The following is a 280,877-nucleotide window of genomic DNA, read 5'->3' as shown; positions in this document are numbered from 1 at the left end:
GTGTTTGCGATGTGAAATATAAGCACACAAATAAAGGGAACAGGCTATGTGAAAGTATTTCTGGAGGGGCATAATGATAATCTTTTCCCTTGTAGCCAGCAGGAATGTAGCTCCCAACCTTGACTGTCCTTATTGTTTAATTTACTGAACCTCAGTTATCTCAGTAGTGATGGTCTTAAAGAAGAGTGATTGATGTGGCCACAGGCTGCTGCATGGATAGTTGTAATAAAGTCAGAACTGTATTGCAAATATGTGTTGACATTCAGAAGCTTTCATTGAAATTTTGCCTCCACTTAACACCTAGTAAGAAAGACTGTTTTATTTGTTTGACTGAAAAGATCAACCACTTTCAATACCCAAAAACATGAGCAATTAATTTATTCCTCAGATGAAATCCACTTAAATTTTGCTTTGATTTTTATGATTAATTGTTTCGCCCTACTGTTCATGCAGTTCAAGCACCAAATACAGTTCCTGTGGTTATTTCTACCGTTTGTACTCAACTTGTCAAGGACCAGTTCCATACAAACAATATGCCTTCAACAATCATAGTAAACTTACATAAATATAAACTATGAAGCCCACAGACACTGCAGCTCTATAGGACTTTTGAGTTTGAGGTCCCAGCTCTACAGAAAAGACAAACTTGGAAAAACCAAAAAATAAAAAATGAGAAAGAAAAGAAAGTTGTTTGGCAATCTACGGGCCTGCCTGCTGAAAACAATCTGCATCCTGTTTTCCTCTTCTTATCTTAGGTGCGTATTGTTGTAAAAAAATATCCTGGGACGTGGGAGTATCGTGTGGTAATAGGCCTGATGATAAGATCCATGCGCAGTTTACAAACATCCACATAGTGTTTTTTTATTTCATAGCTACACCCCTTATTGAAAAGTCTAAGGTTTTTCGGGAGATCAGTAAGCACAATGTAGCACAGACAAATGTTCAGTGTTAAATCAGCTCAGAGTTCATTTTACTCTGATAGAGTACATATGATCCCATTTGGACTCATGTGAACTCTGTCAGAGTAGAATTAACACTGAACAAGTTATTTTTTCAGCTCACTGAGAAAAAAAACCTGATGTGGCTGTATCTCATTTTCTTTAGCATGTAAGCTTGAGAAAGCATTTGTTGATAAATTAGAATGTGTATTGCAGCTGGCTGCTTGATACCCTGTTTTTCCTAGTGGGCTGAAACTGATATGACATAAGAATAATGAGTTTGAAACCTCCCACGTACTCAGCCGCAGCCCCTGCTGTTCGTTCTCGGAAGAGCTGGCTTTCCCAATGCTGCGACTGTTCTGTTTCTGCTGGGCAGAGTCGTTGTTTCCTCACAAGGGGAGAGAAGCAGGATGTCCTGGGCAGTGCAGCTGGACAGCAGGACGCACCAAAGCCGTGACCTTAGTACGACCCCCCCAGACCAGCTCCTTGCCCCCCCACCACCCTCCACTCCCACCTCCACCCAAAATCCACTCTCAGCCCCCATCTCAGATTTTCAATCACATGTGCTCACACACACACACACACACACATGCACAATGCACTTGTTTTTTCATAGTATTTTTCATCTGAGGTGTAATACATGATTTTCACATTCATTTGCCGCCCTTAACAGTTATAGTTGCAATGTTACGCAATGCATATTTCACAGCAAGATAAACAGATAGTTTCACTACACCAGTGCGCGCAAGGGTTTATGGTGAGCCAGGGGATGATGCTCTGAGTCAGTATGCTTGAACAATGCTCTCTGTGTGCATGTGTGTTGTCTTCTGTGCCCTGGAATTCCCTTCTCCTCACATTCCACTAATACCATAGCATTCCCAGATACAAAGTGATACAAGTGTGTGCATGTTTATTTGTGTGTGTGTTGGGGGGGGGGGGGGTCAATGAGTCTGTAACACCTTCATGTCTTCCTTGATGACACTGCACAGACTTAGTATTCCATACTCACTTTAATTGTCAAGGCCTTTATTCAGGTTACAGGGACAAAAAGTAGAACACGTCAGCTATCAAACCTACGGAGTGCAGCTCTTGCCATGTTTGCAAAGATTGCATGCAAGACAGATTAAAGCAAGATAGCTGCTTGGAAAGAAAAGCAGCTATTTGCAACGATACTTGATACAAGCAGGAAGATAAAAGCCTGGAAATGGCATGAATTGGTAGGATTTAAAGGGATGGCTGGATAAACTCTGAAAAATGCAAGTAGGACGTCAGAGCAAAGTGATGACTCCACAACCAGAATGACTGAGAGAATAATCAATATCAATGCTGATACGGTTCAAATGTATATGTTAGGCATATCAGCAGTGTCTGCTGACTGGTGTAACGGCTCTTGCACTGCAAATCAACAGCCCCTGACAACATTCAATGCAGTACATGAGTGGTCAATGTAGTAGGGCAGTTGGATGCAAATAGGAGACCACCAGACCAGCCATACTAAGATTCTACCTGTAGACTCCCTGTCAGTCAATAGAAGATGGGAGGTAGCATGACAAGCATATGGGTGTAGGGGGATTCCCGTCGAACCATCTGTTCTGGCAGGTAGAAACAGAACACACAGTAGTGCTGGGCAGCTGGTCATGGCTGGCACAGGAATGATACAGATTTGAATCCAAAATGTGGGGCCCATCAGTGCACACTAGAACAGTGGCTTAACAGAGTGAGCCACTCAAGCAGCCCCAACAATTCTCATTCATCCCAACAAATAGGAATCTCGTAGATAAGCCACTGTATAGTTTGACCAGAACCATAAAAGTGTAAAACCATAAAAAACACCTTTTTTATTTTGCTTTTACTTTGCTGCCCAATGAGTCTATTTTCAGTGCTGATGTATTTCCGCCTGCCTCGTCATCTTTTTTTGTTTTTGGTTTGGCAGTGTAAATATCTGTCTCTCAGCGGTCCCTGTCTTATACACAACCTGTCTGCTTTTCTGTCCATGTCAGTTTCTGTCTTTCAGAGTCCTCTGACTACCTTGCTACAGTCATTCACTATAAATTAAACATTTTAGCATGGAGATTACATAATAAATTGTATTTGTTATCTGTTTTGATATTTTTGCATTCTTTGCACCCCTTTTCTTTTTTGAGAATATTATCAATATTTTCAAATAGTTTAATCTCAATTTAATTTATACAACCTGCTCATTCTATTTTTGAGGAACCTTGATTAACACAACATTATCACTATGATTTGGTAAGATTTTAGACAATAAACTTTGTCCGATTTAGTTTTTTTTTCTTTCTGTCCTCACTTTTCTGTTTCACTTCACAATATCCTCTAAAATCCTATTATTGAGATGATTGCACTTTTGGATCCTCACTGCACTAAAAGACGGAAATGAAACAGCATTTGCCCAAGGAGGGAAAGTGGACGTTATCAGATTGACTCCTTTCCTGCAAATTACAGATTAATGGATTAACTCACAGTGCGGAAAGGGTGGGGCTGCTCAATCATGATTGAGGAAATCCTGTTTAAATGAATACACAATTGCATATATTATGACTCCCGCAATTCTAATAGTCATTATTGACACCTAACACCAATCCACAGAGAAAACCCTACCTCACTTTTGCCAAAGATGGAAGAGGGCGTCATCTACTGGGCATAATTGGGTGTTGCAGTTATGATCGACGTCAGAGGAGCAGCTTGGTTAAGCGTCCTCTACTGGATGTTAATTGTGCGCCAACGGTATAATTTAGTGCATTCCATTATATCAGTTACAACTTTCATCTATGAGGGTAAAGCCCAATGGTATTAGTATGGGCCTAGCACATTATACCGTTCATAACTGTGAATAAGCTCTTGATAAGAGATGTGCCCAGGCTGAAATATGGAATTAAAAACAACAAAACTGTCAGTTAATTATTTCCTCTGTCATGGCCCAGTTCTGAGGACACTGAACGCTTTTGGATGTTAAATTAATATTTTACTAAAGCATCAGATGAAAACTATAACAAAAAATTTTACGTTGTGAATGACAGTACATTTTATTTTTTTGATTGCAATAATTTATATTAATCCTTTTAAGTTAAGAAATAAAACATTATTATTTTTAGCATACTAGCATAAGTCAGCTAACCAGGTGTGAAGCTAAGCCAAGCTGAATCAAATACAACCACAATTTATAATTGGATTTAATTTGTACTTATGCTAGAATGATGAGAAGATGTGAATCATTTCATAATACTTGTACACTTTACATCTACAAGTTAATTCAAAATAACACCATATACCATATATATTAGGACTGTTCATATAATGTGAAACTGAAGAAAACAGCATTCAAAAAATGCTATATGTGGTATACTTGTAACTCCAAAATATTTATGTTTTATCATGTGTGGAAAAGACAACATTTTAACTTGTTGCAGGTAAACTGAGATGCACAAAATGAAATGAGACCCAGTCTATTGTTATGTCAACTTGTCTGCTAATGGCAATACCACAGTATATTCTTGGTTTATGTCAGGTTACCAAGCACAGATTTGGTTGAATTATTTTTGCATTGATGTGTCATGTAAAAAATAAATCAAATTTTTCAGAAAATACATTGTGTGGTGTGATGTATAAATAGAATAGAAACTGCTAAAATATGCACATTCACTTCATTTAAAAAGGGCAGTGAGCAGAAAAAAGATCAATGCAAATTAATTAGTATCAACCGATTAACAAAAAGCTCTTTTGAGCTGGTGTTTCTGTTCAGGGGTAAACTGGGGTTCGCTTCTTCGGCACACCTGACAGGAGCTGCTGCACTTTCAGATCCCATTGAAATGGAAAACACATTGTGCACTACAGGATAAGAGCCTCCATTATAATTTCCAGCTCAATTACTAAGCTGTGCATTGAAGGGAAAAACAAACTGTTTCTAATTCTAGCACACAGAATGCATACTGGTGACCATGTACAAACCAAGTTCACGATCTTCTCCTGCAAATTTATACATAATTTATAATTTATAATTAATAATGTTATAGACAAAGCATTTGAAATGTAGTGAAATGTATTGACCATTTCCTTCCAATCAGAAGTCAGTTTAGACCTTGGAAAGAAAGCTCACAAATTATTTATCCACTAGATCATTTAAATACAGCACTTGAGTTCTGAAACACACCTAAAAACAGTAAGCACCAAGGCCCTTCAGGATTCAAGTTTACAATCTCTCCCTGAGTTTAAGGCATGTCTATTTTGGAGGTGTTATGTGGTACAATACTCAGTTTTCCCACAAGAGGAAGCAATGATCCACCTTTGATTGAGTGTCATCCCTGTTCCTGAGCTCCTGTTGACAGGGTCTGGGTATATCACCTCAAATTGAGCTCCCAGTGGATGGATTTTGAAGACTGTGAAAACACACAATTTTACTTCCAATAAAAAAAAACAAAAACAAAACAGAGAATCACATAACTGTTAATGAGACCCTCCAAATGGGCTCCTAGTGTCAAGGTAGTTGACATAATTTCTACTGGAACCCATTAAGGACAAAAGGCATTCTTTAATACTGACATATATTGACTTGCTGGGGAATTTGTAAGGCTTTATTGCTGTTTTTCCATGTTGAATGTATCCCCAGAGATAAATTAAGACGACAAGCTCTTCACTGGTCATAAATATGATACAACTCTTATACCAAGGTTGTTGTCTTCTGGAGATATGATGTGAACATTAATCTCACTTCTAATTAATTCCATGCGATTGTATCCATGGCCAGTTTTTTGATGTACAGCTAAGCACTTGAACTTCCAGAACAGAAGCTTTATTCATCTGGAAATAGGAATTATATGTGATCTATTGCATGAACATCACTTGGCATATCCCCCATTTCCATAATGGTCTTTTTAAAAATGGAATGTAGTATGCTATTGGTGCCTCCCAGATAATCCTAAAAGCTTTTTTATTTGCCTACTGCTGCCCCATTCAATCTATGTAATCAGCTTATGGAAGTGGTAATGCTCACATAATCTATCTTCCCTAGCATTGTTCCAATGGGATGGGTGATGCTGATAGGGAATATCAGTCCGTTTCCCCTGTTGAATTTCCTTACCAATAGAATTATATATATTTTTTAAAGCAAAGAGAAGCACATTAATGTTATCAGCGATGCTTTGTGAGGAGGTTGCGAGAGCTTTGGTTGATTACGGGTTAATTAATTTATTCCGCATGGGTAGCTTTTCAGTGCATGCTCGGTGAAAGAACACCGTGAGTGAACAGCATCGTGCTCTGTGGGCTGAAGGGCCCTTGTTAGTGTGATGTTGATTGAGCCAGCTGGGATACAATCACCAGCGAGCAAGCAAGGAGCACATTCTCTGCGCTGAGAGACTGCCACTTGAGAAATGAATGTTAAATGAAGTTGTGGGAGACTAGTGATTCAGAACAACACATTAAATAGTCAGAAACGCAGTAATGCAGCTCCTGCTCAGCCATTACTTCTAAGAAATGACTTGATTTGTTTCAGGCAGAAGAGGACTTCTATTGTAATGAGCACGGCCTTGTTCCGTTAGCTTAGAGTTCAGGTGCATCTTGATTGTATCTTCCACGCAATTTGAATGCCATGCAAATGTGAAATTAGTCAAACACATGCTACATTATACAGAGTAACTTCCTATAGATCAATGAGAGCAAAATCATTGCATCGTTGAACGTAATCAGCTTGATTATCAGTAGACACCCTGAAAATTCCACTGTTTGAGAGGTCAGATATAAATATGCATGGAATAACCTTTCACATTTCTGTGTGCTGTGGTTTTTAGTGTTTGTAAATTTTAACAATGCGTGAAATCATCACAGCAAGGTTTATTCTTATTCAAGTTCATAAGTCACAATCACGTGAAGTACCATGACTTTAACACATTGTATCTGGCCGTTTGCACCCCAAGAAATCAAAAATACATGACTACAATGCCACCCAAACTATTTGCTCTTATTCAAAAAGTCTGATTTTTCGGTTGCAAACGAAATGTTATATTCTCTGAAATTTAGAATAGAGTACTGTCCTTTGGATTTCATTTGAATGAAAATAAAATGAGACATCAAAGGTAGACGCTTGAAAAAAGGTCAGTTGCAGCCCACCCAAGGGCTGGGAGCACAATCACTCAGCTGTGTTCTGATGAGTCACCCATAATAGCTACACACTCAAATGGACAAGGCTCTGGCACTGAATATACCCACACATAGAGATCCTTATTTTAGATCCACATATTCAGAATTTTCCCTGCCTTGAGAGTGAACAGCATCACCTGGGTAAGACTGCTGACTGGTGTAATTGGCATCTCACCATTCTCACAAATGTAATTATTCTATGGGGGTGGGGGAGCATCAATTATTCCCCTTATCAACGACCATTATGGCTTTCAAGCGGAAACAGATATTTAAAGATTTCCAGACGAGTAGTGTGAAGTACACGTCAGTTCAGCGACCCATTTCAGGAAGTTTTCAGAAAGGGCGTACCTCATCTCTTTGGTGACTCGCCAAGAAGTTAAATGCTTTTGCTCTTTTGCCACTACTGCAGCTAGTGAGCATGTGTGAGCATGTGCATGTGTAGGCAAGGCTTGGAAAATAAAAAGTAATCAACTGAAGTCAGTCCAAGATTTGCCTTTTAATCTTAAGCCATTCACATTTAAAATTTTAGAGAGAAGTTGTGAACATTAAAACACACAAACTGGCCATTCAGCCAAACCATCCTGGCTTGCCTTTTTTCTGTATCTGAACAATGGAAAAACTTTTATTCCATAGTGCATTGTATTGCTCCCTTTATAAAGTTTAGAGACCCAGGTTCGAAAAAAAGAAAATGGAATTATCCTTTAAATCCCCCAGCCCCAAATCTCCTGATACAGACACTATAGAGATAAAGATATTTAAATGTTCCGATGCATATGTTTGAGAAGTAGAGCCAGCCCTTTTCTAGCACTTTTATATCTTTGTTTATAATGTATAGTAAATGTGGTCTTATAAGGTCATTGTATACTTTGACCTAACAGATTAGATTTCCACCCTCTGATTAGATTTCAGATACATATGAATGATGAATGATAACTGTTGAATGTAGAAATCCAAAATCATACTTGAGTACATACAGTATAATAATGCTGTCACGGAAGTGTTAAAATGGTGTGCCAGTACTGTCACCAGGGGGCAGCTGTATCTTACTGAGCTAAGAGAGAGCGGGACCGTTCGGCCAGCTATCACACTGTGTCAATGGCTGTTTAGGATGGAGGGAGAGTGCTTCTGCTGTAGAGGACTACTTTGCAGTGTGACTGATAAACTCATTCTATGAAACACTCCAGAGCACTGTTTGCCATTTCATATTTGTTTATTTATTTATTTATTTATTACAGGATATGTCTGTGCTTGTTTGTGCTATTCAGCAACAATGATGAGAGTTTAATTTCGCACCAATGGCAACCTAAGAAGAGAGGAATCTAAGGTGTGGAAAAAAAATTCTTAGTTACAAACCACCATCATGCACAATTAAAATATTCTGACCTGGATTGCATCATGTACACAACAGACCCACACCTTCTGTGCAAGTCAGGACTGAGTGTATCCAGCTGGAAAACATTTAAACCCAGTAGTGAGGTCCTTGCTGACTGTACCTTATCTAAAAGGTAACATAATATAATCATTAATTAAAAAGTACGGTGTGTGGAAATAAAATGTTGGTTTTGTGATTTTTTATCTGTTGTAAGCCAATCTTTATTGCCATCTGTAACATGACCAATATACTCTGATTAAGAATTTATAGCTAGGATCATGATTTATTCACAATAGTGAATACATCACTGGTTCTTCCTTACACCTGCGATCAACAGGGTGAATGTGGATAACGATGCTCATTTAGTAAAGAGCTTCCAATCAAAACATGAAAAGCATTTCGAGCAAAGATGCGCATACGAATACGCATATCACATGTGGACCACTGGAGATATATGGCATAGATATGAAGTGCCCACAAGGTTCCAAACCTGTACCTGTCACTGCAGAGACTACAGCTGTCTTTGATCAAGGATGTGCTTGATACAAGTGTGAGATATCTTGCCGAAGTTGTGTTTTGAAATACTAGGCAAAACAATTCACATTAAGCATCTGAATCCATTTCACAAAATCAAATTATGGTACACCCCTGCTGGAAAATACAAGGTACTGTCTAATCCCTGCACACAGTTCTGAGCAAGTAGTTCAAGGTTTTTCCTGGTGCAAATTTCACAAATCCAGTTGCTTTCTGATGAACAGAGGGGGATGCCACAGCGCAAATGGTTTAAAACTGGACTTACTTCAATTAAGTCTTTTTAAAGATTTGTTCCAATGAATCATGGAACATAAAAAAAGAAAAGAAAATGCTGCTCAGTTACATAGTTATATGACTGAATTAGATTCCAGACTTGATGTTGAACAGTAAATTATACCAGCACAAATCATCATGCTTTATTGGTCTTGTTGCTTATGATATAAATTTTTGTAAGATGCCCATTAATTTGAATCATAGTAATAAACCGAGCACTCATCTTGGTGAGTGTCATAAATATTTGGGCTTAAATAATATTTTTTATTATGCAAGGCAGTGGCTCTACTCCTACCACAGAAGCCAGTGCCATCACCCTGACATGCTCAGATATGTTTTATTCAGCAAATTCATTGTCATTCTGATGCTGAAATGTCAGCACAGTATTGATCTGTCAAAGTCCTACAGGGCAGAAAATCATCCCAAAAGATAGCATTTTGCCACACAATATAGGACATTAACCAGCTGCACACAGTGGAAGGCTTCAGTGGCATAAGTTGGGTCATTTTTTATCAATTAATCTTTTAACAAAGAAAAATTTTATATTTATCTAACTGGAAAAAATACCTGTTAGAGACTTGAAGATCACCTATATTAATGGTTTATTTATTAATGCTTTATAAGTTTACTTGAAATAGAATGACTCTGGGCTTAGATGATAACTTCGCACGATTTCAACGAGACGTAAATTTTAAATAAATAAATAAATTTTAACTGAATAAATCAGGTCTAATTTAGTGGATATCCTGTTCATAGACTACGATCTCTACTGTACACGAAATGCACTACTTCCATATAGTCCTGATCCTGCGCATTGGCCACAGGTCTTTGAGAGTCCTTAAAACAATCACGTCAGAGTATTCCACAACAGTGATGTAACACTATGCGATGTGTTTCCAGCAGGGCTCCATGCGTTCTTTGGCCACGGATCAGATGGGTTTATAAAAGGGCCAAGGCTCAATCAGTCTGCGCCTCCCATTTGGTGTCTTCATATTGCCCCACACACATACACATACACACGCCCTCTCTCACTGTCTCTCTCTATCTCTCTGCGCTTCGTGCAGTAGCTGTTAACTCCACTGGGAAGCTCACAGCTCACGGGCAGATAGTCGCATCAGGAAACGCTCTAAACCGGGAAGAACGCCACGCAATTGCTTCTGACCGGAATACTACAGCTCACGAAACAAACGAAATACACATTTCAAAAAGGTAAGTGCTGGAGATGCTCATTTAGCAGAATGTCTGTCCGCGCGTGCTATAGAAAGTACAAGTTATAAGTTTGTAGAGCGTGTAGCGCTTGTGCTAGGAATTGGTTGGAATGTGTCTGAATTTTGAAAGAGTGTTAATTGTTAATACTCCTAATGAACCCCCATAAAGCGTATAATTTTCCAGTCAGTAATGCCGAGACATAAGTTGATGGGTTTTCCGCAGTTAACGAACAGATAAACACGGGTGCCAACCAATAAATCGATATTCATGGTAGTATATAACATCAAGCTGTGGAATGCCATTTACTACTGTTTTATAATCTGAAGGCTATATCTAAATAAGTTTTCAGATTTTCCGTCAAATTAAGTCAACCTAAAGCACGACGAATGTTTTGGTATGCATTACTTCAGTGAAGAATATCATGTATTTCAAATTTGAATGTAGCCAACGCCTGCCCCATCCTTTTCTAGTAATTGTATATATTTTAATTTACCAGAAGATTGAGCATTACCTGTGAGCAGTCTGTCGTACTCTCAGTGCGATTAAAACGCAGCAGCGCATTCGTTTCAAATTTATTCAAGTGGCTTATGTTAATATCCTTTTGCGTGCATTTAAATTGACGTCTGTTCAACCCTATTTGCATGTGCTCATACCTAATAAAGAGCTTTGGAGGCATATTACTGAAACAAAATGTTGACATAGAATATAGTCTATCCGTAGCGGATCTAATGTTCCTTCTTTAAACCTTTAATGTAAGTATCAAACTGAGATTTAAAGCTCCATTAAAGCATTCGATGCATGGTTAAATACAGCCATTAAAGAATTAACCTGTGTGGGATTTCAGCGGAATAAAATGTATGTATGTGTGATCCATGTAAACCATTATGTAAGGGTCGCAACAACAGGTGCATATTATTTCTATTTTTGTAATTTTTGTACATTTTCAATAAGGTTTTTTTGTTTGTGTGTGTGTGTGCTTGTATTTGTGTGTGTGTGTGTGTGCTTGTATTTGTGTGTGTGTGTGTGTGTGTGTGTGTGTGTGTGTGCGCGTGTGTGCTTCTGTGTACGAGCACGCTTGCATGAAAGTGTATGTGAGCTTGTATGGACAAGGTGAGCTGCATGTCCTCTGATGGAGGCTTCAATAATTCAGGAACAGTTTATTCCTTTTCAACAGCTTTGCCCTTCGTGCCACCCATTTAGCATTAATTCAAAAAAGCACAGCACTGAAATCTGCCTTTGCAATACCACTATGGAATAATCTGAAAGCCAGACTGAGTTATTTATGAGGGGTATGCTCAGAAACATCCTCACTTTATTCTTCCCTATCAAAGGTGAGCTTTTCCCACACCTCTTCATTGATTGGCTTCGTGAGCCTTCGTGAGGCTATTTTGCAACTGTGTTCAACAAGGGCACTCCCCACAGTGCTCTCCAACCCTTGTCTTCAGTTGGGCAACAAACTCACACAGGTTACATTCAACAAAGTTATAGTTTTGCAAATCCCAACAGGTCACAAGGAGTTATAGATTTGCAAATCCCAACAGGTCACAACAAACCGTACATTCGTAATCCTTGGCTGGAATCCAAAAGCAATTTAACAGTGTCTTGGTCTATAGATAAAATGTAGCTGCTCCTGTGTGTGGCTCCCTGTGTCTGACCTCTTCTTATCCCCCCTCTCTGTCTCAGTGTGTGGAGGCTCTCTCCTCTCCCAGCCTGAATATCCCCCCCCTGGAGAGCAGTAAGACTGTTCCGGTTCCTCAGTGCTGCTTAAACATCTCATTAGTTCCAATGATGGCCATTAAATTGCTCTTCTTAAATGGCTTGTGCTTGCTACTGCCATGAGGGTGCAGAGAGCCTGTCTTTTCTCTCTCTCTCCCTCTGGAGCATTAAAAACTACGCTTGCGACTAATAGAGATGTACATCTTCTCAAAGGGGGCAAGGAGAGAAAAAGAGAACAAGAGAACATTAATGCACTCAGTACTGATTTTTTTTACCAAACAAAATGCCAGTTGACGATAAATAAACGTTTGAAATTGAAAATATCATGATACTATCCCCTTTGCCTCCCCCCCCCGCCCACCCTTTACCTCAATCTCAGGTGGATTAGTCAGTGTGGTGTTCTATCAGGAAGTGGTTGGCATATTGAAACTTGTCTGCTGATATCCTAGTCCAATACCTGGTTTGCTTAGAAACCTTGCATTCAGAAAGTGACCTCGCCTCTGTGCATTCAGTCCATTTGACATAATTCCGTATTGAGCTTCACTGACGAGTGGGACATAATCAACACGTGGATTCGTAATAGATATACCTTATATATACCGTTTTCATGGACATTAACATTAGTCGATGTACCAATGGCATATACCATCAGAAGAATGTCTTTTGAATACCCTACTGTGAGAAAATCTTCATGCGGGTACAAGCAGAGGAATGGTACAAAGCGCTATGGGTTCATTTTATGCTTTTATGTCCTCATCTGTGGCGGCAGGATGAGGATGGGACAGAGACGTCTCACTATCAAACCACTTTATCTGTGTCAGTTTTGGCCTCTACAAAGAAACAATCACCTTTTGACACTGCAGTAAAGCACTCAAACAATCAAAGGCATCACGTTTTAACTGCCTGTTTCCATAGCAACTTAGAGGAATAGTGCACATATAGTGAATAGTACAGTGTTCTAATGGAGTACAAGTTGGAAAACCTTTTGGACAATAGCGAGAGTAATCAAGCTGCCCACAGACTCCCGGCCAAAGCTCTTTCTGTGACAGCAATTGTCTGTAATGGAAGTTTTCAAATGAGTATAATTAGGGAAGTGTCTAAAATATGATTTATGCCATACCTGTACTGTCTTCATGTCGTATAGCCTTACAGAAGACGGCGAAGCCCACTGCATACCTGATCTGCGTATATAATATAATCCAATCCATGCAGGCAATTCATCGCAATCCACTAGGTGGCAATGCTTTGGGATTCCACTCAAATGATAACCCCGATAAAGATTAAATTAATGAGCATGTTTATTTCAGCTACCTTTTTTATTTGTAAGTTTTGATTTCTTCTTAGTTTTGAAAGATGTTGAGCTCTATATGAAAAGTTCTGTATAAAGTTTTAATATTTCAGTTACTATGTGTGAAACTGATGGACCTCTTAACACTTGTGGTTAGAATGCTACAGATGAACAAATTCAATCATTTAACAGGTCTTTAGATATTTTCTCGTCATTTCGTTTTAAATTATAAAATGCTATTTTCTTGTCTAGAAAAGACTAGTGTTTACTAGGAGACCTGGAGATTTTTAAACAAATATTTCTCTTGTTTTATTTGTGAACAAATCACATTTTTAAGCTACTGCCACCCAATGAAATGTATGGCACTGCACCTCTCATTTGCATGCAGTAAAGGAATCTGGGTAATGAATTGTTTGGTCCTCGTCAAGCTTCAAGGCAGCCCTTGCTTTGCATGACCACATCACCCTAGATCCCTTTTTATGTGAAATTAACACATTCCGGAAGAATAAACCGGGTATAATTAATGTGCATGTGGGAATCCACAATGCCTACAGTTTTAAGAACACATAACTCACTGAATTTTAATTGGCTGAAATCTGAAAAATGTTATTGTAGCCTTGGTTACCCTTGTTCAACATTTGTGTTGGATGTGTCTGGATTGGAAAAATGCTAAAGCAGCCAAAAATCTTAAAAACCAATTAAAATAAATAAAACTAATGTACTGACTCTTAGAATATTGCATTTCAGACTTAGCCTCTATTGTTAACATTTGACTACTACTTCTTGCAGAATACCAAAATCCCCATGAGCACACCAGCATACTCTAGGCAGTTGCTCTCAAGAAGACATGCTGCTTAGGTTGAGGTTCTTGATGTTTTGGAAACTGGCTTCACAATGCACTGTGTGAAATTTACATATGAGACTGTCTGGAAGCACACGACTAATAGTATAAAAAAAATGAATTTCCCTTTCAAAACACTTTTAAATTCAAGAATGGTGTGGAGAAATCATGGAAGGAATTGAAATGTTTGTTCAGGTGGTGCTAAATATGTACTTTGGTTGTCAACAGCAAGATGAAACAGACACGAACTGACAGATCTAAGGAATATTTTTTCAAACCAAACCTTCTGTTCATTTTCTTCTTTTTTCAAGTTTCAGTTCATAACAGAATTTTGATTCAATACAATAAGACAATTAAAAGATAGCAAATAACATAACATAGCACCACTTGGAGATTTAGAAAGTAAGTACTATACACATGTTAATTTACCCAGTGTTTCAAAACACCAGAGGTGGAGTTTTTTAAGTACCATTCTAAGAATTGTAACTTTCCTGTCTGTTATACAGGAGAATTCATTATTTGTTACGTTGGATATGTCGGTTCATTCCCTCAAAATATATAAATGTTTAATTATTTATTATAATATAGCTAAATTTGAGCCACTGTATTTAACCCCATGGTTTATGTGACACATAATTGCGAAGAGATTTGAATGGTATAAAAAACACATTGCAGCAAGTCAGGTTGACCTTTGCTGTACTAACCTATGCTCTGTTAACTCCTATCCCCCTGCCTGTTTTTAACTGAAATCCTTGCGATCTTAACTGTGTATTTTTCCTTACTTTGAGTTAGGAAAAGGTCTGGTCCTATGTGTGCCAGTGCACATTTTATTTAGGTTAACACAGCCATTCCTAAATGAACTCCTTTCCTTCTCGCACCAGCAAAGGCACTTTGTGGAAGTGAATTTAAAACATTATGTTGATGCCTCTTGGAATTGTGGGAATACCACTTGTAATATCAACATTGATAGTAGAAAAAAGCAAGTATGCATCATGTGTTGAAAGTCTTTCCATCACTTTGACAGAACTTTTTTGGAACAGCATATTTCATAATCTAAGTGGACTGTTTTCCAATGTCTTGTTTATTTGAAACTGGGATTGTACCAAAGCACTTGTGCACTTGTTTAGTGTGTTCGGTCTTTAAAAATGTGTGTGATAATATTAAGGTCACAGCTGTTTTTAAATCTTTTTTATCATTTACAAATGTGCTCCATCGCTCAGGATAATAGTTTCACTGATGAATTCTCTTCATGAATGTTCCATCACTAGTTGACTTACATTCTGCAGGATGACAGAAGTGATGAACACTTGTGAGCCAGGCATGGAGGACTTTGGTGTGACCGCTGCCACAGGAAACCAAAGCATCTCCTTCCAGGTGAGTTTTTCTATTCGGTCTGTCTCAAAAGCGCGCACACGCGCACGCACGCACACACACACACTCACACACGCACACACACACACACACACAAACACACTCACACATACATCTACACATGCACACACAGACATAAATTTCCAACCCTGCACTACTTGTTCAGAGAAAGTAAAAAAAAATCACTACATACCTCAGTATAATATTTCAGTAAAAATACTGAAGACCCGTTGTCATTCCTTCCTTCCCTGCCAGTAGTTCTGTATGACTAGAACTGGATTGGTTTCTGACTGCTTTTTGATTACTTCCATCTGCATTTTCCCTCAATTCTTCTCTCTTGCACAGAAATTCACATTTTGTTCATTATTTCACTGGGATTAATTTGATCTTATCTAAGGGGGCACAAAGCACATTTGTCATTTGAAAGGTCACATTTTTGTATAAAATTATCATAGCATATTATTATTTCATCAAGCACATGAAACCCCTTATATTGCCTTGGTGAATGGTGTCATATTCATCCTCAGAATAAATTAAACTTCTCATTTATTGCTCAGCACATCCTTTGCATTTGCTTCCATCAAGGGGATGCAGATGTCTACACCTTTCCATCTGGCAGACTCTTGAAAAGTCCAAATGTAGATTCCAACATTTAATTTATGCTTTATTCAGTCTGGCGAAGATAGTACCTGTTGGCTATATTGATCACCTTGTTTGCTTGAGAGCTTTGAAAGCTCAGTCAGGCATTTGTCAGTGTGTTGAGTGTGTTGCCTCCTATGTTCAGATCTTTCCGGACTCCCATGAGAGGTATCCCAAGCTGTCGAAGCGTCTGCCGTCCATCGTGGTGGAGCCCACAGAGAGCGGGGAGGTTGAGAGCGGGGAGCTCCGCTGGCCCCCCGATGACCTGAGCTCAACGGACATCCCTGGGGAGACCCCGCCCCCCAGCTGCAGCCAGGCCTCACCCCCAAAACACAACCAGATGACAGGTACACGACGCCTCACCCAGAGCACAGAGGGGAACTGAGACAGATAGGAACTGGGCGATGCTGCTGTGCCCTTGACCAACGTTCCTCATTCGCAGATGTAACAGGAAAAAATAACCGTGTGGCAGGAGCTCCCGGGTGGCTTGGTGCTCGCCACAGCTGCAGGTTGAGCCTGAATGCTTAAATTTATATAGTTCAAGTCTGCCCAGTGGGAGTTTTTGGCATGGCCATACAATTGGCCTTGCCTTGTTGGGGCAGATAGGCTTGAGTCAACCAGGTTTGTTCTGTCTACCACTGCGTTAGTGTCCCTTGTAATCTTCAGGACACCAGTGGTCATTAATGAGATGTGTGCCTCTCCTTTATTGACTAAAAAAAGCAAGGCAACGTTTCAACCCAACAGGGTCTTCATCAGGCAAATGCAAAATCCATTTGCCTGATGAAGACCCTGTTGGGTTGTAACGTTGCCATGCTTTATTTAGTCAATAAAGTATTGGGAGCTGTAATCCAGTGTGCGGATATCCATTTTCTTTCAATCTTCACATGTACTTTTATCCTGCACCTGGCCAAATACTGGTTGGATGTGCACACAGCTACTCTACTGTGCATATGTGCCTCTCCTACAATCAGTCTTAGTTATCCTGTAGTATTCTGTGACTTGTAGCGTGGTGCATCACAGGTGAGTGTATTGGAGGAGGGCTTCAGCTGCAGTACACTCTTCTTGGAGGACATAACGGTGAAATTACAGCGTAGTACACGTGGGTGAAAATGAGGAACATACAGTAATTGTAAGAACCATAAACACTGAATAATGATTGCTTGATACTGTTTTAAATGCCAGTGTGCTGTTACTGAGCAATAATTGGCCAGTATGAGGACCACCTGCTTCTTTTGGAATTTTCTATGCTGTCAGACATCTGCGGGAGTTTCATCACCAACATTGCAGCTGAAAGATTGCTCTTTTGTGCTACAAATACTCTAGTCAAGTGATCTGGAAACTGTCAGACAGCACATACCACATGTTCAAATTATCTTTCAGAACAAGGTTACCGGTTCCTCCTTGGCTTCTGATATATATTTTGTCCTGTCAGATATATGTAACACACATTCATAACTGGTACTGAAAAGGCAGTACATTGCCCTGGCATTGGAAATGTAAATGCAGAGCATCTTACATAGAGTGTTTAACTCTGAATCAAAACCCATTACCCTCCACAGTTCCATGGTGAGATAATAGCTTAGTTAAAGTGACTGAAAATAGTTAAAATAACCATAAATTATCACAGAGGGATGTATCCACTGCACATCCACCAAATGTCTATTCAATATAATTTCAATAACTATGATAACACATCTCAAGTCAGACATTAACTCCGTATTGAAAAAAAAAACATTAGGATTGTACAGGCGTGGTCAGAACTGCTTCGCCACCCCACCTCCCCCTCACCTCTTCCCGAAACATACCATCCACAAGTAAACGAACATGCATGGCTAAAGTGGCTACATTTATCTATCGAGAATATCAGAAGGCTTCAAGGCTGCAAGTGCAATCGGGCAAATACAGCTGTATATGTATGAGCCTAGAGAGGAGCCTCAACTGGCTGAACTGGGAACAGCCCCAGCGCATTTCAGGAATTTGGCTAATCCAAGAAGTCTCTGGTTATCATTTTAAAAGCTGTCCTGTTTTGTGAAATGGCCACTGCACAAGTGAATGTTCGCACTGAACATGCCAGTGTAACCATAGCTTTTGAAAAACGCCACCCATTTTTTCTGAATTGCATAATTCTTAGGAAACTTCAAAAATGGCATCATAACAGTGGAGTGAAGCGCATCCATGCTGTATGGTAACAGCAACAGCACAGTTACCAGCAGCCAGTCGGATGGATTTATGAGCTGCTATGGCTCTCCATAAGAAGGTATTTTTCCTCTGGCAGTGCGAGGAGATGGGATGTGAATGTCTTGAAACAGACTCTCCATCCCACTGCAGTCTGATTAATTTATCAGTCAGGAATGACATGTGTAGAGTGAAGGTGACAGACCAGCCACCAGTGCAGGAATATCTCTATGAAGAGTACAGACCTTGGTCCTGGGGCAATGCCCCCCCTCCCACCTCTGTCCTAAATTGTGACATGGCCTGTCTGTCTCTCTTCCCCCAGATACGGAGCTGAGTCAGGACAGCGAGGACAGCCCGGAAGAGGGCGGGGCTGTGGGCGGGGACTCCAACTGATACGTATGGCCACCATCCCTCCAGCTTTCACTGTGAATGTCTCCAGACAGGCAGAAGCAAGGGAGAGAGCCCGGGGTGTGGTGGGACAGACCTCCATCCTGCTCCTGGCCCAGACCCCAGTGGGTAGATCCCTGTTCCTCTTGGTGGTGCACAGCTCTGTAAAACTGTCTTAAATAGCTCACTTGTGCCAAACTCTGGTGGTAGCTAGCTACAAATAGTTTGTATGAACATCTGGTTGTTGTTGGTTTTATTATTATTTAAATGCGTATGTCTAGAATCCATCTATTTGATACCCTTTTTCAGCTTTGTTTTTTTTTCAAAATTTCTTTGTTTATAGCCATTAATTGCTTTAATATATACACACAGATTTATATTCACAATCGTGTATGTTGTGTACACTGACATTTTTAAAACTATCTGCCTCTGATACTGATCTAGAATGCTCCAGGTGCTTCTCCTTTACCAACCTGCTTCTGGGGCGTAGAATATGTGTGTCGCCTTGTTTGCTCTCATTGTTGTGGTTTATTGCAGAATGCCTGCTGATTTCTGCCATTTAAAAAAACGTACCGCTCTGTATACATCAGATTTTTTAAAAAGCAGTATTTTAAAATATTTTACGTACTATTAATTTAAAACACATTCCAAAATATTAAGCACAAATCTATAATCAAATTCAGAAGAAAAAAAACTTTCTAAAATGTGTCATTCTTCCAATTGGCTTGAATATAGCATTGTGTTACACTGGACTGCAACAGAGTAGGTAATTGTGTTGAAATGACAAGAACTGGAAGGTGTAAGCAGGGATTGAATAAGATGTATATTCAATTATATTAATATAATATGGAGGGGTAGGCAGTATGTAACTTTGATTTGATATCGGTCCTTGCACAAGAGCAGTCTGTCTACTGCACGATATTTGCTTCCAGCTTTGCAACACACAAGCTTCTCATTTGCTGTAGCCGCTGCCATCTGTGGTCCTGCAGAGTTGCCTATGTTAGCCACATTTTGTGTCAGTATGCATTTGACCCACAAGTCTTTACTCCCGGATTGGAAATAGACTTTGCTCACTAAAGGCGTGTTATCTGTGCTGGCGAGTCTGAAAAGTGTGCCTTCTGTTCTTGGGTGTTGTTTAGCTTTGGAGAGACTTGGAGAGACAGAGGGCAATAGTAATAATGATAAAGACTAATATTAACCACATAAGTAATAACTTCTCTTTGTATTATAGCAAAGTACATGTGCATAATGTAATAATTCACTTAAGTCTTATTTGATATTGGATATAAATGCATTTTCTTTCTTTGTCACTGAATATATAAATTAGGATATTTTTGATTTGTATTAAAAAATATATATTACAGTGTCGACCAATATGAATTGTACAAACACCCTACTCAATATCTGTATATGTTGCTATAAAATGAGGATAACTTTATAATAAACTCTAGTGTTGAATAGAGTTGGTGGCGATGTAAGTTTATTTCTGCTTGTGGATTTATGGAAGTACGTGTTTTTCAAACCGAGTTCATGGGTGTGCGGACAGGATTGCGCTGACAGCGCTGTGTGCTTCTACATGGAAGGCCTCCAGGTATGCTGCTCCACTCGGCAGACCCGCGAGACTTTTCTCTGGGGACACCCTGCAAGAGCGGCGCCGTCACAAGTCTCCAGCACTCGCGGGCACATGCCCCGGCGTCCCAATCAAACCTGACATTCGCAATTTTTAGGTGAAAAGATTTATTTTTCTTTGAAAGCAGGCATGTTATTGCGTTTAGCTGCGGGCATGGCGCCCGTGATGAACACCGTGCCACGGTGGCAGGGCCACGGCAGCTGTCGCTAACGGGCTCCTGATGCCCGTGGTTCTGCCCGTAGCGGGTGTGCATGCCAGGCACTGCAGTCCTGGGGGCGGGTCTCCTGAGTCCTCTCGTGGAGAGGTGCTGCATCTTTCCGTCCCTGAGGAGGAAGAGCAGCTGCTTGGCCTCCCTCCACTCTACCCTGCTCAAGCCTTTTTACTCTCGAAAGGTCAGATCCGGACGGTTCGCCCAGGCTGGGGGTTCTGCATGTCTTTTTGTCTTGCCTTGCCCCCCCTTCCTCATGACAGCCCTGTGAAAGCACTTTGCTGGAGGAAACAGGGTCGCTCTTGGGAATTGACAGGCCAATGTGGTGCAGATGCAGGAGCAAAGAGATTGGACAGCTGATTCAGGAAATCCTTGAAATGTCAGATTTTTTCCCCCCTCCCAAGAAAAATAAGAAAGCTAACATGGCCTCGTGAGTGCTTTCTGCAACAACAACTGCACAAACCTACAAAAATAACTGAGAAACAGTAATCCAGATGGGAGTAGGTGTCTCCCTGGGGGTCTTTCAGAATCAAAGCCAGCTGACCCCATTCCACTTCTGCCTCTCTCTAGATAAAAGCAACAGACACAGGTGAGTCTCACTGATGTAAGAGTGGCCATGAATTATTCAGTTCAGCGGGACTCAAAGGTCACCATCCTCTTCAGCTAGACACATGTGCGGGAAATATGAGGCAATCTTCTGGGCCCAAAAAAATAAATTACTATCTTGTGGAGGTGACAGCAACAGGCACAGGTGGCATCAGGCAGAATGCTCTGTTGTGCTGGCCTGTTTCGGCTTTTATTTGCAGTACATAAAATCCATTGGGCTAAAGGTGATTTTATTCAAAACATGTAAAGAAGATTTCTTGCATGAGAGGTTAAACATCCAAACAGAAATGTCACAGAAGACTAGCGCTCAACTGCAGCGCTGACTTTGAGCACCACAAGTTGATGCTGTAAGTCATTATATCAGAGATGACTGCATTAAATCCGTAAAGGCGTAGGCTTCAATCTCAAAAGCCACAAACTGTGCATTTCTTTTGCTATAATGCTGAAACATAGTTGTGCATGTTCTAACAATGCCACCCTTAGCTGGCCCTGCTGTCTCCTCTTGATGCAGTCTTAGTAAGGCAACAACACCACTAAGGCCAAAATAAGACTGTGGGACAGTTCAAGCTGTGGAAAAGGTGTGCTTTATTGCCCAGATATTTCCAGTTTATCAGCTAGTCAAACCTTTTAGCAGATTGAAACAGGGATTTCATTAACCAATGCCATGTGATTAGCACGACCCCAATCCTGCTTAGCTGCCACTTGTTAGATAAGGCCTGATGTAGCCATGGTGAAAAGTTACACTAAATGTCTTCCATAACACGCACTGTGTACTGTTCTTTTTCATATTGAACTGTTTTTACAGTTACAGCATGTCTCCATTTCAGCAGCCATTATTATTTAAAGGATTTTTCTGCCATTACAAACTCTAAATTGTGAAGTCTCCACCGCGCTCCTTTTGTCCACAGAATAACCTTTCCAAATGCTTTAATCTTTTGACGTCACACTCCTGTACTGTCACCATGGCAATCACTTGTCATGCGGACATCACATCTATGATTTATGCTTTGTATATAAACCACTTGACCTAATTGAGCTGCTTTCATGATTTTCACTGCAATCATTATCATAAATATCATCATCATTATTATTACTATCAGGGATACAATTACAATTTCACATGTGTATTTTTTACCCTTTGATTTTTTTTCTCTCTCTCCATTTTCAAGTACAAAGACTACGCAAAATTATACAAGCACTTACAAACCTATTTATATAAAAGTGCCTTTTGATGGGGAGCCATTAGGTAAGGCACGTTAGGTTGGATGTTTTTCAGCTGTTAAAAGGGACTTTGTTTTTGCCGGAGCTACACCATGTACACCACTTTTATCTCTTCTCCCTGCTGGCTTCAAACAGGGCCTTTCAAAGGCCCGTCGTGATGTGGCATGGCAGACGTCCCTGCCTTCCCCTCCTTTCATGAGCGCCACCGTCTCCGATCAGATGTGTACGCCACCGTTCCCAATTAATTACAGCCCCCCTCTCAATCAATAACCGCAAGCTGGCCCTAAATAAAAAGAACGGAACTGTCAGGTCTTCAATGGAAGCTAAGCGGGCTGCTCGCTTGCAAGGTCACACTTCTCAACCGCTGGCCCCATTACAATAGCAGAAAACCTGCAGGCGCTTGTGCTCGCCGTCTGTTTTGCTCTGAGGATGAATAAACAGAACAAGACCCACATCGCAGGTCCTCCACCCCAACTCCCTCTCGGTTGACCCCAGACAGAGGGAAGAGTGGAGAACCGCGCAGGGAGAAACGGTGCAATGCGGGAGCTGGCAGGAGGCTGGGGCTCAAAACGAAACGGAGCCGATTCATTGACCCTTTGTCATGGCCTGCTGTTCAGGTGAGCTGGCTTATGTTGCCTTCCTGCTCCACCGGTGCCCCTTATGCGGAAACCGAGGGCCTCGCAGGTGCGGACCGGGCAGGGCTGTCACAGGTTTAAGCTTCAGGCGGGTCATTAGCCGGCTATAAATAGGTGTCTGCAATGGCAGGACACAGCTGCCTATGCGCTGCCAGGGGTAGGGTGGGTTTAAGCCAGCCGGGGTTTCTCAGGTTACATTAGTTCCTCATAGCCATGCGCTAGGTGCCCACAGGCTATCAGTGAACGATGCACCTCTCCTCTGTCTGGCACAAGCTCTCCTGCAGTGTGGCCTGTAGCATCATCACTGGCTCAGCGTGAGTGCATTGGAGAGGTGCACATGCTTCAACTGTCGTATGCCTTGCAGATGGTACCTTTCGAAGCACAAGTATTGATTCCAAATTTGAGAGAAAGGAATATGGGGCACACGCAGTTGAATATGCCCAAAAAGTGGTTAAATGATTGGCAAAATGACACGTCCCAAAGCTTCTTACATTCATTTTGCAACTCCAGCCGCCCTCCACATGGCAAGTGTTGCTTGTAATATCTTGTGATTATCCTTCTATAGTTGTAAACCCATAAACCTTCTGAGCATCCCCTCTGTCTGTTGTCCTCCGCTTTCTCCCTATCTGCATAAAAAATATTAAAGGAGGGAGAGAGATTGTCAGTTGTCCATCGAAAAAAAAAGGGAAATAGGAAAACTTGCTTTATAAATGATAATGATGATGTTGATGATGCAGAACTTGATGAAGTAAAACTTAATTTCATAATACTGCAATGCATTTTATGATATAATAAGACATTAATACACTAGTAGTCTTGCCAACATTTCTTTTGGACAGTTTTCCTTATTATCCTTTTTTTTCTTTTGCTTTTTTGCTGGCTGTGCAGCGTGGTTTTAATGCATTTGTACATATTTTATCAGCTCAGAGATGGCAAATGGCAGACAGCAGGGGGCAATATAGTGAGGTAGAAATACAATTGTTTGCTGTGGGAGGTGGTATCACAGGGGGTAACAGAGTATGGGAGTACTCTAGTGAAATGTTTCTTTAGATACAAGACAGCCACCTTAATCCCAGCTAGCTCACATTTTGTCAGCTAACATAATTAAATTCCACATTCAACAGGTTGAAAAGCTTTGTAAAAGGAAAGTCCAGATATTTGAATGGAATGAGACCTCTTGCAGATACAAATAATTCATGCACCTCTCAAAACATATTATGTTCCTTTCTCTAAGTCCATGCATAGACTACTTAATAAAACACAACCTTCTACTTCAATCATTTTCTGGGTTACTCAAGTGTATTCCTTGACTGATCTGCTTTTTCCAGTGATTCTATCATCTGTGACTGTTCTCTGCTGTGTAAGCCCCCCCCCCCCTCCCACCCAATGCCCCACTCCCCTGAGATACCAACAGGAATGATGGTGATGGAAGTGATTGAACTACCATCACATTTAGACAAGAGAATAGGTAGAATGTTTGGAGGGAAACAAATTTGAATCTGTGTTCCTCAGAGACAGAGAGAAGTGTGCAATGAAAGGTTCCCCACAGTACTTTTCTGGAACTGTTGTGGCATTGCAGCAGAACCTTGATTTGCTCAAATTGAACCTTCCGTGCTGGGCACAGTGGGCAGTAAATGTCATTTCATTTTTAGCCATTTCAAGGACAAAAAGGCATGAAGTCATCACAATGCGAAATTTCCCCATATTGTGATTGCATGGTTGTATTTTTTTTTTCCACTTGAAAAATTATGTACAGGAGAAATGGCAAAGCATTCGTGGGAAGTGCTGTTGCTGGTACAGACCACTATAGGACGCTTATGCATTCGATCATGCATGCAGGGTGTTCACCGAGCTCTAATGAAAGGGGACCGCTCTTCTCTTAGCCCAGCAACTGAGAATGATTGATTGCACACATCCACTCCCAGAAAGCTCTATTTTTATCACAAAGCAAGAATTAATGACAATTGGGATTGTTTGCGAGAAGAAAGATTTACAGTAAACTTAATTCAGAAAAGACAAATGCCTTCACACGATCGTAAAAGACAATGTTGTTTTTTCATAATTGGAAAAGCAGACAAGCCTCTTTGTGTGTTCTCTGTAGCCTTTGAAAAAGCCCCAGGGGTTTCTCCTGTGAGCTGCACAGACTCAGTCAGTGAAACCCAAAATCCCCATGGTGTGTAGAAGGAGACTTTAACCTTCTCTGTGACCCACCAGGGGAGGAGAGAGAAGGGCAGAGGTGGGTCTATAGGAAAGGGCTCACAGGTAGCCCAGATGTATTGTCTCCCTCTGCCCATAGCCATGCATATTTTTACATAAATTATTTCCAAATATGATTCATGTTTACTTCAATTTTGTTCAATCCTATGATTTCTATAATGTGTTGTAGTTAAGTGGTCCTGTATTAAGGCATATTTACTATGGATGGGGTTGCACCTTAGCTAGGGCAGGGTAGAGCTTGCCTCTCTGGAAACAGGTGAAAGGGTAGTGGTGTCAAACGGTGAGGAGGTGGAGCCAAGAAGTGAGCGCATGAACGGATGCCATCACGGAGAAGAATGATCTTTACCACCCCCGTCCCTTTGGGTTTGAGTTCTAAGGTTCACAGTGTAATTAACTAAGTGTCTAAATGAACTCAGCCTCTTAAAAAAACATTAAACAACAAATTGGCTGATGCTGGCATGACTATAGGGAGCTGGCCCAGTGTTTATCCCAGGTGGGGGCCTGTTCACCTTTCCTCTATGCTGCACTCTAAACATTAGAATCGGACATATTGACATTCACTTTTTTGCATGCATTAGCTTAGGTTATTGACAGAGATCGACAGAGATAGCAGTACTTTCCATAGACAAACGTGGCTTAGGTAGATTCTTACTACTATTCTAACAAGCTTGGTATTTGTTCTTCTTTCAGGTCTCCATTGGAAAAATATGTTTTTGTCCAATTTACATTGTTCCTCAATTTGAATCATGCAGTTGCATACTCAAGGTAGCAGGCTTCAAACCATGGACCAAAACTTAAGGGTTACCTGAGTGGGAGGATGAGAAGGGGGGGGGGGGTGGGGGGGTTCAGCATTGAATTTGCTTCTCCGGTCCCCAGGTGAGTGCTACGGTCAGGTGGGGTCGAGGGTGACGGTGTGGGTAGAGGGTGCGTTAGGGTCAGGGGTTGAGAGAGTGACGCTGAGTGTGGGATTCTCAGGTGTCCCGGTCAAACTCTTTCCAGCACCAGGGAAAACAGAGCTGATGTTACACCGCCATGCATCTTTAAAGAGGCAGCGTAGTCCTCCCAACCTGGCCCTCGCCTGCCCCATTTAAACAGGCCTTTCAGCATTGCTGCTTCCTGGGCTGGCTCACGTTACCACACCTCCAGGTGAGGTTGGCCCAGGTGTGAGTTACGAGGCCCTGCTGATTACCAATGCCCAGGAGATGCAGACACCAGGTGGCACATCACCAACTTTCCTTGGCATTTGTCTTATTTTCCTGAGAATGCTCCAAACTCATGGACTCAATACACTGTCTTACCAAATATTGTTTTCCTCTGAGTTTCTGCAGCTGTTTTGTGTCTCAGTTGTTCATTTAAAAGGAAATTAACTGACATATTTATTTCTCGCAATCTCTCCCCAGATTTTGCACATAGAGTACGCATCCTTCTGTTCCTGATGATAATAAATGCAGAGCTGACAGAAGCCATCTCTGTCTGTGAAAGAAATGCTGTCACATACAGACCGCACAGGTCAGCCATTCATTACCGCAGGTCATGGTTCCTTTCAAAGCATTGTGTGTGTATAGATTGGACTCAGCTCACGAACGCAAGTGCAAACACGCATACACACGCACACACACACACACACACACACACACACATATGCAGGCAAACATGCACGCACACAGATTGTCAATAGAAATACTCATAATCATACTCGTATATGCAATATATTCATCATCCAGTGGACCATTCAGACCATTAAAATATACATACACCAGAGAGCATAAAGTGTGCTACCATCGCAGTTCCCGCGGTTCAAATCTGGTCCTCGCATCTGTCCTGGGGGGGGAGGGAAATTTCTGCCTGCCCTGCAGCTCATCGGAGGCACAGTTTTCACCCGCTGGGACCATAAAGCACACGCTGAGTCAAAGTTCAAACAGCACTCCTGCCATCTTCCAGCTGTCTCACTGAAATCGTGGCTGATATTTTGGGGGTGGAAATGTCATGCTGTGCTGTTTTCTGCACCTCCTGTGCCCAGCGGAGTAGGACCCCAGCCGGCTACACCACTCTCAGAGAAGGCGTGCGGTTTTCCGCGCCACGATGCGATGACTCTTCGGAAAACTATCGTACAGTGTTCAAAAACTTTCCCCAGAGTTAAATTTGTTACTTTTCCAGATGGTCATCAAAACATTGGGTTGCCTGGCATGGATAATGAGGATAATTCCAATGTCAAATGGTTTGCCATGTTTGTTCTTTCTTTCCATAATGACTCCGCATTGGGTTCCTGTTAGTGTTAGCATCAGGTGCACACGCAGTGCAGATTTATATAGAAGAATAATCACCACACACAAAGCACTGAGTGCTTGCTCGGGTTGTTAATGCCAAGGATCTCCCATCTTTTTCAAGAAGGAGAGTGGGCATTCTAAACTCTGAGTAGCTTTTTCACTTTATTCAGTCAGGGGGAAAGCAGAGAGGATTACAGATAGAGATGGTATCACAACACAGACAGTATTGTGGTGGGGAATTGAACCCCTGGCCACCCAGTGTATTCATATATGGGTTGGCCTCCCCGTGGGCCATGTGACACTGTTTCCGCTAATGTCACATACAGTACAGTGTGTTAGTGTATATATTGCATATAATGCCTTCTATATTCCATTCACATGTACCCTGCATAAGCAATTTCAAACCTTGTGGATTTGCAGCATCTGATCTCAGATGTTTTTCTAACTTTGCTGCCTACCTTGATAGTTTCTTTTTCAGGGTTGCTTTGGGGGGTGGGGGAGGGGTGGAGTTGCAGTTCTGAGACCTCATATTCCTCTCAGGGTCTATCTTGTCACAACTATGCTGATGCCAAGCAACTTAATTTTTCTTTCCCTAACTCTGACACACTGGTCACATTTCAGTTTGCCTCTCAAGGTAGGAGGCAAACCAGCCTGTGAAGCTCAGCCTGGCTGAAATGGAATGGTACAGTATGCTTCCCAGTCAAGCTTCCCTTGCTTGACTTTTCACTCATCCTGGACCGTACCTTGTGGTGACCTCTTCATCTGCGCAGAATCTAGGAGTGGTGCTGGACAACCTCCCTGAGAAAATCATAGTGGTATATCAGATGTGCGGTTTCTTCCTTTACAGCGTTTGGATGCTCTCATCACCACCTACTCAACCTCTCCATTCTGAAACTTCTATGAGCCTGGACTTTCCCCCGGGTCACTTCCTCTGCCACATCTCCTGTCTGTCCTGGCCCCCCAGTGTTGGAAAGATTTTTCTACTGCACCTGGGACAACAGAATCCTTTTCTTCTGGCATGGACTGAAGACCATCTCTTCAGTCTGCCTCTTGGCTCCCCTGACCCTCTTTAGCTATCCTCTTTGTTTTCTTTTTGTGTACAGTACTAATTGTAATTTGGTTTGGTTACATTTACATGATCTGATAAATCACTCTGGATAAGAGTGTGCACTAAGTGATGGTAATATAATGCAATGTAATGAAAAGCTGGTTCTGCTGCTCACTGACTGTAATGACTGTAAGAGAAGGGGCAGGGGTGATAGGCTCAGCTCCAATGTTCTGAGCAGAGACAGATAGTATAGTAACTGAGTTTTGTGAATAGAGATTAAACATGGTGAAAGGAAGTACTGAGGGGAGTTCTGAAGAATGACCCTGGAGAAATGACAGTGCAACTGTTGCAACTGATGCCAGGTCCATAACTCACAAAATGCCCCAGAGGGTGCGTGACATCACTGGGCCCCAGAAGCAGAGCCAGACAGGCGTTAACTGAGCCCATGAGTCTGAGAGCCCTGGAGTTGCCTTCGCTAAGAGCCACAGTCCACAGGCAGATGGGACGGAAGCGGGGACATTCAGTGAGGACATATTGGAGGGGGGCAGGGCAGACCCTCAGTTAGCAACTTACCAACACAGTACGGAGAGGAAGAAGAGCTCAGGACTCAGGATTTATCATCACCAAAAGTACCAGATACCAGAACCAGAATCATACTGCCATAACAGTACTAAGACACCGCACACACACATACACACAGACACAGACACAGACACATGCACACATGCATGCATATGCACACGTGCAAGCACACACATACATACACAACAAACAGCTTTATAATCATGCTTTGTAGTCACTTCTCTCCAAGGTGGCGGCTAATTGCCAGCCCATGTAATTCCACCTGCATGTTCCAGTCCAGCTCGGGCAGATCGCCAGTGAGCAGCACACAGAGTGGAACATGTCAAAGGTGGCAATTACACAGAGCCACCAACAGGCACAGCAGCGCACAGGAGCATCTAAAGACTGTAATCAACACTCGTCGGGATCGAACCCCTACCTGAGGCGAGGCTGGCCCCATTACAGAGTCACGACTATGTTGCTGCTGACATCATTCTCCATCCACACCTGGATTAATGCTGCTGGAAACAACACTGCTGTCAGTGACCTCAGGCCGCTGAGCCAATCACACGCACAGGAAATAGCTGCATTTGTTTTCACTGTGAGTCAAAATAAATGCCAAGATTCAATGGTCAGAAGTTCAGTGTTCTTTTTAAAACTAATTTCTTTCATTTGGCGACTTTTAAATGTTAGGGAAATATACCTTGACATGCATAAATGTCACAGATATATGCTGGCTACCCAATGCTTTGGAAAGACTAAAGGCAGGTTTGAGCCAAAGTTCTGACCTACCCACTTCTAAAGAGAAGCTGAGAGAGATGGATAGTGGACTTGTATCAGTGAAGTATCCAGGCCCAGTGCAGAGACACCACTGTTGTAGACGTAGAGGAGATCAACACATCAGACCAGATGAACTGAACGGTGAAAAGTTGAGTGTTAGCACTAGCAGTGTATGTGTACTTTAAGAGCCAAGGCACAGACAGGCCAATATATCTGAGTGGCTTAATCTCAGTAACAGATGCCCAGATGGTGCCATGTATCGCATGCAGGTTCATAGAAGCTACAGAGCCATTCGGGATAATGAAATACCTGCCTGCATTGGGGACGATTTGCCTCTGCCTGAGGCGTATCGATCTCCAATATCGCATCAACACACAGTGGCTTGTGATAAATGAGATGAGCTTCACCATGATGGGAAGCTCAGGGAGGTGTAAGAGAGGGAGAAAAAGATCTAGGCCGGGGTGTTCCCTATGCAACCCACAACACCTGTGACTGGTGCACTGTAGTATAAGTCCATGAGGAGACTGGGGTGGAGAAGAGGGAAGTAAATTATGCCCGTGTGAAGGTCCCAAGAGTAACTACCTGTCCTATTAGGGGTCCGTGGAATAGCTGATATGGACTTGTAGAGGAAGCAGAGAGACCTGAGATTTTCAAGACCATTCACAACACAGTGATTGGTTCTCTCTAGACTATGTGAAAAATAACAAGCTTAGAAGGGATAAATGGTCTGTTCTCCTTCTCAAACAGTTGTGTATGTGTGGGCTTGTGTGTCTCTGTCAGTCTGTTTGATGTTTGAGGCAGAGCTATCTAGCAGAAAAGAAACCATATTGATTGCTGTGCCCCATATTCTTGCTATAAGCCACTGACTCTGATTAGCATAAATGCAAATGACGAAGTAAGGTTGTGATGTGAGAATTACTGGGTTCTAAGTGACTTTTTTTGTCAAAAAATGGTTATATACAAATAAATGTTGTGTTCATTATTCTTTAAATGTGTGGTGTTAAAAGATGCCAAAAGTTTCAAATCTGGGTGTAATTTCAGTTTTTGTTCCAGAGATAAACCCAGTGAACTGCCAAGATCTTTCTCAGAAATGTAGAAATTGCAGACAGAACCATGCATTTCTCTGCTCTTGAGATCTCCATTTACATCAGCACATATGCATAACTGTGTCTCTGGACTTTCCAGAAAAAAAGTATTTCCCCCCACAAACACTGACAAAAAGCATAACTGTACACTTGATGGAAAAAGGACGAAGCAAACAGCTTCTCGTCAGCACAAAACCAATTCAAATCTCATGCCCCCAAAGAAACCGCAGAATCCCAACGAAATCCTCTTTTTCTGTAATACTCAAAAACTCTTGTGTTTGGACTAGAAGAGGAGCTGAATCTAGTCAGGACTATTACAGCCTGCACTGCTTGCCACTTAGAATCACGGCACCTGCCATTTGCGCTGTACCTGACGGTGGGGGGCGGGGGGGAGGGGGGGGTGGAGTGTGGGAAGCAGTGCGCAGTGGGTTCTACTCAGCAGCAGCACACCGTCAGGATGTGTGTGTGCATCTGGGCTGCCCTGTGTCATACTCCGTACGGGCAGAGAGGTGGGGGATGGGAGGGGGGTGGTTATTTTAGGACCACAGAGCACTGGCCCACTGCATGACAGTTCCCTCTGTCAGTGTGAACAACCCCAATTAGCCTTTGGGTGGCAAGAAGAAAGGCTTGACAAAACACAATTACTTTAAAGAGTCTGTCCCCTCAAAGTGGTGGAAAATGCTTATACGGTGACTACTATCGTTTGATATGTTGTTGATATTTTCTGAGCTTTTTGAGCACACAGTTAAACAGATCTGAATCTATGAAATATTACTGCACTAGAGTATATATTCACATGGCCAATCTGAGGAGACAAGCACTTTGAACAAATACCAAAAGGTGCTGTTCCTGCTAACAAGGGTCCTTTTCAAATCGCATTGTTGACTTGTTTAACAGCCGGTAAACAGCTGGATTGACTTGAGTGATTGGTTGCTGACTGTTGTGTGGACTCCTTACTGCTCATAGCAGCTTGGCCTTATTCAGTTTATAGACTGTTTCTGGGAAAAGCCAACTCCAATTTTTTTTTTTTCATACACACCTTTTTTTACGCGGATTAAGCCATCAAGATTGATCTTTCTACTGTTTGCCAGTGGAGGTCACTGACCCTGGCTGGATTCGTGGCCTTGTGTCTAAATTGCTTCTCCTTCTCATACTGTATGTCTTGTGAAGTCAAGTGCATTCCACAAACCTTTCATGACAATCTGGGGAGAGTGCAGTTCACCTCAATTACCTCTGAGCAGTGTGAAGAGAGAGAGAGAGAGGCAGGCAGGGAGAGGAAATTATACACCAAGATGGTCCCAGTTTTTGATGCCAATTTCCCATGATTCTCCTGCGCTGAGTGATCTGAAAATTGAGCTTCTGAGTTGGAGAATACGGCGTGATGCAATCACTCTGACAGGAGACACACGCGGGCGCGCAGCACACTGACACAAAGTGGAACTCACAGCCTCGTTCTCTCTGCGTGGGGAGTTCAGTGTGAAAGCACAGGGACCCCTGCAGGCAACTTCCCCCTGCAGTGACTCCTCTGACAGGTGGAGGTGAACCGTTCTTCGCACAAGCTGTGGAAATGGAAGTTTTAATGCTCCTTGCAGCTCTGCGAGGAAATAGAAATGTACTGCCCCCCCCCCCCCCCCGTCTCTTGTGCAGAAGAGAATGTTTTTGTTGCATCTGTAGGGGGTGGGACAGGATAGGATGGGGAGGGGTTTGGGGGGGGGGGGCAGGGGGGTTGAGGTGGACTCAGGGCGGCTGGGCGTTTTGGTGTTTGGACGGTGCCCTGTCCTCATTTTGCATTGTTATCTCTTTGGAGCAGTTAGCAGGCTTGCCACACTCCGTCTGGGCTTTGTCATAGAGAGGGGCACCGTGACAAGGCCTGTTTTTTCCTCCGGGCACAGCACTGAGCTGCCCTTATGCAAATCGGCTGATTTCCATACGCCTGGATCACGCAGGGAGAACAGTGTCGCGTTATCAAGAGTCTGTCAGTGCCAAGACTGTGAATGCTGTCAAAATACACAAGCCACACATTCATTATTTCTGCAGGTAGTTTTCAATGTTATTGCTGCTCAAGTGAAGGCCATTCACAGATTCTGTATGCCTTAGACCACAGGCACAGCCAAACAAGCCCGTCTACCGCAATGTCTCACCAAACATCACTGGATTCTGGGTGGGTTCTTCATCCTGCATGTGTAAAATTGTAGAGCATGTGGCAATCCAACATTCACAATTGTGAAAGTGGTTAAAAGAATCATTAGAGCTTGTCTTACGTAAGACTGGATTGCTGAAAAGTCTTTTCTCACAAAGGAATGTAAAGTATCTTCCCTCCCATTTCAAAACGTTGACAGTAAATCATTTGCATTTTCTGCATATAATTCAGTTGTGAAAAACCAATGAAAGTAGATCACTGAAAGTTTGTGAAAGTACAGCACCGTGTAAAAAATAAATGAACTCTTACAATACTTGTTAGTATTTGTTAAGAGCAAAAAACACTGAGGTTAAATTGAATAGAAATGTTTGTTCCCTCAGTCAGCTGATGATAAATGAGTCCTGAGTTGCCAAATGGCAATGACAGGAACTATGACATTTTCGGAAGTGTGCCCTTTCAAAAACAAACTACAAACACTTTTTCATTTGTATTTTCTGCGAAAGACAAATGAAAAGAGAGAATGAGAGAGAGAGACAGTCAGAGAGAAAGAGTGATAGAGAGAGAGAGAGAGAGAGAGCAGAGAGGCAGAGAGAGAGAGAGAGCAGAGAGGCAAAACAGACTGCAAAAGACTTGGGAGGTTTCATGCGAGGCAGATTAAAATTCATACATTCTAATCAGCCGTTATATTTAACCTCATCACCTGGGACCAGTAGAGATCCTGCAGGCACTTCATCACTGTCAGTGCGCCTCTCCTACCGGCAACTAGCCGCTGGGAGAAACCCCGGCACCTCCGTGCGTCCAGATGTCGACACCAACCCATTAGTTTTTACCAAGGGGTTATCATCACACTCCCCATTCTACTGGCATTTTATTTGCGCTCCAGTGCCTCAGCGAATTAGACAGAACTGAAAGAGACCTCATAGGAACTAATGGGTTTTCATGGCTGATTTGGCCGTCTCTGAAGTGCAGCGATCCTTGGACGCAGACTTTCTATTCCTATGTGTTCCTGCATCGACTGACCGCTCCCCCTCCCCCCACTCCCCCACCCACACACCCCAAATCCCACTCGTCTGAACTACCAGCAGTGGCCTTGTATCTAATCTGCTGGTGCAAATAACACACATTTCACACAGGAGCTGGGTCCACACAATAGCTGGGCAATGAAAGGAAAGTAATTTTTCCCCCAGATATTTTTGACAATGGGAAACTAATTAAAATAAAAAGGAACTGCACACAGATGTCCACTGAATCTCTCTCGGTCATAATTATTCTGGCAAGTGTGATGCTCCAGTACCCTTTAGTAAGGTGAGTCAGTTAGCATTAAACTGTATTTGAAGTGTTTGTCAGTAAATATATAGCATTTCCTTATATTTATCAGCCTCTGCCAGGTTACTCTATAAAGCATCTGGAGGAAATTAAATTGTTTGAAATTAAACACCTGGGACGCAACGAAAATGTTGAATATTATTGTAGTTGTTTAACCAACAGAAAACGTATATTGTACATTTACTCTGGATCAGAACAAAACCTTACGCTCCCATTATTAACGGCATTGTCTGTGCAGAAAGTAAACAAAGTGCACTGCAAATTATGGAGCATTATATATACAGCAACTTCATTCATTTGAGGAACAGATCATTTGGTTACGTAAACCCAATAAAAACAAATGCAACTTCCCCATTCCGCGTTTGATGTTGAAGTTTTTCCTCACATCAAAACTGATACAAAAAAGGGGAATTTAAATGGGGAATTAACCGACTATGTTCAGTACTGCATTATGTACACTCCACAGGCAAAAACCTGAAAAAAACGTGGACCTGCGCTGTTCCTTCACTGACATATTATTTATGTCCTGCACAGCTCGAGTATTGACACCTGAGCAGCAGCTACACCAAGCTCCCAAACATTCCAGCCCTCCACAGCCCATAGGAAGTCATCAGATGTCTCCTGCTGCTCATGCAAATCTCCCAGCGGCCATTTTCATAACTGACAGCCACTGCCAGGAACCTTCCCTGGGTGGAGGAGCAGCAGGCTTGGCTGTCCACGTGCTCAGTTCTTGTCTCCTGGGCACAGCGCACATTCCACCTCACACATTTACACCACAGACTCAAAAAAACAATAACAGCATGTTTTGAGAAGGGCAAGCACCACCTCCCCACACTTTTACCAGAGGACGACAAAAACATGCAGCCAAACCTTAAAATAGTGAGACATTTTGAGTTTTTTTCTTTTTTTTTACACAGCAGGCCTGCCAATCAACATTGTGGAAAGCCTGAATAGCAAGACTCTCAAAGTTACAGGCCTCCTCACTCATTAAATCCCCATATAGGCTACGCCCCTTGGGCAGCAAATGGGAGATTGAACCTTGTGTGTCTGGCAATCAACTACGTTTAATCCCATGGACATCTGGACCAGTGTCAGCAGGGAGAGCATACATAAAGCCCGTATGAGTAACAAGACCAGCAATAACAACAACAGAACCAAGCCAAGATCACTACTGGCTGCAAATTCTCCCTCTTGTCCTCTGCATGAGATCATGAAGCATGCTCCTCCCAAGCCCTCCCCCAACCCCCCCACCAGTCCTCCCCCTGCCATGCGCTGCCTGCAGAGATCGTCCCTGCATCTGCTGAAATGTCATGCGATCCAGGGAGGGCTTTCGCCTCTGACAGTCGGTCTCTGCAGTAAACACCACCGTAGCTGCCTCTGCCATGATGCCTTAATCACCAGCTCTGCCCTCTTATGTCATCTTCAGCTGTGGCTGTGTCATGATCTGCCGCTAAAGGGCCTTTTTGTGTAGAATATGTTGCATGGATGTGAAAGAAATGCATTAGGGAAAATGCTTGCTTCAAAATAAAAAAGTAATAAAATAATAATAATAATAATAATAATAATAATTAATGCTTTTTTGTAGACAAATTCAATCATTCTGATGGAGCAACTGCTTACCATTGGGTGTTTATTTTTAATAAATGTGGGCCTCAGTAAAATAGGAAATGTTGGTGAAAGTTCAAAACTTGCTTGCTTAATATTGGGCTTCCCCAGTAGAGGTTTCTTTGAAATTTAGTTCTCACAGGAATGATTTCATAATTGAAGTGACACAAATTTTTATTGCAGAATAACTGAGGGGTGATTAAAATATGGTATGACAGTTTCACATACAGCTGGGAACTTGCCTGAATCATGAAAATGATCCATATCTTAACAAGCCCAAGACTGTTACATGTGGTTATATTATACTGAGCCATAAAGCTCAACAGCAATGTATGAACCCGATGCATAAAGGATATACTTTGTCTTAAATATGAAAAACAATTCAAAGCAAAGTCTCAGCATTCCAGTAGTGGGGTGATGGTGACATCAATGCCTGAACTATAAAAAGGAGGGGTGAAGAGGGAGAAAACATTGTTGCTTGTCCCTTGGTATTTGTCAGAGGCCCAGAATAAAAGGATTAATTTGAAAATTGATGGAAATGCCAAGTATTATTTCTCAGAAAATATATATTTTTGAGCAATCACAAAGATTTTTTTCCTCTCAATATTCTGTGATGGTTCTCGTCAAATGCATAATCACACTCAAAATATTCAGCCTGGACTCTTTGATTGTCTCACTGACACGGCCCTCTTCCAGCACAGACTTCTGTGAAACATTTTTCTTTTTCTTCCTTTTCTGCATTGACATCATGTGATAATCTTGAGGGCAGCCAATCAGATTTCAGCACCAGATCTCATTGCTCCCTGAGGTTCTGTGTATCTTTTATTTAAAATTTGCTGAGCTTCTTGTCAACACCAATTTAGATTGCTATTTTTATTGCACATCAAATAGATAAGACTATTGCTTGTTACAAGCGTATTAAACATGCAACTGTTTTTGAGCAACAAATACAGTATGGTTTAGGGACACAGGTTAATAATCCTTCAAATAATTTAAAGACTGCAAATGACTGATATGTCTATTTCTTTGGTCTAAAGGTGCAGTATGTAAGTTCGGAGAAATGAGCAAGAGAGAGCTATATTTTGAAGAAATAAAAGTGTTCCACCTCTTAACTCTCCCTCCCGCTCTCCAAACACATGTGCGCTGCCTGTCGTCTGAGTACTGACAAGAGCGTTGAAAAATAAAGTAAGGACTATGCAGCGCATCATGCCTCATTCACGGGTAGAGGTAGAAAATAGAACACATAACACCGTCATAATGGACATAAACAATGAACATAGGGATAGTTTTTATTTACAGCTATGGGCTAGTGACTTATTATTGCATAATGCAAGTTATACATCTCAATATTTCAGAGCCCGGGCCAGTCAGAGACTGGATTTTTCTTTTTGAGTTTATAATATAATTATATCTGTCGGGATGTGAATAATATTTAAACAAATATGAAAAGTATTCTAAAAAAAGAAACCTACATACTGCACCTTCAGTAAGTAAAGTATTGTCCATTACTTTATGCTTTACAATACCTACTGTAACATTTGTCTTTCACAGGAAAACAAATCTGCTGGTTGATTAAATGCCAACAGTGTGTTAGCTTTATTCAGCCAGCACATTAGCCAACACAACATCTGACAAATGCATGCTCATCAGTTGAAGCACAAATTTTTTAGCAACACCATTTGTGAATAGCTATTTTATTTTACCTGCTGTATCTTTTTTTACATGCCATACAATGCAAAATGGACTAAACTGCAACATCTTTACAGGAGTGCATCTTTACACGCAATGGAAAATTCTACATTTAAGTTGTCATTGTGTGTCAGAGTGAACAATTTTCAGTCCAGACAGAATTATGTCCTTCGGGGCTCTGGTCAGTATGTCATAACTTGTTACCATTCAACACTGTAGGGGTGTTTTGATGCAAGAAAACAAGATCATCTCTTTTCCCTTTAGACCAGCAGCCTGACAGACCAGGACAGAGGGCATTTGAGAGTCCTTCCGAGGGCTTCCCTGTACAATTCTGTGGATGACGGGCGTAAAAGCTGGGAGCTATCCAGGCTATCTTCGACTATTCTTTATAGATACTGACCAAAAGGGCCTAATGACCATTAGCAGGTGACTCCTGGTCCTCAGAGGAAATGGGAGGAGTAGCAAGGTGCAGGTGTTGTGAGGCTGGTAATGCTGGATCAGTGGACTCTGGTTAATTGCAATCTCTGCAGAGTTTCATGACGTTATTTCCCTCCCAAAGGCTTAGACTCAGTGACTTCATGCTTCTGGGTGGATAACGCACATGCTGATTCACTAGTGGCAATGGAGGGTGGGGATACGCTTGTAACATTGTTATTTGCTGACTGAAAATGACAGCACTGGAGGGTTGATTTTATTTTTTGAGTATACTGTGTATTTGATACATAAAATGCCACACAATGCCCTATTTATTCCCAGCAATAACTTCATTGTAGTGAAAAGGAACAGCGCGAAACCAGCACACATAAAATTATACAGTTAAATCTGGCCTAACGAATTCTGCTAATTAACTACCTATGCAAGAGAATGCGTGATAGAGTCTGCAGAGCTGAGTGCATGGATGATAAATTATTTATCCATATTAAGCTCACCTTGCTTTATGATTTCCGTTGCCCTCATTACTGAGTTTAGTTGTGGTTATATAGTCGATGCACGGTACAGTTACTTTGTTCACATTGTTCCATGAAGTTACTGCAAACTCTTTTAGCTATTAAAAATGAATGTGTTTACTCCATCTTGAATGTCCTTTTTTTCAGAATTTTATTTGGTAAATGTGATATTTGAAAGTTACTGTAGGTATTACTATAAGTATATTTATTACTAAGTTCAGGTGACTAAATCAAATGCTTGTTTAAAAAAAAAACAATTAGTGGGAGCTACTGGGAAGCTTATCCTGTTCAGGAATTCTTGTAATGCACTGTTTGATATCGAATCGAGATAGTGCCAGTGGTGACTGTGGACGATGCACAGCTGGCTTCAGTGTTGCCCAGGAACAGGAGAGTTAATTTCCAGGAGGGGATTTAACATCCCATCAGGCACCAGTGACCCCTGCTGGTCACTTGACAGCCCATACCGGTCTTTTTCTTACTCATGACTGTACAAGCCTGTTTTGTAACCTGTGGAGTGAGAAGAACCAGCAGCAAGCATTGCATGCTATAGAGGAGAGCACATGTTTTTCTGGACCCACCTGAATTGATGACAGTTGTGGCAAAAATAGCTAATAACTATGAACTGGCATTCCAAACTGGGATAAGAAGCACGCTTTTCTGAAAAACAAACAAACAAAAAAACAAACAAGAAAACTATGCAAAGTATGCACTGACAATCATACAAAACAAATAAAAATATTTTGCTAAAATAAAATTATCACAATCAAAAAGTTAATATTATTCTGTATGTAAATAGTAAACCTACGGGATATGACCCACTGTATCATTACAAATGTTAAGAAAGCAAGGCATTAGTATGACCTAGCAGTTCAAGGGCTTATGCTTGCAACCAGATGTTTGAAGGCGTCTATCCTAGCTGGGGATATGAATTCCTTATTTGTAGATAGTCAATTCAATATGAGTCATTTATCTGCTAAAGTAAAGGAGAAAGAGTTAAGACCAGCTGCAACTCCTCTTTTAGTTCAAATGCAAAGAGGTTCCAATATATTTACATAGAGTGCACAAGCTGAGAAAAGAGCAACAAAACACTACACGTTCAGACACACATGCACTTATATTACTACACAGTAGTACGCATATAGAAAGGGTTGACACAGGAAAACTATGGTCTGTTAGTTTATTAATTGCTTATTCATGACACCAACCTTTACACATGGCTCATATTTAGTTATTCATGCCGGGAGAAAAGTCACCTTTGGTGATGTCAAGAAGCCATGCTGTTGCATAACGTTGAGAGGAGCAAATGGAAAAGGTTGCGAGTCCCAGAGAAATGTCTTCTGTTGTTGCACTGCCAAGCACCCCGGGCGGTCAGCTGGGCAGATTGCCCTGTTGGCAAGGCCTGGGGGGTCACTGGGTGACTACTTACACAAGCACACATACAGAAGAATAAAAACTAAATCATGGTTCTAATTTGGAATGAGAGACCTATCTGGCTCCTGGTTGGCGTGTCGTGATAACCTTGCTTGCTCTCTCTTTCCTTTTCTCTCACACTTTCTCAGCAGGCATGAAGCAGTGCAGACTGATGAAGGGGGATAGGGTATCTGCGAGGACACACGCCCGTGCCTCATTACTGCACTGCTGGAGCTGATAGCAGCCCTCGCGCTGGCCTCACGCCCCAGAGTAGCCCCCTGACACCTCCCCGCTCACGTCCAGCCCTCCTCCACACCCCCGGCCCTAATTAGGACGAGCGCGATGCACAGCCCGGCGCTCGGCCCCCCGCTGCTCTGCGCCGTAATGAAGGGGCAGCACGGGAGCATCGGACGCGTAATCACGCGTGACTGAGGGACGCGGTAAACACGCCCTCCCCCCTACGGGATTCTCTGGACGAGACACTTGATTACGGCTGAAATCAGCATCGTGGAGATCTAAGGAGACACTGCTTTTATTGAGCTTCGGCAAATGTTTTTGCTTGCAAGCAGCTTAAGAGTGGCCTAACTGCTGTAGATGGATTCTAAGTGATTCCAAACCATTCCTTGCCACTGTCCTGAAAGTAATCAGTATTTGTTAAAAATAAATTGTTATAACATATAGGCTTGCGTTCACATGCGTTCGTTTAATATTTTTACGTGTTTTGGACTGTGGTTATAATAACGATGTGCAATGTAATATTTGATTTACACACCACCGGGTTTACATAGCTTACTTGGTTTGCATTCAATGAATATAAACAAATCAAATGACTCCTAATCACATTTTAATCAATCACTGCTGTGGTAATTGTCATGTTATATAGTGAAAGTAAATTTCTGAAATTACCAGATCAGATAAATTACAGTGAGCAGCGTACAGACCTCAGAGCTGCTCATAAGAGCAAAACCTTTCTTGTGTCTCCATCTAGTGGCCAACTGGCATAAACGCATATAAGTCATGCCAATAGTGAAGGTGCAAACTAAGAACACTCTCATGATTAAAGTTTTTAATACTGTTATTTTGGACAAATAGACTTATTATAAGATTGTTTCAGAAACAGAGGTTCATATTTCCCTTCTTGTTGGTCTCAGAGCCTGTGTTGAGTATATGGATGAAAAGGTTTTTTAAGGCAAATTTTTTTTAATTACATAAATATGCCAGGTAATAGATGGTCTTAAATGCAAATTCATATCACTTCAGGGGGATGTTTATGAGAAAAACCAAATACAAAATATTAAACTAATAGTTATATGAATCCATGGTACCAAACACAGCAAGCGCATTTGCTCTGCAACACAGTTGATAAACTGTATATATATGTAAATGCACAACAGCATTGAAATATTAGTCATCAATTGTTTTGTGTCATTAGTAAATTCATTTTTCATCCCTCAGAGATCAGTCAATTGCAGGGATTTAGCCCTGTAATTATCGTACTGCTCATAAACTCAATACACTCACATTCTTGCCGAAAGGGTTAAGGCTCACGACCACACAAAGACATCAATTTCAGTTTGATTGAATCACGGACATCACACAAGTTTGATGCCATGAAATATGTGTGCTCCCTGTAAATGATCAAAAGCAGAATAATTTCTCTCTCAGCATGCAGTCTTGAAGAACTTTCACAAACTCACAGCAAAGCCTCAAAACCATTTACTTTGTTTTTTTTTCTTTACTTTCTTCTTCACTTGATAATCTTACATGCATGTCTTAAATAGTATTGCATCATGTTACATTTGCAGATGGTTCCATCTTACAGACAGTAAGCTCCTTGTTACATTCTTATGAATTTATTACCCACTGGTTAAGATTTTGTCAATAGGCGGATAAAAGTCAAATATTGAAAAGCAATATTCCCTGGCACAACTGATTGCATTCACATGAAATTAGGCCATTCACATCCTCTATAGTGCCATTTATGTGAACTGTAAATGCTGTCTTTACTATCAGGTGTATCATCTAGTTTGTGATGTGAACATATGAACAATGCAGGGAATAGTGTATTGTCTACTGACTTTTGTGAGGGGCGTGGCTGCCTATAAGCATTGTCTAACTACAGGCTCATTAGAAAGTTTCCATAACAACAGCTGAACACAATAGCAAAGGTTGAGATTGTCACACTCTTTTTGTAGACAAGCTAACAGAATAATTAATGATTAACTTCCCCCTGAAAACCATAGCTTCAAGGTGATCTTGAATGATCTCGCACCTTGTTGCACTGTTTTTGCACGGACCTGGGAAAGTGTTCTCTGTTTTTAGATTTCATGTTTGTCTTTCTCACCTCTTTGAGTCTGGCTTTAAAGATAAGTCATGTGGCTTTCTATATAATGAAAAAGCATTGTGAATGTGAAAGTGAAAGTGGAAGTAAATCACGTAAATGCTCACGTAGATTAAGCCTTTTCCTGAGACGTACCTGCGAAAGGTGAGTAGAAACTTTGATGGCAATTAAATACACTTATAGGTAAACAATTTATATATCAAAATAAATGATAGATATGCAAGATATATATTGTATATTGCAAGCAGTTGTTTTGTAAATGTTTGTTTCATATTGTAAACATTGCATGATTGAAGATTGCCTTGTTTTGAAAAGCTTATGTTTGTTGCTTGGCTGGCAAGGGCAAATGAAGTACATAAAAACAGACATGGTGAAACATGTAAATTTGAATGAAAGTTGAACAGAACCTCATTCAGTCATTCAATCTGGGAAGCTACAGTCATAAAGGCAACAGTATAACTGAGTTCCTAATTTGGTTAACACATGGTTCTTAAAAGTGATATGAGAATCAAGGAATTAAAACTTCCTGCTTCAGTAGAACTTTCAGGTTAGACAATGTCGTCAGGTAAAAAAAGATTGATGTTTTTCAAGACCTTCCATGACGGGTGAATTTGCTGCGATTTTATGCTTATGGTGTGGCAACGGGTTGTGCGATAAAAAATTATTAACCCTACTTCCATATTTATTAAATCTAAAAAGTGATTTTTTGTTTCTTTTGATAATGAGGCCCACAGGTAGTGAGATTAAAGTAATCAGGTGCTAAAGCTGGTATGGGTAGGCTGCTATTGTGGAAGTTTAATATGAGTGTATGTTTTTGCTTAAATATAACTTGAAAGTGAAAAGTGAAAGAGAAAACACCGCCCTTTAAATGAACTTTAGATGAACTACGCCATACGTGACTAGAAGTGTATAAATGCCTGTTTTGTTTTTTTTTACAATTGTTAACCACAACTGCTCTTTTGAAGTGGCACTCTTGTTTTCTACCATCTCTATTTTCAACATTTTACATAAAAGATCACATGCATTTTACTAAGCCAAAACCCAGCCTGACCCAAAAAAAACAAACAAAAAAAGACAATACCAAGGTCGACTTGCACAGGAGGCTCAGACTGCACACACACATTTGGCACAAGGAGGAGAGAGAGAGAGGAGGGCAGAAATGCCACAAGATTGAATAAACACACACCCATGCCCTGAATAAAACAGAATGCTTTACATTAAATCATCCACATGTCCTATATTAATTGTATCATTGTTTGTCTGTTTTGTGCTTATTTAAAACTGATCAATTTTCCTTTTGGTTTAAATGATTCGAGCAGTTTCAGCTGGGGTTAACTGATTGTACCAAAAGCAAACAATTGGATTTTACTTTCAGGCTAATGTTCTTAAAGTTTGCCAGGTGTAATTTCTGAGTTTTCTGACTTTGTTTTTGCTGTTGTAAATTACAGTATAACGCTGTGTATTTGCTGTGTAAGTTACAGCAGCAAGTCATTTGGTGATTAAATTACATACATTTTAACAAACAGAGAAAATCTGAGTTTTGACTCAAAAGATAGCACAATGGACAGTGCTCAAATATAAAATGCAAGTTAAATATGCACTGACAGACTTTTCTTTTGCTGTGCTGCCTGCGCCCAACCGAACCTCAATCAATTATCATAAATTCTAGGCCCAAAACAAACCCAAACGTCGGGTCGGGTTCAGGTCCTGATGGGCTCGGGCTGAGAGGTACGAGAAAGAGTTTATATTCCCCCTCTCCCTCCAGAGATGTTTTGCTCTCCTAAGTGCAGAGATATCTCCATGCATGCATGCATGTAATAATGAAGCCTTACAGCCACAAACAGAAAGTGGTGATTTTCACAGCAATTGCTTGGTGCTATGATGACCCACAATGTGAAAAAACTTTGGTGGGCTCTCGTGATACCCCACTTGTCAACTATGCAGTCATAGTGGCCACTTTTCCCTATTGTGACTGCCTCCTGATGTGGGACTGCCTCATGATGTGGTGAAAGATACAACACATAAGGAGAGATGAGAGATTTAGCATGGAAGGACCTTGTAAGTGGTGATGTAAAAATCCCCCTGAGCTGAGATGATGTAAAACAAGAGAGTCACAGACAGTTCAATAGTAGTTGTGGTTAGGTCAGGCGGATCAAACACGGACGTTTTGTTTCTGTTATTCGTAAAAACACATACACATGTCTCTACTCACGTACGCCATCGTTCATGTAAAAACGATGTTTTTTGGTCTTCTTCTTACTCTTTTCACTGTTGTACAGTTTGCAAACGCACACAGTCGTATTAAACTTTCACACTATAAAGACACACCCTTCCACTAGTCTCCCACAGTAAATGCCATGTTTTCAGTAAATAAAGCTTTTTTGCTGACATTTGCTAGCGCAACCAGAGAGGGGATGCAGTATCCTCGCAGTGCTCGGCCTTTCACTACAGGGCTCCTCACCAGTTTTCTGCTCTTGCTCTCTGCTAACAGTGGTAATTGGAACCAGTCGGGGTCTACATGGCGGAGAAAGGACAAGGCGACAGCGAGGAGGCCCAGCCTAAGGGACCGGAGGGGACCACCCCCACTCTTGAGAAAACGGAGAATGGGAACGCACAGCCGGACAGCCCAGTGAAAAAGGAGAAGAAACCGGGGATGATGAAATCCTTCAGGGAAAGCATAAGGAGGGTGGGAGAGAAAAGCCCCCTGTCTCCAAACATCAGCGGGTCAAAGGACAAACTTGGCCCAGACTTTAGAATGGATGGGAATAATCCTGAAATAGGGGCACATGCACCTGTTTCCCCAAGTAAGTTTCCCTTTCAGAACTTCCCTGCCAAATGCCTGTAATGAAATCAGTCTATTCACAAGGCTATCACTCAACTGTTTCCCAAGGTCATTGTAAGCCAGAGGGACACTAGCAATGACAGACTAGAGTAACAGGTCTTCAGCAACACTGTATAATTGTAGTTACGTGGGCTGTAACAATGACTGCTTTCTGTTATGTGCTGAAGTAGTTTGAAGGAGTTTGTTTTTACTGAATACTAAAAAATGTGTTTTCAGCATTCTCTCATTCCTTTAATAATTATGCTTGAGGGGGAGAGCACAGACTGGAATGGGGAGCTGGCTCATAAACTAGGAGAGTACCTAATTAGCAACTGAAAACCTGAATTGAATAACGCGCTGATTACACGGGTTCACAGTCTGTAATAGTACAATAATTTCAATTACAATTACAATTACAATTGTTTCTGAATGTGTATATTTCTCAGAGGAAATACAGTCCACAATAATGGATGAAAGGTTTTTTTTTCAAACCTGACAGGCCTCAGAATACAATGAGATGAGAGTCATTTTCATAGTGAACACACAGACGATAGGACTTTGTTCAGCAAATCTGCACACTTTGCTGGAGGCTTTCAGCCCGCTTTTCTTGTGAACTCGTGCATTACAGGTCTGAGCATTGGATCTCCAGTCCAGTCACCAGCATGGGCCACAGGTGGGCTCTTCAAAAAGGAGGGGGAGAGTGCAGACGACTCACCGGTGGGCCATAAAACTGCAAGTCACTCCAGAACGCAATCAGGTAGGTAGTGCACCAGAAGGGCTGTTGTTTCTTTTCAGGCCTGTCTGTACCTATTCTAAAACAGTAACATACTCTGCTTTTAATGGTTGTGCTATTGTTATATAACTAGCGACTTGTGGTATAAAAGAAAAAAATCTTTTGTTTTGGATACTTCTCATTGGCTATCCTGTGCAACTTGGACCACTTTACCGACATACTCACAGATTCCTCAGCAATAATGGGAGACAGTCTTCTGAAGATGGGGGCGTCCCTTAGGCACAGTTTTCGCTTTGGGAACAAGAAGGATAAGGCTTCCAAACAGGGCCAGCTGCAGCCTGTCACTGAGGCCCTGAGTGAGAAGAAACTGGAGGGCCTGAAGGTGGAGGTGGAGGAGGCATACCAACTTCCAGAGATCCCCCACACACCACTCTCAGGTGGGTCCTTAGCTTAGTGGTCTTACCTGCCTGTCTCACACACCTGCACACATACATGCGCTTGCGCACACTCAAATACATAGGCAGACAAGGTAAAATGTTTATCCTTTTATGGATCTTTGTGGATACAAAAGCATCTCTTCCTTAGCTGAAAATGCTGCATTGTTTTAGCAACAGCTTGCCAGAGACAGATATCTGCTTTGGCGCTTCTAGTAAATAGAATGCTTGCCCTTAGTATTATACTGGTCACATGCAGAGAAAAGCCTTGAGTGACTCTCAGCTGTGTTCTTTCAGTAATGCAGATAAACAAACTGATCGAGATGGAGGTGCTGGAGGAGGCTCATCTGAACCTGCTCTCCCTGCGGGAGGAGCTGAGGAGAGACCAAGAGGGGTGCGGTGAGGATCAGACCCCCATGGAACAGGCTAAAAAGGAGAAAGACCTGAGCCTCCTGTATACTGCCCTGAGGGAAAAGGTGAAGGACATTGTGAGGGACTCCAACAAGCTGCCATCACGAAACAAGGAGCTGCTGGTGCACGTGGCCCGAATCATCCAGGAAGAGGAGAAGAGGGAGGAGGACCCTGGCGGCATGATTAAGGGCTGGAGGGACATCTGGAGGGCTGCGGTGCAGGAGGGGGTGCAGGCTAAAATTGGGAGTGTGCACCTGGACAGCAGGGAGCTAAACAGTTCATGGCTTGCTGTTCACTTGGGCTTGCTAGGCAAAGCCATTGTAGAAGACCTGGAGAATGTGATAAATGAACTGAAGGACTCCTACCCTCCCAGTTTCAATGTTTTCCCCACCTATGTGAGCTGCTACCACCATGCCATATGCCAGCACCTAAAAAGAATCATGCAGCACAATTTGGACTCAAAAGACTGCTATGCTGTATTGAAATGGATCATCAATTGCTATGAGAGGTAAGCTTCCTTCCAAAGAGTCTCCCTGTAAGAGGAACAGGGCAAACGTTCATATGTCAAACACAGCAAAGTGTGTTTAACTGCAGGGTTGCACCTTCTGTGCACCAACCATTTAATTATATTTTTAATTTACATTAATTTACATGAATCCAAGGACTGCAAGTCGTTGAATGAAAAGTGGGGCAGGTTCAGAAGAGTTAAAAAGGGTTATTCATGAGGCACAAATATGTTGAAGAAGCAGACCCCCAGTGGATGAACAAAGCCATGTGGGAGGGTTTGAGAGGGGAAAAAAAAGTGTACTGCAAGAGGTATAAAAACTACAGCAGTAATAAGGATGAATATTGTAATATGTGTGCTAAAGTTACAAAAAGTACAGGAAGCCAAGTGGCTCTTTTAAAGGTAAATTGTCCAAGATGCAAAAAGTAATCCTAAATGTTTCTTTCAGTACTGTAGTAGGAAAAGAAAAGTGAAGGAGGGTAACAGGTACAGCAGGAATGAAGAAGGAGCATTGTTTTATAAGAATGAAGATATTCCTGATGCCTTACATAGTTATTTTGTAAAAAGGTTTTACTACAGAAGAGATTACTGATAGACTAGACCAGATATTCAGTACTCAGAATGTCGTAGCAGATATTGAGATAGAGGATGAAGAAGTTCTGGATAAATTACATAAACTAAAGACAAATAAGGCAGCAGGACCTGAAGGCATATACCCAAGGGTACTCAAAGAATTAGGTGAGATCATCTTTAAACCACTGGCAGGTATTTTTAGACAACCTGTAGAAACTGGAGAAATAGATAAGGCCTGGAAGCAAGGTAATATAATACCAATATATAAGAAAGTAGACCGTACTGATCCAGAAAACTACAGGTCTGTCAGTTTAACTTGCATCACATGTAAAATACTAGAATCTATCATTAGAGACAAATTAGAAGTGTTTATAGTGACAATAACAACATCCAAAGGGGTAGCCAGCATGGTTTGTGCAAGGGAATGTCATGCCTGACAAACCTTCTGGTATTCTTTGAAGAAGCAACCATGTGTTTTGATTATAACAAGGCTTAGGATATTATATACTTAGATTTCAAAAATGTATTTGATAAGGTATTACATGAGAGACTTGTCAACAAAATGAAGAAAGTAGGAATTAGAGGACATATTTAAGAGTGGGTTTGGCATTGGCTACTAGGTAGAATACAAAGAGTAGTAGTAGGAGGTATATTATCTGAGCAGGGAACTGTGGGAAGCGGACACCCACAAGGATTGGTGCTCGGACCACTATTTTTCCTCATTTATACCAATGACCTTGACAGGAACATGTCATTGAATGTACATTAGTCAAATTTGCAGATGATACAAACTGGGAGGCCCAGCTAATAGTTGGGAATCTACCAAATCGAATCCAAGAAGATTTAAATAAAATCCAGAAGTGGGTGGAAACTTGGCAAATGCAAATCAATGTAGCCATATTTAAAGTTTTGCACGTGGGAAATAAAAACATGGGCAGGATTACTTTATTGAAGGAACAAAACTGGAATGTGCTCAATTTGAAAAAGACTTGGGGGTAATGGCTGATCAAAGCCTTTCAGGTTCTAGGCACTGTGCTGTAGCAGTTTAAAAAAGGCCAACAAGATGCTGCGATTTATAGCCAAAAGTATTGAGTATAAATCCAAGGGAGTTACACTTATTATCTTACACAATTAATTTATTAGATCACACTTGGAGTATTGTGGGCAATTCTGGGGACCATACTACCAGAAAGATACAAAGGCTCTGGAAAAGGTTCAAAGAAGAGCAACCATATTGCTTCCTGGTATGGAGGATACTGTACCGGCTACAAGGAAAGAATTAAGATGTTTAATATCTTCAAGCTTAGTAAATTAGACTTAGGGGTGATTTGATTGAGGCTTTCAAATTCATAAAGGGGATCAACAAAGTGAACTACAAGAGATTCTTTAGGTTGTGTTCTATTGGCTTAATACGGTGTTAGATAATGTCCAGTCTGTAGGTAATCAGAACACTGGGTGCAATATAGTCAGGAAAATGGTGAGCATTGTTGGACTGAATGGCCTGTTCAATCAAATCAAATTTTATTTATATAGCGTATTTTACAACAGTTGTCACAATACGCTTTACAGACAACCCTAGCCTAAACCCCCACAGGAGCAAGCCTAAGGCAACAGTGGCAAGGAAAAACTCCCTGTGGCAGATGGGGAGAATCCTTGGAAGGAACCAGGCTCAAGGGGGAAACCCATCCTCCTCTGGTCGGCTCAGGGTGCCGACTGGTGACCAGCATGTCAGCCAGTTTATGCACAAGATATGATATGTGATGTGGCTCAGATGATGGGTGGGGCCGGGTGGCGGTGATGGGGAACAGCAGGTGGCGGCAGATGTGGGCAGGGTGGAGGCAATGACGAAGGAGGGGCTGGACCGCAGAGGTGGGGGAGACCAGACGACTCTCGAAGCACTCTCAAGGGTTGGGGCAAGAGCCCCGCCGGCAGCGTGGGGAAGAGGGTGGAAACGGCAATTAGGGAATTTGCAATAAATGTAATTGCAATTTGCTAATTTGCAATTTGCAATTGCAATGTTCTCATCTTTTTGTTATGTCGTGTCACGTTATGCTATGTTATGTTATGTTATGTTATGTTATGTTATGTTATGTTATGTTATGCTATGTTATGTTATGTTATGTCACATTATGTTAGCTCATGTTATGTAATGCTATGTTATGTTATGTGTTAAGGAAAGTATTTTCTGTGTATCCAGGTTCTCTCCAGTGAATTAACCGTCCATAGAAAATGTATCTTTTAACACAAGGCCATGAGACAAGCAAGGACAACTTCATGGTCTGATATCTGATAGCAAATGTCATATACTCAAGTCTGCAATTTCACTGAATGAAATGGAATTGCAGGAAGAGGAAAGCTGTGATTAAATGGCTTCCTGTGGTTCACAGTGAGAAGATCATGGGCAGTCCCACCCTGCAGCCAGATATGAGAACAGAGGACAAGGCTCTCTCTTTTGAGGATGGCTTCCTGGACCAGATCAAAACAACCTACTGTGACCATTTACAGGTGAGACACATGGATCCTGGTGTATGGGACATGGGATTGATTTGGTATTTGGAGTTCTGGATAGGGCAGCTCAGTGGTGCAGTGGATAGCACTGTTGCCTCACAGCAAGAAGGTCCCTGTTTTGAATCCAATCCTTTCTGTGTGAAGTTCTGTGTGCATGTTCTCCCAATGTCCAAGTAGGTTTCCTCCGGCTTCCTCCCATGGTCCAAATACATGCAGGTTAGGCTAATCTGAGGGTCTAGACATCCTGCTGGTATGAGTGCGTGAGCCCAATGCTTGCTGGGATAGGCTTCAGCCCCTCCCATGACCTTGACCATGAATAAGCAGGAGAGATAATGGATGGATGGAGTTCTGGATATGAAATCTGCACATTTGCAAATAAAGACAAATTACATTTTCAGTACCGGGACAAATCAGAAAAGAAATATGTGAAGTAGCCTCTGACCACTTGTTCTTTCTGTTTTCAAGCACCTGGGGATGGATTAAACCTAGTGTTGCCATATGTTTTTCAGGATGACTTGAGAACTTCTCTGGTGAACGCAATTAGTATGCAATCTGATGAAATGTGGAAAGAGAGAAAAATGCCTGACTTAGAAGGGGACTTCTATCATTCTGAAATGCACATGGATATCATGACGGTACTGTAGTTCAATGAATGTGTTAATTTCTCTTTTTATATTTTTCTCTTCCCTATGGAGGGAAACAAATCCTTCATTTTAAATTCAAAAGACTTCTATCGACACACAAATGCTCAAAAAGTGTGATTTCTTGTTTCTTAGGTAATCAAGAGCTTTATAGTAAATTCTGGTAGAATTGGCACAGACCTGGAGAAGAAAGTTGTGAGTGTCTGTTCTATGGAGCTAAAAGAATTTCCACAAAGGTAAAGTTGTGCTCTTGAACAATGGCTTGAACAGGGGATCTCAACCTTACTCCTGGCCACCCCCCTTTGTATGCTGGCATGTCCTCCAGGGAATATCTAAATTAAATAAGGTTGTTGAAGACAAGTGTTGTTACGTATTTAGGTGCTCAAACATATTTTAATACAATGCTGAGTTGAGGACAGAGATTGGGAACACATGGTTTATGGTATTGTTATAAATAAACAAATAAATAAATAAAATTACTCACAGATAAACACTTACACACAGCCCACTTCAAGGGCTTTAAAAAAAGAATATATTTTAATATAATACATAGTGTATGTACACTGAAGAAAAACCTCTTATTACTTGGAGGGCATTAGAAAATAATGTTACAGTATGGGCAATAGAAACAATCCAAAATGACAGGCACAAGATACAGCAAAGAACAAACTGATTTTGATGTTTTTATTCAGTGAGATTGAAACTTGTTAAGCAAGTCCTGGGCAAACAAACAAAGCATTTAGTCAATGTTCTGATGAAATACTGTCACCACTTTACACACTGGCAGCTGAGGGCAGGCAAAATAAATAAAGGTTCCCTTCATTATGAAAATGCCAGTTAAATATATTTAATGAATTTACTGAATTCTGGGTATGTGCTAGTACGGGGATATAATTCTCTACAGTTCTTTTGTATACCCTATATACACTGATCCTTTTTCCCAAATGGTAAGCACATGCTCCAATGCTAGCAGTAACATGATGATAAAAGAGAAAGAGATTAAAAGAGGTAGACATATCCATATATTTTTATACCATATCCCCCCCCCTCTCTCTATCTATCTATCTATCTATCTCTATCTCTCTCCATCTTACAGCTTTGAGAGGGAGTACAATCAATGGAGTGACACCCTGACAGATCTATCACTAAAAGCCACATATCAGATCACTTACATCAACAGCTTCACAATCCTGAGGTGGGTCTTTCACACAATGTGTTCAATTAAATACATGGAAATGGCAGAAGTTATATATTAAAGGGTTGCAGATGCAGATCTTTCAAATGAGGATCAGCTGCATATTTTCACTGTGAAACCACCTAAACCATATTGTCTGTATTGTGTAGACTTGAATCTGCTTGATTTCTCAGAAGTCACATTGCTTTCACATGCTACCACAAGCTTGTGGAAAGCAAAAGTACCTGAAATTACCTCACCGTGACATCGCCTATAAAGATTTCTTTCTATTAAATGCATGACAGGCTATTGACATAATTGGGCAAACCTGACAGGTGTGTAACTGAAAGAGAAGTTTCACAACTTTCTCCTTCCCCATTTTTGGCCCTGCAGGGAGCAGATGGAGGCGTACAGAGAGAGCTGTCCGCTGCAGGTTGAGGGCTTGGGGAAAGAGATGAAGGCTGTGGTGAACAGACTCGGTCAGTCCTTGCTGAAGCAGTTTAAAACTGAGATCAGAGTGAGTGGGAGATGACTTTTTTATTGTCTGATGTTTCCTATTGTCACTAACCATTCCAGTGGAAGAACAGAATTATTTCTTCCACAGAAGGACATCTTTTCTCTTCATCCCCAGACTTATTTCTTTGAATGAGTTATATAAGCAAGTATATAGTTAACTTCCCTTTGATACCCTTTATTATATGTGCAGACTATCTGCGTGGTACATTTGCAAAGATGTGCTATCATTGTTCTTTTTCCATGAGAGGGGGAAAATGTGACTCATTTTGGATCCGTGACAACAATGTTTTGCAATTATTTGCCAGTGCTAGATCACTGAGAGCTAACTTGAAGATAACTGTGATATTTTGCTGCAACACAATGCCTTGGGTTGAATTCAAAGTAATTTAAAAATTCATCCTTAAGATTTGAATCATTATTGTGAGAGATCACATTTCTCATTTGGCTGCATGTGAATTTTCTTTTCAAGAGGCACAACGGAAGACATATTTACAAGCAACATACAACACAAACACAGCAAGTGACAGCACTGCATGCCGCATATCAGATTACTTACATCAAAAGCATTAACGTTGTTGGCACAAACTATCTTTTTAAATAGCATATTATTTAAGGCAGGGCCAAACAAGCGGAACTTGTTTAAACCTGCAGAGCAGACAGAGAATCTACTTGATTTCTCAGAAATCACGCTGGCCCCAGTGCAGCTCATGGAGTGTGAAAGTACCTAGAATCACCACACTGAGAAAAGAAATAACAGCACTAATGTCTTTTCTGTCAGGACCACTGTCATCAAGTAGAACTTTATTGACAATAAAGGCAATACAGTTATGTTTGGCGGTATGGCTCTGTTCTGGAGCTCTCCCGCCAACCACGCAGCCTGCGTGGATAAGGCCGGGAGGCCAGCAGCCAAACCCCAAAACAACCATATGCCGATATGCTATCAATAAGTGTCTCCGGCTGATGTGATGACTGTGTGTACGACCACCTGGAGGAAGCCCTTCGTCCAGTCGAGCCTTTCGGCTTGAGGCCGTCTATATTTTAAATGGATCAGTGGTTATGTGTCCCAACAGCATGTTGGACGTTCCCCTGAGGCCAATACTTAGATGTAGTATTAATTAATAACCCCAAGGAACATACTATGTGTGGTATGATATTAGGCTATGTGTACCGACAGCTTGTCGGTATTTCCCCTCGAGCGCCACGATTTGAACTAACCGGGGGAAATATACTACCGACTACGTCAGTGTAAATGAATCCTCACTCGTTGCATAGGCCAGTAGTAGCAGCAGCAGGAGCGTGGTGGCAGTAACACAGCAGCGTAGGAGCCATAGCGCAGCAGCAGTAAGAGCAGTGATGTGAAGCACGTGTTCAACGATGACGTGATGACTATGTGTACGACCACCTGGAGGAAGCCCTTCGTCCAGTCAAGCCCTTCGGTTTGAGGCCGTCTATTTTTTTTTTTTTTTTTTTTTTTTAATGGATCAGTGGTTATGTGTACCAACGCATGTTGGACGTTCCCCTGAGGCCACTGGTTAGATGAATTATTAATTAATAAACCAGGGGAACATACTATGTGAGATGTAATATTAGGCTATGTGTACCGACAGCTTGTCGGTATTTCCCCTCGAGCGCCGAGATTTAAACTAAACCGGGGGAAATATGCTACTACCTGCATCAGTGTAAATGAATCCTCGCTCATTGCCATCCATACAAGCATGCATGGACAAGACCAGGAGGGGGCAGCAGCAAAACCCCCCAAAGCAAACATACGCCGACATGTTGTTAGTACTTAGTCTCTGACATAGGGCGACATAGCTCAGGAGGCAAGACCGAATGTCTGGTGTATTTTACGGCAGTTGTCACAATGCATTTTTACGGACAACCCTGACCTGAACCCCCACAGGAGCAAGCCTAAGGCGACAGTGGCAAGGAAAAACTCCCTGTGGCAGATAGGAAGAAACCTCGGAAGGAACCAGGCTCAAGGGGGAAACCCATCCTCCTCTGGTCGGCTCAGGTTGTCGATTGTGACAAGCATGTCAGTCAGTGGCTCAGCTACCTCGTAAGTCCAAGGCCATTCAAACTAATCACCAAATATCATTAGGCTATGTGTACCAGCAGCTTGTTCGTATTTCCCCCCAGCACAGAGATTTAAACCAATTAGAGGGAAATATACTACTCATATTAGTGTAATGAATCCTCGTTCAGTAGTAGTGCAGCAGCAGCAGCAGCAATAAACAGCAGGAGCAGTAGCATCAGCAACAGCAACATCAGCAGTAGTGGCAGCAGTACGCAGCAGCAGCAGCACCCAGCAGCAGTAACAGCAGCAGCAGCAGCAGAAGCAGTACCAGCAGCAGCAGCTTCAGTAGCAGTAGCACCCAGCAGCAGCAGCAGCAGTAGCAGCAGCACTAGCAGCAGCAGTAGTAGCAGTAGCAGCAGCAGGAAACTGATTACGGAGGAAACATTGGCGGCTGCGATGCCGGTACTTGCCAGTAGACAGTAGCAGCCGTGCTCCTATACTGCAAAGCTCATAGCTTTTGAACGGAAATTGTCAATGCCAACGGATGAAGTACATGTCCAAAGCCCCGTAGCTTCACTGAGGATGCTGGGAACCATCACTGCTGCCGTTGCCACACTGGAGCAGGAGTGGTGGTGTAGAACTCCGGAATGGGGACCACATTGCCAATGAGACCGAGGCGGACGGCAACCAGATTTCGTCATGGCATTTCCCAATGAAGGCTCCTCAGGGCTCGCATGGGGGCGCCACCACAGGTACCGGGTCATGGAGGAGAGGACGGAAAACAGTGCTAGTATGCAATAATGACACAAGTTTCTTCATTTTCTTAGATGAAAAGCTTGAGGTGTATGATATATAGCTAATTTAAGAATATTTGCCATGGTGAGATCATATAAAGAACCATGAAGCATAAGGAAATGCAGTTTCCAACAGTGGGTACTCCGGGGTTGAAACACTTGCCTTAAGAGAGACCAGTTGTGAACGCAGTTATGAGGATGAATAGTCTATGAATCTTTTTTTTTTTTTTTTTTTTTAATTGTGGGGAAATGCATTATGCAGAGATTGGATGAACATATTACTGTTTCTGCCCATCAGGCGTCAGGATGAGGCTAATCTTGCGTTGCGCCATCGGAAGCGACTCCTACCAAACGGATACGCTGGAAAAGATGCATAGCCTGGTCCCGAAAGCCGAGACGATTGGCGATCGTGTTTTTGAGTTTCGCTTACATTACATTACAGGCATTTGGCAGACGCTCTTATCCAGAGCGACGTACAACAAAGTGTATAATCATAACCAGGAACAAGTATGACGAAACCCCTAGAGAGAAGTACCGGTCCAAGTGCAGGGAACAACCGCATAGTTCAACTTGGACCCTGAAGGTTAAACTGATTAACACTAACAACGATAACGTTAACAACGCTTAATTCGCTGACATAAGGGCCACTCCGGGCGAGGGCAGGCATCGAAGCAATAAGGTTCGAAGAATTATTTCTCAATACGTCGTTATTTAAATATTATTTAACAGTTGGGCACAGTGGGCTGCTTTAAAGGGCCACAATGCATTACTAATATGCTTACCGAATGAGTATATTAGGAGAGGAATTGGAACCAGTCTTTTTTTATTTTTTATTTTATTTATTTATTTTATTTTATTAGCCATCGTATTGCACTCTATTTAGACGAAAATGCAATGTACGATTAAAGAAACTGACAAAGTTGCGAAAGCACATGCTACAAATCTGCCTGGAACCAGCCATACCGGCAGCAGGTCCAAGGATGACGCGCCACGCCATTCGCGTGAGCATGCAATTGTAGAGACGGCGAAGCCAATACCTAGGCTATGTGGAGCATGTCCGTAGCAGGAGGTATGATTTTTTCCTCAACATGTGTGCTCAGTCGTGTGGTCACATGCACGGTGAAGAGGTCAGAGCAGTGACGCGGAGAAGGCTACATGAAATCCCTTCTCCGCTGTGATAAGCCTAAACGCCCGTTTAGGTGTCATGGAATACAACGATACACTTATGAATGCGGAACGTACGCATTCGCGTCTTGCAACAGCACAATATTGAGAGAACCAGTTGGATAAGACAACGTTAGCCTAATTTGTCTCATTACAATAAACATTAGCAATCCCTAAACATTCAGCATCGTGATCTGACAGCTAAATTAGATAGCCAACCAAATTGTATCCTCGCAGATTTAACACCAATATGAATTTAATGTTTTTATTTTTTCTGTCGCGATGATTGGGTCCTGATAGGGAACCGGCTTTTTAAGCGCGAATCGTGAATCAGTGGAGAACAACTTTCAGAAACCGAAAGTTGAAGCCGAAGCTGGTTTGCATTTACAACATTGGCTGTAGCCTACTTGCCGGTAACAGTCCAACACTCCTTGTAGTGTAGCGATTCAGCGAAGAGTAGAATGCAGCTTTGAACAATTTAGACATCTCAGCTCTTTGCAACCGCCCTGCCGCCCATGTTCAATCTACCAAACCTATAACAGCCAGAGTTTAACTGCGATCTCGCAGCCCAATTTTTCCGGAATAACTGTTTACACCAGGAAGTAGGCATGGGGCTATCTAGTAGCTGCGTGTTAGCGACTGTCCTTAATCCGTCAGCCGTTCGTAATGAACAAAAGATTCTTTATCGATACGCCTACTTTTCCCATCTCAGCCAAGCGTGAGAACTTTGGCGTTCTCAATTCAGACATTTCCGCTTAGATTTACGTGCACGAACCCCAAATTCGCGTAAAAACGGTTGATTGGAAGACCCCGCTCTGATCAAGTAGAGGATGTAGCGTACGACCCAATTCTACTGCGTTCAGGAAGGTAGCCGAAAACATTCACGCCAGGAATTCTTTAGCAGTGACGCATCTAGCTTTGACTCTGGTGGTGAGAAACTCGACAATAAGCATGCCATTAACTTGTGCCCGCATATGTTGGAACGTTTCCGCTTTTAGCGAAAGACTTGCGATATTCGTGGAACCAGCCCCTCTGTGAGACGTCCCCGCAATCGAACGTGTATATTCGGTGTTGTTAATTTAGCGACTTTTAGAGGAGGCCATAGCTACTTTCTATAGAAATATTTGGCAACACTGTATATTATGCACTTACGCTAGACTCAGAGCTCAGCAGAATTTAAATAAGGTTGATGACATTACCCGGCAAAAATCTGCAGCTAGCAGATATGGACGTGGCAGCAGTTTCCAGGCTTGAACATGGCGTCCTCCATGGAGGGGCGGCGTCGCCGCAAAGCAGCGCTCCTTGAATGAGCTCCCTGGCCAGTTAGCAGTGAGGACAGTGCACCGGTATCCTCAATATTTGGAATAAGCCGCTTTAGACAACGCTTTGCGTGGCTGGCCCCGAAATGGATCGCCTGCCTGCTGCAGCTAGAGCTTAGAGGTAAGGAGCAATGCAAATGAATAGCGAGACTTCTTCATAGTGCCTAGGCTGTGAGCTTAGACTAGCAGCTAACATGTAGCAAGTAGACTTGGTTTAGACTGGCAACGTGCCGTAGGCTAGCTGGATTGCAGGAAGAAGCGCCGATTTACGAAGCAACGTGCAGCGCTTGCATGCAGGAGGAGCAGCCGAATGAGTAGAGGGAGGCTGTTTAAGTAGACCGCCCTGTTAGTGAATGTACTGTGATAGGCTAACATCACTCAGCTGAGCCATCAGCTGATTCGGCCGGAGCGCTTGACTCTCGTGACCTGCCAGAACTACTCTATTTTTTTTTAAAACTGTATATAAACAACACCGTATGTAATGCGTCATCATTTTGTGTGGTGTTTGGTTTTCATAAATTCTAAATCTGGCAACCCTAGACAAAGGCTAGCTAATGAAGGCCTGTGCAAATTGTACCACCGGCCTTGGCCTTGAAAGAACTTTCTTCCTAAAACGGCATGGTGCAGAGTAATGCCATGTGGTTCGGTGTCATCACTCTCTGAAGGGAATCCAGCAGTGCATTTGGGCTCAAACCAATAAAGATTTCAAGTCCTAATTAAAATGACAGATTAGTCTTAGTCCCATTCTTCTGGAAACACATTGCTTGCACCAGGTATGCCTAAACAGCAATGACAGGTAATACACAAGCTTGCTCATCAAGTAGGTCTACAGTATCTTGCTTGCTTTCTCCTCCTCCCATCTTGTAGGTGGTGGGAGGAGGAGGGGGTCAGGAGACATGTATGAAGACAAAAAATTGAACTTCCTGCCCATTCAGTCACTTTTATGACTTTGCGGCTCTTCAGTGTAGATGTGACTTCCCTGGTAAAATGAAACAGATCACTGAGAACTCTGCCTCAATATTTTAAGTTGCATGATATTGAATCAGGATTTTCTATGGATTAGGAAACACAAGCTTCTATGTTAGGTTAAAAAGTGTGTTTTTGTCCTCAGCCCTTCCTCAGAAGAATGATGACCAGGAAGTGGCTTTCCACAGACGAGGACTTTCAGCAGATTGTGAAAAGCACAACGAACCTGTCCCAACTCTGTAGACGGATGAAACCGCCGTACGTGCAGGCAAGTGAGAAAAGACCTTGTGCACCAATGTTCAACACCCTGTCTTTCAGACTACTTATCCAATAAGTGTAGTTGAACATCAGATGAAACCTAAGACTGACTGGTCAACAGAACAGGTATGAAAAACCTGTCAGGCTTTGCAGGCAAATCCAATCGCAGACCAGATGAAGAATCAAAAGATTTATTCAAGAGTGATCCAAATCAGCAGGCAGAGTATCAAACAAAGAGCAATCCAGGTCAAAGCCAGCCATCCACAGGGCAAACAATCCAACACGGCAGGCAAAAACAAGTTGAGGTAAACAGATACAGGATTCCGATGAACAGATAACAAACTGCACGAACAGGCCCAGAGACATACATTCACAACCTGACAAAGAACGGGAGCAGACACAGGATATAAGTACACGGGCAAACAGAAAAGACAGACCATTGGTGGAAGACAAAAAGGAACAGGAGGTAATAATAGGGGTAATTAATAGAGATCAGGTGAGGGGCAGGGGCAAGAGCACACGGGAACAAACAGAAGCACATGGCGAAACCTAAACCTAAACCAAGCACATGACCGACAATACACAGATTGGCTAGCGGGGCATCCAACAGTCACAGTTCCGGGAGGAGTACTGACAAAACCTGAAAGTAGAATGAGTAAATGCACCTTTTTGAGAATATATTCACTCTGCTATTGTCACCAGGATTGCCCGACCTCACACATGTGGCATGATACACTTTCAACCTTGTTTCCACACCTTAATCTCCTTTGAGAAATCTCACAGTAAATCTATTCGCATTTTTTTAATCCACTCACAGTTCCTTTATATCACTAGACAGCCTGCCTTGACTTGCCCACTGCACACTGACGCATACGGTATATACTTTTATCTTCGCTATACCGGCAAGATTTTCTTTGATTTGTTTGATCTACATGACATCCACACAGACTTGATTGGTAATATATATTCGCTGAAATCTTTAGAAGTGCCCCATCAAACTTAATCAGACGTGACCGTTGTGTGTGTATACGTGTGTGTGCACATGCATGGCTGCGCACGTGCATGTGTGTGTGAAAAAACAGCAGAAATGTTTTATTTACGAAATATACCAAGTTATTGTTTTGGTTTGGATTTGGCACTATGCTGGGACAAGGTAGCTGGCCAGTTTGTTCATTTATATTTTTTGATTTGTTTATTAAAAATGCTTACTTTTGTTTTATTAGAACCACCTTCATCATTTACCCTGCTTCCTGCATTTTGTTTCTGCACTTTCCATGTAATACCACACCAAGTCATTGCAGATTTATAGACAGTTGCTCTATTGAAACAAATGTTTTTCCTGCATTTTATCTTCTCATATAATTACCTTAGGTACCTTTGACATAATTGCAAATGTACTGCACAGTTTCAAAATAATGGACGTTGTTTGCAGAACAGAAGTTATGGCCTTCAGTCTACTCCCCTTTACCCTTTTAAACATTAATATTAATATCTTTTAGGTTAAACTGCATAAATGCATATTAAAGGACTCCAAAAATACACTTCACAGTCATACATTTGGCAGTATCTGCATAGCAGATCTCTGTAAGAAAGCCTTATCCTTATCCCATCAGTGAAGGGAATGCATAATTGAATATCTTACTTTTTAGTTAATCAACATGAACCCCATAATACTTCAGTAGGTTAGGTAGAAAAGCTCTCATGGGTTATCTGTGGACAATACATTACGGTTATTTGAAGTTTAAATATAATTCCAGTGTTCATCTCATGTTGTATTAGTTTTTCCCAGAACGTAATACAAGCTATTTACTTTCAAGTGAAGTCAGAAATTCTATCTTGTCTAAATTAGAGGTTTCCAAATAACTTTTCATGGCATGCTCTTTATACTCATCAACCACTTTAATAAAGAAAATGTGAATAACTTATTCAGAGGAAGTAAGTAACTGCAGCCCTAGAGTGGGAGCAATATTTGACAGGAAATCATGAGATTGCCCCCAAGTCTGTCATAAGACCATAGGTGGTGTCGGCCTGCCAATCCTGTTTCAACAAAAACAGGACACAAGTAGGAGGGGCAAGTGGAAAAATGTTATGAGGCCATTTTTACAACTGTAAACTTACTGGTCGTAGAATAGATCAACTATAAGATCCTTTCAGTCAAAAAAAATCTCTGGCATTGTACCTGAAGTAAATCTGTACAACAAATTGTTTAACTAGTCTCAATATTTATAGTGTCAGCAGAAGTATAAGCATTAATGAATATTACTATTCTTGTGTATAATGAGAGTGCTGCAGCTCCCTCCCTGAGTGAGTTTATATGCATTCTTGCACCCCTTCGAGCTGCAGGCAGGATTCACAGGCCACTCTTGCTGGAGAGCCCTGAGTGTTCCACTGGCTAATGTTCCAGCAGCAGCTGTTGTATTCATAGTCCATACGTCTATGAATGTGGACAAATAGCATCATTTGAGCATGTAACTTGTGATTGCTCCCTTACTTACTCAACTCTTTTTCTCCATCAGGAATTTGTGAACAAGGTGCACTACCACATGGTGAAGGAGTACATCTCTCAGCTGATGAAGGGCAACTACTCTTGCAAAAACAGGAAGCATGAGAAAGCAGCTGCCAAAATGAAGGAGCAGTGGGAAGAGCTACAGGATCTCTTTGAGGAACTGGTGAGTGAATGAGTCAAAGCTTCCACAAGTTGCACAAACGCATGTTCTCACTTGACTGTTCATTCACATGTGCATATGCATTGAACCTATGGTGATATTATTGTTATTGTTATTGTTATTGTTATTATTATTATTATTATTATTATTATTATTATTATTATTATTATTATTATTATTATATGAATAGAATAGCCAGGTGTCATGTCCATCACAAATTATTTTATAAGCTGTGCCAAGATGACTGTTTATATTCCTCATCTCTAGAAATCTACCTCTGACTGGCTCCACCCAGTTGGAGAGCACCTGTGCAACATCATTGGACAGAAAAATAATAAAGAGATAAAGAACAACCTAGCCGACCTGGTGAAAGACTATCCTGACATCAGGTACAGTCCACACTATTCTTTCACTCAAGACCCTAGGCAGTGCCACCATTTAGTTGGGGGGTGGGGGGTGGGGTTGTGGTTGTCATATAATAGCAAGGAGGTTCCCAGGGTATTTTCATTCAGTCAGAGCAATGACGACCATAAATGAAATGGCAACCCTGCAATCTGGAGTTCAGGGACATACACATGCCTAAACAGCTTTAAAACATTTTTACATTGTTAGCTAGTACACTGAAGTCAGGACTGAGGTAGTCATGCAAACCACCTCTGGATCTGACTTTGATTGCCACTATGCCTATTTTATGAAGGCATGCCAATTGCTGTACCATTGCCAGCTAGCAAACGTACTGTTCCAACCTACAACAAGATCATCAAGTTGTTTAATTGCACTTACTGTGCCTCTTTTTGTTTTACTAACTAGCTCAGTCAAATGCACACTCCAGTTCTCCCCACAGCTGAATATGCTCCTTATCTTCCTAACTAAAATACGCTTGAACAAAACCCTTTCTCTTTGTCTTTGTATGTCTCTGTTGGCAGATTGATGTCTGTAGGGTTATTGTACAAACCACAAGCCAGTTTGCCTGAACTGTAGTACCTTGGCTTTAACACAGAAAACAGAAAATACTCCCCCGCAATTTGAAAGAGCAGAGCAGAGTCTGAGTGGTGTAGGTCGTGCCAGGGAACCCCAGCCCAGGGCAGGGAGGGGGAGGGGGGGGGTCAAAGGGGCAGACTGAAGTTAAGGATTTACAATAGGATCATCGTCATCTCACTGGACAGTGCTGTCCAGAGGAATGGGAGTGGGAGTGGCTATAGAGCTCATTATCCAGGGCTTTCCCAAATTCATGCCAGGAATTTGTCCGGAATGACGGGACTTTCTCACTTACTGTACTCCCCATTGTCACAGCAAGTAATACATTTTCTCTAGTTGTCTGCTTTTGGCTCATTTCTAAGTGGGAAGATTGAATCACTTTCGATTTCTGTATACCACCAGGCAGCTACAATTATCAGAAATTCACTGTACATTTAAAGGGAAGCAATTTGGTTGCAAAATGATTCATTTAAGCTTAGGTTTAAGAGAGGCTTGAATACATTTTATGGTTGTCATTTTATTATGTGTGGAAAGTGAATTGAGATCTGATGAGTTCAAATAAACATCTAGAGTAAATATGTAGAGATAGATACTCTATTCTCATGGCTGAGAGGATTGTGGCTCGATAGAAATGTGATGGCCATTTAGCTGTATGACCATGATGCTACCAAGTAAACAGTGCAGTCCGTGGATTGCATGGCATTATCAGGACTCTAAAGGAGGTATGCATGTCCTGCCCTGATACCACGATACAGTAAGGCGGCGGAACCTGACTGGACTTTGTTTCTGCCCACTATAACCTCATTTTGGTGCAGTGATAAATAAATACTGTAGTAACTAGACTGAGTGTTTTTATAATGCACCTTACTGAGTGTGAAAATTGAACATAATTACAAGTGGAAAGAGAACATTCCACACGCAAACACTATGTCATAGAAATACACGTGGAAAGAGAACATTCCACACACAAACACTATGTCATATCAATACAAGTGGAAAGAAAACTTTCCACACGCAAACGCTATATCATATCAACACAAGTGGAAAGAAAACTTTCCACAGGCAAACAATATATCATAGAAATTTCTGTGTTTTCAAGGAAGTGCCAATGCCATCTCCGTGTCTCTCAAAATACGTTACTCCAAGATCCTGGCTCGCTGTTCCTGAAACATCTGTTTTTCAGTTGAACCCCTCGGTGAATGTTGCTTTCCTTTCTGTACTCCGGCAGCAAGAAGCACCTCTCAGCCGTCCTGTACTTCCGGGGGATGGCGAGGGGCCGGGAGAGGCAGGTGATCCTGCATCGGCTGGCCGAGCTAAAGCGCACTGCGGGACACGCCGGCGACAAGAGCCAAGCTCTCTTCAGTGACATCCAGGTCACCGTCAACACTGATTGCCTGGCCAGCATGCCCCTGTTCTGCCTGCCCCTGTTCTCCTCAGACAATTAATTGAGCATCATATGTATGTGCATTTGCCATCCTGTCTTCAGCACTCCCAATTCCCAATTATGATTCAAGTTCTAATCCAGCATGTGGAAGTGTGCTGATATGCTGTTTGGCCTTTCAAATTCTTGTGAGCCAGAGTGAAAAAAAGACTTAACATGGTGTGCTTAGGTAAGTCACATAGAAGCTTATGGAATATATCTGAAGATAACATACTCAATGCTTGTATTAAATGATGAATATGATGAAAAATTACCTTTCTTGTTAGAGGTTACTATCATTTTTAATGTTACTACTTTTTAATACTTCTTTTGTGAAGGTTTTTTTTTCATTTTTCATCTGGACTGCAAAGGCTAGCATAAAGAATGTTTCCTAATACTGTGACAATATTAGGAAACTGTTTGATATCTTTCTTATCTCTTATACTGTGTTCAGTATAAGCTATCCAACAGTTCTTTAGTAAATACCATGAATATTGAATATTTATTGTGGGGAAAGTACCCATGCATTACATCAATCTGGCTTTCATTCTGCACATTTATTACTAATTATGGGCATTATGTTATTACTGTGAATTTTGTGTTGATGAATTCAATATTTGTAAGGCTTAATGTGTAAATAATTCAAGTTATCTGATATTTCCCTTTTCAGTAAACATTCTGTCGACATGGCCAGCTAGTTTTTGAAATTTATCAAATTTTGAGTTTACTGTAGATAAAATTCAAATAAAATTATGTTTTATTATTTACTGCATTTTCATGGCTCAAATGTGGTAAATGTGACTTCAATGTGATTTAAACATGTTTTCTTGTACTGCTACTATTTGTTCCTCATTGTTCCGTGAACTTTCCCCAGGATGTCCTTTAAACTAGAAGCAAGGCTATCCAAGTAGTTGTGTATATGTTCAATATTTATTTGTCTCAGTATGCAAGAAAAATCTCTTGTAAATGTAAAACATGTAAGCCTATAGATTAGAGTTTTTCATAGCCTTTCATATCATCAGCATTTTCAAATGTCATTTGATCTGATGTGTTTTCAGCAAGTCATTTCATAAACATTCTGTTTCAAATTGTGGAAATATTTGGACAACAGGGTGCTAATATGTTAACCTGCTTTCATTTTAACAAAATTAACTGTGAAACCTATTATAAAATAAACTGGATCTGTGTTACTGTACAAATCTTGACAATTCTTGTCCTGTATTGCCTTACTGTATGACTTAATTTTAATCTTGTATTGGTAGAAAGTAATTTATGACCTTTTTTGCCATTTATGTGCGCAAGTGAAAAAGAATATTATTAATTTCAGTGTTATTTAATAAAACACAGCACACATGAAAACACATCTTAAAAGAAATCAGTATTTCTCCTTCCCTTACCTGTCCCTCTCAGCACACCTACAGTAATCCCACAGTTCTTTGCCCACACTCCTCTAGCCCCTCTCTCAATCCCTCCTACCTAAAAATTTGTGGGGAAAACAGATTTATAAAAATCAAACATGTACACTGAGGCACATACTGTTTCAAATTAAAATTTTGAGATTGAGATGGATCGCACTAGAAATCATTGTTCACATCTGGGTCAATGACAAGCTGGCCTTCTTCTGGACCCTGGTGCTGCTGTCTAGACAGATTCTGGTTTTTTTTTTTTTCAAAATTTACACAAATTTTTCACAGTTTACAGTTTACAAACAGAAAGTCACTCATGCATACAGACATATATAAATGGAGATGTTCATGAGCTACCATTGTATAGCTTAATAGCAGTCACATGGGCAACAAGAAATATTAATGCTTCATAATAATTAATAATTTTCTGCAAACTGATCATGATATTTACTTGTTTTGCCTCTGTAACCGAGTTAATTTTGTTTCTTTTAAATACTCAGGATAATCTCCCATGATTTCAATTATTCCGAAAAACCAAATTACGCAAAACTTTTGGTTAAAAAAAAAAAGATCTTGCATAGATGTTTCCCCAATTTATAGAGAAGTGGGTACTTTCATTTTTTACAATTGCAGAACCTCTTTCTAATACACGGAATTATAGCGGAGCTCCAAAGTGCACAGGTTCTCACCTCCAGCACATATTCACACTCTGATGCTGTCGACAGAGGCTTATCAAATGACTAGGCCACTGCCTGCTGGCAAGGAGCCAGTCCAGTAACTCAGAGCCAGTAAGTTCAAATCCTATGCATGACACTCCCATCGTACAAATCAGCAAGGCACCCAACCTATTGATATTAATATTGTTGGTGTTCTTAAAATAAATAGTAGGCCTGACAAAGGTCATCTCTTGATTATCCAGCAAGGTGGTTTGGCGGTTCACAATTTCTCTGTAGCAAGATGTCAAGACACTACAGAAAAATCGGGCAGTTGTTGGGACTCTTCCTCACATGCCTTTTTAATGCTGCATAGCCCATGTTGATTGTGCCATTACAGGAGAAAAGACACAAATTTGTACTTTTTGCTGTCAGCAGTGACTTTAGAGCTTTCAGGTTTATCAAAAGTTTATCGGTGAATACAGAAACGTACTTATATCGTACCTCAATTTTTGGGTGTGTTTGCATGCAGATCTGTGCTGCTAATCCTGTTCTGTTTTGACTTTTGCGCACATTTTGGCAAAGCAATATCAGTTCCTGATAAAATCCAAAATGATGAAATAGTGTATTCTGTGTGTTCCTTTTTTTCTGTATATCGTTGCTACAGGAAATCTGAGTTAATTGTTACAGACTCTCTGAGTTTCTGTTTTGATGTCTAGTCGTGGCAGTGTTCAAGTTGACAGTAGTGCGTGTCAGTGAGTTGGGTCAGATGGCTCTGTAGACAGAGCACACACATGCAAGGCAACCACATCACACACATAAACGGCATGAAAGTCTGAATAACGTGTTGCAATGTCCTTGTGAAGCAAGACGGAGTGAACTATTCTCCCTTTTGAAAGGTTATCAGGCTTCACAGGCCATGCGTCTGTTTGAAACAACTGTCGATCAGAATCTGCAGGCCAAAAATACAAGATACAAGTTTTTTGCCTGTGTAAAAGTACGTCTAAAAACTGCTAGAACCAGTCTCGGAACTGGGCCTAAAACACTCTTGGTTAGTTTTAGACATGCAAAGAGACTGGGCCCCATTCACAAAAGATGTGTATGATCACATTTGATCGTAAACTGTGTGGAAGAACATTTCCAAGAACATTTAGGCATCTTTTTTTTTTCTTGCATTTCTTAATGGCTGTTTTATCATGCTAATTACATGAACAGGATTGCGCATAAAATTTACAAACAGTCAGTATTCATCATCTCATACACCAGAGATATGCACAAAAACAATGGTCCGCATGTGTGTCATAAATCCCATATTTTTCTCAGGAACATTCTTAAGAACGAAAGTAAGAATAATTTAAGAAAGGTTTTGTGAATGAGGACCAATAAATTGTTTCTTTATAAGTGGTAAAAATTATCGCAATACTTAAGTAAGTTTCAAAGGATCAAGTATTCCTTGGGTTCATTTACTGGTTTACTTGGTAAATTCTTATACAGTAAATATGTGTTTTTGAAAATGGAGGGTCTACATTATCTTGCTATGTCTGATGGAACATCAAGGACCACAATGGAAATAAGTCCAGGACTTTTTTGTGTTATCCTTGACAATTTCTTTACATGCAAGTCTTTTGATACATTTTTGTCAAATAAACTAAAATACATAACCACAAGCACTTGTTATGGTGAAATTGTGTCTCTGCTGAAATACACATGTTGCAGTGTAGGCTACTTCCCATTATTTATCAAGTTTACAGATACAATTACAGTACTTCGAGTTTGGGAGGCACTGATACACAGCATAAGCATTTCCCTGTTAAAGTTGGTACATTTGAAGTCGGGGGTTTACATACACTTAGGTTGAGGTCATTAAAACTCATTTTTAACCACTGCACAGATTTCATGTTAGCAAACTATAGTGTTGGCAAGTCAGTTAGGACATCTACTTTGTTCATGACACAAGTAATTTTTTCCAATTGTTTACAGACAGATTATTTCACTTTTATTTCATTATATCACAATTCCAGTGGGTCAGACGTTTACATACACTAAGTTGACTCTGCCTTTAAACAGCGTTATGTTTGGAGGAAAAAGGGTGATGCTTGCAAGCTAAAGAACACCATCCCACCCGTGAAGCACGGGGGTGGCCGCATCATGTTGTGGGGGTGCTTTTCTGCAGGAGGGACTGGTGCACTTCATAAAATAGATGGCATCATGAGGAAGGAAAATGTGGATATATTGAAGCAACATCTCAAGACATCAGCCAGGAAGCTTGGTCGCAAATGGCTCTTCCAAATGGACAATGACCCAAAGCATACTTCCAAAGTTGTGGCAAAATGGCTTACGGACAACAAAGTCAAGGTATTGGAGTGGCCATCACAAAGTCCTGACCTCAATCCAATCGGAAATCTGTGGGCAGAACTGAAAAAGCGTGTGCGAGCAAGGAGGCCTACAAACCTGACTCAGTTACACCAGTTCTGTCAGGAGGAATGGGCCAAAATTCCAGAAACTTATTGTGAGAAGCTTGTGGAAGGCTACCCGAAACATTTGACCCAAGTTGAACAATTTAAAGGCAATGCTACCAAATACTAACAGAGTGTAATGTAAACTTCTGACCCACTGAAAATGTGATGAAAGAAATAAAAGCTGAAATTAATCATTCTCTCTCCTATTATCCTACATTTCACATTCTTAAAATAAAGTAATGATCCTAACTGACCTAAAACAGGCAAAGTTTACTAGGATTAAATGTCAGGAATTGTGAAAAACCGAGTTTAAATGGATTTGGCTAAGGCGTATGTAAACTTTTGACTTCAACTGTAACTCTCTACAGCATCCTGGAGTGGGTAATTTCCAGTACCAAGCAGGTCAAGACACATCCGCTCTAGCTCCCACATTCTGCTCGTTCGTTTACAAAGAGGCAGCCAGCTCTTCCCGGCACTACAAAAGGATTCTAGAAACTGACGCCATCGCTCGCCTAAAATGATCACTCGTGTATGTTGCTGTGGATAAGGTCGTCACCCAAGGGATTGTACTGTAATGTAATGACATAGGTAGTACTTAGGTAGGAAACTGGCACAACAACTGCACTTCCTATGCTGAATGCTAAAGGAGAATGTGAGAGCCCTGACATTCAGTTTTGTTGTTTCTAGCAGAGTGAGATTAACACTAAAACTGGGTGCACCAGTGACACTTTGTCTGAGATTGCCAGTGTCAGTGGAGTGAAGCGAAATCTGCTGCCTTGAAAATGAATTGCGTGACAATACCTTTCAGCAGTGATAACGTGCTCAACTGCAAACTACTTATCTGCTATATGAATCAAAAAAAAAAGATTAGCTTATCCGCAGTGATGCCATACACAAGGCGATAATCAGAAAATTCATGGAATGTCCTGCCAAATGAACTTTGCTGCTGTATGATGGTGAGAACCCAGCTGCAGGGTAATGCATTATTGGCCACAGCTTCACTCAGAAAGGGAGAGGGTTTCAGTTAGCATATTTTCCCTGGGTCATGACACGAGAGCAGCCCCTCTTAGTCACGCAGTGTGTTGCATCAGCTCTGCATGCATTGTACTCCCCTGAGCCATGGCCTGCAGCAAGCACATCTGAAATGACGAAAAAAGCTTGAATAATCCAAAAATAATTTAAAAAATAGTTAAGAGGGAAACACCAACTTAAGAAGGGAAAAATAAAGGATAAATGTAAACAAGGAAGGAAGGATACATCAGAAAATAAAAGCAGAAGAGTGGAATTGTCTTTGAGGATACAATTCATCACTTTCCAAAACAATTTACTTAAATGACAACATATGCTTACATTTCCAGCATTACTACAGTGTGAACATCATCACATATCACCATGAATTTTCAGAGATGTCCACACAATTTTGCAATAGATGCATTTCCCCAGTTGAATAAAACAGAAAACAACCTTCATGAGGAACTGCCGTGCTCACGAAGGCTCACAGTACTCATTGGAAAAGTGAGTGATGACATGGGCCTTCCTTTCAGAAAGCTCTGCGCATCCCTCTGTGTCACATGATTTAACAAGTGCAGTGTATTACTAAGCAGCCCACAACACCACGGACACAGAAAAATACCGCTGGAGCAGACTCCAACTCCAGATTTGTGAGAGCAGTTGCTGTGAACTCATCAGACATGAAGTTCTTCAGACGTTTCCTCTTGCGTTCCTCACAAAGGAATAATGAAGGTAAGACAGCACCCAACTACATTTGATGACAGAAAGACAGGCATACCAATGCTGAAGTAGTTATCCAAAGCTACACTTTGCAATCAATATTCCACATGCTCAAATCATTAAATTAAACTGCTGTGGAATGCACACTTAATCCTACAGCGACTGGCTTCTGTCAAGTACTTCATTGAACTAGCTGATCTACAATGGTGTACTAAACTATGAAAACGTAATGTTGTAGAGATAAAGACCTGACATCTGTCAGAATGCAGTTGCTCAAATCCACTATCCCTAGAGAAAACATGATTAATGCCATTTTTAGTATGTGTGTGTCATATGAAACCTCACAAAGAAATCACAAAGTATTCATAACAACATTTTAAATGATTTTTAAATGATCTTAGGTCCTAGAAAAACTAGCTTGAATGCCCAAAAAAATGGCAAATATAATAATTTTTTCTTATAACGGGATTGTTTTGTAGCAATATTTGCAATAATACTATAACTTTATATATTACATGGTCATTTGTGTAACTTCTTTATATCAGTCCAAGTGTCATATGCAGGCTTGTATCAAGCCATATTCCACAGAGCTATTAACCATTTTACATGCCTGTATATAATAGACACATTTCCCTAGCTCAGCTTTTAAAATCTAGTCCTCAACGAACTACACATCTATAAACCTCTTTAATATAGGGGGTGCAATGTCAGGGGTTTTAAACCGGGTTTTTTTTTTTTTTTTTTTTAATGCACTATAAAGATGTTAAGTTCTAAATACATATTTCATTTTAGTATCTAAAGATAACAACACCTTCCTTCCATTGAGGTGAACACAGTACCTTCTCTCTTTTCTCAGACAGTGAGAGTGTTCAAAACAGACAGTGTTCTCTTATCCTCACCCCATATCCTATAAGTCTTATTCTTGTGGATGAAAAAACAGTTGTAAAATATCTGAATGCATTTCCAGACTTCGAGAGGAAGAAATGATTTACAGAACTATCAGATGGAAAGTCCGTTAGCTAGGAAGGGGGCAATTAGGCTATGACTAGCTTTCCCGTACCACCTTCCCGGAGGAAGAAAAGAAAAAACCATCTATTCTGTCCAAGTTTGAGTCATGCACGCAAACAGGGTCATGGAATTATGATTAAAATTACTGAGACTATCATACATTATTCATTGTGTTTATCAAAAATATTCACACGAGTCACATTTCAAAAATTCTGCTGTTAATGCACGATCTACGTTTCAACTGTACCAAGTGTTCAGCTCCGAACTCACAGACGCTGAAATGTAAATACCCGAGGACTGCAATTTACAGCTCGCACCCAAAATAACCCACCAGTGATGCCGCCACGTAAAAAAGTCCACACCAGAACGAGGTATTGAGCCGTTTAGGGAAAGCTAGTCTCTGTCGCCGAATGTCGTCTCTGTCGTCTGACCAATCTGAAATATTTGAGTCTTACATGTAAATGTAAATGCAAACATTTGTGGACAGAGCTGCATGTGTGATTATGATATTGGTAGCCTACTCGTGGCAGGCTATTGCAGCGGCTACAATAGCCTACCACGAGTACCAATATCATAAGCAGCCTATGGTCAATAGACCTCGCCGAGAAATGCGGACCTCGTATAACAACTGCACTACTTTTACGGTTAATGCTTTCGCAGTTTTCTCTGTAAAAAATGTCATATTATAAACGTGATTTAAAGATAGCCATCATTGGGATTGGTACATTAAGTTTATGTATGTGGGGCAAATCATCGACTTTGTGTAAAAGAGGGCTGGAACAGGACTGGAAACTCCGCAGAGCCCAATTGAGTAGAATACGCCTTTTTTTTTTTTTTTTTTTGTGAACGTGTATAAAAGAACTTTGGACTCACGCAGACAGGGAGATCCCGTCTGCTATTGTAGCCTATGTGGTTGTAATTCATTAACCAACGTGAGTAAAGGCTTTTTTTGGTAATTGTTTGTATATATTATATTATATTATATTATATTATATTATATTATATTATATTATATTATATTATATTATATTATATTATATTATATTATTATATTATATTATATTATATTATATTATATTATATTATATTATATTATATTATATGTTTATCCTGCTGGACTGTTTGTTTACACGAAGCTTGCTTTGTAGCTCAGGGAAATTTTCTTATATTTTCTGGTATGAATAACTGAATACATTTTTGTTGTTGTTGTTGTTGTTTAAATCTGTCGTTCAATCGTTTTTCTTTTTATTTTGTTTTAAGGCTAACTAAATTGTATCGTTAATATCCGCGGTGCGATGCAGTGTGTTAGAAGAGTTATTATCCAGTTGAATATGTCAGTTGTAAATGGCTATCAATAATAGGCAACATTTGCGAATCAAGCCAGGTGCGCGTGTATTAGGCCTACTTTATACATTAGTCCTAGAGTGAAATATTTTCAACGCAATTCGAATTTTTAAATATATCGGAATAACTAATTTACTTGCAACTTGCCTGTAGTCTCGAGTCATATTTGTGAGAGCTCTAATGTAATGAATGCCTAATGTATTCCGCGCAGGCAGAATGGGACCGCTGAGAAGAAACAGCAGAGGAACTGGACCAGTTGGGGCTGAAACACCAGAAAAACAGCCTGCCGAGCCAAGTACTCTGAAAGGAAAATTCATAAAAGCGCACTTTAAGTTACCCTCCTTTGGAAAGAAAACGAAAGACACAATCGAGGCCAAACAAATCGAGCCAGTGGTTCTAACATTTGAAGAGAACCTAGAGCAGGGGCATCTTTCCCAGGCTGGAAAGCAGCTGATCCAACAGGAGGAGCACCTGTTTGGAAGGGAAATAGGGAAGGAGGAGAGGGAGAGTACTGAAAACAAGGAAAAACTTGAGATAGATTATGAGGCCCTTCACAAGCATATGTGGCTGTCAGTGGACTGTTCACTGAGTGCTGGGGCAGAGGAGCTCGAGGGCCTGAAATCGGCAGTGAGATGCATCCAGCAAGAGGAAGAACAGGACAGGAGGTGGTTGCAGGATCCTGGGGCATTTTGCCCTGTGTGGAGGCCCAGGCATTGCAGACGAACCCACGATGCCCTGCTTGAGAAAATGGTGAAGAAACGGATGAATGAACTTGAGGGGGTGATCGGTGGGGACAACCTGTCTTCCTTGAAGAGGGATATCTGTAAGATGGGCTTACGGGTGAAAGAGGACCTGCTGAAGGTGGCACGGGACCTGAAGAACTGCTACCCTGAGGAGTTTGACATCTGCAACGTGTACACCAGATTGTATCATCAAGCCTTTTCAAAACGTTTAATAAAGATATCCGAGTTTGAACTGGATATAGATGACTCTGCTTACCTCCTGTCCTGGGTGAATGGTTACTATCCAAAGTAAGTGGATGTTACCTAAGGTATTTTCACTTCACAAGCATGGGTTATCTGCAATATCTGTTTCCTTGATTATCATATTCATTAAATTCAGCATGTATGGGGAGGGGTAATGGGTAGGTTAAATGCTATGTTCCGCACATTAGTTGCAGTCAAATGTATGAATGTTGCCCATAAGTATGTGTTCACCTTGAATCTCAATTTGATATATGCAGCTGTATCGTAACCTTGTTGTTTTATGATACTTCTATTTCAGTGAAATTTTAAAACACCCTGAACTCAAAGAGGTGATTGACTGCAACTCACTGCAAGATCTGTTGCCTGTGGAGGTGACTAGAGCTTTGGAGGACCAGTATCTCTCAGACAAAGAGGTAAAGAAACTGTACTGTATGAGCACTCAGGATCTCCCAAATATTTCTACAGAACTTCCTCACTCTTTTACAAAATGAATAGAATAGTGTATCTATGTACCATGTGTCATACTGCCCTACTGCAAAAGTTTTTCCAAAAATAACTATTAAAGGGTCTATGAATGTTAATTTTGCAGATTGTTTTGTCCTTTACTCTGTTGTGTGACTTAGACACAGCAATTAAGGTGTAGATGTACACGCTGCATCAGAAAAGGCTGACAGGATGTAGCCGTGACAAACATGATTTGCTTGTTTTAGACAAAAGTGAAGACATGGGTCTCCACTGCCCTGAGGAAACAAGAGGAGGCTTGGCTGAGTGGAGCTCTGCCTGAACTTATAGAAGAATATTACTGTTCCATTTCCATTGATGTCATACAGGTATCGAAACATGCACTCCCATCATGCACTGCTTTTGTTGAGTAAAGAGCTTTACAGAATGAACAGATTACCTGTACGTACTGTATTACAGACATGCTTTGTTTACCCAGGAAGTCACAGCTTTTCCCCATGCAATCTCTGTTGAACTGAATGAGCAGTGGAGTTCAAAACAGTCTATTGCTTTTATCCCTTTATATTACTTGAACTTTCACCTCACGTTATCATTCAGTGGAGGTTATCTTCCTAATTTCTTGGCTCATTATTTTGCAGTGTGTTGATATGGCCGTGAATGATGCCAGGAGTATAGTGGGTGAGCCACACAGAGCCCAGCAGATCATGTGCCAGATGAAGTGCTTCCTAATGAGGTAATGTATTATTATAATCATTTATTTATGGGAGAAATAAAGTACGATCATAAGTAATATTAGAGCAATTTAATATATCATGGGCACGTAATAATATATCCTTAGACACACTAAGAAAGAGGTAATATTTTATTATAAATATTTCATTGTTAGATGTGGTAGCCTACAGTATATCACACACACACGCACACACACACACACATATATATATATATGACAATGTGGAATGACGAATTTTTGGATTTGGTATTTTGTCAATTGTATGTCTGTTGTAAATTTTTTGTCAGTTATCAGTTTCAGTGCATGTACATTTTGAAGATAATTAATATAATTGTGCATAATGTTTGCAGCTATAAGAAATCCCTGGAAGATTTTCTGAAAGGAAAGCACGGAAACACCGAAGCAGTGATAAAGGCTAACTTAGCCAGCCTTGAACAATTTGAGTAAGTTAATTACTGAGTATGCTTTAATCATTAAATATTAACAATGTATTATAAATAATGATTTATTAATAATGTTTAATAATTGTTATGGAATGTTACATTGTTTTACATAGCTGATAAGGCTCAGATATATGATAGGATGGAGTCTGATGGGTTCTGATGCACTGTAAAAAATGTCTGTAATGTCTGATTATGACCATGCATGAAAATTAAATTGTTTGTTTGTATTGGTCAGAATGTTCTAACCACTGTCCGCAGTATGGTCTGACTTTACAGTGCTGATGATCCAACCCTCTTATCACAGGGTGACAAGTGGCCATTTTAGGACTGTTTGCGTAGCAATCCTCATCTGGGATGGGGTTTGGGTGCAGAGCAATTCCTGTCTCTGATTATTTATACATTTATGCATTTCTTGGCAATTGGCAGCCATCATTTGACAAAAGATGTGACTTTTTTAGGATAGCTTTTAAGAAGTGGAAACATGTGGATTTGTCTTTTCAAGGCTTGAATGGAATCCATTCTGTTTAAATTGTGCTTTGATTGTACATTAATAACTGTATACCGGATCCTTAATGAGGGTTTATGTTTTTTCCACAGAAACTATATTGCCAAAGAGAGTGATTTCTTCGCAGAAGAGACAAGAACAGGCTGCTTATCACTCGTGAACGCCATGAAAGACTGTGGCTACCAGTATCTCTCCAATATCATACATGCAAATATGAAGGTACTATGCTACACCATCCTCTCGCGTGCACTTTCTGTATTTACCTCCAATGTCCTAGCAAGGGCATGGATTTGTAAAAATACCATTTAGAAATCCATTTGAAAATTTGTAAGTAGGTACTTGCAGGTGAATTGCAGGTGGTTGTGACACACGTCATCCAAAGATCAGAATGTGTTTTAACTGGGTGGATTTCGTTTAATTTGTCTGTTTATCTTTATGTTGAATCAAATCTATGCTTCTACTGAAGAGGGAAATGGCACACACTAAACAGAGGTCTCTCCCCAGGTCCGGTACCGTAAGCTGGGAACCCCGTCCTGGCTCACAAAGAACAGCGATGTCATGAGGGACCTTCTGGAAGGGCTGAGGGGGCACATTGAGAAATCCAGGGATTTGAAGCCCAGCTGCCTTGAGGTACACTGCCACTGGCCTGGCCTGAGCCTCATATTAATGCTGCAGAACAGACAACCCAGTGTGTTGGTTCTACATTGATTTGAAGTGGGAGAAGCTCATGGGTTGTTAGTAAAACTAAATTGTCAGCTCATCATTCCACTGGGCTTGAATTTAGGACCCTGACACATCAGATAATGCGCAATACTGAATATGCAAGGGTATTCTCTCCTACCATTCAGAGCAAGAGTGTATTGTTTCCCTTCACATAAAGGAATATAGTTTCTCCAAATTCAGAATCTCCTCTGAATGTTCTGAATGCCACTCGACAGCCTTGGTGCTTAGCTCACTCGTGTCTTTGTATGCCTGTGCGTGCGTGTGCACAGGTGCTGATTGGTCGGCTGCACAGCGACGTGATTGTGGAGTATGTGAAGAGGCTGCTGAAGAGGAAACTGAGGCTGAAGGATAAAGGGCAGCAGGAGACAGCTGCCAGCCTGCTGTGTGAGGACAGCGAGAAACTACATACACTGTTCACTGAGGAGGTAAGAACTGAATAATGCATAAACCAACACACACACGCACATGCACACTTATGTGCATACGGACACACACACAGGTGTGCATATGTGCACACACGCACATAAGGGCACACACACACACACACACACACACACCAACACGCACACACACACACACACACAATTTTTTGGAACACTTTAGGGCCACAACAACTTTCTTGATTGGGGCCACCAAAACAGTAGAGCTAGCTCTGTGCACTTAGGCATCACACAAAAGCACAGAACTACTTGTTTCACAAACAGAAATTGACATACATTACATTTACTGTAGTAATGTGTAGAATGGTGAATGTATTTAAATTATTTTAAAAAGCATCATGCCTAAACTCTTGTTTGTTTCACACAGGGTTCTAAAAAAGAGGAGCTGAGGCACATTCTCCCAAAGATAGCTGAAGTGCTGAAGATACAGGACCCAAGTATCATCCAGCTGGAGATTGTTACCTTTGCTCGGGACTTCCCTGACCTCAGGTGAGGCTAACATTGCCCTAAGACTGCACACTTACACAGAAACAATCCAGAAGGCTGCAATCTTTGCTGCGGTTACTCCAGAACAGAATATCATATGCCAAAGAACATGCCGGCAAATTTAATGAGTCAGTCCTTCATTTCTAAATGAGCATATTTGTAAGGGGGATGGAGGTGGAATTGTTGCATAAATTGTTGAAATGAAACTGCCTGTTACTCAGATGTTGTCAGTTTGATTCCTTGCGGGGTTGCTACTGTTATATACCTGAGCACGTTTATTATGCTCAATTAGTTTAGTAAAAATATCTAGATTTAAAAAAGAATTTAAAAAATCTGTTGCATAAAAATGCCAAAATATAAATGAGTGGTAAAAAGTCTTCCTGTTTTCTGTTTCCCTATTACTCTGTAGATATATGGAAAATGTATAAAAATCCATGTGATTTCAGAGTACAGTCTGATGAATCATCAGTCTTATTTAAACAAACTCTGCGTGAAGTTGCATAGGGAGATTTTTTTGTCCGTATCTGGGTTGGAGAGTGAGTGTAAGGGTAGAGAGAATGGCTGGGAAAAGGGTAATCAGTTCGGATTTTTAAAATGCTTCTGGACGCATTTCATTGATTTTGTTATCTTGACAAGCGACACAAGCATAGTGATAACCTACACATAGCAAGTGAAGTGGTATTCGTCATTCAGTCACCAAGATGCAGCCTTACTATTGGCTCTTACTGTAAATCTACCCTTAACAGTGTGCGTATGAAGGATCACATCCTGATTCTCTTGTCTCTTGTGTCCCTCTCCTTTACACCAACAGTGACCGCCACGTGTCTGCGCTGCTCCACCTTAAGACGACCCTTTCCACCTCCAACATCAAGATGATCAAGGAGAGCCTGTCGGAGAACCGAAACCCACTCACCTCCCACGACACCAGGGAGTTCTTCTCCAGAATTCCAATCAAGTGGACCGTGCTCGCCCACTGAGGCCTTGCAATTTCAAAGCCTTCAGGTTTGATCTTGCACATTCTCCAGTTCACTCAGGTATATCTTCAGTGCCATTCAGCCTAGCTGTGACAAACCACACACAGGGATCCTAAATGGACAGGAATGCTCCTGATTGTCACATAGTGCTAGGAAAGGCCAACATTTGCCTTTCCACTTCATATGTGTCACACTGTCTCAAGGCATGCAGTCCGTGTGGAATGTTTGCTCACTTTCATTTGGAGTCTACCTTTAATACTTACTGGAGTATATCATAATGCCATGCCAGTACATATGTAGGCATTTAATCCTGCGTATAAAGCTATTCTGGGTCATTGCTAATTTACCTGTACTGTATGTCCACCTGCTACTGACTGCAGTCATGCAAATTTCAGCAATTTTATCAGTGTTGTAAAAAATGATCAAAATATTGAGGTGGCACATTTTTCATAAAGGGGCTAACTGCAGCCTGTTACATAGTGTTCTTATTTTGTTCTTGGTTGTAGTTCCCACTCCTTATGAGTTTCTATCAGTCTATGGGTGCTGTGATATGATATTGTCCTGAGCTGAGGTGCCAGTGTTATATATTGGGTAAGGAGCCGGTCTTGTAACCTTCGATTCCTGGCTAGAACAATGTCGTTGTATCTGTGAGCAAGGTATTTAACCTGCTTTGCTTCACTGTATAGCCAGCTGTATAAATGGGTGCTATGTAAAAAGTTGTGTAAGTCGCGCTGGGTAAGAGCGTCTGCTAAATGCCTGTAATGTAACAAAGGCTCTGTCTGGTCTGGAGAGATTGCTTGGGCCACCATCAAGGGTTTGTTAAGGGATTTTATGTATATGTTGTATATACTCAAAGGTCTGTACAGTGTTATTATATTTCTTGCTTTGTTTGCTCTATTTTTTATTTTCTTGCTATGTGAAGCTCATATTGTCTTTATGGTACTTTTCTGTTTTTTTTACAATTAAATAAATTATCACAAAAAAATATAAATATGTTTTGTGTTTTTTTTTTCTTCTAGTAGGCCCTATATTACAGTGATGATTTCGCTGTATATGCAAATGAGCCCTTTAATCATTTTTTGCATTGATACATTGAACATATTCTTGGAGACAAAGTGTTGGATGAGATTTAAAGAAACGTTCAGGTTATGGAGGCAGTTTAACCAGTCCTGGTGAAGAGCTAATTACATGTTTAAGAGCTCAAAAACTTTATGGGCAGTAGCCCTCCCGAAATAGGACAGAACACATTTCTCACACATGTCTTGCAACATATATAACTATGAAGGGAAGACCCAGTGTCCTTTTTTAGTAACGTCTGAAATTTGTGTAGTTTACTGCACGCTTTTCAGCAAGCTGGGGGTTTTTTTTTAATGGAATGAAACAGATGAATTTAAAAGACTGAAAATATGAAATCACCCAATTATGAAAGAAGAACATATTACCGAAATCCAGTTTCAAGCAGCATACAAATGTAGGCTATATTTTCCCCATGGATTGATAGATATATGGCCTAAAGGGCCAATCGCACTATCTGAAAGAGAGACGGGGAAGTTCCAGCTGGACTAAACAGCCTCCCGACAGGCTGAGCCGGGACTAATTATGAGTGTTTCCCAGGAATTTCCCTTTATGTCGCACTATCTGAAAGAGAGACGGGGAAGTTCCAGCTGGACTAAACAGCCTCCCGACAGGCTGAGCTGGGACTAATTATGAGTGCTTCCCAGGAATTTCCCTTTATCTCCTTCAGAATCGTAGTTCCATTGCCTCATTCTCTCCAAAATAGTATCACATTGCATCGTTCAAAATGGCATCTCGCCAGGGATTTTCCTGTTTTTTTTTCGGCAAAGGGAGATTGGCATGAGCTTTCTGAAATATTACTTACTCAATCTGCACTATAAATGAAAAATAAAACAATCCAAGGGGTAAGATGATACGTTTGGTTAATCTGGCATAATTCGCTTTCACATTTTGCACGTTTTGATGTATTAATGACATGTGGGCTCATTTGAGTTAGCAACAGGATAGGAGAAGAAAACAGGATTTTCTTCAACAGTCTGTACCGTTGATATGAGCTTCAAAGTCAAAGTTACTATTTCACTATGTACATTGTTAGGAAATCGCTGGTGTTACACCTTGCTCTCTTGGAATTCAAAATGTTTATTTGTACTTAAAAATGGGTTTTTTCTAATAATTGTCATTTTTTAATTCATAGATATTTGTAAAATACAATATATAACAATGTTGTTCTGCGCCCAAAAACAGCCGACAGTGTATCATGGTGAAAGTACTTCTTTATCAAAAATAGTTAACAGGTCATTTTAAATTCCTGCATCAGTTGTAACAAAAACATAAATGAATGAAATTATGTTAAATCTAAAATTGTGAACATCATACGTTGCCCTCCATAAGGGCATTTCCTGAAGAGCTGTAATCCCAACTCACTGTAGTAACATGTAATTAATTTGATGATTCTCAATTTTGTATAATGATTCTTCCCCTCCTGACTGAAATGCCTTGGTTCAGCAAGTTCTTTTCACACAAATGAATGGATTGGTTGTAGAGTGGCAATTATTGTTGGACCAGCCAGCCATCAAGGGTTTGTTAAGGGATTTTATGTATATGTTGTATATACTCAAATGTCTGTACAGTGTTATTAAATTTCTTGCTTTGTTTGCTCTATTTTTTATTTTCTTGCTGTGTGAAGCTTATATTGTCTTTATGGTACTTTTCTGGTTTTTTTACAATTAAATAAATTATCACAAAAAAATATAAATATATTTTGTGTTTTTTTTTTCTTCTAGTAGGCCCTATATTACAGTGATGATTTCGCTGTATATGCAAATGAGCCCTTTAATCATTTTTTGCATTAATACATTGAACATATTCTTGGAGACAAAGTGTTGGATGAGATTTAAAGAAACATTCAGGTTATGGAGGCAGTTTGACCAGTCCTGGTGAAGAGCTAATTACATGTTTAAGAGCTCAAAAACTTGATGGGCAGTAGCCCTCCCGAAACAGGACAGAACACATTTCTCACACATGTCTTGCAACATATATAACTATGAAGGGAAGACCCAGTGTCCTTTTTTAGTAACGTCTGAAATTTGTGGAGTTTACTGCACGATTTTCAGCACGCTGGGGTTTTTTTTTTAATGGAATGAAACAGATGAATTTAAAAGACTGAAAATATGAAATCACCCAATTATGAAAGAAGAACATATTACCGAAATCCAGTTTCAAGCAGCATACAAATGTGGGCTATATTTTCCCCATGGATTGATAGATATATGGCCTAAAGGGCCAATCGCACTATCTGAAAGAGAGACGGGGAAGTTCCAGCTGGACTAAACAGCCTCCCGACAGGCTGAGCTGGGACTAATTATGAGTGTTTCCCGGGAATTTCCCTTTATCTCCTTCAGAATCGTAGTCCCATTGCCTCATTCTCTCCAAAATAGTATCACATTGCATCGTTCAAAATGGCATCTCGCCAGGGATTTTCCTGTTTCTTCGGCAAAGGGAGATTGGCATGAGCTTTCTGAAATATTACTTACTCAATCTGCTCTATAAATGAAAAATAAAACAATCCAAGGGGTAAGGTGATACATTTGGTTAATCTGGCATAATTTGCTTCTTTCACATTTTGCACGTTTTGATGTATTAATGACATGTGGGCTCATTTGAGTTAGCAACAGGATAGGAGAAGAAAGCAGGATTTTCTTCAACAGTCTGTACTGTTGAGATGAGCTTCAAAGTCAAAGTTACTATTTCACTATGTACATTGTTAGGAAATCGCTGGTGTTACACCTTGCTCTCTTGGAATTCAAAATGTTTATTTGTACTTAAAAATGGGTTTTTTCTAATAATTGTCATTTTTTAATTCATAGATATTTGTAAAATACAATATATAACAATGTTGTTCTGCACCCAGAAACAGCCGACAGTGTATCATGGTGAAAGTACTTCTTTATTAAAAATAGTTAACAGGTCATTTTAAATTCCTGCGTCAGTTGTAACAAAAACATAAATGAATGAAATTATGTTAAATCTAAAATTGTAAACATCATACGTTGCCCTCCATAAGGGCATTTCCTGAAGAGCTGTAATCCCAACTCACTGTAGTAACGTGTAATTAATTTGATGATTCTCAATTTTGTATAATGATTCTTCCCCTCCAGATTGAAATGCCTTGGTTCAGCAAGTTCTTTTCACACAAATGAATGGATTGGTTGTAGAGTGGCAATTATTGTTGGACCAGCCAACTGAAAAAGAGAGAAAACATACTGGAATAAATATTTAAACATTCATACAGTAATAGGTTACAGACATTTATCCTAGCCATTAATATTAGAGTAAAGAAAGTAGGCATTGCTACTCTCTGCTACGCTGCTATATGATTTTCTAAATCTGGATGATAGAAGCACTGTTAAGAGGATATTTTGAGTGACAGTTCCTCGACTACAAATGGGTGGCCCCAGCTGACTATACTCTAGACAATGCCAGATGATGATTTTTTGATGAAATGAACAAATATAACTACAGCACACATGAGCCACAGTTCAAAACTGTACACCTGTCAGAGATTTATCTTTTTTCTGGCCTCTCAAAGGACATTACCTCTTGTTTGCAGAAAAAGGCATGGGTAGCTGCTAGAAGAACTCTGAGATTGCCAGTTATGGTAGTAGAATCCTTCCCCATCCACCCACAACCATGTGTTCTGTAGGGTAGAAAGTGACAGTCACTGACACAAAACATTTGTCCTCAACACCATCTATATTTCCATCTACCTCTGTCTTAAAATAGCATCTTTTCATTATTATACTTTAAGTTGCATAGGCACCTTTCTGTACAGACACAGTAAGCAGTCTATTATAATTATCAAAACACAAGGGGCCCTGAATGTAGGAGAATAAACATAAAAATTGTTCTCCAAAGCATTAGAATCAATTTGTTATCATGCAGGTGGGACATGCTTTGACACAAAAAGAGATTCTTTACCTGAAGATAAAACCCCCCAAGCCATGCTCGTGAAGTTTGACCAATTCGATCAACCAATTCTTGGAGGAATATGTATTCCCTTGGGTTGCGTGCTGAGGCTAAGTTAGCACCTAGTCCTATGCAATATTGCTGGAAAAGAGAAGTGATAATTCAAGTAACTATTTAAAACAGGGTGCACATATATACTTATGACAGCTTAGACATGTTGTCTTGGTGGACTATGAAGCAAAGACAGGCAAGACAGAAAAAGAGGTTTGCAGGCAAATAACTCATTTGGCATCTCATATAACAGTTACAAGATGAAAGAACACCTGGTTCACAAGTTATTCATGATGGCCTTACCTGTGCATTGATCCATGTACTGGCCTGATTAACAAACTGGTAGCAGCGTGCTTGATGGCCATACCAACCAAATGGACAATCCCCTAGGGATCGTGTAAGTGGAGCCTCATCCCCAAACTCAGGGGATTCTGTAAATTAGTGCACAATATACATGAAAAATAGGACATCTTAAAATGTCACTGCTTATTTAATTAGCTCAGACAGGGAGTGGAAAAGACTTTGTTGAGTAAGAAAAGGATGACAGATGATTAGGCCACCTTTTCTTCAAACATATTTCATGTCAAGATGTGAACCTGCTGTCTTTTACACTATTTTAAGGGTTTTTGGGTGATTCACCACTATACCTGCATTATACTTCTATTGCTTCTTGATAAAGGCATTTTGAGAGTCCCTGGCATATGATTTCAAGTAGCTACTTCAGCAGTATCCTGAGGTTGTCTGGCAAACCACTCTGAAATTGGGTCCCCACACAGTGAAATCCCAGTTATTGTTAGTTAATGACACTGCCAAGGATCAGGCTTTCAGTGTCCAGGCTTTATGGGAGATTTGGGATGTTGCAAATTAAGCCACTCAGCTGCCTCCCTGAAATATGTTCAGTAAACAGGCAGTCAACTGAAATTAGAGTTTAATGCAGCTTTATTTTATAATTATTGCTAACATGTTTCTTGCAAAAATGTTTTTCTGGTTTGCATTTCCAAATGCAAATATTGGAGGGTTTCTTTTTTGTACAGGACAATTAACCAGTTCTAAAAACACTCATGATCATGTTGACAGTTTCTTTAACAACAGAAGCACTAACCTGGGAGTGAGAGATTCTGCACTGGTACATCTGGCACAGTTTTCTCAGTCTCTTCTATACAAGAAAAGAAAGCTCAAGATTAGAAATGTAGCTTCACTGTGCATCTACTGTATGCATGATCTTTCTTGTGTTAGTCACAACTTGCTGCTGCTCTCAGGCTGAAATCAGAAGACTAACCTGCTGGAGGTGCAGCACCATTTACAGCCTGACTGATCTCTGCTTCAGCCACACTGGCCTCCTCTGGAGAAAACAGAACATTGTTTCCTGTCAAAATCAGCCAACTTTACACTGTGTTTGGGCTGGGCTTTTTATCCTCTTGCACTGCTAGTTAAAATTGCTCAGTGAATACAAAACAGATGCACTAATAGCCATGCAAAAGATTAAGGTATGGGTGCTGATCTTTTGGAGCAAAAACTCATGAAAAAAGCAGAGCGCCCAAAGAAATGCATTTTTAATCATTTTAAACGTTTTGGCTTTTTATCAATCGCTGTATATAAAATTGCAAAGTAAAAATACTGATATTGGGGAAAAAATATAATTTCACTTAATAGAATGTTGTACCAGTGCTGTTTTTGATTAAACTGGACATTCATTTACACTGTCTGTAATATAAGCTAGAAGTAATGGAAATATTTTTAAATTGCTTGCAATTACATACGTTTGCTGTTGGTCTGTTTATATCACTTTGATCAGAGATCCTACCTGATACGTGAAGAGCGAGGACCATGAAGAGCAGCACGGAGACGGCAAAAACCCTCATGATGTTTGTCTGGTAAATTAATTGACAGAAAATCAGTATCAGAAGGTAAATTCATTACTACTATGACATTAATCTAATAACAACAACGACAGGTCTTTTTGAAGTGCATGTCTAGTACCCCTACTTGGGGTACTCTTAGATAAATGCTATGAGCCTATCATTGTCAGACTAATACAATTTAAATACAACCAATGTTATTTTCCTTCATATTTAAAAGCTTAATCACATTGAACGCACTTTAATATTCATGTTCGTATTTTTTTTTATATATCAAGCTAACAAACCGTTACAATTAAGCTGATTCAATGAGTAATCGTTTTTCATTTCAACTCACATCTTTAGCACATTTTTGCATCATATTTTCTTTGTATAAATTACCCTTTCACATGAAATCAAAAAAAGCTCACTTTTTTATTGATCAGCTTACTAGGTTCATGATACTATACAACATATCTCAGTCATGTTTTGAGAATTTCATATGTACATGCAATGTTCTGAACAGAATTTAACTGGAGAGATCCTCCTGAAATACCAGTTCTGTAAATGAAGTAATGATGAAAAATGTTTGCATTTAATTTCTTATTCGAAGGTACACATGAGATTGTTGATGCAGAATAGCACTTGCCTGTTGTGGGTGTAATGCTACAGGTCCACAGGCAGGTGGTAATGAGTGACAGACACTTCAGACACGTCTATTTATACTAATCTGACAGACTGAGGACATGACGACACTTGGGATTGTACCAATAGGTACAGAGTCCAGATGACATTATTTTTGATCATATGATAACTAATCAAAGCCATAAAATTTTATAAGCAACGCACTACCATTTCCTGAATGGCTTCTTGCTTTAAAATATTTTCTTCTTGCCTAGTTTACCACTGAATATGAAACTGTGCACATACAGAAATCGCGTCTAAAGATGATATCTCTTTTTGACTGATTTTCGCAGAATGCTTTTCAAAATAATTTAATTGATTAAGGTTTATTATTTGTGCCGTGGTATTTGCAAGAATATCCCTTGTATGTTGAGAATGGTTATGCATTTAATGCAGGTTCAATGGGTGAAGGAAAGGAATAAAATCCATTTCAGTGTCAAGAATTGTATTCTATTTCAAAGTGCAGTCATTTCAAACCTCTCAAGTTGAATCATTATAATTAAAAGGTTGAACTTGAGAGGTTCAAGGTGAAAACAATTATAAGGGATATTTGACCATGTATTGTAATCAATATTCCCAGAATGATTACCAGAATCATAAAACACAATTCCCAACCATGCATACCAGAACACAACATTTTGCAATCGTTTAACTTCCAGTAAGCAATAAAACAATTTGAAGCCTTCCTGGACTTGTTGAGAGACAATGTTCACTAGGTCCAGTGCAGTTGGCTCCAGTTGAGGTCTTTCTGCCACCCGTTTTAAGTCAATATTACTAATACGGTCACAATGCAACAATCATTTTTTTCCCCACAAGAACATGCAGTCACATGCATAAATTTATATTATTCGGCATCTCCAATCCCACCCAAATCAGGAATGTCCAATTTAGAAAACATGTTCAAGCGTATCTCCTCGGAAACATACGGTGCCAGCCAGATGCTTCTTTTCACATGGCTACCAGAAGCTGCTCACGTACCGTCGGGGCAGCGGGGAACCAATCATGGTAAATGGACTGCATTTATATAGCGCTTTTATCCAAAGCGCTTTACAATTGATGCCTCTCATTCGCCAGAGCAGTTAGGGATTAGGGGTTAGGTGTCTTGCTCAAGGACACTTCGACACGCCCAGGGCAGGGTTTGAACCAGAAACCCTCCGACTGCCAGCTATGTCGCCCCTACACGTCATACACGTGTGCAGAGGACAATCCGGCATCAGCACAAAGGTAGCAGGTTTTGCATAGGCAACAGCTTTTGTACTGACAGGAGTACCTTAGTAGTCATAATTTTATGCTAACTTTCGAATGAGATGTGCCTCAACGCCTTCCTGCCTTAGTTGCCTGCGAAGGTAATATTTTTGCCGTTAGAGATGCAGCCAAAAATCCACAAATAAATGCAAGCGATTCCACACATACCAGGCAATGCATGAATCCACATCCAATCTTTTTCCAGGAGTGATTTGTTTGCAAGTGAAATACATATTTGCAAGCTAGTTATTTTTACTTGTGAAGCAGGCACAGTTATTTGAGAACCAACCATCATTTTCTTTGTAACTAAAATATTTGCGAATCTCATTTTATTTGTGTAAGGTTCATGATATTATTTTTGAGAGAATTACACCCCATATAAAAGGACTGAATCCGAAGCAGAACCTTGAAGCAAGACAAGCTGAACTGAATTGCTCCAAAACCAACTGTCAGGAAAACACCAGAAGACATTGTTGAAAAAATGTAAACGTGAAATTCAAAAGTTGACTCAGTCAAAGAAGTAGAACAGAAAATTTTAAAGTTTCCATTTCTGTTTTTCAAGACACTTTTTTGGCAGTAGATGGAAGCAAAAGACAATTGATCAAACAGTCAAATTGAAATGTCCCCTGTAATAAAGTATAAGACATATCCCATTACTTGCATCTTTAATATCCGAAAATGTCTTGTTTTTATCTGACACAAAGCATTTTTTGCATACCCATTGTGGCCTTCAGCGATTTTCGAAAGGGGCATTGATTGTAGGCTCGTAGGGTGGTGTAAAATTGGCTTTTTGTAGCCCAGTGGATATATGGGAGGGATATATGGGTACAAAACTGAGCTGCTCTTCTTCCCGTGCAAGACCTCCTTGCTTCGTGAACTCTCAATCACGGTTGATGGCACCACAGTGACTGCCTCTCACTCTGCCAAGAGCTTGGGGGTGGTCCTGGATGACCAACTGGACCTCAAGGAGCACATCAAGGCAACATCACGGTCCTGCAGATTCCTCCTGTACAACATCAGGAGGAATCGACCATACCTGACGACGCACTCCACCCAGCTGCTCGTCCAGGTGACCTCTCGCCTTGATTACTGCAACTCTCTCCTTGCAAGCCTGCCAGCTTGTGCCATACAGCCACTACAGATGATTCAGAATGCCGCTGCCCGACTCATCTACACCTCCAATTCCGTCACTCCCCGGTACACTGTAGGTGCTGCCAGGATCGGTCAGCTGACCCTTGCCTACTGCCGCAAAGACAGCCCCATCTACTTGCAGGACTGACTCATCTATGCCTGCTGACCTCGCTCTGGGAGCAGGGCGCCTTGTAACCCCTCCCACCCGCCCAAAGGGATCACAGAGCTTCTCCACCCTAGCTCCCCAGTGGTGGAACGAACTCCCCGTCCCTCTCCGAACCTCCCCCTCACTATCCATCTTCCGCCGTGGCCTGAAGACTCATCTCTTCAGACTATACCTAGACTAACCACCACCACGCTGTATAATAAAAAATTTTTTTTTTAAAACAACCCTTTTTCCTGTCACTTGTTACATGTTGCCCCATCCCTCCACTTCTTGGTAATTTGTATTTGTCCTAATACTGTAGCTTATTCTTCTGCCTAGTTGGCTTTGCAGATGTTAGACCAGAATAGTGTTCATTGTTCTCGGCTAGAAATAGCTGTACAAAATAAGTAATTGTACCTTACTGAACCCGTGTTCAGCAGTTGTCTACGATCATGAAATGCACTTTTTTGTACGTCGCTTTGGATAAAAGCGTCTGCCAAATGAATGTAATGTAATGTAATGATTCAATCGGTGGGGATGGCAATATTCATTGCTAGAGCCCTGGTGGCCGTCCAGCCAGCCTCGTGTTGTTTTTTGCGCCAATGTGTGATTGGGTCCCCACTGGCCCACTCTGCGCATGCTGGCTGGCACAGTGTATTTCAGAGGAGATAGTAGGGGGTGTATATGAACACACTGATACACTAGCACTGTTGCCTCACAGCAGGTAGGTCATTGGTTCGAATCCCAGACATAACCTTTCTGTGTGGGGTTTGCATGTTCTCTCTGTGTTAACGTGGATTTCCTCCGGGTACTCCGGTTTCCTCCCACAGTGCAAAGTCATGCAGGTTAGCTTAATTGGAGTGTCTAAATTGCCCCTAGGTATGAGTGCGTGCGTGAATGGTGTGTGTGCCCTTGATGGACTGGCGACCTGTCCAGGGTGTATTCCAGCCTCACGCCCAAGGCATGCCCTCCATGTACCTGACATGGATAAGCGGGTTAAATAATGGATGGAAGGATAAGTAAGTAAACAAATAAGATGGATTTATACACGTGTCTACGTGTCTACTTGAGCCAATTAAAAAAGTTAACAAATCATCTTCATATAAAATTTGTTAGTGTCATGGTTCTGTGGTTTGTCTGCGTTTCCCTTTTTGGGCCGCCAGATGGCAGCACTTCAGTTTTTAGTTCTGTTCATTAACCCTGTTTAATTGTATTATTGTTTTCAATTATTCAATTGTTGTTTTTTGGCTGTCTCATTTTCCCTTCCCTCTCTGTGGCCTGATTGTGCATTGTGCCCTCCTGTGTCTCGTCAGTGTCTTGTCTATTTAAGTTCCTTTCTTCTCCGACTCGGGTGCTGGATCCTTGTGTGTTTCTGATTGTGTTTCTGCCCAGCGTGTTTCCTCCTGAGAGTAGCTTCCTGTGTGTTTCTTCCCACGGTCCGTTTTTTACGTGTTTTTGGATTATTGGATTTTCTTTGTTTCCTGTGTTTTGAAGTTTTACTTTGTGTTTTTTGAGTTACCCTGCGAGGCCTTGCTTGGTTTCCTGTTTTTTTGTTACTTTCTGTGATTAGTCTTTTTGGATTTTCCTTTGACGTTTGAGTTTTGTACACTCTGCATTTGGGTCCTAACCCCCCGTTCCCGTGACAGTTAAAAAACTTTAAATGTTTGATATTTTCACTTGAAAGGCATCTTGATCTTTGTTCTTTATACTGTAAGCACATTCTGCTGACAATATAGTTTGCTAAATATCTAGCTGTTAGGATTAATTCCTGTACTTTTTAAAAATGATAATTTGATCAATTGTTTTCTTCCCCAGCCATCAACAGATAATACCTCTTCAGTATAGCAAAGCACAGTGTCTGCTTCTGCATCATTTAAATAGTCTGAGCAGAAGGGATCTCATAAGTTAAAATAACTTGGGGGGGCCCTAGCTGAGGTACAGTAGATTTCCATAACTTCCGTTTTTTCTGCCAGCAGGGGCAATGGTGGATAGCTATACACAAAAGTGGGGAGCACCTTACTTTATACATGCTATACTGATTCCACTCTCACAGAAAGAAATGCATATATATAATCTGGGTGATTGTTAAAAGTTAAATCAGTTTATTAATTTCCTTAATTAAAAATGTTGTGACCAAAAATATCCACTGAAAATATAGAATTTCAGTTCTCAAACTATAACATCAAACAAAATCAAAGATTTTTATTTGCAAGAGTTTTCTACATTTTTATAGAAATTATTCTGTTCTAGTCCCATGTATTCAATTAAGGCTGTAGTAAGAATAACTGCAAATATTTGGTATTAGTTACAGGTGGCATTTTTCACAGCAGCTAAATTAACATTCAATCCACAAATAATCCTGTGTAGCTCATCCAAATCAGTAGAAATGACAAGTTTTGGCTAAGATTGGTTTTGAGTGATTTATATACAGACAGTAGATAATAATAATAATAAATTTTATTTATAAAGCACTTTTCAAGCAGTATCTCAAAGTGCTGTACATATTGTGAGGTCAATACACAACAAAACAGTAGTACACTTTTTTAAAAGAAAGAAAAATAAAATAAAATAAAACGACCAGTACCAGGAACACAGACAAAATAGTACAAGGTTAAAGGTTAAAACAATAATTAAAAGCTCAAGGAGGAAGATAATTGAAGGCAATGCGGTAGATAAATATGGGCAATGTGACTGTGAGGTCACCCTGTGACTTTCCATGGGCTTTGTGGGGGGTAAAAACCATTTGAAGCCAGGAAACTGCAATTTTTGTGCTACCATGTTGGACAAATTGAACTTTGCATTTTGAGCATATTGGTTTATTTACAGTGCAATGGTTGGAAGCAAGACCTTTACTGGAACCTACTGCACTGGCCCAAGTGAACAATGTCTCTCAACAAGGCCAGGAAGGCTTCAAATTGTTTTATTGCTTACTGGAACAATTGCAAAATGGTGTGTTCTGGTATGCATGGTTGGGATTTGTGTTTTATGGTTCTGGTAATCATTCTGGGAGCATTGTTTACAATACATGGTCAAATATCCCTTATAATTGTTTTCACCTTGAACCTCCAGTTCAACTTTTTAATAATAATGGTTCAACCTGAGAGGTCTGAAATGACTGCACTTAATGCAAATGAAATGGAATATGAGTCTTGACACAAGGTTTTTATTCTTTTCTTCACCCATTTAACCTGCATTAAGTGGATAACCATTCTCAACATGCAAGAGATATTCTTGCAAACACCATGGCTCCAATAATACACCTCAATCAGTTAAATGAGTTTGAAAAATGTACTGGTTAAATTAATCAAAAACAGATCATCCTTAGGAGTGTCCTGATCCAGGAACCTTTCACAAACTTTATGATTGTTTTAAGATTGCTGTATAAGGGTACAATTTCAGATTCAGCAGTAACCTAGGCTATCAGGAAGCATTTCAAATTTTAGCCATCCAAGGATGGTAGTGCATTGATAATAAAATTGAATGGCTTTGATTAGTTATCATATGATCAAAAATAATGTCATCTGAACTCTGTACCTATTGTGTTGTCATGCCCTCAGTCTGTCAGATTAGTATAAATAGTCGTGTCTGAAGTGTCTGTCACTCATTACCACCTGAGAAAATACCTGTAGACCTGCAGTATTTCACCAACAACAGGTAAGTTCTATTCTGAATCCACATGTTAAATTCTGTTCAGAACATTGCTTGTACATATGAAATTCTCAAAACATGCTTGCAGATATGTTGTAATGTATAATGGACCTACAAGGTTGGCCAATTAAAAATAAAAAGGAGATATCATCTAAATGATTGCTTTTTTTATTTCATGGAAAAGGGTAATTTATACAAATAATATTGAAGCAGCAATTTGCAAAAGATTTGAGTAGACATTTTTTAAAAGATGACTCATTCAATCAGCTTAATTCTAAAGACTAATTTGCCCAATATCTCAAAGAATACGGAAATGGATATTTAAGTAAGTTCAATGTGATCAAGCTTTTAAATATGGAGGGAAACCATATTGGTTGCATTTAAAATAGTTGTGTTGGTCTGACAATGACAGGCTCATAGCATTTATGAAATAATACCCCAAGTAGAAATGACTCTATATCATGCCCTTCAAAAAAACCTGCCTTTGTTGTTATTAGGTTAATACCATAGTAGTAATGAATTTACCGACTGATTTTCTGTCAATTAACTTACCAGACAAACATCATGAGGGTTTTGACCGTCTCTGTGCTGCTCTTCGTGGTCCTCGCTCTTAATGTATCAGGTAGGATCTCTGATCAAAATGCTATAAACTGGCCAACCCGCAAACACATGTAATTACTAGCTATTTCCATTATTTCCAGGTAATATTACAGATAGTGTACATGAACAGCCAGTTCAATCAAAAACAGCACTGACCCAGCATCCTATGAAGTGACATTACATTATTTCCCCACTATCAGTACTTTCACCTTGTAATTTTATATTCAGCGATTGATGAAAAGCCAACAGAACATATAGTGTACTAAATTTGTCATTATTTCACTGCTAAAAAGTATAATATGTCAAATCAATTGTGTGATTTTATAATGTGTGTGTGTCAATGTAGAAATGTCAAAGTTCAAAGGCCAGAAATATGTAATTATGTAAAGAATGTAAATTGGTCTTTGGGGCGCTGTTTACTATAATAATTTCTGACGTGTGCCACTGCTTAAATACCCTGAGAAAAGAAAGACAATTCACTACATCCCCAAGGACAGCATTAAAAAAATGCTGGTCTTTTGTGCTGTTAAAATGAACAAAAATCAGTTTTTGTTCCTAAAGATCCACCCATACATTTTGCATGGTTATTACTGCATCAATTTTGTATTCACTGAGCAATTTTAACCAGCAGTGCAAGAGGAGAAGAAAGCCCAGCCAGGCTGGCACTCATGTGCATACCCAGTGTAAAGCTGGTTGATTTTGACAGGAAACAATGTTCTGTTTTCTCCAGAGCAGGCCAGTGTGACTGAAGCAGAGGTCAGTCAGGCTATAAATGGTGCTGCACCTCCAGCAGGTTAGTCTTCTGATTTCAGCCTGAGAGCAGCAGCAAGTTGTGACTAACACAAGAAAGATCATGCATACAATAGATGCACAGTGAAGCTACATTTCTAATCTTGAGCTTTCTTTACCTGTATAGAAGAGACTGAGGAAACTGTGCCAGATGTATCAGTGCAGAAAAACTCACTCCCAGGTTAGTGCTTCTGTTGTTAAAGAAACTGTCAACATGATGACAAGTGTTTTTAGAACTGGTTAAGTGACCTGCACAAAAAGAAAATTTACAATATTTGCATTTAAGAAAACCAACCATAAAAACATTTTTGCAAGTCTATTCCACTCCCTATCTGAGCAGTTTAAATAAGCAGTGACATTTTAAGATGTCCTATTTTTGTATATTGTGTCCTATTTTACAGAATCCCCTGAATTTGGGGATGAGGCTCCACTTACACGATCCCTAGGGGATTGTCCATTTGGTTGGTATGGCCATCAAGCACGCTGCTACCAGTTTGTTAATCAGGCCAATACATGGATCAATGCACAGGTAAGGCCATCATGAATAACTTGAGAACCAGGTGTTCTTTCATCTTGTAACTGTTGTATGAGATGCCAAATGAGCTATTTGCTTGTCACCCTCTTTTTCTGTCTTGTTCTTCGCTTCACAGCCCACCAAGACAATATGTCTGAGCTGTCATAAGTATATATGTATACCGTGTTTTAAATAGTTACTTGAAATATCACTTTTCTTTTCCAGCAATATTGCATAGGACTAGGTGCTAACTTAGCCTCAGCACGCAACCCAAGGGAATACATATTCCTCCAGGAATTGGTTGATCGAAGTGGTCAAGCTACACGAGCATGGCTTGGGGGGTTTTACCTTCAGGTAAAGAATCTCTTTTTGTGTCAAAGCATGTCCCACCTGCATGATAACAAATGGATTCTAATGCTTTGGAGAACAATTTTCATGTTTATTCTCCTACATTCAGGGCCCCTTGTGGTTTGTTAAATATAATAGACTGTTTACTGCAAGGAAAGGTGCCTATGCCATTTAGAGTATACAAATGAAAAGATGCTATTTTAAGACAGTGAAAGGTGGAAATATATATGATGTCAAGGACAAATGTTTTGTGTCAGCGACTGTCACTTTCTACCTTGCAGAACACATGGTTGTGGGTGGATGGGGAAGGATTGTACTACCAGAACTGGCAGACTCAGAGTTCTGCTAGCAGCTTCCCTTGCATTTTTCTGCAAACAAGAGGTAATGTCCTTTGAAAGACACTGAGAGGCAAGCAAAAAAATAAACCTCTGACAGGTTCATGTGTGCTGCAGTTATATTTGTCCAGTCCATCAAAAATCATCATCTGGCATTGTCTAAAGCATGGTAAGCTAGGGCCACCCATTTGCAGTCAAGGAACTGTCACTCAGTGACACTCACTCAACAGTGCTTCTGTCTTCCAGAGTTAAAAAATTATATAGCCGATATTAGCAAGGCTAACATTAATGTAGAACAAATGTCTGTACCCTATTGCTGTATTAATGTTTAAATATTTATTCCAGCATATTTTCTCTCTTTTTCAGTTGGCTGGTCCAACAATAATTGCCACTCTACAACCAATCCATTCATTTGTGTGAAAAGAACTTGCTGAACCAAGTCATTTCAGTCAGGAGGGAAAAAAGAATGGAAATCATTAAGCAAAACTTCAAATCCTCAAATTAATGACACAAAGTTACGAAAGTGAGCTGGGATTACAGCTGTTCAGTAAATGCCGTTATGGAGGGCAACATATGATGTTTACAATATTAAATTTGACATAATTTCATTCATTTATGTTATTAGTTTTTGTTACAGCTGATGCTAGAATTTAAAATGACCTGTTAACTATTTTTAATAAAGAAATAATTTCACCATGAAACCATTTGTTGGCTGTATTTGGGTACAAAACAATTAAATAATTATTTCATACTCTATATTGTAAAATAGTGTATTTTACAAATATCCATGAGTTAAAAAAGGACAATATCTTCCTTCATCATTCTACTGCAGTATTGGCTTTTTGCTGTGCTTGTACTTTCTGTTTTGTGTTATCTTCCTTTAATTATGTATATTGTAATTTTTTTATGGGTTGGGAAAAAGCACTCTATAAATAATGTATTATTATTATTATTATGCAACTTGCTGTGCTGTAATGTTGTTACTTTTTGTTGTAACTTCTTGTTATTCACCTAAAAAAAATTAACATTCTAATCCTTCAAAATGCGATAAGTAGCAGCCTACAATTAAAATTGGAATGGGATTGCATAGTCACTATCTGCAAAACTAGCACAAAAAGAACTTCAATGCAAATAACGAGGGGCTATTCAATAAACACCGGTAACCACACTTGTGATGATCACTATCATAGAACACAGGTAAATTTTTGTGCTTACTGAATGCATTGGACAATGAGGGTAGCCAAAAAATAACTAGATAACACACAACAATCTTTGTTTATGATCTTAATCATCACCATAGCATCCTGTGGTGATAATGGTGGTGCAGTAGGTAGCACTGTCGCTTCACAGCAAAACGGGTTCAAATCTCGGCCTTTCTGTGTGGGGTTTGCATGTTCTCCCTGTGTCAGCGCAGGTTCTTTCGGGTACTGGTACTGTCCAGGATATAGATGACGGATGTTATGTAATGACTACAACAAAACCATGTCCCATGGAGCTTTGCACCTCAATAACAACAATGGTGAAACTGTTTGTTCAATTGTCTTTTGCTGCCATCTACTGCAAAAGAGAAATTGTGTCAAGTAAAACAGAAACATATAACATATGCTACATATAATGTTTAATATTTTGAAGCCGACATTCCCCACTTCCCTTGACACAAAATAATGGTTTCACACAGGTCTCTCCACCTAAATAAGCAGTAACATTATTCACAATACAAAACACTAGCAAGTGCCCCTACACCATATTACATGAATGTGCTTGCCAATAAAGAAAATAACATTTATATTATTATTTACATTAATGCAACTGCCCCCTAACTATAGGTTCATGTTCACTCATCATAATTTCTTAAACTATCCTAAATTAGTAAACAATAATTCAAAGGGAATATCACAAAAAATATGAAATTTTGCAGGACACACTCAAAAGATCTCAGAATGGTGCATCAGTCAATGACACTTAAAATGAGATATACAGCATATATTTATTACCAAAATTAATTTAGGTGTGGACATATATACATTCCCTAGACACTTTCCTGCACTGCAATTGCTCTAAACAGAAATAAAGTCCCCATTGGGCCTACATTTGTCTTCAAACTGAAGAATAACTGAAAATAAATCATTCTCTACACTCCAACACACCATTGTTGAAAAAGAATAACATTCATTCACTGTTGAGGCGTGTTCAGAGCATCAATGTGGGGTTGTGTCCATATCCTTGAACCATGGAAGGCTCTGCTCAGTCAGTAGCAGCAGCAATAACGGTACCATCTTGGCTTGTTGGGCAGGTCAATAGTGTACAAACATTCTTGGCTTGCGTCCAGGACCTCTTTCACTTGACTCTGTGATAGACCCTTCCACCGCAGCAGAATGCGAACCTGCTCTTGACTGAAACAAATTTGGACAGATACCAACACAGACATAACCACAGAAATGAAGGACAGGCACACAGGCGGCATGCAGACAACAGAACAGACACACCTGTCATCTAAATAGGCCTCTCTGGACCAAACATGATGAGTTTACCTCATGTCAGGACAGTCTATCCTCATTTCGGCAATTGTTATCTTCAGCGCGTTTATATCACTGCACTTTAGGATCTTTCCAACGTTCAGTAGAGCCTGGTTCCTCTGTATCACTTCTGGGTTCTGTTCAATGAAACTCAGGCATCAGAAGAACACATTGGCTTATCCATACTAATCATTAGCCCATTGCCTTGAACATAAAAGTGTAGAGTTCTGTCTCATTGTGCATTGCCCATCATTTACGATACAAATACCCCCTCAAAACTAGTGCATTGCACTCAGTAAGGCACTCTTAATCCCTTGTGCCAATCGGCATACAAAGGCTTGTGTCTATTAGGGATATCTTACCAGATGAGAGAACATATTGTGTAAATACTCTGCATTCTCTGTCACTTCACTCCCTACATCACTCCATGTCCTTTCTAGCTCACTCTTGTTGCTCTGTAATAGGTATTTCAGGTACAGAGAAGTGAGGCGATCATAAGCTGTGTCAACAGCTATCTGAAGAGAGAAGAAACAAGTACATTAAGTTGGTTAGCCTTATATTCACAGACATCCAGAGACTTATGATCTGAGCAGGCATCAAAGCCCTAACAGACATGAGCTCACCTTGTATGCCTCTTGATTCATTTTGGGGAGGGTCCTGAAATGCATTTTTATCTCTTCCATCTCACCCATCCTGTGTCCATCTCCTTTCTTAAAATACTCTTTTAAAGAAGCCTGTAATGTCATAAAATGGCATTACAAGAATCTCAAGCATCATGAACCAGTAGACAGTGAGCTCTGAGTTTAATGATAGAAAGACAATTGAGTGAAGGATATGAACCTCTGCTTTGGAGAATGGCTTCTTCAACACAAGCGCCAAAGACTGGGCCTCAATGCTCTTTAATGAATGGACAGCCTTGATGGACTCATCATTTCTATTGCTTGCAATTTTTTGTACATACTTCCTGGAATGTGAACAACAGAAACATCATAAGTAGAAGGACATCTCACATCTTCAGTGAGGAAGATCAGGGTCCCCACAAAGCGCAGAGAGAGAAGCGAAAGTTGATTGTTTGTAAGCGTTTACCTAAGTTCCATTGAAGTGCTGAATGTTCTGAAAGGGTACATCTCTCCTGATTTTGCATGCATTTTCAGTCGCTTCTGTTCTCTCTCTACATATCTATAAGAGAGAAAAGGTGGAATGTGAAGTTAATTATTGGAAAATACAAAAACAGCTTGCAAAATACAAGTGGTTGATCTATTATGCCAGCATGAGTTTAATAACCCAAATGTACAACCAATGGAGTTTGCTTGTTTATTCAATGTAAATTCAATGTAAAAAAAAATAGTTTTCACCCTCTCAGCAGGACAGGATTTAAGATGCAGCAGTGTATGTCAGCCAAGTAAAGTTGATATTACAATGCTTACCCATACAGTATTTGCTATAAAACATTTAACACACTTTTAACATACTTTAACACAACTTCTATAACACAGGTTTTCACTTTTCGAGTCATATTCCATTATATTCAATGTTGTTTTCCATACCACCTCTACTGTCATGACACAGATATCTCCCTGATGTGTGATTGTCTCACTGGGTTTGATTTCTGTAACACCACAAGGTAGCTCCTGTTCCACTAAGCTAGAAATGTATTAGTACCATGTACCATTGGCCAAGTCACAGACCTACCCATAAACCACCTGCTTCATTTTGATGTGGATTTTTAAAAATCTGTTTTGGTTTGAGCGCAGGACCATCACTATATTCCAGTGAAAGGGCTCCATCCTTTGGAGCCACAATGAATTAGATCCTAGTAACAAGACCTAATGCAATAAGAACAGATTTGAGACATTGCGTCTGTCCTACAGTCAGCCCATTCTGGTCTTCAATATGTCAGAGGAAAGGTATGGAAGACAACAGGCATACACATGATAGCCATAATGTTGGTGTTAAAGCTTATATGTAATTTATAGTGATGCTTTATATTGACTAATGTCCCTGCTTAGTGTAAGGACCTAAATTTGGCCAAGAACCCTAAAACCGGGACATACCAATGGATTTTTTATGTTTGTCCATAATATTAACATTGTATGTGTTCACAAAATAATATAACATAATGTGATAAAATACAATTATACTTTTCATTCCACTCAGTCAGTCTCAAATTAATCTTCCCTTTGGTAGTAGGATACTAATCTATTTTGTTTCAATTAGCATCCTACCAAAATAGCTTTATGTACTATGATATGAGATTATTTGTACTGGATTATATAATGGAAATTGCACAATAAATCTGGTATTATTATTCCCTATTATTCCTTGCCTTTTAAAAGGGCTGTTTTGATATTCATAAGGTGCTTGTGCAAGGGATGGAAAAAAGATATTGAATGGAGAATCAGAAATGTGACTAAAAATGACTGATAAGGGTACTCACTTTTCTAAAAAGACCAACAGCTTCGGGTAACAGATTTCTTGTACTTTGACTTTGAGTTGTTTACTAATCATGCCTGCCGGCTCGATGAAACCTTGGAGGACCTGCAAACAGAAGCAGCACCACAGGAGTCGTCGCTGCAGTTCGCAATAGCATACTGCTAGTGTCACCGTAAGGAGGGAGTCTTTTAATAAAATCATATGGTGCTTTTCAGTATATAATTTAAGAAGACACATTTCAGTCATACTGAAGTAAGATTTCATGACATTACTCAACTGTTGAGAAGAGCAGTCCAATCTCATATTTTATAAGCAATGTTTAATTAGTTTGAATTTAACTTTTCGGCTTTTTCCTAAACAGCCACCGGTAAATATAACTATACATTGTTTAGCAATAATTTAATTCACTACCTGAATGACATCTATTTGCAGTTTAATGAAGTCCTCCTCATCTCCTGGGATACAAGTGCCCCAGTAGATCTTCTCATTTTGAAGGATACTGTGCAATCTCTCTGAGACAACCTCCTGGAAAGGGTGAGAAAGAAGACAGACACTCTGACCTTTTATTCTCTTGCACATCTCAGGCACTGTAAATGAGATCACATGGGCATTGTACCTGTATAGCAGTGAGGAACATCTTTTCTGCCCTCTGCAACCAGTCTGAAAGGACCAGCATGTCAACTGCCCTGAAACAGTTATCCTTGATGTCAGGGTGACCCATTGATTTCTCACTGTAAAACCCAAAACCAGAGGATACACGTTGGTCAACTTGCATCCTTCAGCTACCAGCTACAATATGCAGCACTTTGTTACAATGTCACAAAGTCGATACCATGTACTTCAGTTTATATCCCTATAACAGTGTCCGATGGGGACCAATCACAGTGAAACTTCACAACATGTATATATATTTACAACATATTGAATAACATTTTCTTATAGCAAAATCATGACCTGATACACAAAAGGGGTACTTTTCTGTCAGGCATGGCTCAAGAGAAGGGAAATACATGTACAGTAAATGCACCAGAAAATTGAGTACATGTATACTCAATGTATGTATGTATGTATGTATGTACAGACACACGAGTAAGGAAGATTTTCTACAAGTTAGTGGAGGGTGGGGTTACAGCTTAACATACAAACATGACTTTTTGCACTAATGTTAAAGGGGTGGAATACGCCTGGGTCCATATATTTTTAAGCCTCAAGATCCATTTTATAAATGCACTCATGCCTGTCATTTTCTTACATTGTAAAGCTATGGTGATATGCTTTCAGACTGTAGTTTGTGCTCCTTAATCTCAAAAAAGGGATGAAAACAGTTATATTATTCTGCACAAAGGTTGCTGTCCCTTAAAAAACCCTAGATACAGTTGCAAAAATGAATTAAATTAGTTGCTCATACCTCAGGTACACACGTGCCACCCAATACAGCACCAGGTTGATTTTGTCTGCAGTAAGGGTACAATTCAAGACCTGGTCCAGTTGGGCAAAAATGTAGAGGTGAAAATTCTCAACCACGCAGTCAAGAAGTGGGGTCTCTCTCAAACCTGGGCTTAGCCTCTTTAGCTCCTCCAGCACTGTCTTCTGGGCCAGCTGCAGGTATTCAGCCAGCACCTTCTCTGGATGTCCAGACCCCAGGCTCTTGAGTGGTGGCTGAGGGATCTTCTTGATCACAGCCTGCTCCACCAGTTGAGTGAACATGTTGAACCAGTTTTTGGGGCTCCATTCCTCCTGTTGACAGACTCCATGGTATTTCTGTCCAGCGGCAATGACCTGACTGGCAATGCGCAATTCCTCCACGGAGGGAGATTCCCCAAGCAGTGCATTATTCATGATGCTGCACAACACCTGGTACAGTTCCTTAAGTTTCTGAGGAGTAAACTCTGCACACACACCCCCTGCTTTCTCTGAGTATAGAACTTCTAGGGCCATGCGGAGGCACTGTGAAGTCTCGGTTGTCACTGCAAAGACAGAACATTAAATTTTGATATACCGAAGTCATTATCAGGCAACATGTTGCAATTAGCCAGAAAATGATTGAACCATCATGTCAAGTATGCAAGCTTTCGGGTATTCAAGAATCAAGTACAACACCATAATTTGTAAAGGTGAACAGGTAAGCGCAATGAAGTTGTGGGTTACTTTGCAAAAAGGCACAAAGGTATAAACCAGTGGTAACCAACCCTGTTCCTGGAGATCTACCCTCCTGTAAATTTTCATTTCAGCCCCAATTTGGCATATCTGATATGACCAATTGGCAACTTAATAAGACCTCTTGCTATTGAATGAGGTGTGCTTTGTTAGGGTTGGAATGAAAATGAAATTGAAGAAAGGTTGAGTTGAAGAAAGGTGTATTGGGATCACATAACCATGAGAGACTTCAAGAGTGATACGCCTTGCATTAATTTCATCATATGTTCATTCTATTCACAGAGAATGCTATATAAGGGTGGCAATAATGCAGACTGAGCAGCTACCTTACCTTCAGCAGGAGTAGCCTTATCACTCCCCAGTGTCTCAGGTTTCTTTGTCTTCTGTGAGGGGGTTTGTGCCGTTGGCATTGCATTAATAATCCTCTTCATTGTCCATGTTCTTTCTTTACACTTGGGTAGTTTTCGATACCCCAAAAACATGGTAAATCAGTCAGATAATTTTATATAAACCTGTTAAATGAAAATAATAATAGTAATGATGATGATGATGATGATGAAAATAAAGAAAAAGTAAAAATTATCATTATAATTGATATAGGAGGTGGAACTAGACATTATATTTCAATAACATTGAGAGCAAATTGTCATTTGTGGAACCTGGCTGAAACAGCATTACACACGTAATCACCTGAGAAATTATGGGAATTCCCAATACAGAAACTGTAAGATTTGTTCTATTCAAGGTCTGGCTGGGGCCTTGCATGAAATAATTAGGTGAAAGTTATGGAAGAATGTGATGACTCAGGTGAAATGAGGTCATGCTGAAAACCGATGCAATGCGATTTTTAAAAATTAGACAAAATGTAGCAAGTTACAAAACACTCATCTTCACATTGTGTTTTTTAAATGTATAATGCAAGGATTGAGAAACTTTTTTTTTTCAATCAGTGTGTAAACCAGCATTTCTAATCAAAATGAGACTTCGAAACAGTCTGGCAAGATAATCAACACTGAGCAAATGCTCAAACTCTCCTCTAATTTCCCAGAAGAATAATATGTGGCGTTGTTTCTACTTTGTTATTTTGCACTTTTGGGTCCCCGATGAGTTCAGCCAGACAGGGCAGTCAGGACACCCCAAATCAATAGTTCAAGCAGTTTTATTTTACGCGTACACGGGCCAGCGTCACCCCGAATACCACTGTCAGTTAAACATTTTATAAACTTGTAGCATTCGGGTCCACCGTCCGCTAGAGAAAAAGATTAATCGCGGCGTAAATCGAAGCCTTCAGCTGAATTCTCTGGTTGGAGGTCTGTCGCATTCGGTCCGCTGGAGAAGCGGATTTACCTCGGCTGCCCTGGCTGGTGGAGAAAGCACACGCAACTGGGTTGCGTTTATTAATCAGCCTAGCTGCTTAAAAGGGTACTGCTCTCCACAGCTCGGGCAGTGACCGAGAGCACGTTTCTTTATTTAGTTTTTGTTTGCATGTTTGTCAGTACTTTAAAAGACAAAGAAACTGGTCTGGTGGGATAGCTGGACAGCGGATCTCATTGGCAACTGAAAAAGCAATCCTGGGTTTTACTTTATTTTGTCTTTATTATTTTAGTTTGTCGTTCTAGTTAATTGTTTTCGGCTGGAACCCGTGAGGGAGAAGGGTGAAGATATTCGATTATTTGATTTCGTGTTGGTGTGGGTGCACTCTCTTTCTCTCCATGTGGCAACCAACGGTGTTTTCCGGAACTGCAGCATATCCCTCCCAGGGGTGTCACGCTAGCGTGACAACACTTATGGTTCCTGAGACCTTTTGATAAGAAGAATGTGTCTTTGCATTGATGAGTAGGCATATTGTGCATGTTTTTTTTTTTCTCTCCCATTAATATGGTTCACTCCTAGAACATTCTCAAATTCAAGCGATATGAACTTCATGCACTTCAAAAGCATCAACACTCTGCTGTAGAAAAACACCAAATGTGCACTTATTGTATAACTAATTGCACATTTTATTATTAACCAACAGCTCTAAGTACATTGCTCAGAGAGAATATAACATAGCAGTCATATTCTATAAATGGCAATTTGCTCTCAATTACTGAAATTTGCTCATGTTTGATACGTTAACCTCTTTTATAAATATAATTAGGATTTAGGAGAACATGATGGAGGAAACGGTACTTCCCCCAAATCTGTTGTAGCTCTTGTGTAGATTGAACAGCTACAATCTGATTAACAGCAGGCACATGAAACTACTTACTGTGCTCAAGAATAACATAACTCTTTGTGTTTCATGTTACCCTTATGCTGAGGATATGACCACACAATTCCAAAAAATGAAAACACATCTAGAAATACAATACCATATATTCAGGACAGATATTTAAAGAGCAAAACATACCATCAAAAGGAAACTACAACCATTTCACAGATTATTTCAAAATAGATTACACAGATGAATCAAGATCAACTCCTCTATAGTCTTCTTTTGTTGATTGTTTCAGTTACCATCCTGGCATGATTGCACTACTGTCACACATTTCCTGTGCAGCCTAAACTAACTAATTTAGCCACACGTACAGTGTATTCAAAGCCAACTGTTACATGAATTGTGGGTGACAGACCAAAATGGTCATGCAAACCAGACAAAATAACTGAGTACAGTGAACAATATAACATGCTTCTCTTCTCCTGAAAGTATGAAAACATTTCAAAGGCACTGAAAATGAACATGTGCATTTTTACTTCTGTCACTTTCAGAAGGTTCAAGGCCACACTGCCAAATTTGAAAACACAATTTGAAAAAATATAAAGCAACTATGCCATTTTGGAATGTTTGCATTCCTGCACTGTTGGTGACCATAAGCATTTTTCTATGATGACATGCACTCTCCATAATCCAGGGAAGCAGCCTCCCATTCATGCCCTCATTCCACCTGGTTTAACTGCCCCTCACACCGCAATTCTGCTAGAATTCTTTTGTTCTGCGGGGACAAACAGCATGACCAGAGCTTTCAGGCTCTGAACGGCCTGCTGTCCTGTTCAACACATTTTGTATGGCAACAAAACAGAGTACATTGAATGTGATGGTTAGAAACACGGTGAATCAGCCGCCTCCATGAATGAACACACAGCATTTTGTATCATCATTCCCCAATGTACTGAACACTGTATATTATTATTAAGTAAAATCAGTGCACAATGAAAGAAGAACACATCTTACCAGAAATCAGGATGTTGGCAATATGAACGATGCACAGTGGCTATGGCTTTATACTGTGGCTCAGGTGATTTCCCATATAACCTTTTTTTTTTAAACCTGGGGAAATTCTCATGGTTCCTTTTTTTTCCAGTGGTGGTGTCACTTTCACTTTCGCTTAAAAGATGTTACATTTTAATTTTCTGGGAAATCAGACCTATAGTTGCCAGCCTCACTCCAGCTATTATGCCATAATGGACAACTTAATGAAGTGCATATCTTCTATATGCAGAGAAACTGTGAGAAGTTTTAGATATTTTGTTGTACTTGCACTAAAATACAAACCAGTTAGACTTCCTTGGTTGCTCAGTCAGTCAAACCAATCACCACAGGCAGATTAGTGCAGATGGATTAATAAGAATTTGCTATAACCTGATAGGAAAGAAAGCTAGCACACAAAATTCCTTAGGACCCCTGATATGATTTTGCACAATTTGTCATGGCGTGCATTCTGCATCTTGATGGGACAGCAACAATTTATTGATTATGAAATTTAATTTTCTTTTAAATTAACTTACATACAATAACATACACTAATCCAAAAGTAAAACATAAAAAACTAAATATCAATAAAGCATTATCAAAGTGAAAAAATAAATAAATACATTTTTGGAAAAATTGGTCTTACATATCAAATAACCAATTATATCATGGAGAATAAGGGCTTGTTTTGATCAAATTAATTTAGAGCTATTTTTTAAAATCTATTTCAGTCATGAATACACCAAATATGCAAGAGATTTGGAAAAAAATAAAGAAAAGAAATATGTATAAAATACTTTGCCAACATTATACATGTATTTTAACAGAAATTTAATTAAATAAATCAGATTTTTTTAACCTCCAAAATGAAACCCAATTTAATGACCTTTTAGGGTGGGTAATACTACGTTATTTTTACCATCCAATTTTGAAATTCCTCCCAAAACACTTTAACAGAATTACAAGAAAATATGTTCTGCAGTTTCAATGTCCAAGTTGCAAGCAACATGCTGATTCAGATTAAGGTTAAATGTATACCTTAGAGACTAATTGCAAGATAAATCCCATTTCAAGTCATGAAATTCACTTCTTTAACCTTAGGGACTAATGGAAAAATAATGAATTTCACATATGGGCCTAATAAATGCACAACCGTGGTTCATTGTGACAACTTGGGGGGTAGCATGCCCTATATGTATGCAGCACTGAGAGGGTTTCCTACAGAAATAACCATAATGACCACAGACACTCAGCCCATAAGAACATTAACTTTTATACCTTTGGACTTCATGTAAACAGAGAGAATTCACAAACGACTTCACTCATCCACATAATAAAGCCTCAACCTTGGGTTATTTTGTGTTTTCCCCTTCTTCTTCTTCCTGCTGATTGTGTCATCACAAATGCTCCAATCCCACAATTAATAATTCTCCCCATTGGACATTTAGCTACGCCAACCAATAACAACATTGAATCTTGAAAGTAGACAATCGCAGAATACTTGGATACACACAAAATGGGCATAAAAGCAAGTGCACATGTTTTTAAAATCTTTGTGGTTGCCATATTTTGTTTGTGTGCTAGCTTGCTTGCTTGCTAACTAATAATTGCCAGACAATTGAAACTATTGTTTTTATAGCTGTATAATCTTTGTGGGAAACTAATTCATATTTTTGAAATGCATTTTATATCATTTCACATGCAAACCACACATAATATTGTTTCATGACTAGGGATGGGAATCATTCACATTTTACCTCAGCTAAATCAATACTTTTAAAACCTGAACTGGTAGTCTACCTTCTTTAAAAGAACGAGCAAACGGCAACTTTAAAGGGCGTATTTTCGGCTGGAGCGCAGCGGGGCCAGCCCTATAAATGTGAATGTCTGTGACTGACTGAGTGAGTGAGTGTTGAAGTTACACCATTGGTCAGGCAAGTTATGAAGTCACACCATTGGTTGGCCGGATCACGTGTGTTAGGTCCAGCCATATACTAGGTTTTAACCTGGTCTTGTTATTACAAAGGCCCATCCCATTGTTTGAATCCTTCTGGGTAAAATACAGCCACACTTTAAATGGTCAGTTTGATGGTTTGTGGCTATTGAAGTAAGTAAATGTTTATGCAATATTGATAGTCAAATTATATCAGAATGTGCAATACATATGTTTGGGAAAAGTCACATGGGGGAGCCATAGGCTATGGATTTCATGATGGTAGATTTATAGATTTTCTTAAAGTGACAGTGGTCAAATTGACCACTCTGGCCTTTCTACTGTTAACTTCTTTTTAAATAGGCTAGTGTAGCTACCTTGCAAATGTCACGTTTCTAACTGAGGGTTAGCTAGGTCTATAGATCCTCATCTCACATACAAACAATTAGTAGGTCTATAGTGTGTACAGTACCCCATTAAAACACTTTCATTTATTTGTCATTCACGGTAAAGGAAAAATGATTGAATCCACACCTATTATGTGTTTCTTTGAGCTAGAATGTATGCTTGTTTGCATGTATGTATGGGTACATCTCAGTATGCAAAAAAGGTTACTGCCAAGACACATAAACTTTTAATGACCACATTCTTTTCAGATTGTAAAATGAAAAAGACATAGCCAAGTTGCTGGTAATATATAATAATTTAGGTATTATTGGGCAGCGTTGTTTTTTAATAGAGCCTGTTTTATTTGTGTGAGCTAGGATAGCCAATTGTTTGTTGTAACTCGGCCTCATTTTGATATCAATGCTTTTAATGGCAGGCCTAAATTATGCGGGTCTTCATTAATGACTAATAGTGCTTGGTATTTCTGTGCATTTAAAATGTGTTTTTGTTTAGATATATTTTACACAAAATCCTGCGTTTTTGGGTCAAGGGGCCATCGACGTGTACACATAAATATCGCGAGGGTACAGTACGGGTGCTATAGTGAGTCTGTCCTTTAGAAAGGCCCACACGTATCTACCCTCGAAAATCTTTTAATGATTAGGTCGCTCACTGATAATCCCAAACTTTGAAATAGTTTTATTTAGGAATAAATACTAATTCGTTAGCGAAGTTTGGGAATAGTTACATCTCTGGCCTGTACCCATTCTGAGTAAATACTGCACTTGCGACCGAAATTAAAGAAGTGACTCGTGTTCGGCTACCCCACAGTTCTGTGGGTGGGAAGTTAAAAGTAACCAATAGCTTGCGGCATAGAGGCGGGTTTAGTGAGAACGGTCTTCTAAGATTGACAGTCGCGTTGCGAGCGAAAGGTTCATTCTGGCAGTGCGTCGGTGTGAGGATATTCTAGAGGTAAGCGTGTCGTTAGAGCTAACTGATATTACAGTAGATACATTAGGAAAAGTTGTGATTGGATTGATTTAAAAAAAGTATTAACAAACAAAGATGTAGCTTCTTCATTGTGGAGAAGTGTTTTTTATTTTAAGAACCATACGGAGTGAATGGGATCGGTTGCTGCGTTGCTAACTGGTTGGCTAGTCTGTCCAAACGTAACGTTACTGTCATGTACCAAGCCGCGTTGTAATGTCACTTAGCTAATGCTAATTATGTTTTCCAATTTTGGTTACAGATACCCTATTTTTGAGGGCGTCTCAAATTTCCGTTAAGGATTTAATTACTCCACCTCGTAAAGAACTGACTCTGCACTCTCGGCACCATTGCTGTGCCGTCCTGCTTCCCTTCCATTACGACTCGACCAGCACTAAGCACAAACACTTCACTGTGTCTCAGGGCGACCAGCGTTGTGTTTATGTCTTTATTTTGCGAAAACGGTGAGTACAGGGACGACAGGAGCGACAAATGGGAAAGGTATTTGATTCTCTGCTTTGGTATCGTTTGTATGTCGTTGTGTGTATGGCTAGCCGAGTGTCCTATGACTTTCGCAGAATGTGTGCGGTGTGTGAAGTATGTGGCTCAAAATGGCGTCGCTCCCCTCGCGCACAGTTCCCCATGGTAAATTGTGACGCACTCTGCACCACTTTGCTTGTAGGAGCGGCCTAGAGTTTAAATTACATTCGGTCTGCTTTTAAAAAACCATATGGATGAACGTCATGCTCGATCATAAGTGCTCGATAGTTTGTCCTGGACTTCAGCATTCGTCAGTTTTTCTGTCTGCTTGTTATTTCTATGTCCTTGTTAGCTGTCTGACGAAGTTCTCAGCTAGGTTGTAGCCAATGAGTCGTTTGGTAAATACAGGCCCACCCTGAGTTTATTTTATTGTGTAAGTAATTATACGCCATCTTTTGTACAAATTGGCCAGTTTGCGTTGCCTTCCGTAGCAGTTATTTGGGTTGCTAAATTGGTAATACATACCCCCCAAACGAGCATGAAATAATGTATTATTTCGGATCAAACGAAATAATGACGCCGCGTGGACGCCGAGTCTCATTTGTTTTATGGTGGGTAACCAGTTGAATCGTCTACGTAGTAGCGTAATGTATTGGTTGCTTTCCCCAGAAGTATCATCCTAAAGTGCCGAACCTTTGCGAGGCGACTTGGCGAAATACTCCAGCGGTTGGCAGATACTGCTAGCAAGATAAGGATACCTAAAATATGCGAACATTTAATGTTGGATCTTTTTAAGGTCAATATAATACGTACTGGTGCAACTCTGAGGTGGTTACTTCCATGTGTAGGTGGATGTAGTGATATGTTAAAACACGTATGTCAATCTGTCAAGTCATAGCAGAAATGGCTGAAAATCTATATAATCATGTTTACCACCTTGCTACTTTTTAAGTAAAACATCTGCCAGTTAACTGAATTTCTCTCTCCTCTGTCTTTACAGAGCTGTTGCGCAGCTGTTGGAACCAGTGTGGGGGAAACTTAGCCTACAAGCAAGGAGCTTGCAGCCTCAGTGGCAAAATCTTTTTCATGTCAGAGACCGAGTACGCTTCCAGTCGTTTATGTCATCCACTCTTCTCCAGACAGAAGATACCAAAAAATTGCAATCCAAGATCTTTTTATCTTACTGATAAAGCTAATAGCGAGCCAAAATGTCTGTCAACGTCAACCGCAGCGTGTCAGACCAGTTCTATCGCTACAAGATGCCCCGTCTGATCGCTAAGGTGAGCTGGGTCATGGGGGATCACACTGAAACACAGAACCAAGGAGCATTTATGATCTTAGGCAATACAGAACACAGCCCAGCATTCAACTTAACTGTTTAGAGGGTAGTATAATGAGCAAAGATGCTCTTGTGAGTAATCCAAGGGGACGTGTTAAAAATAGGACGTGTTTTCAGGTGGGACCCTGTCAAGTAGTGTGTGCATGTGAACTACATAAGTTAAATTGTGTAAGATGCGTCTCATCCGCAATCAGCCTGAATCCAGTATCACATAGTTGGTGTTAGACTGAATAAATAATTCTTTTGTGTTTTTTCTTTTCTTTTTTTTATTCATTAGGTGGAAGGAAAGGGAAATGGAATTAAGACGGTAATCGTCAACATGGTTGACGTTGCAAAGGCATTAAATAGGCCTCCAACGTGTAAGTATTTTCCGGTCCCACTTTGTTTCAGTACTGTCACTTGAGCGTAAGGACTTTGGGCTCTTCTGATGTGACTTAACATTGTCTGACCCCGTTTTTGTAGATCCCACCAAGTTTTTTGGCTGTGAGCTGGGTGCCCAGACCCAGTTTGATGCCAAGAATGACCGCTACATTGTCAATGGATCTCACGAGGCGAACAAACTGCAGGACATGCTGGATGGTTTCATCAGAAAATTTGTGCTGTGTCCTGAGTGTGACAATCCAGAAACTGACCTGGTAAATGGTTTTCAATGGTGTTACATTTTTAAAAATCTTATTACTGTGCTGCATAGGGACATGCAATTGCTTCCTATTTTGACTGAACCAATGTGTGATATTTCATTGAAATATCTCCACTTGTCATGCACCAATGAGGTTTGATCCACTATCCTATGCTGGACACCCCTCTATAATATCTAACCACATAAGTTCATTTTGGAGCTGGTGGAATGTGCTCAGGGATAAAACATTTAAGCAGTTCACAACGTGAAGGCAGTTTGTTTTTTATGTAAATTTAAATAAGGACTCTGTGTGTCTCATTTAATTATTGCTGTCTTTCGTTTGTGTAATCCCTTGATCTTTGGCCATTCACTAAAATGGCAGAATATGCAAACATTTGTGAAGACTTTTTTTTTTTTGGTTTAGTTGCTTTTAGGGTAAAATAAACATACGTTGCCCTTGGTAGTGGTGGTGGTGGTGATTGCGTCAAGGTCAGATCTTTCCCTCTGCGTGGTATGGTATTTTCCAGTGTTGTATGTGCAGGCTATAATAAGGTCAGGGTTGAAGCTGGTGCTACGGTTGCATGTGAACTCGGTAGAAGTTGATCTCAATTGAGAACCAACGGCCAGTCAGCTCCAGCTTTGTCTCTGAAATACCTCTGATTTAAGGGAAGTTGTTTTTTTACCATGCAGGTCCTCAAGGTGATCCTGGACAAGTTGTGCTCTTAATGCTTAAAATGTCTTGCACAGGGGCAAGCAAACAGTGTTACACTGTACTCAAAGATCAGTGTTTGGCAGCTTGCCAGTTGTGACCTCTCCAGCGTGTCAGGAATATTGGATCAGTGGGTGCATTTGTAATGCCAGCAAGTCCCGCCCCCTTCTCACTGCTGGCTGAGGTTGAGGCACGCAGTGCTCCATCTTCAGTGCAGCTGTGCTAAAGCAGTTGGCCTTTTCCTCTGCAGTGCAATTCTTTGGCACTCCACAACATTTATTTTATATAGGACAGCTGTGTATGCCTCACAGCTGGAGTGTTGTGGTGAAGATGTCTTGCCGTGGTATTTTATCCCTGTGGACTGGTCACAGTCCCGGCATTTCCTGGAAACGTTAGCATAGTAACATTAGCATAGTAATGGGGATTTTTTTTTTTTTTTTGATGCATGCTTGTTTGATTCTAATGGTGTCAAACTTTACAAACTCTGCCCTTAACAAAAAATAAATTCAAAAATAAAATCTCAGTAAGCTGCGAATCAGTTTCACAGGATGGAAGTGGACATTTGTTTAGTGTGGTAAATTGAATTTAAATGGTTCAATATCTGTTCTGTTTGAATTCTCTTCCAGCATGTCAATCCCAAGAAACAAACCATCGGTAACTCCTGTAAAGCCTGTGGGTACCGAGGCATGCTTGACACGCGACACAAGCTCTGCACCTTCATTCTTAAAAATCCACCAGGTGAGTGAAGGCTACTGCTAAACAGCTATTTAGCGCCGTTTAGGTAATTGGGTTAGGCACAGTGCTGCTGTACATCATAAGAAAATGTATAGGCAGTTTTACTGCCATATTAACATGGGGTTACATGGAATTAGTCAGTCAGTGTTGGGTAGTGAGTCAGATTAGTGGTGGAGGGCATGAAGCCTGAATGAAATCCTTTGTTAACTGTAGACACCTAAAGAAGCTTTGTGCTCATAGGAGTGGTTGAAGCATATTTATTTCTCAGAGCTCTAGCTTTTTGGGTTATAACATGCCACGTGCATGTACGGAGTTCTCGTGTGGATACAGATGTCGCTAGCAGTTGTTGGACAGGTTATTATATGGAGCTTAGATGAAGTTTAAAAAACATTTTTTTAAAGGCAATTCCATGTTTGTCAGCCCTTGATGGTGGGCTACCTTCTTTTATAGCGATTCAGCAATTGGCTGCATTCATCTAAAGTAATATTGTTAGCATACAAGTGTTTAAAATTGTTTTCCACAAAGTTGATTTTAAAATTGGTTTAAGTTGGCTTAAGAAGGAAAAGGAATTCTGTGACGTTTAATGTCCAGCGTGGTCTTTGGTGCAAATAATTAGACAATCTAAAGCCATGCATCATTTGTCCAGGAAATAACTGTAACCATTGGCCCTGAAACCTAATTGAACCTGAGGGTTTTTGATTATACAATGTACTGTGACAACATGACTGGAATGTCTGCCTGTAACTGTGGCTAAATATTTTGGCTCTTTCTGGTCATTTGGACATAAACTAAAGTGTAGGTTAATTTGTAACTGTCATACCTGGCACTTGCCTGATGAAGTTTGGAATAGGTGAATTTTGCTTTATAAAAATTAATGACATGCCATTCCTCTATATTCCTTGTCCTAAAGCTTTGACCAGGGAACTGTATCTAGTTGTGTAAGACTGCAGGGATATTGTAATTCAGACTTCAAAGGCGCTAATTAAGGCTTTCTTTATGCCTCTCAGTCAGTGTACGTAGCTGACTGTTCACCATTCTCCAAACGAAGCCGTGACACGTTATGGTCTCCCTGGACCTGTCCTCTTTTCCAGGACCAATTCCCTCTGAACATCTGAACAAACTGGTTTCTCATTTTCCTTGCAGAGAATGATAGTGGATCTGTCAAAAAGGAGAAGGAAAAGAAGAACAGAAAGAAAGATAAAGAGAATGGTTCCAGCAGCGGAGAAGCTGGGAATCACAATGACATAGATGCCCCTGAAGCTGTGGTGGGTACCCCGTTTAAACCATGGGAGATAAAGCGCATTTTGCATGTTTGAGAGTCAGATGAGAAACTCCAGATTTTTGAATGACTGATTGTCTGGGGGGAGCAGGACAGAGATGACGATGATGAAGACTGGGCAGAGGAGACCACTGAGGAAGCCCAGAGACGCAGGATGGAGGAAATTAGCGAACACGCCAAGAACCTGACCCTCACCGAAGACCTGGAGAGGACCCTGGAGGAGAGGGTCAACATGTTCTACAACTTTGTCAAGGTGCCTTTCCCCTCATGCGTGCATTCTTGGTATAATAATAAAAAGAAATCTCTTAACTCTTTCTTCTGCAGTTTGCGTGAATCCTTGAATGATTTACATTTTTCTGCGTTAAAAGCATAAGAAGGAAAACGGAGCGATTGACAGTGCCGACAAGGAGATCCTGGCTGAGGCAGAGCGGCTGGATGTGAAGGCCATGGGCCCCCTGATCCTGAGCGAGCTGCTGTTCGATGAGAACATCCGGGACCAGATCAAGAAGTACAAACGACACTTTCTGCGGGTGAGTGACCTCATCCCCAGCCCTGGCGAAATCATACCTGGCAGAACGTGGGGAAAAAATAAGGGGGCAAACAATTAGTTTGGTCACTTCGAAACAAAAGCATGTATTAGGAGCTGTATTTATATTTTTCTCCCCCCCACACCCTCCTTCCCCTTACCTATGTAGGACAGTGCTCTTTGTTGGGTGGGATCTCATGTTTCACAGGGAAGCAGTGGGAAAGGCTGTGAAGCGCTGACCTGGGTGAAACATGACAGTGCTGGTGATTTAGACTTGGGCCTGTAAGATGAATAGAGCCACAGCTGTGTCAGACACTGGACAGTTGTGACCTAGGTGACAGTGAAGGTTGAGCACCATTGTGTTTGCTGTAACGAGCTCTCTTGCCTCTAGTTTTGTCACAACAACAAGAAGGCCCAGAAGTACCTGCTTGGTGGCTTTGAGTGCCTGGTGAAGCTGCACCAGGCCCAGCTGCTTCCCCGGGTCCCCATTGTACTGAAGGCCCTGTATGATGCAGACCTGCTGGAAGAGGACGTCATCCTGGCTTGGGCTGAGAAGGTGGGTGACTGTACATGAAGGGCTGTCAAAACGCTGGTACAGGAAGGGCTGTATGGACAGAGGACATTGCAGTAATGAGACAGGACTACAAATACCACAATGCACCTGCAGCCCCCAGCGGGTTGTTTGGAGGAGACCGAGGCTCCTGCAGACCGTTGCTTCCTTCCAGTTCATGTCACTGCTTTTGCGTTACAGGTGTCAAAGAAATATGTCTCTAAGGAGCTCGCCAAAGAGATTCATGCCAAGGCTGCTCCCTTCGTCAAATGGCTGAAAGAGGCCGAAGAAGAGAGCGAAGGCAGCGAGGAAGAGGAGGACGAAGAGGATGAAAATGTTGAGGTGATTATTCTACCAGTCATTCTAAATCTTTGTCCTTGTCTGCAGAGTAAATTTTGAGAACAGCTGACCTCTCCCTGGCAGTGTAATATGATGGGGAAATTAGGAAGTATGGTTGCCGATGGTGATAAGTGATTACACAAAGAAGGAAGGGCAGAATTTGAATTTGACCAGCGAGTGTAACCCCTGCCATGTTGTGTTCACTTCCAGGTGGTTTACTCTTCCTCTGCACGTGAGCTGAAAGTGGAGACCGTGAAACCAGAAAAGTCTGACAACAAGGAAGAGGATGATATTGATATTGATGCCATTTAAAAGCTGCCATTTTTGCGCTTTGCAAAGCTTGAACCTGTTTTAAAGTAGATCACAGGGCTTAAGTCCAGCTAGCCTGTCCTTCCCTGCTGCTGTGGCTTGGTTAACGTAGTGCTTTGCTAACTGCATCATAATGTAGTGCTTGCTTTGATAAAATACTAAGATGTAAGGGTTTCCTTTTTTTCCTCCCCCAATTAGTAAGGGTTATAGACATCTGTACATTTTGGGCTATGATGAATTAACTGCACATGATTGTTTGTCTTGGTTTTTCTCTTGTATTTTTTCCAATCAATAAAGAATGTTTTGCTATTCACACAATTTTTTTTTCTCCTGTCAGATTTGAGCCAATTGGTAAGGGCGGTATTATTTTTAGGCGGGATTAAACACTCTTTTTGGGACTAGAGGAGCCAGAATGTGTTTTTACTGTTTAACTGCTCTTCTCTCCACCATTACCATCCTGTTATATTATTTTACTAACCAGCTATGGTACATTTTGGAGAAAGGATTTATACCTGAAAATCTGCATCTCTGGAAATGCAAGAGTGGTGTTGCTACTAAAGGCGGAACATGCCCTGCTCCCCTTTAAAATTATTTTAATATTTTGAACATTAGTTGCTTGTCAAAGAAGATGATCGATTGTCAAGAAACTGGCTAAAAGGTATCACCACGCCACTGTCACATCATTCCATCTACTACTTGTATCTGCGTTTGTATTAAGTGGACAGTTGTCACATTGGTTAATAAGGGTTAATAATTGGTTAATAATACCCAAAACAACCATGGACTGTAAGGATTCCGCATTACCAGTAAGGATGTTTGGATGCTTCCAAAGAGCTGTTTTGGACCCCACAGACAACTGTACATTGATTCACAGTCATGGCATTGGTGCACAGAAAGAACTGCATAAACCCAACACATTAGAAAAAATGTACTGAAAATTGAGAAATAGGCAGTGTGTTTGATCTTTATCACGTAGGTCAAATGTCCAGGGTTATGTTATAAGAGTACGGCTTTGATACGGTCTGAGCTGGGGCAGTTTGCATGTACATTTCAGATAAGGAAGCACTAGCACATGAACAGGTATTTTCCTTGCTTGGCCACAAGATGGGGCCATTGCCTATAGTTTGTCTAAATATTCGTTACGATTTACTTCCAGGAAACAAACAGGCAGTGGCTCCACAGTGTTATTACCAATCTCATCATAGAGATAAAATTAATCAAAATGACAACTGAGAGCTGAAGAAGACTGAAGTGAACTACATAATTGTCCAAATCTGAATTCAGGCATGATTCACTGCAATGGGGGTGTAATTTTATTTTTCTATGGTGTATCATATGCCATGGCAATCTTTTGTGCTGACAAAAAAATCTTAAATGTTCACTTAAGTTATTGCTCAACAGTAGAACTTGACAGGTATATCTTTTATAATATATTCTATTTCTAAATTTAGTGATAAAATATTTTAACAGATGAGTAACTTTTTTCAAGTGAACAGTAACAATTTAAACAATCAAATTCAGTTGTTGGCTAATTATGTCTACTCATTGTTTTGCATAAATACATATTACTGGCTTTTAGTGACAATGTCGAATGCTGTTCTGTTCCTTTTGAAAGACCATATGAAAGAAATGATAAAAGTCAGTTATATTGCACTTACCCACAGCACAGCAGGGTCTTCTCTTAAGAAAACACACTGTAAATCAGTGCAATGAATTTGTGTTAATGACAAAATTAAATTGAGTCTGTTCTCTGAGGAACGTCTTGTTTGAGACAAATCTATCCATCCAACAGACATATTCATTGAGTTACACAGGTTGTGAGTAACATTAAGTATTGGGCCTGCTCAAACAGCTTTATTCGTGGTCTACTGCGGTCATGATACACTGCTATACTGTACCTGATCACAAAAACCAAGCTCAATGACATGTCTGTGCCAAGGGGGCGAGAGCAGGGTAAAAATAGAATGGCATATCAAGCAACTCCTTCCCTGTAGCTTTAAAGAGCACTGAGCATTTAAGCCTAACACAAACACATACTAGACAGTCACCAACATGTTTTGCTTAAATATGGGAATTATGTCAAAAAAGAAAAATATTCCCTTGCTGACTGCCAGGTGAATCATCCCTGTGCTTGGTTCAGTGGTTGGTTACCACTCTCTGACTCTCATGAAAAGAGCCTTTGATGGAGTGTCAACCACACAGGAAGTGCAGAGTGGGAGGTGCAGCTGATCATCCTTACCCTCCCCCCCTCCCCTCAAAAGCTACTGATCTCATCCCTGCTGAAAGTGCCCAGCCCCAAAAATTGACCATGCCTGCACAGAGCTCCCTTTTACAGTTTCAGAGAGCTCCCCAAACTCTCTGCTGGAATCTTGCCTCCAGTTCTGCTTCCCCCCACAAAGTGGAGCCCTTTTCTATGTATAACCACTAAATAATGGATTTGTGTAGTGTAAATAAGAGTAAACTAGAGAGGAATCCAACTGCAGTGTCAATTTACAGCTACCCTGACTGCTGCCATTGACGTACATGGACCCAGAGAATGTGCACTCTCAGATGGATGAAGAAACAAAGCCACTTTCCATGTCCTTGTTCTGAACATTATGAAACTGGAACGCATTTGATACAAACTCTGTATGACGACTGACTTGCTATCCATGTTTTTGTATCCTGTGTAATGATGCTCCCCTGTATATACAATCCAAACACATCAAGTGTATGTTCTTTTATTAAATTAGTCTATTTTATCTGGTTTTTCCATGAACTGTATGTTCAGCTGTAGGGGGAACAGAGTATAATATTCTGAATAAGCATTGGGTAAGACAAGCAATTAAAAGATTATAATCATCAGCTTGAAGTTCAGCAAACTGATCTTTGATAAAAAAATGTCAAAATTGTGGATAATATGTGTACATACTCCCCTCCCCTATCACTGCAAGTCCTTAGTTATGTATTCCTATTGTGTTGTTTTTGTTGATTTTGGAGGGTGGCCCAGTACAGAATTGGAGGAGGTACTCCCCAAGGTCACCAGCAAAGGTAACCCTGCCATCTCAGCAGATGTTAATGTGGTCTATGAAGAGAAGAAATGTTAGCTTGCAGAGTTATAGGCATCTGCCTGGCTGTGGAACTGACCCCCAGTCTCCAGATCTGCAGACAAAGCTGATCTGTGTGTTATGGGCCTGAGAGAAGAGAAAGAGATGAAGATGACCCAACCAGCACGCACACACACACACACACACTTAATTTCATTCTTTTACATCAACCAGGGTAGAGCAGGTGTTAGGAAACCAATGTTCTGCAGGGAGTAAGAAAAGTGAGAAAAACATGATGTCACAGAGGAACACAGTGACTTTGTTCAGACCCCCTGTGAACCTTTGTGCGTTTCACGTTGACACAGTAGATCGTATTCTGTGGGAAACTGCTGGTTCATCAGGGAGAGAACTCAGGACAAAGGTGGGTAGTGATAGTCGTCACAGACTCACAAAGCCTCTTCAGTTTCATTTTGAATCCACTCTCAGCTTTCAGAGCAGAGGGGACTTGGTTGAAACTAATTTCAGGTGAAAAGTAATGTGATTTCATCCAGTAAAATAAATTTTTCAAAAAAAATTATTACCTGCAGGCAAGAAAGGCTGACTGTGTTCACCACCTTTCACCACCACCTACATCCACCCCGGCAGTCTCACAATGATCCATCATCCAGCAGCAGCAGGGACCGGGACATCTGCAATTCCATAAATCATGGCTTTTTTACAAGTCCAGATTTTAGTACTGACCGAATTTTACATAGGCCCGTGACAAACAGGAATTAGTTTCATAAACACATGAGAAAATCTCACTCGGGTGCTGTGGTTGTGGGATGCAACTGACAAATGCAACCAAAAGCGCGCCGTGTAAATCATAGTTTTTAAACGCATAAAAACACGTCATGCTACTAACTAGTCTGTGCTTTATCATAACCACTGGAAGAAAAGCAAGGTGCTGGTGCTACGAGCCGTATAATTTTGCCTTACTTGTTTTGAGGTCTTGTGCACCTCCACCAGTAATCACCCTAGCAACAACAAACAGTACTGCTTCAACTACAGCGCCAATGAGCACCGTACGCCGCCTCTTTCCTCACTTCCTCTAGCCGTCCGGAGGGCTTGGCTTGGTACTCTTCAGCTAGTGGGCAGCCATCTTGGATCCAGCTATCAAGGCTACGTTACTTTAGAGATGGGAGGAATCGAATCGACAGCGGGTGTTTCAGTGAGGCATCACTCTTGAAAACCAGGACAGTGCGGGTCGGAAGCCGAAAACTAAGCGGACACAAACCCACGCTGAAAAACAACGAACTGGCAACAGCATATAAGACCGGTTTTACTTGAATCCCCTCCCCTTTCCCTTGTCTGGATGCAGTGCAGTTGATGAGGGCCTATTTAGCTAGTGTTTGTGTGTTCTGTTCACTTTTCACTGCAAAAGGCCAGAGGGATTCCGAAATCTAATTGAGACCGCACTGAGGATATGTTTTTCGGGTGGCGAACTTTGCATGAAGAAAATATTTTGTTTTATTTTTGTTTGTATTTAGTATAAAAAGACACCCTTCATATTCAGTTGATTCGCTATTTTGTAGAGCGATGTAGTACAATATGTTTCCGAATTAGTCAGTGTCCGGTATCCTCAGACTCAAGTTTGTTGGAAGTTGGCTTTGGACGGTCTTCGATTTTTTTCCTCTCATCGAATCGATGATCATCACCAGAAGTAAGCAGATAACTGTCTGCCTTTCACCCCTCTGACCAAGGTGCTGCAAACTCAACACGATATCAGAAACATCCAGGCAAACTACACCCCAATGAAAAACATGTCAACAAGAACACCCCTACCTACAGTGAATGAACGGGATACTGAAAATGTAAGTGTTTGCTTTTTAAAATGTGAACAGTTTTTACAACCAAAGTGGTTTAACATGTTTTGTTAAACTGGTTGCATTTTGTTCTGTTGACCAACTTTTCAGTCGGCAATGTTTGTCATGTAGCCTGTCGACGTTGAACGTTTCAGTTCAACTGTCGCTTTAGTAATAATATATAGCTACGTATACAGCTAACATTCTGTTAAGTATTTCATTTCGGCTGATAGACTTTTGTTGTAGCTGGGTGAGACAGTGACGCATAGCGCTAATGTTGCACAAACTTCGACCACAGTATCGGGTTCAAAAACTGTGACATCTCCGCAGAGACAATCTCTAGTTATTATCACTGTGCCGCGACAAATCGCAGTCTGCGTCGGCAGTTCGACACTTTTGTACAGGAAGACTGTTCTTTTTCTGGGTCTATATCTCGGCATTTGATAAAGACCCATGCGACCTAATACACATCTGCAGTCTGTTTCAGTCGGACAGCTGCATATCCAGAGGGTCAGTGCATTACGGAACTGGTGAAATAATTGTCTGGCGAATGTAATTCAGTCAGTAAATCTTAAGCGACTCTTAAAAAATATCGAAATGATTCACTGGTCTGGGCCACTGCTAACATGAAATAATGTACAACCAAGTATAACATCCCAATAGCCACAGTGCGTCCTTAAAGTAAATACCGACATAAGCCAAAGTATTTGTGATAGCCTACGGCATCGTGCAGATTTTTCCTTGACTCACTCCTACGCAGACGGGTTAACACTGTTGATTAAAAGTTTGGGGTCTCTGAAAGGGTTAAACTGTGGTGATACGACATGTTTGAATGTAGAATGGAAGGCGTGTGCAGTATATTACACCAGATGAACAACCTGCTTATTTATTTCCCCCCCATGGCTACATTTTACGTTTCACAACTATAGACATGCACGCTTACCTGTTGGAGAGGATTCCGTTTCTTTGGCGTGCCTGGACGTTGGAAGTGTCGGCACTGTGAAAGTGCCAATCCCTCTTTGCAAGGAGAGATGGGGTGGCGCCCACCCTCGCATTTAGGCTAAATGACATGTGCTAGAATGTTTTCGTGCTGTTTCGAGTCTTGGTGTGCAAGAACGGATCAATGAACGACGCTCACAAAACCGAGAAGGCAGCCTGGTTCCATGCCATTCAAATCGCCAATACAAAAATGAAAGCCTCCCACTCGGTGAAGAGGCATCGTATCAGGATTGTAAGTGACCGTTTTTAATAGATTTTTCTATTTAAGATTAGGGCATGTGGGATTTGCATCACATAGGAATTTAATTTCGAGACTATATCAAAAAGAAGCACTGTGCTATTTCTACCTTAATTGTACAGGGTGTTAATGTGATAAACTAGCGTTCAAGCTTAATGATCAAGTACACCCTGTATTGAATCACATGTTTTGCTAGTCATTTTTACTCGTGTAGTACTGAATTACTACACGAGGCAGTATTCTGTTTTTGGTGGCAAATTCTCATGTCTCAACAAGTGTTTTTCATGGTCAAATTCGATGATTCGATTTCCACTCCAGTTGAATAGAATCACTGTTACAGCCCTTGGAAATTTTGAGAGAAACTGGGAAACCCATTGTGTTCTACTTCCTCAAAGTGTGAATCATTTGGAGGTTTTAAACTGATTTGTCGGGTTTACTGTTCTCTGTGAGGCTTGTGTCTTCGAATAGTTAAGCAATATAAATGTGCTTTAGCATACGGGAAGTTTTTGTTTGGTTTTCGGTTTGGAAAAGCATGTCTTTAGGGAAATCGGGATGTAGTTGCAAGTACTGTTCCTCAGTACCAATTTTTGATGATTCAGAACCATGTAGCGTATATGAAAAGGCTACAAGTTATTTTCAGACTTTGATTGGAAACTGATTGTTTCAAGTATGTAAAATGTAAAGTGCTGCAGGTTTTTTGTTGGGAAAACCTGGGGGAAGGCATTTTGGTGTTTGAGCAATTATTCAGACCACTGGAAAATGTTTGTGGAAGGTGACCTCAAAATCTCAGGGAGTGTATTATAATCTGTAGCCTACATTACGGACCGAGAGCTGTCTTTTCTGCTGTGACAATTAAATGTGACATTTCTTCAAACAAATACTTGCCATCCCGATGCGTCATACTGATTTATTTCTTGTCCTTGGAAGTGCCACACAGTGAGTCACAGTTTAGTGCTCAGAAACTGAAAGAAAATGCACAAAGCACATCATGAAAAACCAAGAAATGTTCAGATAGAAAGCTTAGCACTCTGTGATTGGAGCGGTTGATTGACATTTCAATAGCAAAGATGGTAAAGCAGGTTCTGTTTGGATGACCACTGTGAGCAGACCTGGTGAATAGCTGACGAGTCTGTGCAGACTTACCGATACCTTGGGTAAGAACACTGTTCTGTCAGCACTGCAGGTTTCCAAGGGACAGTTGGAACGCCTTGGAAATGGACCTATTTGTTGACTGTCCCATGCCCCTGATGATGGAAAGGGGGGTGGGGGGCTTATAAAAATGGTTATGGGTCAACAAAGAGACTTTTGTGACAGACCAGATGCCAGGAGGCTAATGGACTTTTTTACCAGGGCAGCGAATCGATATCCCATCCATACACAAGCCTGTTACTGTTACAGTCAGAAATCCCATTTAAAGATTAATCCATTCCCTGATTTTTCACAGCAATTTATCATTAAATATAGGGTTCCACTATTTGTCTGTAAAAACTTTTTTTTTTAACCTCACGTTTCTTCAAATATTTTCTCTTAACATTTAGTTTGTGGAAATTGTATGTAAAGCTGTCTGGGATTGTGTCGGAAAACTAAATTTTGAGGCCCACATGCAGTTCAGTTGTTAGCACACGGTTAGATTGCCTTTTCAACGGGAGTATCCTCAATCTGAAGTGCAACTGACTGTATAGGGAAAACCTGTACAGTTTTTGTTAGGGATGTTTTGAGAAGCAATGATGCAATAGTGGCGACAGATGGTCTTGGGGACATGTAAAGGCAAAAATGTAACAGATCCCACCCACCGCTTCAATGGCCAGTATGCCTCTTTACCACCAGCGCACAGGTGGCAATCCCTCCTCATTACAAAAAAACCCTGAGAGGCAATGCAAGCTTTGTGCCTACTATAGGGCTACATAAGGCTTTCCTTTTAATTGCACTGAAGCTGGGTGGTTCCCGTTTTATTGCACTTAGCAGAAGCTTTACTTTCTTGTTTGAATACTGAAGCAGCTTTTTGGCTTGAACAAGGGATCTGTATGTTCTAAAAGGTAATGGCAAGACGGGGCATGTATATGTTGTTCACATTTTATATCAGGCTGACCGCATGAAGGTTTTAACATATTGTGCAGGACCTGATCTGTACACCCTGTGTTTGTCCCTGTTTCCCAAAGCACACCTCGCACAGCGATGGACGCACAGAGATCACCACGCGCTCCAGCCGTTCGGGGGCTCGCTGCCGAAACTCCATTGCCTCCGGTGCCGACGAGCAGCCCCACATCGGCAACTACCGGCTGCTCCGGACCATCGGCAAGGGCAATTTTGCCAAGGTCAAGCTGGCCCGCCACATCCTCACGGGCAGAGAGGTGAGAAGGCTGCTCTTTCCCCCAGCAGCTTCATAGACTTTCCTTGCTCAGGGTTTTCTTGCACTGTTAGGTTTTGTTTATATACTGATGTCTTTTGATCACTTCACTAAAGTGAGTGTCTGTTCATTTGCGTAGAGGACGACCAACTCTACTGCATATTCTTTTGCAGCTTTCCGCTTGTGAAAAATAATGTCCAATGCATGAATGCGGAATCTCTTCATGAATGTGTGCAATCTGTTCAGGGCCGATCAGTGCCAAATATACTATAGTACTGATTATGTTGGTTTATTTTGTGAAGTTGATACATTATGCTTGCTCTGGGTTGTTTTATTCTCAGTGCTAGTTCCCCATAAATTGTGGGTGGAGAGCACATAATAGCTTTTCTCATTCCATTCTAAACCTTTTTTTCCTTTTTCCCCTCAGGTTGCTATAAAAATCATCGATAAGACCCAGCTGAATCCTACTAGCCTTCAAAAGGTAAATTCCTCTGGTGCTTTTTTGACACGTGACAGTGGTTGTGATGGGTATTTTACTTCATTTTTTTTTCCTTTTGTCTTTGAGGGGTTTGCAGTTTGTCACGTGAGCTGCTTCTGCTTGTTCCCGGCACGTTTCTCTTTCCACGTGCGTGCGCGCTCACCTCGCGGGCTGTTTTTACAGAGCTGCCTTTGCAGTCGTTTGATATGGGGAGGTAATTCAGGCCCAGGGCTTCTCCGCTGCTTGTTGGAGGGCGTTGTGCAGTTTGTTTGTGCTTAGCTGCTGCTCTGAACGGATTCCTCTCGCAGCTCCTGGGCTTGGCCGTCGAGAGGGTGTGGGAGTGACTTGGAGGATTGATCACATGCTGGGACAGATGCAGGAGCAGGTGTTGCCTGCTGGTCTCAGTCTTGGTGGTGGGCCTGTGCTGGGTAATATGGAGTAAACAGCATGTGAGTCTTGTGTAGAGCGTGTCAGTATTGTTTCTGAGGCGTAGGAAGAAAAAAAGCTGAAGGTGAGCATTTTACAGTGGCATGAGAGACTGAAGCCACGAGCCGCTGTTTCCCAGAAGTTTTCGACTTGCAGTAAGCCCTTGGTTTCTTCAGTGGTGGTTCCTAATGGTTCCTGATTGAGTGTGCACATTTGTCCCCTCTCTTTTGGGTTACTACAGATATCTGGCCCATATGTGTCGTTCTTCCTTTATGCTGCAAGGACTAAGGCATATAGGAGCTGGTTGACTTGGTCTCTTTTTAATTTATTAAACAGAGTCTACTTAAAGCAGTCCCTGTGTGTTATATTCAGTGAGAAAATGTGTAGCGCTGGCTTTTAACATGGCAGCCCATAAAGTTTTATCCAGTTCCACGGCTGCGCGTCAAATTTCTCAGTGATGATGTTCCACGAGGGTGTTGTATTATGGGAGAGTACATCCAAGAGTGATAACCCTCAGCAGAGTTAGATTTCAGCTGCTGCTAATTATATCAGGAGCAGAGAAATAAGAATGAGAATCTTGCTATTGCTATTGAGCTGCTCATATATCAGTGGGGAATAGGAGCAATGTATTGACCCTGCGACCCTAGAATATGGCCTGCTGCTGGTGTTTGGGGGCTTGGACTTGTGCACATTGATCAGGCTGTCCTGCCCCTGGGATGGTGACACCATGCAGGGGCTGGTGTGGTGTAATAACCAGGCTGCTGAAATGGGATTCAGCCAGCATTCAGGGGCTGTAAGCCTCTGTTTAAAAACACAGTGTGTTTTTTCCAAAGCCCTCATTGATTTGGTGTCTGTGGACATCCACCGGTTATGTGGGTGTAAATGAGACTGGGTGTAACTTTCAGTTTGCTCTCTCAAGCTGCAGTCAGTTGCTAGGGTTCCCAGATCTGCAGCCAAAGACAATGGGGTGGGGAGAAAAAGCATAGAGAGCTTACTTCATTGACAGTGACTTTTGATAAATGAGTTCGATGAACACAGTGCACATAAAATGTCCTCAGAATTGATGGCTGGAACAAGTATCAGGTTTGAAGTGACTCTGGAGAAATCCAACAAGAACTTCTCCAAGAAAATTCAACAGGTAATTATGGTGGCTGGTGGCCACTTGCTCGTTTAGAGTTATCCTTCCCAAGGTATATGAATCAAAGTTCCTTTTTTATTCAGAAAGTTAGAAGCTGGGTAAGACTCCACTTGCAGTTAGATGTGTTTTTGCAAGGCAACCCTGCCTTGGATGTAGCTCGCCCTTGGTTGACGTCATTGGTTGTGTGACCAGCGCTGCCCCTTCGCTCTCGTTCTAGCTATCATTTCTCTGTTTCAGGGCCATGCGCTATGCCACCATACCAGTTTGCACAGGACGCAGTGAGAGAGGGCCAGTAGGCCTTTACTGAGGGCGCAGTCCAGCCTCACACAGTCAAAAGCATAGTCATCACAGTTAACACACATTCTTACATTGTAACATGCCTATTCAGTGCCTGCTGTTAGTCACTGGTAATGATATGAAGGGATTTTACACAAGCAAATGGCTTCGGATGTAATTATTGACAAAATCTGAAATGTAGGAAATTCATGGATTAAGTATAATGACCTAATGTCTGCTTTTGGTTTTAGATATATTTTGTGTCTTGTAAAAATAGGTTGAGGGGTATGAGTGTTTTGTATTCCACTGAGACACAGCAGTGTGTACTGATGCATAGGTGTGTGTTCATTTCTACACAGACGTTGCCCCTGAAGATTCCGCGATAGTCCAATGACTTAACATAAGTAGATGGCTAATATCCTAGTTGATCTCTTTCCACATTATACCAAAATTGAGGTAGCAGTAAATCTCTGTTTTGCCTGTATGATCATGTTGTCTTGATTTTAACTGTATTTGAAGCCCTTGCCACTCCTTATGCAGAGGGCTGTGTTACTAGAACCGTTAGAAATGGAGTCATACAAATCCAGCTCTCTGCCTGCTGTTGGCTTTAGCCTCTTGCTTGATATTAGAAACTGTATTATTTATAGATTTCCAAGGGTCGTGGTTCAGGGATCGAGCATACTGGTCAGCACCCTTTTGGGTTTCTCGGATGAGTTTGTGTTCATGATTATGCAAGCAGGATGCTGCTAGCACTGCTGGTTGTGTAACCAGTCCAGTGTGGGCGTACTTGTGCTTGAACAGGTCTGCTCGATGTTTGAATGCGTTTGGCAGGCCAGGTAGAGAGAGACAGGAGTCTCACGACTTTGGCCTTTGAGCTGGGAACAGAAGATTTCTCTTTTTAGTCTGTGGTCAATCCCCACACAGTCTTGTATTTATTTAGTTTTATTAAGCGGCCCGCTCATTGAAAATCCTCTGGCTGACCCAGCGTTCTGAGAGTTGTCTCAGTTGAGTTGGTGGTCATGATTGTGTCTTTAACAACCCCGTCCTTACCTGGGGAGGTAGTGCATCATAATGTTACAGAACTTAGCTTGAAACTTCAAGGCTGTTTTAGCCTTGAACGATGTACGTAACATGAGCTATTTTAAGAAATATCCAACTGTATAAATGGATTGAATGTAAAGAATGTAAGCTGTGAAAGTTACTCTTGATAAAAACATATGCTAAATGCCTAAAATATATGGGATGGTATGGCATCTGAGGATGATGTTACTCAGAAAAGGTTGTCTGGCTATCTTCATTGTGAAAATGCTAATCATAAGTGTGTTCCAAATGTTGCCATTATTCAAAGCGTTCACCTAGAAATATGGCTCAAAGCACAGTAAAAATGTTGACCTGTAATGAGTTATAGATTCAGAAATCTGAGCTAAATTTAGAGTCGTGCTGGACTCCGCTGGGCACTGTCGCTGGAGCGTCAACTCCCCCTCTGTCGCAGTGGTGAAGAGTTTAGTGGAAGCCCCCATTTGCGTAAAATTGAATTGTACGTGAATGCTCAGAAGATTTGAACCGTCGTTTTAAAACCGCATTTATGATTTAAAAATATATATTTCTGATGTACCCTCACCCACACAGCGGTTCACTCAAGGACGTGATTAAGTCGTAATACACAGCAGCCAAACTCACACCATTCAGATCTCTCCCATCTGTCTCTAATTGCTCACCTTCTTTTTGCTGAAGCTATTTTTGCCCACTTTGGTGCAACCTCCCTTTACATAATTGGTCTGAGTGGGCAGAGATTCCTGTTCACTTTCACAGGAAAGTAGCTTCTCCTTTTAGACCTCTGATTTTATTAGCTACAGATTGTGGGAGTGGGAGGCTGGAAGTGAGCAGTGATGTTGTAGGAGTCAGGGGTCAGTCCAGCACTTGAGCGCCAGAAGCATTCTCTCGCTTGGCCTGATTGACCTGCGTGATGTCACGCCCGCATGTTCGCTGTGTGAATGCTGTGGCTTAGTCTGGCGTGAGCACAGGTTATAAACATGGGCATGAGGTGGCAGACCATGATTCAGAGGAACTCTCTCACTGGTGTTTTGTTCAGCTTCTGTACTCATTGTCCTTGTGACTCTTGGCGTACTGATAATGCAAACTGTTTGTGCGCACAGATGTAGTGCGAAGATTATTCAGCTGTGAGCGTGATGGCTGAACCATCTTTTCCAGGATGTAGACTGAAGAATAAAGGATAATTATCTGCTTTCTCTCTTTCAACCCTGTGGTAACTGATGGGTTGAAAGAGAAAATGCCTAATTGACAAACTTGGAGTAGTAATGTGTTTTGACTTTATACAATTGTTTACCAGACATTGAGAATTTAGCAACCTGTTGAAGTTTCTTTGTTAATGTATTTTATTTTGTCTGCTCAAGTTGATTTCCCGCCTTTTTAATTTATTTTAAAACGAGGAGCCATTGACTAAATCTTTCTCAGTGAACATGTGGGTGAGCAGGTGCTGTGTGGAATGCATTGTGGTAAATAAATAGGCGCGTAATGGGTGCTTCTGGAATGTGTAGACAGATTATGTTCAATCGTCTGGCTGCTCTCATTGTGTGAGCCGCACGGCTCCAAAGGCCACCCGCAGCCAGTGACCTGATTTACATCATGGAGAAGTGGTGAGACGAGGCCACGGGACAAAGCCATGAAACTCATGGTATGTATACATGGTTTGCTTTTTTTTGTTTGTTTGCTTGTTGCTGTGGTTTGGGGCTTTTCTGTGGGTCATGATTTGACCTGCCATTTTCCTGACACATTATCTTGTAGGTACTGTGCAAAATGCTGTGAGTTTTTATTTTATTTTTTTTTTACAAGGCCGTCCATGTAGCTCATTACCCTGTTCTTCTGTTACACTCACTGCCAGTTGCAGTAGCCCCCCAAATCCCCCCCCTATCCCAGGGCCTGGAGGAGGCTGAGCGAGAGAAGCCACGCCCCTCTCTCCCAGTGTTCAGGGGACAATCCGGGGTAGTCTGAGTCACCGGCCCGCCTGCCTCACTGTGTGGGCCGCAGCTGCAGGCCTTGGGTTTGGAAAATTCCATCAAGCCGCTCGTGAAATGGAGGAATATTTGTTTTCAATTCCCATCGATGTTGGGTCTGTATCTGAGAAATAGAGACACTTCCTCACTTTTATCTCAGAATGTTTCCATCTATTTCTCTCTTTTCAGACTCTGGAGGAAGAGACAGAAATGTGTCTGGTAGTTTGGTGCCTTCAGCACACCGCAACTTTCTGCAGGTGGCTGCCAGTCCTGCCCCCTGCTTAGTGGGGGTCCGGAGGCCGCACGCTCGCTGGAGGGGGTGTGAGGTCACATGCCCGCCCCCCTGCCGCATATAGGTGGGGGCTATGGGAGAGCGGTCACCGACACCATCTCTTTACCCGTCCGCACCGCCCAGCTTCCAAACCCCGTCAGATATTACCAGGACACTTCCTTTCCTGTTTTTCACAGGAGTGCGACGTGTTCTCTCAGCCTTTTTTTCTCAAATCAGCTTCACTCCCTCCCTCCGTTCTCTCTCCCCTGTTTACTCTCTCCATTCCTTTTCCTTCTCTCTGCCTCCCTCACTTTTCACTCGTTTTCACTCCTCTCTCCCCCTGTTCTCAGAATCGGCGTGTAAATAACTGCATAGCACCCAAAAGATTAGTCAGTGGTGTGTGCATACTTGTGTGAGGACGCCATTCGTGTGGGAACGAAGGTTGTTTATTCGTTCGGTTATCTCGTCTCTGATTGGTTGTACTAGATTTTGTTCATTGGATTGATTTTTGTTTTTCATGGAGCCGGTTGCGAGTCCTTGGCTCGTCCAGGTAATTATCCTGATGCATATAGGAGAGCAGAGCCGTTTCCTCCCTGTCCTCCAGTGACCTCAGACCGACTCATATCCAGGCAGCGTTCACACACGTAGCGTGCAGAATAGCGTCCTGCTAACCAGCCGGCTTCCTTCCCCTGCTCCTGTGCCCTCCCTGGTGCTTGTTTTTTTAAGCGGCTCCTGCCAAGAGATGTGGTTCACTGGCGGACCGTGCTCCCGTTAGCCCCGGCCAGCCCAAGTTTTTGGTGTGGCCGTCACCAAAAACATCCAGGGCCCTGGAAAGACTCCCACTGCATTACCCAGCATGCAGGGCTTATATGGATATGGTTTAGTCCAATTTAAATTTGAAATCGATCTGCCAATTCAGTTGCCTTTCATAAATGGTACAGTTGCCGAGATGTGTGAATTTTATATATTCAACTTTATTTGTTTTTCAGTCACTTAACCAGAGACATTCGATGTTTGATTCATGGCCATGGTCAGCTGATGAATGTGGATCAAACACCATGGCTTTAAAATACCGTTAGATATTAGATGGCTTATCTGAGAAACTATTGCTGCACAGAGCTCATTGCTTATTTTCTTGATTTTCAGTCTCCAGACCCACAGGCAAGCCTGCTCCTTGGTTCCTGCTTGGGGTTATTTTTGTACGGTTTTTCTCGGGTGCAGGAAATTGGGTCACAGGTGCAAACACGCTGCTGGAAGCCTGGAGCCACATCGTGCAGTTCACCACACACACACGTCCTATGAGCGAGTCGGATCATGCGAGTTGTGTTGAGCCACACTTGCACTTATGATTTAAAAAATATATGTAATTCCGTGTAGTCCAGTCAAGTGAAGACCTGGAAATTACTGGAAAATGACCCTTCATAGTGTAAAGCACAAACCCTGTGTGATTAAACACCTTGTTTTCCAGCAGGGTGCTACCAAAGACTGAACCCCCAGCCCCTTACATTGTGAGCCCATAGTTCTTATTGCCGCTCGCTGGTGCCAGAGTACAATGGAGCTTTTCAGTATTCCACTACAGTAGAGTGTGAGCACTGTGCCATGGAGGACATCAGGAAAATCACTGCGGTGAAAAGGGTGACTGTCAGCAGCAGCTCCCCTGCCAACGGTCAGCACAGCCCCTTCCCTTCCGAGTCAGAGAACCTGGTGTTCTCAGTGTCTCTCAATTATTGTCCTGACGAATGAGGGCTCATCCCTGGTCTCCCTTGTCTTGTCTATTAGCCGATGGGAAGCTGACCTCAGTCAAACTCGAGTTCTAAACACCAGCTCTCTGTGCCCGAGGTACGGCTCGGATCGCTGTGCTCTGCGACTGCAAAGACGGCAGGCATTTTTTCGAACCTGTCTTGAAGTGATAAATCTGTGCAGATTGCGTGTGTCGAATACTTGGAAAATGTTCCTTTCTGAAGATGCGCCAAGCTTAATTTAAGTGGGTAAAACTGCAAATGTGATCAGCATTGCAGTGTGAAAGGAAGCTAGGGCAGAGGACGGGAGGAAAATTCCAGAATGTGTTCAGCGTGGGGCAGTGGGAAACCAATGTGACACTGCCTGCCTGAGCAATCACTACCATCACTAAAACCTGGAACTAGGACCAGCAGCTGATTACGATTTTATTTGCACTGATTTTATTTTATTTATTAGATTTTTATTTTTATTTTTATTTTTCTGCTGTCTTTGTTGGGTGCATGTAGATTTGTGTACTGCCTCATATGTTCTTTAAGTCCTATTAGTGAGGCCTGAATTTTTACTAAGTGGGACTGGTCAGTTTGGAATTCACGTTTTGTGACTGTGAAGGCTATATTCATCCTGTGGGGATGACCCTATGATTTCAGGTTTGAATGTGGTCCCGTCTGAAAATTCCAGCTGAAATCAGCCTAAGCTAGTCAAGCTGGTTTAACATGTGTTTTCAACACTTGTAGCTGGTCAACCAGCTTTTCACCAACTGACTAGCCTATATAGTCAGTTAGTCCACCAGTTTGACCACCACCTTACTCTACCAGCTTAACCAGCTTTGACTGTCTTTGTACAGCTAGAGACCAGCTTTGGGCAGCCACAGACCAGCTCTGACCAGCTTGAAGTGTCGAAAACGCAGCTTAAAACAGCTTGGAATCCCAGCTGGTCTTAGCTGGAATTTTCAGTAGGGGACTGAATTCAAATATGGCCAAAGTCTTCATTTGTGCATCATTTTATATTGAGAAACAGAATGGCACAAAACTTGTTTGAACAGGCTCAATGCAGATTTTCTATTCTGCAAAAAGAGCTTGAGGTGCAACTATGTAGCTAATAAAGGTGCTGCACTTAAGGTGTTGCCCAATAACCAATGCTTTAACAAGATAGCTATCTGGGATTTTTTTTGCAATTAACTTTATTAGTTCATCCAGAGAGAGAAAAACAATATCATTCTCCCTTATAAGGAAGCATTGACATTTTAAATTGGAAATATTTATACCGTAATTTACGTTGAGGTCATTATTATGTCTCATCTGGAATTCCGAAAAATACGTTGTCCTCCTCCCTCATAGTTGCACGTACATACACACAACAATAATTGCCCTTTATGACCCTCCTTATTGTTTTCACATCGGATCACTGAACAGTCCTATTTCCCATTGTTCAGTTGTGGTATTTTTCATGAACTGTGACAGTGGCAAGCGGTTTCTGGGGGTGTCATGACTCCGAATGAGCAGCAAAAGCAGCGCTAAATCATTTTTTACTACACAAACAACCACAAATTGGTTGACGAAGCTTTTGATTTTTCAGTTATATGGACTGCCAAATTCACATATCTCCTTGTCACTGGGATGCTGATGATTACTACAGCTACAGCGCCGATAGATGCTTGTGGTAGATCTAGATTTTTTTGCTTATAAAATTTGCGGAAGCACAAAAAAAAAAACGAATTTTCTTTTGCATTGGGGCATTGGATCTTCGGTTATGGCAGGTTTGATTGATTGGTCCAACAGGATTGCAGTCCTGCTATAATTCCACATATCTGTATGTTTCTGGCTGAGCAAAGCACAGATACGGGAGCATGGGCAGTAACACCTGGAATGTCTCGTGGCTTTTAGCAGCAGTTATAGACAAATAGCATGACAACACCTCTATCAAAACTCCCATAGCCAATCGGATGAGAATAAGAGGATCGATTTTTTTTTAACACGAAGCAAAGGAAAATTTAAAGAACAGATATGACCTTAATCACTCTAATGGCAGACTGAAGTATTGAGTCTTGTCTTTCAGTTCTCATCTTGTTCCTCAGCTCAAATATATCTGCCTAGTTTGGTAGACAATATCTGAAAATAATTCACTGATTCTTGCAATAGATGCTAAGCTTCTTTTCAGTTAAGCATTGTGATTTAATTCCTTATCTCATGGAGGGGCCTCATTTTCAAAGTCGCCTTGCCTTGTGCTCCTTGGGAATATACCTCAGCTTTGATGATAGTTCTCAGTGTTTCAGTCTCATTTCAGCGGTCAAAGAGCTTCTTGTACTGCAAGTCTACAGATAAGCAAAGCAGTCTCTACAAGTAAATACTTGTGCGGTTACTGTAGCAAGACATGAAAGAACTGGGAATGGAGGTCATTTGTCACTTATGCCAATTCTATACCCATACAGCCATTTTAATTTGTTAGAGATTGCGATCATATGCGCATTGTACCGTTGCCTTATTTAGGCTAATCAAATTTTGTTGCCGTAATCCTCAGTTTATCAAAGCAGCACATTGTGTATTTCTGAGAACGTGCTGTAATTTCACTGGGCTTCATTTGGGACATAAATTAACCTCAGCTGTGCACACAAGTCCTTGCTTTAATTATTTAAAATGCACAATAACAGTTCATGCACATCCTTGGAATGCTTTGGCATCTTACTGAAACAGTCCCAACTAAAACACAAATTAGTGACATGCCCCGAAGTTGTACACGTTTACACGAATGTTTTTCTGGACGTGTGCATGCCATGAATACACATAATGGTACACCCACATAACATGTACTGCACGAGCATGCATTAATCTTAAGTTTTACACTGTGAAATGGCTCCCACACACTGAAAACTCTTCCAGATAACGCCTGGTTGGCTGCAGTATATCAGCCATAGTGCTCACTGAAGATATTGGCAAAGTCAAATTTTAGAAAAATGTTGTTGCACTTCATCACAAAGTTTTTCTATTTTTTTCAAAGCAAGATATTGAACTGATTATTGTTGGAAATGAATTACTGTGCTGCCATATTAGTGAAGCACAGGCTTTCTAAAGATGCTAACCTTGTGTTTTCTGAAATCTGTGCCTACAGCCTAAAAGGCTTGTGAATGTTATTTATTTATTTATTTTACTGCAAACAGTCCAAAATGGAGTTTGTCCCTGCCTAGAGTCTTTACCAAAAATGGCATTAGCCGAGAGCATGCAGTAGCAGGCATGTTCTTCCCCCACATTCCTGCTTTAACCAGAACAGTGGTTTCCACTACACCCGTCAATATATCACATTTGCAGCAAAATACACATATAGACTGTTTTACAGTCCTGTGGGACATCTTTCACGTGTGTGTGTGTGCGAGTGTGCACGTGAGACATTTCTGTATGTGTATGTGTCGCACTGGTTCTCGCATGCAACCGTGCATGAATACTTTCAGCAATACGTGTGAGTGAAGACGCATTTCAGACATTTTCTTCAACTTGATATCCAGTGACCCGTCTTAGGAGTACAGTTCTTTCTCTCTTTTTCCTCGCTTTTCTTGTGGATTTGTCTGTAGCTTAAATAAATATATTTGTGTGTACACTAAGTGAATATACTGATGTGTGAGTGCATTGCCATGTCGTGTATTTGTGCTTGCTGTAGCTGAGCATGTGTTCCTGTCCAGTGGAGGATTGTTGGTAATTGGCTTGAGTTGACACAGAGGCTTAGAGGATTGGCAGCAGGCCCCTTCTGCTGTTCACACCTGTGCTGTACTGCTGTGGAAAGCACTGTTCTCCATCTACACAGGTCAGTCAGAGTCACCAGCCTGAGCCGAAACCCCCCCCCCCCCCCGCGCTTTTTCCAGTGGGTTTTGAAACAGGGAGCAAACAGAGGTACAGGTGCGGAGGGTGGTAGGGGGTGGGGGGGGGGACGTCAGCTGTGTGGAGTGCAGTCAGCTAGGCACGTACTCCCACGTACCTACCAGGGGGCTGCGTCATAAACAGTGTCTCCCCCCCCCCTTTTTTTCTGAGCGGGGCCAGGTGCTGTGCACCTGACCTTGCCGATGAATCGCGCTGCGGGTGCTGGCTGTGTGTCGCCATGCCTAGAAGGCAGTGTAGGTGAGGCGGTGACGTTACAGGTGACCTTTCGTGACCTTTCCTGGTGCGCTTCCGCTCCGTGCTGGCCAAAGACGGCCTGCTGGGGGAGGGGCGGAGCCAGTCTGACCTAAGCCAGCTGCTCCGCAACGCGATCTCCCGATTGAGTGGAGAGCGCTGACGGTCGGGGTCAGAAATTCACAGCGAGGAAGTGCAGCCACTTTAATGGTGATTGTTTTTAGCTGTACAGTCTCAAAATTAGCCTGCTGCTGCTCTTTTAAATCACGCTGAGCCCATACAGGAAGTTCTCTGTTCACTGGAAGAATAGATCACCTTGGAATGAGAGTTTAGATTAATGTTCCATCAACACAAAGCAAGTGGCTTCCTCATTTCAGAGGGGGCTTAATGCTTGTTGCTGTGGGTGAATTATGAAGGCAATTATTTTGTGCAATTATGTTTAACAGGACTGATTCATTACTATTTCCGAATTCAGGTCTACCTCAAGGTTTATGATTTTATTACCGGAAAAGTTCAAATGGAATTGATGTGTGGCAATACTAATAAAATCTTTAAGCTAATGTAATTATCATAAATAGCTTACTGATAATCTTGCATAAAGTTTGGTATGCAGTGGCTATTTTTATGTGAATAGCATGCAAGCACATCATGCTTGTTGTGTGCATATAGATTGGGACTGAAAGCAGCGTGAATCCTTAAAAAAAGATATTTCAGAAGCATACTGCCACCAGTTATTGAACCGAAATATGCTCTAAACCATATAGGTGAAGCTGTGAGTGAATGGTGCTGGTAAAAAGACTGTTTGTATGTCACCTTTATGCTTGTTAAGCAAACACTGTAATCAGTATTGAGTCGTCTAATTTTATCTCCAAATATTTAATCTTGATAAAGTAAACTGAACAAACTGCTAAGTAAATAGCAGGGTTGTAAATCTCACCCTGCGTTCACACAGCAAGCAGCTTGGTTGATGGGTTGCTCAAGTTTACTAGGCTGAGGGAGGAGCAGGAGATTCCCCTTGTATCCAGTTGTTTGCTGACATCTCCTTTCTTGTGTCTGGGTGTTTAACACCCAGCCCCACAATGGCTTTGTGAACCACTGAGAACTCCTGATATGGCACGTGAGCATGCTACTTGTGACCAGTGCCTCCACTCTGAAATGTCAGAGTCCCTTCGAGCGTCTTGTTTCTATGGTAACAGCAATAAGGTGCTTGTTGTCAGTGTTGTACATTGCAGGGACCAAAACATGAATCACTTGGATTCTCCTGTAGCTCTGTGTTCATATTCCCACATTACCTCTTTGAATTATTTAGTGGTTATAATGGCATGAAGTAATAATCCTCTCTGTGCTACAAACAAAACCTAAAGGTCTGAAGTGTGAAGCATGTGTTCAGTAGGTGCGTAAGTAATTAACATCCCAATCGATTAGCATTTGTGTCGTTTTCAGTTTCCTTTGTTTATGTACAAGCTGCCACACCCAAGAGGTCCTTTAATCTTAGCCCGTCCTAAAACGTGGGCGTGGCTGTTTGTGATCCACACATTCACGCGAGCATGGGGCGCGTCTTTGTTCCACCCTTGTTTCTCCCGGGTGGATCCTCCTGCTGGGGCATCTGCCCACCCACTTCCTGTGTCTTACATGAATATTTCCCCAGAGTGTGTCTGTGCTGTAGATGCTGTGTCAGAGTGTGTCTGTGCTGGAGGAGCTGTGTCAGTGTGTGTCTGCGCTTGAGGAGCTGTGTCAGAATGCGTCTGTGCTAAAGGAGCTGTGTCGGAGTGTCTGTGCTGTAGAAGCTGCGTCAGAGTGTGTCTGTGCTGTAGAAGCTGCGTCAGAGTGTGTCTGTGCTGTAGAAGCTGTGTCAGAGTGTGCATGTGCTAAATGAGCTGTGTTAGAGGACCAGAGGGTCTGTGGCAAAGGCTTTATCTCAAGGCAGTTATGGGAACAATAATTCATTCCTTTTTCAAATGGAAGAATTACTGCATTTGTAATGATTCTCTTGATTAAATTAGCATCATAATTTACGTCTGCCAGCCAGCTGGCAGGTGTTAGAATGCATTGCACCGTATATATATATATATGTATATATATATATTCTTGCTATCTGTCACAATCCATCTGTCATTTCTGCAACAAATACAGACTTCCTGTGGAAAACTATATCAACAGGAAGTAGAAGATGAGAATACAATAACTACACTGGCCAGCTAGACCTTTTAGCATACAGTTTGGGTTACAAATGTAGTCTCGTGGAATTTGATAATGTGTGAGTAGAGAGGACATTGACACCACATTTGAAACGCACTTCGGGTTGGTGGATTAGAAGGCAGAGGCCAGTGGGTCCATGTCTTCACAATGGGGAGTGGACTCTGTTGGCCTGTGTGGGGGTCCGTCTCGCGTCCTCTCTTCTGAACTGTGTGTTACAAGCTGGGATGCGGGGCATTCTAATGTGTGCAACAATCAGATACTCATGCAGATCAACGTATAAGGCCGCTATTGTGAAGTCTATGCAGATCAGTCACAGCAAGAACATAGCCAGTCACACGATGCACAATTGTATATATCCAAAAGACGCAAGGGCCATACTAACAGGCTTGCAGAGCATAATGGGTCTATGTGAGCCACTTGCCATTTGAGAACCATTTTAGAGAACATTCTGGAAGCCTGAGGTGGGATGGATAAAATGTGTCTCTTGTCAGAGAAGGTAAGGAAAAAGTGAATGGAATGTTTAAAGAAACGGTGATAAGGGCCCTGCTTGACGAGAAAAACAGCCAGAGATTTATTGCTGTGAGGGCAACGGGGTGCACTTAAGCATAATGACAGGCGATTTAATGACAGAGCAGTCCTCTGGCCTGTCGCGTTTCGAGCTGTGTGAAGTTTCCCACCGTACTGTCCTGTAGCATTTCCGGGACGGGGAGTTGCCCCTCGGATGATTCCATTGACACTTTCAGAAACCCCAGGGGTGCGCAGGGGTGGTTCTGGTGTCCTACCTCCCCCCCTCACCTACATGGGCTCTTTGAGATGATTTTCAGAGAAGGGGACAGGAGGAGCACTCCCAAATCACTTCAAACAGGCATCTGTGTTGAGATCTGGAGGGCTGCAGTTTACACTGGTTTTCAGTCTGTTTCAGCATTTGTGCTTAATTTAAGTCTCTGATTGGCAGAAAACGCAGCTCGTTTTCAAGCTGAACATTTCCTTCTGGATAAAAGATACCGTAAAATCCTGATTGTACTGTAGCGCTCCAGGACTGACCTATAGCATCAGAAGCATGGACTGAAAGAGTTCACACAGACTACTTATGACTTCACAGTCTGGAACAGGAAGTGTGGGCTTAGAAGTATCTTTCTGGAGCAAGCGTGTATTTATTTAAAAACTTGTTACTGGATAAAAGTGCATACCACAGAACAAGCCAAGATTAACACATTAACATATTTTTTATGACTTGTAATTAACCATGTAATTTAACTACCTTTTTAAATTAAGGTTGACACATACTGTCGACTCATTATAAAAAGTGAAAACCAAGTAAAATCTCATGATTGAAAAAAAGAATTTGAAGTTTGCCCTAAGTTTTCAGAATTGTGTATGTTTACCTAATTAATCTTGGGTGAATGATTTATGCAGATCAGATGTATGTTGGTTTTTTATGCCTTGGCTTCCAAGAGTTGTCTGTGAAACCCGGGTGATTAGATACCCATCTCTTGTGGATCATCTCTCTCTGAGATCATGTTCCCGGGGTCTTAGAGTCTGGTAGATAGTGGTGGGAGGGAGTGTGTGATTACATCACTGCGCACCCATCTGCAGCTGTGTATTGGGTTCCAGCTCCCCTCCCCAGCCTGTTCTCTCTGCTGTCACACCCTCAACCCCCTCTGTGCTGTGGTTTCCTGTACTTCAGGGTGTCTGGGGTGTGACTCTTCAAACTACAAACTATATTGTAACCAGACTGCCCAGCAGTGTTTACTGTTAGCTGAAATATGGAAGGTTTTGAGCTTCCACCAGCTGGCCCATAGTCCATAGTGATGCCATTCATGAACGTGTGCAGTTAGAAGGCTGGAGTTAGTGTGAGAGCTGGGGTAACTTGCTCTGCCTCTGTCTGTCCAAGTTCTGGTAATGTGCTTCTGTCTTTGAAGATGAAAAAGTTAAAAAGAACAGAAAGGAAGATGCTAAACAGATCAAAAAGGACATTTCAAATATGGCAAACAAATGCTGTCTCAGCGTCATGTCTTTGGTCTGAATAATTCGGCAACACACACACACGCTCACACACTCTCACGCACACACACACACACACACACACACACACACACGCTCACACCATATTCGCACACACACACACACTATCTCTGTGTGAGGACGAGCCTCCTCCCGCCCTCCACGCAGACTTCGGAGCTCACGGCAGGGCGTGGGTGGAACGCTCGGATGATCCATCAAATGTTTATTGCGGTAAGAGGATCCAGTTTTCCCAGGCAGTTGGAACGCCCTCCCTACCTGCGTACCGGCGCAGGGACAGATCTCACACATTACGTGGAAGCGTATGAGCAAGTCGTGCGTCATGCATGAGGGCATCAGCTGTGTGTGGGAGCATGGCAGCTGCGCTTCCCAGCACTATTCCTGGAGATGTGCCGTCCTGTAGGCTTTTCGCTCCAACTCTAACAAAGCACACCTTGTTCAACAGTTATAAGAGATCTCTTTGAGCTGCCAATTAGTAGAATCAGGTGTGCAAATATCGAGTGGAATTGAAAGCCTACAGGACGTTTGATCTCATGGAGCAGGATTGGGAGCCACTGCAGTACAGGGACACCATCCAAACAAAGCAAAGCAGTCAAATCACACATAAAGAGTAATATGCTCTGTTTTTCCTGCCTGGCTCCTCCCCCTTCCACTCCTCCTCTCGTGGGGGGGAAGCGGGAGGCTCAAGCCTGTGGCGTGCAGACGGACAGGTGTCATTGAGAACGGCAGTAGGAGTTATTGAGGCTCCCGTCCCAGTGGCCTCACCTGCTTGTGCCGTTTCCTCTGAAGCCAATACCTTGGTAGACTCAAACAGGAAGGGGATAAAAGCACTTCCTGTGTCCCCTTCTCTGAACCGCTGCTAGCTGGGTAATGCAGCGGGCTGCTGCCTCCGGGCCGGCCCTCCTGTTTTAGCCGGCGGCGTCCTCTCTGCCCTCTCGGGCGATTTGTGCGAGGGAGATTCCAGCGTTATTCCTGTCGGCGGGGCAGCGGCTGGCCGCTCTGCGGGGTAATTACGCCCAGACCGCCGCATTCTTTCCCCCGCCGCACTCCGCCGTCCGGGCTGAGCGCAGGGCCGTTTCAGCACAGGAAACCCTGACTGAGGAGAGACCCTGCGCCTTGTGACCCCTAGCGGGGTGGATTTTGGAGTTCCCAGTAGTGCCTGTCGAGAGGTGTTCAGCAGCCATGGTCCTCTTTAAAAGCACAGGCTAAGACTAAACCTTCCGTATAGCAAAATGGAGTGGAAATGACTCGTACCTCCAGAGGTCCAGTTTAGGTCAGGGCTGCCAAACTCAGTTCCTGGAGTTCTAAGGTCCTGTAGATTTTCACTCCGATCCTAACAAAGCACGCCTCATTCAACAGCGAGACAACTTGTTGAGCTTACTAATCAGCAGAATAAGGCATGCCAACTTAGGGTTGAAATGAAAACCTACAAGACGGTAGATCTCCAGGAACAGGGTTGAGCAGCCCTGGTTTAGTTAGACGTGTCAGGCAGGCCTTCAGGAAGTCGCCGCGTACGCGGTCGATGAAGGAAGGAGACTCGCCAAACCCTGCACTGGAGAACACTGGCTTCAGTTTATCATTATGGGCAGCTGCCTGTGTTTTAGGGCTGGCTGCTATCCACACAAAGCCCGGGTTCAGTGTGTAATTAGGGCCCGTTCATTAGAGACTTTGTTGAGTCTACATTGGTTAGCGGGCCACTGCCATCCCAAGCCCACTTCCTGTTCCGCTTCAGTGCAGCCGCGATGTCCCTCACTTGATCCCCATTCTGCACTTTTGGCAGCGAGATATTGTAGGTCAACCCCGAGTGTTAGAACAGGATCCCATCGCCATGAGCAACTGTGTTTTCTTCAGGGCAAATTTAGACGTGATCGTCCTCTAAGACTTAGGACGGTACCGGGGGTTGTTGTTTTTTTTAGATGGGGTTACTGGTACTCCTTTAATGTTCAAAGTCACAGGCCTGTCTTGCTGCTAAATATAAATGTAGGCTACATGTTCTCTTGTGCAGTGAAACCCAACACCAGCTCAATCGCAGACAGACTGCTACTGTACTGAAGGACAGCAAGGCGACAGGATCCACAAGCCCTCAGCCTACGGCCCGCTACACTGTCTGTGGAGCCTTTAATCTCCATCATCTGCGTCTCCGTTCTGGTGGCTGTAATTTAAACACCGCATCTTCATCCGTGGGGCCAATAGTACAAGGGCAGATTGATGATGTAATGGTGTGGTTGCGTGTGGGGTCAGTGTGTAAGTGTGTTACGGGGAATGCACACGTTTGCTCAGGGAGGTCAAGCCTGAAGCGCAGAGGCTCTCGCGCTCTATGGTAATGGGATCTGAAGGGGCTGCTCCCTTGGCCTGGGATCAGTTGGGGAGGAGGTGTGGAGCCGAGTGGCCTTGTGTGTGGCTGCCCTGGATTAAATTGAAGCAGCACAGGGCTTGTGTGCTGCCCTCAGTACACACAGATGACAACCTTTATTCCTGGGCAGCTCTGTCTTTGTCTGTGATGAGAATCCAAGAGCTCTCTTTCTCCCTCTCTCTCTTGCTATCTCGTGCTGTCTTGCACTCTCTCTCTCTCTCCCTCTCTCTTTCTTTCTTGCTCTCTCGCTCTTGCTCTCTCTCTCTCTCTCTCTCTCTCTCTCTCAGCAATGTAGGAATTACAGAAAAACATTCCTGGAATTCTGCTCTTGCTTGCAGTAGCCCTGAGATGGGTGTGTAGTAGTGCAACAATCTGAGAAGCATGGCACCATACAGTACACATTTGTGTTCTAAGAAATGTGGCTGGGGGCATCTGTGACCTCTGTACAGCAGTGAGGGACTCCCGACTCATTTATCATCACAGGCCTTTGGTGGGTTGGGTTGGGTTCTCGTACCCCTGTGTGTGTGGAACACCCTGGCAGGTGCAGGGAGGCCCTGATGAATTGTTTGTGTGCACTAGCTGTGTGGTCCTGCTGTGTGCATGTAGTGAAGGGAATCAGCAGAGTGAACTACCGCCCCATGTTACTGTTAGATTTTGACCTCATTCAATTTTAAAGATTTCTATGGATAGATTTGCTCACACTGTCCCTTATATCAAAGATCTCACAATTTGGAACTGTCTTTGTCCCATTTTGAATTTGCAATCAATGGCAGGTGCGCTGTATTATCCAGTTTTTGCTGTACGGGCACTCAGTAAAATTGCACAGCTGTTCATCGTATCATATTTTCTCAGTGAAGTCAGCGGTCCATTAAGGCAGCGCAGCAACTTTTCACTGCCTTTCTCCATTAATGTGTAGGTAGGCCTCCCCGGTGTAGGAGTTCGGCAGCGCAAGTGGGCATGCAGACGTCCCCTATGTGACATTACCCCTGCGTGCCAAAACAAGAGTGTCTTTGGTTGAAGATCTTGGTATTTAGCATGGCGAGCAAGTTGTATCTCTGTATTTCTTGTGGAAAGTTGTAACTACAGTTGTAACACACACCTTCCCTCTGTTACACCGCTTCACTAAGCCTAATGTATAACATTTACCCCATACAACATTTATGTTGTACTGGAGCAACATTATGAAATCTTCTCCAATAACTGTTTTAAAATGATGAAACGTAGCTAATTCAATATTGAATAGTTTATGGTACTGAAAGTGTAAATATAAGATATAAAGGTCTAGCATGTAACTGTGGGCAGCATTGTGAACAAATGATGCATTGTGAACTAATGATGAATTGAAAACAGACTTTATTCAGTTAAGGTAAGTGTGTTAGAGTTTGGCTTTTTTTCTCAAACTCAGTTTAGCGAGTTGGGGAAGAAGGATTACACTGGTTACATTTAATCAAATCTCAGTCGGCGTTGAGGCGGAAAAAAAAAAAAGAATCTAGGCCATAGTGTCCTATCTCTCCTCAGTAGTAGTACAGTGTTAAATAACAACAGTATCTTGATTCAAACTAGAATGGCAGCTTGGAAAGGGCCATGCAGGCGGTCTGCTGGTGTGACCTCTGCCCCGTGCCCGAGGGAGGAATGCCCCAGCGACGCGTGCCGCCTGGGCATGAAGTGGCATGCGCAGGGCCCGTCTACTGCCCGATGAAAGATTGATGCCTCAGGTACTAGAGGGCAGGGAGCTGCTTTTAAAAGCAATCGATGATAAAATGATGCACTTAGCTTTTGGTGCCCAGTGGATCAAACTTGAAGAGGTTTGCTTGATTGAGGAGACGTGCTTATCTGCTCGCTTTGAGAAGCCTGGACGGTGGGCGGGAGTAACGTGTGCTGTGAGTGATGCATGCTGGGATGTAGTCCGCCGCTGTCCCGTCTCCCTGCCGTGCCCCTTTAGAATTTTGGGAAATTAGCACACGCGTTAGAACCTGTACGAGTGGCACTGTGTATTCCGGGCCTGGCGTGGTAGTGGTGAGATGATGGGAGTTTCTGATTGGTGTCTCTGAACGGGGCGTGGCGTTAGACGGGCGTGACCTTCTCTCGTTTCCTCAGACTCCCTGAACTCCCAGGAGGAGCCGCTCTGCCCTGACAACTGTGGAAACTGATGAGCGAGGGATTTTTTCCCCCCTCCATCGATCGGCCAGCGTTGGCGAGCAGATTGAAAGATTGCGCGGGTGACGTTCTGGGAGGACAGATGAGCCTCAGACTGCCAGGTAGCGCGCTGGGGAAAGTGCTGATCCTCCGGAGACATCAGGGAACTCAAATCAACAGCAGGGTGGAGTAGGCGGGGGGCGTAGCTGGGGGCAGGGGGCGGGGGTCAAGGGGTGTGTCTCCAGGCTTGGAACCTGTTGGCAGCGAGGGTTATTTTTGTACCGTCTGAATGGCTGCATCCAGTTTGATTGACATCTTATCACATGCTACGTGCGGTTCTGTTTCCACCGCGGGTAGGCCCGTGGGAGCCTGGAATTTCACTCCCAGCCTCCCAAGCGATAGGATCTCTGCCCTGAGTCATGTGTTTCTACCAGCGCAGGTCACACAAGATGGGATACAGTAGGATTGTATATCACTTGGGGGTATGAAGGCTGTCAAGTCACACGTGTGTATGTGTTTGATGGGGGGGTGGGGGGTGGGAGCGCCTGTGATAGTGTGTGAGGGGCTGTGTGTTCTTGAGAGGGCTTGTGTTTGAGGGAGGGGTAGTGTGTGTGTGTGCACGTGTGTGTGTATGCGTGTGTGTGAGGGGCAATGGGCAGTGTAACAATAGCCTCACTTCCTATGAAGGTCCCCTTCCCCTCCATCCTATCTTGTATTCCATGCTTTCTCTCCTGTGGTCTCTTGGGGGGATTGACTGTGGAGCCGGCAGCAGTGGAGGTAGCTACGAAAGCAGCAGTGGAGGTGGCTAAGACAGCAGCAGTGGAGGTAGCTAAGACAGCAGCAGTGGAGGTAGCTAAGACAGCAGCAGTGGAGGTAGCTAAGAGAGCAGCAGTGGAGATAGCTAAGACAGCAGCAGTGGAGATAGCTAAGACGGCAGCAGTGGAGATAGCTAAGACAGCAGCAGTGGAGATAGCTAAGACAGCAGCAGTGGAGGTAGCTAAGACAGCAGCAGTGGAGGTAGCGAAGACAGCAGCAGTGGAGATAGCTAATACAGCAGCAGTGGAGGTAGCTAAGACAGCAGCAGTGGAGATAGCTAAGACAGCAGCAGTGGAGGTAGCTAAAGCCGCGTTTCCACCGCAGGAACTATACCCCGGAACTAGGAACCTTTTGAGGAACTCAGTGCGTTTCCACCGCAGGAACTAGGGTCTAAATTTAGTTCTGGGGGCTTTGTTTTACCCCCCAAAACGTTCCTGCTCGGGGGGTAGTACTTTCCGAAAGTACAGGAACCTTTTGGGTGGAGCTTGCAGCGCTGAACATTTCTGATTGGTCGAGTACTCGTAGCGTTTGTGTTGTATTTATTTTCCGCCATTACCCGCCATGTTTGAAAATATGCAGCGGCAAACCAATCTATTTTCATAATAACTTCAAATCAAACTTGTATGTTATGCGGCGCAGTAGCCTACTTTTGGTTATAGCCTATCAACGTCTTGGAATTATAACGTGTGCTCTTCTGTTCTTTTCTTGCTTTAGTATTCGTTTTATAAAATGCTAAGCATTCGTGCTGGGACAGCATATTACGTAGGCTACCAAAACATTCAAACGGATTAATTCGGTTGCTGAATATTTTCTTCCGGATTTTCTTTGTTAGCCCGTTGTAATTGACTCAAAACGTTTGATACAGTTATGTGAGGTATGCGGTAGTTCTGCATAATTAACATTGGTGATACAGTACAAGCAAACTAGAAATCACCTTCCGCACTTTTTATCCGGGTAAAATAACAGGTTAATTCTAGTAATCTTCCCTTTAGCTTTTTCAGACTGCCGTAATTTTACTCAATTTTACTGCATTTTTCAATTCCACGAAAAGACCAGGAAGACTATGGACTCATTTATGGTGCATGGTTCGCATCTGGAGGGCACACTTCGCTGCTCGGCTAGCAGTAACTTCGAAGGAAAGCAAACGGTGGCTGTACCACTACTAATTTACATTTTCACGCAAGTCCGAGTTTTCGTTCTATTCTTGTCATTTTGCGATCAGCCTATATGGAATTGACGACGAGAAAGTAATAAAACAGCTAATTGTTTACAACGTGTGCATGTTTTCTGCTGTTAATGAATGTGTTTGAGAGGATATATGAAAATCAATAAATACAAAAGTAACCATATATAGTCATTGTTGGTAACCCGTTGTATATAAAGCCGCGTTTCCACCGCAGGAACTATACCCCGGAACTAGGAACCTTTTGAGGAACTCAGTGCGTTTCCACCGCAGGAACTAGGGTCTAAATTTAGTTCTGGGGGCTTTGTTTTACCCCCCAAAACGTTCCTGCTCGGGGGGTAGTACTTTCCGAAAGTACAGGAACCTTTTGGGTGGAGCTTGCAGCGCTGAACATTTCTGATTGGTCGAGTACTCGTAGCATTTGTGTTGTATTTATTTTCCGCCATTACCCGCCATGTTTGAAAATATGCAGCGGCAAACCAATTTATTTTCATAATAACTTCAAATCAAACTTGTATGTTATGCGGCGCAGTAGCCTACTTTTGGTTATAGCCTGTCAACGTCTTGGAATTATAACGTGTGCTCTTCTGTTCTTTTCTTGCTTTAGTATTCGTTTTATAAAATGCTAAGCATTCGTGCTGGGACAGCATATTACGTAGGCTACCAAAACATTCAAACGGATTAATTCGGTTGCTGAATATTTTCTTCCGGATTTTCTTTGTTAGCCCGTTGTAATTGACTCAAAACGTTTGATACAGTTATGTGAGGTATGCGGTAGTTCTGCATAATTAACATTGGTGACACAGTACAAGCAAACTGGAAATCACCATTCGCACTTTTTATCCGGGTAAAATAACAGGTTAATTCTAGTAATCTTCCCTTTAGCTTTTTCAGACTGCCGTAATTTTACTGCCATTTTTCAATTCCACGAAAAGACCAGGAAGACTATGGACTCATTTATGGTGCATGGTTCGCATCTGGAGCGCACACTTCGCTGCTCGGCTAGCAGTAACTTCGAAGGAAAGCAAACGGTGGCTGTACCACTACTAATTTACATTTTCACGCAAGTCTGAGTTTTCGTTCTATTCTTGTCATTTTGCGATTAGCCTATATGGAATTGACGACGAGAAAGTAATAAAACAGCAAATTGTTTACAACTTGTGCATGTTTTCTGCTGTTAATGAATGTGTTTGAGAGGATATATGAAAATCAATAAATACAAAAGTAACCATATAGTCATTGTTGGTAACCCGTTGTATATAAGTGGAATAAACCCCTCCGGGCTGTCCCGGTTATTAGAAAATAATGTAGGCTACTTCGGTGGTAGTATGGGGTTACAGAAAAAATCATATGACAGATGGACCGACGACAACGTCAGTGGGCTAATTTGCCTAATCTTCGCGGTACTTTAGACCCCGGTGGAAACGCAGACAACCATTGGCTGAAGGAACCTTTTAGTTCCTGGTAAAGTAGTTCCTGGGACTGAAAGTTCCGGGTAATTTTGGTGGAAACGCGGCTTAAGTGGAATAAACCCCTCCGGGCTGTCCCGGTTATTAGAAAATAATGTAGGCTACTTCGGTGGTAGTATGGGGTTACAGAAGAATCATATGACAGATGGACCGACGACAACGTCAGTGGGCTAATTTGCCTAATCTTCGCGGTACTTTAGACCCCGGTGGAAACGCAGACAACCATTGGCTGAAGGAACCTTTTAGTTCCTGGTAAAGTAGTTCCTGGGACTGAAAGTTCCGGGTAATTTCGGTGGAAACGCGGCTTAAGACAGCAGCAGTGGAGGTAGCTAAAGCCGCGTTTCCACCAAAATTACCCGGAACTTTCAGTCCCAGGAACTACTTTACCAGGAACTAAAAGGTTCCTTCAGCCAATGGTTGTCTGCGTTTCCACCGGGGCCTAAAGTACCGCGAAGATTAGGCAAATTAGCCCACTGACGTTGTCGTCGGTCCATCTGTCATATGATTTTTTCTGTAACCCCATACTACCACCGAAGTAGCCTACATTATTTTCTAATAACCGGGACAGCCCAGAGGGGTTTATTCCACTTATATACAACGGGTTACCAACAATGACTATATATGGTTACTTTTGTATTTATTGATTTTCATATATCCTTTCAAACACATTCATTAACAGCAGAAAACATGCACACGTTGTAAACAATTTGCTGTTTTATTACTTTCTCGTTGTCAATTCCATATAGGCTAATCGCAAAATGACAAGAATAGAACGAAAACTCGGACTTGCGTGAAAATGTAAATTAGTAGTGGTACAGCCACCGTTTGCTTTCCTTCGAAGTTACTGCTAGCCGAGCAGCGAAGTGTGCCCTCCAGATGCGAACCATGCACCATAAATGAGTCCATAGTCTTCCTGGTCTTTTCGTGGAATTGAAAAATGGCAGTAAAATTGAGTAAAATTACGGCAGTCTGAAAAAGCTAAAGCGAAGATTACTAGAATTAACCTGTTATTTTACCCGGATAAAAGTGCGGAAGGTGATTTCCAGTTTGCTTGTACTGTATCACCAATGTTAATTAGGCAGAACTACCGCATACCTCACATAACTGTATCAAACGTTTTGAGTCAATTACAACGGGCTAACAAAGAAAATCCGGAAGAAAATATTCAGCAACCGAATTAATCCGTTTGAATGTTTTGGTAGCCTACGTAATATGCTGTCCCAGCACGAATGCTTAGCATTTTATAAAACGAATACTAAAGCAAGAAAAGAACAGAAGAGCACACGTTATAATTCCAAGACGTTGACAGGTTATAACCAAAAGTAGGCTACTGCGCCGCATAACATACAAGTTTTATTTGAAGTTATTATGAAAATAAATTGGTTTGCCGCTGCATATTTTCAAACATGGCGGGTAATGGCGGAAAATAAATACAACACAAATGCTACGAGTACTCGACCAATCAGAAATGTTCAGCGCTGCAAGCTCCACCCAAAAGGTTCCTGTACTTTCGGAAAGTACTACCCTCGAGCAGGAACGTTTTGGGGGGTAAAACAAAGCCCCCAGAACTAAATTTAGACCCTAGTTCCTGCGGTGGAAACGCACTGAGTTCCTCAAAAGGTTCCTAGTTCCGGGGTATAGTTCCTGCGGTGGAAACGCGGCTTAAGACAGCGGTGCACTTTCTGTTCCGGTGTGTTCAGAATGGCTCCAGGTGCAAGCTAGCCCACACTGCACTGAGCTGGTAGAGAGCCCTGAATGGGTGGGAGGACCCGAGCAATCTTAATACGCCGCTGTGTTCGGCTCTATTTTTAACACCGTGTGTAATTTGTAAACACTGGTAAAGAGACCAGTCTGCAGGCTCCGTGATCGTTATGCAATCCTTCAGGGGGACGTCATCCTCTGAGTCTGTGGAGTGTCATTGCTCTTTGCAAGTGTGAAATTTGCTTTTATGAGCAAGTGGTGTTTAGAGGTGGGCAACGAGGACCGTATCTTTTTCTGGTTTTCATGCCAGCTTCTAACCTTAATTACTTCATTAACCCCAACAGTTGCACCGTCTGACATGTTAGCTACATTTTTTGTTATAAGCGCTTAGATACATTTCTTGATTAACGCAGACTGTTTTTTTATGTCTCTATATGAAATGTTTTACTGTGATATAATCGCCCAGTGAACCAGTGTTGGGGTAAACAGCCAATTAGGTTTTTTTTTACCTTAGGTAGTGGAAACCAAAACCTGCATGCACATTGGTGCTCCAGGGACAGAATTGCCCTTCCCTGTTTAAATATGTAGGAAATGGAAGTGTGCTCCTATACTGAAGTGAACCAGCATTGGTGGTCGGAGAAGCAATGCATCGTAATTGGAGGCAGCACACACACCGGCCCTGTGTGCAGCCCTGGCCCGGTTTCTGCTGGAACAGCGAGGGGGAGGATTGGTCTCTCGGCCGGTCTGCAGGGCTGCGTCTGCCCCTCATCGTGCTGGAGCTCCGGCGTTTCAGCGCAGATCACCTGGAGGCCCGGAGAGCCTTGTGTAACCGCCGCTGGGGTACTCGCGTGAGCCGCGCAGGTGAAACGGTCAGCGCCGGCGCCGGCTGTTCCGTGCGCGCCCCCGGGGCGGCTGTGTCGATCTCATATTCAAGTGCGTTATCGCACGCTCGGGCGGACCTGTTTGCCTAATTCTGTATGGGTGCTGCTATCCGTTCTGTCAGGAGCCAGTAAGACAAACAGCGGCCATCTGTCCTCTGTAGCGTCCCCGCTCTTTGAGCAAGGGCTTTTTTCCCCGGTCAAACTTTTCACACTGGCCCTCCTAATAGGCCCGAGCTGCCCGATGCCACTTCCGGGTCGGCAGAAGGAGATCTGGAGCCGGAATGGAGGAAGTTCCTCAGGAAGTCCCCGGCTAAGAACTCTTCAGCGCCTTCGGCCCCCTCCCTTAACGGTGTGCTGGGAGATGGGGCGGGCCACCACTGTACAGGGCTGTCAGCACACGTGCACACGCACACACACACGCACACACACAAGCACACAAACATACACACGTACACACACATGCTCACACACATATGCGTGTGCACACGCACGCACATACCTACAAATGTACACGCACACAGATGCACACACATGCGCATGCCCCCCACGCGCACGCACACACTCACACACGCACGCACACGCAGTAATGCGCTGAGCGGGGTCTAGGATGAGCAGGGGTCTGCTGTGCCGCTGAGGGGACGGTTCTCTGCACACGTCCTGTTTCACTGCGGCACGCCCTTGCTTTGAGGCCATGGTGAGAAGTCACTCTTCCGGTTCGTGTTAAAATGCATTTCACACTCGTATTAATATTGGTCCCTGCTGTAATTGCATTGAAGTGGTGGAATTATGGCTGTAGAAGAATGAGTCATTAATTATTGGCGGGTGAGCACTGCCCTCTTGAGCGGTGTATGAACTCTCAGTGTCCCCTCATATCCCCTCCCAAGTGCATTACTGTCAGGCTTTCTTTTCGGTTTGCCACCAGCATAATGTAACCTACTTTTTAAAAACTCTTTTCACATTTTACATGTGAGTCACTAGCTTTTCGTTTTGTGGTGCAGATGGTTACTCTACCTGACTGCAGTCGAGTCCACAACTTAAATTATATACCATTTATTTATTTGTTTGAATGATGCATTCATCCATAGATTCCAAATGGAATTTTGTTATATTTCATATATATTGCAGGTAGCCTGTACGTGGTTATGCTATGGTAGTTTACTCCTACCCTGATACAGAAGTGTCATGCCATGTGCCGCTCCTTATTAGAGGTGTCTTGTTCTGCGTAGTCCTAGAATTCAGCGATAAAAGTCGTTCTGATGTCACACAGTAACATTGTGAGTGATGTGATGTTACTGCAGATTAACACGCTTTCGTGATCAAAGCCTGTTCAGTTTGTGTCCTGCGGGGGAGTGCATATGGTTTAGGCTGAGGTTGTCATTCGGTCTCCAGGTTTTTTTTGCCAGTCTTGGGATGGCGTTGATTGCATCTGTGTGGCATGAGCCTGTTGCGGTTGGCAGATTTATGTATGTGAAGCAGCAGGAGCCCAGCACAGGTTTTGGGCTTGGATCAGAGGAGACCAAGCGGTGTCAGGAAGTCTTTCAGTTTTCAGAGTTTGCCCATCACAACCACTTTTCTTTATTGTGCTTTGTGAGATGTTGTGTTACGTATGTTTAATGAACGTTTGCCTTTTCTTCTCTTTCAGCTTTTCAGGGAAGTAAGAATAATGAAAATCTTAAACCATCCAAATATTGGTAAGTAGCGGCTTGCGTGCTGATCGCAAAGAAACAGACTGCACCGATACTGATCTGTCGAGAGTTGTTTGAGTTCTGGTTTTCACTGGTTCCCTTATCAGTTTTGTATCAGCTGATGTAATGCTCATGTTTACTAGTATGTTGTGAGTCCTGCTTACAATGCTGTGATATAATTCTGCAAGTGTTCCTCCATACTCTCACCTCCTATTCACCTCCTGCCATACAGGGACCTCCCCTCTCCCTTACCACATCCCCACAACCGCCCCCCACCCCCGATGCCCTACGGGGACAAGGGACCCCTCCCTGACCGAATTCCGCCTTGTTTTGCTAGCGGTGGTGGTCCGCTCCCATTCGCTGGGTCAGCCTGATCGAGGAGCACAAAAGCCGGCCAGTGTCGTGCTTTGTGTGTCATTGTTGCGCCTCGCGCGGGGCAGTCACCTGACACCCTTCGCATGCCTCTGGCCCTCTTGTCCGCGCAATGTCACTCGCACACGTCCCCGGCCCCTCCCCCTTCACCTGCCCCGCCCCCAACCCCTCCCATCCTGGCTCGTCTCTTTGAGCAAGGTGCAAGAGCAGAACAGCTGGGGAAATGAGGGGGGGAGCAGCTCCCACAGGCCCCCTGTGGCTCGCCTACAGCGTGATTAGTGGAGCTCAGTTACTGAAGCACACACTGTGAGTGCAGTTTGTCCTAGGAAATGGATTTAGTGCTGTGTGTTGCAGATTTTATGGTACTCCGGGCTATATGTGATACAGTCTCACAATACACTGCTGTGACCGGCGAACTCTGATATATAAGAGGGCTGTGGAGAGTCTGACCCATACTGACTAAATTTTAGTACTAGTCTTTTCTGGTTACTGATACTGTATTGACCTCAACTTTTTGGAATTCAGCCCCGAGTTCTGATGAAACTGGCCACTGTAAAGATATGAAAGAAAATTTGCTTGCAGATGCAGAGATCATAAATAGATGTGCAGTTAATTTTTTTTAGTAGTGGTGGTGTTAGGGGGGGGCAATGGGTGTTTAATTTCCAACATTTATGACCTGATTTTCCTCTGTTGTTTTGGTGTTGTTCTGTCACTGTTCTCCAGGTAAACTTAATGTCCCTTTCTGTTTTAATCATATGAGCTCAGCCCTACTCCCACAAGCCATTGCATCACCTCAGATGCATTATTAAATGCGTCCATGGGCAAAGCTGCATTAACACTGTGCCAAGTTAGCATCGCTAGCTGTGGACACAGAACAGATGCAGGCAGAGGAAATAGCTGCGACGGATGAACGTGTTGACAAGGCTGCTGACATCCTGCCTGGTGTGGGCACGCCCACTCTTTATAATCCTATTGGCCTGTCTGCGGGAGTCTGTGTGCTGTCAGTCACACTTAGATCCCTCCTCTCTGCTGACCCACATGGGAGAATGTGCTGTTATTTGTACATATCGTAGCAAGCTGTAAGCCTTGGTTAACCATTGTGTACACCCCCCTACCCGGTGGGTTGGATTGCCCATCATCTCCATCTTAAAGAAGGAGCTGAGCTTTAAAGAGTACTTGCTTCTTAGTGACAGTCAGCAGGGAGCCCACGAAGGGCTGTGCAGAAATGGCACTATATGTATCTGTATCTGTTGAACTGACGGAATTGGGAAATAGAAAACCGGAAGTGAGTGTGGCTTTGAACCAGAAGTTGCGCAAACGAGTGATTTCAGTTTAGCCAGACGTGCATACGACTGGTGATAGCAGTGTGTTTAACTGAGATAAGTGTTGACACGGAGCACTCCCAGTCGCATGAGCAGTGTTGCTCCTTACCCGCGAGCAAATACATCTTGCTTCCCCTGTGATAAAACCAAACAGATGTTGGGATTTAATGTAACAATTGGAATGTAGGCTTCCTGTCTCATACGACAGTCAAATTCCTGTGTCTGGTATCCCCGTTGACACGCTTGACTTGCCCTTTGTACATACACCCTCTCTGTTAAGAACATAGTTGTCACCCAACGTAACGTAACACCTGGCACACTGCTGAAATTGCAAGTTTAACCCAAGCAGGTCAGTTGTGCACTAAATCATTAAGCTGTAAAACCTTTTCTGAACCCCAATAGAGAATTTGCCATGAGGGAGAAAAAAGAGTGGGAGTGAGTCTTGGGTCAGCTTCCTTGTGTCCAGTGCTTGTTTTGGCAATGTTCAAATCTCTGTTATTAGGGGTTTGATCATGGCGCTTTTAAGTGCCTTTCAAACATGAACTTGACCTGCAAACTGCCTGCCATTCTCCTCCAGCAGGTCTCCTCAGAGCTCAGATCTGGGGCTCGGTGTTAAACAGGCTCCACCCAGGGGCCTGTCAGTCAGCGGGGAGGCGGAGTTAAGCATGAGTGATGTTTAGAGCCCCGCCCCTCTCCATAGGGACCCTCCTGCATCTCACCCCAGTTCAGAGAAAAGGGGGCTTATGCGACTCTGAAGAGCTGTTACTCTACTGCAGCTAGAGCACTGATTTACAGTGATTTCCTCTCTTCCTCAACTGGGTGCAACCATAAAACTTTGTTAAATAACAGATTGTATCTCATCATAAAGATTTAAACAAGAAATTAAGAATGAAGTCGAAACCCCATGTTCATTGTTCGGTCAGGGTTTATTTGCGATAAAGACTACAGCTGCTAAGCAGTTTTCATGGTCTGCTTGTCTGCTAAAGACAGTGCAGTGTACGATTGTCGACAGTGACACAATGAACTGAGCCTTTCTCTTCAGTCATGTCTGTTCTGAATACCTGTGGTTAATTCTTTTCTTTTCATCAGAATTTCCAGACAGATCCTGTTTAGTATTTGCCCTCAGGGGTGAGAGCGGGGGGGTGCCAAGAAACTGTGGAGGCAAACGCAAAAGGCCTCCGGGCCTGTTTTTTATTGCGCTTTAAAAGTCACACGCCCTGAGGCAGACCATTCATGTGTGAGAATGCTGTGAACAGTATTGGTGCCTAACAGAGTCATCCTCTTTTCACGCTCTTACAGTGAAGCTGTTTGAGGTCATTGAGACCGAGAAGACGCTGTACCTGGTAATGGAGTATGCCAGTGGAGGTGAGTGTGCTAAACCAGCCCAAACCAGCCCGAACCCGTGCTGAACATCAAGAGAGGGGTGGTTTTTAAAAAAACCAACGGCTGTATGCTAAATGTAGAAATGCAGCCTTCCTTTGAGATTTGCATCTTGAAAAAGGCGTGAGCTCAAATTGCTAAGAATGTTTCACATTTGGCGGAAAATGCAAAACGGCGGTGCACGCCCGGCGATTATGCACGCATGACACTGCGGGCCTCCTGCATGGGTGCACAGAGAGGGCCAGTGGGAGGAGACTTTGCTGAGATTTGGGAGAGCGGAGTGAGGAGGCGGAGGAGGAGGAGGAGGAGGAGGAGAAGGTGCGTTTTTTAATGTGGTGGGGGTACCCAGCCCAGCAGCAACTGCTCGGGCGCACGAGAGATCCCCGTCACGTTTGAGCAAGCCAGCGAGGGAAATGGGGAGAGCAATAAGGCAGACGAGGAGGCTCAGTAACGCACAGGGTAATCGCCTGCAGCGTCCGCAGGCTGCTGCACAGGGAAGAACGACACTGAGCGCGAGAGCGTGCTGCTCCTGCGTTTGAGAGCGTGCGTTTAAGCCTATGGGATGCAGGCTAAATGGAGCGATCAGGGATTGAACATTATCAGATGGCTTTATATAAGCACCACTGTAGCTACTCGTCATGTTTTCACAAGCTTTCAAAACAATATGAACGCACAGATTTTTACAGAGCGCGTCTGTGGGCTTAAACATGCCTAATCTCCCTGTGGCCAGAATCGCTGCATATTTCTCTGGCGGTGAGGATCTCGTGCCAGTGCCTGTCCCTGTGTGTAGGCTTGCATGCGTGCTTTTGTGTGCATGATTGACAGGCAGGCAGCCTGACTGAGAGATACAGACAGGCCAGTGCTGTTTCAGTGGCGGCAGGGGACGGTGAGCACGGCCAGTCTTAGCAACACAAGAACACACACACATGCGCACAGGCATACACACACGCACTCTCACTTCTTCTCCCTCTCTCACACACACACACACACGCATCATTTGACATGGGGAATCGCACCACATATGTACCGACTGGGATGATCTACGGAAATTCTTTATTAAATGGATAGTTCACATTTTTTAGACCCAGGTCCGCAGAGCTACTCACTGCAAATTATGTGATAAATTGGGTACATGTCGAGCTCAGACTCTCCTGCCTCGAGTATACATAGCTCTCTCCTTTAACCGTATCAGCCAAATAACACTGATTTAATGGGGACTGAGAATCACCCCCTTACAGCTATTCAACAAAGACGCGATTAATAAACCAAACTTAATTAGGCTTCAGCATCTGTTTATTTGCTTGTATAAATAAATATTTTGGAAACAAAATGTGCCCGTACCCCTGAAAAAAGTATTATTAGTTAGTATTGATCCACTGAATCAGTGTTATTTGGCTAACAAAGCGAACAGCTAACTAAGAGGGAGTTACACGTACTCGAGGCAGGAGGCTTGGAGCCCGACATGTCCCAAATTTATCACATAATTTGTGGTGAGTAGCTCAGTGGACTTGGCTCTAAAAAATGTGGACTATCCCTTTAAGAGAATGTTCTTAGCCTTGCTGCAGGGACTTGAAATGCATCTAAATGACTGCTCCTCTAAAGCATAAGTCACAGTGTGGTGATGTGCCACACAATCTGGATCATACACGGCAACAGTAACCAAGGGCCCTTATGGTGACACATAATTGGCTGTGTCATCCAGTGATGGAGAAGCACAACCTGTCTCACTCTGCAATAGCATCTCCTTCCGGGTGTTCAGATATCTGTAGGCTGCCTTGCCCCAGCTTTGTCAGTTGTGCAGTGCTGCAGCGCAGTAACAGTGCTGCACAGCTGGCGGATTCTCCAAATAAGCAGCTGTTGGCTGCATAGCTTTCGCAGGATGGCCATGCTTGGGTGTGCCCACTTGAGTACACAAAGGATACTGGAGCGATGGGACCGGCTTGCATTAGCGATAAACTGTTCCAGATGGGCGAATCAACCGAAAATAGGGATAAAAATGTAATTTTTAAAATAATTAACGAAAAAATACTGCTCCTTCCTACCTTATACCTTTAGTCCACCAGTACAGAGGTGGAGAATGGCAAATTGCAACATTTTGTTTTGTAGAGACCCCACAATTGAATGTTTATTTTTGTTTGCATTTGCTTCAGAGAACTTTTATTGTTTTTTTTTTCTTGCACTTAAGAATTAATATTTCTAATTTTACCATGTCATCACTGCTTGTGTTTCCCTGTAGACTAGCGCATCTAGCGCAGATCAGCTAATTAAACATTTTCCAGATGCGTAGTTACTTGTCATACGTTTTTACTTTAGAGAAGGTTTGATATGTGTTATTTAAAGTTATCGAGTTGTAGAAATGTCATTGTGAGTGTAATTGAGTCCTGCTGTCAAGCCTGCTTCAGCTCTCGCCTTCCTTGTCTTTGCAGGAGAGGTCTTCGACTACCTCGTAGCACACGGAAGAATGAAGGAAAAGGAGGCCAGGGCTAAATTTAGACAGGTACCGCAGTGTGCTCATTTTCAGACTATCCCCAGCCATATGTCATTATCCCGTCCCGATCTAACATTCACCAAGAAAGCCGGCCATCGTTACTGCATCGCTATAGAAACAAGTTTGGAAGGGGTGATACACCGGCATCTCCACACATCACTGACTGGGACTGTACCCATGTATACAGCAGGGGACTTAAATGGGAAGCGTAACAAGGTGAGGTGTGTCGCTGAGACACTGAGTTGACAGCACATACAGCAGTTTGCTCTTTGTACAGCAGCGTACTGTTTTACCCTCCGGCTGTTTAAAACTCCGGCCCAGGCACCAGTGTCTTTACTCATCATGCCACAGTCTCTACAGAACATTCCTCTTTAGAGTGTTCCTGTTAATCCTGTGGAGAGATGGCTGCTGTGATATATGTTCTGCATTATCCCAGAGTGAGTCATGTCTGCTCAGTCAGGGGCCACTCAAGTCCCTGCTCCCGCATGCATGTGCAGATAGATCCATTTGAGGTTGCAAATGGCGGTTGCCTGGAGATGGCACACCTAATGTTAGGATGAATTTCACTGGCTGCTCCTTTGATCATGTGACTGTCCTGCACGGCTTTTAACCTTCAGTGGGCTGCAGGATGCATTCAGGCTCCTGGCTCTGCAGAGTAGAGATATGCTTTTCTGTGTCAGCTGAAATCTAGGCTTTCTATTAATGGTGGAGCCAAGTGTATAACAAATCCATGTAAACTGTGACATCATGAAAAGAAAAGGATAAAAGGTTGTTAGGCCATGTCCTTTAGGAAGTCTTCTAATTTGATTTATAATGTTGCCGCAATTAATGCCATGTTTTTTCATAGATGTCGCAGATCCTCCGATATTAAAAGATTAAGTCTTGAAAACTTCTAATATAATGTTTTAACTGGACAAACATGTATCCGAAATTTCTTGTGTCCTTGTAAGTGGGGCATAAAAATAAACGGAAAAGCGTTTGCTTCTCTCCTCGAGAAGGCTCTTGCTGCTTGTTACGGATGCACACAGGGACTGTGGCCCATAGGGTTTAACAGTGTGAGCTGTGTGCATCGAGTTGAAATGATGTTAAAGTGCCAGAGCTAAAAGGCTAACGCTACTCCGAGAAGTGAATACTCAGTCATGGCAGTCAGTCAGTCAGCATTTTGTGGAGCTGGCAGAGTGGCGCTCTGCACTGCATCTGATATCCCCGTTGATTACGAGGGAAAACTAAACTGCTACAAATGCATCGAAAGTGTTTCGCTTTGAGAAGCTTGCTCTGTCAGTCCGGAAAAGAGAAGGCATAACTAAGGAAGGCCTTTTCTGTAGGAAAGCGATCAAATGAAACCGTACATGGTGGCTTCTTGACCTTGCCTTAAAAAAAGTACTTGAGACCATTGCTTTATATGAAATTCATCTGGCTGTGATTTCTCTGAGGACTTTTCTGGTTCTTGCGAAGAGGTCAGACTTCAAGGTTTATTTCAACATAAAACTGTCCTCATGGTAGATGCATGTTGTGCGGTTATCCAACAGCATACTGTTCCAGATCAGGAGAAAATTGTGTTTTAGGAAAAGCCCTTTTAGATTAAGGCTAATGATTCTGTCAGTGCTAAAATCTATGTTAATTCATCCAATTAACTCTTGATTTATTGCATTAATTTTGTGCTGTAAGTCTCCCTGGCCTTTTGCTAACTCATTTAAGGACATGTACTAAAGATCTTGTGCTATTATTCCATCCCTTTATGTAATTGTGAATGATTCTGAACAGATTTAAGGAGTGCACGTAATTGGATGAAGGCTGTTCATTTGGATATAAGGTGAAACGGAGCTGCTGTAGCCTCATGTGCAAGGCTCCTGAAATTGTCCTGTTAATAATACAGATCTGCATTGCGCTGGAGAATGAGAAGGTGTTATGAGAACTGTAAGTCACCCGTGAGAGCTGTGTGTGTGCTCAGGAAATTGTTTGTGTAATGAAAAGTTCATGTGATATATGTGCCTCGTTCACACACACACACACACACACACACACTGCCAGGCCCAGGGCTCCAGCTGTGCTTCTGAGAAATTAGCCGAGTCCCTCCGTTTAGCGCCAGGGCCTCCGCACACCTGCCCTCTCTCTGCGAGCCGCACGTGCTCCATCTCCACGCCAGCAGGTTTGGTGTGTATTGTCTCAAACATCTGTTTGAGGCTGAGCGCACAGAAAGTTTGCTTCATTAAAGTGAATAGGGGTAGAGCAGGCCTTAAATGCAGCCTTTGGTCCATCGATGGAGCCAATCGATTTCTGGCATCAGTCATGGTTGCTCACCACCTCTCCTGTCTCCAGTAGATCCATATAAGTATTTGCTGCTTTTTTAGGAGCCTGACAATACCCTGATAAGGGTATCCAGGCTTAGAATGGCTCATGGTAAAGGTTAGCATGTTTTAATGAGGTATGTGATGAAGGCTATGTTTCTGAGCACATTTAAACCCTCTGTTTCTTACTCTTGTGGGTAGACTGCATCACTTCTCAGATTGTAAATAACCTTGAGTTTAGTAATGGGTCAGTAATTTATCGCCGCCCTGTCTTGGCTCTGTGGAATGATGTTGGTTTTTGTCTGCTTTGTTTAGATTGTGTCTGCAGTGCAGTATTGCCATCAAAAGCACATAGTTCACAGAGATCTGAAGGTAAGCGATCCTCACTTGCATGCTTTCTATTGCTGCAGTGTGCATGTACACAACTATCGCACATTACCATCATCCACTGCTGTTGTGCGGTCTTTAATTATTCACATTCCAGGGCCCTTAATGCAACGTGTCTGCCTGACTGCTTTAATACTGGCAGCATCAGCTCTGGAAGGAACTGGCATTCTGTTAAGCCACAGAGCAGCACCACAAGACCTTGCTCTTTGTTTCCACCCGATTGTGTTATGAATGATTTATGAATAAAGGGATAAAAGCTCCGATATCTCTATGATTCATAAACTGCAGGGAAGGTAATGGAGGTTTCAGCTCTGTACCTTGTTTTTGGCTCGACACCGCCTTTCATAATTTTTCCCGTCACTCATTCTTTGATATATGGCTGTGAACTGTCACTGAACCGAAGGGTCTTCTGCTGGATCCATTGCTCAGATAACATGCAGTGGCAGACTATGACCCCTGAGCAAAACACAAAAATGAAAAATGAATGAAAAATAATTGAATTGAGTTAACTGTGCTGTGAATCTTCCTTTCCCTCCCCCCATTACCATTTAATTCAATATACCGTCGATGTTTTTCTTGCCCTAGGTCCTCATTTATCAATATTTTTTATATTAGATCCTGGAATTATCGTTTGTGCGCACCCAACGTTGCTTGCTTTCAGTCAATTTTTCATCAGTCAGGTGTATGAGGCAGACGATGCTTTAGTTTCAATGTTGAGATCAGAAGTTGACCTTCTGTTGTGCATATATCAATTGGCTTTCAAGTTAAAAAGCTTTTTATTGAAACATGGATGGTTTCCCTCATACGAAAAAGGCCTAAAATAGCCCTGAACTTAGAACAAGTAGTCCTGGATGAAAAATGTTTTTCTAAAAATATCAGTTTTGATAAAAAGAATAATGTTTTGCAGTTTGTTATAGTTATGCATTGGCAACAATAGCTAAGGCAAATTAGACAGTTCTGTGATTTGTAGGGACCTTACCAGTAGACTTGGAATTTACACAGGGTTTACTGTACCAAGTTAACATTGAATGACATCTTTTTCTATTCTATTTTTTTCAGCAAAAGAACATTTACATTCCCTGAAATAAATATACAGGGTTGTCTGCTTTCCCTTCAGTGTCAGTATGTTTGTATTTGCAGTCAGGAGCAAGTGTGGAAATTAGCCAGGCAGAGTTTTTAATTTTGATAAATGATGTCTTTTCCATGAAAATAGCCATTTGTGTACAACCTTGCGCATGTAAGGTTAGTCAGTCATTTGCTTTGTGCTGCAGTATAAAGCGTATTAAACTAGTTCCCTTTCACAAGTGGTATGTGCAGCACGTGCACATGTTCGGAGTTTCTGTGTAAAGTGAGGGAGCTTTATTCCAGAATATTCCGGTACATCTCCATGTAAAGGCTTCCTCTCCCCGTCTCTCCTCAGGCAGAGAACCTGCTCCTGGACGCGGACATGAACATTAAGATCGCCGACTTCGGCTTCAGCAACGAGTTCACGATGGGGAACAAGCTGGACACGTTCTGCGGGAGCCCGCCCTACGCCGCCCCCGAGCTCTTCCAGGGCAAGAAGTACGACGGGCCCGAGGTGGACGTGTGGAGCCTGGGCGTCATCCTCTACACGCTGGTCAGCGGCTCGCTGCCCTTCGACGGACAGAACCTCAAGGTCAGAACGTTCGCCCAGAAATCCTCAATTTCACTTGTGTTGGATTGTTGTCAGCTTTTCTTAATTGATGGTGAAAACCGGATCTAGAGAGTTAGATTGCTGTAGAATATAAGCAGTATATGCATATTTCATAATATGTTTTTTTTTTTGGGGGGGGGGGGGGGGTTGGATTTTGTAGGATAAAACATGGCTCACATTTGTATTGCAAGTCCTTTGGCAGATGTGATTGATATATTTGTTATTTTTTGGTTCTTGGTTAACATAGTTGATTTTATTTTGACTTTTGCAATTTTGCATATATACTCCCTGGAATATTGTTATCCAGGTCTGACAGTATTGCTTGTATTAATCAGATGAACAGACTTATCTTCTCTTACATTTTAAGTTGCTCTGGATAAGATCGTCTCTGAAATGAATGTAATCATAACGTAATGTGCTTTCTGTGATTCTGACATTGTGCCACCGTGTGTCCTAACTTTGTTGCTCTTGGCTGCCCCCTGCAGGAGCTGCGGGAGAGGGTACTGAGGGGAAAGTACAGGATCCCCTTTTACATGTCCACAGATTGCGAGAATCTCCTCAAGCGCTTCCTGGTGCTGAATCCAGCCAAACGGGGAACACTTGAGGTGAGAGAAGACGGCGAAAATGTAAATATCTCAACGTTTACTTCATCCCAACCCAACACCTCCCCCTCGCTTTCCCACACCCCAAACCTGTCCACTCCTGCACTTACCACCTCCTCCTTCCTGTGTGAAACTGTTGAGTAGCAGGTAGACTTGCCATATCCCGGTTTCTCTTGAACACATACTCACCTCTTCATGTGCTAAACAATAATGCATAATTCTAATTCATGTGCCACTCTGCGCTATAACCCCACCATGCCTGAAGGCAGAATCATTCAATTACAAATACAGCACTTCCAAGGTGTGAGATGTGTTAATGGGCAATGTGTGTCTTCTTCTGTTTTGTGTGTAGTGCTGATGGGCCTGTTTATTAACTTGCATGAAAAATGATAATTATGGAAATTGATTTGTGGCAGAAAACCCCCTCACCTGATTCCCTTTGTATTTGCATGGCTAACTGATGGTAAAAATACAGCTTTGAAGTCAGATGGTTGGTAAGTGGTTGTGTTGTCTGCTCACCCGGTACTTTCCAGCAAATAATGAAGGACCGCTGGATCAACGCAGGCTGCGAGGACGATGAGCTCAAGCCCTTTGTAGAACCAGAACTGGACATATCGGACCAGAAGAGAATAGGTATGAACAGCGTCAACTGAAAAGGGAGGCAGGCGTTTGTTCTTTGTATCTGCAGCATGAATTTTAGGTGATCATAAACACTTTGCTTAAGACCAGAAATAAGACTGGAGACACAGATACAGGTATCTCTGATGCATCCTCGATAAAATCGACAAGACTGAGCAAGGGTTTAAAATGATTTGATCTGAAAGGTGTGTTCTGACACTGGCCAACTTGAGTCTGGTGGCAGGAGGTAGAGCGAGAGGTTAGGGAGCCCCCCCCCTCCCTTTTACCCCTCTGTTTGTAAGTGACCCCACACTGCAGTGGCCTCATATGGCTGATTAATGTTCAACAGACTGGCAGACCCGACGTGCTCACTGAGAGAGCCCTTTTCATCTCAACCCCAGGCCAAGCTCCCACAATGCAATGCAGCTGTAAACGCATCATCGATTGTGTGACAGCGGCTCCGTGCTTGCGGAGAGATTTGTGTGAGCCGATACAAAGATAATGACTCCGGCTGAGGCAGCATGGTGACAGCATTAGATTATGGCCCCGGGGCCAGCGTTGGAGGGAACGGGCTTTGGCAGTCCTTGTTTGGCAGTGTGAGTGTGGAGCCTCCGGGCGGGGTCGCGTGCCGTTTACCGTACTGTTCCTACCCTGCGCCCCTCTGCAGACATAATGGTGGGCATGGGCTACTCCCGGGAGGGCATCCAGGAGTCCCTGGCGCGAATGAAGTACGATGAGATCACCGCCACCTACCTGCTGCTGGGGAGGAAGTCCTCTGAGGTGAGAGACGGGCGGGGTCCCGCTCTAGGGGAGCTGCTGTGCCAGGTCGTTTTTTAATATGCAGACTTCGGTCACTGCACACACCTCCTTGTAGTTTACACACTGCTCTGCTTCATGGACATTGGCAAGAGGGAAATGCAACATGGAACACATATGCCATTACGTTCACAAAGGTCTAATGTACTAGGTGTGTACTAGTTCCCAAACCAACTGTGTTTTTTTTTTTTTTGCTTTGCATGTCAGCTGGAAGCCAATGACTCGAGCTCCACCAGTAACCTCTCGCTGGCCAAAGTCCGGCCGAACAGCGAGCTGAACAACGGCCAGTCTCCGTCTCACCTCAAGGTCCAGCGGAGCATCTCCTCCGGCCAGAAGCAGCGGCGTTACAGCGACCAGGGTGAGCGAGCCGAGGAGGGGCGGGCACCGCCGCTGGGCTGCTCTACTGTAAATGCTGTCATTACGTAAATCAGGCTAACGCTTGCTGCGAAAGGGTAAAGTCATAGTGATTATGGAGTCATAGTGATTATGGCCAGTTATTGAAGCACAAGCGCTGTAGACACAGAAGCAGAGGAGAGAGCCTTGATGGCCGTCCCTTGCTCTTCCACCTCGTGTTCAAGGGCAGCCGAGAATTTATCCGCTGAAGTGGAGAATGGCGACTTGATCCAGCAGCCTCAAAATGACTCCGTGCCCCCTCTCTCACCACCTCTCCCCAGCTGGCCCATCCATTCCCTCAGGGGTGGGTTACCCCAAGAGGAGCCAGACCAGTACAGCCGACAACGACCTCAAAGAGGAGGGCGGGGTTCAGCCGCGCAAGTCCAGCACGGTCGGGGGGCGTGGCGTGCCTCCCACCAGCCCCATGCTGGGCAACGCCAGCAACCCCAACAAGGCTGACATTCCGGACCGCAAGAAGGGCTCGACCGCTCCCAGCGTGAGTGTGCTCGGTCACATGACCATGCCATCGCCCCGCCACTGGGCACACATTACATTGCATTTTATTTGGCAGACGCTTTTATCCAAATCATGCGTCACGAACTAGAAGTGACGCATGATTACAAGAGATATGATAAAGCGCTACAACATCATGATGGTAGTACAACAAGTGCAATCGAAAAGTGCTAAATAAACATGCACGTGTAACATGAAAGTGCTAGAAGATCAAGATGCAAGGATACGAGTGATATGAGAGTGATCCAAGATTGGGAGTAACGCAATAGTAGTGTAGAGTAGCACACTGTTCAGTGTCCATAGTGCGTGTATACATTTACACCAAGGGCTCATAGCATGGGAAGCAGGTACGCAGACACAACCAGAAGACCTGCACATTAGCATAGCAACCTTATGTTCTGTCAGCTGCATCTGAAGGTGTGAAGCACTCAGCTTTGTGGAGTTGCAGTTCGGATCTGATGCGTTGTCCCCCGCGTCCTCACCGTTTCAGAATAACTCGGTGTCTGGAGGGATGACCAGGAGGAACACGTATGTGTGCAGCGAGAGGAACGCCACAGACCGCCTCACTGTCATTCAGAATGGAAAGGAGAACAGGTACGGATCTGAGCAGACCCTCCCGCGTGCACTCTGACCCCTTGCCCTGCTGTACAGTGTGGTGTTAGCAACAGGCCTGAATGATTAGCACACGCCTGAATGATGTCACTGCACTGCAGCCTTTTCCACCTGCATGTGTGTTGCTTTCTTTCTGCAGCTATTTCTTTGTGAGCGCCAAAGGTTTTTTTCCCCCTGAATCACATGAAATTGATTTCTTCCTGAACCAGCTCTTAAAATATCCTGTCCTCTCTATAGCATTGTGGCCTCCACTATCACATTCTTCCCCTATAAACCTTTATTTTTCAAGAACGTGTTCTAGTTAAATAGCTCAGCTGCAGTTCTTTATAAAAAAAATATTCCATAGCAGACACAATTCACTGTTTACTTTGTATGTTCATTGGATAATGGTACATTTTGAAAGTCTCACTAAATGTAGTGCTAGGTCTACAGTACAATGGGACTTGTGTGACTTCAGAATCCAAACGTTAGTCTTACTGTATATGCTAAACATAGCATATATATATATATATATATAGCACACTATCTGCTAAAACATGGGCCTCCTCTGTATTTCTCTTTCGATTATCTCATTTATTGCACCTGTTCTTTCCCTCTGTTGCCATGGACGCTGCCTGCCTCTGCCTGGCATGCGCCCCAATTCACAGCCTGGCTGCCATGTCCGCTTGCGCGACTAGCCCGCCCGCGTACGCGCCGGTGTTTGCCGCCGCCGCCGCCGCCTCGGCCCGGCTGCAGCACCAGAAAGCCGTGTCGCTCTCGGCCTCGGCCCACTGCGGCCGAGCCGCGCCGCCGCCCGCCAACAGCGGGGCGAACGTCTTCAGGCCCAAGTAAGGCGCAAAAAAGGGCCCAGCGTCTGTCTCTCTAACCCGAGTCCGCCCCCCCGCTTTCTAATCCGTGTGCTGCCACCTCTTCTGACCTTTGATCTGTGGGTGCCGCACGCCCACATCAACGGTATTTGTTTCTAGCCTTCGACAACCTACAGCTCATCCCCTTAGCCACGCCCATCCTTTATCCGGGGAGCTCTGGCTGTCAGTCATCCTGGTGGCTCCGCCCCCACATTTTCAAGAATCCAGTTTTTTTTTTTCATCATGGGCTCTCGTGTCTAACAAAGACATTTCTTTTTTATTCAACAGAAAACCCTCCATTAGGTTTCTGCCACTAACTCCAGAAGTGTCTTTTCTTAAACTAACAGTGGTGTTATCTGCATATATTAATCTGTATTAACATCACCTATGTAGATATAACTAATTACAGCAGCCTAGTTTCCATATGGAAATCAAGTCGATACTAAACAACAGTATAATTAACGCAATCACTTGGGTGTCTAGAAAGTGTTCCATCTCAGCTGTTATTATTGTATGTATGTGCGGCAAAATGATCCTGTGGTAAGATGTTTTTTTTTTTTCATTTCTCACTAAACAACTGAACTCTAATGCTAGATTTTATTTGCCTAAAAACGGTGATGCCAAACTGCGATGTTATACATTATTTAGCACCTCAGTGGATTGACGTTGTTAGGAAGTCATGTGTGACTTGGGAGAACCACACATAGGCGGTACATGGTACAGTGTTGCAAAATGTGGGAATTTTTCTGGAGGAGTAAAGTGGGCCTGTTTTCAGGAAGTTGCAGTGAAGGTTGAAACTTTCTAGTCCACATGCACACACAGTGCCTGGATGCGTTCCTGCTGCAAGACATGATACCGCATCCCAAGTGGGATTTTTTCTATGTGCAAAACACTGTTGGCGTTCACCCCAGCAAATAGTATTATTTTCTCCAATGCTCAAGCAGTCCTTTGTTATTGTGAGGACAGTGCTTTGTATCTGGGCTGAGGCTGGTATTGAGGACACGGCTTTAGAGAAGCCGGTTCTTCCGGCCCTGTGGCCCAGGCCCATATGTGTGGCATTAGGCCTGTCCGTGACCCGCCCTTCCCCACCCCCCCTCTCCCAGCACGGCGGGGACGGCCGGCCAGCGGAACCCGGTGGCGTCCACCCACAGCATCAGCAGCGCCACCACGCCCGACCGGCTCCGCTTCCCGCGCGGCACGGCCAGCCGCAGCACCTTCCACGGCGGCCAGCTGCGGGAGCGCCGCACCGCCACCTACAACGGCCCGCCCGCCTCGCCCACCCTCTCGCACGACGCCACGCCCCTCTCGCAGACCCGAAGCCGCGGCTCCTCCAACCTCTTCAGCAAGCTCACCTCCAAGCTGACGCGCAGGTAGGCACGCTCCGCCCACGCCCGACTTCCCCCCGCACTGAGCGATCGCTCCATCCTGTATAACTGCTGTTGATTTCCAGTACAGTCCAGTAATGCACTCCTGACTGTCTCGGGGGTTTCTTCAAACCACACAGACCATAGAGCGTCTCTCTCACTTCTGTCCATGGTTTGATATCACGCATGTGATTTGAAACCTAATGCGTTATCTAGTTTTGTCTCATTATCGCTATTCTTCTTGGGGAATACCCAAATATTCAGAGATGTTTAATTTTATTTGAAATCATACTGTTTTTATTATAGAAATATATCAGCGTCACTTATCCTTAAGCTTTCCCCTAAAATCTTTGATGTGTAGTCTAAGGTATGTAACCAAGACAGGTATTATGTCCATGTTTTACTTAAATCTTTTAAAATGTTTATGTTTTTACATTTCGAATGTTCGACTACCTTATTTCTCATAACATCCTTGTAAAACGGCATTTTTACATGTGCAAATCGTTTCTTTAAGTATTGTACATATATTTATGTTCCATGTGGAACTTTTCTCAGTGAAGGGAAAAAGTTTTGTCATATTGGGGTTTTAAAACCAGAAACCTGTGACTCTCACGTAGAAACCATAGAAAGCCACCGCCTTTCTAATGAGTCTACGCACCAGTGGCTATATTGTCCCAGAGCTGTGTTCAAACCGCAAAACGAATCTAGGGTTTACTAGATTGAAGTGTGAAGTGACTCTGGCCTGAAACTAGGAATCAAAATCAACTTCCTCGCCTTAAGCCACTCATTCAGTTAGCTCCTTTTTGCACCATGCTAATTCCAGCTTCCTCGTTATTTTTACCCATTTGGATTATTAGCTTCATTTTGCCTTCAGTTTTCCTTTCATCATTTTTATTGCTTTTGTTATGTTTTTGTTTCTAGAAACATGTCATTCAGGTTTACCAAAAGGTAGGACATTCAATTGGCTTTCTTGTACAATTAACCAAAAAACTTATGAGCTTTTGAAAACAACAACAACAAAAACTGGAATGATTTTATATTGCAACCCCTCTGGTTTGAGAGCTAAACACTTTGCTTGAAGCTCAAGTTGCAGTGAGCACCGATCAGCTACTCGGAGTGCAATTAAGCATGCCTGCAAAAGCTGCTTTCTTCTCAACTATCAATAAAAACAATCAGCAACCAGCAAACTCTTTACTAATCACCCATGCATGCCTTTCCACTGAGGTGAGGTCTGTGTACAAATACAGGGTCTTTTTGGATTTGTTTTCACAAAAGTGCTTACCTATTTGTCACACAAGACTTATTTCAGGTAAGTTTATTTTCTGCTTGTATGTATGATGTACATGCAGTATACCGGGAAGCAGTCCCGTGCAATGTTAATTGCAATACTTTGTTTCTGCCTTGTAGATCTTTCATGGCAGCACAAGCTGTAATGTTTTGGAGCTGCTTGTGGAATGGGGAAGTGGAAGTGAGATTGCAGTGTGCCCTGCTCTGTTATTGTGTCGTAGTGAGAAATAGATTTGGTTTCAACACCCATAAACAGGCATTCTTCAGCTTTAGCCGTTTTGACTAGCAGTCCTTGAGAGTTTTGAAACAGCAGCTCTTAATGGATTAAGAGGAAACTTTAGATTTCTGCCGGGGGGGGGGGTTATCTTTTGTAATATTTCTTTCTTTTGAATATTTGGACTCAAAGCTATGGTGCCATGGCATTATTATGCATGGGAGATTGCATGGTCTGAGTTGGCAATAGAGGACACATGTAGTGCAGATTATCAGCCTTAGAGAAGCCATTATTTATTGCATTTGGGCATCACAGTAACATTAGCACAACATGCATTACGCAGCAAGCAAGCATTTGCAGTGCGATGCTAGTCTAAACCACAACCCATGTCCCCAGGAGGCTTTTCATAGGTCTATAGCAGTTTAACAACTGGCATTATTAGAAAAGGATTGGAAGAGTTGGTTTCTACCACAGTTCTGTTTCTGGTTCCAATGTAGTGCTGTGGAGACATCAGGAGTGTCTCTGTGTGCCCTTGATCTGTGTCAGTGTGTGACAGACTGGTAATAAACTCTTGGTTAGGTAATTCAGGCCACGACTTCGGGCACTCAGTTTGGCAACAGAATGACATGTCAGTTGAAAGAGGTACATTGCAAGAAGGTACTTGGGTATTGAGACCCGTCTCCTTCCTGCCTGTCTTCTGGGTTCTGGTGCTCTTTGGGTACCTGCGCCAGCCCTATAACTCCGGTCCCCGAATTTTCCTGCCCCCACCTCAGCCTCTGGACTGCTCAGCGCTCTTTCTGTAACCCTCGTCTGGGTGAAACTTCAGATTTGGTGTGAAACTCCTCAGGCAGTTAGGGCCAGGTCTCCAGTATGGAGTTTTAATACAGTTTTCCTTTTGATGTACTTTTCTCTTAGGAATGTTTACAAAGTTGCAGCGAAAGCAAACCTTACACTCGCTGTAAATGAGTGAAAATCCCAGTCCATGTCCAAATGTTCAAAGACAGAGCACTAAGAATATAAAATATCATTGTCCAGTGATGGGGGAGCAGACTTTGCTTCGCACAGAGGCAGGCTGTGGTCTCCTCACCGACGTCACCATCTTATCTGTGCACAAATCCCAGCGTCTGGTGGTCAGGAGTCTTGCGCCACATTCGTTTTTCCTGTCCATCACTCCGCACCTCTCATCCATCTCAGCTTTTTTTTTTGCTCGTGTCATTTCCACGTCGATGTCACCCAAGCCGCCTGTCAGTTGATTCTTATTCCTGCTGTGGGCAGAAGTGTGGGGGGAGACGCCCTCGATGGCCGCCCCGCTGCCACGCGCGGAACGTTGCACAGTTGCAGAGAGCTGTTGCTGCTCTCCTATGGTTACTGCACTCGGCCTCTGCCATCTTACACAGGAACGGGCAACTCCAACGCGAGCACCCGCATCCCAAAGGCCGTGTTCCCTCCACCGTCGCTGCAGAGATCCTTAAGATCACACTGCGCAGCGCTAATCTCAGATTCCAGTGGTACGCAGTCAAGGCTTTTTTTAATAAGCGGTGGAAGGTGTTTAAACTGGTGTTGAGTCCTGGTGCTCAGACAGCCATGGTCAGCTGTGCTCCACAGGCATTCTCTCACCCGCTAAGTGTACTGCAGTGATGCTGTTCACCTGTTTGTGCAGTTTACTTTTCCACTCTTCCTCTCCTTAGGGTCACTATTGACCCAACCAAACGACAGACCGCCAACAAATCGGGGCCTGCCAACCCCCCTGCCCCTGGAGCAAAGACTCTTAGTAAGTCTTCAGTCCACCAGCCTGTCCTCCTCTTGACATTTGTTTTCTGTGAACATGTCTTACATCAAGAATTTTTTATGTTCTTTTTTGTTTTTATTTTGTTATATCAATAAAACCAACCCTTTTTTTCAGAATCCATCTTTTCTTGCAGATTCAGGAGCGGAAGATATAGAAAGTTGTAGAAAATCGGAGATGGAGAAATAGAGTAAGGTGCTAGGGCTTTGTGGTTCCCCCTGCTGTTTTGCAGAGAGACTGACCCCATGGACAGACAGACAGACAGACAGACGGACAGACAAACGCGGGCACACACGAGACATGAACGCATAGGCACAGTGACCGTGACCCTTGCCTGCCCCAACTCTGCCTGCACTCATACAACCAGAAGCCCCCGCCCTCCCCCGGGCCCCCTGTCACAAATGGGGTCCTGGTGCATCACCCCCATATCCTGTATCCCTATTCATCCAGCTGGTTGACTTGAGAATGTAGCGCAAGTCGCCAGCCTCTTCAGGAGCCCTTGGCATCTCTGTGTCAGGTGCTGGGCCTTGGACAGATGGAGGGTAGATTCCCCTCCATGATGTGTTGAATGCCGGCCCTGGTACTGATTTTCAAGGCTCTCTTTCCCATGAGAGCTGTGGCCAGGTCGGACAGGGATGCGAGGTGGAAGGTTGAACATCTGCCCATCGTGCCCCACAGTCGCCGCTGAAAACCGCCACCGTTTCCCTCACAGTCCAGGTGGAAGCTTGACCTTTCGCGGGCTTCCCCAGCTCTGGTAGCGAACCACATCACGGACTGTGAGCCTCAGAAATAGATTTTAGCATGATTAACCTCAGGCCTGAAGCATCTGCTTCTGCACCTTCTGTGGTCTGACTGGTTCCTATGACACTCGAGTCATCAGCATGATATACCAGCCAGCTGCCTTCTCATTTTGAGCTGCTGCAGAATTCACGTAATGCAAGCACTTGGAGCGACTGCTCTCTCCTCTTTCCCATTCCACACCAGTCTGTTTCTGTTTCTCTCCAGGACCAGAAGAGGTGGACATTAGACCCTGCTTAAGTCAGACACCTTTTTGCATTCTGCTTCTTTGCAAGCCTGTTAATTTTCCGCACAGGAGTTTTCTGTGCTGTGCCTTGAAACGGCAAGTGCTGCTGCTGGTTATGATCGTTAATGCAGTTTGCCTGGAAAAAACAGTTTTCCACATTGTTTCAGTGCCGGTCAAATGAAATGTGAATACTGTAGATGGTCCCATTAGCAAGTCGAGTCGAGACACCACCAGGCTCTTGCTATAGAACCTCTTACCTTTCCGAAAGCCTCAGCCTGACTGACACCAGTCTGCAGTGTCTCCTTGTTTCCACCATATCTGGTCTTCAGCCTACCAGGCTGACCCCAGAGTTCTGCCTTGTATCTTCATGCCCCGCCCAATGAGCACCAGCATTGCTCCCCCACCCCCTCTGTTTGAGCCTCTGACACCCCCTTACTCGATTAGTGCGGACTGCATGAGCCCCCGGACCTTCTGGTGTCAAGTGTTGTATCTGCATGCCAGTGACCGTGTGTGTTTGAATTCTTTCTTTGTGAAAGCGTACGTGTCTGTAAATCTGGTGTGTGCACACACAGACGCATGCACACACACACTCGCGTGTCGGCACGCCACTGTCTGGCCCCTCCAGCCTTCACAGAGTGTGCCCTTTCTGGTCTTTGCTCACACACTCGTTGTTTTCTGTTGATTTTTTTGGTTAAAGAAGCAAGAAAGTGACTGCCAGCAAGACAAGTGCTACTGTTTTTTAGTCTGCAGTCTGCATGTGGAAATTAAAGCCAGGAAGTTCAAGCGAGACATTTTCTCTGTGCTAGCGTAATTCAGGATGTTGTATTTATTCTGCCGCTCATCAACATTTCTTGTTTCCTCTGTTTTAATTTAAATGCATGCCTGATTTTTAGAGCTGTGCTGAACTTTCCACTATATCACAGCCAATGTGGGCCATAATGGGGGTGATGGTGAGCTCCTAAATACTGGCTGATGGCTTTCTTGGTTTTATAACTGTATATGTGTATATGCTGTCATCTCTCTCTCTTCTCTCCCTCTCTTATTGTTGTATCTATTCTGAGTTAATAGTGTCAAATGTTTTTATTTTTCTGCTTTTAATGGAATAAAAGATCTGTGTGTTTCTCTTTTGCCTCCCCCGGCCCTCTCCTTGGTGGTTCTGTCTGTAATAAAGAGTCCCACCAGAGTTTGAGAGAAACGGGAGATTTGAGGGCTCAAGGTGAGATGAGCTCAGCTGACTCTTATGATCTGTCTGTCATGTGACATGCTTCCCTCTCCACTTTCCCCCGTCACCGATCACCCACTGCCATTTTTTCTGTGTCAGGCGTCTTTAAACACATGGACAACTTGGGCACTTCCTGGAGCAATCCTGGTTGTCCATAGCACACTGTCATTTGAGTTTGTGTTCAACTTCAAATGAGTCTAGTAATTTTTAATTTAATATTGGAAGGTCCTCCATCAGCGCAGTGAAAATTAAGCATCATTCAGTATTTTCATCTTAATCTTACACTGCCTTGTTTTAATGATTATTTTATTTTACAGTAGGAGTTGTGAGTATTTTGACCTCTGCTTTCTCATACTGTGGCCTTCAAACCCCCTTCCTCAGGATTTTATTTAAAGTTAAATGTACATGAGTGGTGTCAGCAGAGGGCAGTATTTAGCAGCAGGAAGAGCAGTGAAACAGTTCCTGAGCTCTGCAGACACCTTGTGGCTAACGTTGGGAATAGCTGTTTAAGGAGTAACCTGCAGTACATATTTATTGAAATCCTTTAAGAGCAAGCTGTTGGTCTTGCAATATTATCCTCAGGGAAGTATGATATCACGTGTTGTCATGTGTGACTGATGCATGTTCCATGCTGGTATCTTGTCTCACATGGTCAGCTGTTCCTCTCCTGTCCCAGTTCTACATCATCCTATTTTTTTGTGATTTGAGCTTCCTTGTAATTTGCCTGCTTTCATCTGCTTGTTTTCTGCTTGAGAGCTTGCATGTTTCAACAGTGAAATGCATGTCGTTCATTCACAGTCTGTCCCTGTATTGTCATTTGCATAGTCATGTGACATCTTTTTCATGAAGGGGAACAAGGGAACACCATGAATGCAACCACGTGTCAGGTCATCTAATTTCCATAAGCACAGAGCACAGGAGCGCACTAAATAAACTAAGATACCAACTGATTAATCGAAATTGCATGCAAAAAAATATATAACATGTCAACACATGCACACCCACACACACACGCACACTCACATAACCATCACTTAAGACAGGACACACAGATTTGCTCTGCCTGTTAACCTGCTTGGTCTGTCTTTTTTCCTTGTAGTCGCAATGTATCTGGGGATCAAAAAGATGAAAACAAAGACAGCAAACCCCGCTCCCTCCGATTTACCTGGAGTATGAAGACCACCAGCTCCATGGAGCCCAGCGACATAATGCGGGAGATCCGCAAGGTCCTGGACGCCAATAACTGTGACTACGAACAGCGGGAACGCTTCTTGCTGCTCTGCGTCCATGGGGATGGCCATGCAGAGAGCCTGGTCCAATGGGAGATGGAGGTTTGCAAGTTGCCCCGCCTCTCGCTCAATGGCGTGCGCTTCAAGCGGATATCAGGAACATCCATTGCTTTTAAGAACATAGCTTCCAAAATTGCCAATGAATTAAAATTGTAAAAAGTACAGTAAAGGAAAAAAACATAAAACAAGCATAATTAAGCTGTACATTCTTTAAAAGTAGCAGTTTCATAAAATTGTTTCTCCAAAACACTCACAAAGTATGTATTGATAATAATGTATAGAATAATGCTTTAGGCAATAATTTCGTGCATCTTTGAAATTGTATTATTATTGCTATTATTATTGTTGTTGATATGGCAAGAGTTGTTGAGCTGCTGCAGAAGATATGATGGACATTCAGATTGAAGAATTTGCCCTTTTTTACTGGAACTGCACTACAGCATTTAGTAGCCCATGGCCTCCAGCAGAGCACCCACTCTTGTAGTTCTCTGTGATATTCCGTAGGGGTTAAAATCTGTTTAAGTGATGGCTGAGAGCTCTGGGTGAGGGTGGGGATGGTCCTAGACTTGCTGATAGAACCGTGGATCAGAGGAGAGATTCATCATACAGTCCAATCTGTAGGATTGGAAACAGCCACAGCACCAGGCCAATTGCTGGGGAACTGTGCCGAATTCAGGGCACCCTAAACTCTTGTCGGTCTGTTACTTGGAGACATGGAGAACTTGAATGCTTCTGCCTAGAGAAATGGCCTCGAGGTATTTATTGCACAGAAATTCTGATTAGAACCGTTACTGGTGTTTTGGCAAGGTAGTCACAGAGATATGTTTGTTACCTTGTCTTCCAGCAGTTATGGTTGGTGATTCTGTCGCACTGAACAGGTTAGTATTATCGCTCAAAGAATCAAACCCGGATATGATGCTGCTGCTCCTGAAGCCACCTGTATTTGATCGGCCTGGGGTGTAAAGTCCATTGTGAAGCTATGAATTATGGGTATTCAACAAGTTTCTCTGACCTCGAGGAAACAATCTTAGCCAAGCTGTAGACACCTCCCTTTTTTTGTTTAATCTCCAGAGCTGGTCCTAATGCCATCTATAGTATTATCCAGCACAAGGACAAAGTTGGATGTGGTTTACCATTCTGAAAGCATTCAAATGTCATATTATTTATTTGTTTTTTTTATTATTTCGTCAAGACACCTTCCCCCAAGAAGTTCAGCACTGTTTTTGAATGTAAATAATGTAACTTAGTTTTGCAACAACTGCATATTGTTATACTTTTTTCCTTTTTTAAAGTCCTGTCATGAGTCAGGAATTATGGAATTAATGCAACTTGTCACCAGGTAAGGTTCACCATTGTCTCCATTAAAACATCCTAAAATCTGTACGCCTCAGTGTCTGTTTGACTGGATGAATAGCTCATGCAGAGTGGTGTTGTATTTGCTATACATAGTTATGTTGTAACACCCAAAAATGTCCATGTTTTTAAATGTAAATGATGCAAATGGAGTGTTATCAAAGCAAATGGTTAATATCATTTTTCAATTATTGCACATCTGAGAATACCCTTCCTGATTCAATTGATATTGACAATACAATTTTGAATTATTGTCACGGTGACCTTCTCCATTCAAGTTTTCAATTTTCCAACTCATTTGGAAAAACACTGAGCTTGAATGTTATGAATGGTTTCTACGTGTGCACAATGCAGATAAACTCTCCTCATTTGCACAAGTGCTACTTTGCATCTCAGCCATTACATTTTCACCTTGGTCTCTTTGGAAAAACGATATGAAGATGTCACCCGTGGTGACATACATCCTGATTATTTGTATGGGAGTGTTTTGGGGGTGATTATATAAAATATAAAATCATTTTTTGTTTATTTAACTGGTAAGACCCCATTGAGATGAAAATCTCTTTTACAAGGGGGATGTCACATTATAAAACACTAAGTTGCAAAGACAAAGAGAACTAACAATCAAAATGACCACAGTATTGATGAGACAGCTATACAGAGATAATATGGTTGCTTCATAATGAAAGTCTCATCTGTCAGAATAGAATGGTTGTCGAACTATAGATCCTTTGTTCTGTCAATTGATGAGTGTTGTTTCAAGGTTAAATTTTTAAATATATTTTTAAAAATTGATAGGTATTTCAATAACAAAATAACCGATGACTGCAACCCTAGTGGTAAACAGCAAAATTTAACCAATACAGAGCATGAAATTATGTTTATCTGTGAGGAACTGACACAAATTGTATGCACAAACCAACATAACATCGCTGTGCCATCGGAACCCGGTGGAATGTGTGTTGTGTCCATTGGGAAAGAAAGTGAAGCAAATGCTGATTCTTTTGTATTTATGTTAATATGTCACTAAAAGCAAGTTGCAGTAGTCATTTTTTCCATTATATTTTTGGTTACATTTCTTGTGATGGATATATGCTGCTAATCAATATTTTGTTCATGAAAAATGAACAATTACGATGTATACAAGTGCGCTCAAATGCATGTTATAACCTCAAATTCTTTGACTATGTTGATAGGCAAGGGCAAATAAGCAGCATGGGTGGTGTTTTCCCCCTCAAGTGTGTGTATGAATGAGTTCAACTGATTCCACAAGCCAAGAAATGTATTTAATGTAAGATACATCCTCAAGAACAATTCAGTACTGTGTAGATACAAGTATTCTTGACAACACTGAAGGAAGAGTTGTCCAGTGTAGATCTCTAACACTCAGCAGTTAAGGATTCCCCAATTTAAATAAAACATTTTGTAATTATAAATTACTAATTAAATAATAAAAAAATAACATTTAAACATACGTTAAGTGGATGGGTAAGTGTCAGGCATTGCATTTTACTTCTGGACAGGCATGAGGTCATCAATGGGCCCGCCCTTCTCTAGGCACTTTTCCATGTCCACCATCAGTTTGACTCCATCCACCACCATCTGCACCAGCTCCACTTCAGAGAAGCCCAAGCGGTCAGCATTAGAGATGTCAAAGATCCCGCCCACAGCTGCAGTGTCCACACCACCTGACAATTCATGAAAGAAATGGATAGATGACAACAATCCACGCCAAGGAAAAGATTATAGACTGTTATTTCCTGTGAGCCTTACTTTTTATCCTCAGGAATTAAGTCTCTTCAAAAAGATGCAAATCAGTTAAAATACACTCAAGATCTCAAGACTCAAGACACTATGCTGACACATGCTGTCAATAGAACACATGGATCAAAGTGGGGTGCATACTGTACCTGTTCCACGTTTCTGAAGCCTTAGTCTCTTCAGAATATCCTCAAATTTGTCATGTTTGCTGAGGTTGGGGAGCTTGACGTGGACTCCACCACGTAGGCCAGTGCCCAGGTTAGAGGGGCAGGTCAGCACATAGCCCAAGTGCTCGTTCCACATGAAAGGACATCCCTTCTGTTTGAACAGGGCCTCAATCTGCAAAGGTGTAAAAGGATGTTTACAGGCAACACTATCAAAACAGTCCCATTAGGAGATAAGAAGTCTGTGCTTCCCAGTTACCTTGGTTAGGCCAGTGCAGAAGCGGGTGAAGACCTCCCTCATGTTCCCACCTGTCTGCATGGAAATGACTCGTAGGTGATCTTCCTCATTGACCCAGACCAAAAAAGTCTTGTTGTCATTGTGCCTTTGGAGAGAAAAAACAGACGGGAGACATATTCCCTACGTTATTATTTAGCTAAAGTCTAGATCTAACAGGATGACATGTTGGCTTCAAGTAAGTCAATGTATAAATAAGTAAATGTATCAAGAGTAAAAAGAGTAAAAAGAGTTCTAATGCACTTTTGACATTATAATGCTTTGTAATTGAGGATGTCTGACATACAAATGAACAAATTCATGAAGACATTATTAAAATGATAAAATTGTGATCTTCTCATAACAAAATTCAAGCAGATCTACAATTCTCTTTGTTTTGTCAGTGATCAATATTTTGTAATAAAGCATAAATAACCGTCCCTTTGGAATGCAAATGTGGGCCGCATGCTACCCAGTTACAGAGCCAGACATGGTTGTGAGACAGAGCATGAAGATTGCAGAATATGAATTTTCTCACCAGATTCCCCGGCCATCAGGCCAATCACGGGCCATCCCAGCAGAGAGCAACAAGGGAGAGACTGGCTTATCAAATAGGAAGTGGTCATCGATCAGCTGCTGCTGCTCTTCGTCTGTCATGTTCTTCAGAGCATAGTATTTGCCTTTCAGGTCCCCATCTAATGAACTCAATGCTTAGGACAGGATGAACATTTCATAGTTAGAGATTCCATGTATAACACAAAAGGAGAATAATTTTTTCACAATTAACACAGAATTGACATCAAAATTCCAATGGCAAGATTCCCACAGATTCTCAGACAGGTGTACCTTCAATGGAGAGTTTCTCAATAGCACGCCGCTCTCCACGGCTGCAGTGAGGAGGCAGGCAGAACCCACGGATGCTCCTGCCAGTGCGGACTCGGCAGCTCAGGACATAGTTGGGGTCCAGGTCATCCCCACCCTGGGCAAAGTAAAATCAGAGGTAAGCGGAGGCCTCATTAAGAGAGATGTACAGCTGGGAACCATCACTTCAAATAAGCAGAAATGGTACCTTCAGGTTGTCAGGCTTCAGGTCAGTCTTGTGTTTGTCTGAGGGCTTGTATCCTCCATGTCTGTCTTCAATTATAGGGTCCAGCAGATCCTGGAAGACTTCATAGGTCTCCTCGTCTCCAGCCACACAGCCCACTGTCATGATGAATGGGTGGCCTGGAGAAGACAAAACCACAGAGGCAGAAATGTCAAATCAAGAGCAGAGGTCTTCAAATGCAGTCTGATCTCACCATACACTTTCACTTATTCCAGCAAATTAATAAAATATATCAAGAGTAAAGAGTAGAGGTCTTCACATCCACCTCACATACTTTCACTTTATCCAATTAAAGATCAATAGAACCAAGTGCTGGCATTAGCGCTACAGCTTGATGTTCAGACAAGTTTTACCAGGGTTATCCACTCCTGTCTGAATGACACCATCTACAGTGAACCCATTGGGTGTTGATTTGTCTCGCAGTTTCTTGTACATGTCCAAGGTTAAGACTTTGGCCATGTGATTGTTGTGCTGACTCAGGTCGGGATACTCCTCCTCAGCAGACAGCTTCTTGATTGACAGTGTAGCCATTGAAATAGTACTAAAACAAACGAACAAATAAATAATTATTTGTAAATAAAAGGTCTATCCTCTTTCAGCCTTAGTGATACCACACCATAATGTGTTTGTTTTCCAAGTGCTCATTTCTTGGCTAACGTTTGAATAGCTAGCGACACAAAAAATGGTTGGTATGAGGTTTGGATAGAATGGGATTAGAAACAATGTCAGTACTATTACTTTAGTGTGGATTGATGTAGCTATGTCACTTCACATTTCATATCCAGATAACTAGATGTAGCTAGATGTTAAATGTCCACGCAAATTATCATGGCAAAATCAGTTTCAAATATGTCAGTTCGATGTAAGGTTGCCAGAGACGGCCGGTTTTCGACCGCAATGTCTGCTCTGTGGTCCGGACCCAATGAACAGTGTCCCGACCAGATGATGTGAGGCCTAATGTCAGTTAACAATGTAGACTGGTATCCCGCACATCGATCGTAGGAAAAATTTGCTCAACCAGCGTTTTAAAGTAGGCTAGTCTAAACGTTGGCTAGCCAAACCGAACCCTTTGCACGACACTTATTTAGTAGCTGCCTAATTTAAAGCCACCTATTTAAACATTGCAAGATGGCTACCTAGGTAAGTAACTAGCTAATTCCGTATGGGTAACTGAATATACAGCGTAAACATAGCTAGCTAATTTAGATGATACCTATAAACCATATAGCTATGGTAGGTGCTAAGTTATCTGACTAAAATAATGACTGTTGCGAATTCACAAGATGTCTAAAAGAATTGAGCTAACTTACATATTTTCCATTTTAGCTGTAACAGTTGGTGTGTCTCTACGAAGTTAACAGTTAACGTTTCCTTGCTGCTGATGTTTAATTGATTCAAAAATGTTTGTTGTACAGCTAGAAATATACGTTATTTATCGTTACATTAACCGTTAAGTAGAATGTTAGTTTCAAATTGAAAAACAACTACAAATGATGCGATTTATGAGCCTTCCATGTCTGTGTGAACTACAATTAAATGGCCATCGATCATAATTCGACGGCAACTTGTTGCATCGTTAATAAACGAACTTTCCTGACCCTGCCCTTTATTGAGCCTGTATCATTGTTACAGTTTTCACATACCGTAAGTAGTTTATCGTAGAATTTAAAAGGACACGCATTCTTTTCAGCAATACCATTTTCTCGCTTAGAAAATAATAGATTAATCGCATATCCTATCAGTTTCTTGAATGCACCATATGACACATCTATAAGCCTATTTAGCCTACAGATCCAACATAATAACAAATAATGGTTACAATAAAATTGACGAAGGAGGGATCACCAGCTATGTTTGCAATAAAGTAAATTAAATAGATGAAAACATAGAGAAGCCTTACATGTTTTCCATCGTGTAGCCTAGATCTGTGGCTCCGTAACTGAAGCGCTTGTTTCCTTCGCATGGAGACCACTCAAAAAGAACCGTTATAAAACTAAGCACTTAATTTTAAAATTAAATAACGATAATGCAAATGATGCAGAAAGGATTATTTTGTAGGTGGGCCCGCGTTGCTGTAGCCTACTGCTAAGTTATTTTGTTTCCACTGATTGGCTTTCTGTACCTTTTCAATAGCAAAACATGTTTAATTGCTTGTCATAAAACGTTACGTTAATTGACTTGTTAATTAGTATGAGAAATGGACTTTTAACAAAAAAAGAGAAAATTATCTCGTCCCTGGTTCATTTGTGCTATTAGAAATGCAATGCGTTGGCCTATTCGCATTGGCTAACTAAAGTTGTCTAAAAGGTTTATTATAGTCTAAAGATAAAAAAATTCGGTTATATTGTCACCGAGGGACGTTCAGGAAATATGTTGATATGCTGATAGTTTTCACAAAAATAGCCTATAATAGGCTACGCAATGAATCCTGTGCGGGTCAAGAAAGGATTTCTATTATGCCACAAAGTGGTGCTATTGAGCTTCATTACAATCAGTGTAGGACAACTCCCTTGTCTTTGTTTGGCATCCACAGAAATGACAATATCTACTATGTAATGAGTGAACAAATACTAAAAATATTTTCTTTTTTTTGGGGGGGGTGGGTCATGATTTTCATGGAAACAGCTCCAGGTTGGCGTTGGTTATCTTGAAGGACAGTAAATCAATCATGTGCCATGGTCTCTTTGAAAAAGTAAACTTCATCATGCAGAAAAGTCCTATGCCTTGGCCAAGCGAATGAAGTTTCTGATTTGTTCAGCTAAGTTGGTTTGAAGAGAACAATGTTACCCTGTGGTGCTAAGCTGCAAAATTGAAACACACTTCAGGAGGTTAAAGGTAATACATCTGAACATTAAATCAAGTGTTTTGCCATCAAAGCAGACACCCAAACAACCAGGACATGGTTTATAAAGGAAATACAATGTATCTCTTGATTAATATTCTACTGATAATATGTATGTAAATCTACAATCAACTGTGGTGTCCTTCTAATGTAATCTACACTCCCAAATAAATTTGTTAATAACATGCTTAAAGCCTAAAAATGACACTCCAAATGTTACCAAGCAAACTGTATAATATCTTGACAATGTTGCTGTCATTTTCCAGCAACACAATAAGAGCGTTTCAACAATTATACAGAAAACAATTGCAAGCTGAGCATGCTACATATTATCCATATGGTATTATGTCAAGAGACGTGAGAGCACTGAAAGATACATATATAACAATATTTTCTGATGTAAATTTGTCAGAGTATTTGAGGTCTAAAGCAAAAGAGACAGAAACAGAAACAATGGGCCAAGAATATTTATTTTCAGGTGTTACAATCAATCCATAAGAGCATTCCAATACCTGTGAGATACAAACATCCTTTCATCACAATGACGGAAGACCCATTTTCACTAATTTAAGAGTCTCCAGCACTCAACAGAAGTGTATGCCTCGATAAGGATAAGGTTATTTGATCAAAAGGTACACTTGAAGAGCTGGGGTGTGAGGGGCAGGGGTCGGGGTTAACACAACGAGTTCACTTCTGTGCAGGCATAAGGTCGTCAATGGACTGGCCCTTCTCCAGACGCTTCTCCATGTCCACCAGCAGCTTGACTCCATCCACCACCATCTGTACCAACTCCACCTCAGAGAAGCCCAAGCGGTCAGCGTTAGAGATGTCAAAGACTCCGCCCACAGCTGCAGTGTCCACACCACCTGAAAATGAATGACAGTATTAGAATGACAATTTAGCACTATATATACAAGATGCACTATAGACCAATATATGGCATGAGAGAGAAACATGAAAGTGGTGTGCATTCTGTACCTGTTCCACGCTTCTGGAGCCTCAGCCTCTTCAGCACCTCACCAAATTTGTCATGTTTGCTGAGGTTGGGGAGCTTGACGTGTACTCCACCACGCAGGCCAGTGCCCAGGTTAGAGGGGCAGGTCAGCACATAGCCCAAGTGCTCGTTCCACATGAATACATGACCTTTCTGCTTGAACAGGGCCTCAATCTATGGAGTGAAGGCAAAAAGCAAAATTCAAGACAATCCCAACCAGTTTTGCATGTCCCAGAGCAGTCCGCCATGAGTTTGAAGTCCATGCTTCTTAGTTACCTTGGTGAGGCCGTTACAGAAGCGGGTGAAGACTTCCTTCATGTTCCCACCCTGCTGCATGGAAATGACTCGTAGGTGATCCTCTTCATTGACCCACACCAGGAAAGTCTTGTTGTCATTGTGCCTGGGAAGAAATCAAATTAACTAGAAACATTTTCAATGCATTTTTAAGTATTTCCACAGTTCTGTTTAGTGTAGCATGTTAGTAATAATAATATGTGTAGCATGGTTCACTGATGGCAGTGAGCATGTGAACATGTGTAAAATTAAACTGCATTGAACTAATTTAAGTTTTAACTAATTTATAATTAAAACAGCATTTTCTGATGCTATTTTAGGTCCCCCTGGCCAAGCGTGTCTGACAAATGAAAAAAGTAAATAGTACACCTGGGCCCTAACCCTTAACTCCTTAATAGATTTCAGACCACTTTGACAATGCAGGCTGTTTTTGAAGTGACTTGTTTTCAAAATATTGAACATATAATGTGTCCTTGGAATAAAAATTCTAATTTCCCAGAAGGCAGAGAGCCATAAATTGTATAAATTGCCAAAAAATAATATTTGTAAAGTATACGTTTTCTCACCAGATTCCCCTGGCATCAGGCCAATCACGGGCCATCCCGGAAGCCAGCAACAGTGGAGAGATTGGCTTGTCAAATAGGAAGTGGTCATCGATCAGCTGCTGCTGCTCCTCGTCTGTCATGTTCTTCAGAGCATAGTATTTGCCTTTCAGGTCCCCACTTAAGGAACTTAATGCTATGGAACAGAATGCACATTACATATGAGCATTGGTTATTATTATGATTATTAGAAGTATTGACCAGTTTGTATAATAGATAATATTCAATTAAGAACTGTGTATCAGAAGAAAAAATCATTGCAATCTCAAATAACGTGACTGCAACCCACAAAGAAACTTGCTTACCGTCAATAGACATTGCCTCAATAGCACGCCGCTCTCCACGGCTGCAGTGAGGAGGCAGGCAGAACCCGCGGATGCTCCTGCCAGTGCGGACTCGGGAACTCAGGACATATTTGGGGTCCAGGTCATCCCCACCCTGGGCAAAGTAAAATCAGAGGTAAGCGGAGGCCTCATTAAGAGAGATGTACAGCTGGGAAACATGCAATCAGCTAAACAGAAATGGTACCTTCAGGTGGGCAGGGTTCAGGTCAGTCTTGTGTTTGTCTGTGGGCTTGTAGCCTCCATGTCTGGCCTCAATTATAGGGTCCAGCAGAGGCTTGAAGACTACATAGGTCTCCTCGTCTCCAGCCACACAGCCCACTGTCATGATGTACGGGTGGCCTGGAGAAGACAAAGAGGCAGAAAAGTCAAATCAAGAGCAGAGGTCTTCACATGCAATCTGACATCTGACCAGACACTGTTTCACTTAATCCAGCCAATGAGTAAAATAATCAAGTCCTTGATTTAGCACTATAATTTAAACAGGATTATTTAAGATTTCAAGACAAGTTTTACCAGGATTATCAACCCCGTCTGAATGACACCATCTATGGTGAATCCATTGGGTGTTGAGCACTCTTCTTGTACATGCCCAGGGTTAAGACCTTGGCCATGTGGTTGTTGTGTTGACTTAGGTCAGGATGCTCCTCCTCGGCAGACTTCTTGGTTGTCAGTGTGGCCATTTTAGTAATGCTGAACAACAACAATAACAACAAATTCTATGGAGTAAAGAAAAGCCATCTGTTATGCCTTAAAGTGCCTTTAAAGTGTTAGTGTATTTCCCAAATGTTAGTCAAATGACAACTCTACAATATGCATCAGTAACATTGCACAATGGTTAGTCCAAGGTGTTAACAAAATGAGGTTACTAGTGAAATATTAGTTTATGTAAACAATGCCAAAATTTACATCACTCCAGATATGACAAGCAGTGTGTTGTGTTGTGACAACCAAATGTTGCGTTTATAAGGTGAAATGCTGACCTGACCTGCAAGACACCAGGAGTCTCACACGACATGAAACACTTCATGTGAATTATATTTTTATTTTAGATTTTTGTCTTGTTGCCAGAGAATGAGAATCTTTCATTTAATTTCATTTTTTGAACTCAAATGTGAATGTAGTTACTGTGTAATCTCAAATTACTCTTTAGCAAGGTCGCTGTATGAAGTGAGTAAAGCTGACAAGGTAATTGACTTTGTGAAGCTGTGGAACTGGACACTTGAGCTGTCCTTTATAAATGCACTTTAACAGGCAGAACAGATGGCCTTGTTGATAAAACCAGCCTGAGTATTTACCTGGGTTATCAACCCCAGTTTGAATGACATCATCCACTGTAAATCCACTGGAAGTTTGTTTGTCCCGAAGTTGTGCATACAATGCCGGAGTCAACACTTTTGCCATGTGATTATTGTGCTTGCTGAGGTCAGGGTACTCCTCTTCCACCGAGAACTTCAGCTTCATCTGGTTGTGGGTGCTGCTGAAAGGCATGGTTGATTTTTCCTGGATGCAACAGCGAAAGGGAAAATGAATGAATAAATGTGAACATATCTGAGCCCACAGGAAATTTTCAGAGAGATGAGACCAAAAGACTCATTTATTTGAGTAATTTACTAATTTAGCTATTGATCACATACTACTACTAATAATAATAATAATAATAATAATACTTTATTATATCAACAATGATCATACTTTTTATTATAAACTTTATTATAAAAATATGGTCATATATGATAGTGAAAGCAGATATTGCACTGATCGTTTTGCAAAAAAAGTTATTTCAAGTGACTAAAATTAAACTATCATAGAAACAAATTCCCACAGGTAAAAGCATTGCAATTGACATAAAATGCACCATGCACTGTGCAATCGTATTCCATCTCAGTGACTATTCCAGGAGACAAAGGGTGGATATGAACGTTACGAGCCTATATACCTGCAAGACATCCTTATTGCAACGTTCAAAGGCAGCACTAGCCTACCTTGTATTTGAGCGTATTGTATGATATTTTCAGAATTAATATGTGACACAAGTCATAGCCCTATTGACAGACCATGTTTAATCGTTTGCGAGGTCGAAACAGTGCACTATAAACATTACAGCGGCATGTGAATCATTTTGTTATGAGAGTCTGCTAGGAGGTGAGAAAATAAAACCGTACAAGAATAAGACCATTGTCCCAGGCATGACACGGTTTTTCGATCGTTTGATGAATAGTCGATAGCGGTTCCGAAGATCTGTCCGAATAAAAGAATGTGAAGTTGCTCTGAAACTGCTTTCTTTTAATGCTTTTCTGCAAAATAATTTATTATTTAAGGGATCGTCTATTGCGTATCAACGTACATAGATGATCCCTTAAACACATAAATTATCCCAGTTTAGCTTTAACGATGCTGATTTACACCAATTTTCGCTAAAATCCACCCGAAACGTGATTTAAAAAAGCGTATCATTCAATACGCTTCCGTTAACGGGACGATAAAAAACAAGGCTTTGTTCACAAGTCAACAGCGTCTTCTATAGTCTAATCCAGAGTTCTCCTTTTTTGTTGAAAATTTAAACCTAAGTCCAATTAAAACAACTTACTTTTTCATTAAAAATACTAACGTATCAATGGGAATGATGGAAACAGCCATCCTACCTGATGCCCACGCTGTCGATCGTTCGGGGAAGACACAAAGATCTCTATTTTCTTAGACGGAAGAATGAGCACACCAACGCCAATTCTGGACTCCAGAATTTTGTACGCTCGGATCATTTATTTTATAGCAGACGAGCCTGGCTGCGATTGGCTGCTATTTGCAGTCCATTCATTCTATTGGAGGTCTAAATGCTGTTGCAGCTACCGCACTGATATTTTTCTGCACTGTGGCTTTCACAGCGCGCAATTTCTTTGACAGTTCTGCAAGTTGATTTACAACATTCAGAATTCAACAAATAAAGGTTGAATGGACTGGACACGTTCAGTAAAGATGTCAATAGCAACTTTAGAGCTGTTGAATACCTGACATGTATGAACGTCTAGGTTATTATAGCTAATGCAGGTTTGTTTTATTAGATTGGAAGATTAAGAGCCCGTGCACTGATACAGGTGTATATTTAGCCGCGGTTCTGTTCATGTCTCTGGCTAGCATGAAGCACACTATATAGCCTACCAGATAATTCCAAAGATGACTTATTTTGTATTATAATGTCACTACTAGGAAGTCGTCTTCAAGACTCTTAGCTGGACTTATATATTCGTAATGTAATATATATATATTTTAAAATAATACATTTCCCAATTTCACTTCATATTATTATCATCATTTTAGCAAACATTTAAAATGACTATATCTTCAAATATCAGTCGGGAGAATATGTAACGCGTTCTAGATTGTACATCATTAATTACTGGGTGACACTTCTGATGTCAGTATTAAAATGGGACTTTAGACCAGAGACTGTAAAACATGGCTGCTGGGCAGACTACAGTAGCTTGCGTGCCTGTCTTTTTAAGAGATGGATTTTTGCGTCATCAACCGGAGCCGAATTTCCACATACGCGTGCTGCAGTTTTACACAGGGCTGTCGATAACAGCTAATTTAACTAGCGAGCTAGTAAGAATTTTCAAAGGTAAGCGACGAGGTAAGCCGAAAAAGTGTTTTGAGAAATTATTATCTGTTGTAATACTCGACAATATGAAATCTGTTGCGGTAATGCTAGGCTTGTAAGATGAAGTGAACCTGAACTCATACTAGCTCGCAAGCCTTAGCTATCTCAGTTGCGTTAGCTAGTGCTAACTAGGTAACTTCATTACATTGTGGTAGCCCATGTTGAAAATGACATGCCTTGCTCTTAGCGAATAGCTGTACCGGCTTCAAAAAAAAAAACGTAAGAAACTGTAAGAACCACAGTGAGAAAAAACAATTAGGCACTGTTGGTAATGGCATAAGCGTGAAATTTGGGTTTGGGTGCCAGAATAGTTATCTATTGTATTATCTCCACATAAACACGTTTTCAGCGTGCAGAAATACCGAGTTACTCACGCATACAAAGCCCTGTCTGTTAGTCATTCATTTTAATTTGTTAAATATAGGCCTGACGTTAAAAGTATTCATATAAAAAATGAGGCCATGTTAGCTCACAAAAATTAAACAAGCTCTATTCCAAAGCATCGCTACCAATACATTTTAATATAATTTGAATATCAATATTGCATAAGGAAATTGTTATAAACACTTGGCCATGAATGGTCAAATTGACCATTATTTATCTTGCCTGTGTGCTCGAGCATTTAGGCCTAGATGCCAATTTTTTAATTTGCAGGAAAAGGAGAAAATTTAATTTAACTGAAGTTTGGGGTTTATTGTGTGCACTTGTGAAGCTGTCTGAATTCTGTGTGTATATATGATGTCAGAAGGTACAGAAGTTCATGTTTTTAAGGGCTGAGAGTCTGGTCATTGTGGTTGTTTTTGTTGGAAACCCTGAAAATTTCCCAACTTTCAGTGCTGTATAGGTATGGGGCATGCCACCTCGCCCAGTCATAACTTGGCAGTTGGCATATCGCCATCTCAATCATAATTATTAGGTGTAGTTGTAGTAGTTGTTGTAGTAGCAGCTGCAGCATTGCGTATAATCTTTTACATAAGCAGTGGCATGAAAAGGTGCCATCTCAAACAAAAAAAAAAGGGACAAAACGTATCTGTAGGGTCGTTGTTTGTCAAACTATTGTGCATAAATGCATACAATGGCAGTGTTAGACCTATCAAATTTTTTAATTCATTCGGTCCAAACATTATTTCTTAGTTTCTTAATAGAAAACACTGAGCGGATTATAACAATGGACATTTTAATTGGAAACAAGGCCATTTGAATGTACATATGAAAAATAGACTAAATGGTTGTAATTTATTTTTGTTTTATGCATAGGTTGGGTTTGAATTGGTGATATTCCATCTTTATGAACAGTGGAAAGAGGTGCACAGAAGGTCACTGTAACATCCCTCCTCCTAAAAGTATATTACCATCTTCTAGCATTGCTGGATGCTGTATGTCCAAATAGAAAAGAAAACCGAAAAGGGATAAAAAAGGTAGCAGCGTCTCACCCGGCAGCCAGTAGATCGATGGAACCCACGTCAGAGTGGAAAATGGTTCTCCCTTCAAAAGGCCGTCCTCCAGTCCCTCGGAAATGTTCCGAAGTTGGAATTGGGGTAATCCTAATCACCTGCACTCTTATGCAAAATGATTTTATATAACTAAAAGGTAACAGGAATATTACAACTGGGAATTTACTGTAGCAAGCATGCTATAGAAAAGTTAGTGAGCACAGAAGTGATGGTGTGGTCAGGATCAGCTGACTGTGGAAAGTTGGCTAACGGAGAAAGGTGCACATTGTCAATATATAGTCCTGCATCTTTGCAATAACACTGCACCATGACGGTCCTGGCATCCTCGGCAACAGGTATCCCTCAGTGTGGTTGCCAGGCAACGGCATGCATCTCCTCTCCAGGGTATCTTCCAATCAGGATCTCCGCAACGGGACCATGACATTATTTCCGCCTGTAGGGGATACGGAAACTAAACACAAAGTGCAAAAACACGGACATAGCACACACACCTAGCTGAAACAAATTAAGGCTCCTTGTTGGCTCTATCAAGGGTAAATCATTTCAGTTGAGGTGAATATTTCATCCCCTGCCATTCCCTTTATAAATTGCTCTATAGTTCTTTTAACTTCTGGCCTCTTTGATGTCCACTGTGGCTTTTACTGCAGCCAATGACAGTTTATCTTCATTGTCAGGAGGCAGCATCCCCATCTGACCGTGCAGCCCCCCGTCCGCTCCCATGAGTTTTGTGGAGTATGCCGAGTTCATCCAGGATGGCGACGTGGCCATCATCTTCATGAGCCACGACTCCATGTTCCCGGTGAAGGTTCAGCAAGGAGGCCAGACCCAAACGCGATACGGTGTGATCCGCCACTCCACGGACCTCATCGGCCGACGCTTCGGCTCCAAGGTCACGTGCAGCAAGGGAGGCTGGGTGTACGTCCTGCACCCCACCCCGGAGCTGTGGACGCTTAACCTGCCCCACCGCACCCAGATCCTCTACACCACCGACATCGCCAACATCACCATGATGCTAGAGCTGAAGCCCGGCTCTGTGGTTTGTGAGTCAGGTGAGCCAAAAACAGGAATGCACATTTTGCAGTAGTTTAGCATGCTGATTCTCAAATATAACCAAATACACATTATAGGATGCCTCTTTTCCAATATTGTGAATCCTCAAGCCTTTAAAAAAAAATCTGGCTCTGTCTCTGCAAGACTGTCGGTGTAGTATGAACCTGTGACCTGTTGAAATGTTTTCACGGTGGAATTTATGCAAAATAATATTAAACATGGTTATTTACGACAAGGAGTTAGTTTCCCGTGATTCTGCACTTTCTGAAAGTCTTTACGGTCGCTGAACTGGTGGATGGCTGGGGTTTTTTTTGCTGAAGGTGCAGATGTGTGCTTCTGTGTCGGACGATGACTTGCACATACTGCAGGCTGCTCCGGTGGTCTGTTACAGTGCAACATGCCGCAGTGCTCCACAGCACATGACTTCCTCTCCTGACTCTCTTCTGGTTGAGTGCCAGAAGGGCTGCCCCCCTCTTTGGTCATAAAGTACAGCATGTTATTTGCTCAGCGGCACACTGTGTTCTGCAGTGGAGGTGCAGCTGAATCTAAGACAATGAGGGACGTGATTGAGTTAGTTGGCCAGTGCTTTGCCGGTAGAGTAAACAAGACTAGCTGTCCCTGCAGTAAATTGAAGGACAGATGTGTCTGCCTCTCATGCCCAATCAATAGTTTCATAGCGGAATAAAATATTGTTATTTGTTAGAAAAATAATTTTTCCAGGGTTTGCTCACAGAACTATTGTTCATGTTTTCCGTTTTGCTGGACGAAACTGTTCAGATAGCACTGATTGTTCAAAGGCATTGATCAAGGGAGAAGTGAACTTCTCCATACAGAGTCAGGCGCAATGCTGTATAAAGCTGTGCTGCATAATTCATGAAGCAGACTGGGAAGTGTGGGACCAGATGGAGTTTCATGTCCGGTAGTCGCTCTCGCCTGCGCCCTGCTGAGTTACTGTACAGGAACCGCCGCCCGCCTGTCTGGTTTCGGCGTTGCGCGCGTCCTCGCCGTTATTTATGGGGAAGTGAATGTGTGCTCGGGCCGTATGAAAATGGCTGCATCAGCCCCCTGTCCACACGTATCGGCCATTTAATTAAATACTCTGTGGGCCCGGAGTCAGTCAGCTCTGCATCGCATGTGTGCTGAGTCTGCCTCAGAGAGAGGGAGAGTGAGAGAGAGAGACAGACAGAGAGAGAGAGAGAGAGAGAGAGAGCTCACGCACACTGAAGGAATAAAGCACCTCTGCTGTGTAGAAGGCATGCACTACAGCAGTGTCGTTCAGAGGCATGAGGTTCTGTATTTTGGAACATCTTGATCCATTTCCACTGCCCTCTGCTGAAAAGTATGATGGGACGTGCATCGCTGTGTAAAATATGGGCCGTGTGTGCTGCAGAGGTCTAGTATGCAGGACTAGCGGTGAAAATGTGCAGACAGTTGGAAGGAAAATGGTGCAGGACCCCCCTCTGTAACTGAATGGGCTGTGTAGGCTTCTGCTGTACTTGTATTTATATAGTTTCAAACCAGAGCAGTGCTGTGGTGCTCTACATGTCATCCTGCGCACTGGCTGTTAGTGCTTGCATTTGCGCAGTTACATTGTGAGAATTTCAGCAGGCTGGAGAAGAATAATGCTTTCCACTACTGAAGGGCCCCTGGATTTCCTGTACTATCATTCATATTTAATGCTGTAATTGTATCAGTGCACTCTGTTGGCTCTCTGCTCAGCCATTTGCCGCTGAATGTTTATATGGTGAATTATTACTTGGCAAGGTGCACACTGATTTTTTATTTTTTTTCATGTGTGCGGCCTTACTCTTACAAGTTACAATGGGTAAAAGCAGTATACTTTCTCCAACAGTTTCTATGGTCTTGCTCAGCGGTAAGTATACAGAGGGTGACTGACTGCCGACTTCAGAGTAGTGGAGTGCTTGCATGCTTTTTATACCCTAGAGGATATGTCAAGAGGTTCAAATATTGGCTAACTAAATGTTAATGTATCAGGGTGTAGCTGCACTCTGTGTAGCTGCTGTCTGCTAGCAGATAGTGTGGAGTTTGGGGGTCACCTCGCGGACAGATTGCGCTGAAGGTCATCGGCGCCCTTGAAGCTTTTCTGGTTTCCCGTGCCAGCACCTCTTTTCCCCTCACGTTCACCTGCCCAGGCCAGATGGCCTCTGCCAAGAGCACATTAAAGATGCAGATAAAGTCTGGCTTGCTTTTATTAACACAGCTATTATGTTTGGGGATAATGGGAGCCAGGAGCACTCGCCGGTGACAATCAAACGCTCCAGCCAATCGCGAGCCGTCTTTTGTTCATGTTTACAGAGCGTGTGCCAGCGATAATGGGTGGTGTGGTAGATATTGGTTTGACTGCTTTGACTGGTCCGGTCTGGCTGGACATTTCTTGCACCGCTGGTGTTCTAACTGGATGAATGTTTAAAAAAAAGTGCTCCAGCTGGGTAATAGAACTGAAGTACAGTGTTGGCTGAGTAATCGTGAGAGGGCTGAGGTCTTCGAGAACCATGTTTTTAGGATCAAGGCGCTAGATGATGTTTGACATCATTTTGAAAGGCAGCTCAAGTTCTGTTCTGTCACAGAAGGGTGTTCTTGTGGAATTTTGTCAATATAATGCAATAGGCTGGTGTGTTGGGCCTGTTTCAGTTGAAGGTAGTAGTAACAGTGCAGTTTTTTGTACCATGTCTGGGGCATGCAAAATAGAATTGTTCATGGAAAGTATCATCTCGTTTCTGACTGGCCTGGTGAATTTGAGTAAGTGTGGAAAGTACCCTTTTAGATGTGACAAGTAGCTTCCACTGACAGAGGGCTACATGAGAAAGCCGTGTGGTTGTGGCATTGGGTGGAAGTTGTGAGGAGTGATAATTCAGATAATTCTATGTTGCATTTCTGGACTCGTAGGCCAGCCCCCTTTTTCCTATTGGCCGGCTGAAAGTTGGGTTTGGAATCGGATGGCCTCCAGCGCCTGAGTAAGACTCACCCGGCGGCAGCTGAGGCAGTTGAAGCAGCAGCAGTGTTAGTCAAAGCAGGAACGGAGCACTTCCTGTTCATCGGCGACTGAGTCAGAGGCCCCGTGGTTTTCTTTTTCCGCTCCTCATTCCGCTGCAGTCATTAGCGGGTGATTGTAGAGGCATGTCCTCCTGTGGATGGTGAAGAGGGCCACGTTCTGCATCCCCAAATACCGCATGACACATTCTCACATTCTCCACCAGACATCTGTACGCCTGCATAGTTCACATTTCTCATTAGGAATGGAATTGGCGAGGAGCAGTAGTGTTTCTTAATGGCCGATGTGCAGGCATTTGTTGCAGATTTTCACCACCTTTGTTTTAGATGAGCCGAAGTAATCTGAGCAATTCTTTTGTTGCGTATGAATGGCGCTTGCATGTTCTGAATTTTTATGCAAGCTGTAGTGCATTTCTAGTGTAGACTCTGGGTATATGGATTACAATGAGCATTTTAATAGGAACCTTGCCCGCAGTATCTACAGTCTGTCTCATAGTCCCCATCTGATGCGATGCCCACCATTTGAGGAGTTATGGGTGCAGTGCAGTTCAGTTGCAATACTTGAACAGGGACAAGCGGTGCTCACCAGCTGGCTGTTCAGTAAGGGAAATTCACTGGAAGGTTTCTTCCATGGTCCCTCCTTCATTCGTGTTTTCCTGTGTTTTGGGGAGAGAGGTAATTCTCTAAAGCTGATTGGCCATGATTACAGTGCTCAGTGTTTGCGTTAGCAGAGGCAAATTACTTTGCTGGCGTTGGGTCAAGTACCCCTGCAGATGGTGTTCTCTCTCTCTCTCCCAAATTCATGGAGCAGCACTGACTCTCAACGAAGCTTTTAACTGGGGTAGAAGGAAACACTAATAGGCCCTTTGGTGTCCTTATTACCTCGTTAAATTCATTTTATACTCAACAAGTGGCTGACTGCACTGTGGCTCGACTCAGTATGGTAATACTGGAGGTACCGGTATGTACTTAAGGCATATTCTGTGTGGTTGTGTTCACGCAGCAGAGGAGTCCCGCACCCTTATGAAATGTGACATACTGCACATGCACTGTGAGGTTCTGTCCTGGAACGCGGCGCGAAGCACACCCTTTCTCGGCCTCCTGAGCGTTTAAGGATCCCCTCTCACAAAGGGGTGTGTCTGAAACTTTTTTCTGGGGAATTTCTGTGAATTATCTGAATAAAAGTTCCGGGAATCTGCAGCTGTTGTAATGTGATCTGCTCTCTCACAGTCTCTCCGCAAACTCTTTTCGTCTTTTCTCTTGTTTTTCTGAGACCCGTGGAATTTAAGGCAAGGCGACAGCCAGGGTGCTCGGCTCAAATCGGCCATAGTGGAGAACCTGGGTTCGTGTTTGACTCGGATAATGTTTGGATAATGAGACGGGCTACGCATGCCATGCAAACAGATTAATTGGCACTCTCTCAGCGGTTTCAGTAGCATCTGCTACGCTATTATGAGTACAGAAGGAGTGAAGAGTCGGCCGTCGCGTGAAGCAGAGATGTAGCCACACTGGCGCTTTTCCTGTGGAGCGTTCAGCGGGAGGGAAGGAAGGAGGGAGGGAGGGAGGGATAATCTCTTCCGAAGTGCAGGCAGAAATGCAGCGAAACAGACTCTGCTCCATGAGGAGGAGAGTTATTCCCACACAGCCCAGGCTTGGAAGAAAATGGAGGGTAGCTTTTGGGTCTCCTCCCTCTCTCCCTGTGTCTGCCTGTGGTTAGGGCTTTAGGGAGTGAGATAACAGCCCTGCTTCATACAGCTCAGATCCAGCCACGGTCTCATAAGGGCTCAATCAATTTATCGCTCATAAAGGCAAATTCAGTTATATTATTAGTATGACTATTCAGTAGTCTGCAGATAAGACACGGGTGAGGAGAAACTGTTGAACGGGTTCCGTCCTCCCGCACAGTAACTGACTGCTCTGTGTTCTCTCAGCACAGGGCATCACAGCTGTCCACCAGCACTGTCCCCCCCGTCCCAGAGATCCACAGGCGCTGAGCTGCTTTCACACTCGATAGACTTATCAATCCGCGATGAGGAAAGTGCAGACAGTGCGCGGCAGACGCTGAGCCGAGCGGTGGGCTGGATAAGAGCGGGTCTGCACGCAGCCCGCCATTACGGCTCTCACCAGACGCCACTTAAATGAATTGTGCCGGCCGGCGAACGCAGCGCGCGGACTCATCGTCCTCATCCAGTCAGACTGTACCAGGAACTGCCCCGTAATCCGCATCGGCCCGAGGGCCGTCCTCCAGATGCAGCCCTTTGTGCGGTGAGCGTTTCTCCAGGGAGCTTCTTCCCCCCGCTCCAGGGCCCCCCGGTTTGGCTTCGTTCACCCGGGGCTCATTTGTATGCGAAACCGGAGCGGTTTTTGAGCCGACATTGGCTCCATTGTTACCCACGAGAACGAAGCGCTGACGTAATGCGAGGACGCGGCCGATTCGCGGCCCCTCCTCGCGCGTCCGGCACCCCTTCCCCGCTTAATTAGCATGCCCGGCGAGTCACGCGCTCGATCCGGACGCGCACAGCGGCGCATGTTGTTGTGCTCGCCGCGGAAACCCGGGCGCATTCATGAGTTCCCCGTCTGTTAGTCCCCGCGTCACGTGAGCGTGCAGCATTTCCTGATTTCCTGTGCGTTCCAGTGAAGAGCGCCTTCTCCCTGCTCTTATGGCTGCCCTGTAGTGGATCGACCCGGTGGCTGTACTGTGTACTGCTGTACTGATGGGTTTGTTTGGGCTTGTTTGAGTGACCTGACTGGTGGTTTGGTCATGTTCTCTGACTGCTCCCAGCTTTAGCTTTTACAAACCCGTGATGCTATTTGTAGTAGCGGCTAGCTGTGATTCCTGACGGATGGGTTTGTTTTGGGACTCCCTGCCATAGCAGACTTGTGCGAGTTGGCTTCCTCCACTCTGGCAAGCGTGATAAACCGGAGGATGCACTTTTTGCTGCCGCAGGTTGTCCTGTGCTTCATTCCTCTGCACTGATTCAGGGCCAAGTGGAACGCCAAGTGTAACGTTGCCCTAAAATACTACTCGGGCTAGGGTTATTGTGTGTTTCGTCAACCTTCCCTCTTTATTGTTTCAAACATTAGTAAAAAGCATACATCTATATTGCATTTTGAATTAGAAATTTAACGTGGAGAAACAGTCTTTTACAATTGTAAATCGGTGGAATTTATTACCTGTACATGATCAGTGTGTATATGACTGCCCTGATGGTGGAGGTAGGGATTTTTTTTTTTTTTTTTTTTTTTTTTTGTGAAATTTGTGTAATGGTGTTTTAAAATTCTGTTTATATTTGTTTTGAGATATGTTTCAATCCAGGTTAATGTCCAATACAGCTGTGCTGTGGCAAAACAAGTTTGAGAACCTCTCTGATACTCTACTTCAAAGAACCTTCCTCTGTATTTTTATGTTGGGCAGGGTTTCCCAGTCACGGTTCCACAGAGCAGCAGTTTTCTACGGGGTCTTCTCGCCGCTCATGTGGAAGCACGTTAGAGCAGTGCTCCTTGTCTTTGGGGGCCATGTTTAAGCCCAGGGACACACACTGACGCGCGTTTGCGTTGCAGGCACGGGCAGCGGCTCCCTCTCGCACGCCATCCTGCGCACCATCGCGCCCAGCGGGCACCTGTACACGGTGGAGTTCCACCAGCAGCGGGCGGAGAAGGCCACGGAGGAGTTCGGCGAGCACAAGGTGGGCCACCTGGTCACCGTGCTCAACCAGGACGTCTGCAAGGACGGCTTCGGCGTGACGGGCGTGGCCGACGCCGTCTTCCTGGACATCCCGTCCCCCTGGGAGGCCATTGGCCACGCCAAGGCCGCCATGAAGAGGCGGGGTAAGGAGCGGTTGGGTGGGTGGGGCCGGCACTCTGGGGTTTCTTCTGTTCCCTCCCTGCGGTTCAGGGTCACAGGACGCATGTTGATCTGGCCTCTAATGAGGGTTTCCTTTAGCTGCTTTCCCGTGCGTTTCCTGGAGCGTGCTCAGTGCTGATCTCTGGAGCGATTCCGTCTAGCTTACGCCCCTCCTCCTGACCTGCCCCGGCCCCCAGGCAAGCACTTGACCCGCAGCAAAACAAAGAACGGAAATGAACAGGCGTTGAGAGCAGCGTTTAATTTTGGACGCCACGCACGCCATAATGAAATACTCTAAGTGTCTCTGCAGCTGTTATCTCAATTGACACAAGCTAATGGGAGTCCTATCAGTGCAGCAGCTCTCCAGTACACCCACCCTCATGCCTGAAAGCCACAGGGCGGCCATTACTGCCTGCCTGCTCTCATGTTCAGTCTCACGCAAACCCACACTCTCCGCTCTGTCCAGACACTCCTGTCCCCTCCCTCCACCCGCCTGTCTGTCAGTTAGCCCAGAGCTGGGTTCTGTCTGTGCGGTGTAGACAGGTCTGTCTGACCCCTCCCCTCCCCTCCCCTCCCCTCCCCACTGGAGCATTGACCAGCACAGCAGGAGCGTTTACTGGCAGCGAATATGCCCAGAGATAAAGGCCTCTTTCAGGCCTTTGCCTGGCTGGCCTGGAGGCACCAGAGACCTTCCAGCTATTGATTACGATGTGTTAAAAGCAGTCAGGTGCATTTGTGCTTGGATTAGGATAGAGCAGAGGGGTAGATGGAGAGGTAGAACACTATATGGGTTCATGTACTGTAGGCTAGTCTGCAAGTCTCCACATCGTTCAGCAGTAAGGGGGCCTTCTCCTACTGTTTTCACAGGGGGTCCATTCCCAGACCTGCCAACATGCGTTTGGTTAAATTGGTTGATATCTCATGAGATATCTATTCAAAAGCTTGAAATTCAATGTCATATTAGTATTAGTGTTTCTGTTTTTGCTTTTACTTGGCTGTCTCCATTAACTGTACTCTAATGTTATGCTACCTGCTGCAGAGGATATTATATTCCCTGACGGTCATCAGGGAACACATGCACACTTGTTGGATGCTGAGTGCTCGACAGTCTGAGAGACATACATGCATACGCACATTCACAGTGGTAGCAATAAATAACCCGGTGGCCAAGGAAACGGTACTTCCTGAATGATATATTTACATATGGCTGCCTAGCAACTATTTGAGTTACATACCTACCTGTTGTTAGAATGTTGACGTTAATAAGCTAAGACTATTTTATTCTTGTCTGGCACTGATTTGCTTGTATGTATTGCACTCAGCAATTACAGAAATACATTTGTTCACAGATTCAGCAGGACTGCATTCCGCGTAAATGTCTGTAGTTTCCTGCAATCTAATGCATCTCTTCGTGCTTCTCGGTCTCGGTTTCATTTGTTTCACTTCCCCCTCCCTCTCGCTCACTACCCCTCCCCCCTCCCCCCTCCCTGTTTTTCTTCTAATCCTGTGGCTCTGTTCAGTCTGCCTGGACCTGTGGAGTTTAATATGCTTCATCCATCACTCTCTGTGTGGAGCTGCGCCTGCTCAGAATACTAACCAGCAGCCTAAGACTCTGCTGCGTGCTCCGAGAGTCGCTCGCCGGGCGTCCAATCAAAGAGCTCCCTTCCACTCTCCAGTTTTAAGGAGAGTTACTGTAAAGTGCTCTGTGCTTCTGCTCTATATAAATGGCTCTGTAGCCATTCAGAGGCTTTCCCAGCCGGCCTGCTTCATCCAGTGTTCTGAGCTGAGCCCTGGCCTGAGAGGAAAGGGTGAGAGAAGGAACGAGCGGGCGAATGGAGAGAAGGAGCGAGGCTGTGCTAGACACTGGCTAATTATGTGCAGGTTGGCTCCATGGGAAGTGAGTGGAAATGCTGGCGGAAGCCTCTTACACTGGCTGCTTGCTGAGCGCAGGGGGATGGCCTGTCCTGCTGTGCGCAGCGTGGCGGGCCTGCGCCGTGGGGCTAATGTGCTAGCCGTTCAGCCTCCACTCAGAGTAACGGGCCTGTCGCGCGCATCACTTCCCCCTGAAGCTCTGAGAATAATCACACGCCACCACAAGCCTCCGGCTTCTGGCCCTGTTAGTGGTCTGCCAGTGTGGCTTGGGTTTGGGACCAGTGTGAGGATCTGCCAGTGTGGCTTGGGTTTGGGACCAGTGTGAGGATCTGCCAGTGTGGCTTGGGTTTGGGACCAGTGTGAGGATCTGCCAGTGTGGTTTGGGTTTGGGACCAGTGTGAGGATCTGCCAGTGTGGCTTGTGTTTGGGACCAGTGTGAGGATCTGCCAGTGTGGTTTGTGTTTGGGACCAGTGTGAGGATCTGCCAGTGTGGTTTGGGTTTGGGACCAGTGTGAGGACCTGCCAGTGTGGTTTGGGTTTGGGACCAGTGTGAGGACCTGCCAGTGTGGTTTGGGTTTGGGACCAGTGTGAGGACCTGCTAGTGTGGTTTGGGTTTGGGACCAGTGTGAGGATCAGTGGTCTGTCACTGAGGGGTCAAAGAGCTGACCCCGTGCCCTCAGCTCCCCCTGAAGGGCCACCTCACAAGGCTGCGGAGCGTGCACCCGTCTCCGTGGAGACGGGAACACGCAGCACGTTGGGCATGTCTGGGCAGGCCTGGTGCTCTGGGGGTTGGAGAGGTTTGCATGGCTGGCTGGACGCCTGTGCGTCCCCCTCTGATCTGCTGATCCGTCCTGCGTAATAACATGGACACTCATCATACCTCACAACCTTATCCTTACAGGAACTTTCTAACACATAGTTTCAGCACACTTGTGGGGGGACACCCCCTTAGATCCACCTTCATATATCCCCACACTGTGACAACTACCTGCTTATTCATTGCAGTTACGCAGGTCTCCAAAGCACAGAGCTGGCCTAGAGGTTGAGCAGAAGCGTATAAAATAATAGTCATTTAGCTGTCAGGATTTGCGCTCTGTTCAGCACACACGTTGACCCTCTCTGCATTTTCCATTTTCCCCTAATCTGGGAGGTCAGACATTCTGCACTTAAGCAGATTACGCTTTCACAGATAAAGCTGTCTGCGATCTGTGAACTCCCCTCCCTGCAGTCGGCCATTAGAGGGAAGATATGAGAATGTGTGTCAGGGCTCTGCAGCGACGGCAGTATCGGTCTCTCAGAGCCCTGCGGTGACTGTGAGGACTGAAGGTGCCGAGCAGCATCTGATCAGGGGGAACACGGGTGTGAGAAAGAGGAGGAGGTGGCACAGTCTCCCGTGGTACACTTGGTCAGGTTTGGTTAAGGAACAGTAAAATGAAAGGAGAAAAGATAGATATCGCCTGGAGCTAGCAGCTTCCTTTCCAGCTTTGGGAACCGCCTAAATCAAATTTGCTAGACCATTTGGGTGGTAATCTCCAGGAAATGAGCAGGTCTTGTGCATGTTAGAGAGCCTGGGTAGGAAGTGAAACGAGTGCCTTTTGTGGGCTGGGTTACAGAAGGAGGACGGAAAGTTCAGGTTTCAGGGCTGTTTTTTTTTTTGGGTCACGTGCGCGGTCGGTTTCACTTGCCCTTGTTCCGTAACCCCGGCCCAATCGCATGAAAGTTTTATGGCCGCATGACGGACGAGGAAATGAGCGCTATCGTGTCTCCTTACTCTCTCCTGCTTGTCACTTGCCTTATCTCTCTCCCCGTCGCTCCTCCCAGACGAGCTGTCGGTCAGGTTTGACGTTGGCGACCGCACAAAAGCCTGATTCTGTCCTGAACTCCGTGTTACGTGCCTGAAAGAACGTAGTGCCGTCTAACCCCTACACATCGTCGCTTGCTTTCTTTTGAAAAGTGTGTGTGCAGAGCGAGGTCCTGTAGGGACTCCCCCTAGTGCTTAGTGCTTCACTCTAAGAGAGAAAGGGGGCGTCCAGTCTAAGAGCTGTGAATCTAAAAACACTGTTCTGTGTGTTATTTTCGTAGCTTTGTGTGCGTTTGTGCATGTGTGTGTGTGACTGCAGTGTTGATAAGAGAAGGTAGGGTCTGATTTCCTTCGCAGTAGAGTCAGATTTCCCTGATCTTTTCCTTCAGCTCGCAATCCTTTCTACCCACAGAAACATGCACATGCACACATGCACTCACACACACGCGCGCACACACACACACACACACACACACACACACACACACACAAACTCGTAATCTGTCTGCAGGGGCTTTGTTTTGATTTGAGCTCTGATTGCATGACCATATAGGGTGATGTTGCAGGGAAGAGCAGCTTGTGGAGCTCCTGCAGGAGAGCCCAGAGAGCCCAGTATTGTCCCCCGCAGCGAAGAGGAGCAGAGCCCAGCTCGCGGGGATGCTCTCCCAGCCTGGAGGGGCGAGCGTGCAACCCTGCGGCTGCCACACCGCCCGCGCCATCCTGTAGCCTTTTTGTGCTTTAATTAATTAATCAGTATGCTAACAGCCGTGGTCGCTGAGCGCAGTTGAATAAATTGCGCGGTGGGCGGAGCCAGCGGGTCCCCGCTCGCCCTGCTCCTCTCAGACGGGACGGGGGCCTCAGCCTGGGTCCGGCTGCAACCCTGCGCCTCAGGGGCGTGCAGCTGCTCAACACGAGGCCCAAACTCCCCTGTCATAGCGGGACTTAAAACTGTTAAAAGCAGCGTTTGCATACGGCTAAGTTTTTATGCAACGGGTCGTAGGGTTTTTGCTTGCTTGTGCCCTGTTTGTGGAACAACAGCAAGGCAGTTTTGTGGGTTGAGTGCAGACTGGAAGGCAGCTCACAGGGAGTCTGGCACCGCCAGTAGCCGTTTTCCATTTTTTCCCCGAGTAATTCCTTTCATTTTTGGCGGCGGGCCGGCGCTCTTATTTAGAGGAGCGGACTCTGAACGGTCCCAGGCCTTGGCACGGCCCGCCCTCTCCCAGGCCCGGTTGCCAGGAGAGCTGCAGCGTGTGTTTATGCCTGCTCTCATGAGCAGCCGGCCTTATTTGTCAATGGAACGCTTGTTTTCAGGGACCAGACTTGGTTGTGCTGGGACTGCTCTCCGCCTTGTGCCTCTTTTAACCTTGTCCTTAGAGCTTTGCTACGTTCAGCGCAGGGCACTCTGTAAAATACTTTGTGTTACCACAGCGAACGTGTCACTTCGTCGCACTGAAGTGCATTTGAAGAGGTCTGTAAGCATTATTGTACACAGCACACAGCATGAATTTGTTCTTCTATCGCTTGTGTTGTATTAAAACATTCTACTTTTGTGAGAATAGTGGAGGCAGTACTTGGTGGTACATCAGAGACTCCCTTCATTATAACCCGGCCCAATTTTACTACTCTCTTGTGGGCACAGCCGTTGCAGCATGCCAGGAGACTTTTTATCTTCAGTTTCTTTCCTCACTGTGGAAGTGGTTCTGCAGAGATTTGAGCACATATAATGTCATGCCCGTGTATAAGCTGTCAGTTTATTGAAGCGTAGGGTTTCAGCTCATAATTGCTACGTCTGACAATACAGCAAGGAAAATAATGATTTTTTTTTTTTGGGGTCAAAGTCTAATCAGGTTGTAATATTGGAGTTCAGTGCTTTTCACAGTACTTTCGTTTTATATTGGTCTCCAAATACATTTACCAACATGTAATGACATGCTTTGTATGTGCACGAGTGACACCCCTAACCTGTTTGTCTGTTTAAAATGAGGAGGAACCTGTATTGCTGACCATCGCATTTTATTTTTCAGTTCACTCTGGGATCTGGTAAACAATGTTGGACATGTAGTAGCCTGTTAGCAGAAGGCGTGTCTGATAACTGATATGGGAAACGAGAGTGAAATGGACATAATTAATGTCTTGCAGAGTACATTTCCGTAGAAACCCTCCCAGGGTGTTTGTATTATGAAAGCTTGCATTGTGTTATATGAGAACTTTAGATGTGACAAAACCTGCTGCTGCACCATTTAGTAAGACAGTATAATGGAGTGGGCTACGCGTTCTCTCCTATGCCAAAGGTTCAATTTCAGGTACCCCCCATCCTGAAAATAAATATTCTGTGTCCTGCTGCCTGGCTCTGGCTCGACCGTTTTTCGTTTGTTGTGAGCAACTGTTTCCCAATAGCAGTCACGCCCACGCAGACACAGAAACACAGAGTCTGTCAGCATAGTAGTGTACTGTCCAGGAGCCTCCAGGACAGTCAAGAGTGACTCAGAATGGAGACTGCCACACCCGCCATCATGGGCTGTAGAGGAAGCTACACAGCTGTGTATGCTGTGTACGTGCGTCTGTAGGAAACTAAATCTGGACAGCCTGTCAATAGCTTATTTACCCTTTTCTGTGGTTCCGATGACATAAAATAAGGGGATGCCAGGCCCCAGTCACTCCCCTCTCTTATAAACCCCACCCCATGCCAAAACAAGGCTGAATGTTGGTTGAAAAGAAAAGTTTTGAAACTGAAAAAAGTCTTTGTTAGTGAAAGGAGCTGATTTGAAACTGAAAGTAAGATATTTGTTCTAACAAAATTGAATTCTACTTTTGTTCAAATTCTACAAATTTTCATATTTGTTTTCCTGGTTTCCCACTCCAATTTGGAATGACCATTCGTCTGAAACGGTTCAGAGAGTGTGGAGTGTGGACATCCATGGTGTTCCCAGCTGCTTCTTTTCACACCGCAGACTACAACTAGACTTGCATGGAGCGTAATCGGAGGAAGACCTTTCAAATGCAGATTTAGCATGTAGTCCGCGGGCACCAATCGACCAGCAGGGGTCGCTAGATAGAGATGAACACGGACCCTTAACCAACTGAACCCTTCCATGCCCTGAGGGTACGCAATTGCCCTATGGAGCTAACTGCAACGGTTAGACCGGATTCAATTCCAGGCCATGGGGCTCATCCATACATCACAACCGAGTGAGCCATCCAGCTGCCCACCATCGCACTTCGTAGCTGGAAATGAACGTCCTGTTCCAGTTGAGCATCGACAGGGTCGTTGAATCCGAACGAGCGCTTCACGAGGAGCCGGACCAGTGGAGCCGAATGGCTCCAGCCCTCCCCTGGGGCTAGTGTGCGTCTGGGCTAAAGCTGTTAGCCGCCCTGTGATGTGAAAGGATCACTGCTGCCTCCTGCTACAGCTCCGCCTGCTCTGTGGTTATGTAACTGTGGTGTAGCGAGCGAGGGGGAGGGGAGCGGGCCGCAGGTGGCAGACGGAGGGGGTCAGCTCTTTTCTCATTAAGAAGCCCCCCCCTTCTCCTAAGACCCGACTGCTCGTATAGCATTCTCTGTCATTGTGCTGTAGCCCTCCCCTTTTGCATTGTAGGGTTCCCATCTCAGCATTCAGTCCTGCATCCCAGACTGCAGAGGGGAGATAACGTCCCTGTCATTGCGGTAGCCTTCTCGCCTCTCACCTCATATTACGTAGCTATGGGCCTGTGGGCTTTTACAAAATGATTATACCATAATTATTTTGGTATGTAATTATTATAAAATTATATCATATTGGCAGGCTTGCTAACAACACATACTTTACATTTGCTTTCATTGTTCCTGTAGAAGAACTCCCTGCCTGTCTGTTCAGGGCTCAGTATCCCCAGTGCAAGGGTAGGAATTTTCTCTAACTTTTTTTTTTGCCATCTCTACAGCAGAAAGAGCCTATAAAAAAATCCATAAAGATTTACACCCCTCCCACCCCTGACCTTTCCCCACATTGGAAAACTCAACTCCCTGATGCATACAGTAGCTCAATCCTCTGCGGCTTTTGGCAGTACACAGAAACGGGGTGATCCTCAGAAAAATGGATTGGAGGGAATCCTGTCTTAAATGAGGCCCTGGCAGTGGCCCTCACCAATTAGCAGATTAGCAGCACGATTTCTACCCCCTCTCCTCAGACCGCCTAACTTCACCTGCTTACACAATGCTGGCCTCCAGGAAATGGTGCTTGGCTTGCTGAGTTGAACCTCGCCCCTCCCTCCTCCAAAATCACATGACTGAGGCTGAGACTTTATGGTTCCATTTATAATCCATGTTCTGATTTATAGTATGTTGGGAGAGCTTAGACTTTAAGTCTGCACAGAACACTAGGAGCAGGTGGAACTGGACTTTGTAAAAGTACCCATGTCCAAGAGAGCAAATATGAGGTAGTCAAAGAGAAAGAAACAACGAACAGTCTTTAGAAGACAGCCTTCTATGGCCATATGCCACTAATTATGTAGTGTGAAACTTCTTTACGCTCTCTATTTTAGGAACTTCACACTGTGTTTTCACTCGCTCTTCAGAATAGCTCCTCTGCGTATGGACTGCGTAAGGGATTGGCGAGCAGTCATGTCAACAGCGGGACTCGTTGCCCTGCGTTTGAACCACCTGGGTCCCATCTCCAGTTCACAGCACACATCAGTTACCAACGGCCAGGGCTGTTCCCATAGCAACCCCCCGTGCATACCGCCCCGCCTGGAGACACTGGCAGGGCCGCGATGTGGATCACTACTCCCACTCACCGCACGCGGTGCCGTTGTGTGCTGTTGAGCTGTTTACCGTTTCAGCACACGTCATGTCCATGGTTTTCAGTCCTGTACCACGGAGGTTTGATTGTACTGAGGGTCACGTTAACTGTCTCACCAACCCAACTATTTCTTTCCATGGGGCTTTGAATGATGACCAAATGAGGTTCTAGTTCCTCCTGTTTATGGTTTCTCTTAAATAAGCATTGCAGCGTACAGCCTGATTCATAGTTTACAACGGAATAAAAGGGAACCACAAACTTTCCATAGTTTACCTAGTGGGGCAACAAGTTTCCAAGCCATGTTCTTAGGGGGAATTTACCAACCTGGTTTTTGAATTGGGAAGTGAATGAAGCAATTCAAGCCATAAATAAACCTGTAATATTAGTGGGACTGTAATCTGTAATCCAAGCACTGTAATCTGTGTAATCCAAGCACTTTAATCTGTAATCCGAGCACTGTAATAACGCTGTTTTTACTGAACAGTGCTTCTTATGGCAGGTCTTGTTTATTATGTTTACCTTTTTTAGCAGGTTCTGACTAAACAAACAGTGGCAGCAGTATTTGCTGAGTGCAGGCCTGTGTTTGTGTGTTTGAGGGTGAGAGTGACCCTCTGACCCCTGTGTGTGTTCGCAGGGGGCCGGGTCTGCTCCTTCTCGCCCTGCATCGAGCAGGTGCAGCGGACGTGCGCGGCCCTGGCGGAGCAGGACTTTGGGGAGATCTGCACCCTGGAGGTGCTGCTTCGCGTGTTGGACGTGCGCGCCGTGTCCCTGGCCCTGCCCGACCTGGGGAAGGAGGACGAAGGGGACCTCCCGGCGACCCCCAACGCCACCGTCACCTGCAGGACCGCCATGCCGCCCAGGGAAATGGCCGGCCACACCGGGTACCTGACTTTTGCCACCAAGGGCCCGGTTTAGAGAGCGGCTGATGAGCACTGCCGGGGACCGTTACCGAGGGGGCGTGTGCACACGTTACACGCCCTGCAGTGAGAAATGAAGCCCGTGTGACCGGCTCAGTCTGTGGGGGAACTCCATGCTGTTTCCTCATTGCACTGGTGTCTGCAGTCTATGCTGACAATATCCTTCAGAACTTGTCCTTGATGTGGTGTGTGTATCTACGCACACAAACGAGCATACGATGTCAGTTCATTTGTACACACACACAAACACACACACACACACTTGCATGTCTCATGACCCAGATGCAGAGCGCAGAAGTTCATTGGCTATGAGGGGGTTGTGAGGTGCAGTGGAAGCAGTGGGTACAGGTGTGTAGGTGTGTTTAAAGTGGGGGAATCAAATCCTCATAATGCCACAGATCAGTTATTTTAATGTGCCGCTTCTGTCACATGCACATGTCTTTACGTAACCAGGTTTTTTTTTTAATGGAAAAGGCTTCTGTTGAATTGTGTTATTATCTACTTGTTAAAAACTGCAGAATTTGTTTCATATTTAATTTGTACATTGGACTTGAATGGAATATAGTAAAAGACTGAAAATGATGTCCGTTCCTTGATTCTCTCGATCATTGTGGGGCGGGGGGTGCTCACTGTGGTTATTTATATCTCTGCTCTTCTCCATCTACCATTTTCATACCTCATGGTCATCTCATACTAGCAAAACAGTGCGGTTTCCACAATATAAGACCTTTTTCATCAGATGATAGAAGAGTTTTATTTCGTTCATCTGTCCTGTGAAGTCAAGGCAGCAGAATTTAGTGCTTACCGAAAAGTCACCGAAAATTGCTCTCGTTTGCATTATCACAAATTGCAAAGCATTCTGGCCCACTTTGTTACGACATATTGCCTGTGTCCATAGCGTCTTTATCCTGGAGTGTAAAGCTGCAGTTCTTCCATTTGTGTGGTGGCCTTTGTGGTCTTCAACGGAATGAATCTTACTGTGTGTTCATGGTACGGTGTGACATACTACTGCTAAACCGAAATGAAGTGAGCATTAAGATCCTGGACACTTTGCGCAGGTACTGTAGCCGTCTCCGTGCGACGTTGCTCCTCTCATATGGAGAGAGATAATGGGTCTCAGAATAACCAGCATCTCTCCAGATATGGTCCGGCCCTCTTCTCCGGCGGTACGGAGGTCCGTGCCGCTGCAGTTATGGCCTCTGGCTGCGGCGCTCCCCGCTGCCGTGTCGGATCTCAGCCGGCTGTGGCTTCGCACCAAATAAGGCCAGGAAGTGACAGCGCCGTGGCCAGCGCTGGAGAGATGCTGATATACTGCTCTGGGCTGAGATGAGATGTGTTTGCATTACTATAGACCTCTCGCACTCTCCCTCCCCCTCTCCTTCCCTCCCTTCTTCCCTCCATCAGGGCTGTAAATATGGCAGGCGCTGTCAGTTTCTCACTTCCAGTTCTGTGCAGTTTTATTACTGCCTCGCTAGCAAATTAGAAATGTTTCTCTCTTGCACACACACACACACACACTACGGAATGGGAGGGGAACCCATGCTTGTGGTCATGTTTGCATAATTGTTGCTCGCTGCTGGGGCATCTTCTCATCCAAACCCCTCACCTGCAGGCCTACAAAGGAGGGTGTAATCTGGAGGTCTGAGGCTGGGAATAGCAGCCCTGAGCCCTGGGAGATCTGGCCTAAGCCGCTTGTCCTCTGTCTGTGGAGCTGAGCCGGTTGTGGGTCCAAGTCCAAAACCGTGGGATTCTGAGGAGGACGGCTGGCATGGGACCCGTGGGCACGCGTGCGCAAGCGGGTCTGACGGGGTCAGGGGGCGCGGTCTGTGCGTACGCGGGCCTCTCCTCTCCTCGCCTGGTGAGCGGTGTCAGCCATGAGGTCTCCGCCCCGTGCGAGGGGCCAGCAGCTGCAATCCCAGCATGCCTTGAGTGTTTATTCCTCTTGTCAGGCTGTGCTGCGAGGATGAAAAGAGGAACCGCAGGAAGAGAGGTGGGGGGGTTTCGCAGGAATGAGAAAACGTGTCAAGTGCATGCGTCTCGGAGGGAGAGCTGCCCTTCAGCGACTCCCATGTTCAGCGTGCGAGTGCGCTCCATCACGCTCGCTGGCCCACACTGCTGCAGGCACATTGTGTTCCTATGCTTACATTTTTCCCATTTTAGAAAAGCGCTCTCTCCCTCTCCCTCTCTCTCACCCTCTTTCTCTCCCGCTCCCTCTCCCTTTGCTTCTTGCTCTTGGTACTGGATTTACATCTTAATCCTGGAATGGCTTGTGCCTGTTAAAAAAAAAAAAAAAACTTATCTGATTAAAGAGCACAAGCAATTCAGGAAAAGCTGTGTTGTCTTGCTGGTACTTCTGTCCACTAAACCTCTTACACAAGCAGCTCTGTTTCCTATCCTGACAGCAGCGGCTTGCTGTGACCCCATTACAATCATGTGACTTCGGGCTCGTTCTACAACCGTAGAAATTTGTGACTACTTTCTGTGGAATGTTTTGAGCGAGGGTGGTTCTTGGACATTTGTACATGAAGTTTATCATGAGTATTAACTGAAGTGTTGTACAAAAGAAGTGCTTCATGTTATTTGTAGTGTTTGTTTGTTTTGCATTGTAGTCACGTTACGTGTCCTTTAAGTAGGATTCTGTTGTGTTCTTTTGTCCTTCTCTGACCTCCTGGTGATTATATGGGTATACAATAGACTATTCTGTTGTACAGCAAGCTTTGTTCCCTTCGGAGTGGGGCAACAGGCAGAGGGGGAGGGGGGATCTAGACCAGCACCCTCACAGTTCGTTAATTGGGCCAGGAAAATCAGCGATGACCAGTTCAATTAAGTGTACTTCATGTTGCCGTGGGCAACGTCCCGTGGGTTTGGTCTCTGTGAAGAACGATGGAGCCACTGCATGTTTTCTGGGTGGATTCCACTGCGTTCAGTTCTCCCACAGACTCCACCTCAGTCTTTCACATCCTGGACAGTCGGTTTCCAAGCTGCTTGTGTGTCCTGCTGGCAGAGGCTCCTGCCAAAAAACCAGCTTGGTTTACAGTGTCTGGTGGCATGCGAGTTCAGTGGGCTTTCCCAAGGTGGCTCATGTCCTTTGTCTCGATCTTCACTTGATCTGGGTGGTTTTTCGTGGTTGTCCTCAAAATCCTCTTGTTTTCTCAGCAGTTCTGATTTTCCCTGTTTGTCGTGGGAGTTGTTCATTGAAAAGGGAGGACACATCACCATTTCTGAATTACAGGGGAAATGAGAGATTTTTTCCATCTGTACTCCAGCTCTTTGCCTCTGCTGTGCTTGCAGTGGATGATATGACCCATAGACAGAAATAATTGACGTTTTTCTTCCTTGTAACTGGGTCATTTTTAGTACCCCAGAGTGAAAAGGACCGTTTTGTCATCTGTGAAATGAGGGCACTACCATGCAGGCGGGTAGACGCAACAGTAGCGAAACATTCACGCATACATTTTCTCATTGTTTTTGTCTGCTTACTGATTGGAGTTTGTTTAGCTACATTTTGTCTTGCGTGTAGTCCTTTCCCTATAAACCCTGCAAATTCTGGAACGTTTACATGTTGGGTGGGATGAAGAATGTTGTGAGATTACTGTATGAAAGCATTTTATCATGCATGGTAAATGGACTGCATTTATATAGCGCTTTTATCCAAAGCGCTTTACAATTGATGCCTCTCATTCGCCAGAGCAGTTAGGGGTTAGGTGTCTTGCTCAAGGACACTTCGACATGCCCAGGGCGGGGTTTGAACCGGCAACCCTCCGACTGCCAGACAATCGCTCTTACCTCCTGAGCTATGTCGCCCCTATGGTGTTATGCATACTGTTTGGGGAGAGATGTAAAGTGACCTTTTGCACTATTTTGTATATAAATGTAGAAACTGTTGGTGTCCTTTGTGTTTGCTACTGCACTTCTAAACCAAAATAAATGTTTCCCAGTGACTGCACATATCTCTTGTCATAAGACCGTCTGTGTTGGTCTGTCTAAATGAGATCATCTGTGCCTCAGTAGGAACAGTCATATGCCTTTCAATTATACCACATTTTTCTTATTTCTGAGGGTAGCTGATTGCTCTAGATAAAAGCTTCTGCCAAATTATTACAATGTAAAATGTAATTATGAAGGTAAATATTTGCTTTGACACCTTTTTCTCCTGCAGAATAAAAATTTAAATATTCATGCTTTTGTTAAACCTATGCGGAGTGTGAATACATGTGGCAGGATTTAGATTTGTGTCGCCGCTGAGGAATGGGGGTCACCTGAACAGAAGGATTGTCCCTTGTTTGGTTGGGAGCCTGTTCACTGAGCTAATTGTTCATGAATTAACATTCCCCTGACACCCACCCTAAACGAGTACTCTGCGTCCTCATGTGAGGGGGGGGGTCCTGAGACTGACGGCGAAACGCACGTTCGCTCTGGACTCCAGACTTTAAATTGGGTACAGTTCTCCATAAATCAGCTGTGCCAGCTCTGTAATGCGCTCCTTCGCTAACCCTTTGCCAGATTGGAATTGATCAGCTCTCTGCAGAACCGCCTGCAATAAATTTCTCCCGCCGAGCCCCGGCAGACCAGCAGTAGTAACTCACGGAGACGGTCCTTCTCCGCAACGGGGCTGCCTGTTCTCATCCCTCCTCCAACGCAGCGCTGAGCTTCCCCTTCTGCATACAGGAAGTCAAACATCGCTCATTTCATCGTTTATCTTGTGACCATTTCCCATGCCTGTCAACAGAACCAAAATTCAGCATGTTCTACTGTATGTTTGCCAAATGATAACTGATTAATTCCCTGTGTCTTCCTCCCCCACTGTCTGTCTCTCTGCTGGTCTGCCACACCCTGTTTGTGATAATTCTGCAATGTCTTCATCCTCACAGTTAAGATGAGCAGTAGTTTGGCTGTAATTCATGAAGACTTCCTGCATGCGCTGCATCTCTGTCCACACTGTAGCAAAGTGGTTTGTACACATTCACTTGAATGGCTCAGTTGATGCTCTTGATTTGACTTGCATGATTGCAGCTAATCTGTTCAGCACTATTTAACCAGAGCTTATAGCACTTCTACAGTGTCTAGCCCATCCTCGTCTGCTGGAGTCCCACTAAGAATGAGGGAGATCCTGGGGTGAATTTCATTTTGGAGTGCTCCCTGATAACCTTGTGAATTATTTAGCCATTTTTCCAGGGCAGCACTTTGGTGTTAATCAATGGCATTAATTGCTAAGAATTAGACATATCCAATGTCACTGCTGGGCCCTGCTGAGCTCAAGAAAACCCAACTCCCAGGCTGCAGGGTTCCTCTGTGCCTGCCTGATTTCTAGAATCCCTGTGCTTGAGACCCAGCCCACAGTAGAAGACAAGCTGGCAGGGAGCTCCTCCAGAGAGGGGGGTACTGGACAGGGTGCCAGATTTGGAACATGGAGGTCAGGTGTGACATTATTGACAATGTAGTGCTCTTCTTCAGAGGTGTACAGGAGTGTCAGTGCTATCGCTGTATCACCCAAGAACACCCATCATGACTGTGGGACAGCGTATGAGTGACAGCTGTCGGAGCCCCAGGGCCTTCCCGAGGGCTGCAGCCACAGGCACAGTATCACTGGCTCAGGAAATAGCTCGGCAGTACTGCAGGGTGCGGGCATAGTCCTACTTAGTGCAACAAAGGACCCTGTCCATGCATTTAGACTGTAGGCAAAACAAATGGCGAATCGATGTGGGAAATGCTATTTCATTATTTACTTTTATTATCCCCTCATTGGGCTGACACGGTTATTCCGAGTAACTTACACGGCCAACGTGGCATGATAAAGAAGGGGAAATGCAGGCGATCGATGCGTGAGGACGTGCGCTACGGGTGTGTCGGCGCAGGCCGGTACATGCTGACGCGGCTCTTCTGGGACTGCGGATGTGGCTGGTGTTTTATCTGCCCGTCGCCGTGGACACAGAGTCCGCAGCCCGAGCCCCATCCTGCCCGGAGGGCGTGGCGCTCCCGAGGAAGACTGCACTCTGACCGGCGCGCTCCGCGCCGCAGCACTGGCGGTGAGACACGCGGAGAAGAATGTCAGAGGACGGTGGGATTCTGTTAGAGAGGCGAGAGAGAGGGAGAGAGAGAGGGAGGGAGGGAGGGTGTGGACGGGAAGCTGCACAGGTCACTGAGACATGAGGATAGAGGATAGAGTTCCCTCATATTCTCTTACTACCATGCAGTGCTTTCTTCCACTGTTCTTTTACTGCTGTACATGAATCCTCAAAGTCACGCTCAACAGGACATTATACAAATCCGTCAAACTTCCGATGCAAGTCTTGTGCCGGAGGACTGGATTGCTGAAGCACCCGCTGCAGCCGGTGCTGGTGCCCAGTCAACCTGCCCAGTGAGGCAGGAAGAATGCCCTCTTAGCCAAACCTTTTCTCCTTATCTCCCTGGACTAAGCTTTGACCAGTTAGCTATTGTTTTGTGGGGCTGCTGGGCCGTGGTTAGCAACTGGTGCAAAATGAGGGTTTTCTTTAAGAACCAGTAACCTGTTTTTCTCACTGTCTTAATTAAGAATCTGTGGCAAAATAAACCACAGGGACAATACACTTCCCCAAACACATAAAGAATGCAAAGCTTACCTAGTGACATTGAGACAAATACTATAAACCTCACTGACGGCATTGTTTGCAGCCTTTGGCAATGCTTTGAATCGATTTAAAACAAGGAAGGCGCAGAAGCATTTTAAAAGAAACGTCCAGGTTAATTTCAGGTGTGACCTTGGTATATTCATATTTACTCAGATAAGCTGATAAGACCCAAATCTACAGACTGTGTTTGATTAACCTGCTCCAGGTTTTCAGAAGGACAGAGAGGCAAGCCCTAAAACACCCCCCCCCCCCCCCACCCCATCCTCCCATCTAATGCCCTGGCTGTTTAAAATACAACAGAATGGACTGGTGAAGAGAGATGTGGAGGCTTAAGGAAATGACACAGCAGTGGTGACAGCCTGGCCAAGGTTACGGCGCTCGGTCCAGTCATTAAAACGCGTCCTCTCGGCCTCTCTCTCTCCACCGCGGGCGCAATCTCGCCGCGAGCGGATAAGATTGGGAGCAGCGTTTTTCTGTGAACCGTCCTGTCACAGTCCGTCCTGTGTGCTTCTCAGGGTTAAAGCCCGCGCTTTGTTCAGTCCAGACGTCACGGGCGGCCGGTCAGCTGAGCGCGGAGGCTTTGTTATCGGCTCGGAGAATGTCACATTTGTACCGCGCCCCCGGCAGCCTGCCCGTGCGTCGTACGGCATGCGTGGGCCTCTAGAGCACCGACTCACAGGCTACATCACGGACAAACTCACCTTCACTCAGGTGTAAATCCACCATAAGACTGGGCTCACAGCTGAGCTATGTGTGTTATAGCAGTTTGCCATTCAGTGTTATTTGAGTCATTTTTGCTGCGCGCAAGGTATTCCATACTATTTATGTTATAATGCAGTTGTTCTGTGAAGGTGACGCTGGTTACATATTCTCATGTTTTGAGTGGTGCAAGGTGTAAGTGATAACATGACAAATGGAGATATCGTATTGATATGAGTTGGCACTATTGAAATATCCCTGCAATTTACGGTCCGGTATCACACGCTGGTGCTAAGTTGCGGTTTTAAAACAACTTGCACGTTACCAACTGTTTGTATGAAATGCTATCATTTGTGATGTTAATTAAATAAGTGAGTATTTGTGGCACTCAGAAAATGAATGATGTGCTCTATGACTTTGTGTCTGGACCACACTGGTTTCTGCCTGTGGTTTTTTGGTTGGAAGTAGGGCACAATCAGTATGGTTTCCCTTTTTCATGTCTTTATAGCACAGCAAGAAGGTCCTGGGTTTGAATCCGATCTGGGCCTTTCTGGGTTGCACGTGTCCGTGTGGGTACTCTGGTTTCCTCCCACAGTCCAAAGACATGCAGCTAGGCTAAATTGCCTGTGTGTGTGAGAGTGAATGGTGTGTGCCCTGTGATAGTTTGGCAGCCTGTCCAAGGTGTAGTCCTGCCCCTTGCCCAATGCATGCTGGGACCTACTGAATGACACTTATTATGAAAACGTCTTAGCAGTATGACTAAATATTGCTAACGTTCTGGTTATTGCAGGATGGGGAAAATGAGAAAGCAGAGACCAGTAATTACTCCGGTGGGTCAGGGTCTACTTGACCAGGCTACATCGGTTTGTCTTCTCTCTGTCTTATAACACAGTTTTCACCATGTTGTAGATAAACGCTGTGTAAACCTGATCGACAGCAAAGACTGGATGACTCCATAAAAGCACTATCAGCTTGTGATTGGCTGACGGTGATGTCATTGTGTTGCGAATATAGGACCCCGTGAGCTGAGTGTGAATTGTAAAAGAAGATAAGGCCATATCTAACGTATGCCGCACATGGTGTTTGCTCCTGTTCTGCACGAACACCACCAGACTAGATGCTGACGTGCAGGCTCATTTCCTTGCTCTGTGCTGAAGTGTTGCAGCGCCCCTTCATTACTGAATGTAAATAGCACACGGAGGCTTTGCCCTGTCTTTGGGTATGTGTTACTCTGAGTTCTGTGGTAAGGGACTGTGGGATAACTTTTCCCCTATACATCTTAGTTTGTATCCAGGGCCAGTTGGGGCATTTACATCCTCTGAACCCTCTCTGCAAGGACTGGTGAAATTGTCATTGATTGGGAGCACCTGCCTACCAAGACTCATTTTCCAGGGCTGTGCATGACCTTGAACCTCGTTCCCTCACACCGCCAACGCTTGCTGTCACTATAACCAGTAATGCATGGGCCAAGGTAGCCAATCACAAAGCTTGCATTTGTATCTGAGCTGGGTTTGGCAGTGGAGCCTTGTCGACCCCTAGGCTGAGGTTAGATTTGGAGGAGACCTCAGTGAAAGCAGCAGAGGCGCTCCCTGTTGCACCTGACACAAAGGCGCGGGGCACGCGTCCAAGGTGGTCATGTGGCTGTTTGCTGAAGATTCGGTCGAGTGGCTCTGAACTTTCGCCTTTACCTGCGCAGCCCCTCCCTTCCCGTGGCTTTTCTGAGGAAGTTTCACTCTCAGGTGATGGCCTGTTTCCAACTCATACAGTGTGTATACATGGTGAGCCACGTGAGGATGGCCGCACCTTCTTGAGGAAGAAAAATTTCAAAATTCTTTTTTAGAAGGTCTTGCGGTTCTGAATGTTGAGAGACACTGTGTTCTCCTAGGTTGCAAAACAGGTAGGTTAGCTTATAATTTAAAATGCTGTTTCGGGAAAATGCCCTCTGTAATCCGGCTAGTACAAAGACGTGTGGAGTGACAGGGAACAGGGCGCATTGGGCACGAGCTCCTTGTGATAAACAGCGGAGTGCCCTTCAGTCCTGAGAGCCCACCAGTCCTCAAGTGTAAAACAGAGTGTGCCTCCATTGTTCAGACTGAGGCAGGTTTCGTGGAAGATGAAAGGGCTGATTCTTCGTAAGTGAACACGGGGCCGGCCTCTTGTAGATTGCACTATGATTAGCTGCCCCCTCAAGGCAGAAATGTGGAACTATAGTACCCAACGCATTCCTGTTCCGGTCTGCTTCTACGCTCTGAGGTTCAGCCATAAACAACGCCCTGTTCTTCACTGGGCTTGGGGGATGGGGGATGGGGGGGTGGGGGGGTTGCGTGGCAAGGCCGTCTGGTTTTATGGCGATGAGAGTGGCTGTTTGCGGATGTTTGAAGCCCAGATTGATGGCGGCCAAGAGAAGCGTAAACAAAATGTCGTATGTCATAACAAATCTCATTCCTCATTCTGGGGAATACAGGCCTTGAGAGAAAAAGGCACAAGCCAGGCGTGAGAGGGTTGCATTCTCACAGTGCTGATAATCGCAGCTGAATTAAAGGGTGGAAGTCACCATGTTACATTACATTACATTACATTACAATGTAATGTAATGTAAGTCACCATGTAAAATCATTTTTTGTCCCCTGCTTCCCCACCCATGCGTACCACCAGCTCCTGAGTTACAGTCCTAGTTTATGCGGTTTTGTCCTTTTTGGTTCCCGAAGTCAGTCACATTTCAGCTTGGCCACAGTTCATTCTACAAGAACTTCCATTATCTCTCTCCTTTCCTCGTCACCAAGAGCAGTGTAAAGTAGGAATTGTTTGCCTTAACCCTATAGGGCATAGCAAGGTGCTGGCAAGTACATGAATTTCCGAATAATAACTGATAAGATGAAGAATGCGGACGTAGATGAGGGTGAGTCATGTGGGTGGAGAAATCTGCCTCATACAAGGGCTTCAAGCATTCGCTCAGTAACTTCCCCCAGACTGAGCCACGTCCAGCGGACAACAGGACACAGAGCTTCCCCTCAGTCCCAAGCAGAAAAATCAAAATGAATCATAGCTGCGGGCTTGGCGCTTCATGGATGGATCAGAGTACAAGTTTTCCATTCTAACAGCAAGGTCATGGGTCATTAATGTATCAGGCAAACAGAAAGTTTCAAGGAATTCTGTGGCTGTTTCACGCTTGAAATCTTTGAACAGCTGAGCCAAACGGAACAACCGAAAGGAAAAGTTTAAATCATTAAAGTTCACTTTGTTTACGAGCTACAGCATCATGAGATTTAATCTTTCAAAGAATGCGGCTTCCTGCCAGTCCGCACACACGCCGTGATTCGGTGAGAGATGGCTGTACCTCTCGGTAGCTCCGCCACATAAAAATGGCCACCCATCCCTTGTTCAAGGAAACTGACCCCGTGACAGTCGCCTTGCCTTGAGAGCTATACTGTAAGTGTTTTTCTCACGCTCGTAAGTTCACTGAGCAGGAATTTCATCATGCCTGTGGAGGGCGTCTGCGCTGACCACATCCAGTAATCACACTTCATCTGCTTATGCAATCCCTTGAGAGGGGGAAAATGGCCGGTCGCAGAGCAGAGCAGGGGTCTGCCGCTCTCGGACCTGAAACCTGCTCTGTGGTGTACGCACGCATTCCTCAGCTCCCTGTCCTCTGCGTGACCGCGGCCTCTGACTGCAGTTCTGGAGTACTGTGTGCAGGGGGTCTCCCCTGAGGACCAGGGCTCCGGTGGCCTGCCAGCCCGGCCTATTGTGCCCCTTCAGGATTCCGGTTACTTGCCATTCTGGTTCCCATTCAGCTCTATGCCTGTTACCATAGAGACCGCGCTATGCCACAATACGCCTGGGCTCATTTAGGATTCTTCTGAAAATGTTTCAGAAGCCTTTGCTCCTTGTGCTACGTGCTTGTATGGGCATACGGGTGCATGCATGTATTCATGAGTGTGTGTGTGTGCCAGGGTGATGAGAGACCAGGAACAGGGCTTTACGGCAGAAGGTCTTGTATTGTTTTGCAGTCATTAAGGAGCGTAAAGCTTCACATGTATGTTAGTCACATTCTCCATATACTGTCGCTCATGGCTCTTCATTGTGAAATAATTAGCATTTATTATAGAAGATAGCAGTGAATACCATCCCAGGGTAATACAGTCTATCAATATTAGAGGAGTCCTGTTTCCACCGCTGCCCTACTTCTTCCTAAGGATTCTGGATGGAACTGAACTTCTAATTAGGATAACACAATGGACCAAACCAGCCATGAAAAGCCCATGCTGAAGCAGGGGACACACCCTTTGTGCCCAGTGAATGAGCCCTGTGTCAGTTATAGCTTTTTCATCCAGCATAGTACAATATGTACAGTGAGGGAGTCTGTCAGGTGCAGACACAAAGAGCTGCCAAGGCGATTGAGGGGGGGAGGGTGGTGGGATGGGGGGGCGTGGTAAATCCTGAATAGGGGGAGATGATGGAGGATCGAGGTGCTTTTTTCTTTATTAATAAAACCTTTCACTCACAGACTCAGTGTATTCGGTGATAGCAGCCCACAAATGCAGTTCCCCCTGCTACAGTATACTCTGCAGCATGTCTCTTTGTCTGCCTTTGTCTGGCGGGGGGTGGTGGGATTAGGGGTAAGGGTGTGGTATCACACTATGACTGAGTCTTGCATCTCGCCATTACCATATTGCCCCTCCCTGTCAGTTTTTTTTTTTAGCGCCATTGCCCATCTGCACAGTTCCATAGTCAGTCTGCTTTGTCATGTTCCAACTGTGCCCCCTCTGGCCAAGCTCTGTGGCAGCCATTATAAACCAGTTTCAGTTTATGTCATGCAGCCAGACTCCTTATTTCCTGGTCTCTTCTGCAATGCAATTCGATTAGATGACTTTTATTTTCATTGATGACTGTGTGTGAGGAATCAAGAGTATCAAACAGAGCTTATATTCAATATTCAGCTGTGTGTTTACAGCGCTTTGGCATTCAATTTAAGGGTGTCTCAGTCAATCTCTCGTACCTCAAGAGTGAGCTAAGAATGAAGGTGTTGCTAAAAACAGAATAAACGGTCCCCTCACTCATTCCTATAAACAATTTATTATTATTATTTTAAATGTAACCTTTATTTAGCCATGGTAGTCACATTGAGATAAACATCAATTTTGCAAGTGAGGCCTGGAGCCGGGAAACACAGGGAAAACATACAAACTACGCAGAGGAGATCCGGCTGACTGAGACTCAAACCTGGAATTAGATTATTCCTCTCACAAACAAGGCTGAATGCCGAGTGAGGTCATCGAGGAAGCATGAAATAGTAAGCTGGGACAGGGCCATAGACAGCCCAATAAAAGGTCTGTAGGGGTTTTGGTAATACAGTATCTGTTGTAGCAAACTCTTTCCCAGTCAGAGCTAGCATCTAAGAGCTGTTCCCCATTCAAAGCGTAAGATATAAAATTTCCACTGCCTTTTTGTGTGACTCATTTCTGTAGCTGTCCAGACAACTCGTGAGGGCCAGTGTGGGGAAAATGTGTTCTGCAGCTGTGCCTCGTGGTTATGTGTTATTTGGCTGGGGGTGCATGTGGAATTAACCTACGTGTTGATATACTGGCCTCACTCTTCTCCCAGAGTGAGAGAGAGGGGTCATAGAATTCTAAATTTTCAACCAATCCCAAACACGCATTTGTGGAAAAAGCTTATCAACATTTTAGTAAAGAGAGAGTCCGGGAAAGAGCTGGCTTGGATGAGTTTGTTGACTGTCCACGTCATTAAAAATTCCTTTCTTCGGCCCTCTAGTGGCTTCTCTGAGTATTTTTTTGTGTTCACAATGTGCATTTTATTTCCTCCCTCTGCTCCACCGCACTCAGCCCGCCCCTCCTTGTAGAATCCCAGCAGGCAGCAGTGGACACTGAATCACGGTGGTTCCCAACCTTGTTCCTGGAGATCTACCATCTCGTAGGTTTTCACTCCAAACCTAACAAAGCACACCTCATTCAACAGCTAGAGGTCTTGTTGAGCTGCTAATTAGTAGAATCAGGTGTGCCAAATTAGAGTTGAAATCAAAGCCTACAGGATGGGTCGATTTCCCAGAACAGGTGTGGGAACCATCGCTCAATCAGTTCTCACTCAGTTCAGATCTGGACTGTGTTATCCTTTCGGCCTTCAGCCATTGGCTGAGATGACTGTCAATCATCCTGGCGCAGGGGGCGGTGTGTTGGAATGTCATATCAGGGAAATGGGGTTCCATGGGTAATGGCATGGTGGGCAGAGGAAGGTGGCTGGGAAGCAGCCATAGCCTGGCGCAGAGTGGCCTGATGTGTGCAGCTGGTAGACAGTCGTTCGCACACTAGCACAGATGAGCTTTCCTGCCAGAAGCCCCATTGGCAAGGAACGGTTATGTAAAATGGCTTGCCTCTTTCATCTATCAAGCTGGCTGAGTCTCAGGGCAGCAAGCTTCACATCAGCCAATGTATGTTTGTTATGGGGGGGGGGGTTGGTACCATATTATTTGCAGTTGGTGAGTGGCACAAACCCTATTAATATTTGCCCTGACAGCCAATGGGCAGCTCATTCTGAGGGATATTTTGACATTATTTTCTATCAATCTATTTTTTTCCCTCTTTTATAATAATAATTGCAGTTTCAGTTCATATATTCAGTTGTGTAAAGCCTATTTGCATGCTGTTGGGGGGAAAAGCCAAATGAAAATACAGTGTTATTTTTCATACAGTCGCAGCTCTTGCAGTCATGTGAACATTTAGAGGCTTGTGAGTGCTGCTCGTAAGCCGGAGTAATGGTGCAGAAGTGAATGCAGTTACATAACATGCATTTATACTGCCCAGCACGTGTGCTGCTCTTTAAACAGCCAGGCTAGGGTTGGGGGTGGGTGTGGGGTGGAGATCAATCAGTCTCTCCTTCTAACTGGGGATGTGCATGCTTGGAAAGGGATGGGGTCGGGGGGGCAAAAACTGGGACAGCTGACCCATGTGATGGTTGCCATGGAGACAGCAGCAGGCAGAACACAGAAAACCGAAACGGAGCTCTTGACGGTTAGCGGCATGTTTTCTATGTGCAATGTCACATGGTTCTGACATGTTCCTTTGTATTGAAGCCCGATGGAAGGCTTGAGAGGAGAGATGTGGGAGTGCTGTTGCAGCACGCTACAAGCAGTACAGCAAAACACCGTGACAGAATGCAGTTCAATACACCAAAGCATGCAATGATGCTATGTACAAAAACTCTGGGCACTGTTGTTGTACCCTTGAGCAAGGTGCTTAACCTGCATTGCTTCAGTATAGATCCTGCTGTATAAATGGATGCGATGTAAATGCTGTGTGAAAAAAAGTTGTGTAAGTCGCTCTGGATAAGAATGCCTGTAATGTAATTTAATGGCTTTGAACAACATACTCAGACACACACTCATAGGACCTACGCCCTTTGCAGAGCAGCCCTGATGACTCAGAACATTGTATCTCAATTATATCTGTATATTTTCAGTTGAATTGCTGGATCAATACCCTCCCTCTCAAAATATTTTGATCAATAGCTCTTATCTGCTCCATCCACCTGCCCTCCCAGTACGTCAATAGGCACACTAAAGCCATGACCTCTCTACGAGCACTTCTCAGAGAGGGGGAGTGCTGTCCACGTGAATGAGCTTGATGGGAATGGGGTGTGGCCTAGTTTCACAAAACTCCTCACTACCAGAAGCACCAGACTCCGTGGGGTCAGCGCTGGGGCCACCCAGAACTTTGCTCAGAGCACAAAGGACGCACTGTAGCCCACTGTGGCTTCTGCCCTCTCATTGGCTGCGCTTTCGAGCACTTCTCACACGCATCACCTCACACAGCAGCTCCTCTCCATTCAGAAATGCCCCCCCTTTTTGGATCAAACCAGATATAGTACTATTTCGGGTGTATGTACAATACGCTGCTGTGGCTAGTTGCAGCCCCATTTTGTACAACGGCTGCTGCTGTATGCTAGTCTTTACATCTAGTGCCATCTGTTGGCAGCTTGGAGTAATTGTTCCATCACTGATGCAGTCCAGGGTGTGTCTGTGTTTCATTGTTGCCAACATTTTTGCCATTTGATGTAATATAATATTTAGGGCAAAATATAGCACATAAGTGACAATTATATATGGAAAATACCACATATCTGTTTTTATCGACAGTGTTACTAGTAAACTAGATACCGTTTATGTGTTTATTGGTTCCAAAGCACACTTTGAAATGTAGGAAATAAGGAAGATTGTTCTCTCCATTTAGCCCCACCCTAACCCCTGTTAGCAAAAAGGAACATTTGGAGGACAATAGGGGGAGTTGCTACATTGAAATTTTGGTCGCTTTCATGTTTTGAAGAATCTGATATGTTTCAGCCATTTTCCATTGTCTTGCATCTGTACGTATCTCAGATAATTATAACCTTATGTCAAGATTTTAAAAGTTTGCAGATGATATTCACAGTTTTTACAAATAATAAAGTGCAAAATCCATGATTGTAAAACATCTGTGTGCAGAGTTTTACCATTTAGCATTGGAGTTTAGGATATTCCAAAAGACAAAGGACTCCACTGAGTTTTTTTAAAATGAGAGGATCCACTAGAACTATATAGGCAGATAAAATGACTGGGTCTGAATGGAACTAAAATGCATATTTCTTTTAACAAAGAGGCTGCTGCTTGAGTCGTCTGTAGTTGGCTTGCTATACTAACAACCTGACAGGCTGCACTGTTTGTCTTGGTGATAGATGGTGAACCTGATGCTGCAGTCTTGAGCTCAGTAATTTGTACTGAGTGAGAAACTGTATTTACCCAGGGATGGAATTGTCTTTCCCCGAGCTCCAATGCCAAGATGCCTGAAGCCTGAGCTCCCGCCATGGGCACGACACTGCTGTGTTATTAAGGGGCTCTACCATGCACAAAAAAAGAAGACATCCCCGACAGATAGACTACTCTGTTATCAGTGTCACCCCAAGATCAGACACTCCTCTGCACTCCAGGCTATTGTCTGTTTTTAAAGGATTCCATGCAGACAAATGAAACAGTGGAGGGTGATATTGAACACCTTTTGTCCTTTCATTAGCATTAGCTTATCACAGGGGGAGAAAACGTGTTTGTTGCCATGGAAACAAACCTGGCCATTGGATTTAATGCTTGATGGATCCCCATCTCCACGAGGGACTTCTCTCTTTCCTGACCCGCCCCGCCCCCCCACCGAGTCTCTCTTCTTCATGGCATTGTCGGGCTGGGCATTTGGGGGCGGGGCTCAGCTACAGTCAGGTCTTGATGTCTGAGTATGACTGTGCAGAAGGCCAGTACAGCTGTGGAGAAGGATAACGCTTGTATGGAGTGAAAATGACACATCTGAGGCCACTGAACATCTGCGGACTGAAACGGGAACGTTTTTGGCAGGAGTGGGGCAGTCTGTAGCAGGGAGTATGGGGGAACAATGGCTCTCTTTCAGCTTTGACTCAGTCCCGCAAACCTCCCTGAACTCTCACCACTGACTGAGGCACACTCAGCTCTCATCAAACAGCCGGGAACAAAGGACGCTGTCACCTTCCATTAAGGTCTGGCTTAACCTCCCCATCCCACCTGCAGCTAAAAACACACAACAGAAAGGCCCAGCTCCATGGAAGAGGACCATGAGATAACTAAAGACAGAACTCAGCAAACTGGCCTGCCTTCTCAGTTTACAGGGGTGTGGCCAGTCTGTGTCGTTGAGAGATTAACACGTAAACAAATATCTTAGTTGGAGATTGAAGCCCTGCCACACACAGATGTGATTAGGAGGTTACAGAGGTTACTCTGAAGTGTTAAGTACCATGAGGATTTGGTGGAATTGCAGAGATTAGGGTCTAGGGTCACCTCCTCTTTTCCAGTGGTCAGTGGACCCAGGATTAAAGGGTTAAAAAGTCCACTGCTGGATGTGCTGGTGTCACCCTTGACCTTAACTGTAAAAGGAAAATCAACTAGTCTTTCAGCTGCAGTAGTGGACTGTGTAGGAGTTTTATTGTTTGCCACATCATTTTTTTTTTTTTTTTAAATTGTTATTTTCTGGGCGCTAGTCTGTGAATATGAAAGTACAGTTAGATGACAGAGATTAGGAGTTATGTGTAACACATTTGATTTCACAAGCTGCAGCTGCATCTATACTGCAGCCTTTCATACTGTATCAGAAATCAGTCTACCGAAGGGTATGCAATGTGTGCCTATGCTTCATGTCCAAGTTTACAGTATTCACAGAGTTTCTTGGTGCTGTTAACATTTATCAGTCTTACATCTTGCTGTCAGTCACCAAGCAAGGCTGAAGAATGCTTTTCTTTTTTAGCTATACCGCCCCCTTGTGGTACTTCTGGAGTTCTCCTCAAGGATATTGCTGCAGCTGCATTTGAATTGCTTGCTAATCCCCATTTCTGTGCAGACGACATGAACACTGAAATATCTTGGGAAAATAAACGTCTCCACACAAAACCATCAAGATAGAGACTCATTTATTTGGCTGGACTGGAAAATAAAACATAGAGGAAACAGACCTTTTACTGAAGCATTCACACAGTTACAACCTCAATGCTTTTGTACAAGCATCTCCCGTTTGACTCACAAACACAATAAGCCTATCACAATCATCTTTTTTTTTTAATGGTGACACTTTCTTTTCTTAATACCTTGATAAATATTTATCACTTCATAATATTTACAACTTTTAAACAAAATATCACCATGAAAAGCAGCCAAACACAGAAATGAACAATGTGTAAACGCGAGACGTTCTGGCCCAAATCATGCCCTGGAACACCCAACTGATGAAAACCAAGAGCGCCATCAGGCCTCTTTAAAAACCCTTACTGCTGGCTCCTTACGATTACAAAATATTTTTTTTCTTTATAAATGATGGAAAAAAAGAATGCAAAAATAGCTTTGGTACTTGGAGACACTACTATGACATTCCTCAATTGCTACATTCTAGTTGTGGTATTTTCTCACTTTCCCATGAGAGACGGAAGGTTTCAGCTCAGCGAGGGGCTAAAGCTTTGCTGGAGTTGAGCTGTGAAGCATTTCTGTGTCAGCAGCTACTCCAGTGTGGCATTCCTGTCCGGCCTGGTCTGGTTCTCCTCTCCCATCCTCGACGCACACGATCGCATGCCCTTTAATGGGAGCACCTTAACAGACATGTTACATCTCAAGAGTGCCACTGAAGCTGTGTCAGAACGCTGTTCTTAAATTCAGATTCTGAATTTTCTTTCCCTCTCATCTTTACTTTTGAAGTAAAATTGATTAAGTAAAATGCAGTCTTTTTTTTTTTTCCTCGAACAGCCCTGGTCTTGAGAAGCTGGAGATATGAAAAGACACACAGGGCTGAAGCCTGACACTAACAGAAGAACACTGCATCGTATTTTAAAGAGATGCTTCCCCGCTGTACCTCTCCAGTTGACCGGCGAGAGAAAAGCCCTCGTCGTTCAGGGGTTAACCCCGTGTGAGCTGAACATGTAGCGGTTCGCCTGGTCTCGTCTCATCGAGTTACTCCAAGGTCAGAACACCCTTTGAGCAGGGGTGTCAAATTTCTTTCCCAGAGAGTATCGGTGCATGCTGCTTTTCGTTGCGACCTCATCTTAATAAGTTAAGTCACCTCGTTACTAGCAATTGCGAGTTCTTCTCTAATAAATGATTATTAAAATTTTTTAAATGTGCCCTTAACCTTAAAAGTTACTCCACTGAAAAAATCGTTGTTTTCAATATCTTTAAAATACATTTTCTAGTAGAAAACTTGGTTATATGCAATCTGTTTCAGCCGTGAGTAGCCATGAAAAAATGCATGTTGACTGTTTGAGACGATTTATTAAATCGTTTGTCAGAAGAGTGCCCTGGAAAGGAGATATATATTTGCAATTATTGCAATACTGCTTGACACCCCTGCTCTAAAAGCACGCTTTGCTTTCTACTCATTACAAACATACCTTTGGAAAATAAATAGACAAAACAAAAACTGGATATTTGATTACTAACTTAAAGTTGGTGACAGAAAGATAACAGATCTCCTATTCTTGGAGAACATAGCTACTCACTCTCAACAGGAAAAACAACTTCCTTTCTCTTTAAAAGGAACTGGTTCCCACAAATCAAGAGCACATTCATAAAGTATAACAGAACGGTTGGGAGAATGCTGTTGTTGTAATACTGTCTGTAGTTCCTATACATTGTCCATTGTACAGTGCGGTATCTGATTGGCTGACATCTTGCTGCAACCAGGACGCTGCAGTTGTTTGCAGTGGATTATGCCGATGAGCTGCTCTGCGGATGGTCGTTGCTGTGGCAGATGTGCCGTACGATGGCTGCCCGGTCTAATCCGCTGCCTGGGCACTCCTCTGTCATTACGGCCGAGAGGGCAGAACTGCTAGCCTCAAAGCGCTGGGCACCGTGCAGACGGGAGAGAGCACGGGGCACTGGAAATGAGCGACTGGCTGAGGGCGGATGGACACGGGGGTCCACTGAGGGGTGGTGGGGTACCACTGAGGGGTGGGGTGGGGTTACAGCCGCACAAGCTGTAAGTGCAAATGTGAGCCGGCAGCCTGTGCTCGCTCCAGAACGGAGCTCCGCGGACACGCCGCGCCGTGCCACAGAGCGTTTCCCCCAGCTCGAGCCAGTGCTCGCGGAACTGTACTGAGCTCCCGGCTTTGGAAGGGACCGACCGCCCGGCTTTGTGCTTGGAATGAATAATTCAGCAGGGGAAGGAGAGACCTCCCCTCTCCCTCGGTACACAGGCAAGGCACATGGCCCGGATGAAATGCCCCCCCCCCCGCGCGCGACTCGGAGCAGAGATCCACCCTGTCCGCTCTGATCACCGTCCGCGCTTCAGACGCGACACCCCTGGCCTCTGGCTTACCCAGCCAAGGCTCTTTCCTTTACGCGGTTAAAAATAAGAGCGAGCGAGCGAGCGAGCAGCCGGGCTCTTCACCACCGCGCGTTCACAAGTCCAGGCAGACTCCGACAGACAAAGGCAGGCCCTTCGGTTGCTTGTTTGATGGCGCTTCTGATAGGCTGGTCTCTCAGCTCATTCCACAGGGGAAGCTTTTTCATGCTCCTAGCTGGATTTCATGCAATTCCCCCCCCACGTTACTGTATAAGGATACAGCGCAGGAGGTGGTTTTTAACCACTGCATGATATGGTAGTGACAGCGTGGTAGGGTGGAGATCTTGCACTGCAGCTGCTTGAAAGCGTATCTGGAGCTGAATTTATAACAGACAAATAAAACACATTCTATAAATAAAGTGCATAATTTCTGGCAATAGATATTTTGGGCCGTTTTTCTGACAGACTAAATCTTGTGCGGATAAAAGGAATTGCAGAGCCATCGTTTTTAAAAAAAAAATGCAAGGTTGGTCCCTTGTCACTGAGGGAATTGCTCTCCGGCCGAGCAGAAAGCAGACCCAGCAGGCTTCTGGTCCAGCTTCCAGCACCGCACCGACAAGGACGATCAAAAATCACAAGCAGGCGTTCAGGGATGCTGCAGATACTTCAAGCACACAATGGAAGAGTAATATGCGGTTTCCTCTCCAACAAATGAATCACTATTCGGTTTTCCATGGATCAGACGGGGAGATGGCAAAATGGGGGCCACCACTGCAGTGCACTCTAGCGTTCCGTTAATATTTACACACTCCCAATACATAGATTACCTTCATATGTTATATGTACACACACAGCCATCATACAGGAGGCCATTTCCAGTCTACAGATCAGTGGGTGATATGACATCATGCCATCTGCGTTTGGGAGCGGACACACGGGGTGGGGGGTGGTCCCGGTGGGAGGGGTCAATACTCCCACTCATCAGTCTTCAGGTCCAGGTAGCTGAGGATGTTCTGGGCCAGTTTGACGGCCTGCTTGCGGGCGGCTTTGGTCATCTGGTCGCCCTGCGGGTCCACGGCGTCCAGGGCCAGCAGCTGCTTGGTCAGGAGCTCCTCCAGCACCATGTAGCTCTTGTCGGCGCGCTTGCCGTCGAAGCCCAGGACCTGGGCCTGCAGGTCCGACAGGCTGGCCAGGACCTGCCACACGGCCCGGTGCGAGGGGTGCTCCTCGGGGCCCGGCTGCCGCCTCTCCAGCGCCTCCCGCAGGTCCAGGAAGGTGATGACGGCCTGCAGCTCCAGCACGGCTCGGCGGCGGGCCTCGCGGATGCAGGGGTTGCGGGCGGTGTCCACCTGGTCCAGGTGCGTCAGGAGGCTCTGCAGCTCCGCCTTGGGCTTGAAGCTGAACTCGCCGGCCCCGCCCTGACGCAGCAGCTCGCCCTGGAGCTGGGCCACCCGCCCGCGCACCGCCTCGATCTGCCGGATGGAATCGTTCTGGGCCAGATCGTATCTGCAAGCACACGTCACACAGGTGAGGGCCTGCCTTCTCTTCATTTACATTAAAGAACCGAACACAAGAGAAAAGCTCAGAGATTAGCTTAAAAAAAACACATAAAAATTCATCTTAGCACACAAACTGACAACTGCTAGAGGACTTGTGCTGTTTTGGCATGCAGCAAGAGGGAACACCTGTGGCTGAGGGTTATGGAATACGTTAATGTCAGCTTATAAACATGACAAGGAGGCCTTTTAAATTTACTGGCTCTGTCCACACATGTCCGACTCAGCTTCGAGTGCTGAGAGTTCACCATTCAACAGCTTCGACATTTCAGACACGAGCCATTTATTACCCATTTAAGCCCACGGGCAACTAAATGTGCTGAAGTCTCTACCGCTCTTTTTCCATCTGTGAATATTTTTTGGATGACTACAGATGCTTATGTAAGAAATCTCTGGGAAAAATCTGGGCATTAATGGGTTAAGAGTTGAAAAAGGTCAACTCCAGTGTCCTGTTCTCAGTGAAACCGAGCTGGAGATGGTGCGTCTAGCTGGCACAGTCGAGCGCCGCGTCCTACCTGCACGTGTCGTCTCCCTCGCCCTCCAGGTCCAGGTGCTTGAGCAGGCCGTTGATCTCCTCCACCACGCGCTTGCGGTAGTTTCTGACGGACGCGTTGCCGGACACGTCCAGGGCGTCCAGCTCCACCAGCAGCTCAGTGAGGACGCGGGAGAGGTGGGCGCAGCTGTCCCGCCCGCTCAGGCCCATCAGCAGCGCCACCAGCTGGCTGCGTGCGCCGCTCACCTGCACCATCACCTGGTTGATGCGCTGCACGGCGGCGTGCGTGCCCTCGGACAGCGGCAGAGGCAGCGTCTGCTGGCGGGCGCGGCCCTCGATGACGTCCTGCACGGCGCACACGCGCGTCAGCGCCCGGTAGCGGGCCTTGCGCAGGGGCACGCGCCCGCCCGTCTTCACCTGCGTCAGCCGCAGCACCAGCTCCTGGATGGCGTCCACCAGCTCGTCGCCGATCTCGGCCGCGCCCGCCCGCTGTGGCTCCACCACGCCCTGCTCCACCAGCCGCTGCGCCTCCTGGCTCAGCTCCTCGATGGCCAGGCGGGACGGGTGCGTGGCGTTCTCCTCCAGGTAGCGCAGGAGCCCCTCCAGCTCCTGGGCCGCCCGCTTGCGGGCCTGCTGCAGTTCGGCCTTGCCCTCCGTCTCCACCTGGTCCACCTCCATCTGCAGCCGGCTCAGCTCGCGCTCCAGCCGCCGGTACTCGCGGTCGCTCTGCAGCCCGCTGAAGGTGCACACCTGCTGGCCCAGCCGGGCCACCTCCTGCTGGATCTCCTGCAGGCGCAACATGGAGGGGTGCTGGCTGCCATTATCCATCCTCTTTCCACCATCAAAGGGCTTCCCGAACAGGCTGTGAAACAGGAGCACAGACCCCAGCGCATTAGTGCACAGCAGAGCAGCACACATTCACACAGCCATAGGGAGGAGGGAGGGGGGCTCCAACCTGCACTTTCAGGGGACAGACTCAGTTATAGCCTTTTCTACTTCACTTCTGCAATCTTACAAATGCATGCAGCGTACACGGGGGGTTCCTTATTCCAAATCACGTGGGTACCTGTAGGAGAAAAACACGGTCACTGATTAAGTCACATGGGCCAGCCACATGCATCAGTGTCGGGAGATGAACAGTAAGTGCCCTTAACCTGACACCACCTGAAATGCAAACACCTGAACATTATATTGACAATTATAACTGTTCCAACATGACCGTTGTTTTACAGGCAATACAAAACTTACAGTTATACTCAAACTGCGTCACCTACTTCAATAGTTTGTAGCCCAATTCAGTTCATGGCAAAAAATATAATTAGTAGTTACATGCATAGTTATTTTAAAAAGACATTTATTTTTGTTTTATCTTATAGTTTTATATAATGTTGATTAAATTTTTTAAAAAATGTATTATTGTTAAACATAGTTATTCATCGTTCAAATTAGTTGTAGTGTCAAAATAGAAGAAAATGGTTTTATTTAGCCATTTCAGTTCTCTAAGCATATTTCTGCCAGGTATTCTGCTGATATTTTCATACAGAGGTTGGGTCTACCAACTAATCAATATTATATCCGGCTTCATAGGGACAAGTCTTGTGAACACAATAAGGGGTTATCTATTGGATAAACCCGTTTCATCTGTAAAAAAACTGAGGACAGTGGAAAAACAACTAAATCACCTGAGGGTTCAAAGAGTTAACCTTACTTCATGCCATTGTGTGTCAAAGCACGTGCTAACACATTTCATCACAATGAGGCTAATTAAATCTGTGAATGTATTAATAGCATGAGATTTTTACATCCCAAAGTTGACAGTTCAAATTTCCTTTTGTCACACTTAATAAATAAGCATTAATTAGTTCCACTGGAGCCGAATAGAATAGAGCATAGTCTAATTAGATGCAAAACTATTTAAAAAAATACATGCAATTGTCGCTGCCACTAGTACTTTTAAAATCCCAAGTATAAGTTAACCAAGTCAATATTAACTAATTGCCACATATTCATTCCTGTTTTTGCAGTGGTAATAATAGAGCAGAAACATTTCTTTTTTGATCAGCAGAATAAACTGCATGAAAGGAGAAAGATAAGGTGGTCTTAAATAAAATGCTGTAACAATGTATTCAACAGCATTGCTTACAAATACAGTGCAGCAAGGACCTGCCCAATGTCTGTTTTTACAGTGTTCATGTAACAATAAGGATATTTATATCCTGAATAGAAAGAATTATACTACATAAAGACAGATAAACTAGCTGGCACAAAAGGGAATGCTGCAGAAATGCATCAAGCGCAATGTTACTTACAATTACAGCTGAGAAAGGTGCCATTGAATGAGCTAATGAGCTGCTAGTTCCGAAATACACCAATAAGTTATGCGCCACTGGCATTCAGTCACTGAAGATACTGAAGAATGTTTTATCGGTAGGAAACACTGCAACTATTTCACAGTGACGTCACCACAGATTTGGCCCACAGCTTGTACTAGATCTTAAAGCGACAGCATCATATCCCACCGGGATTTCAAAACATTAGCTTACTTCAGGTATGTACACGATGGTACAAATTTGGCAGCATAAACAGATTTCCAGTGAAAGCCACTCATTCATCAAAAGGTTTACCTCTAAATTCTGTTCCAGTTCTGTGTCAGTCTTCACAAAAAATAAATAAAAAGATCCCTATTTAATTATAGTAGTAATACCTAAAGAATGTGAAAATGAACTATTAATTCCTAGAATGCTAAACGTTATGTGCAACAACAGCAGCCACCCCTGAACATCAGTGAAAGAGTGATCTGACAGCAATGGAACAGGCCTCCAGGGACATGAACGAGTCTGAAGATTCCTTGTCTTTCGTTTTTATATAACAGGTTACACATAAGTCTGAATTTGTGCTGATTCTGTCTCGACAGGCTCTCAAAAAATTTACAACTGGAGAGAGCACAAGACTCCAGATTTTAGAGTAGAAACAAATGATTTTAAAAACATATGGAGTATACAATAAATGCTTTCCACTATTCTAACTGTGCAATTTAGATACCTGTACTTCAGAAACTAGTGTGATCACTAAAGATCATCATGCAATAACATGCAAATTGTCACTATGTTCATGGGCTCTAGAACTCCAGAATAAGCACAAACATTAGACCACTAAAAGACTTCTCTCAGTAGAAAAGTCTGCATAGGTGCTGACATATTTAAAATGTAATTTTTTTCCACAGATGAAAAAGAGGACATTTAAAAAATGGTGTAAGCTAAAGGAAGACTAGGAACTGATTCTGCCTTATAATAAAGCATTCACCTACAAATGGCGGAGAAAACAACTACATGAGTCATAGCCTTTTTTTACACTGTATGCTACAATTAGCCTACAAGAGAGAAAATACATATATTGACTGACTGGGTCAGTACAGGATGAGTCATTATGCCCAGAAACACCACAGCTGCTGTCTCTCCTGATGTTTACACTCTCACTCAGCAACAAGATCATGTGGCTGTGCAGGTCCAAATTCTCAGGGGGCAGGAGATGCCAATGCCGGAGATGCTTTCTCTGAGAAAACCAACAGCTGGCAAAGTCCGAGTTTGCTGGTTCACCACAAGACTCCTCTAGAAGCCCTGGGAATTGGCCATGTGATGCTTTCTGCATTTGAACGTTAGCCCTATGTCCATTTGTGTAAGAAAAAATTCTTACTGCAATATAGTGAATGTCACTACGCTCAGTGATTCAATCTCAAACGACTCTGTTCTAGCGGTGTGTGTATTGGCCTTTCTGACATGATTCAAAACCAAAACTGACATTGCTCCAAAAAGATGCGACTGTATATGATAACTTGTCCCTCACCCCTGAGCAAAGATTCACACAAGTGAAATGCTCCATATATAGTTATTTCCTAATTGAATGCGGCTGTTGACCAATTTTGGTTACCTCTGGTTGGCACACCCATCATAAAACACGAACTAACCCGTACATACAACACAGTGTCTCCGATACACTGTCTCATATATAATTAATTAAACATAGGATTAATATATACGGCAAAAATGAACACAAGCAATCTAGCTATCTCTAATATTCACCTGTCAATAAATATATAGCTTTTCTTTGCCATAAAACACTTGCTCTTTATTCATAGCCATAAAGCATATTTCCATACCGCTTATTCCTCGCCATTGCTCCCGATTGCAGTCCCGCTTCTGATATGTATTTTGTGTGATTTTGTCAGCTACCAGGAGACATTTTCAACCTCTGGCAGACGAATGAGCTGTTCTTAGCAAGCAAGCTAGCTAGCCAGCTATCTGACAAGTGCTATGTCTCACCACCTTCAGAGATACGCAAGAAATGTCTCACCTTTTCAAAGCGCCAAAGACATTCGCGCACATTGCTAAAGATGTCAGTTTCCATCAGCTAAAACATCGGCGTGCGGTGGCATTCAAATACTTGAGTGTCAAATAATTTGTAACATCAGCTTTTCTGGTTCCTTACAGCAAAATTAACCTCGCGTTGGGCATCGCTGCATTGTCGCCCCCTCCCACGCACAAATGGAGAAAGTGGGAGTACCAAAATGTGCTCAGCAGAAGGGGGATCCGGAGCTGTCGCAACGTAAGCTAACGAGGACAAACCACGGTCTGTGGGACAAACGCAGACCACATCACAGCAAAGAGCAGATGAGTTAATCTCTGATCCTGTGCATTTTATTTCTGCTAGGGCCCATCCGAAACAATAATCCCCGCTACATGATAATGACAGCGCAAAGAGACTGGGCCTATACAAAGTTCCCCTTAAAGGTGGTTTAATCTTTTATTGACAAAACAGACATAGCTAGTTTAGCTAGCATATAAGATCACTGTCGTGATTTGAAACTGTTTCAGAAGTACTAGTGCCACAGAATTGTAAGATAATAGACTAGTCTAAATGAGAGTTAAATGACAACAAAAATCGCACTGCGGTCCATATCTAATTCCACCACTTACACAAACTAGCTAACTACCTAAATCCATTATCTAACAATAGATGGAAACACGTTAGCTAGGTAGTTGGCTAACGTTACATCGTCCAAGGTGAAATTAGCTAACTCTACAAACATCCAATTATTTGGCAAGTTAGCTAGCTCGACAAAGTTAAACATTCATTATGTACCATTCACCAAACTGCTTTCAAGGCAGTGGCTCACTAAATTACTCAGCATGGCAACGTTGGGTACATGGTCTAGCTAGCTAGACCTGATTGTCTAGTGATAGGGAGAGGCATCTCAACTCCCATCGTCCACGTCGTAAGCACAGCAACATTAAGCAAATATTTCTGAATTGTGTTAGCTAGTAGCAAGCTAGCTAAGTTACTTCATGAACGGCGCATCAATTTAGCTACACCGAAGCTACAACAACTGTATGATCTCAACTTGTAAATTTACCTGCATAGCCATCGAACAGCCATCGGAGCAGTGTGGAATGAGAGATAAATAAGCAATCCACATCACACGCAGAACAGGGAGGGATGCAAAGTGAAGCTGGCCAAGCGAGATAACACCAAAGGCTCCCGGCTCCAAATAGGTTAGTCCAGCTACCGCTAGCCCAGCTAGCAAGCTAGCAACATGAACCCGAGTGCCTTTAGACTACGTCACTCTCGGTTGGAACCAGTGGCCGTAGCAACAGGAACACTATTCATGAGTTGGTAATACTCGTTTATCTCAAAACATATTTAAATAATCATTAGACATTGTTTTGCCTCCATTTCCATAAGTCACGCAGCTAGGCACCCAAGTTATTGTGCGTTAATGTCACATGTGGTTAATTATGTTGCTAGTCTAGCTAACGTTAGCTAGTATGTGCTATTTAGCCAGAATAAAGCGCCATTCGTCTATGAAACACTAGCTAGCAATTATAGCTGACACGTCTAAACAATGCTTGAAGTGTATTTTGGGAATGACAGAAATAGTTAATTTATTGTTCAAGTAAATAAGTACCTAGCCAGTGTGCCCTGTGACTGCAGAACACCGAGCAATCCCGTGAAGGTTTTTGGTCGCCCAACGTGTGTCGTTGCTTGTCATGCTCACTAGCATACTTGGCGATGTTCTGGTCGATTTCGTTGTTATTGAGTGAGACGATTTTCAAGAAAATCTAATAAATCTAGTAAAATGAATGTTAAAACAATATGCTGTCAGTTATGGAGATCATCCCTCCACCACAGCCTTCCTAGACTCCGGCCGATCAGGAACGTGTGTGTCAGCCGTCGAACACACCGCACGCACGAGCCAAACAACGGTCAGAACCAGAAGACAGCCAAGGTGTGTGGGTTTACAGTAACGTTATGTACTGATTTCTAACTTTTTAAGCAATGCTCTATCAACCAGCTAGCTATATGTATGGATGTTGTTTCTAGCTAAATGTGTGTATTTTATTTACGGACAGACTACGAGCAATGTATCATTGTATTCAAGGAAGACAAGCTAACTGTTCCAGTTCGATTGTTTTTACAGCTTGGCCCATGCTTTTCTTTGTGCATTTTGTTGCTAAATGGATTCCTATTGTCCTTCCCTATTCGTTAGCAACAGCAAGGTAACTGCAACAACTGAATAATAGTTGACTATATGCTAAGCTAGTGCACTAGCTAGCTCTTCTGCCAACCCGCGGTGGCATGTGATTAAACGTTACTTCAATTTTTAGCTGTATTGTCTGCCATGTTATCAGCGGGCTATCGTTATATAACGAGTAATTTTAAGTGTTCCGTAGGCGAGTCCACAACCCTTCTCTGCTCCAAGCTAGTGGCATTGGAAGCACAGTACGCCCACTTTTGTCTGTAAATGTATGATAACTGCAGAAAATGCGGGGGGTGGACGATTCTAGATGGCAGCTAAATAATTCATGTTACTTTAAACTCACATCCCATTGCATTGCATTCATCCAGAACGATTTACAGCAGGGCAGCCCAACCCTGTTCCTGGAGATCTAGCTAGTAGGTTTTCGTTTCAACTCTAATTTCGGAGATCTCTTTGTACTAATTAGCAGCTCAACGAGACATCTAACTCTTGAATGAGGTGTGTTAGGGTTGGAATGGAACCCTACAGGACGGTAGATCAAACAATAATAATAATAATAAAAAATTAATTTTATATAGCGCTTTTCATAGTCTCAAAGACGCTTTACAACACAGGGAAGAAACAATCAACAAAAGAAACCAAGGTACAAGCATACCCCAGGGTTGGGCAGCCCTGATTTACAGTGGAGAAGAAGCACTGAGGAAATACTAAAGCCTAAATACTAAATACTACCTGCTTGTAACCTCAAAAAGTGAAAATGAGGTGAATTATACAGTACTTTCATTTCAGTTTGTTTCCATTCAGATAGCCAGGAGATTCATTGCTTGAGGCTACATGATGTTTCCTACACCGATATATATATACTTGTTTTTCTTTCCTTCTGATCTTTGATGTAGTCTGAACAAAGAAAAGGGTTCATTTTTATGTAATAATTATAAAAAAGGCTGGAGATGCCATGTAATTTGCATGATATAAATATACCAGTCTGTACTGTGTTTAATGTACATTTACACTAGTTAATATTTGAAAGTTTCTGAAGTAGTACTGTCAATTTTCATTGAATATCTTTTCATTCTCTAAGTGTGTACAATGTACTCCATGGCACATTGTATGAACATGTCTTTGGGGAGCTTGATCCACTTTTGCCAACTTACCATCTTATAGGTGGGCTGCTGTTGTCCAAGAGTTTTGAATGTCACTACACTTCACAATGCGTGTCCCCTGTCTTCTCAGAGGTCCAGTTTTGCACCTGTTGCTAGCTCCAAGCATGACTGGATTGGCCCCCCAGACAGGCTGTCAAATCTCCGGCCAATCATATACCATATCCCTGAAAATGAGAGTCCACTTGAGAGACGTTTAAGGCACCTCAGACAAGAGACCGAGGACTGGAACCATCAATTCTGGTCAAGTCAGAATGTCACTTTCAGCAAGGTTAGCTCATTTATAAGCTTGTAATTTTATAAATAAAAATTTTCAACATTAATTCAATGAACATAGATGCTCCTGCATTTTTGTGTTTTACCAGAAGAGGGCAATCTTTAACTTTTTATGAATTGTTCATATGCCTTTAACCTTTTTTATGGAAACTTGTCTGTTCTGTGCATTTTATTGATACATGTTTCTCACATGTATGTATATATATATATATAATACTTCACGCTTATTTTTCAGATATAATCTCGACGTATGAGATGTATAAGTTTGAGAAGTAAATGCATTTTTTCCTCATTTTCTCCCCAATCAGGAAAAAGATGAGTTTATTCATAGGTTCCTGAAGGCAAACGGCCTAAGTCGTAGAGATGAGAACGGTGAGCAATTCCAGTACTACTTCTTGGGTCGTCTATTTTCCACCTCAGTTTTCAGCTAGGTTTGTACGTGTTATGGCTTAACCAGGGATGGTGTGCAATACATGTTAGTAACAATAATGTCACATAGTGGCAGCATTAAAATGTGTCCTCTTCTTGCTCCTACACTAAACTGATGTTCTATTTGATTGATTAATTTAGCTTCTTTCCTTATTCTTTCACATGTTGGTGTGAAGAAACATGCAATGAAAACCATTATATACATATGCTTAATGTCACATTTGATGCTAGAATTACCCAGCTGTCTAAAGACACATGCTGGTTAGCACAATATAAAGATATTCAACAAAAAAATGAGGTAAATATATTGTTATTGTTACATGGGACTAGCAATGTTATGGTATGATTTGTATATTGCTGCCCCCTATATTGCAATTTTGAGAGATGCTTACATACCTATGGTTTTCAGGGAGGAAGAGAATGCTGAGCACTGAAGACATGGCAGTTTTTTACAAAGACTTCTTGGAAAAGAACTGCACCAAACACTCCAATTATAACAAGTGAGTTTTGCCTGAAATAATCTGAATTTTACAAGCCTGTCATTTGTAAGCATTAGAAGAAATAAAATAGTTCTGCGACAGAAATGAGAGCAAATATTCCATTAAGCACAGCTAGGATGGAGACAACGGAAACCAATTGCAAATCAAGCGTAAATCTTTCAGCAAGGCGGCAGCAACAAAAGGCTTATATTTCTCTCTTGTCCAGACTATTCAGCAGACAGCCCTCCCCATACATTCCTTCACAGAGCTCCCTGCTTAATAATTCAGCTAAATCAAGTCCTGTAAGGAGCTGCCTGTAACTGGACCCTGCAGAGGAAGGGATCTGAACAGGCAGCGTGTTGCTGAAGTGATGTTAGCTTGTTCCAAATGGTGTGTTAGCTATGGCATGACATTCAGTAGGTAGCGCGGAGCTGTTTTCCGCATAGTGCAGTTTTCTCAAGGCATGCTCTTGCCTTCACAGGGAATGGTATAAACGCAACTTCACCATCACCCTTCTCATGGGGAGAGTGGTCCTTCACAGGGCCTGGCGGAGACTGAAGGGGAGATGGAGTGGCCCCTCGCTGACATAATTCTCAATAAAGTTTGTGCCTGCACACTTACTGCCTGCTTGGATTGTGTCTGATGAGGAGTTTGATGACTTCAAGAGGACAGCATGGGTATTTTCACAACAAAGGACAAAATTTTGTGTGAATGCATATAGATTAAATGTCTCTTAAAACTTTTTATGAATTTGTGAGCACTGTCTTTGTTTCACGATCTTGTGTCTCATCACAAATTGTTCACATGTGGTCATGGCACATTCTGGTTTTCAGCCTGCTTGCTCATGTAGGCAAGTTTTCATGGTGCACAAACGGCTAAACTCATTTTGAATCCGATAGCAAATCCGCCATCCAGGTGGGTGGATCTAAAACTCCCAAGTTTGTTCTACAGAAGTGTTATTCATGCTCTTTATAATTTCATTAAATTTGGAAGATGTGAATGGGCTTAGTGATTTAGAATCTATTCATTTAATTAATCAGTTATCATTGTACTTGCTTTCCTTTACAGACATACAGATTGTATTAGTTCATAGCACCATCCTGACAATGATGCCAGAAGCACATAAGATCGCATTTTCAAATTGAAACAAAATGGTCTATGCTGTTTTAACCCTGGATCGTAAGTGTATTACCTTTTGGCAATTGTTAACTGGTTTATTAGTGCTAGCTATTTAAAAAGGGAAGTTTAGTGTTATGGATAAACAAAGGTGCTTTAGCAGTAACAGCGAAAATGACTTTACGTTTCATGCTATTGCGGTTTAGTAATACCCTTACAACTTTCTTACTAACGCCAAGCATTAACTGGGGAAAATATGACACGAGTCATTAGTATGCATGAAAGGACGGAGACTCCGACAAAGATGCTCTGTGACAAAATGTAAATAGCCTGAATGTCTGTAAATACCTAAATGTACATAAATGTATTGGGAATTTGCCCTTTAATGAAGAAACTATCTATTTGAAGAAATAAATAACGCTGAACAAAATTTGTGTACATCTTATTTGCAAGTTAAATAATTTTTGGGGAAACACGCTTTTTAACTGCCTGTATTATTCTTACTTCCGGTTTACGGCTGAAAAAGATGACATCATGATTAAGGAAGGAGAGAATTATGGGGCGCAAGGCAACGCCATTTTCGTAGAGGGACTGGAGCTGTCAGGAGATGCCCTGTAGACTATTGTTGAAATTATTATAGAAAACCAAATACCTTTGAGGTTCTCAACGAGCAGACGAACATGTAACCTGTCAGAGTAGTCTGTGTTTGTTTTAAATCTGCCCTTTGCCCGGAGCGTCGAGAAGTGGTAACTTGGCTAGCTAGCAATTTGCTAGCCAGTGCTTATTAGCGATCTAGCTACCAAATAATTATCAATACAAACAACGCTGGACTGAGTCGAGCCAAACTTGGAAATACGGGTGGCAGGGACTGCTGGTTTTAGCCAGGTCGGTCTTCTCAGCTCAGTTTAAATAACTTAAGAAGGAAGTAAAATAATACGTTCGAATTACATAGCCCACGGTGTGCAACCATACGACTGGAGCAAAGCCGGGTATCAAACACAGCCCTGTCAGACATCGCCAGGCAACTGGATGTTCGGAAGAACGGTAAGAATTGTTTACTAACGTTACCAAGCTATCTAATTGGGTAAGCTGGCTAACGTTGTTAGATCGATCGCTAGTGAACTGACTACGATGATGGCTAATTATTATTTATTAAGATGTGTGTTTGTAGGTATTACCTGTCGTATGAACTTGTGGATTGTAACATCGTTGACGCTTCGTTATACTTATCGATATATGGCTAACGTTAGCCGGTTACCTGTCATTTTAGTAGCAATGTCCGTCACTGTATAATACTCGCTATTAGGAAAATGCATGCTCGTAGTTCAACGTTTTTCGTTTTTATAAATGTTATCCAGCCAGGCAGTTATTGCGATTTTAGCTTGACCTTTTGCTTTGTGAATTTGGAACCTGTGTGTTTGCTTCAGTCCCACGCAGCATAGTGAATGAGAATTATTAACGTTACTATACTAACTAATGTTGATTGAATTGGGCAAATAAAGCCCTTTTATACCTACATTCAGTTGTTATGTGTGACATATTGTAGCGCAGTCACATTCATTGATTTATTGTGGTGTGATAGCCATCGTTAACTGCTGCGCACCGCTTTTGTATTTTCAGTATACGTTCAGCTGAGTCTGCTTTGTAATGCTGTAACAAAGTTCACTTATTTAATGGGAATATAGGTTTCATTTAGGAGGGTCCTCGTTTTACAGTTCAGACTGTGCCAACATCAAAACGATTGTGCTCCCGATGCATGTGAATTGTGCGTTTCTATGAGATTGAAAGCGGGGGTTTAAGTTTTCCATTAATATTCTGGGTGCGTATATTTGGCAGGACACTTGCGGCCCTAAAAGCGTGTCTGTGTGGGTCAGGATGTTGGCTCCGTAGCCGTGCTTACTGAGAGCCCACTGTTTCACTGACAGGTGGATCTGGTGGGCTGCCACTACTGCAGCGAACTGCAAGCTCTAGCGAGTTAATGTTTTCTTTTTTTTTTATTCTCAACAACTTGCTGCAAGGCACGCACATGCAGATCAGTATCATTATGGAATTATATAGGCTTACGAGCAACGAGGTGCTAATGGTTCCCCATCCCGCTTGTAATTACAAATTCAAACAATGGCCCTTCACAGGGCTCCGTGTCAGAGTCTAATTTCTATACTCCTGTTTTCTTGAATGTTCTCTTTCCAACTCTTGCACTGGAAATCCAATTCCTGGCTGAGGTTACCTTCTTTGATATTTTGTGACCGTTGGAATAATAACAGAACTTCACCGTCTTAGTGCTTTGTGCTGCTCTCCTCATTGCTGCATTTCAAGACTCCATGTCTAAGACTGTGTTAAAGTGGCCCCTACTGCTCTGTGTGGCGGCAATTAGGATGATCAGTCAGACTATCAGAGTGAGCGAGCAGTGGTGTTGGCAGGGCTCGTTAATGCGCCTGAGTGGCAGCTCTGTACCCTCAGTGCTGTGGCAGACAGTGAGAATCTTTAGGCAAAACAAGGACATCAAGGACCAGTGCATCTAAGCACACCACTGAGGGAAATTCAAACGAAAAGGGCCGGTGTGGTGCTTTCCAGTTGGCTTGTTTTTGTGCCTTGCTGTGTGCTTCATTTTATTCCATCTTTGTGTGGGGGGGGGGGGGGGGGGGATCTGAGCTCACAGAAACTCCCAGATCCTGTTTGGGTTGTTTCCCTTGAATTCTGGGTAGGGATTGTGGGGCCGGTCGAGGACCTGCGGTTTATGAAGAGAGGAATTTAATGCAGCTGTAGGGGAAATGGTACCTACTAGAATGTGCAGAAGAGTGTGTGTGGCTGTGGGAGTAATGGGGGTTGGGGCGGTGGGGGTGGGGCATGGATGCCTGCTGTGCCATACAGCACCTTTTAGGGTCGCCGGGTGTGGTGTAGCGAGCTGGAGCTCGCCGGAAACCACCCTGGCTGAGGCTGACAACCTGGGCAGTGAGGCGTTCTTCTCCCACTCCCACTTTGGGCCGGGGAGTTTGTGTTCCCCAGCCTTTACACAGAACTTGCGGAATTAAAGCCTTGAGTGGTTCAGATCAAGGCAAACGTAATTTTATGGTTCCTGCGCTGCATTTTGCATTTTTATCCCTGTCATTTTTATTCCTGTCATTCAGTGACATTTTCGGCAGATTCTTCTGAAACTGTCTCTGCAACATCAGACGTGCTCCCCTCAACATCCTCCCTCTGTGCTCACTAGACTGCTTTTTCAGCTCTTTGGAGCTGCTGTACCCTCAGCTGAGAAAATGAATCGCCCAGCCCGTTTGTCTTGGTAACCAGTTCCATACAGCCCTGTGGGTTGTGAAGCAAGAAGAGAATGAAGTGCTGAGCGTGGGTTTCCTGCTCCTACGCAGGCCGGGCGAAGCTGCTTCCACCTGCATTGACTTCCTCCATTATTCCCCTGGTAAAAGCTCCTTAGGAGCACGCCCCTCTGGGCAGAAAATGCAGCCTCACCTGAATCCACGCCCATGGTTGTGCTAACTGCCCTGAGCCCACATTTGGTCCCGCTATTGATTGAAGCCTTGTATTGATTGAAGCCTTACAGCCTTCTAAAGGAGGACAAGATTCGTCAGTGTGCAGAATCCCTCCCTGGTGTTTTCTACACCACGCTCCTCTCCTTCCTGAAACATGGCCTGCTTTGTGAGCTCTGGATTTATTGATCTCTTGAGGCCTTTCTTCTGGGCACTTCCTGGCTCTCGAGCAGTTTGTCCAGTTGAGTCTCCAGGCAGAGGAAACCAATCAACTTCCTCTTTACCGCGAGGGATGCAGCTAGTTTATAATCCTCTGGCGGTTCTAACTGAAACATGTAGCCATGTATTTCCAGCAGTCATCACTACGGCAGCAGGCCTGGTTGACATGTCACTGTCGAGGGAAGATGGAGCTGTTAGAGTGGACTGATGTGAATGAGGCATAGTGAAGTCATTAGCCAATGGGTGAATAAGCAATGGGCTCTGGGGCTTATGCAACAGGTAATGTTTTTTTTGATATCTTGATTTGCTTGCTTTTCCTTTCTCACTTTGATAAAGGTGGATACCTGGAAACCAGAAGGGATGGGCATGTTTTAGTCTGAAATTGGTGCAAGAAAATCATTTCTCCATTCTATAGCTGTTGGCCAGAGGCACTATGATGACGCTTTTGCTGCCAGAGCTCCATGCATCATTCTTACCTCAGGCCTGTTGCCGATGCTCAAAGTCGCCCTTCCCGGATTCTTGCTGGAGGCACAATCAGTCAGAGCCTGAAATAGTCACTCAGAGTGCCAGTTGTTTTGTGCTGTCGTCTCATTATCCTGCCTTCTTCCAGGAAGGACAAGCTGAATGACACGTCCCTACCAGTCATTCGCTTCCCATAATTCCCCTTTCTTTCCCCCTGCTGCTCAGCGCACGAGTTGGGCTGCGAGCGTTGCCGTCGCTCCAGATAACGACCCTCATGTGACCCCGCCCCCATACTTCCTGTTGCTCCAAGGCACGGTGCGGAGGATGTGGCCCGCAGGGGGGTCCGGAGGGTCCTGGGCAGCTTCACCTTTCTCTCCGAGGCCTGTAGAGAGGCCAGGGAGGGGGGAACGCTCAGAAGATTCCCAGTCACAAATAAACTCCCTCTCCTCATTCACTTCCCCGAATGACTGCCTCGGTTTTATTCGGCACAGTCTCTTTGTGTGAACACAGGGATTACAGTCGGGGGTTCATTGCACTGCGTGACTGAGAGGCAGTTTGTATGGAGGAGTGCATTCATAAGACTTTGCTCCCTCAAGAAAATTCTCTTGCTGAAAAGCTGATGACTCAAACTTAGCAACCGCGAGCTTCAAGGATGAGAGATCTGAGGATAAGAGGATTGAATCTCGGGTAGAGCGGGGTGATAGATGCATGGAGGTGTAGCCGGGCTCTCTGCATGACTCCCATGGGTTTTCTCTATGAGAGACTCTACAAGATCAGTAACATAACTCCGACTTTCCTGTTTCTGCCTGGAGAAACAGAAAGTGCTCTTGATCAGATAAATAAAATGGTGGATATTCCTACTGGTGCCTTGATCAAGATGAATACCAAACAGTGTGAATGAGGAAGAGTATGAAAGGCAGGGCTTAGGTTTGGGCTGCCTTCTTCTCTTGCTTGGAGTTCATTATTTGAGTGGCCGAGCAGCATTTGAATCTCATATGCAAACGGAAGACCCAAATGGACTGCACCCACTCTGGGCTCTGGCTCATGTGGAAATCCCAGCTGAGCTGGTTAGTCAGGCCGCAGCGCTGGAGTAACCGACCCCAGTCCCTCCGCAGCTATCGCTGTTCGTCCGATGGACATGCCTCTGTGCTTTGACTTCCTGTTCCCTCTTGTGTGCCGAAAGGAGTGACACGTTTTTTGAAAGAGGTGTGTGATTGTCAGAGACACCGAGTGTGTGGGCGGAAGCCTGAAATGCAGCCCCGTCCCCGTCCTGGCATTGAAGCTTCCTCCCTGGACTGCATTTGTATTAATTTATCTTAGAAAGCACTCCTTCCCCAGGCCCCACTTGAAAACTGTATTTATATTTTCAACTATGACATCATAATGCTTCCAGCTCCTGCTGTTTGAGACTCCTCCTAAAAAAATAATATAAAATAATACAGCAGTACGGATGAGTGAGGAGCCCCTTCATTTATTGTGTGTGAGTGAGAGAGAGAGAGAGAGAGAGAGAGAGAGATGCAGGGTTCATCCCCCAGCTCACATCATGTCCGTCTTTCCTGTCTTGTCACATGCCAGACCACTGGCTGCTCACAGTCACATGACCCTGGAGAAAGTACTATATGCATGAGTTTCACTTCCACTTCCTCCAGATTCGTTGTTGTTGGAATCGCATAGCTGAGCTTAGTTCTCTCGCTCACTGTCACAGCTGCACTGCTTGAAACAAGGACCAACTGGACCAGGGTCATATGTGAGTCTCTTTCAGAACAAGGACCGACTGGGCCAGATTCATGTGTGATTCTCTTTCAGAACAGTGGCCAGCTGGACCCGGTTCACATGTGAGTCTCTTTCAGAAGTCTTTCAGGAAAACCTTGTGTCTGACTTTATGACTGGATTCTCCACAGCAAGCGTAGCACACACAGTGTCCAGAAAGCAGGCATTTCTTACTATAGGCCATGTGACAGGGACAGAAGTGTTGCCGAGTATTTAGTACATGAAATGCATCACTGTCACTGTTGCTCTTGGCATAATTTAACGACAGGGGTGGGGATCTGAAACAATGCAACAGTTAAATACTCAGCCTCTAACTCACAAACCACAAATCCTCATTGCTCACAGGCAGGAAGAGCCGGAGCAGAGGAAGTCCTGTGGAAAATATGGATCTGCGTTCTTCCACATAAATATGCCATACTTTATCAAATGAAGGTTACCGTGATCCTGCACTGTATCTGTACCATACAGCTGGAGCTTTTCTAGGGCTGACGCGTGTTTCTCTTTGGGGTGGTTGGACCCACCTTTGGTCAACACTGGATGGGTTTTTGGAATGAGCTTGTGCTCTCTCTCATTGTGCAGCTTGCCTTCTCACATCTTGCAAACAGTCACACCCCACCGAGGCAGAAGGGGGTGACTCCCCAGGTATCTTAGTAACCGTGGTCATGGTGATGGCTTGGCCCTCTGACTCGTAAGCTAGCAACATTAAGGACAGCGATAACGTCGGTAGAACACTAATAGTGCATGCAGTGTTCCACAGAATTTGATATAGGCCTACTTTGATTAGACATAGACTTTGTGGCCTTTTGGTTCCAAAATGTGACCCCATTTGCATAATGACAGTATTTTTAACTGATACCATATGACCATTATGGAACTATTCATATGTTATATATTAAAAGCATTTGTTATAGTTTCATTATGAATCATTTTAGTTTCACAATGAAATGGGAATGCTTCACAATGAAACTAAGAAAACTTTTAATTGTGAAGAATTTTAGTTGCTCAACTCAACTAAGTCTGCTGTCTGCTTTTAAAAAAAAAAAGTGGCGTTACTGAGTCTGATGTAACTGGGGTGAAGACAGAAGTGGAAGTAAATGTTAATTGCATAGCAATGTTGAGTATGTTATTTTGTCTCGCTTGTGATTGAGATTAGTTGTCTTTCAAAAAACAAAACCTCTTAGGAGGCCAAAGTGTGCAGTCATGGCTGATCCAAACCACAAGACAGAAATATGGGATCAGAGGGGATTCTAGCAGCCATACAAGTAAAGCGGAACGAGAGAAAACAAACGAGAATTAAAAAGCAAACCAGTGAATTGGAGTCTTTCTTAGGCGAGAGCAGCCCGTACGGGTTTGCCATTTATACCGTCAGAAAACAGGAAGGCTCATTATCTGAACATTGTCCATGCTCAGAAGATTTACTCCGTGTCTGCTGTATCCTCTGGTCCTCCTAATCCTCTTACATGTGTGTAATGCTTCCCATGGACAGTAAAGCAGCCTCATGACAGTGGTGGACAGGCACCACTATCATAAGGCTGGAGGACTGGAGAGGCAGCTATATGTAGATGGACAGGAATTATATTGTTCAGTTCATAGTGTGAAAGGAAATTGTCTCAGGCTCCAGTGTACACAAAGCATGATTTCCCCACTGTCTGTGATTTATTGCCTATGTGTTGTTCAGTACCATCACTGAACTGAATCGCACACTTCGGCTTTAGAAAGGTAGAATTGTTTCGGTATTAAGGCCAGAATTGGAATGTCAGTTTGCAGATTACTTGCGGTTCTGAACCTCTTGACTCCTAATGACCCGCATCATGTGGGGAAAATATGGCATTTGTGTGGCGTTTACATGTTTTCATCACGTGCAAAGCTTTCTTTATCCACCATTAACAGACCATTAATCCTGCTCAGCAGTAGTTGGAGGTTTGTCAGTTGTCACCCAGTCAACCGGAGAGTCGGGCTTTAAATGAACTTTTGTTCATTTGGTCTACAAGCAAAGATCCTTCAGTACTTTACGCTTTGCCATTTTAGTTGTTAAACGGTTGTTTTTATGTGAACAGTTAACCCTGTCACATACATAGTACTTGGACTATATTGAGTGATTTGGATGGTAATCTAAAGTAAGTATTGCTTCGACAGGCAGAAGTGTCAGTTTTAAGTCTCTGTAAATCTCTTTTATGATATCATCTCAGGATTTCCCAATGACTGACCAGTCCAGTCGGGTTGCATCAAGTCTGTTTGGTATGTATCTTCCCTGACAGCTAAGCTGTTTAACCACGGCTGTCAGCCGTTCACTTTATTGCTTATCTGCACAGACGCACATCTTCAAATGGCATGCAGTTTAAACGGCTCCTGAAAGCGGCCCCTGTGCTGTGTATAAACAGAGAGACCGCTTTAAGGGAAAGCCCTGTGGTTCAGATGTGGTCATAGCACACAGCCAGGTACTGCCCTGTGTCTGAATGTAGCCCCGCACTGGCTACCTGCTTCTGTTGATAAGGCAGCTGTTCCAGACTGGAACCTCCAGACACTGGCATTCAGATCAGCAGACACACACACACACACATGCACACACATGCACACACGGGCACACACGCACGCACGCACGCACACACACACACACACACAGCTGCTGTCTTCGAGGCAGAAAGATGTGCAGTAGGAGTGAATCCACAGTGGAATGAAAAGCAGGTGAAGCGCAGATCTCCAGGGGAAAGGCTAAGGAGGGTAGAGGGAGGAGGCAGATGCAGAGAGGACTTCCCGGGGAGATCAGAAGCAAAACTGTCCAGGCAGAAGCCAGCGCTGAAGCTGAGGGGAATACAAGGTGAGGAGAGAGGAAATGAGGATGTGCAGCTCAGGGTAGAGGATGTGTATCTCAGAGTAGTGGATGTGTAGCACAGAGTGAAAGATGTGTTGCTCAGAGTTGAGGCTGCGTGGATGTGCAGCTCAGAGTAGAGGAGCAGGTGAGGCTTTATCTGTGTGGGGTGATGCAAGTCAGTGACTAATATTGCAGTGCTGTTTTTACACTACATTTAGGTTTGTCAGCAGTAATTATTTTTATTTAGTTTTGCAGCTTTTAGACAACCCTGATCTATGTGCTAGCCAAAGACTTTCCTGTCCTGCAATGCAGTCATGCTCTCTGGAGATTGCATTTTAGTGCTGACAGATTGAGTTGATTTTAATACATTTGAATATAGGCTATTTAATTTTCTCATTAGCTGTAGGACCTGTCTTGAGCAGGTTATGTAAGTACTGTCACACCTTGGTCTGGCTTTGTTGACCAGTGACGCTTGAGAAGAAGAGTGTGTGTGAACCACAGATCTCTGCTGTTGTGGAACAACGTCAGTCCCCCTCTCACAGCTACGGCCTCCTCCTCCATGCTAACGAGCCCTGGGTCCTGAATCAAATCTGCTCCAAAATGATTGGAATGGGGCATTGTGGTCTTCAAAGGTCTCATCTAAGGCTCTCCTCTCACTTACGCTGTGACAGAACAGGAAGGTAATCTGGATGGCGCTAGGCTGCTTTCACATTAACCAGTAAAGCCTGCTTTCACAACGTCTTCCCATAATTACAGCTGCACTGGACTGAAGAAAGAGGAAGTTGTTGTTTCCCTGCCAGCCCTTTTAGCCCTTTTAGTGTGAGACACCACCTGCTGTGCTCAGTGAAGGTGTGATTGACCTGACATTATGTATGGGGGGGGGGGGCAGGAGGTGGTGGGGCGGGGGTAACCAGGACGATAAGCAGCTTCCACTAAGGTCATGTGTCACTTCCAATTTCAACAACATCAATAGCAAATAGCTGCTGACCTGCAACCTTCTAGACTGCAACAGCTCAATAGACTGTGGGACCATTACTCATTGACATTTATGTAGTGGAAGAAAGGTCTTGTTGTAAAGGACATGCATTGATGGTAGGGAAGATTCCATGGGGGATTCTAGAACTGTAAGGCAGTGCATGATGGTTTTGTTTCTTATTTGTTTATGATGTTACTGAAAGTTTCTCAAGCTCACTAATTTATGAAAAGCTGCTTTCAGCTTTAGAATGGTATTGATGTCTTGCAGACTTGAACATATTTCCACATGGCTTATATTCTCTCATTAGGAAGGTTCCTCTGGGTAATTTAGTTTAGTTAAATTACATAACATTTGAAAACCCTGAAAAGATAATATGGACACATTCGTTTTGCAAGTTTTATGATGCCTACTACCATGGTAGCTCATTCTTCTCGCCTCTTTGCTTTTTCTACCTTCTCTGTTAGCTTGTACATTTTTTATTACCTCAGTCTGGGCATTTTATCCTTGTTCATTTGTAGTCCAGTGCAGGCAGATGCATAGATCACACGAGTGTAGTAGTCAGTCATCACAGTTCCAAAGAGGACTCAAATGGATCAGAGTGCTTGAACATGAATATCAACAAAACCCAAACACTCTGACACAAGACAATCAGGTTAGAGTCAAGTGAAATTGGGGTATGTGAGGGCACCATTTTGAATAAAATGGGCCCAGGTTCGCAAAACAATGCCCCTGGCATAGGTGGGTACCCTGTTTGAAGTGTATAGGGAGTTGCAAACCCCTAGGTCAATGTTTCATTTTACCCCCATACCCCTGTACACAGTGTGGCTTTGTGGGGCAGTCTTCTTTAAAGTTCAGAGATGAATCCGCTTTTACCTTGCTCACAGAATTTCTAGAATAATCTCACGGCGCAGATGTTCCCCTGTAGCAGAAAACACACTGAAGAAATCAGACAGCAGGCAGACAGACTGCTCTGAACAGTCATTCTACCTTTTGCTCAGCATCATGGCAAAACATTCATTTGAACCCTGCGCATGGTCCGAGATTTACCTAGCCGAAGGGAATGGGGAGCGAGGAGGGGCTGGAGTTTCAGTATCTCATGGCCTACTGATATAGAGGGAAAATATTAGCCTTTAGCTTCAGACAGATTGTAGGCGCATTAGCTGAAATAAAGGGAATGGCTGCATTAAAGAAACTACATCATGAAGATTTGTTTCCCAGCTTCCCCATTTCTCATGAATACATCTATCAGATCAGGTGCAGTAGTGTAAGCTTTATGTCTTGGTAATTTCCACAAACAGAATGCTAATAAATTGAATCTTGTCGAACTGTGATGAATTATTCAGGAATGAGCCTGCAACTTGTTTAGCCTCATTGCTATTCGTTTTCAGGTTTTAAAATGCAGACCATATAGCGATAAGGAGTGTAATTTCCACTACAGAAATTCATTCCTGTTTATAAAATCGGTGGCACGGATGGAGGCATTTCCTACATTAAATGCAGACCCCAGCTCCCTTTCTGGAGTTGTTCTCGAACATATTTTAAGGCAGTCTGTGAAAGGCAGGCCAGATAAGGGAAGCATGGAAATAATGAGTCGTGCTCTTAGGTGATGCAGCTCGGCTGGTGTTTTGCGCCAGTAGGGCGGGTGCGATGAAATCTCCGCCGCTCTTCCCCTGTGCTCTTGGTACATCAGTAACCCGGTCTCACTCCCTCCCCTGTCCAGGATGTATGAGAACATGTCCACGATGGTGTGCGTGAAGGAGGACCCGGGCGAGAAGCTGTCCCAGGATGAGATCATCTCCAAGACCAAGCAGGTGATCCAGGGCCTGGAGGCCCTGAAGCACGAGCACCACTCCATCCTGGACGGCCTGCTGCAGACACTCAACTGCCTGAAGCAGGATGAGGAGACCAGCCTGGTGGAGGAGAAGTCCCACATGATCCGCAAGTCCCTGGAGATGCTGGAGCTAGGGCTGAGCGAGGCACAGGTCTGTCGCTGCCCATGGGGCGGGGCCGGGCTTGTGTCTTAGGGGTGATGACCTCAGTAGTGTCAGGGATAATGGTTGGTCATAACCTGCAGAGTAAGGCTTTGGGGTGTGGGTTTATCAGCTTGTTTGAGAAAGCTAACTATTCAGTTAGTCAAACGTTCCTGGTTTTATAATGGCAGAAAGCATTTTGAGTGTGATGGTGACAGGTCCCGAACGTCATTGCAGTGGAAAGAGCAATAAGGAATTTGTTAGCCAGAGATTTCTGTAATTTATCATACCCTGGACTATCTGTAATCTCTTCTCTCCTAAATTTATTCTATTCCTCTCTCCTTGTTGTTATCTGCCCCACTTTCCATTTCTACACGTGTCCCTCTCTCACCCTCTCCATTTTCACCTACATCTTCTCATGTCTCTCTCCCTCCTCTCCGCCTCTCCTTTCTCCCCATCTCTCTCTTTCTCCCATGTTTCCTTCCCTTATCCAATCTCTCTTCTCCTTCATCACTCTCTTTCCCCTTCTCGCTCTCCCAGGTGATGATGGCTCTGTCGGGCCACCTGAGCTCGGTGGAGTCGGAGAAGCAGAAGCTGCGGGCGCAGGTGCGGCGGCTGTGCCAGGAGAACCAGTGGCTGCGGGACGAGCTGGCCAACACCCAGCAGAAGCTGCAGAAGAGCGAGCAGAGCGTGGCCCAGCTGGAGGAGGAGAAGAAGCACCTGGAGTTCATGAACCAGCTCAAGAAGTACGACGAGGACCTCTCCCCTTCTGTGAGTCCCTCCGCCCCCTTGTCAAACACTGTCGGCTTAAGTCCTCATTGGAGCGTGGTTCGTCTTTCACTAGAGCACTTCTCCCTCAATTGTTTCTGTAAGAATCCAGCTTGGTTAGTATGTAGTTATTGTGACCAATCCTAATGTCGCTATCTTTGGGTGTCTGATAAATATCTTTCTAATCTTTTTATGATAAAGATTACACTTTTTTTGAAAGAAGTAGTGGAACAGGTTCCAACCTGTGGGACACTAATACTGCATACTAGGGCCCGGTACGTTGGTCTGAATGGGTGTGGAAGCAAAAATGCAGCACTGTTTGAACGTGGCAATTTATTACAGTCATTCTAAAACTGTAAGAACTCTTAGGGAGAAGAAAATGCTTTCTTAGGCTTAGCACTATGGACACTAAACACAGCAGGGCACTAGCCAGAAGGAACTGAATTGAAATGGTCCTTTTATATGCGATAAATTAGCTGGCAGAAATTCAGAGTGAAAGCAGATATCCACGTTATTCCCCAGAGGTGTGTCTGTAATTGCAGTGTGAAGAAAGCTTTGGCCAATGTAAAGACCTTAGGGTGGGGTTCCTTCAGTGGAATGTTTTCCTTGCTGCAAATGGCGAAACCTTGCAAAGAGCACTTGGGTTCAATGTACAGTAAACCAAGTTGGTCCTGTTTCTTGCCGTAAACAAATCGTTAAAACTTTATTTGGCATTACTGGATCTAATTGAAAAAGCAGCCATGCTATGCTGCATTGCACTCGGCTGCTGTAATCTGTGAGAGACTTCAGACCGCAGTATCAGATGGTGTTCATGCATGCATGTGGAGTCTGATTGTGAGTTGCTGTCTTAGGGAATACCTTTTGAAAATCCCAGAATGCTGGAATGCATGCAGGTTCTCATAAGTGACCCTCCCTTCTTGTGGAATAGGAAGAGAAAGACTCGGACTCCAGCAAGGAGACGCTGGACGACCTCTTCCCCAACGATGAAGACGACCAGGGTCCAGGCAGTAAGTCTCTTTTCTCACCTCCTTGCCTGGGTAGGGGAGTGGAAGAGAAGGTTCCTTCAAAAATGGCTTCTATCTCCATATTTATCTAACCTAACTTTATCCTACCAACCTCTAAATGCCCACACCCTAAAGACTAAACTGTGGTTTGCTGAGAGGGGGGGCGGCCGACCTTGCAGATGTTGGAACAGTACATGGTGCAGGCTGCTTGCTTGGCTAAGGTAGAGGCAGGGTTTCAACGAAGTACCCTATGATTACAGACTAGCCGTATGAGATTGCTGACCCATCGTGCGACATTTAGGGCCAAGATGAGACGCAGATACGAGAGAGGCCTGGGCTCCCGTATGCCTTTGTTTGCTCAGGTGGTTATTCTGGGAACTTTCCTATTAATTATGTGGCACAGAGGAGGAGGGCATGAAAGGGAGCGTTAGGGGCGGCAGGAAGAGCCACGGCGTGGGCGGAATGGATAATCAAAGGCGCTCTGCAGGACGTCGCGATATCACTGGCTTGTCTTGATGAGCCCGTTATGCAGAAAGGCCAATCGGATATTCCCTACTGCTCTCAACAGCTATCTGTCATCCTTACTCTCACTCCTACACTGGGCTGTTCGACTGGGCCCTAATGTTTTACACTCTGAAGGCGTGGCAATGAATTAATGTCGGCTTCTTGTTCAGTTAATTACTTGGACTGAGATTAGACCAATACACAGTGTCGGAGCTAATTTTCTTTGCTGGTCCATCTGTTCCAGTGATTCAGCAGCGGCTTCTTGTATCACATTAGTCTAAAGACCGGTGCTGCAGTAGGATCAGGTGCATAAAAATAATAGGCTGCTGTGGAAGGAAAGCAGAAATATGGGCGAAGATAAACACGGGGGATCACTTTCTCAGTGTCCTCACCATGATGAAATTGTTACAGTCAATTCCCACTCCTCGCCCTTGCCCAGTTTATAGACATGGAACTGGTCTTGATGAATTCCCATCACTCACTGTGTACAGGGGCAGACATTTATATTGACACTCACCAAGAAAAAAAAAAAAGATTTATTTTTTTTCTTTCTGCGCACAAGGTCACACGTTTTATTGAAGTGCTCATCAAGTCTCAAGTTTTTTCTTTCTAATCTTTTTTTTGAATGACTGCCAGTGCTTTTTAGTGTATGATCCTATACCTAGTGAAGTGATACTGATGTGTTTCTGTTCACAAGTGTGTTTTTGCCACAGCGTGGACGTGTGAGCTTGTAATTCCGTTTGGTTTATTGCGGGTGTGGGATCAGTAGGTGATGCTAACCGCTAACAGCGGCTCTTTCTCTCCGTCCCCTCAGTCCAGCAGCATAACAGCAGTGCGGCGGCCGCTGCCCAGCAGGGAGGCTACGAGATCCCGGCCCGCCTGCGCACCCTGCACAACCTGGTGATCCAGTACGCCTCCCAGGGCCGGTACGAGGTGGCCGTGCCCCTCTGCAAGCAGGCCCTGGAGGACCTGGAGAAGACCTCCGGCCACGACCACCCCGACGTGGCCACCATGCTCAACATCCTGGCCCTGGTGTACAGGTGAGCTCCAGGGGGAGGGCGGGGCTCCAGAACACACCTTTCAGGTGTGTCCAGCAGGGATTACTCTGCTAAGCAGGAAGGGGGCCGTCGGGTGCCGATCACGCTCTAGAATTGAGTGTGCGTCTTCAGTCCTGCTGCTGCTTGTCTTGACAAGCAGACGTGCCTGTTTGTAAATTCCATGGATTTGCTGTAGAGACCCGGTATGCCAAGTAACAGTGAGCTCATTAAGCTGTCGAGCTAGCTCTGTCCTTTGGCACAGGTGAGAGAGTCTCTGTTCACCCTGCTTCCTCACCGAGGCAAGCATCATGAAGGATGAAAGCTGAAGTAGTCGGAGTTGCCATGGAGATGCAGGGTTAATGAGTCCCGCTGCTCCTCCGTTCCAGGGACCAGAACAAATACAAGGAGGCAGCCAACCTGCTTAACGACGCCCTGGCCATCCGGGAGAAGACCCTGGGCAGGGACCACCCAGCGGTGAGTGCGTAGCCCCACCCCCACCTCCCCGCCGTCCCCGCCTGCCGCCAGCTCCCCCCAGTGGCACGTTGACTGGCATAATGACTGTGTTAACCCGACAGGCCCGCCCCCGTGCCTCTCGGACCCGCGACCCCCTCGTCCCCGCGCAGAGGTCAGGCTCGGTCACGCTCACCCTTCGCTGCCGCGCATGGGGTTCGGTTCCCGGTCCCAATCAAAGAGCGGCCCCAAACTCAGCGGGGCGTCTGCTGTCGTCTTTTGTTTTCACGTGGGGAGAATTCATTATGTTGATTCTGATCTAATTATAGGTGACAATTATTTCCCTTTCGTTCAGTTGTTTTTTCCCCCCCGTCCTCCCCTTTGTGTTGCTCTGTAATTGGTTCCCTCACTGCGTGATGCTCTCAGATCAACTGCATGTGCTGCTGCTTTTGAGTCTCTGTGAATCTCACTGCGCACAAGGGCACAGTTGATTAGCATTTTCTCTAGGGCTGGCTGCTCTCTGTCGCTGATGTGACCCTATATCCCCCCCCCGGCCCCCCCTCCAGGTGGCAGCCACTCTGAACAACTTGGCGGTACTCTACGGCAAGAGGGGCAAGTACAAGGAGGCGGAGCCACTGTGCAAGCGGGCGCTGGAGATCCGAGAGAAGGTGAGCGAGGGCGGATAGGTCCACCCCGATTGGTGGAAGGGGGAGTGTTCGGGTCGCGTGATTGGACGGAGAGGCCTCTTACAGTGGATATGAGCAGAGCCAGACTGCAGCATCCAGAGCAGATGCGGCCCCAGCTCTGAGGTGGTTCAGGCTGTGACTGCGTACTCTGCAGTGTTCTGCACCACTCGGCTTTGTCCTTTTTCCTCTCATCTCTCTCCCTCAGGACTCCCATCAACCCCTTGCACTGTAATAAAGAGAGTCTCTTGTTGTGAAAGTTCAATCTGTGCTCAGTTTATTTTTGGTCCTCTAATAATGCGGTACAGAACAAGAAGAGGGGAATGTCACAAACAGCAGTCCTGAAAATGTGGAGCACAGCTTTTTATCCCCTCCCCCCCATCCCAGCTGCAGTTCTCTCCCCTTTCCCTTGCGTCAGTGTGCTGGCTCTTCATCCCTCTGCAGAGGGGACAACGGCTCATTTCGGTGCCGTAGCCTAAGCACCGTCTTAAGCGCAGAGGAAGCAGTTTAATAACACCGGCTCTTTGCAGAACTCGCTAATGATAAGGCTCTTGTGAAAGCTTAGCGATTTGCTACGCAGCTTGAGAGCTGGCAGATTCAGACAGTGAGAGTCCCCCCCCCTCCCGCTCGTGTAAACACGGGCCCTTTCCTGAGCGCTGTGCGTCGGCCGATTTAGAGCGCAGTAGGTACAGAGCCATCACTCATATCAGGCTAACCCTCGCTCTAATGATCAGTGAGTCTCTTCAGCAGGACTTCCAGTCCCAGCTCTTTCTGTGCCTGTAATCAGTGCCATCCATTTGTCGTTCGTGTTATTTGTTTATTGTGAGCACATTAACATCCTCAGCCTCGGGAATACACACGGAATGTGTTATTCGTCTGTTTTTTTTTTTTGTATGTTTGTTTGTTTCTGAAGTCCTTCCACCCACTCGTCCACCCACTATGAAGCGCTTTGGGTTTTTTCTTTCATCTGTGTTTGGAGAGAGGGAGAGATGTAAACATCCTCTTGCCCACTTCCTGTACGGTGGTCCCAAACTCGACAGGACCGTGGTTCGCAGGGGGGCTGTGCTGATTACACCAGACCCCATGAGATTACCCCCTTGCCCCCAGGGGCTGCTGTACCCCGCTGTTTGGCGTTAAGTGCATTATTGGTGCTGGAGGTGTGTGTGTGGGCGTGCGTGCGTCCTGCAGTGTTTTGTAAACAGAGCAGCGTGTTTGTGTGTCAGCAGATTCTGCCACATGTGTAAACAGGGGAGTGTCTGCGCTGTGCTGTTTACACGGATCAGCACATAGGAGTTTGTGTCCTTCAGGTGCTGGGCAAGGACCACCCGGACGTGGCCAAGCAGCTGAACAACCTGGCGCTGCTGTGCCAGAACCAGGGCAAGTACGACGAGGTGGAGTACTACTACCAGCGCGCCCTGGAGATCTACCAGACCAAGCTGGGCCCCGACGACCCCAACGTGGCCAAGACCAAGAACAACCTGGTGAGACGCCCCGCCCTGATACCGCCCTCTCCTTCAATAAAGTTATCCCTTCAAATTTCAGTCAAATATCCTGAGCCTTCAACAGTTGCTACAAGACGGACTTGCCTTGCCTTGTCAGAGCAATTTTTAACACACAGAGGGATCCTCGGTCTCTTTTAATCCATACAGAGGGATCCTGTCTTTTAAACCTTATCCCCTGTCCCTTTGATGGACACAGCTGTTCCTGCAGTCACAAAATCCATAGCAAACCGAGCGATGCTACTGAGGGCCGCTCTGAGGAATGACTGGGCGTCTCCAGGGCCAGTGTAGGAGGCTCGGCCCCGCCCATGAGCTGCTGGCCTTCGTCTGCTCATAGAGGAGGGTAATCAGCCGTAGTGTGTGAATCAATGAGGGCAGTAGCTTATCTAAGCACTCTAAGCTCAGACTCCGGCGTGGTGCCATGTGGGCGGTAGTGTCCTAAATGTACTGCCCTCACACTGTGGGTTTTATGTGCCTTCCAGTGAAAGCAGCGTAATGTTGAGTGATGGGGCGTCTGCAGCCGTGAGCGCTGTCGTTTTGCCGGCGACTGTCGTTACCCAGGGTGTCGCTACGCCGGCTGTCGTTAACCAGGGTGTCGCTACGCTGGCTGTCGTTACCCAGGGTGTCGCTACACCGGCTGTCGTTACCCAGGGTGTCGCTACACTGGCTGTCGTTACCCAGGGTGTCGCTGCGCTGGCTGTCGTTACCCAGGGTGTCGCTACGCTGGCTGTCTTTACCCAGGGTGTCGCTACGCTGGCTGTGGTTACCCAGGGTGTCGCTACGCTGGCTGTCGTTACCCAGGGTGTCGCTACGCTGGCTGTCGTTACCCAGGGTGTCGCTACGCTGGCTGTCGTTACCCAGGGTGTCGCTACGCTGGCTGTCGTTACCCAGGGTGTCGCTGCGCTGGCTGTCGTTACCCAGGGTGTCGCTACGCTGGCTGTCGTTACACCAGCTGTCGTTATGCCGCCTTTTGTTACACCGCCTGTCGTTACGCCACCTGTTAGTCACCTCGCCTGTTGTTTCTCCATTTCCAGGCGTCCTGTTACCTCAAGCAGGGGAAGTTCAAGCAGGCGGAGACGCTGTACAAAGAGATCCTCACCCGGGCGCACGAGAGGGAGTTTGGGTCGGTGGACGGTAAGCGCTCTGATCTGTATTCCTCTCCAAACGTGCTGTTATCTGCGGTAGACAGGCCTGTCTCTGCCGCTGTCTGTGTCTTTGTTGGGGGCTCGTGTCTGTGTTCCCACAGCCGTTAGGGGAAATATTTATTGAGTTGGTTCACGGCTTGTGTCCACTAATCCAACCCAGCTTCCTATTGAATGTGTTTTAACAAATGAAGTATTGAAATGAGTTTCCTGATGTAATTATTTGGATGGTTGATGAGACCAGCATGCACACATGCACGCACAGTCCTAGCATCTCTCGTCTCTCAACGTGAAGGTCAGGCTGTAAGACTGCTGTCCTCGGCATTAAAATCCGGTTGGATGAGAGCGACCAGGTGACCTTTCAATGAGAGCAGTGGCGCTGGGAAGGAGACTACACATCCCACTGTGCTGCTGAATGCCTCTGACTGACAGGCTCGCCACAGCTGTTTGATTTTCTATATATCTGAGTTCCTCTTTCAGACTGTCTGTGTGTAAAGGGGGCTACACACACACACTGATTATATCTGTCCCAGATTTCCGGTCTTTTTCTGTTATCTATGTCAGACTGATATTATCTCTCTCCCCCCCTCTCTCTCTCTTTCGCTCTGTCTCCCTTTGTCTCTCCCTGTCTCTGTCTCTCTCTTTCTGTCTCATTGTCTGTCCTGTGTTTTGCAGATGAGAATAAGCCCATATGGATGCACGCGGAGGAGAGAGAGGAGCAGAGCAAGGTGAATGCAGTCATCAGTCCTTCATCCTAACTCCCCCAGGCCCGTCCTGTCAGGGCAGTCTTGGAGACGGCCTAATTGTAGGCTTGGTTATTAGAGATAATCCCTAAATGGCATTATCGCCCATTTAGCTTCCGCTGCAGCTTTTAGATTGGGAGGAAAAGTCCAAAATCAAGGAGCCTACGAGAACCTTTCCCTACTCTGTGTGCTGCAGTTGATTTTATGGAGACAGAACTGCAGGGAAATTGACGAGCGGTAATTTATCATTCCTGTGAATACCAAATTCCATAAAAATAAAAGTTTAAGTGGCTGCAGTATAGATATGTCAAAATAAGGGTCATTCCATTGTCAGACCCGTTCTATAAAACTATAAAAAATGTTCAGGGCCTATTTTGTACGGATATGTAATTTATGAGGAATCTTAACCTCCAGCTCTGTTTGGATCTGTATTGCCCCCCTTGTTGTGATCCAGAACCCTCTTGAGATCCAGGTCAAGCTGTGGTTCACTTCGATACTGTTTATCTACAGCATGAAGTGAAGTTCTTCTTTTAATGGTGACTGCAGTCAGTTTGAATGTGTTGTCCATGGGGTCAATCTCATCAGATTGAGTTCATTTCATAAAGCCCTTCTTAAACTCATTCCTGTACGCCTGATAAGCCCTCCTTAAAACGCTCAGTAACCGCTCGTGGTTTAAATGTTGATATCATTATTAGCCGTAGACATAGTGGCATTTGCAGAACCCTGTGCCTGGGGACCACCTCTGTTATGAACGCAAGTGTGTAATATACGGTATGTGACGTGATGGCCTTTTGACTGGAGTTCCGCTCGGCCTCACAGCTGGAGGAAGTTGAGATTATTCCTGCAGTTCTCTGTGTGAGGGCTTGCCAGATGAGCAGTGCATGATGGGATGCCGTTGTGTTTCCCAGGGGAAGCAGAAAGACGGCTCGCCTTTCGGGGAGTACGGCGGGTGGTACAAGGCCTGCAAGGTGGACAGGTCAGTGCTCGGTGACATTCTGGGCGACCGGATCTGGGGCTCCAGTACCGCCTAGCCTCTTTCCCCACACATCAGAATGAACACGTCACTGACTGTGATTACAGTCTTAGTGCTGTTTCCCTGTGGGAAATGATGAGCGAGAAACTCATTTCACTGATATTTATGTACAATTGTCTTTATTAGCCTTTTGTATATATACAAAAAAGGAAAGGGAGGAAAAAAGGTAATGCTGCATGACATTGGGTTTTTCTGTATGTGATCCAAATTGAAATCAAGAGCAACACTTAATTTCACGGATAACCTATCCGTTTCATTTACAGGTTTTTTAAATTAAGAGGATATGGGAAAATTATTCACATTTCTCCTGTTTAATTGAGCTAGAATTATGGCATTTCCCATTTCTGTATTCACAAATGAGACCAATTAACTACAAACTATAAACTACAGAGACTGCATTAGCATACAGAATAATAAAGAGAAACCCTCCCTAAGTAGAGCTGCAATAAAACCATTCAGGTGTGCTCTCTTTTAAAGGCATACTGTGCAGGATTTTTTAGCCTGTGTTTACAGTCAAAAAAAGTCTCCTCCTTCTGCAACCCCACTCACTCACTCTAAGTTAACCCCACCTAACGAAGCTAGCTGGAGAGCTAGAGGTAACATTAGTACCGTGTAATGAGCGATCGTGAGCGACAGTAAGAAGGCTGATTCGGTTATAGCTCAATTAATTCCATTATTTTGAACGTAGTAGTGGTTTTATCGTTGGAACTTTTAAATTTGAAAATTTCAGCCCCTTGCAAAAGTCCTTATTGTCACCAGCTTGACACTGCCAGCCACGCTACATACAGGTCCAACAGAAAACATGCCAACAGAAAAGAGCGCCACACCAAGAAAAGACTTGAACACATTTTAGGCAACGGACAATTTAAAATAGCAAATACAGGTAAAGGTGCACATATTTGGCGAACTCGCGTAGACAGAGATTGCCAGTGTATCATTGATATGCCTTAGCATGCTTATTGTATGATATTTTAATGGTTAGAGTCCTGCGTAGTATGCCTTTAAGGTTGGCTGGCCCAATCGGCAAATGACCGGCGAGTTGTTGTTAATGAGCAGTGAACCTGCCTGTCCCCCAGCCCCACAGTGACCACCACGCTGAAGAACCTGGGCGCCCTCTACAGGCGGCAGGGCAAGTTCGAGGCCGCCGAGACCCTGGAGGAGGCCGCCATGCGCTCCCGAAAACAGGTGGGGCTTTTATACCTTCATCGGTCCGAAGGCCACTTTTGACTCTTTGTTCATTTTGTCTGACGTTGGCCTCGTCCGTTTTAGTGTGTCCGTTTTAGTTCATATGCTGCTGTATCGTAAAATGCAGTAAACATAGCATGGTGTGGTTATTTTGATTTGCAAGGTTTTTTTTTTTTTTTGCAATAAATTTTTCACAGATATGTGTGATTTACATGCGAGTCTGTACTGCACTCTAGTGTCCCTCACAAGTGTGGCAGGAGCAGTGTTGTACTAATGGGAATACGTCGGGTCGAATTGCATGCTTCAGCAGTGGGGCAGCACCCCCTGCTGGGGGTTAGGGGAACTTGCATTTGTGTTTTTTTCCATTCTTGTTTCCTCACAAAAGAATTCCTGTGGGACCTGTTTTGCTTGTTGCTTGAGTCCTCTTGTTGCTAAATAAAGTAGATGGTAGACCTGTTCTATCAGTTGCACAAGATAAGGTGTGATGGTGTCTGATCACATTCATACTGTGGCTGTTGATGGGAATTGGAGATAATTTAAAGAGACTGTGTTCCTTTATTGCTCAGTAAATAAAGTATGAGGACTATAACCGAGATTAAACAAAGGCAGAATGCTTAACATTGAGTGGAAATGATATTCTAAATATTTCTAAATATCAATCAAAAGTGTCAATGAGAATCCCTTTTGTCCATCTGTCGTTCCAGATAAGAGGAATTTTTGTGAACCAGTGACTTTTTTACCTCACGTCTTGCTTTTTGGGGGGTTCGGCCTGTTTTTTTGTTTTTTTTCCAGTTTTCATTCTGTTACTCTGTTTGTGACAGTTCTCTGGGAAAAGCACTAGGCCTATACAAATCTAATTGATTTGATTTATGTGTGCGCGTGTGTGCGCATGTGCTTCCGTGTGTATGTGTGTGTGAAGGGTCTGGACACGGTGCACAAGCAGCGTGTGGCGGAGGTGCTGAACGACCCTGAGTCGCGGGAGAAGCAGCGCAGCCGCGAGAGCCTGACCTCCGACGTGGTGAAGTATGAGAGCGGCCCGGATGGGGGCGAGGAAGTGAGTATGAGCGTGGAGTGGAATGGGGTGAGTACAGTACACAGCCCAGCGCACACACACGCATATGCACACACCTTCTTTAGTACAAAGACACAGTTCTGATGCTGAAAGTGATGTTCTGATTTCAGTTACTCATCCTCTCCAGCCTGTTATTTTGTCTGGGTTTCACCTAAACATTGAGCCCTCATCCCCTTTTTGTTAAAGTAACTACCCCGTTCATAATTTAGCGTCAGGCTAACAAAACACACCGCTATGATGTATGATTGACCCTCATGAATGGTGGCTCCTGTTCAGGGAGTTCATTGGCAAAGCAGTGATGGCAAGGGCATTCCCTGACTTGTCATTTAACAAGGGACTATAAACTGTTTGTAAAATTGGTTGGTCATGGCAAGGGAGCTTGTCCGTTGTGTCTAATGACAGCTATAGCCGCCATCATGGCCGCAGTGTCATTCACAAGCTGTCAGTCAGCTTATAGTGTCGTGCTTTAATGCTGATTGACTGTCCTGGGCCTGGTTCCCCATGTGTGTGTGAATAGTTCCCTTGTGAGTCTCACTAACTTTCATAGCCCTCATTTAAACAGTCCATTACTCCCCTACTGTACGTTCCACAGCTGCACATTCTGGCATAGTGACCAGTGGCTGCTGTTCTCCCTGTGGGAGTATGACTTGAACTTAAGATGTACTGACTGTCTGAAATTGGAAGTGTTGGTTGGGGGCAGAACTGAAGCAGCGACTCTTAATTACATTTGACTACAGTGTCAAACTATGAGCTATGACCTCTTAGGCAATTATATGAGGAAATGAAATCCGTCAGTTATGTGGTGGAATTTCCACGAGTTAAGTGTGTAATCGACGCAAATTACTCTTTACCCACAAGCTTATCAAAGCTGTTTTTTGAGAGAAATCCTGTTTACTTTTGGTACATTATCAAGCTGGTGCAGTCTTATTTTCTCTGAGGAAGATTTTGGCATTGCTTGGGTCACCTCCTTTTTACCCACTTAATCATTTAGCAGTCCGAAAGCATGAGTGGGTTTGCTGTGGATTGTTGTTTTCTCATGGCTTTCATTTTCTATTAATTACTTGAAACTTTGTGACTTCAAAGCAGCAGCCTAACAAACTGAAATGTCCCCTCCACGAAAGTGGGCGGTAGAAATGCAGTAAAAAATGGATCTCAGTAGGTTCAGTCCCTAAATAGAGCCTTTTCTTGTGTATTATTACAGTATGTAGAGGACTGTTAAGTTCATCATGTGGAAGGGCTTATTACTAATGTAGTCTCTGTAGTTTGTAGTTTTAGTCTGCAACCCTGTTATTTCTGTGTGAATAGGCTGCTTCTGGTCCTTGTGTCAGTCCTTGGACAATCTCCTTCTCTATTGTTCACGACTGTTCCCGTAGCAACAGTAAATTCTGTGCCACGACAACCAATCAGCATCTCCCAAGCAAGCTCTGCTCTCAGGCCTGTCTGTCTGGGACTCGATACACCGATACCCGCGTGGGCACTGTGTACTGTACACCTTTCTCCGCTGTGTTCCTTTGAGCATGCTCTGAGTGACTAACCTGTTTCTCTCCTCTTGCTGTCCTTTTGAAAAGTGTGCTGTGGTGCATTGCTGTGTCTTACCTGTGAAAATGGCAAAAAAAAGTGTTACTCAGAAACAGTATTTCTTTTGCATTTTCATGTTTGTGCACGATCCTCCTCTCCATTCCCTTTTTCTTCCATCTTTGTTTTTCCCCTTATTTTTCATGTACCCCAAGATGCTGCCATTTTAACCAGTTTAAGGGTGCTGGGTTTAGAGTAAATATAGCAAATATAGTACAGCTGGGCTAATCAAAAATACACATTTATTTGAAGAGAGTAATATAATTTTAGCCTTAACACAGTCAAATCATATCAGAATGTGACATGAACAATGTTGCATAAATAGATTGGTCATTTAAACCACTTATTTTGTTTTTAGACAGTAGGCAGTAGATGTCCTGAAGCCAGAGGACTTGTATAAGGAGTAATAACCCAGTTTGCCAGTCTTCTATGGTACCATGGAAAGTGTCTTCAGGCGGTCCTCCAGGGCTAGAGATGCCTAAGCTCTTATGAACAGGCTGATAGCCTCGGGATGCCCTTCTGCGTTGGCCTCCAAGCATTGTTAACTTCCATCGTCGGAATGGGGTCTCTGTCTTCTCTACCACCATCTGGATCCCCTGTGCCAGCAGTACCATCGATGGGCTGTAGGCACCTTTGGATCTTGCTGCAAAAGCGGCAGATGGCTTTTCACAATCACTATTTCGAGAGGAAGTTTTGATGTGTCAGTGGCAAAATGGCAGGGTAGAAGGGGGTCAGTAGTTCATGGAATGGCTGTCACTTCATTAACAGAGTTTTTGCTTGTGCATTGTAGTTTTTCACAAATTCAAGTTGAGTACTTGCCTGACCTCTGCTTCTATAGCTGCATTTGTGTCTCTTGTTTGCCTGGTATGTAGGCCTTAGCCTGTGCTGTTGACTCATGCCCGTTTTGTTGCTTTCTTGATACTTTTTTCCAGCATTAACATCTGTATTAGTAATGATTCAGTGAAAGGCCACACATTGAGAGTTGGTTTGCTGTTCTACAGCAGCAGTGCTGTAGTTCTACATTAGATGCCAAGAAAGTCCAGCTCAAATGAGCTGGGCTCGCTATTGCAGAGGGACACTGTGTCAGGGAGACAAATCGCTACATTTTCCCTTGAGCGCTTTTAAGTCCTGCTGCTCTCATTCATCCAAGATGGTCACAGTCCACATTAATTCACCTGGTCATTTATTTGCTTTCGTATCGCTTTTACTGTCCACTTCCTTTGCTGTTTTACATCCTTTCCTGAGAGAGTTACCGTGCAGTAAAGCGACCAACCCCCTGCCAACGCCCCCCACCCCCCCCCCACCCCCACCACCTCGTTCCTGGAGAAATACTGTTTCTGTCAGGAGTAAACTGTTGTCTGGCCCAACAGTTTAACCTGCTTTTCTCTTTCTCTCTCCCCCCCCCTCTCTCTTCTGCCTCTCTCTGGCTGGCAGGCCTAGATCGAGATGCCTTTTGTGATTCTAAAACATGTCTTCTGCATGACGGACGTGCGCCATCTTCCAGCTTTACACTTCTGTCTGTCCGGCTCTGGCCTCTTATCTGTGGGCCCCCCTGCATCTCTACGGGGCCCGTCCTCCACGCTCCCTCACCCCCCTCCGCCCCCTCAGTGCCCTCTCCCAGGAGAGACCCCCCCCCCCCAGCCTCTGCGTTCCATTAGGGGAGGGGCCTCTCTCCCTCAGTCCTGGTGTGGCATCTAGTTAGCATCTATTACTCTTATTAGCGTACACTATTAAGTGGCATGATCGTTAGCTTATACAGAGAACCGTTGTTTATTAGGATATGTACTCTGTGTCAAGTGTCTGACTCTGTACCCTTTTTATAAATTGATGTCAACTAACATTGCTGTGATGTTAATGTCACATGACCGTGGTGAACTCCAGTACTGCTCCCAAATACAGGGGAAGTGATGGGGGAGGGGGACACACCATGGGCAGGATAGTGAGGAACAGGACAGGTCTCTTACTCTTGTTTGCTCCTACTAATCTCTTGTGTGTCCCGTGGTGTTGGTGTACCTGTGTCTTTCTTAACTTCTAATAAAACTCACTCTTTACTCACCCGCGTGTGTGCCTCTTTCCTCTCTTTTTCCCGTGTAAATCTTTGTGCCCCGGGGGGCGGGGGGGGGGTGGTGGTAAAGATTTAGCCCGCTGCTACGGCAACGCCACCTAATTTCCAACATTAGTCCCTTGGTTGGCATTATGTAATTGAAAATGTGTGAAGTCAAACTGATCAGAGTGATGCTAACTCTGATAGATTCAATGGAACCTGAGCAGACCCAGTGCTCAAAACCAGCTTTTATTTTGAATCAAAATGAAAGTATTTGAGACATTTGCACTTTTGATTTGACATTGTACAGTCAGTCTATACAGCATGTGCAGGGGGATTTGCAGACTAGATGATTTGTTTATCAATTAATTGAATGCTCTTTGGTTTATTATTGCTACGGTAGCTATGTTCATGGTCACTCCCAGTGATTAGTGGGGCCCGAACCATCCAGGCAGTTCAACTGTCCTCGGATTACCCAGGTTTATTCATTTCCGGTCCCTGTGGCACAGGTTAAATCTTCCTTCTCTAAACCTTCTGCATTAAATGCATCTGCAGTTTCTGCAAAGGCGAAAGAGTTGCTCAGTATTCCAGTGTTCAAACAGTCAGCACAGACGGATGAAAAGTGAGCTCAGCAGTAAAGTGCCACCTTTCCCCCTCTGACCGTGCCCCCCTCCCCCGCTGTCCTGGGTTAAGAGTCCACTCAGAGACAGGCCCGCTCTTCCCTCCTTATCTCCGAGCCTTTGAGAGCTCTGACTGATTGCCCTGTCTGAAAGAGGGAGATATTTATATCGTTTATACCCGGCTTTGCAGAAGATTTATGGCGGAGAGTCTGCTTTTGATGCGAGCTTGAACTTTTATGAATGGCATCTTGCTGAAGCCATTTAACTGATATGCGCATACTTGCTTGTGTGCATTCTGGATCCTGGCTTTACGAGTTCTCACGAGTAAGCAAACATGAAAAGCTCTTTGAGTTCTAAAGTGGAAAAACAGGCACTGGATGCTTTACATCATTATAAAAGAAATTGCATCACATTCATATATTGTATACAGCATAGAGTAGGTATTGTTCATTGCTACCCAGTTCTTGATTGCTATCTTAAACTAGAACAATCACAATCCAGCCAGCAGGTGGACCCTGGGAAACCAAATGTGACACTAGATTTTTTAAATTCCAACCGTGAACATTAAATGACTCAATAGCCCATGTAAAGCCAAAGAGTGATGCACTCAAAAGCCTGATGGATGTGAAGCTTGCCTGTTAGTTCAGAGTTGTGTGTGTGTGTGCATGCTTACACAGGTGTGTGTGTGTGTATGTGTCCGTGTGCATGTATGTGTGCTTGCCTGCTGTGCATTCGTGTGTGTATGTGCGTGCATGTGTGTGTGTTCATGAGTGATTGTGCGTGTATGTATATGCTTATGAGGGCGGGCGTGTGTGTGTGCGCGTGTGTATGCACATGCACGTGTGCATGTGTATGTGCTTGTATGCATGTATCTCTGCGTGCATCCGTATGTGTGCATTTGTCTGCGTGCCTGCCTGTATCTGTAATGTGTGCACGTGTCTGCGTGCCTGTGTATGTGTATCTGTAATGTGTGCATGTGCCTGCGTGTGTGTGTATATTTATGCATGCGCCCGTGTGCATGCGCGCGCATGTCTAACCTGCTCTGCCCTCTCTCTGCAGGACGGCTCGGGCTCTCTGAAGCGCAGCGGCTCCTTCAGCAAGCTGCGCGCCTCCATCCGCCGCAGCAGCGAGAAGCTCGTCCGCAAGCTGAAAGGCGGCGGCTCTCGAGACAGCGAGCCCAAGAACCCTGGGTAACTATCCCCCCCACCCTCCCCTCCCACCCCCCACCCCCCGCTCTGGAGCCTGGGTGTGCGGTGCCTCCCTCTCCTCCGCTGGGCCGGGGTGCTTCGCCTTCAACTGTAAAAAAAACCCCCCTGCTGTTCCTGGAGAAAGCCCCCTCGGCTGGCCGCAAAGGCGCTGGTCTGGCCTTAGGACTTACTGTAGAGACAGGACTCCTCACCGGGGTGAAAAGGAGCAGCACTGGTGTGGAGCACAGGGGGAACTCCTCCAACAGCAGCAGGGGTTTGGAGACTCAAACGCAGCTCTGTCGACGCCCTTAGAGCGTGCATTTCCACTGGTCTGCCCCTACAAGTCAGGAGGGTTCAGACGATGCCAAACCCTTCTCTCCAGTGAATTGTATGGAGGCCCAACTGTGTCTTTGTCAACACGTTCCAAAGCCACAGCTCAATTCTCTGTGTGCCCGAATGTTTCATAAGGCAGTGCCTGTGGCACGTAAGTACAGCTCACTGTTCTCATGGCCATTGTTAATAAAACAGTTAAAATATAAATGCAGAGATTGAATAGTACTCTAGATAGGAGGGGAGTTGGGGTTAGATGGTGTTCATGTGCCCAGTGAAGGTAGTGCTGTGACCATACCCACAGTACAGCCCTTCTATATGGATACCTGAGAAAGAGAACCATGGATTCCTGGTGTCCACTGAACACACTGACCTCCCATACATTCCCCAATACATTACCTCAGTCTGGGATGGTTTCCATTCTAGCAGCTGATGGTGCCAAAGATAATCCAAGACCTCTGTTTCCACGACTGCTTCCAAGATGCGTGTGGGATTTCAGTATGCTTTTACTTAGGCTGGTCTTACAAGACCAGCCTTGAAAAGGAGTCACTTTGCAGACCAAGCAAGGTGGTCAGATTGTAATGAAATAATACAAGACCAGTTGACATGCTGTCAAAGAAGTCTTGTGTCAAAGCACTGATCAAAAAGATACAAGCATACTCATAATTATGGACATCCAAAGATCAACTCCCAGTTCCTTTGTGGTGACTTGGTTAAACTTATGGTCAAGAAGAGGACAGCACTCACTATTAAGATTTGCATGGACCTACACAGTGAAGTGAACAGTGTGTCTCTTTAAAATTGACAGACAATGCTGCCATTATGGGACAGGTCTTATCTGCAAGCGATCGGCACCTTTGAAAGTATTTGTAAAGTCTTGCTTGCGTGTAGTCTGCTTGAGTCAAGCACTTTGGTCTACATAAAATGGTCAAATTAGTCATTGAGTTAATTGTTTAGCATTTTCTGATGACACTACATCATGGACCCTGTTCCAAGGATGTGTTGAGTTTACTTCACAAGTAATGCTGTTACTGAACCCCTTCCACTGCATAAACTACAGTGTTTCCCTGTCCCATGATTCTGTGTTTTTTTAAATCACTGTTATAGCTGCCAGTTGTTAGCTGGTCTTGCCATCCAATTTAACACTTAAGACACATATGATAAATGACTCAAGGTAGATTGATTTATAAATCTTAGCATCAGAATCAAAGCCTCAACTGTGATATCTAATTTCCAGGCTGGTTCTAGTCACTCCTACACTATGCTTGACCATCAGTTTAGTTACTTTACATGCAGGATGTTATGGGCAGTAGCAGACCTAAGCTTTGCTTAGGAATCAGGCAGGTGTGTGCATGCTGCATTTCCAAAATGAGTCCATGTTTACATGTGCCAAAATCTGAAGGGTCACACCTTTTGAATTTATGGTGCTATGCAACAAAACCTACACTTTCATAAGACAATGCATTGACTGCATTCATTTGAAGTATTATGATATGAACAATCTGTGTCCTCTACTCCATATCAGTAGTACTGTGTATTTTTCTTGATCTGTCCACAAAGGTTTCTCTCACTAGATGACAATGAGGATTTTGCACCCTCCTGACTTCTATCCAATCCTGGATATCCAGACATCTGCAAAACCTATTTGAGTGTCATGTGGTTGCACATGATTGAGACATACTTTTTTATTATTTTGCTTTTATTTATTCCTTTTTAAGACCAAAACAGCTAATCTTCCACTGTGAGATTGGCAGTGGTCACAGTTTGTCAGAGCACTGAATAGGACCAAAATGGCGTCTCTCACTGCAGTGATGCAAAGCTCTGAGCACCTTCTGTCCTGAGTTACTCCCTCTGTCCTCTTTTAACTAGGCTGAAGGGTTTGCTCACTGAATGTCTGCTGTTACACAGATTCTCAACAAGAATGTCCAACATCTTGAGCTCTCTCATAAAACTAGACATCAGACTATGTTCTGTTTTACCCACATAACAAACATGTGGACAGTGTTCCCTCTGAAAACCTGGGAAATCTGGCCTTAAAAGGGATGGCTGCTTCTTGCATATTTTAACTGATCACATCCTGTATAAAAATGTAGGTTATCACACACAAATGGTCTCCTTTGGATTATCTCCCAGCTTCTCAGTATGCAAACCCCATACACATGCTTTTTTAATTTATTTTCATGCCTTGTTACATTTTTCTATTTCCCATTTTATTTTTGTAAGTGTACATATTTTAAGAACCCATTTCTTTTCAAGTGTGTTGCCTGTGATTATATGAATTTTATCTGCATGAGCATCATATTATTTTGATATCTCTGTGCTGTGTTGTACTTATTTAACATGAATAAATAACTTTCAAAGCAAGTGGGCGACTGCTGCATGCCTCATCCCTTTCTCTTTCGCTCTTTCTGTCTGCGTGGTGTGTCCTCTGTGGCTTTCCATCTCGCACCCTGGACCGCTCTAACATCGGCCCTTTCCAAGCGGTCCGGACCATTAACCACTGTTTAATGGCACATCGATGGCATCCGTTGTATATTAACTTACAGTTTGATTCCTTTGACTCATCTCCACACGGTTAATGTGGAAACGTGGTGTGGGTGTGAGTGTGTGTGGGGCATGGTTCACAGAACTGTGATGGGGACTGCTTGATGTCAGCTTCTAAAGTGCACCATGAAAGGTTGTTGGGATGAAGGAAGTATGTATCGGCAGATAACTGCACACTAGCTGATTATCAAACCGGTGCAAACTTCTGTCCCTCTGCCATTTTCTTCAACCACTGTTGGATTTGAACCCATGTGTTTCAGTGGTTGAAGAAGCTCAGCACACCATGAATTTGTGTTACAAGCTGAATGATTTTATTTGCCTTTGCTGGCATGAATTTGGCATGAGCAGAGCTATGTGCATGCTGGCATGTCTTGTGTCTTGCATGGTAAAGAGGATTTTATCTGCAGGGCACAAGAGATGTAGCTGTTGTGTGTATGTTGGATGTGACGTGGCCATCTGTTTGCCAGATGTGTGGCAATCGAGATAAATGTCTTGACTATGTGGCATGGAGCCAAAGAGTTTGGTATTGATTAACTTGGCTGTGTCCAGAGATGGTCCATCACAGGGCTTCTTCCAGTGGGTTATCTTTTCCTAAAACTATGGTGCACTTGCACTCACTGTCCTTATTGCTCAGATAGAGGGAGCTCAGTATAGGATACTATCCTTTTGGAGTCATTAACTCAATCTGCAACGTTGTTCGTGTTCTGGGATTTGGGGTCAGGTAACTAACCACCGCGAAAGATGCAATTAACACACGTACACTCTCCTTACCGCTGCTGTGCCTATCAGCACAGCGTCTCTGCGGCAACTGGTCCCGCCCCCTCTCACTGATTTGTCCTTGCATGTCACTGTTCTGGATGCAGCATGAAGCGTGCCAGCTCACTGGGTGTTCTAAACGTGGTGGACAAGGCTGCTGGAGAACCCTTTCAAGTAAGGAGTCCATCTTTCTGTTTCCTCTTTCCCACCCATCACACCATGGGGAGACAAACATAAGAAGTCTCACAGGCTTGATTTTCAGACAGCTCGGGAACCTACAGGCTACCTGATTAAACAACTGGTTGGATGACCAGAGAACAGGAATTAGAAGTGACTAGTTTTGTTACAACCTGTTAGGTGACCAGAGTGGAGAAATTGGAAGTGGCTAGTTTTGTTCCTAACTAAAGTGGACTACGATATGAAAGTCAGTTAGGCTTACCGTGCTGCCGTTAAGCACTTTCTGCTGATGTTATGTATTTAAAACCTCTAGTAACCTACATTTTTTTTAAAAATGTTCGCTTTACCTACACTAAAGATGTAGATGGTATAGTCGTCTTTTAGCTTGTTAGTACAGTATCTAGAAGTTATTTAAAAAATGGTGTTTTTACTAAATGCGTCATTACATAATTTTTTCATCAACAACGAGTCTGACTGTCTCTGAGATCCATGTTTTGTGAATTTCACTGCTTGCTATGTGTAACAGTCCACTGCCACCAAGACTCTTTGCCAAACTCACCATTACACCTGTAGCAGATGCAGTAGCAGTTCTGGGCACTAACGGTGTGTGTAACATCAGTGTGGTTCACAGACTAACATGCTACACGTCCCATTGTGTGCACTAACCCATCTGATGGTCTTTTAACCTGGGGAATATTAATTGTACTGACTGCTGCTCTGAACCTAAGAGGAACTCTCATGGTAATGTGACAGCGAAGCTGTACCCTGCGTATGGTTTTCTATGTGACGTTCATGCTGACAGTATTGCAGCATACGCCTGGCCGTACGCTTGGATCTTACCATCTCAGGTACAATATGCTGTAATGCCTCATTTGATGCATAAGAAGATCAGTTTGTGAGTGAATTGCTGCTACAGCCTTCTGATATACATTTGTCATCTGTGCTGGCTACCCTTTGGATTTTACAAGTGTGCATTTACTACAACAAGGGGAGAGAGAAAATGTTGTGCTATAATGTGTTTGTGCTCCTGTAAACTACACGAGATGTTGCTAACTTCAGGTGGTAAACATGGATGTAGTACAGTAGTGTGAGAGGGAGTCAGACTCAGGAAAGCCTGGTATGACCAGGAATGAGACTGCTGGGTAGAGAGAGCAGTCTGGGAAGCCTGACAAAATTATGTCCTTACAGATTTATCATCAAACTTGCGTGGGTGTGGGTGCCTAATGAGTAACTGGAACTGTTTAAAACTCAGTTGTAGTTCTCTTCTCGAGTTTGGTCAATGGAAGCTACTGTTGGGCTGGATTCGCAAACCACAAGTGATGATGTGGTCAGAATTAGCCTAACTTTATTTAAAAGGTTTTCACTTTTTTAAATGCAATGAATCATATCAGCTTTGTTTCAGTTTGCAATGACATCAATCTGTTTAAAACCGCAGAATGGTACACTCCTGAATGACATAAGTCAAGCCACAGAGGCCATGTTGTCTTGTGGTTTACTTTCAAAAGATATAGCTTTTTCATTCCATGATGGGACCGGTTAGGTTTGGCACATCCAAAGTTTACACAGGGTACAGTGGGCTGGCATTCTGTACCATTTTGATGGCAGCCACTAGGTTGTACCATGATTCAACCCAGTGGCTTTTCTATGCAGAGACGCTTGTAAAACCTGAATATGGAGTCCAGTTGCTCCTTCACTCATCGTCAGTGGAACCCAGAACACTGCACTGCTACACATTTGGATACCTCTCACTGACATGATTTATTGCTCCCCAGAAATACCTGGGGGAACAATAAATTATGGCCCTCCCTTCTGCTTGATGAGTTCGGGGAACTGATTTTAATTTAATTTAATTTTTCACTGAAACTGAAGAAAAAAGGATTCAAAACATAGTGTGGACTAACAATTGTGCTGCCTAATTTAAAAAAAAATGTCTTATGAGGAATCCTTCAGTTTTAATGTGCTGTAAGTATATTAACTATCTTTTATTCCACCTGCCACCCCCGCAGGAACGAAATAATCGTCTGAAAAAAGGCCGTGACCTGAGTGCCAGCCACACGGACCTGGCGCATTGATGGTCCAATCAGGAACCTCGGGGGATAGCCAGGCGATGTGAGGAGACGGTGGACGGGAGTTTCTAGCAATTTCCTCTCCTCCTCCAGTCTGAGTCCCTCCATCATCACCTGACATCACCTTTTCCTTTCCCAACCCACAACTTACACAACCGACTCTGAACATGCTGTGTTATTAAGTCTTTGTAGGCCAAGGTTTAGCTCTTGTGATTGCACTTTGATGGCCGTCTTGTTGTTGGTCTTCTAGAAGGTTGTATTTAATTTCATTTTATTAATGTTAGCTGTGGGGCTTCCATTGTGAAGCATGTCGTAATGAAGGATACAGACTTGTAAGGGGATGCAATTCCTGTGAGTGACAGAAGGGGGCGTTATGATGCATTGCCCTGAGGGTGAATGCAGTCATAGGTGGTTGCTTTTCCTTTCTGTTTCTCTGTGAGTCAGTTATCTCCATGGAGATAATTATCCAGAACAGTCCAGCTCTCCACTGGACTGAGTGGGCAGCACTGTTCTGATGGTTCTATAGCACTAGTATCTGATGCCTACTGTAGTTTCTTGCACAACCATGCCTTGTGTCTCACTCCTCTTGCCTCCAAATTTACGGTTTTGATTGGCGAAGTGCTATATTGTATTTTATAAAGGTATCTGTTTACATTGGGTGGTGTAACTTATGAAATATTTTTTACTTATTCTTTTGAAGGGGGGTTTAACTTCTGGGGATTTTAAAGGCCTTGAAACAAGCATTTCCTCCCAGCTGCTTAAAAGCTGGGTTAGTGATAAGAAAGGCAAGATTTATTGAGTGGTTGGAATGTGGTTGCAGCACATAACTAATGAACCACTTTGCTGTCTCAAAGGAAGCAGATTTTACTTTGCAATGGCCTTTGGTGCACACTTTGCTCTGATTCATTTAAACGCACACCTCCAAGAATGGAGCTGTCGCCATCTGAAACTGGACAGAACAAAATCATTCCCCGGACTTGCATTTAACTGAAGTCAACACTATCCTAGTGCTATATATTTTGATAGTACAGACCTCCATTTACGGCATTTAGGAAAGGGGCACTTTGTGAGATTTTTCATATTTTTTTATATGCCACTCAAAAAATAAACATTCAAAGTGTAACCCCCCTTTTTTTTTATAAATGCAATGCCTGAGTACATTACACTTTTAACTCTAAATCAGATTCAACATTGCTCAGTTTATGGACTCCGATGATCTCTAAACAATTACAGGCAAGAGTCTACTTTCAGATAAAATGGTGCTGCTGATCATGTCAGGTATGATGTAACATGAGGTGTTATGTTACTCATCATTAGGCAGTGACAATGATCAGCTGACCACAAGTAATTGGAACTTCCATCTCCCAGGAGTGGGAGAAATGTTATCCTTACAGCCCAGTAATACCATCAACCTACATGTGTGTGGAAGTTAAGTCAGCAGTGATTGGAATTGCACATTCTCTTAAACAGGTGTACAGAATCCCAGTAGAATACTCTAGCCTACTCTAGAATACTCTACTCCTAAGCCTTAAAGATGAATTTGACTCTTAGCTCTTGCCTTTATTTGTGTCACGTGGCTTCAGGGATTTTCATAAAGTGCTAACTATCGCTGCTTTCTCTGTACCTATACTGCTCGGTTGGTTCTTGGCCTAATGTGGTCGTTGCTGAGCCCAGCTTAACTTGTGAGATTGTGATCTGATGGCCTTCAGAGTGGCTGTCTGCAGAGATTCTCTGTATTGACAATGATCCCGTTTACTCAGGACGATGAAATAAAGGCAGTCCCTTAAAATCCCATAAACCCCCAAGAGTCCCATCGTGTGACTATTGACCACGAGTCATGCTGTAAGGCACAGAAGAGGAACGTGGAGAACGCTGCAAAGAAGTGAAGCTTCTTAAGTTCGAACATATTTTTCTCACTCAGGGGAACAGTGACATGAAGCTCTTGTTGAGGAACCTTTCACAAAAACCAACGGTAACGTAAAGATGATGGGTCACGTGTAAAGGAAGGGTGGAGCATGTCCAGGAACAAAGGGAAAGACAAGTCAAGTGTGTGGATCTACAACCCATCGAGCAGCATTGCTTTCCTGTGATTGACTGGCCCAGGTCAAAGTACTCCTAGTCATCTGTATCATTTAATGCAGATGCTGAATTTTGCTTGCAGAAAATCATTTATACCCTCTCCTCAGCATTGTACAGTCTGTTACAATCTAGCAAGCATGAAACAAGTCCAGATGGCTGCAGTGTGACTATGTGCAATATTGGAACTGCTCTTTTTGAAAGCTGTTGTAGAATTTTTTTTGCATACCCCCACATTGTTGACAAAGAGATTAGATTTGCCTTGCTCTCACTAAAGCCTTAGATCCTACACTCTTTCAGTGTCTGTAAACGACTATATAGCAAAATGCTAAATTCTGCTGTACTTTTGCTGCCAGTACCTTTAGCATGTTACATTACAGCCCAGCAAACAAATGTTCTTCGTTTTTTTGACATGTTACTCGCTGCTATGTTACAGCATTGTTGAGAGACCATTGTGTTAGTTGGGAGATCAGTGAGTGTAAACTGTCTGTAAACTTCAGCTTTATTTGTCAAGTTGTCTGACTGTTGATCGGTTTGTCTTTTGATCAAAATATTTTAAATGTTTATTTTTATTTTGTAGACAAGGGTTACTGAAAAAGCACCAAAGGGACTGAATGACTTAAGAGCTTTTAAGTTTGAAGGCACATATGGATTTGAAGTTAAAGTAATACAAGTCATCTTTTGATAATAATTTGTCTGTAGTCTAAGTGTTAAAAACCATGCCCCTTTTCCACATTCTCATAATACATTTCAGCATTTGTACATTTAAAGGAAAACTTTTTGAATTGAAACCATATTCAGCATAGCTAAACTAAGAGAAACACTGAGGGCATTGAACACCAATTTATCCTCTTAATTATTTCAATTTTAAAAAATGAATTCCAAAAGGGTGACGAGTGCAAAACAGCGACTGAGTCTTCAGCTCCAGTCTTGGGCCAAACCTTCATGTTAATTTGCAGTCTCAATGTAATTGGTCTCAAAAGAGCTTAGTCTTGATCTCATTAAAATGTTTACGCTATCAGACATTGCATGTGAAATATATGGCTCAGTGCTGGTCTTGGTCTCCAATTTTGCATGACCAAACGTTACATTCTTGATCTTAGTCTCTGACAGTGGTCTAGACTCCCATGACTTTTGCAACACTAATAAGACTACTGCAATAATTGATAGATCTTGTTACTAAAAAAAATATGAAGGCAATATTAAATATGTGGTACTTTCATTAATATGAATCATTAAAAGAAAAATGTGGCAAATGGAAAGTTCTTTTAGATTAATACAGCAACTTATGATCCTATATGCCAGATCTTACTGGGTGACTTGCATGACATAACCCTGTTTTAGCTGTTGATAATGTGCTGTTGGTTTGACATTCTTTAAAGTGCACTACTTGTTCCTTCCTGTGGGTGGCACTGTGGGTGGTAGGGAGGCGAGGGCTGGGCAGAGGCAGACTCAGTTCAGCGCTATGCTGCAGAGGCCACTCGTGTCCATGCTGCCTGTTGAGCTGGCTACATCCTCTGCCTCTCCAGGGTGGTGAAACATAGCCTCTACAAATAACTGTATGGTAAATCTATACAAAAACATCAATAAAAAGGAAAATGTTCCACTGCTTCCTGTCTTGCAAGCCCCAGTTTTTATAAAACTTATCCTTCCTGATCATATGGTCAGGCTGATATGGTTTCTCTCTCACGGAGAGAGAAATTTCACACTAGCTAGCTACAGTTGCTAAAAGTTTTTAAGTTTCGGTTTTGCTTTTTGACTCCTGATTGGATGTCCAGCTGACACCTGTTGCAGCCGTAGCACAAAAAATGTGCTATTTGAGTGAGGTTGAAGCCCCAGGTCCCAGGTCAGAGTGAGGGATCCCTTTCACCCCCTCCTCTGTCACGCTGCACAGACAGAATGCTTGGGGCAGGTGCGGGGCAAACACCACTTCCAGCTTTCGAGGGACTCCGCCGGAGCCCGCCGCCTCGCGCTGACTCTCCAGCCGCCGCATCATGAGCCTCACCAGCACCTGATTGGCCCACGCCATTCCCAGAGCGGGCAAGACACGGGTATCCACCAGCCTGCGGACACAAAGGGGTTCAAACACTCACGAGCCAGGCCACTACTCCTTACATTAAAGACCACAACAGAGTGCTGCCAGATTTACCCTCAATATCCAAAACTCCAAGCACCCATTTGGGTTTAACCTCCAACAATACAGTGTACAGCTCATGCATTCTTAAACAACACCCAGTATATGTGAAGGTAAAAATAGGACTGAAAGAAAACAAATTTGGGTGTTTGAACAATAAGATGAGGAATGTCCCATTTAATCAATCCATGTAATCAACATGCGTGTCAAATCCTTCACCTAAATCCTTTCTGAACTGCCATTCGGTAATTACAACTGTCCTGATTACAGTAAAATCAAAGTCAATTTCAATGTCTATGCTCCACATTTATGTGTGGGGTATAAACACGATTGTACAGGGTTAATCGATTACAACATTCAAATAATAATCACTAACAAAACTGATTAGCAATTGGAAGTGTTTAGTAAAATTAGTAATTCTATACTCACCCATAGCTACACCTGGCAGGATCAGAATCACCCACGATGTCTGTTACCTGAAAAACAACAACAAAAAACTTGAAGTTCATCACACCATAACCACACTGCCAGCAGAATACAGTTGTTATTGACTAGTGCATGGAGATTCCAACACAAACAAGGCTGTTTGCGGAAAGGACAGATTCCCACCTGGTTGATGCACAGCACAGGCGTCCGGAAGGAGTGACTGAGGCGCTGGAGGGAACTGGCGAACGCCAGGAGGTGGCGCGCCCTCTCGATGGTCTCGTCCGCCTGGAACTCGCAGCGGAACAGGGCCGCTACCGAGTCCACCACCACCAGCCGCGCCAGGCCCCTGGAGAGAAGGATGGGGAGCCGCTGAGTCACACAGGCCTGCAACGCCGCCTGGAGGAGCACACAGTGCGCTGCAGCGTCAGTAAACACACACCGTGCTGCGAGCCTGCGCTACAATCACAGGTTTAATGCTTAATCGCTCCATTCAAGTGTATGTGAATGTTACATGCCATTTCTGGTCAGATTATTGAAATAAGAAATTCCAAAGAAAACAGGCAGAAGCTAAGTCATTGCATTGTAAAAGATGTGCCGTAAAATACACAGTATGTGTATGGAATATAATCAGCATTCCCAAAGCCTGGTATATGCAAAACAAATTCAATTAAAAAAAAATCAATTAGGAAATTTATGTAAATGTTTTCTTATAAGTATACTTTTACATTTAATGCCTGATAGATAGTTATTTCAAGAAAGATTCAAAACTGGGTAGTCATTCCTTCTTCGCACAAAGTATTCTGGAAGCTCTCTCTTAGGTGAGGGAATACTGTTTAAAGCAAGGCTTCACATTGCATTGGCTGTAAGGAAAGGTGCCTCACCAGGTCAGCTGTGTGCTCGATGTAGATGTTGTCGCTGAAGCGGATGCTGCGTACCAGCTCAGCAGGGAGTTCAGGCCTGAGCCGGGACTGCTGGGATATGAGCTGACGCAGGCGCTTAATGGGGAAAGTGTCTTCGGTGCAGATGTATACAGCTCCTATGCACACACAGGCCCAGTGAGAGTTAATCCACAATGCTCAAACTCTCCCTGGAGCATTAAACGAGACATTCACACTGCAATAACAGAGAAAGGCAGCGATACGCATCCCTAACCTGAGCCCAGTCCACCGTGCTCCTGGGGATACTGCACAGACAAGCAGAGCTGCAACGCAATCTGTGTCTTCCCCACACCACTCTCCCCAGCCAGTTCTGTGATGCCACATAATGGGACACCTCCTCGCAGCAGGCTGTCCAGCACGGGGCAGCCCAGAGTCAGCCTGTGCCCTGGCTCCAATGCTGGACACTCTCCTTGGTACAACTGCAGTGCTGTGGGCGCAGAGGTCAACATGGTGCTATAACTGCTATAACGGAACACTCTAAACACTTAGAACACAATCACAAACATGCAGCATCAAATAATCCTTCCTTTCACCTCAGAGAAGTGTTAGTACAAATATACTAGTTTACCACTTTAAAAACAGTCATCCTCCACCATAACCTCCACTTCTTTCTAGACTCACTAACGAGATAGCTAACTAGCTAACATCATGCAAATTATTAATATCAGCCTGGATATCATCTGCAACATTATGCAGCATAAAACTGCAAATTATAGCTAGCTGGTAAAATAAGAGCATTAAATAAAATAAGTTATGTAGTTACTGTAAGCGGCTAACGAGTTTGGATGAATACGTTCCATTAATTAATGAATTACCCGTGGTGGGCGGTGCTTTGCGGTGAACGCCAGCTGCCGCGGTTTGCAGAATCTGCACGTCGCACAGGGAAAGGCGGGTGAGCCGCTGCAGATCTGCGCCAGAAAGACTCAGTATCTCCCGCGCCGCTTTCAGGTTAGCTGAAAAAAGTTAGCACGTTTTAAATGCGTGATAACCACCACCAATATTTAAACAAGTTATGAGCTATCTTAAGTTACCCTTGGTTAGGTGTATATCAGTCATGTTCAAAGGTAGATAGTTGGCTATCTAGCTTACTGTGTTCCTCTTCCTTAAAGTTAGCCATCTAACATAACATTACTTACACTTCCTTTCACGAGAGCTTAGCTGGCTTGTCTTGCTAGTAAACTCGACGTTAATATACTCGATGTAAATATACAGCGCGTGAGTTCCAACTTTGCTCGTTAACAGCTAGTAGCTTGTAACTGCTGTCGATCAAGTTAACTGACTTTTTTTTCAAAGAAGCAAATGTCAGTAGCTTGACGTTACCTTTCTTTACTGCCGATATTATCCTCGGGTTAACTTCCAGTTGCTCCCAGTCCATGACCTCTGTAACTTCATTCGAACGTCACATTAAAACCACGTTTTATCGCGTTAGCAACTTCCATTTCTGTACTATTGCTAAACTTTAGCACCACAAACAACGCAGAAAATGTCTTCGAACGATTCGAACTAGCGGCACTCATATGGGCACATCCACCTCGATTCAACAAGGGCTGCGGTCGAAATGTACACCAGTAAACATATCAACAAATATAATCCAGCTTCAGCCCTCAATATATTTACAATTTTTTGTGAAATCCCTGCGCCATATCTGTGTTTTATTTATGTTTTGTGCGTTTTATAAATAACTTAGTTAAAAATACGGAATGCACCTCCCCTATTAACGAAATGATTGTGGTACGCCCTCTTTTGGACAAAATGCCGTTTGGTCATGTTATTTTTGATACTGAAGATGGGATTTTGTCGTAAACCTCATAGGCAGATTGATAAATCAATAAATCTTCTACATGGGTCATGTAATGTCCTTGGGCCCAATATTTAAAGCTGTGCACATTACTTACAATCAGTAGTTCCCCTTAAAGGTTACTTATTTGACAGTGTCCCAGTCCAGAATTAGTAAATGTTCACATGCTCCCCACACTGCACCCTTTGATAATGGTGCAATATTCGTTTGTTTCCAGGTGGTATGTCCACGCATTCTAATAACCCATAGCCTGTCCTGTTCTTTGAAATACTACCAAAAACCATTGCACTATATTTTTTAAAGCTACCTTCCCTATATCAGAATAAGTTTAAAGATTCAATACCTTTGGTCATAATCAGCCAAACCACATAAGCAAGACTTATGCCTGCATTGTTTAGGATTTTGGATGCTTGTGCCTCGGCTGTTTTTGTGATTACTTCTATCAACCAATTTACCTGGGATTCCTGATTGTTTGGATATAACATGCCACGTGTATGACCACAGTAAATTGCTCTTTACTGGTACACATTCCATGCACACGCATCATTTATCACTTTGCACATAAAACACA

At 43.5% G+C, this 280,877-nt stretch overlaps 15 protein-coding genes and 1 long non-coding RNA gene across 53 annotated transcripts; 9 read left to right on the top strand and 7 right to left on the bottom strand.

Moving 5' to 3' along the window:
- Positions 1-10,217: 10,217 nt before the first annotated feature.
- Positions 10,218-20,355, top strand: LOC135249383 (protein LBH-like). 2 transcript variants are annotated; one of them, XM_064324987.1, is made up of 4 exons: positions 10,218-10,476; positions 15,590-15,695; positions 16,477-16,678; positions 18,829-20,355. In XM_064324987.1, exons 2-4 carry the CDS (start codon positions 15,609-15,611, stop codon positions 18,897-18,899), a joined length of 360 nt encoding a protein of 119 aa, XP_064181057.1. In that variant the 5' UTR covers positions 10,218-10,476; positions 15,590-15,608; the 3' UTR covers positions 18,900-20,355. The 2 variants fall into 2 exon arrangements, with proteins under 2 accessions (XP_064181057.1, XP_064181047.1); XM_064324977.1 differs by having other exon boundaries at positions 10,226-10,476; positions 15,608-15,695.
- Positions 20,356-42,506: 22,151 nt separating this feature from the next.
- exoc3l4 (exocyst complex component 3-like 4) lies at positions 42,507-65,706 on the top strand. Its single transcript, XM_064324963.1, has 14 exons — positions 42,507-42,753; positions 45,101-45,413; positions 46,059-46,187; positions 46,391-46,600; positions 46,895-47,516; positions 50,474-50,591; positions 51,104-51,229; positions 51,371-51,471; positions 52,332-52,430; positions 52,803-52,926; positions 59,331-59,453; positions 61,960-62,112; positions 62,377-62,498; positions 64,316-65,706. Exons 2-14 carry the CDS (start codon positions 45,128-45,130, stop codon positions 64,530-64,532), a joined length of 2,430 nt encoding a protein of 809 aa, XP_064181033.1. The 5' UTR covers positions 42,507-42,753; positions 45,101-45,127; the 3' UTR covers positions 64,533-65,706.
- A 4,869-nt stretch (positions 65,707-70,575) lies between these two features.
- Positions 70,576-79,851, top strand: LOC135249372 (tumor necrosis factor alpha-induced protein 2-like). Of its 2 annotated transcripts, none has more exons than XM_064324940.1 (11): positions 70,576-70,768; positions 73,320-74,139; positions 74,393-74,507; positions 74,805-74,924; positions 75,195-75,289; positions 75,640-75,732; positions 76,330-76,456; positions 76,742-76,867; positions 77,230-77,385; positions 77,768-77,889; positions 78,698-79,851. In XM_064324940.1, exons 1-11 carry the CDS (start codon positions 70,717-70,719, stop codon positions 78,861-78,863), a joined length of 1,992 nt encoding a protein of 663 aa, XP_064181010.1. In that variant the 5' UTR covers positions 70,576-70,716; the 3' UTR covers positions 78,864-79,851. The 2 variants fall into 2 exon arrangements, with proteins under 2 accessions (XP_064181010.1, XP_064181018.1); XM_064324948.1 differs by lacking the exon at positions 70,576-70,768 and adding an exon at positions 72,538-72,696.
- A 2,951-nt stretch (positions 79,852-82,802) lies between these two features.
- On the bottom strand, positions 82,803-86,455 carry LOC135249369 (ladderlectin-like). The gene is made up of 8 exons (XM_064324929.1): positions 86,379-86,455; positions 85,696-85,762; positions 85,171-85,233; positions 84,994-85,047; positions 84,195-84,322; positions 83,853-83,981; positions 83,472-83,571; positions 82,803-83,116 (listed from the first exon to the last, which is right to left on the bottom strand). The coding sequence occupies exons 2-8, from the start codon at positions 85,751-85,753 to the stop codon at positions 83,049-83,051; spliced, it is 600 nt and encodes a 199-aa protein (XP_064180999.1). The 5' UTR covers positions 85,754-85,762; positions 86,379-86,455; the 3' UTR covers positions 82,803-83,048.
- Positions 86,456-92,468: 6,013 nt separating this feature from the next.
- On the top strand, positions 92,469-95,869 carry LOC135249366 (ladderlectin-like). Its single transcript, XM_064324914.1, has 8 exons — positions 92,469-92,588; positions 93,138-93,204; positions 93,913-93,975; positions 94,099-94,152; positions 94,373-94,500; positions 94,711-94,839; positions 95,115-95,214; positions 95,535-95,869. The coding sequence occupies exons 2-8, from the start codon at positions 93,147-93,149 to the stop codon at positions 95,600-95,602; spliced, it is 600 nt and encodes a 199-aa protein (XP_064180984.1). The 5' UTR covers positions 92,469-92,588; positions 93,138-93,146; the 3' UTR covers positions 95,603-95,869.
- A 133-nt stretch (positions 95,870-96,002) lies between these two features.
- si:dkey-196h17.9 (exocyst complex component 3) lies at positions 96,003-102,781 on the bottom strand. The gene is made up of 11 exons (XM_064324899.1): positions 102,606-102,781; positions 101,526-102,084; positions 100,734-100,848; positions 100,529-100,642; positions 100,122-100,222; positions 98,771-98,863; positions 98,525-98,648; positions 98,308-98,418; positions 98,047-98,199; positions 97,700-97,821; positions 96,003-97,561 (listed from the first exon to the last, which is right to left on the bottom strand). Exons 1-11 carry the CDS (start codon positions 102,754-102,756, stop codon positions 97,417-97,419), a joined length of 1,788 nt encoding a protein of 595 aa, XP_064180969.1. The 5' UTR covers positions 102,757-102,781; the 3' UTR covers positions 96,003-97,416.
- A 5,713-nt stretch (positions 102,782-108,494) lies between these two features.
- LOC135249300 (eukaryotic translation initiation factor 5-like) lies at positions 108,495-116,016 on the top strand. 3 transcript variants are annotated; one of them, XM_064324816.1, is made up of 12 exons: positions 108,495-108,798; positions 109,076-109,277; positions 110,294-110,573; positions 110,910-110,991; positions 111,095-111,267; positions 112,587-112,698; positions 113,839-113,960; positions 114,066-114,227; positions 114,343-114,504; positions 114,892-115,056; positions 115,252-115,392; positions 115,600-116,016. In XM_064324816.1, the coding sequence occupies exons 3-12, from the start codon at positions 110,502-110,504 to the stop codon at positions 115,699-115,701; spliced, it is 1,293 nt and encodes a 430-aa protein (XP_064180886.1). In that variant the 5' UTR covers positions 108,495-108,798; positions 109,076-109,277; positions 110,294-110,501; the 3' UTR covers positions 115,702-116,016. The 3 variants fall into 3 exon arrangements, with proteins under 3 accessions (XP_064180886.1, XP_064180895.1, XP_064180903.1); XM_064324825.1 differs by having other exon boundaries at positions 109,076-109,314; XM_064324833.1 differs by lacking the exons at positions 108,495-108,798; positions 109,076-109,277 and adding an exon at positions 109,361-109,904.
- Positions 116,017-116,991: 975 nt separating this feature from the next.
- On the bottom strand, positions 116,992-121,717 carry LOC135249349 (uncharacterized). 2 transcript variants are annotated; one of them, XR_010328655.1, is made up of 3 exons: positions 121,512-121,717; positions 119,306-119,413; positions 116,992-118,871 (listed from the first exon to the last, which is right to left on the bottom strand). It is a non-coding gene; the product is annotated as an uncharacterized LOC135249349 (long non-coding RNA). The 2 variants fall into 2 exon arrangements; XR_010328656.1 differs by lacking the exon at positions 121,512-121,717 and adding an exon at positions 119,703-119,836.
- On the top strand, positions 119,850-175,913 carry mark3a (MAP/microtubule affinity-regulating kinase 3a). 14 transcript variants are annotated; one of them, XR_010328639.1, is made up of 19 exons: positions 119,853-120,577; positions 123,965-124,156; positions 124,580-124,633; positions 151,995-152,043; positions 155,031-155,096; positions 157,538-157,608; positions 160,203-160,259; positions 161,695-161,931; positions 162,435-162,575; positions 163,085-163,184; positions 163,837-163,949; positions 164,193-164,343; positions 164,660-164,874; positions 165,382-165,485; positions 167,452-167,718; positions 170,902-170,984; positions 171,117-171,189; positions 173,195-173,239; positions 174,345-174,439. XR_010328639.1 is itself a non-coding variant. In XM_064324772.1 (19 exons), the coding sequence occupies exons 1-17, from the start codon at positions 120,518-120,520 to the stop codon at positions 171,186-171,188; spliced, it is 2,013 nt and encodes a 670-aa protein (XP_064180842.1). In that variant the 5' UTR covers positions 119,853-120,517; the 3' UTR covers position 171,189; positions 173,195-173,239; positions 174,345-174,439. The 14 variants fall into 14 exon arrangements, 13 of the variants coding, with proteins under 13 accessions (XP_064180865.1, XP_064180842.1, XP_064180764.1 ...); XM_064324772.1 differs by having other exon boundaries at positions 171,136-171,189; XM_064324795.1 differs by lacking the exons at positions 170,902-170,984; positions 171,117-171,189 and adding an exon at positions 166,151-166,330 and having other exon boundaries at positions 119,850-120,577; positions 174,345-175,913.
- A 1,450-nt stretch (positions 175,914-177,363) lies between these two features.
- On the bottom strand, positions 177,364-180,737 carry LOC135249325 (creatine kinase, testis isozyme-like). Its single transcript, XM_064324863.1, has 8 exons — positions 180,502-180,737; positions 179,545-179,732; positions 179,156-179,310; positions 178,933-179,065; positions 178,625-178,796; positions 178,072-178,195; positions 177,798-177,987; positions 177,364-177,575 (listed from the first exon to the last, which is right to left on the bottom strand). Exons 1-8 carry the CDS (start codon positions 180,510-180,512, stop codon positions 177,397-177,399), a joined length of 1,152 nt encoding a protein of 383 aa, XP_064180933.1. The 5' UTR covers positions 180,513-180,737; the 3' UTR covers positions 177,364-177,396.
- Positions 180,738-182,484: 1,747 nt separating this feature from the next.
- Positions 182,485-189,380, bottom strand: LOC135249315 (creatine kinase, testis isozyme). 2 transcript variants are annotated; one of them, XM_064324854.1, is made up of 9 exons: positions 189,356-189,380; positions 185,563-185,767; positions 184,781-184,957; positions 184,452-184,606; positions 184,229-184,361; positions 183,888-184,059; positions 183,304-183,427; positions 183,012-183,201; positions 182,485-182,899 (listed from the first exon to the last, which is right to left on the bottom strand). In XM_064324854.1, the coding sequence occupies exons 4-9, from the start codon at positions 184,590-184,592 to the stop codon at positions 182,721-182,723; spliced, it is 939 nt and encodes a 312-aa protein (XP_064180924.1). In that variant the 5' UTR covers positions 184,593-184,606; positions 184,781-184,957; positions 185,563-185,767; positions 189,356-189,380; the 3' UTR covers positions 182,485-182,720. The 2 variants fall into 2 exon arrangements, with proteins under 2 accessions (XP_064180924.1, XP_064180916.1); XM_064324846.1 differs by lacking the exons at positions 184,781-184,957; positions 189,356-189,380 and adding an exon at positions 186,910-187,067.
- On the top strand, positions 187,728-207,228 carry trmt61a (tRNA methyltransferase 61A). Of its 2 annotated transcripts, none has more exons than XM_064324883.1 (4): positions 187,728-187,883; positions 190,051-190,425; positions 197,000-197,266; positions 206,364-207,228. In XM_064324883.1, exons 2-4 carry the CDS (start codon positions 190,095-190,097, stop codon positions 206,642-206,644), a joined length of 879 nt encoding a protein of 292 aa, XP_064180953.1. In that variant the 5' UTR covers positions 187,728-187,883; positions 190,051-190,094; the 3' UTR covers positions 206,645-207,228. The 2 variants fall into 2 exon arrangements, with proteins under 2 accessions (XP_064180953.1, XP_064180946.1); XM_064324876.1 differs by having other exon boundaries at positions 187,739-187,895.
- A 17,178-nt stretch (positions 207,229-224,406) lies between these two features.
- bag5 (BCL2 associated athanogene 5) lies at positions 224,407-235,020 on the bottom strand. Of its 11 annotated transcripts, none has more exons than XM_064324583.1 (4): positions 234,240-234,376; positions 229,785-229,895; positions 228,852-229,691; positions 224,407-228,286 (listed from the first exon to the last, which is right to left on the bottom strand). In XM_064324583.1, the coding sequence occupies exons 3-4, from the start codon at positions 229,655-229,657 to the stop codon at positions 227,746-227,748; spliced, it is 1,347 nt and encodes a 448-aa protein (XP_064180653.1). In that variant the 5' UTR covers positions 229,658-229,691; positions 229,785-229,895; positions 234,240-234,376; the 3' UTR covers positions 224,407-227,745. The 11 variants fall into 11 exon arrangements, with proteins under 11 accessions (XP_064180653.1, XP_064180635.1, XP_064180662.1 ...); XM_064324565.1 differs by having other exon boundaries at positions 229,845-229,895; XM_064324592.1 differs by lacking the exon at positions 234,240-234,376 and adding an exon at positions 233,180-233,440.
- On the top strand, positions 234,359-238,452 carry LOC135249248 (cytochrome c oxidase assembly factor 8). Its single transcript, XM_064324686.1, has 6 exons — positions 234,359-234,499; positions 235,016-235,112; positions 236,598-236,795; positions 237,109-237,172; positions 237,639-237,729; positions 238,190-238,452. Exons 1-6 carry the CDS (start codon positions 234,420-234,422, stop codon positions 238,296-238,298), a joined length of 639 nt encoding a protein of 212 aa, XP_064180756.1. The 5' UTR covers positions 234,359-234,419; the 3' UTR covers positions 238,299-238,452.
- Positions 238,453-239,374: 922 nt separating this feature from the next.
- On the top strand, positions 239,375-276,621 carry klc1a (kinesin light chain 1a). 7 transcript variants are annotated; one of them, XM_064324485.1, is made up of 16 exons: positions 239,375-239,868; positions 250,266-250,527; positions 251,056-251,286; positions 252,212-252,290; positions 253,606-253,831; positions 254,215-254,302; positions 254,845-254,946; positions 256,269-256,442; positions 257,495-257,594; positions 258,278-258,330; positions 259,254-259,321; positions 260,455-260,563; positions 261,483-261,644; positions 266,934-267,064; positions 270,799-270,865; positions 272,875-276,621. In XM_064324485.1, exons 2-16 carry the CDS (start codon positions 250,267-250,269, stop codon positions 272,938-272,940), a joined length of 1,917 nt encoding a protein of 638 aa, XP_064180555.1. In that variant the 5' UTR covers positions 239,375-239,868; position 250,266; the 3' UTR covers positions 272,941-276,621. The 7 variants fall into 7 exon arrangements, with proteins under 7 accessions (XP_064180555.1, XP_064180564.1, XP_064180545.1 ...); XM_064324494.1 differs by lacking the exon at positions 239,375-239,868 and adding an exon at positions 244,637-244,822 and having other exon boundaries at positions 261,483-261,617; XM_064324475.1 differs by lacking the exon at positions 239,375-239,868 and adding an exon at positions 244,638-244,822.
- On the bottom strand, positions 275,626-280,146 carry xrcc3 (X-ray repair complementing defective repair in Chinese hamster cells 3). Of its 2 annotated transcripts, none has more exons than XM_064324642.1 (7): positions 279,829-280,146; positions 279,324-279,461; positions 278,723-278,935; positions 278,452-278,606; positions 277,754-277,966; positions 277,574-277,620; positions 275,626-277,073 (listed from the first exon to the last, which is right to left on the bottom strand). In XM_064324642.1, exons 1-7 carry the CDS (start codon positions 279,881-279,883, stop codon positions 276,824-276,826), a joined length of 1,071 nt encoding a protein of 356 aa, XP_064180712.1. In that variant the 5' UTR covers positions 279,884-280,146; the 3' UTR covers positions 275,626-276,823. The 2 variants fall into 2 exon arrangements, with proteins under 2 accessions (XP_064180712.1, XP_064180721.1); XM_064324651.1 differs by lacking the exon at positions 279,829-280,146 and adding an exon at positions 279,540-279,686.
- Between the last annotated feature and the right edge of the window lie 731 nt (positions 280,147-280,877).

This window comes from Anguilla rostrata, chromosome 1 (genome assembly GCF_018555375.3).
Source record: "Anguilla rostrata isolate EN2019 chromosome 1, ASM1855537v3, whole genome shotgun sequence".
Classification (NCBI taxonomy): domain Eukaryota; kingdom Metazoa; phylum Chordata; class Actinopteri; order Anguilliformes; family Anguillidae; genus Anguilla; species Anguilla rostrata.
This window is presented reverse-complemented; position numbering and strand designations above follow the sequence as displayed.

Excerpts from the sequence above, each read along its gene's own strand:
- LOC135249366 (XM_064324914.1), top strand. The coding sequence starts at position 93,147 with ATGAGGGTTTTGACCGTCTCTGTGCTGCTCTTCGTGGTCCTCGCTCTT. Across the intron at positions 93,205-93,912 it reads CCTCGCTCTTAATGTATCAG|AGCAGGCCAGTGTGACTGAA; the intron begins GTAGGATCTCTG and ends TGTTTTCTCCAG. Across the intron at positions 95,215-95,534 it reads CATTTTTCTGCAAACAAGAG|TTGGCTGGTCCAACAATAAT; the intron begins GTAATGTCCTTT and ends TCTCTTTTTCAG.
- exoc3l4 (XM_064324963.1), top strand. The coding sequence starts at position 45,128 with ATGGCGGAGAAAGGACAAGGCGACAGCGAGGAGGCCCAGCCTAAGGGA. Across the intron at positions 50,592-51,103 it reads CCTACTGTGACCATTTACAG|GATGACTTGAGAACTTCTCT; the intron begins GTGAGACACATG and ends TATGTTTTTCAG. Across the intron at positions 52,431-52,802 it reads AACAGCTTCACAATCCTGAG|GGAGCAGATGGAGGCGTACA; the intron begins GTGGGTCTTTCA and ends TTGGCCCTGCAG.
- LOC135249369 (XM_064324929.1), bottom strand. The coding sequence starts at position 85,753 with ATGAGGGTTTTTGCCGTCTCCGTGCTGCTCTTCATGGTCCTCGCTCTT. Across the intron at positions 84,323-84,993 it reads GCAGAATCTCTCACTCCCAG|AATCCCCTGAGTTTGGGGAT; the intron begins GTTAGTGCTTCT and ends ACTAATTTACAG. Across the intron at positions 83,572-83,852 it reads TTGGGGGGTTTTATCTTCAG|AACACATGGTTGTGGGTGGA; the intron begins GTAAAGAATCTC and ends TCTACCCTACAG.
- LOC135249248 (XM_064324686.1), top strand. The coding sequence starts at position 234,420 with ATGAACCCGAGTGCCTTTAGACTACGTCACTCTCGGTTGGAACCAGTG. Across the intron at positions 234,500-235,015 it reads GGAACACTATTCATGAGTTG|CCTTCCTAGACTCCGGCCGA; the intron begins GTAATACTCGTT and ends CCTCCACCACAG. Across the intron at positions 236,796-237,108 it reads AGAATGTCACTTTCAGCAAG|GAAAAAGATGAGTTTATTCA; the intron begins GTTAGCTCATTT and ends CTCCCCAATCAG.
- si:dkey-196h17.9 (XM_064324899.1), bottom strand. The coding sequence starts at position 102,756 with ATGTTTTTGGGGTATCGAAAACTACCCAAGTGTAAAGAAAGAACATGG. Across the intron at positions 100,643-100,733 it reads TGTTCCTCACTGCTATACAG|GAGGTTGTCTCAGAGAGATT; the intron begins GTACAATGCCCA and ends CACCCTTTCCAG. Across the intron at positions 100,223-100,528 it reads TGCAAATAGATGTCATTCAG|GTCCTCCAAGGTTTCATCGA; the intron begins GTAGTGAATTAA and ends TTCTGTTTGCAG.
- LOC135249315 (XM_064324846.1), bottom strand. The coding sequence starts at position 187,026 with ATGATCCGAGCGTACAAAATTCTGGAGTCCAGAATTGGCGTTGGTGTG. Across the intron at positions 184,607-185,562 it reads AACTGGGGTTGATAACCCAG|GCCACCCGTACATCATGACA; the intron begins GTAAATACTCAG and ends TGTCTTCTCCAG. Across the intron at positions 184,362-184,451 it reads TGAACCCTGCCCACCTGAAG|GGTGGGGATGACCTGGACCC; the intron begins GTACCATTTCTG and ends TACTTTGCCCAG.
- mark3a (XM_064324795.1), top strand. The coding sequence starts at position 120,518 with ATGAAAAACATGTCAACAAGAACACCCCTACCTACAGTGAATGAACGG. Across the intron at positions 124,157-124,579 it reads ACATCCTCACGGGCAGAGAG|GTTGCTATAAAAATCATCGA; the intron begins GTGAGAAGGCTG and ends TTTTCCCCTCAG. Across the intron at positions 164,875-165,381 it reads AGGGCTCGACCGCTCCCAGC|AATAACTCGGTGTCTGGAGG; the intron begins GTGAGTGTGCTC and ends TCACCGTTTCAG.
- bag5 (XM_064324537.1), bottom strand. The coding sequence starts at position 233,211 with ATGTGCGCGAATGTCTTTGGCGCTTTGAAAAG. Across the intron at positions 229,692-233,179 it reads GTCTTTGGCGCTTTGAAAAG|CCTGTTCGGGAAGCCCTTTG; the intron begins GTGAGACATTTC and ends CCTGTTTCACAG. Across the intron at positions 228,287-228,851 it reads GAGGGAGACGACACGTGCAG|ATACGATCTGGCCCAGAACG; the intron begins GTAGGACGCGGC and ends GTGTGCTTGCAG.
- LOC135249383 (XM_064324987.1), top strand. The coding sequence starts at position 15,609 with ATGACAGAAGTGATGAACACTTGTGAGCCAGGCATGGAGGACTTTGGT. Across the intron at positions 15,696-16,476 it reads ACCAAAGCATCTCCTTCCAG|ATCTTTCCGGACTCCCATGA; the intron begins GTGAGTTTTTCT and ends TCCTATGTTCAG. Across the intron at positions 16,679-18,828 it reads AAAACACAACCAGATGACAG|ATACGGAGCTGAGTCAGGAC; the intron begins GTACACGACGCC and ends CTCTTCCCCCAG.
- xrcc3 (XM_064324642.1), bottom strand. The coding sequence starts at position 279,883 with ATGGACTGGGAGCAACTGGAAGTTAACCCGAGGATAATATCGGCAGTA. Across the intron at positions 279,462-279,828 it reads AATATCGGCAGTAAAGAAAG|CTAACCTGAAAGCGGCGCGG; the intron begins GTAACGTCAAGC and ends AACTTTTTTCAG. Across the intron at positions 278,936-279,323 it reads CAAAGCACCGCCCACCACGG|CACTGCAGTTGTACCAAGGA; the intron begins GTAATTCATTAA and ends CTGCGCCCACAG.
- trmt61a (XM_064324883.1), top strand. The coding sequence starts at position 190,095 with ATGAGTTTTGTGGAGTATGCCGAGTTCATCCAGGATGGCGACGTGGCC. Across the intron at positions 190,426-196,999 it reads CTCTGTGGTTTGTGAGTCAG|GCACGGGCAGCGGCTCCCTC; the intron begins GTGAGCCAAAAA and ends TTTGCGTTGCAG. Across the intron at positions 197,267-206,363 it reads GGCCGCCATGAAGAGGCGGG|GGGGCCGGGTCTGCTCCTTC; the intron begins GTAAGGAGCGGT and ends GTGTGTTCGCAG.
- klc1a (XM_064324475.1), top strand. Across the intron at positions 252,291-253,605 it reads AGACGACCAGGGTCCAGGCA|TCCAGCAGCATAACAGCAGT; the intron begins GTAAGTCTCTTT and ends CCGTCCCCTCAG. Across the intron at positions 256,443-257,494 it reads CCAAGACCAAGAACAACCTG|GCGTCCTGTTACCTCAAGCA; the intron begins GTGAGACGCCCC and ends CTCCATTTCCAG.
- LOC135249300 (XM_064324816.1), top strand. The coding sequence starts at position 110,502 with ATGTCTGTCAACGTCAACCGCAGCGTGTCAGACCAGTTCTATCGCTAC. Across the intron at positions 110,574-110,909 it reads TGCCCCGTCTGATCGCTAAG|GTGGAAGGAAAGGGAAATGG; the intron begins GTGAGCTGGGTC and ends TTTATTCATTAG. Across the intron at positions 114,505-114,891 it reads ACAAACGACACTTTCTGCGG|TTTTGTCACAACAACAAGAA; the intron begins GTGAGTGACCTC and ends TCTTGCCTCTAG.
- LOC135249325 (XM_064324863.1), bottom strand. Across the intron at positions 177,988-178,071 it reads TCTGCACTGGCCTAACCAAG|ATTGAGGCCCTGTTCAAACA; the intron begins GTAACTGGGAAG and ends ACACCTTTGCAG. Across the intron at positions 177,576-177,797 it reads GCTTCAGAAACGTGGAACAG|GTGGTGTGGACACTGCAGCT; the intron begins GTACAGTATGCA and ends ATGAATTGTCAG.
- LOC135249372 (XM_064324940.1), top strand. The coding sequence starts at position 70,717 with ATGAAGTTCTTCAGACGTTTCCTCTTGCGTTCCTCACAAAGGAATAAT. Across the intron at positions 74,140-74,392 it reads GTGAATGGTTACTATCCAAA|TGAAATTTTAAAACACCCTG; the intron begins GTAAGTGGATGT and ends CTTCTATTTCAG. Across the intron at positions 75,733-76,329 it reads GCCAGCCTTGAACAATTTGA|AAACTATATTGCCAAAGAGA; the intron begins GTAAGTTAATTA and ends TTTTTTCCACAG.